A 288,358-nucleotide genomic window follows, 5' to 3' on the forward strand; every position below is an offset into this window, starting at 1 on the left:
AATGGTTTTCTTTTACCTTTTCAATTAGCTTCATTAATTAGCTGAACTATTTTTAGAGTAATAGAGACTGCCAGGGAAGTATTAATCACAGATAAATAGTTCTTTCTTCCCAGATTTCATCATTTCTGTGAATGCCTTCATTTACGATATCCTTATTCAAAAAGGAAATTTGGTACTAATTAGACTTAACAGATAGAACGGATTATTTCCAAGGCTTTAGTGTAAGACCATTTATTGCTGTTTCTAAAATAACTTCCTCAAATTGCAACTGATGACATTAAACAAGTACTAAAAGTAAATTCAGTAAGCATAATGGAGCACAACAGTCCTCACACAAACACTACATCACCCTTCAATGCTGGACATATTAATCCTTTTCTAAATCTCTAATTGTAAGTACAAGGTTTATGTAATTATTTATTCCATATATTCTATTAATAACTATAAATAATAAGGATAAAATTTAAAATCAGCATTTCTCAGCAAAGAGTGAAGTTTTGTGTCCTGTTTTATTTTGTGTAACAAGCATTTAGCAAGCATCACTTCTTACTGGAATGCATGCTGTTGTTCTATAGCTCAATCTAATGATATTTTGTTGTTTGTCGTACTTACCTTGTGATAATCTGCACTAGCAGTAACAATAACTTAATGCATCATAGCTGTGACAGACAACATTATATTTGGAAAAATTATTTCTTGGGTCTACATATGACACTGATTTAATTCCATATAATGTTTTCAAAAGCTCATGCAACATTTATTTTCTTTACCAGGCAGTTCAAAGCCCCTGATCACAAAAGAGCTGAATAGATTTGGAGTTTGAGTTTCCTAACTCTGAAAAATGGGTATGAGGGTTGTGATATGCAACAAAGATGTGTTGGTCAATGTAATATATTAAATTGCAGAGCAAGAGGTAAGAAGCCCACTTCTTCCTAATTTACTGGCTTGTAATTGTGTTAACATCTCTTCTAAATTAACTATTACCCACACATGATACCACAGTGCACAGTGCCTGTCTATATTCATAAGGTGCAAATGTGGATGGTCAGATTTGCTGGACTGAAGCTTCCTTGAGTAGAGTGGTATAGTCTGCATAGCAACAACACTTCCTGTGACACAGAGAGAAGGCCTTGAAATAACTTCGGCAGCAAAGTGAGTAACCCCTCCCAGCAGCGTTTTGTAAACTATATGCAACATATTGCTTAAATTTCCAATAGTGGGTTGGAACAAACCAGAAGCAGAGAAGTTACGAGACATGTTTGTTCTGACATGGTCTTTTGTCTTGCTTTGAGGGTGTAGGTGCTGCTGCTGCTGTTGGTAGATTTCAACAGCAACTACTTTTGAGAAGGGAAGATTTCTAAAGCGTTAGGTACTGATAAGGATGAGGAATACTGCTGCTTCAAAACCTCTGGCAGATATCTCCACATAATGTACCCCTTTTTTATCTCTCCTGTAGCAGTGTTTTCTGTTCTGCATGAACTCTGATCAATTTTCCTTAGCATTAATTCACAGGCAAAGCCCTGTGAGAACACCCACATCGATAAGCAAACGGTTTATCCAGAACCCTCTGAATTAACAAGGCATATTTCAGCTACAAATGATTAAATAAAGAAGTGTAGAAAAGATCCAAAAGTATATCAATAACCAGACAAAATAATTCACCAACAAATCTGTAAATATTTCATAATGTCTTGGAAATATGCTAGTGAGCTTTCAATTAAGTTATTTATTGCATGTTCAAATGTGATGATCACTGACGTTAGAAAATGTATTTGTAGATCTCCTGGCAAGCCAGAGGAGGTTCAGAGTGTGTCTCTATGCAAATATGAATGGAAGTATATACAGTAGCTGCATGGAATGATATGAGAGCTGGTTCATTCAAAATAAAGTCTGTGAAAAAGCCACATGGAGTTTTTGATTTTTTAACAAAAGATCAATCACAAGATGATGACGTCAAGGCCAATACTGATGATGAAAGTAGCCATATATCGCCAAGGCTTGTTTATCATTGACCAGTATGCCAGGTCAACGATGTTAACAGTGGATCTGGAATCTGCAAGGCAGATTGGGAAATGACAGAAATTTTCTTTAATTACATGACATTAGTAAAATAAATTGGCTTTTATGACAAAATGACCATGAATTTCTACACTGATGTTTTATTCCAATTTAATTAACTGAAGTTAAGCTCTGTAATAGTGGAATAAAATTCATGACACTGGAACATTAATTCATACCTTTTGTTTGCTGGTCTGGTAGATTCACCACTAAGGTACCACAGCCTTTAATATAAAAGTGCTAATTAAAATATATTATCCATAAAGGGGAAATAGGATAGTGCAGGAAAACATGAAATATACAATTAGTTTTGTGCAGGAAATACACAAAATTGGAGTTTCTTGTTCATTATAGTACCATATACCAAATGAGTTGGCCTGCAATGAATTCCACAGATTCAACACCCTCCGGCTAAAGAAATATTTCCTCATCTCCGTTCTAAATTGACATTACTCTGTTTTGTGGCCTCTGGTCCAAGACTCCCCCACTATTGGAAACATCCTCTCCACATCCATTCTATCCAGACCTTTCACTATTCAATATGTTTCAATGAGATCCCACCTCACTCTTCTAGACTCCAAGGAGTACAGCCCAGAGCCACCAAACGTTCCTCATATGTTACCCTTTCATTCCTGGGATGATTCTTGTGAACCTCCTAGGGGCTCTCTCCAATGCCTGTACATCCTTTCTGAGAGAAGGGCCCAAAACTGCCCACAATGTGGTTTGACTGATGCCTTATAAAGCCTCAGCATTATAGATTTTCTTCTATATTCTAGTCCTCTTGAAGTGAATGCCAACATTGCATTTGCCTTTCTTACCACTGACCCACCTGCAAGTTAACCTTTAGGGAATCCTTCACAAGGACTTTCAAGTCCCTCTCCACCTTTGATTTCTGAATTTTCTACCCATTTAGAATATAGTCTATGACTTTATTACTTCTACCAAAGGCAGGATGATGCACTTCCCTATATTATATTCCTTCTGCCTCTTCCTTGCCTATTCTCCCAATCTGTCTGTCCTTTCGCAGACACCCTGCTTCACCAATACTACCTCTTCTTTCACCTATCTTCATATCATTCACAAACTTAGCCACAAAGCCATCAATTCTTACAATCAAATCACTGATATGCAATGTGAAAACAAATGGTCCCAGCACCAACTCCTGTGGCACACCATCAGTCACAGGAGCCAACCAGAAAAGGCCCCCTTTATTCCCCTCCCCCTATTAATGACCCCTTCTCCAGTCTTCTACCCTCCTCCTCCTCCTGGAAACCCCCACCAGGCCTTCTACCTGCACTCGATCTTTTCATCTCCAACTGTCGCCGAGTCATCAACTGTCTCAGCTTCACCACTCCTCTCTCCTGTTCCAACCTCACTCCCTCTGAACGCACTGCCCTCCACTCTCTCTGCATTAATCCTAACCTCACCATCAAACCCCCAGACAAAGGTGGTGCAGTAATAGTCTGGCGGACAGACCTCTACCTCACTGAGGCCAAACGGCAGCTATCTGACACCTCCTCTTACTTACCCTTGGATCAGGACCCCACCAAAAAACATCAAACCATTGTCTCCCATACCATCACTGCCCTTATCAACCCTGGAGACCTTCCATCCTCAGCCAAAAAACTCATAATTCCCCCACCCTGCACTGCGTGGTTTTACCTCCTCTGCAAGATCCACAAGCCTGACTGTCCTGGTAGGCCTATAGTTTCAGCCTGCTCTTGTCCCACCGAACTTGTATCTGCCTACCTGCACTCGATTTTGTCACCCATAGTTCAGTCCCTCCCCACCTACATCTGGGATTCATCCCATGCCCTCCATCTCTTCAATAACTTCCAATTCCCCGGTCCCGACCACTTCATTTTCACCATGGATGTCCAATCCTTATACACTTCAATTCCTCATCAAGAAGGCCTCAAAGCCCTCTGCTACCTTCTTGACAATAGACCTCACCAGTTCCCCAACACCACCACACTCCTCCGGTTGGAATAAGTGAGTCCTGACAAAGGGTCTCGGCCCGAAACGTTGACTGCTCATTTCAACGGATGCTGCCCAACCTGCTGAGTTCATCCAGCTTGTTTGTACCCCTTTATTCCTGCTGTTTGTCTCCTGAAAGTCAGCCAATCTTCTATCTATTCTAGTACCTTCTCTATCATATCATGGGCTCTTATTTTGTCAAGCAGCCTTAAGAGCAGCACCTTGTCAAAGGCATTCTGAAAATCCAAATAAACAATATCCACTGACTCTCCTTTGTCTATCCTGCCTGGATATTTCGTCAAAGAATTCCAACAGATTCTTCAGGCAAGATGTCTCCTTAAGGAAACCATGATGACTTTCATCTACTTTGTCATGTGCCTCCAAGTACCCTGAAGCCTCATCCTTAATACACGTTTCCAACCTCTGATATCTGGCTAACTGGCCTATAATATACTGTCTTCTACTTCCCACCCATCTTAAAGAGTGGAGTGACTTTTGCAATTTTCAATTCTTCAGGAAGAGTTTCAGAATCTAGTGATTGGTGAAGGACCATTACTAATGCCTTCACAATGTCTCCAGCTAGCTCTTTCAGAACCCTGGCGTGTAGTCCATCTGGCTCCAGGTGACTCATCTGCCTTCAGACACCTCAGCTTCCCAAGCACCTTCTAGTTATTAATAGCAATGACACTCACCTCTGCCCATTAACACTTCCACATTTCTGGCACACTGCTAGTGTCTTCCACAGTGAAGACTGACGCAAAATACTTAACAAGTTTCATCGCCATTTCTTTGACCCCAATACTACCACTCTAGCATCATTTTACAGTGGTCTGATATCCACTCTGACCTCACTTTTACATCTTATATAGCCGATAAAACTTAATGTATCCTCTTTTAGGACATAGGACGGATGGTAAAAAAGCAAAGATAGCATGCAGTCAGACTGTCAGGAAGGTCAGGCTGATGAAAGGGTGAAATTGCAGCCAGTGCGATGAGTACATTAGGGATGCAGAATCAAAAAGGGTAGTAAATACAGTACTCATGGCTGAAGAATAGCAGTAGTTGGGAGCTGAATGTCCAAGGTTACACATTGTATCGGAGGGATAGGAAGGTAGGCAGAGGGGGTGGTGTGGCTCTACTGGTAAAGAATGGCATCAATTCATTAGAAAGATGTGACATAGGATTGGAAGATGATGAATCCTTGTGGGTTGAGTTAAGGGCAAAAGGACCCTGATACTAGTTACATACAGACCTCCCAACAGTAGCTGGGATGTGGATCACAGATTACAACAGAGAATAGAAAAGGCATGTCAAAAGGGCAATGTTATGATAGTCATGGGAGATTTTAACATGCAGGTTGATTGGGAGAATAAAAGAGAGATGAAAGTGGATATAGGATTGCTAGAAAATGAGGCCAAAGAAATGGTAACGGGGACAAAGAAATGGTAGATGATCTAAATGAATATTTTGCCTCAGTCTTCACTGTGGAAGATACTAGCAGTGTGCCAGATGTTGAAGGATGTGAGGGAAGAGAAGTGAGTACAGTTACTATTACAAGGGAGATGGTGTTCAAAAATCTGAAAGACTTAAGGGTACATAAGTCACTCGGACCAGATGAATTGCACCCTAGGTTCTGAAAGAGGTAATGGTAGAAATTGTGGAGGTATTAGCAATGATCGTTCAAAAATCATTGGACTCTGGCATGGTCCCAGAAGACTTGAAAATTGCAAAAGTCACTCCACTCTTAAAGAAAGGAGGAAGGCAGCAAAAAGGAAATTATAAACCAGTTAGCCTGACCTCAGTGGTTGGGAAGATGTTGGAGTCGATTGTTAAGGATGAGGTTATGGAGTACTTGGTGATACAGGGCAAGATAGGACAAAGTCACTTTAGTTTCCTTAAGGGAAAATCTTGCCTGATGAACCTGTTGGAATTCTTTGAGGAGGTTACAAGTAGGATAGAAAAAGGGATGCAGTGAATGTTGTATATTTGGACTTTAAGAGGCCACACATGAGGCTGCTTACAGAAGAGTTACTGGCATGGTTAGACCATTGGCTGATTGGTAGGAGGCAGTAGGTGGGAATAAAAGGATCCTTTTTTCGTTGGCTGCCAGTAACTAGTGGTGTTCCGCAGGATTCAGTGTTGGGGCCACTTCTTTTTATGCTGTAGATCAATGATTTAGAAGATGGAATAGATAGCTTTGTTGCCAAGTTTGTAGATGATACGAAGACTGGTGGAGGGACTGGCAATGTTGGGGAAACAGAAAGGCTGCAAAAGGACTTAGTCAGATTAGGAGAATGGGCAAGAAAGTGACAAATGAAATACAATGTTGGAAAGTGCATGGCAGAAGAAATAAATGTGCAGACTATTTTCTAAATCTGAGACGCAAAGGGACTTGAGAGTCTTTGGTCAGAACACCCTAATGTTTAACTTGCAGTTTGAATCGGTGATGAGGAAAACAAATGCAATGATCTAAAGATCTAGAACACAAGAGCATGGATGTGTTGCTGAGGCTTTATAAGGCACTGGTGAGGCCTCACCTTGGGTATTGTAAACAGTTTTGGGCTCCTTATCTAAGAAAAGACGTGCTGGCATTGGAGAGGATTCAGAGGAGGTTCACAAGGATGATTCTGGAAATGAAAGGGTTATCATAGGAGGAACATTTAGTGGGTCTGGGTCTGTACTCATAGGAATTGAGAAGGGTGAGGGGGGATTGAATGCTGAAAGGCCTAGACAGAGTAGATGTGGAAAGTCCTGACCAAGGGTCTTGGCCTGAAACGTTGACTGCTCATTTCAACATTGCTGCCTGACCTGCTGATTTCATCCAGCTTTTGTACGTGTAGATGTGGAAAGGATGTTTCCCATGGTGGTAAAGTCTAGGACAAGAGGGAATGTCCTCAGGGTAGAGGGGCACCCATTTAAAACAGAAATCAAGTCAAGTCAAATTTATTTATAAAGTACATTTAAAAACAGCCTATGTTGACCACTGTACAAACCATAACAGGTAGTTAAAATCATAAATACAAGAAACACAGATATAAACAACAAGGCGCTCAGCTTATAGGCACAAAATAAACAACACATGACCTAGGCACAAACCAAAAATCAGCCACATCAGGAAGATTCAAACGCTAGTGAATAAAGTTAAGTTTTGAGCCTGGACTTAAAAGACTCGATGGAGGGGGCATATCTGATAGTTGGGGGGGGGGGGGGGAATGCTGTTCCACAGTCTAGGGGCTGCAACAGCAAAGGCGCGGTCAGCCCTGAACTGAAATTTAGATCGCGGGACAGCCAGGAGCCCTGAGTCAACTGACCTGAGGGACCTGGAAGTAGAATAAGGGGTTAGAAGGTCTGTGATATAGGAGGGGGGCAGCCCATTTAGGGCTTTATAAACAAACAGGAGAACCTTAAAATCAATTCTAAACCATGCTGGTAGCCACTGGAGAGAGGCCAGGATAGGAGTAATGGGGTCCCTCTTCCGGGCACCCATCAGGAGCCTGGCTGTGGCGTTCTGGACCAGTTGCAGGCAGGACAGATGCAGAGAAATTTCTTTATCCAGAAGATGATAAATTTGTAGTATTTACCACAGGCAGCTGTGGAGGCCAGGTCGTTGGGTGTATTTAAGGCAAGGCGGGGATTCCTGATTGGACACAACATCAAAGGTTACAGGGAGAATGCCAGGGTGTGGGGCTGAGGAGGGGACAAAAGTATTCAGCCATTATTGAATGGTGAAGCTGACTTGCTGTGCCCAATGGCTTAATTCTGCTTCTATGTCTATGGTCTTTTATATTATTATATTTTATATTGGCTGGCTGACCTTCATATTTCATATTTCATCTTTTTTTGATTTTATGTTTTTTTCTGTTGTCTTCTGTTTGTTTTTAAAGGCTTTCCAATCCTTTACATTCCCATTAACTTTTGCTCCTTTCTATGCCCTTTCTTTTGCTTTTATGCTCCCTTTGATTTCCTTGTCAGCCATGGTTATATCATCCTGCCTTTAAAATACTCTCCTTTGAAATGTATCTTTCCTGCTTCTCCCAAATTTTCCCCAGAAACACCAGCTATTGCTGTTCTGCCATCATCCCTGCTGGTGTCCCCTTCCAATCAATTTTGGTCTGCTTCTTCCTTATGCCTCTGTAATTCCATTTACTCCACTGTAATAGTGATACATCTGACTATTTTTTCTTTCTCAAACTGCAATGTGAATTCTATCATATCATGACCAATGATCATTCACTGTAAGCTTCCTAATCAAACCTGAGTCATTATGTAACGCTCAGCTCAGAATTGCCATTCCCCTTGTGGGTTCAATCAGAAGTTGCTCAAAAAAACCATCTCATAAGCATTCCACAAATTCTCTCTCTTGGGATCCAGCACTAACCAAATTTTCCTAATCTACCAGCATATTAAAATTCCCCATGACATTGCCCTTTTGACATGCCTTTTCTATTTCACAGTGTAATTTGTAGCCCACATCCTGTATATAACTCTCATCAGGATCTTTTTACCTTTGCAGTTTCTTAACTCTACCTATAAGGATTATATATCTTCTAATCCTATGTTGCCTCTTTCTAAATATCTGATTTCTTTTTTTACCCCACCCCCTCTGACTACCTGCCTGTCCTTTTGATACCATGTGTTTCCTTGGATGTTAAGCTCTCAACTATGATCTTCTTTGAGCCACAACTCAGAGATGCCAACAACATCATACCTGCCAATCACTAACTGCACTACAAGATTATCTGCCTTATTCTGTATACTGCCTGCATTCAAAATATAACATCTCGAGTTCTGCATTCATCACCCTTTTCAATTTTGGTCCCTTTTACACTTCCCACTGATTGCAATTCTGCCCTATCATCTGACAGTCTTTCCTTCACTACACACTGTATCTACTTGTTTACCAAATGCCCCATCCTGACCCCTATCACTCCAGTTCCCAGCCCCCTGCCAAGTTATTTAATACCCTCCCCAACAGCTCCAGCAAACCTGCCCTCAAGGATATTCGCCTCCCCCCCCCTCAAATTCAGGTGTAACCCATACTTTTTTTACAGGCCATTCCTTCCCCGGAAGAGATCCCAGTGATCCAGAAATCTGAAACTCTGCCCTCAGCACCAATTCTTCAGCCACACATTAATCTGCCAGACCATCCTAATCTTGCCATCACTGGCACGTGGCATAGGCAGCGACCTGGACAACAATACTCTGGAGGGTCTGCTTTTCAGCTGTCTGCCTCACTCTCTATATTCTCTCCTCAGGACCTCCTCCCTTTTCCTACCCATGTCATTGGTACCAATATGTGCCAAGACTTCCAGCTGCTCACACACCCCTTTTAGAATTCTGTGGACCTGATTGAGCACATTCCTGACCCTGGCACCTGGGAGGCAACATACTATCCAAGTGACTCTTTCACGTCCACAGAATCTGCCTTCTACTCCTCTAATTATGGAATCCCCCATCACTACTGCACTCCTCTTCTCACCCTTCCCTTCTGAGCCACAGCAACAGACTCAATGCCAGAGACCTGGTTACTGTAGTTTCCCTCAGTAGGTCATCCTCCTACCAGTATCCAAAGTGGTATACCTATTGTTGAGGAGAATGGCCACAGGGATACTTTGCATTGGCTTCCTATTCCCTTTTCCTCTCCTGACAGTCACCCAGGGATCTGCCACCTCCCACTTAGGGAGACTACCTCACTGTAGCTCCTATCTTTCACCTCCTCATTCTCCCACAGTCTTTGAGTTGCAGCTCCAGTTCCTTAACACAGTCCCTAAGGAGATGCAGCTCGAAGAACTTTGTGCACATGTGGTTATCAGGGCATTCTCCCAGATGACCCACATCTCACACAAGGAACATACCACTATCTCCAGATCCATTCTTAGCACACAAGCTATGTACTAATAAAACCTTTCTTACTTAGTTACTTAGAACTTCTGCTTGTGCTTGCCCAAGCCTGTTCTCATCTAAGCCTGGTGAGCCAAAGTTGTTTCACTCTAACACTGCCCAACTCCAACAATGGCTGATCTGCTTACAGTTCCATTTTTTGGCCCTGCACTGATTACTGCAATTGAGAAAAAAGCCAAAAATTATCCAAGCTCTTGATGAACCTTGTGCTCTGTCACCAATGAAGGACCTTTTGCACTGATTGCTGCCCACCAAATATGTGCAGCAAATATCATATTGGTTGGTTCTACTTTACTCTAAGAATTGTATCATATCACCAAATAATCTCTTTGTTGCTGTAACATTATTTACGATTTACCAGAGAGTCATCTATCCCTTTGGAAAAAGATATAGTGTGAAACAAAACTTACTTAACAACTCGATTTCTCTTATTTAATGAAGTACCCATGTCATAATTTTGAAGCAACCCATTGTTCCATTGTTCTACTGATATGAATGAGAGAGGGAGAAGGAGAGGGAGAGTGGGAGGGAAGGAAGGTGAAAGGGAAAGAGAGAGAGAGTTAGAAAGAGAAGAGAAAAAGAGAAAGAAAATCAGTATATCTACACTCAGGAGTTACTTGCAAAGTATAAAGTGCCACAAACAAGAGAAATCTGCAGATGCTGGAAATCCGAGCAAGACGCATAAAATGTTGGAGGAACTCAGCAGGTCAGGCAGCACCTATGGAAAAGAGCACAGTCAGTGTTTCGGCTCGATGCAAGTATAAAGAGCCATTGGATCTGAGTCATCTGAAGAATGGAGTATATAGAGCAGTCTATGGTAGATAAACCAGTATCTACAAGATCAAATTTGTTATTGTATTGGTCACAAGGTGAAAATATTGTAATTTTACCACGGATCCCTCTAATGAGAGCCCGTGGGTTGATCTGGATACATTGGAATCCTCCTAGAAATGGAATAGTTGACAGGCAAACAGAAGTGGGGACAATCCATTGATACTGTCTTAAAAAAGCTACAGGTGATTGTAATTTTGCAGACTGAAATGGCGGACTCATCTGACATTGCCTTATTTTTGGAATCTGAGTTTAGTGTAAGGGAATGGTTAACACAAGATGAGAAAGTCTGCGGATGCTGGAAATCCAAAGCAACACACACAAAATGCTGGAGGAACTCAGCAGGTCAGGCTATTTGCTCTTTTCAATTGATGCTGCCTGACCTGCTGAGTTCTTCCAGTATTTTGTGTGGGCTACTACTAGAGACAGAGTCCATTTTAGCAAAATAGACATACAATTGTAAAGCTGCAGTCATACTAAACAGTGTGAGAAATGTTGGTGAACAGCAGCCAGGAGTACATATAGTGAAGTGTGAGATAAGAGATAGGAAATTTGGTTAGATGGTGTAAATGTTGAAAATTGAAATAAGAGTGGTGAAAGGATAAATACAGTGCATAGCATATTGGTAAATCATATGTGTACAATGTACTGTGTATGTTAATCAAAATGGCTTCTTTGTTCTGTTAAGAGTAGGAATGCTTCTTTGTATGATAAGAGCTTTCTCTCGCAGTTGTTTAGCTTTGGACTTGCTGATGTCGGGATTGTATTCATTTGTTGACCAATGGGGAATGTTATTTTGTCTTGTGAGGTTGGGAGCTTGGCGGGTTTTCGCGGTCTTTTCAGGGGAGTCGGGAAGAAGACGCCGAGGAAGGTGGACGTGCGCCGCACTGCTCGGTCGATCACCGGGGTGGTCCCAGGTGCGAGGACGTGGAGGTCGGAGGAAAGTGACGAGGGGTCGAATGGTTCGATGGTTGAGCTCCAACGATGTGCACTAAACTGACTGAACTTTGATAAGTTGGCGCCTTTTACTTTACTTTCTTTTCCTTCGTATATATTGTATTGCATAGTACTCTTCTAGTTTTAGTAAGATCTTTAAAGTGTATTCCATAACGGTATCTGGTGTGAATTTGATATGGTGTGTGTGCGCGTGGCATAAACTTGGTTTTCACAGCACCTGCGTGTACGGGGGGGGGGGGGGGGGTTGGTGTGTGGCTGGATGCCACTATGCAATACAATATATATCAAGGAAAAGATAATAAGGTAAAAGGCGCCAACTTATCAAAGTTCAGTCAGTGTAGTGCACATGGTTGGAGCTCAACCATCGAACCATGCGGCCCATCGTCACTTTCCTCCGACCTCCACGTCCTCGCACCTGGGACCACCCCCGGTGGTCAACCAAGCAGTGCAGCGCACATCCACCTTCCTCTGCGTCTTCTTCCCGCCTCCCCTGAAAAGACCTCGAAAACTCCCAAGCTCCCAACCTCACAAGACAAAATAACATTCCCCATTGGTCAACAAATGAATACAATCCCAATATCAGCAAGTCCAAAGCTAAAGAACTGCGAGCGAAAGCACTTATCAAACATAAAAGCATTCCTACTCTTAACAGAACAAAGAAGCCATTTTGATTAACATACACAGTACATTGTACATATGCTTTACATATTGTAATATTATTTCCATAAGTTGTGCACCAAGTCTATGAAGTGGGTGAGCTGACAGGGTCAGAGATAGGACAAATTTAATGCAATATAATTAATGCCAAAATCAGGTCAATTTTGTCAACTGGCATTTGCCAGATGTTATGAAAGGGACATTCCAATTTGGCTAGGGGTTAGCAATGCTTTGATTTTGACGTGGTGGACTTACTTCCAAAGATTCTTGTCATAAGATTCTGCAGAAGCCCGCTGGGAGATGCTCTCGGAAGGTGGCGAACCTGAAGAATCAAAACTGCTGTAATGTAGATTTCTTAATAGTGGACCACAGGGAAATGGAGACCAGAAGAACAGCACCTCACTTTCTGCCTCGGTAGTTTACAATCCGAATAAACTCCCTGGTTTCAGGTAATAGCTCGCCCTCTGGCTGCTTTCTTACTCCTCCTGATCTACCCAGTTCTTCCAACACTCAGCCCACGCTCCTATCACCCTGATTTTTCCATTCTCCACCCACTCCAACTGCCTAATACTCACGCACATTTCCTTCTCTCCTGCTGGCTCCTCTCCCCCTACTGTTCCCATCTTCCCTCCCCACCTCCCTCACTTGCTGGTATGCTCCACTTCCCTCTCCATCAGGTTACAATATCACCTCACAACTTCTGGCTCTTTTTCCACTCTTCCTTCCCACTTCTGCCTATCACCCTCTTCACCTGGATCCACCTATCACCTGCCAGCTCTTGTTCCACCCCTTCCTGACACCTCTTTATACTATCTCCCCTCAATCTTTTAGTGAGATGGAGGATCTCAACCTGAAATGTCGACTCTCCATTTCCCACCCTTAATGTTGCCTGACTCATTGAGTTGGTAATTGAGTAAATTAACAGTGCATTGAGGTATACATGATAAAACAAGAGAGTGCAGAATAAGATATTACAATTACTGAGAAAGTCTAGTCCATGTATACAGTAAAGTGCAAAGTCGTAATGAGGTAGATTGTCAAAAATCTATCCTACTCTATTAGAAAACTGTGCATTTGTTTTACAATGCTGGATAGAAGCTCTCCTTGAGCCTGGTGGCATGTGCTTTCAGGATTTTGTATCTTCTGCCTGATGAGAAGGGAAGAAAGGAGAACGTCTGAGTGGGGCAGAGTCATTTGATTAAGCTGGCTGCTCTCCAAAGGCAACAAGCAGTGTAGATTGAGTCCATGGAGAGGAGGTTGAGTTCTGTGATGTGTTATGTTGTATTTTGTAATGGTGGAAAAACCTGGGTACCCTGTAATATTCTGTTTTCACCAAAGATACTACAGTAGGTATAATAATGTTTAATCCTACAATAAGGCTCAGCCAATGATGTGACATCTTTTGAAAGAATAAGTAAAAATATTATCAAAGTTCTTATGGCCCTTTCCCTCTTGATATTCACAAATACAAGATCTTCCATTATTCCAAAGCACACATGTAGTTACAAATCACAAAAAAAGGATAATAACTATTGGCTGCTCCTCCTTATGTGTACCCTCTGTGCCTGTCTTTTTCTTGCCTTTGCCTGTCCTGCAGCTCCTGTACAGTGCTTCCCTAAGTCAATGGAAAGCTGTACATGTGGGGTGAGGAGCTTGCAAGCATTCCTTCAGAATGACCTTGATCCTATTTGGCTGAACTTTCACGTGGACGATCTCGCCACTGGTGACAGCAGGCTAACATAAACAAGCCTTCTGGCACAACAGCACTGGTCTGATTATGTAAGATGTCACCCTGAGTTTAAGACATTTGTTGTACATTTTAAAAATAACTAGCAACACACACAAAATGCTTAAGGAACTCAGCCCGCCAGGCAGCATCTATGGCAAAAAGCACAGTTGAAGGGCTTTGGCCCGAAACGTCGATTATACTTTTTTTTTCATAGATGCTGCCTGGCCTGCTGAGTTCCTCCAGCATTTTGTCTGTATTGCTCGGATTTCCAGCATCTACTTATTTTTTCGTTTGCAGTTAATAATAACTGCTTTTTTTGTTCCAATTTTTGCTTTAAATATATTTGATCTGTTGCTGAATGTTACTGATATCAGACATAAACAACCAATCAGATTTTGACTCAGTGAATAGATAATAGTTCATCATGGGTTGGGTGGACATTTTGGGCGCCTCAGGCTTCATCACTCCAGATCTATTTGTTGCTCCCAGACTGCTCCATTTCAGCAAACAGCTACTGTGCGGATATCTTGAGGACACCGGGAAAGGTAAATGTGATTCTGAATCTCAAGTATTATTCTGCTCAGTTTCCAACTCCATTTTCAAGCTTTTAATTCCATCTGAAACAATGTGTTCATATATTTTAACATCAGTCAATTCATTATTACTATCTATTTAATCATAATAATGGGAAATCATCTTCAAAAGTGAAAACCAATGCAAGGTTATTATTTAATATCTGAGTACTCAGTGTTTCCTTTCCAACATGTCCCTACACATTACTCAATAGTTAAATGCTTCCTTTGACAGCTCCACAACTCTTATCTTATCAATAAAAGCTTTTTCCATTTCTTCCACAATTGCCTATAAACTTCCTTCTCATGGAGGCCTTCATTTTCTTCAGTTATTTTTTATTCACAGGTTTGTTTGAATGGGTCTTAATTGTCTTTATTTTATTCAGTGTATGACAATGGCTGTTGATGTTTTTATTGACTTTGTGGTGGGAGGTGAATGAAGTACCGGTAGTTCTATTCTTTCCACCAGAGAGGCAGTTGATCACCAACGATAGGATATTGGGCAAGCAGAGAGAGCAAACAAGGAGAAAGAAAATTGCAGGAGATATGGAAATGATTGTCTCCAGCATGCTGTACATATACTGAGTTGTACACCTGGTGGTTGGACTGCGCCCAATCAGAGAACGGGAGCACAAGAAGAAGCGATGACTTCCCATAGGACTGTGGGTGAAGATTTAAAAAGGTAGCGTTTTGCAGCAGTTTTCAGCGTTGGACTGAACCCAATCAGTGAATGGGATTCATTAGAAAGGGTGAATAAAAATTAGGCAGGGGCAAACGTACTGGCCATTGTGTGAGTGGGCCAGTGTTAGTGGCTTTGACTCATCAGACTTGGGCAAGTTAAGTAACTGGTAAATTTCTTCCTCTTCTTTATTCTTCATTCTATATCTGCTAGAGCACAGTTAGTGCAGTGAGAATGGCTCCATGGGCTGTGTTGTGTTCTGTATGTGAGATTGCAGCTTCTCAGAGAACATGTTAAGGAGCTGGAGCTGCAGCTTGATGATCTATGATCTTTGGGTCATATGAGAGACTGAGGAAATAGAAACATAGAAAACCTACAGCACAATACAGGTCATTTGGCCCACAAAGTTGTGCCGAACGTGTACCTACCTTAGAAATTACTAGGCTTACCCATAACCCTCTATTTTTCTAAGCTCCATGTACATATCCAAAAGTCCCTTAAAAGACCCTATCATATCTGCCTCCACCACCATTGCTGGCAGCCCATTCCACGCACTCACCACTCTCTGAGTAAAAAACTTACCACTGACATCTCCTCTGTACCCACTCTCCAGCACTTTAAACCTGTGTCCTCGTGTGGCAACCAGTCCAGCCCTGGGAAAAAGCCTTTGGCTATTCACACGATCAATGCCTCTCATCATCTTATACACCTCTATCAGGTCAGCTCCCATCCTCCATCGCTCCAAGGAGAAAAGGCCGAGTTCACTCAACCTATTCTCATAAGGCATGCTCCCCAATCCAGTCAACATCCTTGTAAATCTCCTCTACACCCTTTCTATGGCTTCCACATCCTTCTTGTAGTGAAGCGACCAGAACTGAGCACAGTATTCCAAGAGGGGTCTGACCAGGTTCCTATACAGCTGCAACATTACCTCTCGGCTCCTAAATTCAATTCCACGATTGATGAAGGCCAATACACCATATGCCTTCTTAACCACAGAGTCAACCTGCACAGCTGCTTTGAGCATCCTTTGGACTCGGACCCCAAGATCCCTCTGATCCTCTAACCTGCCAAGACTCTTACCATTAATATTATATTCTGCCATCATATTTGACCTACCAAAATGAACCACTTCACACTTATCTGGGTTGAACTTCATCTGCCACTTCTCAGCCCAGTTTTGCATCCTATCAATGTCCTGCTGTAACCTCTGACAGCCTTCCACACTATCCACAACACTTCCAACCTCTGTGTCATCAGCAAACTTACTAACCCATCCCTCCACTTCCTTATCCAGGTCATTTATAAAAATCATGAAGAGTAAGGGTCCCAGAAGAGAGGCACCCCACTTGTAACCAACCTTCATGCAGAATATGACCTGTCTATAACCACTCTTTGCCTTCTGTGGGCAAGCCAGTTCTGGATTCACAAAGCAATGTCCCCTTGGATCCCATGCCTCCTTACTTTCTCCAATAAGTTTTGCATGCCCAGGATCCTCTTCAGTTTGCGTATAAGGAGAAGGTGGGAGTAGAGGATGCTATCACGTATTTGCTGCACAAATCCCTCTCTCACCTAGATGGGGTCAGTTGTGCTGTGAGGATTACATTCCTTGACTTCTCTAGTGCCTTTAACACCATCCAGCCCAAGATCTTAAGGCACAAACTAACGGAGATGGGAGTAGACTCTCACATGGTGGATTGGATAGTGGACTACTTGACAGATAGACCTCAGTATGTGCGGTTGGGAGACTGTAGGTCTGACACGGTGGTCAGCAGCACAGGAGTGCCGCAGGGAACCGTACTCTCTCCGGTCCTGTTCACCCTGTACACATCAGACTTCCAATATAACTCGGAGTCCTGCCATGTGCAGAAGTTCGCTGATGACACGGCCATAGTGGGGTGTGTCAGGAATGGACAGGAGGAGGAGTATAGGAAACTGATACAGGACTTTGTGATATGGTGCAACTCAAACTACCTGCGTCTCAATATCACCAAGACCAAGGAGATGGTGGTGGACTTTAGGAGATCTAGGCCTCATATGGAGCCAGTGATCATTAATGGAGAATGTGTGGAGCAGGTTAAGACCTACAAGTATCTGGGAGTACAGTTAGACGAGAAGCTAGACTGGACTGCCAACACAGATGCCTTGTGCAGGAAGGCACAGAGTCGACTGTACTTCCTTAGAAGGTTGGCGGGATGAATAAAGTATCTATCTATCTATCTATCTATCTATGAGGTACCTTATCAAATGCCTTGCTGAAATCTATATACACTACATTTACGGCTCTTCCTTCATCAATATGTTTAGTCACATCCTCAAAAAACTCAATCAGGCTGGTAAGGCATGACCTGCCCTTGACAAAGCCATGCTGACTATTCCTAATCATATTATGCCTCTCCAAATGTTCATAAATCCTGCCTCTCAGGATTTTCTCCATCAACTTACCAACCACTGAGGTAAGACTCACTGGTCTATAATTTCCTGGGCTATCTCTACTCCCTTTCTTGAATAAAGGTTCAACATTCGCAACCCTCCAATCCTCTGGAACCTCTCCTGTCCCCATTGATGATGCAAAGATCATTGCCAGAGGCTCAGCAATCTCCTCCCTCACCTCCCACCATAGCCTGGGGTACATCTCATCCGGTGCTGGTGATTTATTCAACTTGATGCTTTACAAAAACTTTAGCACATCCTCTTTCTTAATCTCTACAAGCTCAAGCTTTTCAGTCTGCTGCAAGTCATCACTACTATAAGCAAGATCCTTTTCCATTGTGAATACTGAAGCAAAGTATTCATTAAGTTCCTCTGCTATTTCCTCCGGTTCCATACACACTTTCCCACTGTCACACTTGATAGGTCCTATTCTTTCATGTCTTATCCTCTTGGTCTTCACATTCTTGTAGAATGCCTTGGGGTTTTCCTTAATTCTGCCCGCCAGAGCCTTCTCATGGCCCCTTCTGGCTCTCCTAATTTCCTTCTTAAGTTCCTTCCTGTTAGCCTTATAATCTTCTTGATCTCTAACATTACCTAGCTCTCTGAACCTTTTGTAAGCTTTTCTTTTCTTCTTGACTAGATTTATTATAGCCTTTCTACACCACGGTTCCTGTACCCTACCATAACTTCCCTGTCTCATTTTAATGTACCTATGCAGAACTCCACACAAATATTCCCTGAACATTTGCCACATTTCTTCCATACTTTTCCCTGAGAACATCTGTTCCCAGTTTAAGCTTCCAATTTCCTGCCTGATAGCCTCATAATTCCCCTTACTCCAATTGAACGCTTTTCTAACTTGTCTGTTCCTATCTCTCTCCAATGCTATTGTAAAGGAGATAGAATTGAGAACAATATCTCTAAAATGTTCTCCCACTGAGAGATCTGACACCTGACCAGGTTTATTTCTCAATCCCAAGTCAAGTACAGTCTCTTCTCTTGTATGCTTATCTACATATTGTGTCAAGAAACCTTCCTGAACACACTTAATCCCTTGCTCTAGGGAGATACCAATCGATATTTGGGAATTTAAAATCCCCCATCTCGACAATTCTGCTATTATTACACCTTTCCAGGATCTGTTTCCCTATCTGCTCCTTGATATCCCTATAAAAAACCGCACAGTAAAGTTATTGACCCCTTCCTGTTCCTAATCTCCACCCACAGAGACTCTGTAAACAATCCCTCCATGGTCTCCACCTTTTCTGCAGCTGTGACACTATCTCTGATCAACAGTGCCACACCCCCACCTCTTTAGCCTCCCTCCCTGTCCTTTCTGAAATATCTGAAACCTGGCACTTGAAGTAACCATTCCTGTCCCTGAGTCATCCAAGTCTCTATAATGGCCACCACATCATATGTTCAAGTACTGATCCACGCTCTAAGCTCATCTGCTTTGTTCACAACACTCCTTGCATTAAAATAGACACATCTCAAACCTTTAGTCTGAGCGCATCCCTTCTCTATCACCTGCCTATCCTGCTTCGCACACTGTCTCCTAGCTTTCTCTATTTGTTTGGTTCCCACCCCCCAACAATTCTATTTTAAACTCTCCCTAGTAGCCTTACAAACCTCCCTGCCAGGAGATTGGCCCCCCTTGGTTCAAGTGCAACCCATCCTTTTTGTACAGGTCACACCTGCCCCAAAAGAGGTCCCAATGATCCAGAAATCTGAATCCCTACCCCCTGCTCCAAACCCTCTGCCACGCATTTATCCTCCACCTCATTCTATTCCTATTCTCACTGTTGCTTGGCAGAGGCAGTAATCCCGAGATTACTACCTTTGCTGTCCTGCTTCTCAACTTCCTTCCTAACTCCCTGTAGTCTTTTATCAGGACCTCTTCTCTTTTCTACTTGTGTCATTGGTACCAATATGTACCACGACCTCTGGCTGTTCTCCCTCCCACCGCAGGATATCATGGACATGGTCTGAAACATCCCAGAACCTGGCACCTGGGAGGCAGACTACCATTTGAGTTTCCTTCCGGCATCCACAGAATCGCCTATCTGACCCCCTAATTATCGAGTCCCCTATCACTATTACCTTCTTCTTCCCTTCCCTACCCTTCTGAGCCACAGGGCCAGACTCTGTGCCAGAGGCACACTGTAGCTTCCCCCAGGTTGGCTGTCCCCCAACAGCTAGATAGAAAGCTGACAAGCAGGTCCTCCAAGGAAATAACCTCTGAATTGCTGCCAGTGCCACATACCAGTGAGGGTAAGAATAGGATGATTTGGCAGAAGAATGTGTGGCTGAGGAACTTGTGCAGGGGCAGGGGTTCAGCTTTCTAGGGAAGGTATGACTTGTACAAAAGGGATGAGTTGCACCTGAACCCAAAGGGAACCAATATCCTTGCAGGCAGGTTTGCTAGAGCTGTTGGGAAGGGTTTAAACTAATTTGGCAGGGGGATGGGAACTGGAGTGATAGGGCTGAGGAAGGGGCAGTTGTTTTACAAACAGAAGCAGTGTGTAGTGAGACTGGGCAAGGAGAGGCTGATGATAGGGCAACATTTCAGTCAACGGGATGTTGCAATATAAAAGGGGGATAAAATCAAAAAGGGTGATGAATTCAGGATATTTGTGCACAGTATACAGAATAAGTTAGATTAACATATAACACAGTTTTAGACTGGCAAGTATAATGTGTGGGCATCGCTGAATCATGACTGAAAGAAGATTATAGCTGTGAGCTTAACATCCAGGGATATACATTGTCTTGATAGGCAAAGTGTGGGGTGATTCCATTGGTTAAAAAGTGAAAACAAATTATTAGAAAGAGATGACATAGGAGCAGCAGGTGTAGAATCATTGTGGGCAGAGCTAAGCAACTACAAGGGTAAAATGACCCCGAGGGTGGTTACCTACAGATCACAATGGGAGATAGAATATACATGTCAAAAGGGAAATGTTATGATAGTTATGGGAGATTTCAATATGCAGATAGATTGGGAAAATCAGGTTGGTGCTGGATCCCAAGAGGTGGAATTTGTAGAATGTTTATGAGATGGCTTTTTAGAGCAGCTCATGGTTGAGCCCACTAGGGGATCAGTTGTTCTGGATTGGGTGTTGTGTAATGAACCAGATTTGATTAGAAAGCTTAAAGTAATGGTAATCCCCTTCGGGAACATCAATCATAATATGATAGAATTCACTCTGCATCCTGAGAAGGTGAAGCTAAACTTATATATATATATTAATATTACAGTGGAGTAAATGGAATTAGAGAGGCATAATAGAGGAGCTGGCCAAAATTGATTGGAAGGGAACACTAGTAGCGGTGATGGCAAAGCAGCAATGGCAGGAGTTTCTGGGAGCAATTCAGAAGGCACAGGATAGATACATTCCCAAGAAGAAGTACTCTAAAGGCAGGATGATGCAACAGTGGCTGACAAGAGAAGTGAATGTCAACATAAAGGTCAAAGGGAGGGCATGTAATAGAGCAAAAATTAGTGGGAAGTTAGAGGACTGGGAATCTTTTAAAAACCAAAAGAAGGCAACTAAAAAGTCAGAGAGAAGGAAAACATGGAATATGAAGGTAGACTAGCCAATAATATTAAAAAGATCCCAAAGGTTTCTTCAGATATATAAAGTGTGAAAGAGGCAAGTGTAGATATTGGACCTCTGGAAAATTATTCTGGAGCGGTAGTAATGGGGGCCAAGGAAATGGTGGATAAACTGAATAAGTGTTTTACATCAGTCATCACTGTGGATGAAAACTAGCAGTATGCTGGAAGTTTGAAAGTTTCAGGGGACAGAAGTGTGTAAAGTTGCCATTACCAGGGAGAAGATGGTTGAGAAGCAAAAAGGTCTGAAGATGGATGTCAACTGGACTTGATGGTCTACACACTAGGGTTCTGAAAGAGTTGGCTAAAGAGATTGTGGAGGTATTAGTAATGATCTTTCAAGAATCAATAGATTCTCGCATGGTTCCGGAGGACTGGAAAATTAGAAATGTCACTCCACTCTTCAAGAAGGGAAAGAGGCCTGGCAAAACTGTTGGAATTATCTGAAGAAATAACAAGCAGGATAGACAAAGGAAAATTGGTGGATGTTGTGTACTTGGATTTTCAGAAAGCTTTTGACAATTTGCTACACATGAGGCTGGTTATCAAGTTAAGAGCCCATGGTATTACAGGAAAGATACTAGAATGAGTAGAAGATTAGCTGACTGGCAATGAGCGGGAATAAATGGAAACATTTCTGCTTGGCTGCCAGTGATGAGTGGTGTTGCACAGGGTTCTGTGTTGGGAACAATTATTTTTATGTTATATGTCAATGACTTGGATAATGGAATTGATGGCTTTGTTGCAAAGTTGGTAGATAATACAAGGATAGAAGGAGTGGCAGCTAGTTTTGAGGAAGTAGATAGGCTACAGAAGGACTTGGACAGATTAAAAGAATGGGCAAAGAACTGACAAATGAAATAGAGTGTCAAGAAGTGTATGGTCAAGTATTTTGGTAGAACCAATAAAAGTATACAATATTTTCTAAACCGGGAGAAAATTCAAAGGTCTGAGATGCTAAGCAGCTTGGGAGTCCTTGTCCAGGATTTCCTGAAGGTTAATTTGCAGCCCTTGGTGAGGAAGGCAAAGATAATGTTCACACTGTTTTTGAGAGGACTAGAATATAAAAGCAAGGATGTTATAAAGTTGAAGCTTTATAAGGCACTGGTGAGGCCTCATGGAGTGTTGTGAGCAGTTTTGGGCCTCTTATCCAAGAAAGGATGTGCTGAAACTGGAGAGGGTTCAAAGGAGGTTCACAAAAATGATTTCAGGATTGGAGGCTTATCATATGAGGGACGTTTGATGGCTCTGGGCCTGCACATATTGGAACTCAGAAGAATGAGGAAGGGATCTCATTGAAACCTATCAAATGTTGAAAGACCTTGATAGAATGGATGCAGAAACAATGTTTCCTATGGTGTGGGAGTCTAAAACTGAAGGACACAGCCTCAAAATGGAGGGATATCCATATAGAATGGTGATAGGAGGAATTTCTTTAGCCAGAAAATGGTGAATTTGTGGAATTTCTTGCCACAGGCAGCTGCGGAGGCCAATTATTGTGTATATTTAAGGAAGAAGTTGATAGATTCTTGATTAGTCAAGGTATGAAGGGATATGGGAAGAATGCAGGAGATGAAGGCTAAGAGGGAAATGGATCGGCTATGATGAAATGGCAGAGTAGACTCGATGGGTCGAGTAGCCTAATTCTGCTCCCATATCTTATGGTCTTATGGTCTTATATGATGGTGTCGCCAAGTGAGAAAATACAGATGAAGAAAGTATAAATACCAGCAATAGATAGTTTGTGTGCTGTGAGGCTCAGTGTATAGTGTTGTGGCAAGTGGCCCTTATTCAAACTACTCAAAATGTTCGATAAGAACTGAAAGCACAGAGCCAAGGAATGGATAAAAGTTGTTGGTTGGGTTGAGGGAATACTGTGGTTGGATGTGTATTTAACTGCAGAAGTTAAAAGGTGACAAACAGACAATAATGCACCACATTCTCAATAACAGGAATGATAGCTTCCATACTGTAGAAGGGATGGAAACTTAAAGAATTTCAACATAGTGATATGTCTAAAAAAGTTACAACACATTCAAAGACTTTAAAGAAAAAAAATAAAGCAAGAAGGAATGTGGTTGACAGCAAGGACAGGATGATTGATGATAGGGTACAATGACAGCATTGTTGCAAGTGTGGTTGAAGAGATGGAACCGTGTGAATGACATGAGGAACTTAGAGGCAAGGTTGGATGGTCAGTAAAACTGATGAAAAAGTCAAAGGAAGTACAGGAAGTGTTTGAAAAGGACCAAGGAAGGAATACTAAGTAAAATGAGATATGTAGGAGTTAGGAAAAGAACTGAAGGGAGATAGATAAGGGCGAGTGAATTTCTGGTTGAGTGGAGAAGGATACCAGTTGGATGCTCTACATCTCTGGGGAATATCATTATTAGCAAGTGATAGGTTAGCATTAAATGATGCAAGTAACAAAAATGCAGCCTTAAGTAACTTTTGTCTGGAGGAAAAATGAAGGTATCTTCTTTAAATATAGAATAACATTAAATTTTGAATTTTGCAGATTGGTACTTGATGTTTTGGCCTCAGTGACTTTTTGAAAGTTTCAAAGAGTATCAAGTTCTCTGCAAAAAAAACCGTTCAGAAAGATTTATAATCAATCCAAATCTGGAACATTTCGAAGTGAACAGTGCAGTTAAAGTCCAAGTATTATTGACTATTCATTAAATACTATGCTGATTGCAAACAAAAGCAACAATAGAAATCTGACTAAATGTTCTTAAATCAATCAAATATTAAATGTCATACAAGCATGGTAATCATTGATCTGGTGTTATCAGTAACAATGAGTTATTCCCTTTAGTCTCTCCCATTAATTAGGTAATGCTATTGCAGCAGACAACACAGCTCAGAATTCAAGTGATAGCATGCAGTAAGGATGAGCCTCAATGAATTGGATTCATCGAAGTTCCACACTATAATGATCTGTTCTGACTGCCATCACTCCTGTGTGTTCAGTCAGAAGTGATACTGCTGTGGTCCATACTCTCTGTCAATGAAGCATGGAAATACTGAACGATTCTTTGACCACATTCTGTGCATACATTTGTTTGACAGTTTCAACATCAACAATTCCACTGCCTAAGGCAGTTCTAGTGATGAAAAAGGAATAAATACACTTTAACAAGAGGAGTCTGCACTTCTACTATTGGCCAGGAGCATCTTGAAGTAACCAAGGATGTGGAAAATAATTAACAGAACATGCTAAGAAAGGCCGACTGAAGAGAAGACCTTGGGTTATGGAATGCAATCCAGACTTATGAAGTAGTTGAAAAAGGTCTACATTGAGTGAATTGAAACCAGATGAATGGTCATACACAAGGCAGCAGAAGAATTATTCCTTTAATTTTAAGTGTTGAGAATATTAATTGTTCAGTGCTGAAACTTTATTTGTTATGTGATCTCATTTCATTGGAAAATGAAACAAAACTGTGAAATGTGCACCTGAAGCATCCTGTGGAATGTTTTGGGTTCTTTGTGTAATGAAAACGATAATGGCTGGAGAACCAGAGGCATGCATATTGGTTACTTCCATAAATTTCAGTCACATGCATGGCCTGTACAGTCTACTGATCATTTATGCAGTGGCAGTGCCTCTCAAACCAGCTTCAACATAACTTCAATGGAATGGGCTCAAGTGGACTTTAGAAACTCAGCATAAGTAGATTCCTATTAAGGTAGATGCTAATTTGCTTCTGCTTTGGACCCTCCCAATCTCTCTCACTACTCTTTGTTCTCACTTTGTTCTCATGAGAGTGGAGCCTGGCCTGAGCAATTCATCACCACTCACATCCTTTCCAACCACTAATCTTATTCCTTATAAACAAAGAAACATAGAAAATAGGTGCAGGAGTAGGCCATTCGGCCCTTCGAGCCTGCACCACCATTCAGTATGATCATGGCTGATCATCCAACACAGAACCCTGTACCTGCTTTCTCTCTATACCACCTGATCCCTTTAGCCACAAGGGCCATATCTAACTTCCTCTTAAATATAGCCAATGAATCGGCCTCAACTGTTTCCTGTGGCAGAGAATTCCACAGATTCACCACTCTCTGTGTGAAGAAGTTTTTCCTCATCTTGGTCCTAAAAGGCTTCCCCTTTATCCTTAAACTGTGACCCCTCGTTCTGGACTTCCCCAACATCGGAAACAATCTTCCTGCATCTAGCCTGTCCAATCCCTTTAGAATTTTATACGTTTCAATAAGATCCCCCCTCAATCTTCTAAATTCCAGTGAGTATAAGCCTAGTCGATCCAGTCTTTCTTCATATGAAAGTCCTGCTATCCCAGGAATCAATCTGGTGAATCTTCTCTGTGCTCCCTCTATGGCAAGATTGTCTTTCCTCAGATTAGGGGACCAAAACCGTACACAATATTCTAGGTGCGGTCTCACCAAGGCCTTGTACAACTGCAGTAGAACCTCCCTGCTCCTGTACTCGAATCCTTTTCTGATGCACCATCAATAACTCTCCGAGACGTGAGGCGAGATATTGGCTTTTATTGGCTGGAAGAAAGAACAAGCAGCAATTGAACACCACACTGCATCCTGGAGACTGAGGCCGGGGCGGAGTCCCCAATCGGCTTTATACCGGGGTCTGTGGGAGGAGCCACAGTCAGTGGGAGGAGCCACAGGAGCAGGTATATGTAGTTCACCACATTTTCTATGAATGCCAACATACCATTTGCCTTTTTCACCGCCTGCTGTACCTGCATGCCCACCTTCAATGATTGATGTACAATGACACCCAGGTCTCGTTGCATCTTCCCTTTTCCTAATCGGCCACCATTCAGATAATAATCTGTTTTCCTGTTCTTGCAACCGAAGTGGATAACCTCACATTTATCCACATTAAATTGCATCTGCCATGAATTTGCCCACTCACCTAACCTATCCAAGTCACCCTGCATCCTCTTAGCATCCTCCTCACAGCTAACACTGCCGCCCAGCTTCGTGTCATCCGCAAACTTGGAGATGCTGCATTTAATTCCCCATCTATATCATTAATATATATTGTAAACAACTGGGGTCCCAGCACTGAGCCTTGCGGTACCCCACTAGTCACTGCCTGCCATTCTGAAAAGGTCCCGTTTACTCCCACTCTTTACTTCCTGTCTGCCAACCAATTCTCTAGCCAAATCAATACCATACTCCCAATACCGTGTGCTTTAAGTCTGCACATTAATCTCCTGTGTGGGACCTTGTCAAAAGCCTTTTGAAAATCTAAATATACCACATCCACTGGCTCTCCCCTATCCACTCTACTAGTTACACCTTAACAAATTCTATAAGATTCGTCAGACATGATTTTCCTTTCACAAATCCATGCTGACTTTGTCCGATGATTTCACCTCTTTCCAAATGTGCTGTTATCACATTTTTGATAACCGACTCTAGCATTTTCCCCACCACCGATGTCAGACTAACCGGTCTATAATTCCCCAGTTTCTCTCCCTCCTTTTTTAAAAAGTGGGGTTACATTAGCCACCCTCCAATCCTCAGGAACTAATCCAGAATCTAAGGAGTTTTGAAAAATTATCACTAATGCATCCACTATTTCTTGGGCTACTTCCTTAAGCACTCTGGGATGCAGACCATCTGGCCCTGGGGATTTATCTGCCTTTAATCCCTTCAATTTACCTAACACCACTTCCCTACTAACATGGATTTCCCTCAGTTCCTCCATCTCACTAGACCCTCAGTCCCTTACTATTTCCGGAAGATTATTTATGTCCTCCTTAGTGAAGACAGAACCAAAGTAGTTATTCAATTGGTCTGCCATGTCTTTGTTCCCTATGATCAATTCACCTATTTCTGACTGTAAAGGACCTACATTTGTCTTGACCAATCTTTTTCTTTTCACGTATCTATAAAAGCTTTTACAGTCAGTTTTTATGTTCCCTGCCAACTTTCTCTCATAATCTTTTTTCCCTTTCCTAATTAAGCCCTTTGTCCTCCTCTGCTGGTCTCGAATTTCTCCCAGTCCTCAGGTGTGCCGCTTTTTTTGGCTAATTTATATGTTTCTTCTTTGGAATATACGTATATTATAAAATATACATTATGACTACTGTTATTGGAATTCATAGATTATATCAAAATATGGAGCCTGGTTCTTTGTATCACCTACAGATATAATGACCATCCTTGTTAACTCCTCAATAAATTGAATCAAATTATTCAGACAGTTGTTTTAACAAATCACACACTCTGTTATTGATTAATCTTGTCTAAATGATGATTTATACTGTTCTTCAGAATTAAGTTTTCAATAGTGTTCCTACTACCGGTTTTAGCCTGTCATAATGATACTACTGAAACAGCCTCTCATCATTTCGCTTGTAACAAACAGATTAATAAGACCTTCAGCCATTGTTATTTCCATCAATAAAATATTAATCTAAATTTTTCATTATCTGGTGAAAGCCTATTGGCCTGAGTCATTAACTCTGTTTCTTTCTCAACAGATGCTGCCTGATCTATTTAATATTTCCAGGATTTTTTCTCAAATTTTAGATTTCCAGAATTTTTTATATTTGCTTATAAAGCAGAATCATTTTTGCATGGTTAATGTGGTAGAATAAGAAACTATAGGTGCTGTAGTAATTGTTAGTGACAGAGAAGAATTCAAGCATTTGATTTTCACCCTACATATTCATTAAATGAAGGATGAGTAGATATTTAAAATAGATCACTAATGTGTCAATCCGTCTTAACTTTTCATCTTCTCTGTAGAAGGCAGCAGTTAATTGTCTGAATGAGATGGAGTCCTAGTTTTAAAGCTATTAGTGATTTCCAATTATGCCAATGGACATGGTTGTGTTTTAACTCCAGCTTAAGTGTGTAAGCAACTACAGATCATGTCCTGGGTGAGGTTCGATAAGAAGAGCAGCAGAAACAGAAGAGGCAGTTCTGGGAAATACCCATCCATTCTTTGTTGCTCTGGGAATAGGTTGTTCCTGTGGGCTCCAAAGAAAAATTTGGAAATCATCTTTCCTTGTGTGCTACTGGATTCTCCTGGAATTCAGCTTCTGATAATTGTTTGGTATTAGCAACAAGTTGTATTTCTGTAATCTTCTTGCTTGTCCACTTCCCATATGTGCCAGATTGAAATATTAACCATACCTGGTGATTAAAATCATTTTACTCATAGTGAGTAAACTGGCTGGATCATCGACTGGTATGGCAATTCAAATACACAGGAATACAAGAAGCTTCAGTGAGGAGTGGACATATCCCTCCCCACTCTTGATAGTATCTATCATCAAACATCCCCACCATTCTTGCCATGCCATCTTTTTGTAGCACCAGGAGACAGGTACTACAAAAGATTGAAGTCCCACAACACCAGCTTCAAGAACAACTACTTCCCTTCAGCTATTTGGATCTCGTACCAATTGTAAAACCCAATTACAGTTGACATAGAACATAGAATAGCACAGCACGGTACAGGCCCTTCAGCCCACAATGTTGTGCCAACCCTTAAACCTTGCCTCCCATATATCCCCCCACCTTAAATTCCTCCATACACCTGTCTACCAGTCCCTTAAATTTCACTAGTGTATCTGCCTCCACCACAGACTCAGGCAGTGTATTCCACGCACGAACCACTCTCTGAGTAAAAAACCTTCCTCTAATATCCCCCTTGAACTTCCCACCCCTTACCTTAAAGCCATGTCTTCTTGTATTGAGAGGTGGTGCCCTGGAGAAGGGGCGCTGGCTGTCCACTCTATCCATTCCTCTTAATATCTTGTATACCTCTTAACAACATTAGGATCAGTTTGATCATTTTGCACTACAAGGGACTTTACTTTTCTGTTCTAATTGTGTTCTTTCTTGTAAAAATTGTGTATAATTGATTCTTGTGAATGCTGCTGATGTAGTGTCATGTGCCTGTGATGTTGCTTCAAGTTTTTCATTGCACCTATGCATAGATGTATTGGTGAATATGGCAATAAACTTGGCTTGACTTAGAATTTTACTGAAAACAAAGGCTTACAGAAACTCACTGGAGATTAAATACTTTCCCCTACACTAGACACAATAATAAGTTTTGAGACCATAAAGTTACTTTAACAATAGTGGCTGTGTCAACGGTGAGGGGTTGTAGGTATAGCACCGAAATTATGAAACCAAAACAAAGTTTAAAAAAATCTTCAATACCCAGTGAATCAAGCAATTAGAATAATGCATAATGGAGGTAAACACAATTTCACCTTGCACTGGTCCCACAGGCCAAACCAGTTACAGAATGGACTGGATCATGTTTAAGAAATAGGATTAATGGACAAGAACTGCCATCCTGATATAGAGTCATATTGATTAATATTTCCTTATTCATAAAGTCATTCAGCATAAGAACAGGCCCAATTAATCCACACTTCAAGTACCCATTTAAACTTATCTTACACTAATCCCATTTTATTCTCCCCATATATTCCATCATCTACCACCACATTCTGCAACTTACCTACACACTAGGGACAATTTACAGTGGCCAATTAACCTTACAATCAGCAGATCTTTGGGATTTGAGAGGAAATTAGAGCGTCCAGCAGCTCCACTGGCTGTCTCACTGTGCTGCCCCATGATACTCTTTTCCAGAAACTAGTATTAATTAAAATATAGATGCTCTGAAATGGTTCCGCTAATAAGAGTGCCACATTTGAGCCCATTGGTAATGTCATTGTGAGTATTCTTGTTATACTAATTGCTTCTGACATAATTCTTGTTTTGTAATGTTCACATGGTTTATATTTACTGAGAACATTTCTTTGAAGATATGATCAGATACATACGTTCAGTTTGCCCCAGGTATTTCACTGCAGGGCAAAATGACAGTTCTAAGGGATTTCATAATGAATTTGACTTGTTCTTTAAAATGGCTGTATTGTTTATCTAATGGAATTTATTCTGAATATTTCAAACATGGATGTGGGCATAGTGCAGGGAAATGGCACTGAGATAGAAGATCAGCATCGTAGGATGATTGGTGGACAGGCTTACAGGGCCAAGTGACTTAATCATACTCCAATTCTGACTCTATTTCCAAAGCTCTTCTGCTCCCTTGTTAATTGGTGAGAAAAAAAAACTCAGAATGGGGTTGGTAACATTATCATGAATATCACCAATAAGAAATCATCATTTTCAGAGTTCAAAGATCGAAGTAATTTTATTATCAAAGTGTGTATGTGTGTGTGTGTATGTATGTATGTAAATATATATATATATATATATATATATATACACACACACACTTTGTCACCATATATTTATATATGTCACCAGCTTTACAAATGTCCAAAGTACTCATCTGTTTCTGGGCTTGAATTAGGTTAAAAATCCAGTTCTGATTTAAATAATTGGACTGACTATTATTTCAGGTCAGACTGTTCACCTGGTGTACGGAAAAATAATAAAAATAACACCTAATAGCTTTTCTGTATCCGATCTCTCCCTAGAATGTACTATTGCAGCCTACTTCAGTCTGAGGCCGAGGCTCCAACCCAGTGAGAATTCCCAGTAGATACCCTGGTCCTCTCCAGGAAGATTTTATTAGAGCTTCAACATTGTGGCAGCCTTTTATCATTGGAACATGCTACTGACGAGGGCATTTCACTGGTGAGTTGGAGAGGCAACAAAACCAACACTGGAAACTGCTCAAAGTTAATTAATAGTTTAAGTAGCAAAAAATGACGCAAATGCTGACAAGCCTTTTATAGCATCTGTTATAAAGCAATAGGAAAATTTATTTTCAACAAAATAAAGAATTTGCATATCTTTCTCAAGGCCTCAGGTTATTTTCCACTCAGTAAATTACTTTTTGAAGTGTAGTTACTGTTTTATTGCAGCACTAGAATCCATAGCAGTCGATTTGTACATTGCATTCTTCTACAAACAACAATGAGATAAACATCAGTTAAACAATTTTATTGATGGCGGTTTGAGGGCTAAGGTATTGGCTGGTTCAAACAAATAGTTCTACTTTTTCTCACTGGTTTCACATCTTATTTTATCTGCACCTGAAAATGCAGACAATGACTCAATATCTTAATGTGTTCAATGTCTTATGTGACAATGCCTCGAAGGGAACTGCTGTCATTTGAATATCCTACAGAGCTGTTTAAGATCAGTCATTGTAGGTTGCCTGAATGCCTTAGGAATAAAAAAAAAATCAAAATTCCAAACAATCAGAACTAAGTTAATTGGTCTGTTGATTGTTTTGATTTTGAAGTAGTTCAGCTGATTTGGAATTTATATACTTTAGTAAACATGCAATTTAATCTATTGTCCAATGACACTGTTTTCAAACATCTGAGGGCATTTTGCTATATTACTTACTTACTGCCCGTTATGTCTCTGACATTTAGAGCAGCAAGGAGGATCCTCCATCCCTGTCTGCCCATTCCATCATGCACACATATAGAAGGAATCTTCATTGCTGTTTCTACAACAATTTATTTTTGACCATTCAGGGTCGTTACCCCTGAGTTGAACTCCCGAACCTGGAAGACCCGTGAAACTCTCTTAGTCGGGCCTTTACCCTTTGACTTGTTTGGCATGGGTGACCCTACCAAGAGCCAAAGGACAAGGCCCTGACCCCAGTCAATATAGCCTTCTGGGTCATTGAGGTATGCAACCCTCCAAACCCAACGAGAAGGTTGGGGAGGATTTTACTACATTAAAGAGTTGATATAAATACACAATTATGCTGAATAAGAATTCCAGGATGTTATCACCTCGGATTACTTTTTCATGAACTCAAGTCATGTATAATAAATGCTGAATTTGGATCAATAAACAAAAGAGTAGAAGATACATGAAATCCAAACAAACATTGCTGTTAATACTCAGCAGGAAAAATAGAGAAAAATTTTCAGGTCAATAAACATTCATGAGAATATCAATGTGAAGTCTGGATTAAAATACTGTAATATTTTAAATATTCCCAAGATTATTTTCACCTGGTGGACTCAGTAACTCTTTGTAATATCCTTCAATATAGATAGTAATTAAAACTCCCAGATTACTTTATAAAATGAAATCTGACAATCCCATGACCAGAATCATCTTACTAATAAACAGATTCTCTATCACGCTTTCCACTGAGCAACGTTGCCACCACCAATGTTGGTCACATGATACAATTCCCAATATGGTGCCAACCAATAACACAAATACCTTATGTTATGTTCCTTTATAAAAATTGAATAAATGCACAGTCATCATTCTTTTGATCATGACTGGTGTTGGTCTTGTGTAGAATCTTCCTTATCTGTCTCCAGCTCTTAGTGATGGAGGATCTTAATATAGTACAAGGTATTAGGGCAAGTGTTAGTGTAGACTGAAAATTGGTAATGATATGGATGACAGACTGAATAAATGGGTCTTTTTCAGACAAGAAGAATGTAACTAGTGGAGTATCTCAACGATTATTACTTGTCCCTCAGTTATTAATAAACTGGAAGTGGGAACAAAGAGTAGGATATCCAAATTTGCAAATGGCACATGTGTTGATGAGGGCAGTGTACTCTGCAAATGGACATAGTTAGGCTGAGTGACCGGGTGAAAACTTGGAAACAGAGTTTCAAGCGGGGAAGTGCGAACTTAAGCACTTCAGCAAGAGGAATGTAAAGGCAGACTATTATTGAAATGAAGAAAGGTTGCAAATGAAAACTGTACTGGAAAATTTAGGAGTCCCTATGCACAAAATGCAAATAGTGAGCAGCAAGTGGTTAGGGAGGTAAATGGCACATTGGGCTTTATTGAAAGAGGGCTGAATTTTAGAAATAGGGAAGAATTATTACAATTGTAGCAAGTACTAGTGAGACCACTACTGTGCATAGATTTAGTCTCTTTATTTAAGAAAAGATACTGCTGATTGGCATTGGGGCCTGTCCAAAAGAAATCCATTTCGCTAATTCCTAAGATGAAGTGGTTGTCAATTCATGGACAACTAAAGAAATTAGATATATAAGCTATGGAGTTTAGATGAACAAGAAGTGAAAATCTTCAGGGATTGAGGAGGTAGATATCTGATCCTTCCTTTAATGGGAGAATCTTGAACAACAGGACATAATAGTCAAAGTTAAAGTTCAAAGTAAATTAATGATCAAAGTCCATACAGTACATGTCACAGTATACTACCCTGAGGTTCATTCTCTTGTGAGAATTGAGAGTAAATACAAAGAAACACAATAGAATTACTGAAAAAATGTATACAACAAAGAGACAAGTGTACAGTAGGCAACAAACTGTGTGAAGACAAAAAGAAAGCAAAACAAATAATAATATTATTAACAACAGTAAATAAATAAACAATATATATTTAGAACATGAGATGAAGAATCCTTGAAAATGAGACCCTAGGTTGTGGGAACAGTTCAAGATGAGCAAGTGAAGTTGAGTGAAGTTAATAACTCTGGTTCAGGAGCCTGATGGTTGAGGGGTAATAACTGTTCCTGAACCTGGTGGTGTGGGTCCTGATTCATCTGTACCTTGTTCCTCATGGCAGCAGCCAGAAGAGAGCATAGCCTGGATAGTGGGGGCCCTTGATGATGGATGCTGCTTTCCTATAACAGCGCTCCATGTAGATGTGCTCAAAGGTGGAGAGAGCTTTACCTGTGATGGACTGAGGTGTATCTACCACTTTTTGTAGGCCTTTCCATTCAAGAGCATTGGTGTTTCCATACAAGGCCAAGATGCAACCAGTCATTATACTCTCTACCACATATCTATAGCAATTTGTCAATTTTAAATGGCATGCTGAATCTTCACATACTTCTGAGAAAGAAGAGGCTTTGCCGTGTTTTTTTCATAATGGCACTTGTGTGCTGGCCCAGGACAAATCCTCTGATATTATAACACTGAGGAATTTAAAGTTGCTGACCCTCTCCACCTCTGATTCCCCAGTGCGGACTGGCTCATGGACCTCTGGTTTCTTTCTCCTGAAGTCAATACTCATCACCTTGGTCTTGCTGACAATGAGTGAGAGGAGGCTGTTATGGCACCACTCAGCCAGGTTTTCAATCTCCCTCCTATATGCTGATTCATCAGCTCCTTTGATTCAGCCTATGACAGTGGTGTTGTCAGCATACTTAAATATGGCATTGGAGCTGTGCTTAGCCACCCTGTCATGAATGTAAAGTGAGTAGAGCAGGGGCTAAGCGCACAGCCTTGTGGTGCACCACTGCTAATGGAGATTGTGGAGAAGATGTTTTTGCTACTGCGAGCTGCCTGGGGTCTGCAAGTGAAGAAATCGAGGATCCAGTTGCAGAAGGAGGTACTGAGGCCTAGGTCTTAAAGTTTATTGAATAGTTTTGAAGGGATGATAGTACTGAATGTGGGCTGTAGTTAATGAAGGGCATCCTGCTGTATGTACCTTCACTGTCCAGGTGTTCCTTGACTGAGTGAAGAGCCAATGAAGTAGCATCCGCTGTTGTAATGGTAGGCTCATCAGAATGGATCCAAGTCACTTCTCAGGGAGCTGTTGATAAGTTTCATACTAACCTCTCAAAACACTTCATCACTGCGGATGTAAGTGCTACAGTTAGACCTGTTTGTCTTACAGTTTTGAGCAAAATGTCCAACTTTCGAACAACTCATCCTTCTAGAATCATCCTCCAGTCCAGACTTTTGCTTCCACTTAGTGTGTTCTTAGTGTGGTTCTTCTGTTCTTGATGGGTCTATTTTGACTAGATCACAATCTTGTTTGTACTTAGTGCATACCCTGAGATGTCCTGACATAATCTATATACACCACCCTGGCTCCAGTCTCCGCTCATCGGGGCTGCTGTGGCCACGTTGTTGACTCTGTGAATCTTACATGTTTACTGACCCTGACTTGTCCATGTAATCCGTTTCTTCCCTGAATCTATGACAGCACCTCCCTTACTAAGTGCATCTATTCCCAGGACAGTACTTTCATTGCTCGGGTATGCCCAGAAATCCACTGGAAAATCCATCCTCTCTATCTCAAGTACCTGAGGCTCCTTATTGTTCCCCCCCACCCTGCCTACACCTGTCAGTCAGGTCTGTCATGGATACTGAAACTCCTGTGTACAATAACATATCACATTGCTGGCCTCCTTTCAAAGCACTAGTGTACATCCATCGATAACCAGTACTAGCAATGGAAGCTTCTGTTAACTGTTTGTCTGACTTGAATGCTGTCTTTTCTAGTTTTATATCTGGTCGGCAGAATTTTCTGCTGTAGTTTCTGCCTGTCTTGGTGTGTAACTGTTACACCTTCTTTCCGTGTTGGGAAAATATCTCTTATCTTTCTGTGTCTATTCTGGCAGTTCCTTGACTGGTGTCTTGGTCGGTGGCAAACAGCAAATTCCCTGTGTATTTGCAGCAGTTATATCTGCTACAGCCACATTACAACCCCTCTTTCTTCTTTTTCAATCTATTTTCCCAGCCCATCAAACTATTCTGGAGTAAGTGGATCCCACTGTTATCACCAAGTCTAAAACTTCCTGGAGAACTGAGCTCAGCTCTTCCTTGATTATATTTCAGGAAAACAGAGTCATTCCTCCTTGGATGGCACTCCACAACCTGGCACTCAATGTCAGTAAGATGAAAGAGCTGATTGTGGATTTCAGGAAGGGTAAGATGAAGGAACACATAGCAACCCTCATAGAAGTGGAGAGAATGAACAGTTTCAGGTTCCTGCTGTGTCAAGATCTCGAGGATCTAACTTAATCCCAACATATTTATGTAGGCAAGACAGCAGCTATACTTTATTAGGAGTTTGAGGAGATCTGGCATGGCAACAAATACACTCAAAAACTTCTATAGATGTACTGTGGAGAGCATTCTGACAGGCTGCATCACTGTCTGGAATGGGTGGGGGGAGGCTACTGCACAGGACTGAAGGGAGCTGCAGAAGGTTGTACATCCAGTCAGCTCCATCCTGGGTGCCAGCCCACAAAGTACCCAGGACATCTTCAGGGAGTGGTGTCTCAGCATCCATTATTAAGGACCTCCAGCACCCAGGGCTTGCCCTTCTCTCACTGTTACCATCAGGTAGGAGGTACAGAATCCTGAAGGCACACACTCAGCAATTCAGAACAGCTTCTTCCCCCTCTGCCATCCAATTCCTAAATATACATTGAACCCTTGGATGCTACCTCACTTTTATTAGTATACAATATTTCTGTTTTTGCATGTTTTTAAATCTATTCAACAACATATACTGCAATTTATTTATGTATGTATGTATGTATTTATTTATTTATTCTCTTCTATATTATGTATTGCATTGAAATGCTGCTGCTAGGTTAACAAATTTCATGCCACATGTCGGTGTTAATAAACCTGATTCTGACTGTCCTGCCCTGAGTATTTCTCATTGACCTGCTACTTTTGTTCTGCAGAGTCCATGGCAAGTTCATCGCACTTCTGAATAACTGACATAATCATTCCTTGGTTACTATCTCCTCGTCCAAGTTGCTGCCGTACTTGTTCCTGAAAGTTTTGATATTTTTCCACATTACTGGCCTTCCCATGTTCCAACTTTCCAACTTTCACCCCTGGGGTCATACTGTCCCACAAATTTGTAACACCTGTGTAACACTGGTCTTATCGTGTGTGACTAGTCATCAAACTCTTTAGAGAAAATCAAATTACACTAGGTACTAATAGGCCATCAGAAGAATCCAGCTATCGGAAGGAGGCAGTGAATAGAAACCACACACTTCTGGAAATAAGGTTTTGTTTATAAGAAAAAAATATGTACAAAATACTTACATGAGCAAGAACAATTCAAAAGTCAAACATTCTGTTTACGTTCCAAATCTTAGATATCAACAAAAGCCAAATTCCTGTTTAGTTAGAATCAGTGATATTCATTAGAAAAACCTTTGTTACTCCAATTTCTCTAACTAATGAGATCTAGTGTTATTCCCTATTTAAAAGATTACAGTCTAAACTACCCTTTTTACCTATCCCTAGTTAGCTAGAAAACCAAATATAATCCCTATTCTCAAGTATTACAGCTAACTTCAGTTTCAGTTCCAGGCAGTATATCTACAAGTTTAAATTCAAATTCAAAAATTATATATACACAGTTTAACTCTTTTCACAATTCTCCAACATCACTATTTTCAAACAAAGTAAATCTAATTCAGTAACTAATCAAGGTCTTTACAGAAATAATCAGTTCTCGCAGAAAATCAAATTTGGATTCTTCGAATGAAAATAACTTGTACATCTAACGGTATCAAATCCTCTGCATCTTTACACGTTTCGTTCCCGTGCTGGTTCTTCACCTGGGTGGCTTGCCTTCTTGTGTCTTGGTTTGGTTGGAATGAAATAGTTTATCATCCACAGAAAGTCAATTCACAAGATTGTACAAAACTTGACCAAATACTTTGGTATGATTTTGTAGAACTGATTCCCAACTACACGGTAGGGATTTTGGACGCTGGTCTCTGCCGATTTTGTCTCGTTATAGCTGCTGCATGTTATAGCTATAGCTTCAATAAATCTTTTATCGTCATTGTCTCTCCTCCAGGGATTTCACCCTGAGGGTTTCAAATTAGTAGGGTAAAGATACTCACTACTAATTCCACTCTTAAAAGTTCATGTCTTCAACTTCTAATCAGTGCTGCATTTCTCTCCTTCTCTGCCTGTGTCCAGCCACCCCTCCCTTACATAGTGTTTTTATTCAAATCCTCTTTTAATTAAAAATTGGTGAACCTCATTTTCATGCCTCCGCAGGTGGAACTTTCTAACATTACAATCTTGGGTTTAATTAACCTGGGTTACATATTTCTCAGGCATTTGTCTTTGGGGTGCATCTGGTAGACTTCAATAATCTCTTCTAAATTATGGCAAAGTTCTACATTGCCTGATGCAACTCTAAGTGAGAGCAGTTCAGACAGGATACTCTGCTTTACCCCTGGGGTGAAGGGTTTCTGGGTGGTGGTGATGAGTGTAAGTGGTTAGCTGGAATAATCAGGATTCTAAGCCTGTTGCTTGGTCTCTATATGCCTTTCCAACAGGCAGTACTGCGTATAACCTCTCCCAATTGTGGGACCTCACCCACTGGTCAACTTAGTGATCTAAAACTTCCCAATTTAACTCTTCACTGTCCTCAGCTGTCTTTCCCATGGCTGTTACCTAGTAAGCACCAACCTGCTTCACTTTATCCCATTTAACTCTCAGTCTGCCCAAAGCCTTGACTAATTCATTGTTTTATTGTTCAAATTGTTATATCTGTTTGTCACCTGTCTTTTTCTGTCTCTAACTGTAAATGTTCTGACTGTACCTTCAATCCATCCAACTCTACTTATACACTGTCCGGCAATGTATTGTCTGCATTCTTCTCTTTCCTTCTCCACCATACCTTACAGTAGGGATGGTGTTAAGTGGTTGATGCGCAGTTTTAGATTTATGCCACACATAATGCTAATAAGACATATCCTTGTCCGTAAAGACTGAAGCATGTCACTTAGAAGATACTATGTGGAAGAAAGTCTTATGGTTGGATGAGATGAAAGTAAAACTTTTTAGGCTCAACACTTGGCGACACGTGTGGTGTTAATCTAATACTGCGTTTCAGCCATATAACACCCTCCCTGCTACAAAGTATGATAGAGGTAGTATCATGCTATGGGAACGCTGAAGCTGCAGGGACTGGAAATCTGGTCAGAATTTTTGGGAAGTTGAATGCTGCCAAATGCTGCTAGATCCTGGATAAAAAAATGAAGGAAATTGATGTCCGTGAGTGGCCCAGTCAGAGTTGTGACCTTAACCGAACTAAACATCTCTGCCAAGACCTTAAGATTTCTGTCCACCACTGCTCACAACTAACCTGGATCAGCTTGAGAAAATTTGCAAGAAGGAGTGGGCAAATCTTGCTCCATCGCATGGAAAGTTAGTAGAGACTTATCCAAAAAGACTACTGGCTGTAGTAGCTGTGAGACATGGGGAGGAGTACTTCTGAATTGCTGACATGTTTTACAATTTTTCTGGATTTTTGGGCACTACAGTGAAAAAAGGAGCATGTGATTCACAAATAAAAATTCTCAGTTAAATTGGATCAAAATTCCCAGTTGTAATACTCATTTATGTGAACAAAGGGTTAGGGACTGAATACTTTTGCAAGGCTCTGTTATTTTTAACGTATCTATCATGTTAATGATTGGTTGGAGTGGATCTTCAAATAAAATCAGAACCAAAAGTAGGGATTTACAACTAGTGGGCAGACTGCTGCCATAGGCTCACCCCAGCACCACTAGGTCCAAGATCAAGCTGGATTTGACCCACGGCCAAGACATTTCACCAATGCCCATGCCTACTTATGTTTCCCTGAGCTGACAAACAAGCTGATTATCCCCCTTAGGATTTGTGAGGACTCAATGGAGAACAAGTCTCAGATGGCACTGAATTTCCTGTTCTGTCAGCTTTTGAAAGGTGGTGGAATGTTTTGTCTCCGATCAACACCTGTATGTTACTTATAGTGTTTTTTTTTTAATGTTGTTGATAGTCAATAGTATTTAAAATGATTACATGGAGCTATAGAGCACATCAGCTCAGAAATTGGCTTCTTTGTCTCAGTTTGCTCATGGCAACCATGATGTCTATCCATGATATCCCACTTGCTTGTATTAGACCAGTATTCCTCTGCTCCTTTTCTTTCCTAATCTTTTTAAAATCTTAAATTGTGTCTTCTTCCTACCATTTTCTGTGGCATCTTATTCCAGAAAACTATTACCTTCTCTGTAAAACAATAATGGCCCCTCAGAATTGCTCTCTCTCTCACTTTTATCCAATAACCCCTAGTTTTAGATACTCCCACCCAAAGACAATGTCTCTGACTATCAATCCCAACTATGCTGCTCATTATTTTAAAAATATCTAAAAGGAAATACCTCATCCGCCTAGTTCCCTGCAGAAATTAACCCAACCTCTCTAATCTCTCCTTATAAAGATCATCCACCATTCCAGATAACATCCAGGTGTATCTTGTCTGTACTCTTTCTAAGGCTACCACATCCTTCCTGTAATGTGGAGACCAGAACTGTACAAAATTATCCAAGCATGTTGTACAGCTGCAATATGACATCTCGTTCCTTATACTCAGTATCTTGGCCTAGGAAGACAAGCTTGCTAAATGCCTTCTTCACTATTTTATCAACTTCTATCACCAATTTACACCCCATGGTCCCAATTTACTTCAACCCCATTGAGAAACCTGCCATTTACTATTAATTCCAATAAACCTTTGAAGTTGCAAAATGCATGGCCTCACATTTATCAAGACTCAGCTCCATCTGTCGTCACGCTGCTCACCTTTCCTACTGATTCATGTCCATTGGTATCCTTGCTCTCTTTTTCCCCACCACTTTTTGTGACATCAGAAAACTTAGCAATCATGTTTGAACTAAGGAACAAGATTAGCTATCTTCCAGTCTTCTGGTGCCTAACCTCTGGCTCAGAAAGATGCAAGTATCTCCAATAAAACCATGCCCTGCTTCCATGTGCAAACTTATCCACGCCATTTATATATATGACAAATAACAGTGGTCTCAGTACTGATTCTTGTGTTGCCCCACTTGTTATGGGCTTTACAATTAATAAACTACCCCTTGAACATTACCAACAGCCTTCAAGTACCAACCCAATTTTGGATCTTCCTCTCCTCCTGCCTCCCCCGCCCCCCCCCCCCCACCTTCTTGCTCTGAGTTCTTATCTTTTTTCTAGTCCTGATGAAGAGACTTGGCTTGAAATGTCAACTGTTTACTTTTTTCTATAGATGCTGCCTGACCTGCTGAGTTCCTCCAGCTTTTTGTGTGTGTTGTTTGGATCTTGTTTGCCAACACATCTGATGCCCTACCCTTCTGGAGCAGTCTACTATGTGAGATTTTTTGCTAAATTCCATATATCCCACATCTATTTTCTTGCCTTCATCAACCTTCTTTACAATCTTCCCCCAAAAATGTGAGATGTGACGTTTCCTGCATAAAACCTTGTTCACTAGTATTAACCAGTCCCTGCCTTTCCAAGTGATCATAAACCTCTTAGAAACCTTTTCCAATAATTGCCTCACAATAAAAAGCTCTCGACTTACAATTTCCTGAATAAAGAGGCAACACTAACTATCTTCCAGTCTTCTGGACCCTCAGCTGCAGCTGACAAAGACAAAAATTTCAGGTATATCCCCAACAGTTTCTTTCCTTGTTTCCCGCAGCATCCTGGGATAGATGGAATCAGGCCCCTTCGATGAGAGCCAATATCCCTAACAGTTTCCCAATATAGACATGTTTCTGTATAAGAATGTACCCCTTCCTCTGACTCCCCAGCTTCTAAATATTTCTCCCTGGTCATAATCAAAGAGAAGTATTCATTGAAAATCTCTCTCTTGACTTGGTACATAGATTCCCTTGTTTGTCCCTGAGAGGGACAAATTCTTTCCCGAGCTACGTCTTATTTTGAATATACTTACATAAGGTTTTGTGGTTTTCCTTGACTACTTCATGCATTTGCTTTCTTCCTAATGTTTTTCTTAAATTTTCACCGACATCTGAAATACTCTTGGATGCCTACACCTGACGGGCTTTTTTGTAAAATCTCTGTTCAAACCTTGTAGTTCTTTGGTTAACTAAAGTTTCTTAACCTTATCTTTGTGGCAAACAATTGAAGTGAGAATTAAGTTTTCTGAAAAGAAACAGGGCAATTTCTAGTTTTTCGAAACAAATGTATTATGTGGACGATAGTTGCAAATAAATTAGGGACATAAAATCAATTTCAGTACTTACAGCTGAAAAACTTCTTTGAAAAGAGAATCCTCAATAATCTCCATTCCATGTACTTTGGCTGAAGGTTAAATATTGCTAAAGATAGGAAAGAAGCTCCTATCACTATGAGATTTTTCACATTCACCTGAGGGGACAGAGGACTTGATTTAAAGACTCAGTTGAAACACATTGTTTCCGACAGTGCAATATATCTAAGTCCCAGATTGGGCTGTCAGGCTAAGTTTTGTGCTCATGTATTTGAAGTAGGACATCAGTTCCTTTAAATCAAAAATGGGCTTTGAAAGGCCAAATACATTGATGGTTTTGTTGTCACGAATCTAATCCATAATAGGAGATTAGTAGGTTAATTAGTCATTGTAAATTGTCCTGTGATTACGCTAGGGTTAAAATAATTGAGTTGGTGGACAGTGTGGCTCATTGGGCCAGGAGGGCCTGTCCCACACTATATCTATAAATAAAAATAAAATAAGTAATTGTGTGCCAGTCTTTTGTTATAGGAAAAATATTCCAGTGCACGTCTTCCTGTGCCTCTCAAAGTAAAACCCTACATCCCTGTAGTGAGAGATGGAAACAGATAAGGCCGGCCAACAGAGCTGTGGTGAAGCTATATAGTACAATCCCCATTGCAGTGGATACAATGGATTACAGAAACATGGATGAACTCCAACCAGACTTTGGACAATGGAGACGGGATATCATCAATGGCTATGATCCACTGGGAGCTAAGGGCCCAGGAAGAAGACATCTTCCTGCAAAAGATGAAGGACCGAGAAAGTTAAACAAAACTCTTAACACCCGCTGCTGGATTTGATTTTACTATTTTAAAGGCCTGGTATTTACTATTCTTGGTGAAGTTATGGCTCATTCTACTTGGCTGTGGATGCAGAAAGGAAATAGTTCAGTGCTTACTCGCAAAGTTTGCTTTCAAATCCTGAAAGGATATTAGACAATTTAAATTAATGTTTTCATACTGTAACAGAACATAGCTTTTAAAAATATTTTTCTTTACTATTTTTATTGAAATATGGCTCCACATAGATTTAAAACTTTATGTCATACTGAATATATGATAGGTTACGAGAAAGGTAATACCACTGTCCCTTATAATCTGTGCCAATTATACCACAAATTATACACACCCCATTTCTCTCAGAATTATGCAATCACCAGGGGAAACAACAAGAATTGATATAAAACAGAAAAAAATCCAATCCAATTAGAAATAAAAGATCCTGAAACTTTTCACTCTGACTTAATTAAGTGATTAAAAACTGTTTCGGGAGACCAGTTGGACAATGATTCCTTGAATAAAATTTAGGTAGGTAGAGGCAAGATGAAAATTTTTGGGAGCCGAAGTACCTATAGAGGCAAGAAGTATAATTAATGGAGTATTACAGGCTGCACTACCAGCATGCCTTCAGTGCAAAGAACAAAGAAAACAGGCTTCATTTCCCAGTTATCCAAAAGTAAATGCACCATTCCCTTCATTTTGTTCTTCATTTGTTGCTAGATCATGCAAGGCCTTCATAAAGCATTATACACATGTCACTGCTGTCTCTGAATCCATATTCTGGTACAGTGCAATATTTATGAAAGAGAAATCATGTTTGACCAATTCAGTAGAGTTCTTTGAAGAATATGTGTGGTTATAAGGCAGCAGGCTGATGTAGTATACTTAAATTTCCAGAAGGCATTTGATAAATGCTGCATCAAAGGATATTGCAGATAATAAAAGCTCTTTGTGTAGGAAGTAATTTGTTGGTCCAGATTAAACACAAAACAGAGGAGACTAGGTATTGCTGTGTTTGGCAAGATAATATGTGGTGTTCCACAGGGATTTAGCTGGGACTTCAATCCTTTTACAATTTATGTAAATGGTTTGGAAGGTTGCTAAATTTGCTGATGGCACACAAAATAGATAAGAACGTTAGTTGTGAAGTGGCCATAAAGTAGGACTTGAATGAAACATATAAGATACTAACAGCTCTTGACATGGTGGATGTGAAGTGGATGTTTCATCTTGTGGGAATCTAGAACTAGAAATCACAGTTTTAAAAAGAAAGGGTTGCTCATTTAACATAAAAAAATTATATTTTTGCCCCTCACACGGCCATGTACCATTGAAATTCTCTTGTGGAAACAGAGTCTTTGAATATTTTTAAAGCAGGTGTGGATAGATCGGGATAAATGCTGAAAGCTTAAATGGGAAGACAGAAATATAAATTGAAATTAAAAACTGCTTGGTAATGACCTTGTAAGCCTACAGAATAGCCTTGAGGAGGTGCTCCTAATTTATAGAACATGGAACATAGAACAGTAGAGCACAGGACAGGAATTGGCTAACGATGCTGTGCAAAACTAATTAAATTAGTAATGAAATGCTCAACTAAATTAATTCCTTCTGCGTGCTCAATGTCAATATCCTTCCATTTCCTACATGTTCATGTGCGTATCGAAGAGAATTTTGAATACCGCTATTGTATTTGTCTCCATCACCAGCTTAGGTAGAACATTCCAGGCACCCCACACTCTCTGTGTAAACAAACCTGCCTCACACATCTCTTTTGAACTTACCCCACTCACCTTAAATGCATGCCCGCTGGTATTAGACTTACCAACCCGGAGAAAAAGGAACTGGCTATCTATTCTATATGTGCCTCTCATAATTTTATAAATTTCCATCCGATCTCTCCTTAAACTCTGCTGCTCCAGAAAAAATAAACAACCCAAGTCTGTCCAACTCAGTTTATAACACCTACCTCGAGTCCAGGCAGCATCCTGGTAAACATCTTCTGCACCCTCTCCAAAGCCTCAATAGACAATAGACAATAGACAGTAGGTGCAGGAGTAGGCCATTCGGCCCTTCTAGCCAGCACCGCCATTCACTGTGATCACGGCTGATCATACACAATCAGTACCCCGTTCCTGCCCTCTCCCCATATCCCTTGACCCCGCTATCTATAAGAGCTCTATCTAACTCTCTCTTGAATGCATCCAGAGACTTGGCCTCCACTGCCTTCTGGGGCAGAGCATTCCACATATCCACCGCTCTCTGGGTGAAGAAGTTTTTCCGCATCTCTGTTCTAAATGGCCTACCCCTTATTCTTAAACTGTGGCCTCTAGTTCTGGACTCACCCATCAGCGGGAACATGCTTCCTGCCTCCAGTGTGTCCAATCCCTGAATAATCTTATATGTTTCAATCAGATCCCCTCTCATCCTTCTAAATTCCAGTGTATACAAGCCCAGTCGCTCCAATCTTTCAACATATGACAGTCCCACCATTCCGGGAATTAACCTTGTGAACCTACGCTGCACTCCCTCAATAGCAAGAATGTCCTTCCTCAAATTTGGAGACCAAAACTGCACACAATACTCCAGGTAGGGTCTCACCAGGGCCCTGTATAGCTGCAGAAGGACCTCTTTACTCCTATACTCAATTCCTCTTGTTATAAAAGCCAGCATGCCATTAGCTTTTTTCACTGCCTACTGTACCTGCATGCTTGCTTTCATTGACTGATGTACAAGAACACCTGGATCTCGTTGTACTTCCCCTTTTCCTAACTTGACTCCATTTAGATAATAATCTGCCTTCCTGTTCTTGCCACCAAAGTGGATAACCTCACATTTATCCACATTAAACTGCATCTGCCATAAGTTTGCCCACTCACCCAACCTGTCCAAGTCACCCTGCATTCTCATAACATCCTCCTGACATTTCACAAGGCCACCCAGCTTTGTGTCATCAGCAAATTTGCTAATGTTACTTTTAATCCCTTCATCTAAATCATTAATGTATATTGTAAACAGCTGCGGTCCCAGCACCAAACTATGTCCTTACTATAATGAGGCCACCAGAACTGAATGTAATACTCTGGATTGGGGATTGCCAAATGTTACGTGGATTTTCTGGTGTAGTCTGTTTTGTCATATGCTTTTGTGATGTCATTCTGGGGGAACGTTGTCTCATTTTTTAACTGCATTGCATTTGTGGTTTCTAAATGACAATAAACTGAATCTGAATCTGAATCTGAATCTGAATATCCAGCCTAACTAGAGATTTATAAAGCTGCAACATAACTTCTCAACTCTCGAATTCAGTTCCTTAACTAATAAAGAAAAGCATGCCATGCCTCTTTCTTCACACCCTACCAACCTGTGTCTACAGCCTCTCAGTGACTAGGACTTAGTCCCCAAGGTTCCTCTGCACACAGGTTTTCTTGCTGCTAACAGTCCACTTTCATTTGATCTCGCAAAGTGCACTCTTCACAATGAGGTTTGAACCCATCTGCTATTTCTCTGCCCATATTTGCAATTGATCTATATTGTGCTGTATTGTTTTCCAGTTCTTTATGCAGTTTACAACTCCACCAATCTTCATATCATAACTGCAAACTTACTAACCTACCCATCTTATGTTTTCATCCGGGTCATTCATATATATCACAAACAGCAGAGGTCCCAGTATGGATCCCTATGGAACACCACTAGGCAGAGACCGATAGCCAGAATACGTTCCATCAACCACATCCACTAGCCTCTGTCTTCTAATGGCAAGCCAGTTCTAAATCTCAATAGCCAAATCACTATGGATCCCATGTAACATAATATTCCAGATGGGCTTTCCATGAGAGACCTTGTTAACTGCCTTAATAATCCATTCAGACACCATCCACTGCTCTACCTTCATCAATCACCTTAAATACCTTCTCAAAAAACTCAATCAAATTGGCAAGACATGACTTGCCCTGAACAAAGCCATGCTGACTATCCCTAATTTGGCCATGGTTTTCCAAGTGCTCGAAAATCCCACCCTTAAGAATGCTTTTAACTAACTTCCCTACCACTAAAATGAGAGTCACCTTTTGATATATTTTATACATGTTATTTTAGAAATACAGTGCAGAGTAGGTCCTTCCAGCAACATCTGACAAACCCCTAATCTAACCATGGAACAATGTACAATGACCAACTAACCTATCCGGTATGTCTGGACTGTGGGAGGCAAATGAAGCATTCAAGGGAACCCCACGAATTCCACAGGGAGGATGTACAGAGACTCCTTACAAACATGGCGGGATTGAACTCCGAACTCCGATGCCCATCACTATTAAATGAAATAGAAGACATAGCCTGAAGAGTTGGGGAATAGATTTAGCAGTTGAGCAGAAATTGTTTTCTCCAGAGTGTAGTGAATCTGTGGAATTCACTGACCAGGGAAGCAGCTGGAGGATACCACATTTAATATATTTAAGACACAGTTAAATTTTTCCATAGCAGGGTAATTAAGGACTATGGGGAAACGACAGGTAAATGGAGATAAGTCCATGGCCAGATCGGCCTTGATCATATTGAAATGCAGAGTAGGCTTCATGGGCCCGATGACCAATCCTGCTCTTATTTCTTATGATCTCTCTTGGGCCAAGCACATGGATACACTCACGCATCTTTACATTCTTATAATATTAAGGACGTTCAGCAGGTCAGTGAACATAGGTGAGGCAGAGTCATAATAGTGCTAAATTGCGACTCCTTCGGCTTCATCTACCTTTGGTGTGTCTCTTTTTTCTTTTCAGGGTGGATGGGGTTCTGAAGAAGACCCTGACCTGGAGTTACACTCATAATTCATTTATTTGTGGTGAAGGGACCTGTCATGGTGGGCTCACAGACCAGCCAATTTTCGATATCTCAAGGATGCGGCCTAGAAGACGAGTGCGCCTTTGGAGTTCTGAGGTTTCGTGCCCTGTGGACAGATTGATTCTAAGCCGGTGCCTCCGATGGAAGCATCGCAGGAGAGAACAGAACATCGGGAACTCGGATCTGCTGTTGGAGTCTCTGCAGTCAGCAAATTATATTCTCTCTCTCTCTCATTGGTGAGTGAGAGATTGATGCCGATTCTGGTGGTGGGGGTCCCTGATGCTAGATGCTGCCATCCAATGACAAGCTTATTGATTAGTCCTGAGGGGATGATAGCATTGAAATATGAGCTGTAATCAATAAAGTGTATCCTGATGTATAAGAACATAAGAAATAGGAGCAGGAGTCGGCCATCTGGCCCGTGAGCCTGCTCCACCATTCAATAAGATCATGGCTGATCTGGCCATGGACTCATGTCCGCCTACCTGCCTTTTCCCCATAACCCTTAATTCCCCTACTGTGCATAAACCTATCCAGCCCCATCTGAAATATATTTACTGAGGTAGCCTCCATTGCCTCATTGGGCAAAGAATTCCACATTCAGCACCCTCTGGGAAAAGCAGTTCCTCCTCATCTCTGTCCTAAATCTACTCCTCTGAATCTTGAGGCTATGTTCCCTAGTTCTAGTCTCACCTACAACTTTCCTGCCTTTATCTTATCTATCCCTTTCATAATTTTATATGAGATACAAGATCTCCTCTCATTTTTCTGAATTCTAGTGAGTACAGAACCAGGCAACTCAATCTCTCATCTCTGGAATCCACCTGGTGAACCTCCTCTGCAACGCTTCCAAAGCCAGTATATCCTTCCTCAAGTAAGGAGGCAAGAACTGAATGCAGTACTCCAGGTCTGGCCTCAGCTGTACCCTGTACAGTTGCAGCATAACCTCCCTGCTCTTAAATTCAAGATTAACTGTATGTGTCTTTACTCTTCAGATGTTCTAGGGTTGAGTGAGGATCCAATGAAATGCTATCTGCTGGGTACCGATAGGCAAATTGGAGTAGATCCAAGTTGCTTCTCAAGCAAGTGTTGATTTGTTTCATCACCTATCTCTAAACACTTTACCACTACTTACATCCTGTAGGTGCTACTTACACCCAGAACACAATTTCGTTTATACGGTAGAATGCAATTTTGCTCTAATTGTATTCTTTCTTGTAAAAATTGTATATACCTAACATTTACCGTAATTTATGTTCATCTAGTGAATGTTGCTTATATGATGCTACATGCTTATGATGCTGCTGCAAGTAAGTTTTCCATTGCCCCTTGTCATTCATGTACTTGTGCCTATGACAATAAAACTTTACTTTGAATCACTGCAAAGTAATAGGCTGGATTTCTGAAACAATGCATGAGTTTGCTCAACTTATAACAGTGACAGCTTACTCTGCTTTCATCTAGTAAAATACCTCAAGGCTCTTCACAGGAACCAAATTAGACAAATAGCTTGGCCAAAAAGCTATGTACTGAGTAGCATGTTTAAGGATGAGACAAAGTTAGAAAACCTGGCAGTCACAATACAACAATGTCAAATAAGCCTTTTAAGTTCTGTCATTGAGAAATTGTTATTGATAAATGCATCAATATTGGCATGCTTTTTTACTAAACACAGAATAAATAAGACTGTAAGAATATTAATAGATTGAAGCACTTTTCTTACTTGGCATAGAATGAACAGTTCAGAAAAATAACGAAAGTGAGGAAGAAACTATAGCAATAAGGAAATAAAGAAGTCAGATAGAACAGTAGACTGTGGGTTTTCTTATGCATTCTGTTTAACTTGTCTATGTTTGCTGTGCATCATCAATCCTTTGTTCCAAAATACAAGAAAATGAAGATGTTCTTTCTTAAGCCATTACTTCCTGGATATATTCACTAGAGAAGAAACAATGAGAAAGCTATGTAATTTAGGAGGTTCCATAACTGAAACTAATGACTCATATCATTAGCTAGGCAGACCGAATGTAGTCACAATCAATAAATTGTCATCTGAGACAGAGATAAAATCTACATGGCGCTGACAGTGATCAAAAGAATCAATGAATACGGGAGTGGTTTCACTTGACTGGAGCAGATCCATGTGAAACCTGATTTCAATAAAAATCATGAAATAAGCCCAAAGAACCACAGACATCTTATCTTAGAGATTGTCAGCTACATATGAATGAGATCAACAAGAAAGTTAAGAGCAATTTATAGTTTTACTGTTTTAAGTTGCAAAAGATGTAGATTCTCTATAAACTAACTTCATCGTCTTGTGAACAATAACATCCCAGGTGGTTATTGTAAAACATTATAAAATGACATACCTAAACTTGCAGAAAAAAGGTGCCATATTCTATCTAAAGACAGCAAAGTGTAAGAGAAGATCCAAAATGGTAAGATAACAAAGAATATGAAAAGATAAGAAAAAATTGAACTGGTGTGAAGATGCACTTCTTTGTACAACATTCAATGCCATAGTAATGGAAAATTATTCAATCCATCTAAGATAAAGATATAAAATTGGAGAAAATTATATTGGTTGAAAGAGTTATAAAAAGAAATAAATAACCCATGGTAGGAGTAACTTATAAAAGGTAAACAGAACGTAAAAAGAAAAGTTATTTTATATTCAAATTGAATCTTGGTTATATCACACAACGTTCCGCACAGTCTGCTCTCCACTTCAGAACAGGAAATAGAGAGTGAGGAGGAAGATATGGGAAATTTCCAAAGATAGAGTCCCAACTTTGTATGAATACCAATGAATCCTTATAAAAGTGGTTACATTTAAAAATATATATATTTTGGAGCCCATTATTATCTTATAGTATAGTTGAGATGCATTCTGTATTGAATTGGAGTTTATAGCTAGCAGGGTGTGTTTCAGATTTCAGTGATATTTAAGTAATCATATATATATTCCTTTGAATTAGCTTAGTGTTTTGAAGTTACAAAACAACAGTGGTGGTGAGATATTTTAAAACAAGCCCTAGACGACTACCGACCCTTTAAAACACAATGAGAAACAGCCTGTTAAAAAACAGCATAGCACATGAAAAGACAGGCGAGTTTAAAAAATGCAGCACAGCACATATCATTTGGAAGGGAATGCATGATCAAGTTTAAGAAAAAAGTCAGAAAATAGAAGAATTCAAGAGTCATAAAGAGTGAGTACTGTGATAATAATCATAACAAAACAGTAGAATTGGCTGGCTACATCAGAAAGATTGACACGTTTGCTTACACAATGTGCAACTGGTTCATGTATACTGAGCTAACTGAACAGCATTACAAAGCAAATGAATAACTAATGAGAAATGAGTACCAATTTTGCTAAGTGCAAAATTTAAAGTCATACAGTTTGCTTCAAAGTCAACTGCTCCAACCAAACCATCAAAAATTGGCTTTTCTGATATCATGAGAATAATGCAGGAACACTTAGAACTGAAATCATTCTTGATTGGAGAATGCTTTGTGCTTCAAAAATGAAATCAAAAGGAAAGGGAGTCCATTTCAATGCATGTGGCTGAATTCAAGAGATTGTATGAGCATTTTTAATTTAATAATGAGCTTAATGATGCATTGAGACATCATCTAGCTTGTGGAACATTGCAAGAAAACATTCAAAAACAGTTCCCAACTGAAGCACAACTTACTTTTAAAAGAGCAGTTGAAATTGCTGTATCAAAGGAAACAGCAAATCGAGATGCAATTGAGTTGTAGACAGGAATGAGAATGAATGTGAACAAATTGGAGCATCTAAACAGAAACCAGCCTGTCTGAACAAATTGTTCTACCATTGTGGCAGGGTCTCACACACACCAAGCAAATTCAGGTTTAAAGATTGCATTTACAATGGAAATGGCCTCATCTGGTTTGCACTCCCCTAAAAATTAATGACTCACAGAACATTAGATTGAGCAGATCTGCAAGCAATGATGATTCTAATTCAAATATCACTAAATTGCCCTTAGCTCTTGGTCCTATGTAACCTAATAAACTAGATCTCTTAATCACTGCCTCTGGCATAGTGATTGTTCCTGTCCACTCAAACATTCACTCTCACCACATTACAGATAAAGTGTACACAGATACATGAGAAGGAAAAGAATCACTTGCAGGAATAATTAATAATATCCAAACAAAACTGAAAGATTCCAGCCCAGATATTGAAGATAAACTAATAGAGCAATTCCTTGACAAGATCTCACTACACTTGAAGAAAATTATAGACACTGATATGTCATTGAATGCTTCCACTTATGGGAACATGATATTGAAGAGCAGGGTTTCTCAATCGAAATTCCGTGAGAGGTTGTTAGGGGTTCTGCAAGAAGTCATGATTAAAAAAACATAGAATTTTGAATTTCACATGACATGCGACAGTAACACTTTCAGTGGTGGGCAGTGACCGAACAGCCTCGTTAGCAATCTTGTTAGTCTCTCAGCCCAGTGTGGCAGTGTGCAGTTGGACCGTGTTTAATTGGTTGAGTCCATTCCCAGTTTTTGACGTGAGATAGGGGAGGCTGTTGATAATCCGTGAGCACTGTATTGCACGGAGGGGAGGATGGTAGGCTGATGTGGAGTGTGATGTATGTTTTCCAAGCATTGAATGGACTCTTCCAACTTGGACTGTGACATCAACCTCTCCTTCCTGAATTACCTCCCCCAACTTCCCCTTATGTATGCGCCGCTGACTGGCTTATGGGAGTGAACAATTTACCAGTGTAGTAGAAAAGTGGGAGGGAAATTTTCATTCTAAAGAAGGAATTTTTATAAACTGCGACTCTGCTGCTTTGCTGTTGTTGTAAACATTGCAAATGGTAGATTGTGTAGGTTAGAAGTGAATTATTTTAAGAAGTTTTTATATTTTTTGTGGTTTTCTTGTTTAGTTATTTACTATGCCTTTTTCTTATACAGTCCGTCTTTACAATGAAAGCTACTTATCAGTGGGTTTTACAGGGACTGGTGATCTGAGTTGTCCTGTTCCATTGTGCCCCGTCTGTGGCAAACAGCTTACAAATGTAGTAATGACTCCAGCAACATTGAAAAGACACTTAACCACGAATCACAGCCATATGACACGTAAAAGTGCTGATTGTTCTGAATGGCTATTGGAATCTCAAAACAAACACCATAAAGGCTTTGTTAATAAAGTCACAGTCAGTAAAAAGACTCAGAAAGCAAGTTATTTAGTAGCAGAACTTATTACCCAGAAAAGCAAAAGTCACACAGTTGGTGAGAACCCAATAATGCCAGCATGTAAAATTATAGTGGGTAAAGTGCTAGGACAAGATGCAGTACGAGAATATGAAAATGTTTCACTCTCAAACAGTATGATACGCATGATATGACACATGATGCTGAAGAGGTTTTGTGTGATAAACTGACAGACACCAGGTTCTCTATTCAGGTTGAAGAGTCAACAGATTTCACCAACAAGTGCCATGTTGTAGTATTTGTAAGATTTGTAAATGATGGTGAATCAGGAAGACTTTGTTTGTTGCGAAGAGCTACCTGAAACAAGCAAAAGCTAAGACATATTTAATGTTTGGTTTTCATATCTGGAAATAAAAGTTCTATCTTGGAGGAACTGTGTTGGCATCTGTACTGATGGTGCCCTGTCAATGGTTTGTTCCATGAGATTTCATTTTGCTTGTAAAAAAAGAAAATCCTGATGTCACACACACTGCTACAACATTGTAAATAAATTGTCATGTTGTATATAGCATTGATTAAAATCAATTTACAACCTTTATTTAAATTATATCTACTGAGCCTGCCTTTAGAAAAATTAAATCCCATCTTGGCTTAAGCCAGTTCTTTAACAGAAATTCATTCTGTTTGGCTTATGAGTTTTTAAAATTTATGAAATGGAAAGTAAGAGATTAATTTCAAGAAAGGTAAGCAAGCTTAACTATCTGTTTTTTTAAAAGAAAGGTTGGCTAAAATTCATTTTCTACTCAGAACAGCATTGACAATTATTTTTGGATAATAATATCTACAACTTACTGATCACTCTAATGGACTGTGAGCTGGAGATATAATAATTTTTACACAGGGGTTCCCTGAGAGTTGAAAATTATTGCAGAATTCCTCCAGAGCAAAGAGGCTGGACTAGAGCATTGTAAAAAACCATTTTTTAAATGAAGACTTCTCCATTAGACTAATATCATATTGCACCTTCACTTTAGGACCAACAAGTATACGAACATACTCACTACAAAGATGCTGGAAGTTTCCATTTCTCCAATTATGGCCACTATTCCCCTCTGTTTTTTAATGTTAAAGTAACATGACAATTTTCTGCATTTCAGGGTTATGTTCTAAATGGTTCAGTGAAGCCCTTGATCTAGATTTTTGCATTGGAAGATAAGATGGAAAGTTGCAGTTAAGATAAAACAAAAACAAAAATGTTTTCCTCTCTGGTCAACTGAACTGATAAGTCTAGTAAGGTTTTTGACGATTTTCATCACATAGACTTTATCCACCCAGATTTCCTATTTACCCTTAGTCAAACAGTTGTGAATAGTCTATGCTGTGGTGCCAATATTACCATACAATGAAAATTAATTCAGATTATTGATATCCTCAATGAATTCTATTATATTTCAGAGAGGCATTGACTACAAGTTGAAAAGTGGGGAAACAAACCAATTACAGATTTTACGGTTGTAAGCCAATTGATAATGGCTAAATGTTGGGCCTACGCTGATAACATTACTCCCCAAATGGACTTTCTAACATACACGCCTTATCGCTGTGTATTCAGTCACATGGTGTTGTCAACAGGCAGAGAGAATAAAACAATTTTTATGATTTAAAATAATAATACTAGAGTAAAATTGCTTGTACAGCCATGCTTTGACAGTGCTCACTCTCATCATTGCACTGATGCAATCCTTAGTTTCACGCAGAAGGCAGCAGGAATTTCTGATGATAAAAGTTCTTCAGATGCACTGCTATCCGAGAATCATTCACTTTTTAAGCTTCATGGAAGAAATTACTCTTAAACTGATTTGAATATTTAATCTATGCTGCTTAACTCAGTACAGAAACACAAGTCCAGTTTTAAGGAATGATTTATGATGAATCCTTGTAACAACAATTGTTACAAGGAGTGACTGTGGACGAACCCAAGTGCAGGGCACAGACACAGAGACAGGGTTGAGAGGTGCTTGCACAGCCACGAACATGGAACAGGTAACCAGGGGAGTCCTAACCCGGAGATGAGATTTTCGTAGAATCTCTAGAGAATGGCGCGGAGCTTAGAACTGATGGTCCTAAGGGATCAGGAAATGAGGTTAACACACACTGGAATCGACTAATGAACTGGCGACCCATGGTTGTGACGCCCGAGTTCTTACCCTGCAGTCTCTGATGGAAACCAGGTGTGCTGTAATTAAGAGAACTGGCAGCATTTGGAATCTAACAATCTAATGACTGGAATTGAGGCATAATCAAGGAGATAGGAGTGAAATGGGGGCAGCTAGACGGGACCATGACAACAATAGCCAGAAGAAACTTAGTTAAATTAAATGAGTATTTCTGTACATGAGAGTAACAGAATTGACACAATCAGTCAAATGAGGCACCTTCTTCCATAAGTTTCCTTAGCAGATTCATACTCAGCCACTAACTAGCTTAACACTATAGCTGAAACAATAGCTAGGACCTTTCCAGGTTTTCCAAATTTAGCCTCTGTAGCGACAAATACAATTTCCAGGTGGATTGGCTCTACTTTAAATTGTGTTCCAGATTTTTTTTTCATTTTTCCAATGGACAGTTCCCTTAGCCATTGGAATTAGTATTTTAATGGTGCTCCTTCTGTTCAGACATTGAAACCTGCAAAGATTGAGTCTTGGTGAATTCTGGCTTTTGTATAACCGTTCCTCTCCTAAGGATCCATTAACTCTAATGCCTAACCTGTACTACTATGGGTTATCCCTCGAATGACTATGTCTGATTGCTAAACACTGCCTCATACTTGACCTATTCCTCTAGTTCATCCTTAACTCTGAAAGGGTGCAGAGCATGGACTGCCCTGATCATGTCATCCTTGTTCCTTTCCTTTTCCTAGTCCTGAGCACTAACAGTGCATACAGGTATGTATGTTTCTCGCCTTATGAGGGGGGTTGGGATGTGAATTATGGTTGTCAGGTAGCACAAGGGGTGCATCAGTTTGGGCTACCCGGAGAAATTGGCAGTAGTAGAACATTTCATTCGCGATGGCCGTAGGATTGACTTTGATGGCACAAAGTCACCCTGCTGTGTCAAAGACCTTTGGGACCACCTGTTGAAGGAAGCAATTGAAAGAAAACTAGAGGAAAAGAATTTTAATGAAGATGAAGGTCTCGCCCAATATAAGAACTGGAATTTGATTGTAGGCAAAGTTGGACAGCAGAAACCTCATTGGATGATGACTAACCAATCAGAAAGGATGGATGACGGGGGTATAAATACTACCAGACTAGATGTGCCCAGGCATCATCCCTGATAAGGTGGCAGAGATTGTCATCGAAACATCGGTTAAAATCAATCCCTGTAGCCAGCCGGATGCCCGAGAAGAGTTTATTCATCATATTCACCAGGAAAGCACTGGTTCCTTTGTCAATGATGTGTGGCGTATGGCCAAGTGGTTAAGGTGTTGGACTAGTGATATGAAGGTCGTGAGTTTGAGCCCCAGACGAGGCAGCAGTTGTGTCCTAGAGCAAGGCACTTAACCACACATTGCTCCAGTCCACCCAGCTGAAAATGGGTACCGGCAAAACGCTGGGGGTTAACCTCGCGATAGACTGGCATCCTATCGGGGGGAGGGGGGGCAGTCTCGTACTTTTAGTCGCCTCACACCACGGAAACCGGCATAAGCATTGGCCTATAAGGCTCAGGACAGAGCTTTTTTCAATGTAATTGTGTGCGAGATGATATCAGTCTGCTCCTAATCATAGAATTCCCTTCCATCCTCCACCCTCACCCTGCACCCACAAATTAAACAAACCTGTGTTCCCACTTTTCTCATTCTGACAAATCCAATTCTTGACCACAGACATGAAGTTTAAGAATTGCCCAAAGGTTTTATTCCCTTCTTTGACTTTCTGCATCTCTACTCCCCTTACCTGACCAAGGATTTCAAAACAAGTTCTCCGTTTTTAAAAATTTATCTTGACTTTGCTTGGCAGGAACTTTTTTTTATGACTTCATCCTAAATTCTGGCTTCATCCCCTCTTCTATTCAGTCCAAAAGAAGTGTTTCTACACTTTATGGTTTATTGGCCTTGACTTGATAACTCATCCAGAATTTCAGTTTTCATTCTGTAGAAATTACAAGTGGTGTGTGATAGGGGCATCTGGAATGGGTAGTGTGCAGATTGATGGCTGGGTATGTTCTTGGTCTAGTCACCAGAATGGATGGTTGTTACCCTTGGGGCCAATCTCCTTGCTCTTCTTTCCTCAGGTTCTCAGGTCACCTTCTTGGTGGTTCTACTTGCCTGTTTTCACACCGTTCACATAACCTCTGAGCAATGATGCCAATCAATGAAAATAAAATCTGGGGATGTAAATCAAGTTGCTAATTTATTGTCACACAACATCAAAATTTACTTCAATTCATGCTGCTTTCCTGGCTCTGTGATTGTGGTTTCTCATTTGCACCGTGAAGATATAGTACAGTCTTGCATTATTATCGCAATTTTCAGGATTTAATTTGCTGTGCAGTGATATACCCTTTAAGATTTGTCACAATTTTAATGTTGGAAGTGTAATTGACAATTTGTATACAGAAAGAGAGCAGAAACAATGATGCGACAGTAACCAGATTATGTTATTTAGTGTTATTGGCGGAGAGATAAATAGTGGTCAGAATTCTCGGGAGAAACTCTCTTTTATGGGTAGTGCATTTGATCTATTAGGAGCACTGGAAAGGTTAAACATGACCCTGGTCTAATATATCTTCTACCAGTTATATATTCCTTTATTGCTGTGCAAGAGGTTGAAGCAAACGTACCTATTCAAGTTTCTGGAATATTCTTGCATGCACGCTCTTCCCCTTTGTACTTCCTAGCCACAGAAGGCACAAGATATCTATTGTTGCCAAATTCTCTGTATTAGTCTAGTGAACAGATATGATTCAGTCATGACTACAAGCTTCCTATTGATGGCGTCCTCTGTATTCCCAGCTGCAGGGTACTTTGCACAAAAGCAAAAGGCTCCGTATATAATGCTATTCATTCCGTTCTGCAATTTGTAATTGCTATTCTAAGCTAATACCAACTGCATTATCATGGGCATTATTCATCTTGATTGTTTTTTTCTATGTTCAAAGATCTTGGAAACTACTTTCTTTCTGATGGTTGTTTGTTACTGAGCCTACATCTGGAAAGGTTGATCTGCATTTCCAAACACGCCAGGGCTTTTGTTCTGTTTTTCCAGTAGCATCCGGAGCCCAGTAGAAATGACAACCCAAAGGAATTATGAATGATTGTATCAATGTGTATAGCCTACTCAGGGATTTAAAAGATTCCTTGATTAAAGAGTGGCAACATTCTTGTTACTTTGCCAGTCCTTTTGTTTAGATGATTGTTGATTTTGCTTGGCATGTAAGAATGATGGGCCTGATATCATGGGGTTTATGCATGCACCCAATGTTAAAATGATCAAGTAATGCACCATGAGTGGTTCTGAACTCTCTTTTCGACTGTCTTGATTTACAATTGCTGTTCCTTTGATTTCTTACTAAAGTTCCATAATCAGAGACGTTTTGGCGAACAAATACCTATTTATATGCTTATGCATTATTTTACTGACTCAAGCCGTTTCCTTGCTGATTATCCATTCAATTCTCTCTTACACTGAGTTTCTAAAAGTGCCCCCAAAGGTATATTTTGCTGGGCAATGCTTCCAATATGGAGTCTAAATTGATATATCTGACATGGTGTAGTCGACCTTAAACTTTAACACCACTTTTTCTCCTTCCATAGATGCTGCCTATGGAGTATTTTCTGCTCAGTGAATCCAGAATTTTGTGTTTCTGTATAAGTTAATAGATATACAGGTACAAAAATTAGAATGGAGGCTGTTACTGATTTGTGCAACCCTATTTCTGGTTATTTATTTTCATTGATGGAAAATTGAGATCCAACTGAAAGACCAAGTCCTGTGCTAGGCACGTGCTTTTGCAAAGTTACCTCATGCCTTTAAATTCATTAACATGAAAATCCATTGTGGCGGCAATCTAATTAATGTTATATATCTAATTAATCTAATTAAGGCTCTTAGATTATAAGACCAAAAGGCATAGGAGAAAAAATAGTCCATTTGGCCCACAGAGTCTGCTCTGCCATTCTATCTTAGCTGATTTATTATTGTTCTCAACCCCATTCTCCTGCCTTCTCCCCATAACCTTTGATGAAATTACTAATTAAAAACCTATCAACTTTGGTTTTAAACACACCCAATGACTTGGCCTCCATCTGTGACAATGAGTTCCACAGATTCACCACCCTCTGGTTAGAGAAATTACTCCTTATCTCTGTTCTAAAGGGATATCTTTCTATTCTGAGGCCGTGCCTACTGGTCCCAGATTCCTCCACTATGCAAGACATCCTCTCCAGGTTCACTGTAGGCCTTTCAATATACAAAGGGTTTCAATGAGATCCGCTCCCCATTCTTCCAAACTTCGGTGAGTACAGGAACAGAACCATCAAACGCTCATTATACATTAACCCTTTCATTCCCAGGATCATATTTGTGAACATCTTCTGGTCCCTCTCCAATGCCAGCAAATTTTATCTTAGATAAGGGGCCCAAAACTGTTCACAGTACTCCAAATGCAATTTGACCAATGCCTTATAAAGTCTTAGTACTATATCCTTGATTTTATATTCTATTCCTTGTGAAATGAATGCTAACATTGCATTTGTCTTCCTTACAACCGACTCAACCTGCAAATTAACCTTTAGGGTATCTTACATGAGGGCTCCCATTTCCTTATGCACCTCTGGTTTCTGAATTTTCTCTCTGCTTAGAAAATATGGTATGTTTTTATTCCCTCTACCAAGGTACATGATCATACATGTCCCTACACTGTATTTCATCTGCCACTGTTTTCGTTCAATCTCCTAATCTGTCTAGGCACTTCTGCAGACTCCCTGCTTCCTCAATACTGTCTGTCCCTCCACCTATTCTCGTATTGTCTACAAACCTGGCCACAAAGCTATCAATTCTGTCACCTAAATCACTGATCTATAATGAGAAAAAAAATGATCCCAACACTGACATCTGCAGAATTCCACTGATCACTAGCAAACAGAAAAGGCCCCCTTTATTCCCAGTCTTTGCCTCATGCTAGTCGGTCAATACTTTATCCATGCTAATATCTTTCTTGTAATACCATAGGCTCTTATCTTGTTTAGAATCCTCATGTGAGGCACCTCGTCGAAGACCTTCTGAAAATCCAAGTGAACTACCTCAAATGACTCTTCATTATCTATCTTGTCTGGAATTTCCTCAAAGATTTACAACAGATTTGTCAGGCAAGATTTCCCCTTAAGCAAACCATACTGACTTTGGCCTACTTTATCATGCGCCTCCACAAGCACCCCAAAACCTCATCCTTAATGATGGACACCAACATCTTCCCAAACACTGAAGTCAGGCTAACTGGCCTATAATTTCCTTTCTTCTGCTTTCTTCCTCCTTAAAGAGTGGAGTGATATTTGCAATATTCAAGTCCTCTAAAACTATTCCAAAATCTAATAATTCATGAAAGATCACTACTAATGCCTCCACAATCTCTTCAGCTACCTCTTTCAGAACCTTGGTGTTTAAGCCATCTTGTCCAAATGGCTAATGTATCATCAGACCTTTCAACTTGCCAAAACATTTTCTTCTGTAATAGCAACTGCAGTCACTTCTGCCCCCTGACACTCCCAAAATGAAAACTGATGCAAAATACAGTTTGTCCCTCAGTTCTTCATCCCCCATTATTACATTTCCAGCATTGTTTCCCAGTGGTCCAATATGCACTCCTGCTTCTCCTTTACTCTGTATATCTGAAGAAAACTTTCTGATATTTTTTCTTTTATTGGCTAGCTTACATTTATATCTCTTGATTTTACACCTTATTAATTTTTCAGTTGCCTGTCTGTTGGTTTTAAAAAGCTTCTGAATCCTCTAACTTCTCACTAATTTTTGCTATATTGCATGCCCTCTTTTTTGGTTTTATACTGTCTTCGACTTCCTTGTCAAACACGGTTGCCTTATCCTTCCTTTTGAATATTTCTTCTCCTTCAGGATGTATCTACTCTGCACCTTCTGAATTGCCCCCAGAGACTCCAGCTATTGCTGTTTAGCTGTCATCCCTGTTAGTGTCCCCTTCCAAGCAGCTTTGGCCAACTCCTCTCTCATGTCTCTGTAATTCCCTTTACTCCACTGTAATACTGATACATCTGACTTTAGTTTCTCCCTCTCAAACTGCAAGGTGAATTCTATCAAATTATAATCTCTGCATCCAAATAGTTCTTTTACCTTAAGCTCCCTAATCAAATCTGCCTCATTACACAACACCTAATCCAGAATAACCTAGTGGGGTCAGCCAGAATCCGCTCTAAAAACCCATCTTGTAGGTATTTTACAAGTTTCTTGTCTTGAGATCCAGCTGATTTTTCCATCTACCTGCATATTGAAATCCCTCATCACTATTATAGCACTGCCCTTTTTACATGCCTTTCCTGTCATCTGTTGTAATTTGTAACCCACATATGGCTGCTGTTCAGAAGCCCATATATAACTTCAGTCAGGGTCTGTTTACCCTTGCAGTTTCTTAACTCTACCCACAAGGATTCTGCATCTTCGGATCTTACGTCACCTCTTACTAAGGATTTGATTTAATTTTGTACCAATTGAGCCACCCCACTCTCTCTGCCTACCTGCCTATCTTTTCGATACAATGTGTATCTTTTAGATGTTCAGCTCCAAACTATGGTCTTCTTTCAGTCACAGTTCAATGATGCTGGCAGTGTCATACTTGCCAATCTTTAACTGTTTTTACTATTTTAAATTTTTTACAAGATCATCAACCTTGTTCCGTGTACTACATGCATTCAAGTATAACACCTTCAGTCCTGTATTCATAATCCCTTCCAATTTTGCCTTCATGTCACGGGAAGTTAAAGTATTATTTTTTTCTAAATTTTTGTCTTTTTATTTATTTAACCTCTCCTTCTCTCTTCTTCCCTTTTACTGTATCCTTACTTTTCCGAATTGTAGAACTGTCGAATCCACTATTTAGTTTAAAGGCACACTTGAACTCATCCCACTGACTGCTATTTTGCCTTCCTCACAGTCTCACAACACTTTGCATGTGCTAGCACGCTAATTGCCCCATCCTCTGCTCCATCACCCTGGTTCTCATCCCCCTGCCAAATTAGTTTAAACCCTCCCCAAAAGCTTTAGCAAACCTGCCTGCAAGGACGTTTGTCCCCCTCAAGTTCAAGTCTAACCTGTCCCTTTTGTGCAGGTCGTTCGTTCCCCAGATGAGCTCCCAATGATCCAGAAATCTGAAACTCTGCATCTGCACCAGTTCCTCAGCCATGCATTCATTTGTCAAATCATCCTATATTTATCCTCAGTGTGTGGTACAGACAGCAATTGGGAGATTACTTCCCCTGGAGCTCCTGCTTTTCAGCTTTCTACTAACTCCCTAAATTCTCTCTTCAGGGTCTTCTCCCATTTCCTACATACTGTATGACATTGGTACCGATATGGACCATGACTTCTGGCTGCTCACCTTCCCCCTTTAGAATTCTGTGGACCCAATTCAAGACATCTCTGACCCTAGCACCAGGGAGGCAATGTACCATCCCAGTGTCTCTCACATGCCACCGGATCTCCTGTTTGATCCTCTAACTATGGAATTCTCCTATCATTACTGCCTCCTCTTCTCCCTCCTTCCCTTCTGAGCCACAGAGTGAGAGCCAGTGCTAGAGACCTGTTGCTATGCTTTTCCCAGTCGGTCACTCAGCCACCCTCCCCAACAGTATGCAAAGCGGTATGCTTACTGAGGGGAACAGCCACAGGGGTACTCTGCACTGTCGGCCTGTTCTCCTTCACACTCCTGACAGTGCCCAACCACCTGCCTCCTGGAACCTAGAGGTGACTACCTCCTTGTAGCTACTACCTACCACTTCCTCATTTGCCAATGGCCGTCCAGGCACAGCTCCAGTTCCCCATCACAGTTTGCAAAGAGCTGCAGCTGTGTACATTTCATGCAGATGTAGTTACCAGGGAAACGGGAGCTCTCCCAGAGTTCTTCTGCTTCTTGTGTTGGTATTAGCCATGGTTCAGTCTGAATCAGAAGATTGAGGGTTCATGCGTCATTCTGCACAATATAGGCCAATGTTCCAGTGACGCAGTGGGAGGCATCATCTTGCAGCTGAACTATTACACTGGGATGTCAGCTTCTGTCCTAGTGAGTGCAAAAACATCAGTGTTCTACTGGAAGAAGGACAAGGACTGTTACCCTAGACAATACTTTAGTCATAACCAATACCTAAAAAAGCAATTAGTTCATGTATTGTATTGGGGCTTACTGCATCTTGCTGTGCACAAATAGACTGCCAGATCGCCAGCATTAAAACACTGATTTAACATTGTTAACTATGGTAAATTTAAGTGTTTATTTCCAGGCAACACCTATAAAAACAGCAAAGGACGTGCATGGATAAAAATTATTTATGAATTATTATATACAAGGATATCAGAACCCCTATCTGTACTTTTTTTTTCTGCCAGGTTCTCTGGTTTCCTGATGCCATTCTTTATCTGAAAGAAAGGAGGATGTTAGTCAGTTGCTAGGAAATAACTGTGGAAAATGCAGAAGTGGTTACATCCCCTGAATTTTCCCACCCCTTATTTCTCAACATAGCAGTGACTGAAAAATTTGCCTCCTTTCATTGACACTGTACAGCTTGTGGACAAGGCATCAGAGCCGTCCATTCAAACTTTTTTTCTTGACAGCACTAAATACTGTTTATTCAACTGCCAGAGTCTCAGGTCTTTTGTGGGCATTCACTACAAGAAAATACTTAAGTTAAAATTCAGAGAATGGAGCAACTCTTGGAAAAATGCAGATAAAATACCTCATTTTTTTATATTATACTGACAGATCAATAACTCTTGAAAGGGGAAACCTGGAATGTTCATTAAAAATGAAAGCTGGTCTGGACCTTTGAGTCAACGGTAATACAAAGGAAATAATACAGGTACTAGAAAACATTGCCTCTTGTCCACTCAGTTTAATGGGTAGCTGGTAAGCATTCCTTTAATGTCTGACTTGCATCATATCATTCCCTCATGTCTGCCTATGTGGAACTTCTCACAGGAATATGAAAGTGTTGAATGAATGTGAATTTAATGAATGTGTCGTGTATTCTGCAGTAAGATGGACTCACTTTGCTAGAGGCAGCAATGGTAATGTGGGTTTAATAGCAAGTTTTTGCAGCTTGGAGCACACTTTGCAATTTATTTTAGCCTTTTCCATCTCATTTTGTGGGGCTACATCAATATGTATTTGAACTAACAAAGTCATTTTCAGTGTCCTCCTGCTAACAATAAAAATTATACAGCCTGCTCAGTGGTTAAACGTGAGTATCAATTTCCACTAGTTTTGTTTTTGATGTCTGTAGTTTACAGCATGGGAATTTTAGGCCCTGAATTTCCTTGCACTTCTTATGGCATTGGATGTGTGCGTGTTTGTGCTGTCTGTGATGCGGAGAGTTATTTAATAGGTTTCAATAGATACACTTAATGTCAGAGAAATGTATATAATATCACATCCTGAAATTCTTTTTCTTTGCAAACATCCACAAAAACAGAGAAGTACCCCAAAGAATGAATGACAGTTAAATGTTAGAACCACAAGGCCTCACCCCAGCTCCCCCTCCCACGCAGAAACAGCAGCAAGGCAATGACTTCCTCCCCCACCAGCAAAAAAAACACCGCCGCTCCCCCACCAAGCACTCAAGCGTGCAGCAAAGCGTCAATAAAGACAGACTTGCAGTACCCCAAAGACTACTCGTTCACCAATTATTCAACATGCCACAGGCTCTCTCTCTCTCCCTAATAAGGAAAAAAGAGGTGTCTCCATTTCACGGCGAGAGGGGAGACATAACAAATAACACACTGATTTATGGTGTTAAAAGTCTGTTACATCACTTTTTCTGAGCTCTGTGCCCAATGAACTCGGGTCCTTGGGCAGACAGCCAGTAGCCAGCTCACTGATTTCAGTCTTCCATGTACTCCCACGACACACCAGGCTGTGGCACCAGCCTCGGATCAGTGTAGCCCCAGAGTCATGAAAATCCAGAGCCCTGAAGGTGCGCTAGTCTCTCCAAGCTGTGTCCTTGGCATATCGAAAGGCGGCTGGTCATGAGACACCGAGAGCGGGTCCCGTTTCCGCAAAGAACTGAAGTCAGCATGTAACTCCAGGTCAGGGTCTTCAAAAGAACCCTGAAAAGGAAAAAGAGAGATATCAAAGATAGAAATAGAGCTGTTTCCAAAGATGCAAGCAAAGGAGTCACTGTTAGGCACCATCATCCTAAACTTCACCCCTCCCTTATGCTAGGAGCTCCTGACTTTGCTCTTATGCATGTCCATTGAAATAGAAATAAGGAAGTAGGAAGTAGGTAATAACAGCAGCAGAAGGAAAAATGACCTACAGACACCTCTTTGGTCTTCTATAAAATAATGGCAGAAGCTCTCTTTTCTGCATTCATGACCTGTCCCATTTTCCCTGATTCTTTTGATGTCCAAGTACTCATAAATCTCATCCTTGAATTGAATAACTACTTAGTCTGCTTGGGTAAAGAATTATAAGGATACAAAGTCCTTTACAAAAACAAATGTTTCCTCATCTCCATCTTAAAATGGCTAAACTTCTTGCGACCATACCCGTTAGTTCCTGATTGGTCAAAATCCTGTATCTTTTTATTTATTTAGAGATACAGCCTGGTAACAGGCCATTCTGGCCAGATGAGCCTGTGCCGCCCAATTTCGCCCATGTGACCAGTTGACCTACTGACCCGTATGTCTTTGGAATGTGGGGAAATGGAGCACCAAAAGGAATCCTATGCAGTCTGGCCCTGGAGCTTTTTATTAACGTTGTTGCAACTCAAGGGGTTATGTGATGCAACTCTGAAGGTGGGGACAGCCCCCGAGCAACAATTATTTTTCACAGCTGAACTTGTATTTACTGAAGTATTGTTGCTAGAAAATGCCACGGGTGGGAACAAGAGCACCAGATGACAGAGCAAGATTTTTGTCACTTGATTTCATTTTCCACTTTATCATTGTTTTTGGATTCTGCAAAACAATATAATTTTCCTGCTACTCCTCCCCTTTGTTCACAGTTTGTTACACATTGCTGTTGTGCTTGGAGTGGAGGGCTGGAAATGTTGTAAACCTACAGGTGTTATGCTCATAGGATTATGGAGAAAATTTGCATTGACAATGTGTCTGTGAAGTTTTATGAGAATCAATATGTTATTGCTCATGCTGTAAGTATGTGTTCATGTTCATCCTTGGCAAGAGAAGTGTGTCTCCTTGTGATTTTCATGCCCTTCTGAGGTTACAGTTAGGATATTTCTTGAGTCATCTCTATCTTGGCACCAGTCTGTTCTACAGAAAAGTTAACGATTAGGTTAAAGATTATATTCATTTGCAACATGTACATCGAAGCATACAGTGATAAGTGTCATTTGTGTCAAATATTAACAGAATGCAAGGATGTACTGGGGTCAGCTTGCAAGTGTTGCCGTAATTCTTTGTCGACTTAACATGCTCAAAACTTACTAACATTAACCCATTCACCTTTAGAATGTGGAAGGAAACCAAAGCACCCACAGGAAGCCTTGGGGAGAAAATATAAACAGACTGCAGCCACAATTGAACCCCTATCGCTGATGCTGTAAAGTGCTGTGCTAACCGTTACACAACGATGCCACCCCAAGGAGGTAGGGACAGCTCTCAAGGATTGTGTGTCAAGTGTCCAGGGAGAGCTGAATCAAGAATGGTGGAGCTTATAGCCATTAAGCTGAAGGAAATGGCTTTTGGAACAGACTGTGTTTGGAAATATTGTGCCATGTGTTAGCTTGCAAATTGGGTGAGTTTGTTGACCATGTCTAGAATTGTTTTACAGATGTGGGAATAGCAAATATGCCACTTTCCTCTAGATGGCTTGTTCGATGTTTCAGGAGGGTTGGCTCCTTATTGCTACAGTTATTTCAAGAATAACTGAGATTCTCCTGCCATGTGTCTTACCTTGCTCTGATCTCATTAGTAGAACCTACAAAATATCAAAATATATGTCAAAATAATCACTAGGAAAGCCAAGCACTGTTACTTGCTTGTTTGCCTTCAAGTGAAATGCTTGCACTCTTGTTCTGAGCATTTTGAAATTGCTTGCTGGCATTAAGTACATGTGGGGATACCAGCCAGTTCCAGTCATCCTCTGTACACTCATCTTGACCATTTGCAAAGACTCAGTTGACTCCTCTACATCCCCCTGCCCCCTCCAAACCCAAGCCCTGATATAACATTTATTGACATGTTTACTTGAGCCGGGGTGGGGTGGAGAGCGGTTGACCATAGAAGGCGTCAGCTGGAATTCCACTGTGGCGCTGGCTGCGGAACAACAATAGCTTTGACTGGTGCAAAGCTAGAGGAAGAACTACATCTTCTCAAAACTCTCAGGCCTTTATATCAACTTTCAAATGTTTTTATAAAATTTAGAGACGTTTAAAAATTACTGTTAAGCACTGTAATTAACAAACAAGAACTAGAACCATTTTTCCAAAAATAAAATGAGTTAAAACATATTAAAGTAGTTAAAAAATGCTGATATTAAAATAAAGTTAGTGACAGATCAAAAGTTTACTTTTTTCCTTGTAATTGGCAGGTGGGGCTGCCTCATTCCTCTTAGAGGAAACTCCAATACCATATCAGGTTTGGCTAGTCTAGGACTGGAGAGTCATATTCCCAGATTGGTGCTGGTTTCCTCGTTCCCAAGGTACATTCAGGTGGAAATACATATTTGTGTGTGGGGTGTCCAGGGAGGGGTAGCACCTCTGGTGGCAGCTTGTCGTGATCCGCCCAGGGGCAGCTCATTCACCTTTGGTCCCCACCCACCAGCCAGCTCTGGCTCCGAGTAACTGTTTGCATGTGACAGAGGCCAGTGCTTTGACAGGCGAGGGTAGCCTGGGACCTCTAACCCCGGTGAGATAAGGATGCGCCTACCCAGCAGGTGAAGCCAGTTCTAGTCGACTGGGTGGATGAGATCAACTACAAGATCCAACAGCCAAAAAGGCGGTGCTGCAACGCTTCATGGAGAGTAAAGAGCAGGACAAAGCACAGAAGGCATCATGGCTATCCACTGCAGCAGAGGAAGTCTCCAGTCATGACAATTTTTCATACTATAGGACTAAGATTTTTGAGGCCAAGAGAGTGGAACTGCTCCTGTGCAATGGTTTTTTTGCTATAAAACTCCTCATACACAGTTAATGTTGTCATCACAAGCAATGGACAACCAACACACATATTTGTTCTGAGGAGAGTGTACTGGATAACTTCCAAAGCATGTGTAAGGATGTGTAAGCAGTATCTGAGGAGAATACTGTCAATGACCATGGTATCTCAAACTTAGAAGTCCTGGGAACATACTGGAACAGAAGGATGTTTGCAGAACATGTGACTCATGTCAAACATCTTTCTTTTCCTCAAGTGACCAAGGGCTGTGAATAAGACCTGGCCTAAAACTTAGGGGACATCGAACAGCAGTAATTCTTGCCTTCCTATATTCTTCAGAGACCCAGACTACCTACTGCAAGCACTTCAAGGCAGTTGAAGCATAACATCAACACTGTTCCTGAAAAATCCTCCAAATGCACAGGATGGATAAGTTGACCAACTATATCTTCCAGGCCAACATAATCGGCAGTGAAGCCCTATTTATGCACAATTGGTTATGTCTGGTAGACAACATCAATCACAAGCCTGGCACCAGATTGTTTAAACCTTCACTCTACTCAGAGGTCCATTTTGGGATGACGTTACCAGATGGACAGACGGAAAAAGCTTAAGAATGAATCGAAACCTCCTGGAGGAAATGAACTGTGTAAGCAATTAAAAGAGTGAACCATCTCAAGTTCAAGTTCAGTTTATTGCCAAATGAAACAACATTCCTCCAGACCGAGGTGCATAACACAATACATATAACTCACACAATCAACACATTCAGTAATACTACCACAACTAAATCAACAAATAAGGTGCATTTATGACACAAGTTAAAAAGTAAACATCACTGGCTCTTCATACATGATGAGACTGGGGCTTCAGTAGTCCAGTAATTGACAGGGAGTTCAGTAGTCTTACATAAACCACCTAGATGCTTGCCACATTAGAAAACCTATGCCCCTTCTGTGGATGAATCTGTCATTTCCACAATGGCCTCATTAGCAATCAAACTCACAGAAATAAAGAATACGAGCGGTGATTGATAAGTTCGTGGCCCAATGTAGAAAGAGATGAGTTATACAGTTTTCGTTACATGCACATGCAGTTCAACTCATCAGGGGTGATTGATAAGTTCGTGGCCTAAGGTAGAAGGAGATGAGTTATTAACTTCAAACTTTCTGCACAATCACTCGAAGAATTTAATAAGTACTTTAGATTTGTCTTCACTAAGGAAGACACAAGCAATCTCCCAGATGTATGGATGGGCCAAGGACATAGGGTAACAGAGGAAATGAAACAGATTGACATTAGGAAGGAAACGGTGATGAGTAGACTGATGGGACTGAAGGCTGACAAGTCCCCAGGTCCAGATGGTCTGCATCCTAGGGTACTAAAAAAAGGAGGTGGCCCTGGAAATTGCGGATGCATTGGTAATCATTTTCCAATGTTCCTTAGATTCAGGATCAGTTCCTGAGGATTGGAGAATGGCTAATGTTATCCCACTTTTTAAGAAAGGAGGGAGGGAGAAAACAGAGAACTATCGACCTGTCAGCCTAACATCAGTAGTGGGGAAGATGCTAGAGTCCATTATTAAAGATGAAATAGTGGCATATCTAGATAGCAGTTATAGGATTGGGCCGGGCCAGCATGGATTTACCAAGGGCAAATCATGCTTGACTAATCTATTGGAGTTTTTCGAGGATGTAACCAGGAAGTTAGACAAGGGAGATCCAGTGGATGTAGTGTACCTCGATTTTCAGAAGGCATTTGATAAGGTCCCACATAGAAGAATGGTGGGTAAAATCAATGCTCATGGCATTGGGGGGAAGACATTGACATGGATAGAAAACTGGTTGGCAGATAGAAAGCAAAGGGTAGCGGTGAATGAGTGTTTCTTGGAATGGCAGGTGGTGACTAGTGGGGTGCCACAGGGCTCGGTATTGGGACCACAGCTGTTTACGATTTACGTCAATGATTTAGATGAAGGCATTGAGAATAACATCAGCAAGTTTGCTGATGATACTAAGCTGGGTGCCAGTGTGACATGTGATGAGGATGTTAGGAGAATTCAGGGTGACTTGGATAGGCTGGGTGAGTGGGCAGATGACGTTTAATGTGAATAAGTGTGAGGTTATCCACTTTGGGAGTAAGAACAGGAAGGCAGATTATTATCTGAACGCTGTAAAGTTAGGTAAGGGAGAAATACAAAGAGATCTAGGAGTCCTTGTTCATCAGTCACTGAAGGTGAATGAGCAAGTGCAGCAGGCAGTGAAGAAGGCTAATGGAATGTTGGCCTTTGTTACAAAGGGAATTGAGTACAAGAGCAAGGAAATCCTCTTGCATTTGTACAGGGCACTGGTGAGACCACACCTGGAGTATTGTGTACAGTTTTGGTCTCCAGGGTTAAGGAAGAACATCCTGGCTGTAGAGGAAGTGCAGCGTAGATTCACGAGGTTAATTCCTGGGATGTCAGGACTATCTTACGCAGAGGGGTTAGAGAGACTGGGCTAGTACACGCTGGAATTAAGGAGATTGAGAGGGGATCTGATTGCAACATATAAGATTATTAAGAGATTGGACAAGATAGAGGCAGGAAATATTTTCCAGATGCTGGGAGAGTCCAGTACCAGAGGGCATGGTTTGAGAATAAGAGGTAGGTCATTTAGGACAGAGTTAAGGAAAAACTTCTTCTCCCAGAGAGTTGTGGGGGTCTGGAATGCACTGCCTTGGAAGGCAGTGGAGGCCAATTCTCTGGATGCCTTCAAGAAGGAACTAGATAGGTATCTTATGGATAGGGGAATCAAGGGATATGGGGACAAGGCAGGAACCGGGTATTGATAGTAGATGATCAGCCATGATCTTAAAATGGCGGTGCAGGCTCGAAGGGCCGAATGGTATACTTCGGCACCTATTGTCTATTGTCTATTGAGTTGAACTGCACATACATGTAACGAGAGCTGTGTAACTCATCTCCTTCTACCTTAGGCCACGAACTTATCAATCACCATCTGTGGACACTTTCTGGAGGTCCAAGATCGGTAGGCTGATCAATCGCTGGACTAAGTGTGTAAGTGTAGGAGGTGACTATGTTGAAAAATAAATGTGCTAGGGTTTCTAAAATTGACTCCTTCTACCTTAGGCCACGAACTTATCAATCAACTCTCATTAGAACCTTTTGAAAGGGGTAAGAATTTAATTTCAGGGAACAGGGAGGCAAAATTAGAAGAAGGGTGGTGAATACAGGACTGAAGGCGTTATACTTGAATGAATGCTGTATAAGAAATAAGGTGGATGATTCTGCAGCTCAGTTAAAACTTGGCAGGTATGATGTTGTGAGCGTCACAGAGTCATGGTTGAAAGAAGTTCACAGTTGGAAGCCTAACATCCATGGATACGTCATATCAAAAAGACAGGCAAGCGGGTAGAAGAGGTGGGGTGTCTTTGCTGGTAAAAATGAAATCAAATCCTTAGAAAGATGTAACATTGAATCAGGTGATGTAAAATCCTTGTGGGTAGAGCTAGGAATCTTCAAAGGCAAAAAGAACCTAATGGGAGTTATATACAGACCTCCAAATGGTAGCCAGGATATAGGGTACAAATTACAATGAGGGATAGAAAGACATGTAAAAATTGCAATACTATGATGGTCATGGAGAATTTCAAATTGCAGGTAGATTGGGAAGGATAGGTTGGTGCTGGATCCCAAGATAAGGAAATTGTAGAATACCAATGAGATCGCTTTTTAGAGCTGCTTGTGGTCAAGTCCACTCTGAAAAAGATAGATCTGGATTGGGTATTGTGTGATGAACCAGATTTGATTAGGGAGCTTAAGGTAAAAGAACCCTTAAGAGATAGTGATCATACTATTTATTAATTGAGATACAACACAACTCTGTGAGTTGTGCCACCCAGCAATCCCGCAATTTAATTTAAGCCAACTCACAGGACAATTTTACAATGACCAATTAACTTACCAACCTTTGTGCTGTGGCTGTAGACGGCACATCACCTATGAGTCTGTTGGGGTCATCTATTTGTCTTGTGCTTCCGATGTGGCCCCTTTACCTTAGTGAGACCCGACACAGACTGAGGCTGCTTTGATGGGCACCTTTGCTCTATCCACACAGAAGGCAGAACGTTGGGTTAGAGGAGCTATACCACATATTCCAACTGGGTAGCCTACAACCTGATGGCTTGACCATCAATAATGCCTGGTAACCTCTCTCCTTCCCTCCTTCTCTATTTTACTATTCCTCATTCTGGTTACTCTTTCATCCCTTCTTGACCTCACCTGTTCATCATTTCCCCATCACCTTCCTCTGGTTTCCCTCTTTCTGAACTTTCTTCCATGGTCTACTGAAGTCTCCTATTAGACTCCACTGCATAGATGCTGCCTGGCTTGCTGAGTTCCGCTAGCATTCTGTGTGTGTATCTCAAGATTTCTAGTAAATGAAGGATCTTTAATGTTTAAAATAGGAAGGCAAGCTAGCCAATAACATACAAGTAGATACCAAGTGTGTTTCTGATACTTAAAGGATAAGAGGCAAGAATGGACATTGGAATACTGGAAAATGCTGGAGAGATAGCAATGGGGAACAAAGAAATTATGGACAAAATGAATAAGTATTTTGTGACAGTCTTCACTGTGGAAGACAGCAGCAGCATGCCAGAAATTCAGAAGTGCTGGGGCAGAAGTGAGTACAGTTGCTATTATTAATGAGAAGGTGCTTAAGAAGTGAAAGGTTTGTAGGTAGATAAGTCACCTGGAACAGATGGACCACACCCCAGGGTTCTGAAAGAGGTAGCTGAAGAGATTGCGGAGGCATTACTAGTGATCTCTTAAGAATCACTAGATTCTGGAATGTTTCTAGAGGACTGGAAAAATTGCAAAAGTCATTCCATTCCATAATAAGTGAGGAAGGAAAAAGACAGGAAATTATAAGCTGATTAGCCCGACTTCAGTGCTTGACATGGATGAGGTTTCAGGGTACTTGGAGGCACACGATAAGCTGAAGGTAGCATGATTTCCTTCAAGGGAAATCTTGCCTGACAAATCTCTCAGAATTCTTTGAGAAAATAACAGGCAGGATAGACAAGGAAGAGTAAATGGATATTGTTTTCTTGAATTTTCAGAAAACTTTTGACAAGGTGCTGCACACAAGACTGCTAAACAAAATAAGAACCCATGGTATTACAGGAAAGATACTAGCATGGATAGAAGACTGGTTGACTGGCAGGAGACAAAGATTGGGAATAAAGGGGGTCTTCTCTGGTTAGCTGCCAGTAACTAGTTGTGTCCTGCCAGGGTTGATGTTGGGTCCACTACTTTTTTCATTATATGTTAATGATCTGGATGATGGAATTAAAGGCTTTTTTTGACCAAGTTTGCAGATGATGCCAAACTCTGTGGAGAGGCAGGTACCGTTGAGGAAGCTGGGGGTCTGTACATTAGGGGAAAGGTAAAGATGTAGTATATGGAGTAAAGTATAGGGAGGTGTCTGTCATGCACTTTGGTAGAAGGAATGAAGGCATAGCCTATTTTCTAAATGGGGAGTGAATTCAAAAATCAGGGGTGCAGAGGGACTTGAGAGTCCTAGTTTGGGATTCTCTAAATGTTAACTTGCAGATTGAGTTAATAGTAAGGAAGGCAAATGCAATGTTTGCATTCATTTTGAGAGGATTGGAATATAAAAGCAAGGATGCAATGCTGAGACTATACAGTATATGCAGAGGTGTGAAGAGAAAGAAAGGTGTCAAGAACACATATCTGAAACCTAGCATCAGGACATCCTCAGACACAGAATGCCTCACCACAACCTTCCCTCCACAATAAGAGCAGAAGTACGAATGCAAATAATTTCATGTTATTCAGATTTGCTCCAAAGATAATAATGTTGGCATGTGACGAGATTCACTCTTCAGGGTGCGGGGGTGATAAATTGCATGTAGCATTCGTGCCACTAAATTGGCTGGAAGTGGCCATCTCAGCCCTGACAGAATCTAATCATTGTGTTTGATGTCCAGTGGCATTGTCACATTTATTATTCAACTGATAACATTCTGGAGAAGGGCCATTGTCGATCAAAAAGTTAGCAGGACTTGCCGCATAAATAATGTGTCCGCAAGAACAGGATGAGCCTGGCTCTCCTAAGATATGTAACAAAACTTCTGACCATCCTCTTCACTATAATCCTCTTCCCCCACATCCCTTAAGCCATTCCACCATATGCAATACATGTCAGGAATATGATGGAATATTCTCCATTGGCCAGGATGAGTACGGCTCAAAAAGTTCAGTACTATCAAGGTCAAAACAGTCCACCTGACTGACACTCTGTGCGTCATCCAAACCACTCACTCACTTTATAACTGATGCACCATTTATTCAATTCGAGTTTAATTGTCATTCAACCATACAGGAATACCCATGAATACAGCCCGATGAGGCAGCGTTACTCCAGGGCCAAGGTGCAAAACACAGTACCAACACTCACACACAGTATAAAGCACACATAGCACTTACAAGACAGCAAGCACGTGTAAGATATTTGTAAAATACAGCCACGCAAGAATAAAGTCTAGAACCTGAGTCCATAAATGTCACAGAGATCTGTAGTTGTCTGCAGTCCAGAGGCTGCACCATACCACCCCGGTGGAGTGCAACACTTCCGACGCCTCCCTCCTGACAACTGTCAGCAAGCAACACTGTGGCGTGAGGCCAATTCCTCACTACAACTGGGGCCACACAGCTCACCCCATCTGCTTTCCAATAAATCAGTGAAACTGACTTGCAGCATTCCACATTAACAACGTCCAAATGGGACTTGCGATTACAAGAAAAGCGACTAAGACGGTCTCTTGCTATTAAACTGCAGACCTCTTTCGCCTCTTCGATGCAAACAGCAGCTCTATCTGCACCAAGCCCAGCTCCTTCAGGTTCTCCGCCAACAAGCAACTCACTGATGTGGCAGACCTGCAGTACTTTAAGATCTTAATGTCTAGCAGGATCTTGTGATCATAAAAAATATGCTTAAAGAGAACAGTAGCACCCTTTGTTGATCCTGTAGAAGCCATTAGTGATCGAATGGGCCACCATCTTACATGAAGATTACATGTAAGTCTTGTAGAAAATGAACTGTATCAACTTTTCTGGATTAGTTTAACAGCACCTCCTTAACCTGTGAAGTGGAGAGCAGTAAGGGTAAGAAAGCATGGGTTTGCCACAACCTGCAACTAGTCCTTGGAAATACATGTCTACTCTTTCATCATTTCTCAAAATCCTAGCCCTCTCTAGCCAACGGCACTATGGGAGTATCTTCACCAGAAAGATTACAGCGATCGGGGAATACGGTACTACACTATATTTGCAAAAGGTGATAGGGATGGGCAGCAAATTCTGTATGAGAATATTAGCCAGTCATATTCATCTCTGCAAATTTCTCAACAAAAATTCTGATTCTGCTACCGATGATCACCACCCATAAATATATAATTGAATAACTGGAGCAGATCAAGTTCCTGAAATTTCTGTGGTTATTTCTTCTGCTTTTGAAAGCTGTTAATTTTAAGGGTTATAAACAGGGAATTTACTACTCGAGTACAAATAATCTCAGTATATTTTTGCACTGTGTCCTGTGACTGATGTTAATTTGTCCTGGTGAGCTGGCCTTGCTATAGCATGAACTTAGCTTCCTGTGCTACAGGCATATGCAGAAGTCCCAGCACCTCTGAGCCAGAACCACAGTCTCTGCCCTATAGAATAACAATTAGGCTGGAACATTTTACAAGGTTGTAATACATTCAAAGGGATTCAGATGGGACTGAAAGCTGCAAAAAGCAAATCTAAAATGGTTTGTGAATATCAGATTGAGCTGTGGCTCAGATTTCCTGGCTTCAAGCTACAACACATTACAAGAAACTAACAGCTCTTGCAACTGAGCAGCCTTGAGCTTTTCTGTATTCTCAAATCAGCTGGTATTATTTTGTGTAATATGCACAGTGTTTCTATGAGATAGTTTAATATTCATTATAGATAAATGTTCTTCTATTGCTCTTCTGGGGAAATTATAGATGGCAGTCTTTTGCACTGCAATGCTGTGCACTGGGTGTGAATGGCACTGCACCACAAGATATATACCATGCCCCTGCATTGTTTAAATGTATAGTCACAGAAAAGTACAGCACAGAAGTAGGCCTTTCAGTCCATCCAGTCCATGCTGAACCATTTCAACTGCCTACTACTATGGGTCATACCCCCGCCATCCAGTGAACTCACATGCACCCCTTGCACTGACAGCTCATTGCACACTATCATAACCCTCTGAGAGAAGAAGTTTCCCCTCATATTCCCCTTAAACTTTTCACCTTTCACCCTTAACTCATTTTAGTCTCACCCAACCTCAGTGGAAAAGCCTGTGGCCTTTACCCTATCTATAACCCTCATAATTTTGTATACATCTGTCAAGTCTCCCCTCGATCTTCTGCGCACCAAGGAATAAAATTCTAACCTATTCAATCTTTCCTTGTAACTCAGATCCTTCAGTGCTGGCAATACCCTTGTAAATTTTCTCTGTACTCTTTCAGCCTTATTTACACCTTTCCCGTAGGTAGGTGACCAAAACTGCATACACTGCTTCAAATTAGGCCTCAACAACATCTTATATACTTTCAACATAACATCCCATCTCTTGTACCCAATGCTTTGATTTTGAAGGCCAATGTGCCAAATACTTTTTTGGCAACCCTACCTGCCTGTGACACCACTTTCAATGAATTATGTATCTGTATTCCCAGATCCCTTTGTTCTAAAGCATTCCTCAGTGTCTAGCCGTTCACTGTGTAAGACCTACCCTGGTTGATCCACCAAAGTGCAGCACCTAGCACTTGCCTGTGTTTAATTATATCTGTTATCTTTCAACCTATTTTTCCAGCTGGTGCAGATCCTACTGCAAGCTCTGATTATCTTCCTCATTGTCCACTACACCCCCAATCTTGGTGTCATTTGCAAATTTGGTGATCCAGTTGACCACATTATCATCCAGATTATTGATACAGATGACAAACAACAAGTGGCATTCCACTAGTCATAGGCCTCCAGTCAGAGAGACAATCCTCTACCACTCTTTGGCTTCTCCCATAAAACCAATGTCTAATCCAGTTTAGTACCTCATCCTGAATGCTGAGTGAATAAACCTTTCTTAACAATCTCCCATGTGTACCTTGTCAAGTGCCTTGCTAACGTCCATATAGACAACACCAACTGCCTGTCTTCATCAATTTTCCAGGTAACCTCTTTAAACATCTCTATAAGATTGGTTAGACACGATCTACTATGTATGAGCCATGCTGACTATCCTTAATCAGTCTATGGCTATCCAAACACTCCTATGTCCAATCCCTTAGAATACATTTCCTACTGCTGATTTGAACCTATAATTTCCTTCTTTATTTTTAGAGCAGAGCAACATTACCTGCCCTCCGATCCTCCATTACATCACCTGTTGCTAAGGATTATTTAAATATCTCTCTTATGGCCTTGCAATTTCTGCACTTGCTTCCCACAGAGTCTGAGGAAATTCCTTGCCATGACCTGGGGATCTGTCCACTCTGATTTGCCTCAAGACAGCAAACAGCTCCTCCTCTGTAATCTGTGTAGGGTCCATGAGTTTGAATCTGCTTTGCCTCACTTGTATAGTCTCTGTGTCCATCTCCTGAGTAAATACAGATGCAAAATATCCATTTAAGATCTCTCCCATCTCCTTTGGCCCCATGCGTGGAATACCATTCTGATCTTCCAAAGCACCAATTTAGTCCCTTGCAATCCTTTTGCTCTTAATCTCCTTCACCTTGTCGGCTAGGGCAACTTCATGCCTTCTTTTAGCCCTCCTGATTTCTTTCTAAGTGTTCTCTTGAATTTCTTATACTCCCTAAGTACCTTATTTGTTCCTACCTGTCTATACCTGTTATGCACCTCCTTTTCATTTCTTAACCAGGGCCTCCATATATCTTAAAAAACCAAGGTTCCCTCAACCTGTTACCTTTATCTTTTATTCTGACAGACACATGCAAGCATTATACTCACAAAATTTCATTTTTGAAGACCTCCAATTTACCAAGTACACCTTTGCCAGAAAACAGCCTCTCCTAATCCACATTTGTCAGACCCTTTCTGATATCATCTAAAATTGACCTTGTCCTGACTAATTCCCTAATAGCAGATCAAGTATCGCACACTGTCTCCTTGGGACTTCTATGTACTGAAGCTTCCCTGAACACATTTATAAACTCTATTCCGTTTAGCCTTTTTACAGTATGTGAGTCCTAGTCAATATGTGGGAAGTTAAAATCACCTACTATAACCCATCCTCCTTTAATCCCTCCTACTCTGTCACACCTAAAAATTGTGTGTTGCAAGGGTTAATTTAAGTCTGTGATGATAAACACTATCTTATTTAGATGCAGGTGTGAGATTTTAAAGGCCAACTTGACAAGTCATCTTCTACTATTCATCACATGGGCTTATCTCATTTCGTAAGAAGTTTTAGAGAATGATGTGGTAGTTGTGTATTGTTGAAAGACTGAAAGCTTGATCCTGCACTGCTGGTACACCCGGGGGCCAGTCTTGCTGAGAATCACAAAGATAAGAGAGGTAAGCAGCTATAGTCCTGCATCGCTGGAAACACAATGTGTTGGGTTGCCTGACCCGCTAAAAAGAAGAAACATCTTCAGTGAAAGTTGGTTTAAATTGCCTTTATTTTTGCCTGGAGAGGGTTATTAATATATTTTCAATGGAATGAAGACCCTCTCTTTCAAGTGCACAGCAACATCTCATTTCATCGAGTACACTCATCTCATCGAGATCGTTCTGCCCTTCTATTTCCTGCCTTTGTAAGGGATGAATAGAGGCTCTTCCCCACATTATCGTAATCATGATCATGAATTCCCAACTAAGGTTAGCTGATGCCTACCTCTGAACTATTCTGAATGTTTATATAGATGCAAGGAATTTCAGCACGAGTGAACAATACCATTATGCATTTAGAATTTAACTTCCTTATTTGCTTTCCTTCACTTACTTCCAATAGGTATCATCTTCTCTTAATATCTATCTTCTGTTGGAAAGCCATCAGTTTTTAATCCAAATCTGTGGTCATTTGGTGGGGCTTTTGGTTCTAGTGAAATCAAGGGCTTGATGGTGTTTGATCTCCAGGTGAAACAATGAACTCTGCAGGTATCAAAATAATAAAGATCTTCCTAGCATGCTTTCTTTTCAGATGAGACATCAAACTAAGGCTCCATATGTGGAAATATTCCCCCGCATGATCTTTAAGAAGGGTGTCCTAGCCAATATTTATTGCTAGTTTGAAACTTAACAGCAGATTCACTTGTTATTATTATCATATTGATTTGTAGAGGACTTTGCCATTTGCAAATTAACTCATGTATTTGTTAGGTTACAACATTTGGCCACACTTCAGAAGTGGTTGTGAAGTCCTTAGCAACATCTTGAGGTCTGTGCTACTTATACCTGCAAGCCGTTCCTTTTACAAATTGGATGACCTTCTAATTCAGAGTAAAGAACTCCCTTTGTTTAAATTGCCAGATAAATAAAATGTGTATTGATTTTTAAATTGGTGGCTCCAGGTTGTTTGTTTTCATTCATATTTGAAAAGTTGCTGCAGAAGCTGCCAAATATACTCAGGAAATCTCAAGTGTAAATATTAGAAATAACTTACCAAGCTATATGGCACCTTTTTGTATTCAGTCAGACTGTTCTTGGCTCACCTCCGTAGAGACACACTGTATAAAATTTGGAAGAAACTGATGTCCTTTCCGGCATGCTGCTGGCATCATTTTCCCTGCCAAGGCATCAGTTCCAGATTACAATCTTACAGAAGCTTTTGTATCTCTTGACATTGCTAGAACTGTCTGGTAGTTGACGAATGAAATCACTGATGCGAGTTCTCATGAGCAGAGTAGTCATTTGAACAGCTGCCAATGGAATAAACTATGTCCACTCCGTGTCTGGGTATTACAGCTGCTTCTGGGTCTCATTTCTTGCGATTCATCTGACCTGTCATAGGGAAGGCATGTCAACAAACCGGTTCATTAGAGCAAGGGAATAATTGAGGAGTCAAATTGCCATGAGGTTTGTTGCTCACAGAGTAAGCCAGACAAGAATGTTATGGTTTCTTATTTTAAAATGATTTCCATTAAACTACTACTTGTGTTATAATCGGAGGGAGGGTAGAATATTTTATTATCAGGATCACATACTCAGTATATTAATATGTAAATGATTAATTAAGTTCTTGAAAAATTGTAATTTTCACATGAAGTTACGTTAAGCCTTCAGTGTAGAATAAATTGGAAGAGACCTTGATTTTAAATAAAATCTAGTATTCTATCATTAGTTCATTATCTTCCTGATGACATAAAGATCAAAGCACTTGAACCCTGAAATAAAAAAGTTCTATTGCAGCATTTATATCACACCCATGTTTTCAAACACCATCTGCAGAAATTATTTTATGCAAATTTTGAACAAGGAGCAAAGTAATATTGAATTTGTGAACTTTGCAGTGCTGTCTGACTAATTTTTAAGTTGTGTGTTTTGTTTTAATTTTCCAGCATAACCATTGCCATGCACGTCCAAATAACATCACGGCCAGCACCCAATGGCCCAGGGCAATCTGGATAGCCTGGTGAAGCTCCTCAATTAAAGATGAATCAAAGTTGAGACTGGATGGTGCTTAGAAACTCTCCTCCGGCCCGTAACCATCCCAGTCAACCATTTACGGCACAATCCATCCATGACGATGTAATTCCATCAACTGGTGAACTTCTGCCATCTCATTTTCCAGAGGTTCAGGCTCACATAGGTTGAGTGGTCCATGGACAAAGGGTTTGAGGCGGGATATGTAGATGGTAGTGTACCTTGAGGGACAGTGGCTGCCAGAGGCAGTAAGTGCCTGCATTGAAGCAATGGGTAATCACAAAGGGACTAATGAACTGGAGCGAGAGCTTGTGGGAGGGGCAGATCTCAAATGGTGATCCTCAGGGCGGAGTAGTCTGGTTGTGCACCGACGGCAGCTGGCCTGGTGGCAGTAGGCATGATTGGCTGTGAGGATGGCTTCCAAGCTCTCTGGCAGTGGCAAACCAAGATGCTGGCTGTTCAGACCCGGGGGTTGGTAGCCATGAAGCCCTTCAGTAGGTGGCAGTGGAGGTGTGTAGATTGCGGGACAGTTTGGCCCAGAGAAGATACTACTTTCATGTGGAAGGGTAGGGGCGGCAAAGCGTTATAGAAACTTCTCCACTTGCTGATTGGCTCTTTCTGACTGAACATCGGTCTGCAGATGATGGCCAGAGGATAAACTCACTGAGGTGTGGCAGAGGGAACAGAAGGCACACCAGAAGCTGGAAAAGAGTAGTGAGCCTTGTTGTGACACAATGTCCTGAGGGAAACCATGGAGGTGAACTATGTATATGTTGGAGAACCAGGTATGCTGTTTCAGCAGCTGATGGAGGTTTGAGGAAAGCAATGAATTGACCACCTTGGAGAACTGGTCCACCTTCATCATGATGACTGTGACACTATTTGAGAGGTGCCAACTCCATGATGAAATCCATAGTGATGTGGGACCACGGGTGATAAAGGCCTGGTAGGGGTCACAGGTGCCCAGAAATGGCTGTTTGGAGGAATTGGACTCATACATTGAGGGCAGGCAGCGGTGAACAGATGATCTGTGATCATGGTGGGGCAGCAGAAACAGCAGCGCAGAAAATCCAGTGTCAGTCTTGCGCTGGCAGATAGACGCGGTTGTCGGATGTGTCAGGCCTGTCCTGTAGGGCCTGGCGGAGCTGGTTCTTGAGGTCTCAGATGATCAGGGAAAGGATCCAGGAGGATGGGATAATGGGCTGAGAGTCAATCTCTGTTTCAGCAAGGTCAAATTCTCATGACAGGGCATCCTCCTTCAAGTTCTTGAGCTGGATCAGGAGGGGTTAGTGAAGTTGAATTGCTCGAAGAAGAGGGCCCAGCAGACATGACATGAGTTGAGTTGGCAGATCTGTTGAATGGATTTGAGGTTCTGATGGTCAATCCATATCAGGAAGGACTTGGTGTCCCCATCTGCCAATATCTCCATTCCTCTAAGGCCTATTTGATGGCAGGCAACTCCTGGACTCCCACTCCATAACAGTGCCGTGTAGAGTTGTGTGAGGAGAAGCCATCCTCACTAGGAGGATGTCACCAGTGCTTATGTCAGATGCATCCAACTGTACCATTAAAGGTCCAGAGGGGTTCAGATGGTGGAGAACAGGAGAGGTGGTGAAATGTCTCTTGAGCTTCTTGAAAACATGGTGCTTGGCAGCAGACCAGGTTATCCATGAGGTGGGTAACTTGGTGAGGCAGGTTAGAGGAGTGGCGATTTGGCTGTAGTTTCTGATGAAATGGTGGAAGACATTGGAGAAGCTGAATTAATGCTGTAGTGTTTGAAGGGGCGCAATTGGAGCAATTCAACAATAGCACACATGTTCTCTTGTTAATAGGTACGCCTTGGGATGAAAGGACATAACCCAGGAAGGAAATGACTTGGGTGTGAAACACCCATCTTTCTTTTTGACAAAGAAGGACCTTGCACCAGCTGGGGACTGGGATGGTCAAATGAAGTTGTACCATAGTGCTTTGGCAATGGAGTCAACCATGGCATGGGTCGCAGGAAGGGAGAGGGAGAACATACATCCTCTGAGTGGGGTGGTGCCCAGTAGGAGGCTAACTGCAGAGTTGTGGGTCTGTGAGGTGGTAGGATGCTGCCTTCTATTTTACTGAAGTCAATGGTGAAGTTCTAGTACTGTGGTGATGTACTTGGTGCTTGGTGATGTTGAAGGTCTTCCATATCCATGGATTTACGGGGTGAAGACAGGTGAGGCTGCAGACGTGTGGTCCGATAGGTGAGCCCCCAACTCAGCAGTAAACTGCAGGGTCGTGAACAATGTTCCCTCTAATTTTTAGTAGTCAGTGTGCACAAAAATTTTATGTTGTGCAAATTTTTTTCCTGTGACAAAAGTATGCGTGCACTGAATGTACACATGGCACAATTTATGTAGGTTTTTCAAAATATTTGACATAAAGCTGCACAGAATAACAACAAAATGACATATTCTGTTAACTAGTTAACAGAAACATTTAGCTAAAAGATTGTTTTCAATAAGTATAATTATTAATTACTACATTATTTTAGGTAACTAACCTTTTGAGCGCACATTAATTTTCTTTGTGCGCTGGTTGAAAAACCTATGTGTGCGGGCACAGACACAAAGCTTAGAGGGAACATAGGTCATGAGTGGAGAGCCAGGGGTAACACAAGATGAGAGGTGTGTTGAGTGGGCCAATCAGGAGGAACTGGGTGGACTTGTGGTGCTGTCGGATGCTCATTCTCTAGCAGAAAAGTATTTCTTTAGTCAAGTTAGGTCTCTATTCATTGGAGCGTAGAAGGTTGAGGGGGGATTTGATCGAGGTATTTAAAATGTTGAGAGGGATAGATAGAGTTGACGTGAATAGGCTGTTTCCATTGAGAGTAGGGGAGATTCAAACGAGAGGACATGATTTGAGAGTTAGGGGGCAAAAGTTTAAGGGAAACACGAGGGGGTATTTCTTTACTCAGAGAGTGATAGCTGTGTGGAATGAGCTTCCTGTAGAAGTAGTAGAGGCCAGATCAGTTGTGTCATTTAAGGTAAAATTGGATAGGTATATGGATAGGAAAGGAGTGGAGGGTTATGGGCTGAGTGCGGGTAGGTGGGACTAGGTGAGATTAAGAGTTCGGCACGGACTAGGAGGGCCGGAATGGCCTGTTTCCGTGCTGTGATTGTTATATGGTTATATGGTTTAGTCATACGTGATTCCAGGATAACATGTTGTCTCCCTTCTGTCTGGCTCAAGGATATCACAAGAGAACGTTCTGAGAGGGGAAAATGAACAGGCAGAAATTGCAGGGTATATGATCTAGGTAGAAAAGAGATGAAGTCTTATCATAGAACACAGAGCATTACAGCACTGTGCAGATTTTCTTGTTGATAGATTTTAACAATTCAGAAAAGAGATTAAGAGTCTCAAAGGTAGTAATTTCAGAAATAACTTGTGTGCTACATACTAGTGAGTACAGAAATAGGAAGAAAGCACAGAAAAATATGTAGCTGGCAAGGCGATACAAGAGAGGGGGCTTGAGATTCTTGGGATATTGGGAATGGTTCTGACAAAGAGGAGACCACAGCAGAAAAGGGCAAACATGAACAAATTCATGGAAAGATCAGGGATAGGGATGAGGTATGTGGTGTGGTGGCTGGGATTTGCAAATGCTGTTGGGTAGGGTTTAAGTTAGCGATGTAAAGTAATGATGAAAGATTGGATTGGTGGGAGTAATTTCCTTTAAGAGCAAGATGTCTTTCAAATGAGAGAGATGTATAAAATTATTATGAGTGGCCGGGGTATAATAAACAGAATGTATACCTGCTCAGGCTGGCATCTCCCAGTTAAGTGGAATCACCTGCCACTCATTTCCAACATCTCCTGCAGCCTATTTAAAACTAGTTCTCATCCACAATCCTTGTTTCCCCATCAAACCAGGCAGCGACAACCAGACACTCTTACCCTTCAGTTATCCTGTTGTCTTGTCGAGTTAAGTATCTGGTCTTTCTTATTTTATGGCTCCCATGGATTGTGTATTTTGCAGTTTATTATTAAAGTTATTGCTCAGCGCTAAATCATCTCCGCTGCTCCGCATTTGGGTTAAGCCTCCTCTACATTTCTTGACAGGATGAGTGAAACATCTATTGACACAGCAAGGTTTGCTTGACTAAAGGAAGTCATCCATCAAAAAGAGCGCACGATCCAGAAGTTGCAGGAAACTTCTGACCATCTGCTCAACCTTCTCAACCAACTCTCCGTCTCCATGCAGCGACCCCAGTTCTGTTGTCAAAAACTATGAAGGACCCTCATTGTCACGGCCTCCAGAGCATATGCAGTTAGGAAGAGCTACCTTAACCCTCCCCCACCCCCAGGAGCATGTGCGTCAGTGGAGAAACAAATTGTGTGCTTACTGATGCACCATCAATAACTCACGCTGAGACGTAGGAAGTGAGGTATCGGCTTTTATTGACTGGAAGAATGAACAACACTACATCCTGGGGAATGAGGCAGGGCAACAGGCCTCAGTCGCCTTTATACAGGGGTCTGTGGGAGGAGCCACAGGAGCAGTCAGCAGGGTCTGTGGGAGGAGCCACAGGAGCAGTCCAGACAGGTATATGTAGTTCACCACACTTACTGCATCCAATTTCCCAAGCATCAAATGCCCACTGCGTCCAGGAAATGGCAACCAGCTAGAGACAAGATGCCTTCTATCTAGTAAGCTCCATCCAGCCCCTTGTTCCATAGCCATAGCCTGACTTGTTTTCTCTGTCCTCATCCACACCTAATGGCTCTAAGCACACAGGGGTGCCTCATAGTTTCTGGTGCAGCAGGCAACATTCTGGACCAGGCTCTGTGTGTGCAGCTTGGACTCTCTGTGGAGCTGATCCCTCACCCCTTCTGCATCAGAGCCATTGATGGTTGTCCCTTGGATTTTACCTTTCTCATCCATGCTGTACAGCTGAGCCATGAATAGTGTGGTGGTCTCAGCCCTGACCACACTTCACAGGGAAGATTCTCTCCACATCTGGATTCAAAAGTAAATGTTTTTTTAAAGAGTGAGGTGCCATTGGAGGTGACCTGCAATACCTGCATAGTCCTTTTTGTCTATCATCCATTTTCTTTTGGACTACCTTTAAGATGTTGCTTGACCACAGAGAGCTGTACTTTTCTAATCCTGGGCTCTGGAATACCCTGAATTCTATTACATCGCCACGGTGCTTTGTGAACTTAACTGCTAAGGCTCGAAAATGTGGAGCTCGCTCACTGAATCGTCCTGTCTGCTTTAAGATGCTTCTAAAAAACTTACCAAGTTAGTCATTTGCTCTATCTCCTTATGTAGCTCAGGGTCGAACTTCATTTAATAATATTTGTATGAATTGCCTTAGTATGTTGTCATATGTTAAAGGTGATTCTCAAGATGAAGTAGCTGTCATTGTTTGTGTATGAGTGAAGGTCGGTTTATTTAATGTCTTTACAATTCTGTTACTTACGTCACAAGTGCAATCCCCACTTTTCTCTCTCCTGTTTTGTACTCTAACGGGTTGTCTTTCTTAAGCATCCGTTCATTTTATTCTCTGTTTCTTGATTTTGTTGAAGGCCAAGCTTTGATTCAGTTCTTTAACTAAAAATACTTGCTGGGCAATTTATTCCACGCAAAACCATTTAACTTAATGATTATTAACTTCATAATTATTCATGTTGTGCCAAGAATAATTCTACTAATTATTACTATACATCTTACTTCTCCATGCTTTCAATTTTCATTATGTCCTTCTCAAAACATTTCATTTTCAAGTTCAAGTTGTTTCTTAGGGTTGCAAAGTTCAATATAGCATTTGTTTTTCAATTATGAAATATGATTTGGGCCGTGAAAAATATTATTTGAATTTTTTTTCAATAAACAACTGTCAGTTAGGCTTGCCCTTGCCTACTTGATATCAGTGATATTTTGTTCTGTGGGAAGACTAAGTCTGAAATGCTACATAAGGTTCCAGGGTTCTCCAAGTAACTCTCATCCAATCAGCCCAGAGGCTTGTTGAAGTAACAGGGCAAGTTTTGATCAAGAAAGAGCTGGTTATGGCTGCCTGGTTCAAAGGGTGAACAAGGATTGTGGATGAGAGCTGGGTTTAAATGGGCTGCAGGTGATGAGTTGCAAATGAGTGGCTGGTGACTCCTGTTAGCTGGGTGGCATCTGGGAGGTTTTAGCCTGAGCAGGCCTACACCCTGTTAATTATACCCTGGCCACCCATAATTTTATACATCTCATTTTAAAGACATCTTATTCTCAAAGGAAATTACTCCCATCAATCCTATCTTTCATCTCCACTTTAATCCCTACCCAACAACATTAGCAAATCCTAGCCACCACACCACACTCCCCATACCTACATTTGTCAGTTAAGCTTGCTTTGGCTTATTCAATATCAGTGATATTTTGTTCTGTGGGAAGGTTAACACTGAATTGCTACATATCCATATAAGGGTTTCTCTAAGCAACTTTTATCCAATCAGGTTAGAAGAAGGATTATGAAGAAACACTACAGGTGTTGGGAATCTGAAATCAAAATACGAAATGATGAAAAGGCTCTTCATGCCAGGTAATAAGAAGCATAGATAACTTCACCATTGTGACCTGGCAAAGTTAGAAATGAATCATTGTACAGATTGCAGAAGGATGGACGAAAGACATATCGAATAAAGAAGAAGGTCTGTGATGGGGTGGAAAACAAGAAACAAATTAATGTGTTGCTGACTGAAAGGAGATGGTGAAGGTATGTTTGTAGAAGGTATGAACAGGATGAGATGAATGGGCTCTGAAGTATCAGTAGCGAAGGTAATTCACCAAAGCTGACCCTAAGCTTTCAGTTGTCTGTCACATTAATTCTCCCTCCTACTCCCACTCTAATCTCTCTTCCATGGTGCTAATGAAATGCAAATTTAAATTAAGAAAGAGTGTCTTGAGGCACACCACAGTGTCAGGGATTCAGTATTGAATTCACCAATTGTCAGATAAGTAACAATTCTAGCTTTTTAACCCCATACTTCCAGTGTTCAGCTTTATTTTCTCTCTCCTCTTATTGTATGAAAGACTTTATTTTCCTTTCTAATTAATTCACCTCCTTTTCCACCCTTCCATTCAACAGCAGCAACACTTTAGTGGTTTCCTCTCTCTCAGTTTTTACCTATCACACGCCTACAGTTTTCTTCTTCCCTTCTCCTTCCCATTCCTCTACAGCTTGTTCTCATTTTCAACTTTTCTCTGTTCCAATGAAAAGTCACTGGCATTAATTCTATTTCTTTTCTCTACAGGCACTGCCAGTTGCTGTTAGTCATTTTCTTTTTCTCTACCTAAGGATCGCAACTTGGAATGGTAAATTAACATCAGGACACAGAGAGAAAAATTCAGGGGGAAAGACCAGTTGAAGAATGTTTTTTAGACACATGAATACGCAGAGATATGGATCATGTGCAGGCAGAAAGGATCAGATTAATTTGACATAGTTGGCTGACAGGCCTGCTCCTGTGCTGCTCCATGTCCTAAGGGATAGAGAAAGTAATATTATATATCAGAAGGAAAAGAAAAAAGGAAAAAAAATAAAGATTTATTTGTAAAACTCAAACAATAATTAAAATCTGAAATGAAGTTATGATGAGTAATTTTCAAATTTTCAATGTCATTAAAGTTAACTGGCTGTAATTAACATTTAGAAAGAACAGTGCTAAATGGTATCCAGACTTGAAGTGCCTTGATTTAACTAACTGTGGTGAATTTACTTTTCACCAACTGTGTAAATGTCACTCTTCTCAGAGCATTCGACAACTAGATGCTGTTTTTCCATAGGTAGAGCTTTGCAAGTTGCTCAGTAGCATTCGGATTTCTACATTTAATTCCACCTATAGTCTCACCTGAAGCTGATGTGATACTTGCATAGGAATAGCAATGAGTTTTTTAAAACTGTTCTATTCTTTGACACTAGTCTTCAGCCTGTGCCTATAGGATATGGTATTAGTCAAATAATTTTCATTCAGGTTAAAATGTTCCATTGTATCTTGTGAGTATAGTTGGATCTAAAGGCTGAAGCCATGGGAAAGGGTAGCAAGAAGAGGCACTTCAAGTTCAAGTTTAATTATCATTCAACCACACATGAATATAGCCAAATGAAACAGTGTTCCTCTGGGGCCAAGGTGCAAGACACATTACCATTGTCACACAGCACACTGCATTTAGCACATGGTTACAATTGCAGAAAAAAACCATACAGTAACAAAGGAAAGCAATATAACCAAAGTCCCTGAGTGGCACGACTTTAGATTGATGGTAAGTTGTCCTGGTCCAGCTTGTTCTTCCACCAAACAAGCAGTGGAGGGCAGCACTGAGCAAACACTACAGGACAGCATCGACAGGAGGCGATGCCCCCAACCCTGTATGGATTCCAGCATGCCCACAGAGGTCCCAGCTCTGAGCAACACGTAACAAGTGACATTGTGGCTTAGGCCTTTGTCCTCACTACAACCCTGCTGCGGATCTCACCAATGAACCAGGGAACCAGACTTGCAGTATTCTATGCTACCGATGTCCAACAGTGTCTTGTGTTCATAAGAAAAACATCCAAGACAATTATTCATTCTGATTTTTTGACCGTGCACCATCTTGGCACAATGGTACACCACAGGTTCAGGCAACAACACAACAATGGTACGCAATAAGTCTAATTCCATTGCTATCAAGCAACCTGCTGATGGGGTAAATTGGCAGAACTAAATCTTCTTAGTTTCCAGCAGTGATTTGCAATCCTAAAAAACAAGGGCAAGATGAACAAAGTTGGTGGCTTTTAAGAAAGCCATTAAAGTAGTTGAGTGTTTGTGATGAGATTTACAGGGAATAGATTTTTGGATGTTTTTTTGATCAACCAGGAATGAATAGCAGACAAATGGAACATGGGAGACAGAGTGCGCTGCATCTGGTAGTTCAAAAGGAGGGTGCAGAGAGGAATATATGATGGATGAATATAAGCTCATGAAAGGCAAGAAAGAAGTCAGGGAGGGATTCATATTTAAGGAACAAGAATTTACTAGACTTATTCATTTGGTTCTGTACTCCATATATTCTTTGACTCTCCAGTAGCATATACCAGCCAGTTGTTCAACAGTACAGAAACCCCAAACCAAAATCTGGCATTATTCATGGTTTAGATCTCACACAAAGTAGGACAAGAAATTATATGGTTGCAAATTGTTGTTTTTTAGCACTGAGTGACCTGCCGGATGTTTCCTTCAGCCCTGCATTTTGCGCCTTTTACACTCCTTTGTTAATGTTCTCAAATTCTAACTGCCCCCATTACACAATTTCTCAGTCTAGCAGCTCTCATTAATCATTGACTGAATGACTTTCAAAACATATGTCTGTGGCAATTACGGCCTTGCTGCGTCTGAGATACTCCATTTGTCATAACCTTCCCTCCTCCATTTTCTCTGCAGCATTTAAACTAGTTCTCTTTTTGCAGTTCTGACTAAGGTTCTCCAGCCTGAAACATTACATCTGTTTCTTTTCCATAAATACTGCCTGATCCAATGTATGCTTCCAGCATTTTACAGTTTTATTTCTGATTTTCAGTATTGGCTGTTTTTGATTCCCCTCAATCAGATCTTGATACTCACTTTTTAAATTCTAAGGATGTACCCATAGCTGGTTGTTGAGAGGATTAGCTGATAAACGCTCAGTGAGGACAGCGACATCAGTGAGCAACAAGACCTGGTTTTCTCTCTAAACAGGGAGGTTAGAATTAAACAGTTAAAGATTGAGAAAGAAATAAATGAAAGATAAAGAATGGTAAATTAGAGTAAGGAAATATAGCTTAATGTGGCTAGTGGTGTAATGGCATTCACACCGGATTTCAAGTTAAGTGGTCCCAGGTTTGAATCCGGCTGGCTACTTGTACAATTTCCAGCCGTGCTGGGTTGAGCATCCAGCTAGCAAATTGGCCTCATAAAAAAAAAACAAATGCTAAGGAAACTGAAAAAGTTGCCACTCAATACTCCAGAAAGCATGGAGAAGAACAACAACAAATACGGCTTAAGTAAGGTATAGAAAGTGAAATAACTGGAGAGAAAGATGGATTAAGAGAGAGGGAAATAAAAGGACTCAATAAAATTTTGGGAAACTCCTGTGCAGTGATTTACCACTCATGACTGGAGCTCCACAGTTGCAATTGTTTGCATTCTAGCACCGCTGAACTTTAATCGCATCATTTAATCTCATTGGGCACCAGCCCTATTTTTATTTTGTAGAGGATTTTTTATGCAATTAATTTGCAAAGGAAGCAGTTCCTCCAAATTCACCGGAAGGTGGGGGCAATGTGCCATTTGTGTAAGGTTAACCTTGGATCAGCAGAAACCATTCAGCAACTTATCCTGAGGTCTTACTTACCTGGCACAATTTAGCCATTACTTTGGCAGCAAATTCTGTCCTGGTTTTATGAGTACCAAAATTAGAGTTCTGTGCAGGCTTTTCATCTTCAAATATTAAGAACAGGTTAGTAGGCATGTTTTTTTATTCATTTTCAGTATTTTCTATTTTTGCTTGTATTAATATTCAGGTATGTATGTGCTGAGCCAGTTTGTGAAAAAAAAAGGCTTTTATTTGCTGTTGCAGATCATAATGTTTGTTTACTTTCACTTCTGATGTTTGTTGTGACCTTAAATTTATGCTAATATACCACACCTTCCTTGAGAGAGGCCAAAGCTGCTTTCCATTATACAGACAATTTAAACATCCATATAAAATCAGTTTAATTTACTGAAACAGGTTTGCAGCATCAACATGACTGTGGGGTTACTGTGCCAAATGTTTTAATGGCTGAATGCTAGAAATTCAATTATTTACAAGCTGCACTTGCAGCAAAGATCAATTGTACTTGGCAAGATCTATTGTTATGTTTCTTTTCCTGTTAATCAGATGGGCTACAATGAAAGGAGAATCCTCCAGTGCTCACTGGCCAATGTCAGGAAGTCCTTGTGTATTGTATTACTGCTATTATGTTTTTAAATAAATCAGTACAATCCCCCAATGTGTAATGTAATCGGTCTGTTCCGCAATAGTTGCATTTGGTTTAATTCTCCTTCAAGATTTTGGTCATAGGAAATTGCACTTGCTACGTGTTTCCTAAAAACTGTGTTGAAACTGAAATAACTAGCAGGTAGGTGGTACCAGGCCTAATATTAAGTGCATGCTTACATGGTAAATTTACACCTGGATTACTTTGCTTTCTCCCTGAATTGTTGGAAGTCTGATGATCCACTCTGCACCTAAGCTGAAGTATGATTTCTAGCATTCATCTGATAAAGGTTGCAGTTTGCTCAAAGAGAATGTCCAAGTTTAAAAGTCTGATGAATTTGTAATGAAATAGCACGAATATATAAGCAGGCATTAAGACTGTAATCACTAGCCCTACAATTGTGCTGTATCTTGACAGGTCATTGCTGGGTTCTTTATGCAAGTTCTTGCTTCCATCCCTCACTGTATCACTGTGCCACGAAGCCTCTTATTAAATGCTCTGATGACATTCTTTATGTCTGTGACACTGTTAGATCACACGTCCACTCCTCACATCTGCAACCCTTGCCTATAGCATCTGTCTCCAATGCTCGCCATGTTTGTCTGTTTACACGCAACTCTTTTGTGACCTTAACCTTTGGAAACTGGCACCTAGTTACTGTGCTTCATCTTACCAAGCCAGTTCACTTGTCCTATTGACTCAGTATGTACGGATCCTGATTTTTGGACCACAGTCTGTGTGACATTTCAGTGGCTGAGCTGATGGTTGTGAGTGTCAGATCAAGCTGTGGCCTTTATTTTCATTCACTCTTAAGTTATTGCTTGGCCAGATGGGGATGTTCAACTGTCTGAAACGAGTCACAGGCTGGAGTTACGGTGATGGGAAGCAGTGCAGGACTACACTCTCGGCAGCTAGTTTATCAGAAGTGACAGTGGATGAGAAGAAATGGAACCAAGAAGACGGGTCAGATCTGATCACCTCATCAGTGATCCTTGCACAGCTTCTGAGCAAAGATTCTCCATCTAATAGCAGTTCCATTAAAGGCTGACACTCTCTAATCCAGGGGGTTGAGGGATTGTAGCTAATCATGTTTCCTGCTGCTTAGTTGGGAGCTGATGCCTTGATATTCAGCCATGAGGTCCTGATCCTACAGAATACTGTTAATCAGTCCCAACAGGGCGATTGTTCTCTTGTATCTAACAACACTGAATCATACTCTGTCCACTTGTGCCACCTCATCTATTCTGAAAACAATCTGAGTGTTGTTGCTGAGAGAACAACTGCTGTAATAGATTCACTTGAGTAGGTCAAGGAGAGATACTGAACGCTGGTGGCTTATTGATATTCCTCAATAAAGAATCAAGAGAAGGTTAGAGAGCTAGTAAGAAGAGGTTAAATGGAACAGAGTAGTTGCAAACTGTGTCCTGGAAAAACTCTCATGGTTAAAATACCGGGTGAAATTGTCTGTAGAAAGACTCATGAATATATTATGCTTCAGTTTTGTTGATGATGCATCTGGGGATGAAGCTGTGGCTCTTTGAGGAGGTAGGCATGCAGGATTAGAGAGATGGATAGCATGATATCTAAAAGAGCGTGAACTGAAGGAAATAAAGGACAAAGAAGGGTAACGTTGAAATTAGTGGAGCTATTCATGGTTATGGCGTGGTTTCAAAACAGGCAGAGTGAAATTTAGCATTTGAGGTCAATAATGAATGTATGTGGTAAGCCTATTGTCTTATGCTGTGGTGGAGAGGTAGACATGGTTGGAGCAGGAGCTAGCTAAAAAAAGATGAGGTTAAATCTAACATGAGGAAATCTGCAGATGCTGGAAATTCAAGCAACACACACAAAATGCTGGTGGAATGCAGCAGGCCAGGCAGCATCTATAGGGAGAAGCACTGCTGACATTTCGGGCTGAGACCCTTCGTCAGGACTAACTGAAGGAAAAGATAGCAAGAGATATGAAAGTGGGGGGGGGGGAGGGGGAAATCCGAAATGATAGGAGAAGACCAGAGGGGGGTGGGGAGCTGGAAAGGTGATTGGCAAAAGGGATACAGAGCTGGAGAAAGGAAAGGATCATGGGATAGGAGGAGGCCTAGGGAGAAAGAACAGGGGAGGGGAGCACCAGAGGGAGATGGAGAACAGGCAAAGAGTGATGGGCAGAGAGAGAGAAAAAAAAGGGGGGAAATAAATAAATCAGGAATGGGGTAAGAAGGGGAGGAGGGGCATTAATGGAAGTTAGAGAAGTCAATGATAATGCCATCAGGTTGGAGGCTACCCAAACAGTATATAAAGTGTTGTTCCTCCAACCTGGGTGTGGCTTCATCTTGACAGTAGAGGAGGCCATGGATAGACATATCAGAATGGGAACGGGATGTGGAATTAAAATGTGTGGCCACTGTGAGTTAAAATCTTCCAGCTTAGCAGGCCTATAACCACTGATTATTCCATCCACTTCTTTCTCAATAACCTCCACATCAAGTTTCTGAAGACTTGCAGACATAGAGGCTAGTGTGTTCAGTTCAGATGATCTCCATGGACTGGCAGGTGCAGACTTTTCTTTGGACAGAGATCAAAGAAACAAAGTACTAGGAGGTAGCAGGAAGGACACCAAATTGATGTCTTTGGTTTTGATCTATTGTGGGAAGATGAGCAGAATTCATAGTCTGAATAGAATTCAAAATCTGCTGGTCTTAGATGAGGTAAAGGGAAACCAACCTTTGCTTTTAAACAGAAGTTAAGAGAAGTTTCATAAACTTAGGAGCAGTAATGAGTTTCACTCAGTAAGGGTGTGGTGGCTAACAGTAACTGACACATAATATAAAATTTCTAACATATTTAATGGCATTTTATAGCATTAGCAACATTTATATTGTGTGAGCATATACTACTGTGCTCCATCTCACCCTTAATGAGTGAAACCCTTTGGAGATGTTCCCTATAATTTTGCTCTCCTTAAAAATATCATTTTTCAGGTTTTCCCATAACCTAGAAGCAGATTGTTCAGCTTATTGATTCCATGGCACTTCTCAGAGGATTGTCATCACACACTTACTACACTTGCTCGCCAGCAAACTATTCTCTCTCATATGTGCATTAACTCCTCTCTAAATCACCCTGCCATACAACCGCATGAGGGACAATTAACTTCCTGCACATCACTGGGAGGCATCTGAAGCACCCAAGAAGGTCAAACAACCTCGACTTTGACAACATCCAAGGCCAAGATTGAACCCAGTTTTTTGCAGTTGCAGGATAACAATACAGCTATTGGTTATTTCCTCAGCATTGTCTGTGATGTGAAGGACAAGTCTGCTCACTTCTTTAGCCATTGCACCCTGTTAATCATTCTGTGATGCCCTGGTTCAGATTTCCACTGCTACGCTGTGAGGTAGTTTATATTAGTCATTTTCTGTAAAAGCAGTGTGCCGTGCTGGAAAGAGTGTTTTGGCTTCGGCTAAGATGAGGGCCATGTTGTCCAGATTAGGAATGTATGTCAGCTAATCAGGATTGTGGAATGTGGGAGAAGGTTCTAGAGAACTGTGGGGAAAAGTTTGCTGAAGGACTGTAGTCTGGTTTGGCTCTTTTGGCAGGACCTACAGATGGGGCACGAGGGAAGATGCTGCAGAATGTTGTTGGAAGGAGAGTCCCCATTGCAAGAAAAGCTTTGTGGAGATGAATGGCTCAAAGAGAAAGGTCCAGTACTCGAGAGAGAGAGAGAGAGACTGAGAGACTGAGAGACTGAGAGACTGAGAGACTGAGAGACTGAGAGACTGAGAGACTGAGAGACTGAGAGAGGGAGAGACTGAGAGACTGAGAGACTGAGAGAGGGAGAGGGAGAGGGGGAAGAGAGAGAGGGAGAGGGAGAAAGAGAGAGAGGGAGTGAGGAAGAGAGGGAGAGGGAGAGGGGTGAGAGGGAGAGGGAGAGGGGGAAAGAGAGAGAGGGAGAGAGAGAGTCAGTTTGTCTGAGATAGGACCACAAGGAAAGTTCAGAATGTGGCGGGTGTTTTCACGCAGACCGTGAGTCCAGAGTGCGAGTAAAGAGATACACCCCCGAATGCTCCAGTATGAGCTCCAATGGTCATGTGCACATTGGACTGGTTTAACTCTAATGGGTCGTTTTATGTTCTTTTCATTTTCCTAATAATTGTTTGATAAAGCAGAAATAGGTAAATGTACATTCATTATAATTTTATTTCTTGCTGAGTGACAATGGTGTACTTATGCAGCATTTGCTCAAATTGAAGTTCCTTTAATTGGAGCATTCCAATGTTCCCCTTTGGTTGAACCCCAAATCAAACTGACCCTAGACATATACTGTTTATGAAAGGTGGCCTTCCCACCGCTGAGTCAATTGTCTGCTAGCAGTGTTAGCTAAAAAGCAAAGTTTGTATACAAGTCCTAGTGAGAGGATTACAATTCTCTGGAAAATGATCCCTACATTTTCATCTTCTTTACTCTGAGTGGTCCTGGGCCAAAGGATTCCCAGAGTCAGTGGGAATGTTGCATTTTTTTTCAGGTTCACTTGGCAACATCCTTAAATTTTTTTGCTGTCTGCCTTAGGATGAGGAGCTAAAGAATACTGACAAGCTAGCCAGGTGGAAGTGGCAATTCATGATTCTCATTTGTCCACATCTTCACACCAAATGTACAGACAGAAGGCTGTACTTGTGCCTTACAGGTGGTCACTATTAGCTTCCCTACCAACCCCCCGCCTTGTTATTTTGGTTTCTGTCCCCTTCCTTTCCAGGCCTGATGAAGTGTCTTGGGACAAAGTGTCAACTGTTTATTCCCCTCCATCGATGGTGACTCAATTGCTGAGTCCACCAGCATTTTATTTGTGTCCTGCTCAAGTTTCGCAGCATCTGCAGAATCCATCATGTTTATGATAAAGATCCCATCATGTTTTGCAGACTGATCAGCCGTCAAGCTCTATACTGCACCACTGATCGCTGGAAATCTCCATGTGATCGGCTGTTCCAGACTTCTACTTGGGATATCATTGGAGGCTACCCAGGTGGAATATAAGGTGTTGTTCCTCCAACTTGAGTGTGGCCTCATCACGATAGTAGGGGAGGCCATGGATTGACATATGGGAGTAGGAAGTGGAATTGAAATGGGTGGCCACTGGGAGATCCCACTTCCTCTGGCAGACGCAGCATAGGTGCTCAGCGAAGCAGTCTCCCAGTCTACGTCGGGTCTCATCGATATACAGGAGACCACTCCGGGAGCACCAGACATGGTATATGACCCTAATAGACTCACAGGTGAAGTGTCGCCTCACGTGGAAGGACTGTTTGGGGCCCTGTTTGATTCTGATAATACTTCTGGTGTCAGGAGGAACTGAAGCATTTCTGCAGGACCAGTAGAGCAGCAATGCCAATGGCCACACTGTTGTGAGATTATATCACCTATCCCTGCTCTGGACCTGACCCTCTTCCGTTCGAGCATGCCAGTCTGTTTGAACTTCTGCCCGGACAAAGCCACTGAGTCTCTGCTTGACAGCTGCAGCTCACAGCAAAATAAAAGGCCTGGACAGAGTGGACATCGAGAAGATGTCTCCAATAGCAGGAGAGTCTAGGATCAGAGGGCATAGCCTCAGAATAGAAGGATATCTCTTTAGAACAGATATAAAGTGGATTTTCTTTAGCCAGAGAATGGCAAATCTATGCTATTCCTTGGCACAGATAGTTGTATAGACCATGCACTGAATATATCGATAGAAAGAGGTTGATAAGTTTTTGATTAGAAAGGGTGTCAAATGTTACCGGGAGAAGTCAGAAGGATGGGATAGGTAGGGTGGGGGTGGGGGGGGGGTAAATCATCCATGATCGAATGGCAGAGCAGACTCACGGACCAAATGGCCTAATTCTATTTCTATGTCTTTTGGTCTTCCTGCTGTCACAGGGCCTTCTAGTCTCTGCTTCTGTTTAATGGACTCTACTCTGGTTCATCCCTTAACTTGGAAAGGTTAACTGGCTCGGGAATCATTTCAGTTTAAGTTTCATTTAAACAATTGATGCTAGCTGCAGATACTTAGTGGATTTGGCTGGACAGAAGATCAGGCAAACTGGCATGCACGAACAGAAGAGTGAGGTCAGCATTGATGGTATAATCTCACAACATGGAAGGACAGACGTGGCTATTGGCTTTGCTGTTTTTGTGGACCTGCAGAAATGCTTCAGCTCCACTTGGCCCCAGAAGTATTAACACCTCTGCTTTTAATTCTTAAGTGAACTACAGAAGCTTGTTCAAGGATCATTGGCTTGGGTTGGGCATACCCAGTATGAAAAAAATGTGCAAATTCTCATCCAGTTTTTAATAACAGATTTGTATCTATGGTCTTTTAACAGCTGTGAAGTGTCACACAAGCAATGGAGAATGGACCTTCTAGCTGCCTATTCTGTTAAAACAAGAAACAGGAGCCTGCAGTTAGAAATTATGAGCAACAGAGAAAGTCTTTTAAATACTCACGTTGTCAGGTGTCCTGTGAACTCGGTTAAAAAGTCAATTGCATCTGCACTTTTCCCAGAGTGAAGTGCAATAAAGATCATTGTAAAGACCATGTCCGAGGCCATTTTATGGTGTTATGGTGAGCTGAAACACCCAACGCTTATTGGTCAGCTGACAACTAGTTCCAGACTAACTTTGACTGATCGGTTGTCGTTCCCATCAACATCTTGAATGTTCTTGGGTAAGCTGTTTAAATAGTCACTCTCTGGATGCACTGTTGAGTTTTTGTACTGAATAAAGATATATTTCATGTTCTGGCTTTGCTCTATTACCTAGCTTTGGGTCTCATCAGTAATTAAAGAACAGAACTGTATTGTCATTTCTCGAGACAACAAGATTGTGGTGCCTCTCCAGTCCATGCAAAAAAGATATTTACAATGCATGCAGTACTTAATTATTTAAAAAAATCATACTTATAAGCAATAAGTGACTTTGATAGTCCATAGCACTCAAAGGCCATTGGCAAGCGGGGGTGTAACATTATTCAGCTGCTCAACAGCCATCAGGAAGAAGCTGTTTTTTAACCTTTCTGTCTTGGCTAAGATGCTTTTGCTTTTCCTAGCAGATGGCAGGAAATTGAACAGACAGTGTCCGGGAGGGGATGGGTATTTACTGAAGTTGTGAGTGTGCTGTAGGCATCAAGAGTTGTAGATTGTCTCCAGGTCCAGTAGTTGATGTGCTGAGCTGTCCTAATTGCCCATTGGATGTGAGAGAACATAACAAATTGGCGACAAGGTGCTGTATTATAATGACAAGGCATTTCAGCAGAAGACTTCTACATAATCTTAAAACATCAGCAAACTCAACTTGAGGTGGTCCAGCTGAAGTTAATCAAAACCATAATGAGCATGTTATCCATTAGTCCAATGATGTCAGTGTCAAACACTGAACTGAACTCATGTGAGTCCATTGTCGCATCCATTAGCAACTTCCATTTTGATGCCAATTCAGGAGTTATGTTAGTCATGGTTCTAATGTTATGAGATATATTCCAAGTTGAGTTCACCAGTAAAGATGACGTGTGGAGGACACACACTTTACTCTGAAAACTGGTACTGCAGAATGTAAGCATTATTTCAACTTCATCCTGCTTCATCTTCATTCTGTGTGACCTATCATTCCATAAAACTGTCTGATGGCTAACAAGCTTTTTTGGAGAGCAGTCATCTCTCTTCAGTGTTTGCTACCATTGCCTAAAACTTGTAAAACACAGCACTGGTGACTTCACAATATATGCCTGTGTCGTCCATCATGAATGTGAAAAATTCAAGCTGTGTAACATAACTGGTCACAGATCAAATGTCTGATTTTCTTTCTAATAATTTTATTAATTTTACATATAAGAATACAGAGTACAAGAAAAAAATATATATTTCAATAAATTATACCAAATCACATATAAAGACTCCTTACCCTGTATTTATACAGATTAATTAATTCATAACATTGAAATATAGTTATTTTATTATATTAGAAAATCTAACCTACTATTAAGACCGAAGCTGATTAGTAAAGAAAAAAAGGAAAATAAAAATTATTAGTCATCATCTGTGTTTTAACAGCAAATCAAAGGTTTTGAAAATAATTCAAACAAGGACCCACAATGTTTGAAAGTCTTGGCTGGATTCAGAGATTGAACATTAAATCTTCTCTAAATTTAAATATGACATCACATCACGTAACCATTGAGCATGAATAGGAGGGGCCACATCTTTCCATTTAAGCAAGAGCGTCCTTCTGGCTATAAGAGAAATAAAAGCCAAAATGTGCAAGTCAGATGACTCCAAAATAATATCCTTTCCTCCAACAATACCAAATAAAGTGGTCAAAGGATTAGGCTTAAAGTTTACTTTGAAAAGTATCAAGCAAGTTTACTTCTTTCCAAAATTCCAATATTTTCCAAGACTTGGACATTTCTAATACATATGAATGAGTGAAGCTTCTCCATTGTTACATTTATCACAATATGGAGATATATCTAAATAAAAACGAGACAACTTATCCTTGGTCATATGGTCAAATATCTGATTTTTATTGTTGGACTCAAGCATTCACAAACAGACTGAAGCAAGACCCTGACAGGACTTTGCAAACAGTTACTCAGGAATATCAGTGGTTGATCAACCTGAAACATGACTCCAACCTGGCTGACCAGAATCCTGTCAATGCAGTTTCGAATGGCCCAGACATTATAATCCAACAGGTCTCCAAGTGGTCATTTACAGTTTGCTGGAACTGTGGTGCATGGTATTACTCAAGAAACTGCCAATATAAGAAACGTATTTGCAGCAAATGCCAATGCCATGGTCACAAAGAAGACTTTTGCTGTCCTTCACCATCTTGTAGGTTAATGAAACACAAGGACAAGAAGTATGAAAAGGCATCAAAGTCCACGAAGAGTTTAATGGTCTCACTCAGAGTTAACTTTGTCAGCAGGAGATGGGTTCACCCTCCAGCCTTCATTGGACTCAGACCTGGGCCTGCAGACACTGGGCTTCAGCTTCCCCAGTGGACTTGCAGAGATACACAGACTTGGCACTGTCCAATTGGCCTTGACTTCTGGACTTTTGATTAAGCCTTCGAGCCTCGATCCTCGACATCGATCCCAGCACAGGCTGATAACCGAATGCTAGTCATCAAACTCTGGTCCCTTGGATTTGCAAACCCAGAGGTCCATTGGAACTCTTTCCTTCTGCCCATACATAACCCTGACTCTGGAATCTACTGACAACTTGCTGACCTGGAAGGGCCCTCATCCACTTTCTGCCTGACGGTTGACGTCCGACCATGGAAGTCCCACTTCCATGTCACCGGCATATGAATACAAAGCAGAGATTCAGACTCCAACTTGACTTCTAATTCTGTAACATCCCTAAGCAAACCTCTAACTCCCCTCTCTGTTCCTAAACTACCCTTGCAAAGCTAAAAAAAAACAAGTAGAGGAAACTAATCTGAGCTACACCTCGATGGAGGTTGCATTTCAGTGCCATCTTGAGATCTTGGTATGTCTGTTGTAATGTCAAAATGCATAATTCTTGTATTTATATCACTCATGCTTTAAGGCACATGAATAATGACAAAATCCGATCTTACAAGAATGCACTGAGCTGGAGGAGAGCAAATTATGACGCAGAGTAGGGGTGGAAGGCACTTATTAAGGCAGTTATTCTGTAACTGTTGGTGTTCCGCAGGGATCACTGCTGGGACACCAGACTTGGATGAAAATGTGGAGGGGTGGATTAGCAACTTCGTTGATGTTATGCAGATTGGTGGAGTTGTGGGCAGTGTTAAGGGCTAACAACACATTCGTTTGGATAATGATCAGTTACAGATATGTGTTAAAAAGTGGCAGATGGAGTTCAACCTGGGCAAGTGTGAGATGTTACACTTTAGAAGACCAACAGAATGGAGAAGCTACAAAGTTAGTGGTATACAGAAGGAATTTTGTGTCTGGGTCCATAGTTCACTGAAAGTAGCTATGCAAGGTGATAAAGAAGATATATGGCATGATAGCCTGTAGGGTGCAGACATGTTGCCTGGATTAGAGAGTATGAGCTTTATGGAAAGGTCAGACCAACTTAATCTGGTTCTCCCTCGAGCATTGGAGGCTGAGCGGAGATCAGACAGAGGGTTTTTTTAAAATTATGAGAGACATCGATAGACAGTTAGAATATTTTCCTTGGTGTAGAAATGTCAAACAACAGAGCACATGCTTTTAAGATTGAGAGGGAAATTTAAAAGTGACGTGAAAGGCAAATTTTGAGGCCTCGAGTGCTAGTGGTAGTGGAATAGTAATGGAAGCAGGGTACTTGGTGGAGTTTAAAATGGTCTTAGGTAGACAAATTAATATGAAGGGAATGGAGAGATATAGATAACACACAGGAAAAGGATGTTCAGTATGAATTGGCATCAAGATCGGCACAACAAATGGCCTGTCCAGTGTTGTACTATTCTATGCTGTATGTACTATTTATGTGACCAGGTGCTTCTTTTGGAGAACTTGCAGGAAAAACAGTCCATGTTGGCCCTCGTGTGACTATCAATGGAAGCAATTTGGTTTCAATAGATCGAATACCCACTAAGATAGGTCCTCCTATTTGCCAACAATCTTTCAATCCCGTTGCCCTTGCAAGCCGATTGTTTAATTCCCTGATTTTCCTCTAGTCAATCATTGCTAGCCCCAAAACTTGACTTCCTCATTATCGCTATTCACTGATTGGCATTTCCTGAAATTCCCTCACCTCCACATGTATAACCAATCTCTAGCATATGGAAATATTCCCTTGGTGCAATGAAACTGTTGCAACACTGATTCTTATTAAATCCACAGCAATCTGATTGCCAATCTGAATTAATTATGATTCCTAGAATAAACACATGTTAACTATAAGCCTGGTGTTGGTAATGGTGGGAATGATGCGCCACTTCATTTCTGTTAAACACCCATGTTGTTCTTCACCACTTTGGATTGGAAAACCTGCGACTTCAGCTCCAGAAGCAGTGTAAATTCCAGCATCCGACACTTCAGGAGGAATGGGGAAGGTGCACAGATTTACTTTACACCTCTAGTGAGGGCTATGTTATGTATTCCCTGCAATTAATATGGTTAACAATGCCTGTGGCATCAACTGTGTTTGTTTGGTCGATGTAATTTTTTCTGATTGTAGAGAAGTGCAACCCCTTCTTGGTCATACTGAGAAAGAAAGGGTTTAATGAAATATGAAAATTATGATCATAATCTAAAAGAATGTTTTTAACTAATGTTCTTAAATGGTTATGGGGAGAATGCGGTAGAGAGAGTAATAAAAATGCCATGACGGAATGGTGGAGCAGACTTGAAGGAGCAAATGGTCCGATTCTGCTTCTGTATATTATGGTCTAACGAAAGTTACCTTTTTATTTTATTGCTGCTGGCATTAACCAGGAGTGGTCGCTTTAAAAGATAACATTTTGTTTCATTTGACATTTGACTTCCTACTTGAATGTCCTATATATAATTAGGTCTGTTTCACTATATATTTAACAAATTTAATGACTCAACTCCATCCCACACGAATGTTAGGTAAAAGGACAGAACATTCTAGAATGACACTGTCAATATCAAGACAGGCAAAGGATAAGGTTAATTTTAATCTACAGATGGAACTAGAGTACTTTTCATGCCTGATTCTATTTTACTTTCTACTGTCTCCAATAGAAAATAACCTGGAGCATCAGTCCCATCCCATCCCATCAGTTTCTCACTAGGCATTTTAGGTTAAACAGTCCCCTGTGGATTCACCAGTACATTTGTGATCCACTGAGCTTTCCTCCCTACAGGAACAGTCAAACAGCTTTGACTTCAAGTGATTGTTATTTCTGTGATTTTCACCTCAGATGTCAGCCTCTGCATGAAATTTCTAACAACAACAAACACAGTCGTATGAATAAACTATGAAAAATACCGTGCCTTGCCTTTATTTTTGCTGTTTTGCTCCTCGATTGAATTTGAATAGAACATTTGACATGATGAAATGTCCCAGTTTGCTTCACGGATCACCAGTCTCCAGCATGTTCTGTCTTCATATATAGGAATCATAGAAATAATTCTGGGAACAGAGGATCATGGAAACCTTGTGACCAAATCCCGAATCCATGGTCTCACCAACCAAAGCTGTGCTCCGAATTGCACTTCACACACCTGACCTTACAAAATAAAGCAATAGACTTGATGTCACCAGGTTCAGATATGGCTCAAGTGCGGAGTGAGAGACACTGAAGCAGGTCGATAAATGACAGACTTTAATGCGAATAGTTAAAGGGAAAAGACAACAATAAATGCTAGGCCAAACAGGGCCATTAACTAAAACTCTCAAAATGGAAAACGAAGCCTACACTGCGGCTGAAAAGAACAACTAGGAATAAAATGAATACCGCTAATATTCAGAGTCAGTTGACTTGACAGTCCAATTTCTCAGACAAGGCAGAATGCAAACAGGCAGTGAAGCTTTGTTGTGTCCAAGTCTCGACAACCACTACGATGGAATGAATGGAGTTAAATACTATCACAATGAAATATAAATAGCTGGCATGTGCATACTCGCAAGCACAATTGCTGTATCTGCTGTGCTGCCGAACCCGTGGTTGTGACACATAATGTGTCAATGGCAGGAATGGAAGCCAGCATTTTGCAGTATACTGCTCAAAACTTGTCAGGTCTGCACAGGTAGGCATCTCTCAGTCTTTACCGTCAGGCTAACAGGAGTCACCTGCCAATCGGTTCCAACTCATTACCTGCAGCCTATTTAAACCTAGCCCTCAGCCACAGTCCTTGTTCAGCCGTTGAACCAGCCTGCTTGCCTTGTTGAGTTAAATATTTGTTTGCTCTTTTTCTGTGGCCCCTCGTGGGTTGTTATTTTCCAGTTTATTATTAAAGCTATCGCTCACCGTCAAATTTGGGTCAAGCCTCCTCTACATTTCCTGACAAAAACCTACAAAATATTCTACCAACGTATGCTTTGAAGAACAATTTAAAAGGCAGATTGATTACACAGCTCATTAAAGAATAAAGCCTGATCAGAAATCATTCATCACAGTATTAGATGATGTTCTCTTATTTACATTAGTTATCAAACACTACCCAAGATGGTACAATACTGCAGAGGCTATGGATGGCTTGTAGACATTTTTTAACAGAAGTAATAGAAAATTTCCAGAAATTGCCATAAATCCAACTCACCAACATTATTCACAGCAGAATTACCCCACAGATTAGCTGCAAATTGCTCACTAAATTAAATTTATCATTTCATTATTCATAACCAGTGTATTGTAACTTGTTAGAGAAATCCCAGGTGCAAATGACAGCTTTGATCCTCAATGAAAATAATTGCCAGAAGTATGTATATAACTGAAGTATTTTATTTGTCCCTGCATCAAAGTAGAGGAAGAGCAGCAACTCATTTTGTCTCTTGAGCATTTTCTACCTCTCAACTAAATTATGGCAGTAGGCTACTTTCCTTCCATGATCTATATTCAGAATTCATTGGTCTCAGGATTAAATGTTTCAGATGTCCTTGTCTCCATGGCATATGGGAGAGAATCTTCCATATTCTCAGAGGTGAACAAAATCCTAGAATCAGAATCAGATTTTTTCTGACTTGTAGGAAATGAAATTTGTTATTTTAATGCAGTGATATAGAGCAAAGACGTAAAATTACTGCAGATTAAAGAAAAAGGACTGTTCAGAAATCCCCTCTGCCATCAGATTTCCAGGATTGGTGGAGTTTGAGTTGTAAAGAGAGACCAGATAGCCTATGCTACTTTTTCCCCTGGAGTGTATAAGGCTGAGGGATGATCTTACAAAGGATTTTTAAATCATGAGTGGCATATATAAGGAATAACAACCACAGTCTTTTCTTGGAGGAGGGGAGTCCAAATCTAGAGGGCTAATTGTTGTAAAATGAGCTCTCCTGGGTTCTGTTTTTGTGGTGAGATACAAATGTGCTGCATTTGGTTTTGAGAAGCATCCATGGTGATCATGAGGAAATGATGCAGAGTTACGAAGCATAAGGCAGGTCAATTAGCTCATCACAGCTGAGTTGCCTATTTTAAGAGTCGATCTAATCAGTCCTCACCCCCATTGCTTCCTCTTATAATCCTTACTGCCTGTTATACTGCTAGCATTTAGGATAGCAATGAAGGTCCTCTATCTCTGTCTGCCTTTAGCCATCTTCTCTATTGTGCCCCAGGTGTGGTTCAGGGTCCTCATTTCTGCCTCTACAGTATGGAGCTAACTTGTCCATAGTCTCCCACATTTCCTCCACCATTCGGGGGTCCAGTGAAGTGCTGATGGAGTTGGACTCTCTGCCTTAGCCATTCCCACATTTCCTCATGATGATTGTGACTAAGTCCTCTTGATGACACTGAAAGAGTAGGGCATGGTTGGAGATCTTCCTGGGCCAGAAAATATGGAGGTTTTTCCAAAGGCTTGTGGTGTGGAATGACAATGGCTTGGCAAGGCCACTCTCTGTCATGCACGAGCATATTGTCCAAGAGTGTGGACAGAACACAGTTCTGGTACAGTTTCACCTTGGTGTGTGTGCTGTACTTGGTTGATCCCCATATGCTGCTCATTGATCTGAAGACATTTCTAGCTTTGCTGTGTCTGCACTGGATGTTGTCCTTGGTCCCAACATCCTGCTGAATGCTTCTGCTTAGTTTGGTAAATCTGCCGGTGCTGGATAAGTTGACACTATATGCCTTAATGGGAGAAGGAGAGAATTTATATTGTGGGTCATAGTCTCAGTCTTTCTTTGGCTTTCTCTGAGTCCAACCTGCTCACCAAAGGTACACAGGCACTGATTTTTTTCTTGCATGTGCTGGTCTGTGTGTGATAGTAATGCAAGCACATCTTCAAAGACAAGGTCTTCTAAAGTGGAGAGTAAGCTTCTCTGCTTATCTTTCATTGTTTGCCTCAGAACCTCATCAATTACCAGGCTAAAACAAATCACCAGCATCATACAGTTGTGCCTGACTCATGTCAGGCAATGGTGCAGGTGAAATCAGCATAGAAACTTCGGATAAACTGGACAATTTTGGAAGACGTCTTGTATGTTCTGACAACTTGCAAGAGTCTCTCCCTGTGAATGCAATCAAAAGCCTTTACAAAGTCCACAAAATTTTCATACAGTTGTCTCTGCCACTCTGTGCACTGTTCTATGATGTTACGCAGCGTGAAGATCTGGTCGACAAAGTTTCTGCTCTTCTTAAAGCCAGCTTGCTCTTTCCTCAAGTACACATCGATAGCATTTGTAATCCATTGGACAATGACTTTGGTGAGAACCTCGTAGGGCAGTGACAAAAGTATGATGTCACGCAAGTTGTAGCAGTCACTTAGCGCTCCTTTCTTGGGGATCTAACAATAACATCCTTTGTCCAGTCCTTGGGTACTTGTCCGCAGTCTCAGATTATAGTAAATAATGGTTGTAGGATGGCTGTTGCAACTTTGGTTCAGCTTTGAACAGTTCTGCGTTCAAATTGTAATGTCCTGGACCTTTGCTGTTCTTTAATGATTTAATTGCAGCACAAATCCTTTCAGTCATGGGTGGATCTGTGTTGTTGACTTTCTTTAGTAGCGGTCTATTCAGAAAAATTCTCTTAAATACTCTGTCCTTCGTGCTTCTTGCTCTTTGTCAGTTATCAAAAGCAGACTGCTTTTATCTTTCACTGAAACCGGCCTGGGACATTCCATATACCAATTTTGAAACCTTGTACTGTATATATTTCCCAGATCACCTCAACTGGCTGCTGCTTTAGCCGCCACTGCAAGGTCTGTCATGTAGACTTTCTTATCCGTCCTTACAAGACTCTTTAATTTCTTGTTAGCTTCAGTACGTGCTGGTTAAGTTTCACTTTAATTTGTGTTGACATAGCATCTAACACTTTCTTCTTAATTTTCCATCTTTCTTTTAAAGCTGTTCATGTCTCCTGCTGTATCCAATCTTCTTTCCATCTCTGCATCCTAGACAAGCCTCACTGCTCTCCTTGAAGACTGAAGCAATCGATTTCCACATTGTGTCAATCTTGCCTACTGACACATCCTCATCAACATTTTGCAAGGCCTAGAATCTGTTCTTAAGCTGAATGGTGAAGGCAGATCTCACACTGGTGTCCTTGAGCCTCTCAATGTCAAAACATCTTTGTTAATATGCTCTGGTCCCAGTGCTCCTCAGCTTGAGTTTCATCACCGCTACAACAGAATGGTGATCATTTCCTGTATCTGTTAATCTCTTCACCTTTACATCCTGCAATGATCACCTCCATGTACCATTAATCATCAAATGGTCAATCTGGTTCTTGTTGTATCCATTGGGTGAGCACTATGTCAGTCTGTGAATTTCATGGTGTGCAAAGAGGGTCCTCCTATGACCTGATTGTTCATGGCACAGAATACCACCAGTCTTTCACCATTGTTATTCATTGTTCCACATCTATGCGTACCCGTGACCCTGATGAAGTGTGGGTTGTTATTTCCCACCTTAGTGTTTAGCTGTCACAAGACAATGCTTATGTCATGGCATAGTGTTGACTCTACCTCCGACTGCAGCTGTTTGTAGAAGACATCCTTTTCTTCATTGTCACTATCGTTAATTGGAGCATAGCACTGGATCACAGTCATGTTTACTTGCTTCCCTCTCAGCCTGACTCTGATTGGTTTCCATTGCAGCAAGCACTTCTCAAAGTCTTTTTTCAAAATGACAGCTACACCATGATGATGCTGACCATCTTTCCTTAGTTTCAGCAGTTGCTGCCTTTAGTCTCCCAGACCCTGTCCATCTGCTTTCACAGACACCTGATACGTGTAGGTTGTAACAACACATTTCTACAGTTACTTGTGTTAGCTTGTGAGTGTTCTACATAGTTTGTGCATTCCAAAAAACAATTTTGGCCTTGGTCTTGGTGGTGCTCAGGACTTCCTTCATCATGCCAGTAACTTTCTCTTGGTTTTCTCTAATGTCAGCTATACAAATCTTGGGTGGAGACTCAGGATTATTGGCACATGCAGGTATAGAAGGATTCGTCATTGTGTTTCTGTAACAGTTTCTTTGACCAGTCAGGGTTGGTGGCCCTGAGCTGAACCTGGAGGACTGGTGGACTATTCTTAGTCCATCTTCGATCCTTTGACCTCTTTAGCATGGATGATCTTAGCAAGAGCCAAGTTACAAGGTCCTGACTACAGCCCATGTAGCTCTCCAGGTTATTGAGATTCATAAGCCTCCAAACCCTCCAACAAGGCTGTGGTCCTCTTAGGATAGCAGCATACAACTTAGAAAATTTGAACATGAACTATTTCCCAGCATTTCTGGAGATCTTCCTCTGAAATTAAACAGAAAGTGCCCACACGCACATCAATATCTAACCCAGCACTCCATGGGAATTTAATCAAGCCAGTTATAATAGGTATGGGAAATAAATACTTATAAAATGGAACAATGGTTCGTTAGCAACATGCCAATATTAACTAATTTGAAAGCAAAACTAATGGACAAATCTTGCCATGACCAACAGAAACAATGATTGTGATTGGGCCAAGCTGTGAAGCAGATGGAAATCCTACGGATGACAACAGTACATGTTTTTAGTTCCTAATCTGAGGAATAGGAATTCCTACTGCAGCTTTTTCAGCAACAATTGTGTGCCTAGCCTCAGGCCACTAAAGCTCCTGAAGTGATGTGCAGAAAAAGAACAAGCCAAGGTGGAAACATTACCCAGTTTGGTTTCTTTATAGCAGATATTCTGATATATCCTTTTAGCCATAAGTTGTTCTCACATTTCAATATAAACCAAAATTTATCACAAGGTGTGAAGTCAGGATCTGAAACTTTGATATGAGTTTTGCTGCTTGCTGTAAATCTGTCAAACATAAGTTATTTTTACATTTTTCACCATGCTTTCAATGTAATTTCTTCTTTCTATCATTTCTTAAAATACTTGCCCAGTAACTGAAAATTCCTATTGCTGTCAGCTGCAACTCTGAGTCCTGTGTGAAACTTGCACACATACTGTAATCAGTATAATCCTATAATCAGAATACAGAGAGGTTGCTATGTTGTTTCTAAAATGGCTAAATCAATCTGATGTGCATGTAGATATTACCTAGCGTGACTTGAATAAGAAATATGCAGTTAGGAAATCTATTAAGCAGTGCAATCTTTTAAAGCAGTACACACAAAAAAATTATCAGAAAACTGATTGCTGATATGATAGAGTATTTCCTTCATGCTAGTAAGCATTCAATATTCCAGTAATATTTGAGTAATATTGCAAATATATTGTTTGATTAAGCATTCTTTGTTTAAATAATGCATTGCAGGTCATATGCAAAAGTAAGTGAATGGCATTTGGCATCACGCCACCACATCATATGTGCACACCTTGCTAAAAGTAAAAACAAAGTTTACACTCATCTTTTGGGCTCACTTGTTTTTTTTCCAATTAGTTACAATTCATTACAAAACATAACAGTAGCGACAAAGAAGTTTTAAACACACCTGAGACAACTACCTACCTATTGAACCACAGTGAGAGGTTCAAGTTAAAAAAAACAGTGAGATGTTAGGGTTAAAAAAAAGTGCAGCAAGATGTTTCAGATTAAAAAAAAGGCAGAAAACAGACAAATTAATGGGCTCATAAAAAGTGAGTACTGGGTGCTAATAATCATCAAAAGGAGCAGAAATAGCTGGCTACATTGAAAAGATAGACACATTCAGTTGCACAACAGATAAATGGATTTGTATATTGAGTGACTTAAGCAGTATTTTAAAGCAAATGAAATAGCCAATGAGAAACGATTGCCAGTTCTACAATAGACAGGAAAGCATACAGTTTAATTAGAAGTTTAATTACTCCAACCATACCAGCCAAAATTTGCTTTGCTAACATTGTGAAACTAATGTAGAAACATTTAGAACCAAAACCATTGTTGATTGCACAGGCAGAATTGACTGTTTCATCTTACGTGGCTGAAATTAAGGAAATGTCCGAGCATTGTCCGTTCAGTGATGGGCTTAATGATGCACTAAGAGATCATTTATTTGTGGAATCTTACATGAAAGCAATCAAAAACGGCTCCTAACTGAAGCATAAGTCCCATTTAAAAGAGCAGTTGATATCACTGTATCAATAGAAAAAGGTAGCTAGGGGCTCAACTGAATTGGAGTCAGGAATGAAAGTGGTGAGCATGCACAAAATTGCAATATCTAAACAGAAACCTGCTTGGCTGAACAAATTGTGTATACTGTTGTAGCAGGGACTCATGTACACCAGACCAATGCCGATTTAAAGGAGACACTCGCAGAAAATGCAACAAGGTAGGACACATACAAACCACAAAAAGTCAAGTTGCAGTTGAAAAATCTGATGATGATGAGAAAGACACAGGACTGGCTAGCCTTCAGATTTAAAATGTGAATACTAAAAAGAGACAAAGAATATGGCTTACACCAGGAGCAATTAATTATAATGGAATTGGATACTCATCTGTTTCAGTCATTCCACAAAATGAGTTTGAGTGGAATTTCAGACATTGAACTGAAGCCTGCAGATACCCAACTAAAAATTGAATCTGGAGAGAAGGTAACTCCTGTGGAAATGACATTTGTATCAGTGAAGTACAGGAGCCAACAAGCCACATTGGGCTTGTATGTAGCAAAAACAGGAGGGCCAGCGTTAAGGGGCCGTGATTGGCTGAGACAACTACAACTTGATTGGAGATTCATCCACCATTTGCATGCCACATCCCCTGCAATAGAGACAACTGAAAATGAATTAAGAAAGTTACTGGATGATGAACATAGCAGTGTTCAAGGATGGCATTGGAAAACTCAAAGATATCACTGGTAAATAGTGTTAAGTAAAAATGGCACACATAAGTTTTACAAAGCCCATCTGGTTCCTTATACCCTCCATGATAATTATTCAGTGAGTTAGATCGCATGGAGGCTGAAGGAATTCTTTCCAAGGTTAAGTGCAGCCCACGGGCAATGCCAGTGGGCCCAGTAGCCAAGACGAGTGGGTCCGTCAGGATCTGTGGTGATTTTAAGATCAGCATCAACACAATACTGAAAGACAATCAATACCCTCTGAGCAGGATAGAGGATACCTTTTCAAAACAGTCTGGAGGAAAACACTGCAGCAAAGTGGACTTAGCTGTGGCTTATCTACTGATGGAAATGGAAGAAGTCTCTGGTGCTTCTCATCATAAACACTCACAAAGGGCTTATTAGGATATCACTAGTGTTAGGGTTAATGTTAGGGTTAATTCGAGACTGCCATTACAGGTCAGGAGTGGCTCACGTAATGAGAGGGAGGGGGGAGCGAAACTGGGGACCCCGCTACACTGAAACTAACAGTGTCACGCGATTCAGTAAACAAAAGAAACAGGTAACTCGTGAGCATATGGCTGCGGGCCAATAAGATGGACACAAGTGCCCGATATTACCTAATATGTAGTGGGGGGTTGTGCTGGGGGGAAAAGGGATATAAATAAGACCAGATTGTAAGGGGAGGTCAGAACGCGCCTTCTCCAGCGACTCCGTCGATTCGCTGTGCCAGTTACGAATTCTGCAATAAACCCAAGTTTTGTAATATTCCGGTGTTGGTTGTCTCTCTTCCTAAACGAACACAGGGCAGAATTTCAAGCCCAACACTAGAATAGGCTTATTTTTGGAGTAACATCTTCACTTGCACTCTATGGACCAGGTGCTGCAAAGTAGTCCAGGCACTCAGTGTTACCTGGACAACATCATTTTTGCAGGTAAGAAATACAAAGAACATCTCCAAAATTGCAAGACTGTGTTACAAGATTATGAGCTCAGAACATGATGCAACAAGTATGATTTCTTTAAACCAAGCATCACTTATGGTGCTCACACCCTTGACGCTCAAGAACTTATACATGTGCTAAGAAAATTTCAGCTGTGGTGGATTCCCCAAGGCCAAAGGATGCATCACAGTTCTGGTCCTCTTTCAGATTTGTCAATTATTATAACAGATACCTGCCAAACCTGCTACTGTGCTCCACCTCTTGAACCCGTTACTACAAATTGGTAAGGAATGGCAATGGACAAAGCAGTGTAAAAAATGCTAGTGTCAGTCATTGTACTCAAACATTATGATCCACATTGTCCAGAGAATCTTGCCAGTGATGTTTCACCTTATGATCTAAGTGCAGTCATATCAGATGATATGACTGATGGAAGTGAACAGGAACGCTCCATAGTCTTTGCATCATATCTCCTTACCGCTGCAGAGAAAAAGTTGAGCACAGATTGACAGAAAGGCCTTGAGTCTGGTTTTGGGTGTAAATTATTTCAACCAGTACTTGTATGGGAGGGAGTTTTCCCTCATTACTGATCATCAAGAATTAGTGTCCATTTTTAACCCACTGACGAGTGTTACACTAACAGCAGTAGCACCAATCAAATTGAAGAGGACAACTAATCATTCAATTTCTGATGGATTGTCCTGTTTGCTCCTGTAGAAGGAAATAACTAATTAATTTAAAAAAACAGGACCCCTCTTGACGTAGTCTCCCTAATGTACTGTAAATCAAAAGTCATCCTAATATGGCAGAGGTGATCCAATGGGAAACCAGAAAAGATCCCACACTGTCTCAGGTCTACATTTCAACTCAAAATGGCTGAAATATACAGCAGAGATTCCAGTTCCCCCATTTTTACCAGTGTCAGGGTGAACTTACCCTTGACAGGGCTTGACTTATGTGGAGATTGAGAGGGGTTGTACCATCCAAGCTGAGAGTGAAAGTGTTGGAGGAACTACATGCTGGTCTTCTAGGTGTGGTCAAAATGAAAGTGTTGGTTTAAAGCTTGGTCTGGTGGCCTGGGCTAGATTAGCAGATCAAGCAGCTTGCCACACACTTTTCAGGATGTCAACACATGCAGAAGATACCCAGAACAGCACCTCTCCACCCCTGGGAATGGCCTGCATTGCCCTGGCAGAGGATTTATGTGGATTTTGCCAGACCATTCAGGGACATAAATTTCTTTGTAGCTGTGGATGCAGCTACAAAGTGGCCAGAAGCGTTGCTAACAGTCTCCACTGCAGCCTCACACACTGCTGATGTGTTGAGAAGCCTCTTCTAAAATAATGGTGTTCCAGAACATCTAGTCAGTGACAATGGACGACAGTTTGTTGCAGAACAGTTTCAGTCATTCCTAAAAATTAATGGAATAAGACATATTACATTGGCACTGCACCACCCAGCTTGGCAGAAAGGTTTGTCCAGAGTCTAAAGAACATATTGCGACCGATGTCATCAGAGCACACCACACTGACACTGAATGGAAGTTACCAATTTCCTCCTTGTTTATCGCAATGCAGCACACTTCACAACCAACAGCTCACTAGCTATGCTGTCCCTGAGTCATCCGTGACGTTCACGCTTGGATCAAACCCAATCTCAGAAGGAGTATCCAGGAAAAACAGCTGAGACAAACTGGGGGATCCTCAAGCAAGGAAGTTCAATATTTCACTCCCAGACAAGCAGTCCTGTTTAACTACTACAGAGGTGATCAATAGTGGGTACTTTGAACGATTGCGGGCAGATCCGGACCATTCTCCTACACAGTGGAGATTGCGTCTGATGTCATCTGGAGATAACATTGAGGAAAGTAGAGTCAATTGTTAGAGAAGAAGTGTTCAGAGCTGTCAGAACCACTGCCTGTAGTCCCAGATTCAATTCTTACATTCAACATGGAGGAGGCTTAAGAATCTGAGATTGTTTCTCAGCCACAAGTCTCACCTGCCAAGCAGAGTGACACCCCCCCACCCCACCAGCTCTTGTCAGGAAAGACATTTTCCCATAAGGGAAACAAATTACTCAAATTGATTACATCTTTAGGTCTGAATGGGGTAATTTAAAAACTACGATGCCTTGGATCTCTATACAGTAGTTGTTTTATATAGTATCATGTGTGTGTGTACATATACGGTGGTATGCAAAAGTTTGGGCACCCCTTGACAAAATTTCTGTTACTCTGAATAGCTAAGCGAGTAAAAGATGACCTGATTTCCAAAAGGCATAAAGTTAAAGATGATACATTTCTTTAATATTTTAAGCAAGATTACTTTTTTTATTTCCATCTTTTACAGTTTCAAAAAAGGAAAAGGACCCGAAGCAAAAGTTTGGGCACCCTGCATGGTCAGTACTTAGTAACACCAACTTTGAAAAGTATCACAGCTTGTGAATGCTTTCTGTGGCCAGCTAAGAGTCTTGCAATTCTTGTTTGGGGGATTTTCACCCATTCTTCCTTGCAAAAGGCTTCTAGATCTATGAGATTCTTGGTCCGTCTGGCATGCACTGCTCTTTTGAGGTCCATCCATAGATTTTCAATGATGTTTAGATCGGGGGACTGTGAGGGCCATGGCAAAACTTTCAGCTTGCGCCTCTTGAGGTAGTCCATTGTGGAATTTGAGGTATGTTTAGGATCGTTATCCTGTTGTAGAAGCCATCCTCTTTTCATCTCAGCATTGTTACAGATGGTGTGATGTTTGCTTCCAGAATTTGCTGGTATTTAATTGAATTCATTCTTCCCTCTACCAGTGAAATGTTCCCTGTGCCACTGGCTGCAACACAAGCCCAAAACATGATCGGTCCACCCCCGTGCTTAACAGTTGGAGAGGTGTTCTTTTCATGAAATTCTGCACCCTTTTTTCTTCAAACATACCTTTGCTCATTGCAGCCAAAGTTCTATTTTAACTTCATCAGTCCACAGGACTTGTTTCCAAAATGCATCAGGCTTGTTTAGATGTTCCTTTGCAAACTTCTGATGCTGAATTTTGTGATGAGGATGCAGGATAGGTTTTCTACTGATGACTCCTCCATGAAGGTTGTATTTGTGCGGGTGTCGCTGCACAGTAGAACAGTGCACCACCACTCCAGAGTCTGCTAAATCTTCCTGAAGGTCTTTGGCATTCAAACTGGGGTTTTGATTTGCCTTTCTAGCAATCCTACGAACAGTTCTCTCCGAAAGTTTTCTTGGTGTTCCAGACCTCAGCCTGACCTCCACCGTTTCTGTTAACTGCCATTTCTTAATGACATTACGAACTGAGGAAACGGCTACCTGAATACACTTTGCTATCTTCTTATAGCCTTCTCCTGCTTTGTGGCCATGATTTATTTTAATTTTCAGAGTGCTAGGCAGCTGCTTAGAGGAGCCCATGGCTGCTAATTGTTGGGACAAAGTTTGAGGAGTCAGGGTATTTATAAAGTTTTGAAATTTGTATCACTTGGCCCTTCCTAACGATGACTGTGAACAAGCCATAGCCCTAACAAGCTAATTAAGATCTGTGACCGTGGTAAAAGTTATCTGAGAGCTCAAATCTCTTGGGGTGCCCAAACATTTGCAAGGTGTTCCTTTCCGTTTTTTCACTCTAAAATTGTACAAAATAAAATAATACACTAATCTTGCTTAAAATGTTGAAAAGAATGCTTCATCTTTAACTGCTGTGTTGACACTTGATGGCAGAACACGAACCCATCATCGGCTCAGTTACTTCACTTCAATTAAAGCATGGAGCAAGATAAAAATCATCAAGGATGAGAACGGAAATTGAATAGTTTTTCAGTAACATCTACCTGGTCTCCCCATTTTCTCACTACTACTGCTCAGCAGGAAGTGCAGCAGTCTTGAGCCCCACGTTGCCAGGTTTGGGAGCAGTTGCTGCCTTGGACCCACTGGGCTCCTGGACAGGCTTCACTCGCCTCAGCAGTGAACGGGCTGTGCAGCTGTGGGCCCACTTCTGAGTTCATGTTCTGTATGTTATTTGTTTACTTTTTTATTGTTTGCATGATTTGTTTTTTTACTCATTGGGAGCTTGATGGTCTTTGGCTGTGTGGGTTTTTTAAGATATCTATTAAGCTTCTTTGTTTTGAGGCTGTCTGCAAGAAGATGAATCCCACCTTTGTATCCAGTATACATACATTGATAACATATCTTATTGAACTTTGAACTTTAGTCTGATTTTGGGGAGACTGGCAATGATGAATTCTCCTGGATCTTCCTTAAGATAGGTGTCTCTGTCCTTCTGATATCCTGTGATAGCACCCCTACTAATTATCTTCCTGTTAGACTCAACTGCCTGCTTTTCATCGATATTTCCTTTAATGTCCAACACTTCTCTACCAACATAAGAACATAAGATTTATGAGCAAGGATGGGCTACATGATCCTTTGTAGCTGCTCCAGCAATCGTTAATTTTAAAGTCACTTTACAGCACTGTCATCATATCCATTGATTCCCTTAATATCCAGAAATCTATTTATTGATGGTTGTTTTGAATTAAACCGACAGACTGACAATTCTAAAGACTTACCACTCTTATTGGGTGGCCATGGTTTCTGATTCTAAATACTTTTCTATACTATTTAATCTCTCCTCCTAAGGCAAACCTGCCATCCCACAAATCCATCTGTACACGCTACATGGCAAGTTATATTTTTTTGGGGGGTAAGTGGATCAAAACTGGTCTACCACTCATAAAAATCCTATATAATAGCTGTAAAGCACCTTAACATCTGTTTGTGTAATAAATGTTAATGAAATATATGCGATCCATTTGCCATTGACCCTATCCTTAGAGTCTGTTCATGATCTCTTGAGACCTTGCTCTCTCTTCATCCAAACCTAATCTCCTCAAATTTATTTCAATGTCCTCCCCAGCTTCACCTCCTCCAGCTGCACCGATCTTCTACTCCACTGATCTCTTCATTATCTTCCCCAACAATCCCTGACTTCAGGTTACACTTGGCACTCATTATCTTCTGTTAACTCAACCTCTTACTCCCACTGATCATTTATTTTTGCATGATCTTCTCCTCAGCAATCTCCCCCTCTGTCTCCACTGGAAAGGATTGAAATTAGAAAGCCTGCAAAAAACAATTTATATGCAAATGCATGTACAAGGCCTAGAGTAAGCTGTTGTAATTCACACAATATTTTGGGCATTATGTGTTTAGTATCTCAGGTTTGGAATGTCTTGCTACAGGCCTTTTGCACACCATGACTCCAGTGCTCAGAACATGCATTGATGCATTTCCAGTGCAAGGAATTCTCCTTGTTGCCCAGGCAAACGTTTAACCTTCAAATAACATTACCAACACATCTGGTTGCTTCTCTCTGCAGCTCATTGGAGCTTTTGTGCAAATCACCTGTCATATCCTCTGTATTAAGCATCAATTAATCATCAAAGTGTTATTTGGCTTTAAGTAGTTTGAGATTTGCTGAAACTAGATGAATTTCTACAAGCGCACTTGCTTTCTTTCTTACTGGCTTGTGACTTCTCAGGTAGCATCACATTGCTGGCAGTGTTATGATGGGGATTCATGGTATTTAGTTCTGCACAGCAAGTCCTCAAATTTTTACTTAACAGCCACATAATCTCTCAGGCAGTAACACAGCAGATAAATAGAATGTGACCTAATAACAGAAGATCAAACATAAAATGTTGAAAATCAATAAACCACATTTACTCCAGTTGGTGAATGGTGCTGATAAAATTTAACTATGTGAGAAAGGACTGTAATATTTTCTCATGCATGTACATTAATATTATATATAAAAGAAGTTTTGATTCCTTAAGATTGGTGTAGCTGGGGTGGTTGTGGGGATAAGCTCCCTCTACCTCATTAAATGCTCCCAATGTTGTGCATCTCAGATAGCTTCTGATATCCAAGTCCAGCTCCTGGCCTTCACATGTGGCTTATCAAGTAAGCAGAGTGGAGCCATGGAGAAGGGACAAAGGTGGGTTACTGGCACCTTAAAACCAGTTGCTTCGGTCAGATGGGGCTCATCAGCCATGGTTGGCAGCTCACCTAGGAGAAGGAAAACTCTGATCTCAAGCCTCCACTGCCACTCATTGAGAAACCTTTGGGAGTAAACCCTGAGGAAAAATGCGAAACTGAAGACCTGAAGACAGTCCAACATTGATTTCAACCTGACAGGCAACTACTGTGATGCTGCTGTTGTCCCTGCCCTGCTTTTGGATTCATTGGTTGCATGGAGAGGGTAAACCTGCTTCATAGCAATAGCTTGTTCTCCATATCAAACTGCCCTGGCTGGCAAGCCAGCTTGCGTATCACATAGTCAACTGTGACACAACATCAATGTTGGAAATAACTCATAAAATGTGTAACTCGGGTGGTTGATTGTTGGGTTTCGTCACCATATTAGAAAACATCATGAGGGCACTGTTCACTTGTAGTGTGTCCTCCAAATGTTAAGTTTTTATATACTTATCAATGAGTTGATTGGTAGTCATTATGGAAACTCAGTTGTGATGTGAGGGGGAGTCTCATCACTGATTAGTTGCATGGTGAACTCTGTAAATTTACGTTGTCTGGAATTCTGCCTGCATTAGCTTATAAATAGCTGTTAAGTGGCATGACCGACTCTCCCTAGTCTCTACCCACTAAGATCGAGAGGTGCACATGTTCGAATGGGCATCAGTGAAAGTCACGACGCAAGCAAGCAAATGGCATGCAGGACAACTCCTAGAAGCATGGTTTTCCCACAAGCAATTCTGTAAACAGACATGTAGAACTCCTAGAGGGTTTCTATGCAACATACAAGCAAGCAATCAGTGACAAGACCCCCTCCCACATCACAATTGAGTTTTCATAATGGCAACCAGTTGACTGATTGATAAGTATATAAAGGCCAGGCATTCAGAGGACACACCACAAGAGAACAGTGAACTCATGCTGTCTCCTCGTATAGCGATGAAACATTTGCAAATGGATTGCCAAGGTCAGAGAACGGCTCAACCCAACCAGCAACATCCATGATCAACAAAGACCAGCAGAGGCCCTCAAGAAAGGAAGATTTTAATTTAATTATTAGATTTTGTTCAGCTTCCCAATGATGTTGATCTCTGATAGCCTCTGACAACCATATCCAGCTCCTGGCTTGACGTGCGGCTTACCTACTAATCCCAGTGGAACCATTTCTAGTGACAGGAGAAAGGGCAAAGGTGGGTTACTGGTGCTGTAAAACCAATCACTCCGGGCAGATGGGACTCTCAGCCTTGGTTGGCAACTAATCTATCAGTGGTTCTCTGCATGGGCGACATGGCCCCATGGCCCCCCCACCCGGGGCCATGCTGGATTTTGTAGTGGACATGGGTGAAAAAAACACCTGGGTGTCACAAGAGTTTCTGAATGTGTATATGATAAGTTTACTGTTTTAATGAAATATTAGTAAATTATATAAATAAAAAAGTAATGAATATATATAATTTAATTGGAATCCTGAATGAAATGAGTGGGAAAATATGCTTGATGATGCAAACGAGGCAGCAAAACAGCTTTGTGTCGGGAGAGCGTTTTGGCATGTCAGTCATTATCTCTGCCCCTGCACAACCACACACAGATCACTGTTCATACCCTGCAGGGCGGTCCGCTGAGCCCTGCTTCATGCCCACTCCCAAAGCGTAAACTGCAGATTGGGCGTGGCTGAGTACAACATGGCCAGTCAGTCAGTATGTAGCAGCAGGCTGGTTCGGTTTGCCATGCAATGATCCCTGTGTGTTACAACACTTATAAAACACGACATGAAGGCTGCAGTTACTGCAGTGGGATCACCTGCCAGAAACGGCTGAACTGCAAAGAGACGAGAATGCCTGAGCACACGTCCCTTCACCGGTCACTCGTAAAATAGAATTGCAAGATGATGACCTTGTATATCTTGATCTTTTGAAACAACTGCACTCTGATATGGAATTCTGTTTCAGAGACCTGCTGGGGATGTATATTCCAGATTGGGTGGTGGATACATTTGGGGAGAATGTGAATGGTGTTGACATCAGAGTGCAAAAATATCTCATTGAGCTGCAGAGCGATATAGCGGCTCAAATGAAACTCAAGCACAGCAAGAAAAATCTCTGGATAACTAGTGATATTCAAAATAAGTTTCCATAGCTCTGGGAGAAAGCAAAGTTATTTTTAATTGGATTTCCCACCTCTTGTCTAATTGAATGTGGTTTTAGTCAAGCTCTGCACCTGCTGTCAAAAGCTCACAACCACCCTGTTGTTGTGAAAAGAGGTGATCTTTGATCATCGTTAGCCAAGTTGCAATCAGATATTCAAAAACTCGCTAGTTTGCATCAATCACAAGGATCTCACTAACTAAGCAAAGTAACAATATTAAACACTTATTTCTTGCTGGTTGGAGGAATATTATATATATATTATAAATAAAACATCCTATTCTAAGCTTTGAAATAGTTTTATTTTTCATACACTGTACATCCATAGTATAATATTTAAAATATAATGATACTTATAATCTGTTATAACATAAATATTGATTGTGTACTAAAATAATTAGTACAGTTGACTAAAACAACTTTAGTAACTAATAGAGACTTTGGAGGGTGGGGGGACACAGAGGTAAATGGAAATCACAAGTGAAACACGAACAGAAAAAGGTTCAGAACTACTGATTAATGAGAAGGAAAAAGCTGATCCCTGGTGGCTAGACCCATTCATGGGGAAGGTTTCAGGACTAAACCCTGAGGAAAAGTGCAGAGCTGGAGTCCCCAAGGCAGCCCTATGTTGAGGATAACGCTGACTGGCAATTCCTGTGATGCTCCTCATGCCAAACTGCATCGGCTTCTAACGTTCTTCATCAGCTGACTGTAGAGGGGAAGCCCGTCACATGGGCAACAGCTTGCTCTCCGAATCGTACTGCCCTGGCTTGCATATCACGTAGACAACTGGGTTGTCATATACGTGCTCGACCTCAAACAATGGTGGAACTCAAGAAAAGAAGACTTTAATTATTAGATTTTAATGATCTCTATTTAGCTTCCCATTTTTAGTATTTGCCTCAGAAATTGTTACAAAGCGTCCGATATTACAAGTCACGTAAAGTGAAAGGATTGATCATATAATGAATAAGGAAGAGATTTATTTTGTCTATCGAGGTATTAATTTACTTTTAAAGGAGGAATGATTCATCTACATCATATAATATTGAGTTGAAAACTGTTTCATTTGAAGAACATTCAGAGATGAATTGCCCACTACCAGCAAGCATTGTTGGATAATACAGCACAACACTCTAGGCAATAGAAAACTTCACATAATGAGCTGAAATGTCAAGAAATATTTGGGAATCATACATCATCATAAATGAGGGGCATGTCCTTTGCTGATGTATTTTAATGACGGTGACCAAGAATTCTCAAAGGTCCTTGTTCCCCTTGCAAATGAGATGTCTTAGTTCACATCTAGGTACATCCAGGGTTACATTCAGTCACTGATTTGAATAGGAAGGCTAACCATCTTTTTGATGCATTTAATTCAAAACCTCTGTATCATTTCACCCAACAACACAAACGAGGAAACTAAGAGTGAATTGATAACTATGTGAAAGTAGAGCTTAAAGGTGGATACATAAATGCAAAGTCTAGAGCAGTGGTTGCCAATCTTTTTTACTCCATGGCCGATACCATTAAGCAAGGAGTGCATGGACCCCATGTTGGGAACCGCTGGCCTAGAGCGATAGAAATGCAACTTCTTCCTACTGTTCCTGTTGGTAGAATTATTACCCAGTGGAACACCACTGAAATGCTTGTGGATGGCATTGCATTCATATATTATCGTGGGCTTTGCTACTCCCACAATGCTTGACATGGTTCCTCATCACATCTGTCCCTTAAGCAAGGACCCAAACTCTTACCAATTGTCAAATGACAATCCTCTCAGGTAGAGGAGTGACAACAAGGGACTAGAAATTCTCTGGTTGATACAACCATGTGCTAAATTGTCGCAGTCAATTATTCCAATCCAATTAATTTGCATTATTCAGGTTTCTACCTTGCACAAGCATATATGGTTTAAAGAGCATGGTTGTAAACTTACTACAATTAGTTTTAATTTCAAGAGTTCTGCTAAGTTGCTAGAGTTGACCTGTGGAGACTGATATAATATTTGAATTCTTAAAGGGTTGGAGAGCACTGCATCCAACCAATGCAATGACTGGTTGTAGATATTGAGAACTCTCCCAACAACCAGGACAGCACAGGAAGGGAAAGAAATCCTCTTTGACAAACACAGACCTAAGACTGATGTACGCTAACACATACATTACTACACTTAACATCTCTCTAATACTAGCACTGGCTCACACCTTACACACATTCTTAGTGATTCAGGCATAGCAGCTTTATCATACACTTGCCATAATCTCCTTCTCTTTGCAGGAAAAGGTTGCTCACATTTAGCAGCAGACTGAAGGGCGCCTTAGTCTACCAATGGGTCTAATGATCTGGTGGTAAGGATGCTGGTAACCATAGAAACAGTTGCACAGACACATTCAGGCTGTCATCTACAATGGTTGCACTGGAATCAAAGACCATTCAGGATGGCCATGTGAATATGTCTAATAGCATCCTTATAATCTATTCAGATCTTTCCCCAAAATTTTGACTCCCATTAACCTCCAAGGGGTTCAAAAGTGTCCTTTTTATCCGAACTTCTTATCATGGACTTTCTTTTCAATATATTATTTATGATACTCAAGAAATCCTTGAGAGTTTGGAGTCAAAAATGGAAGAGGAAAATACTGCATCTACCATCACACCCACCCAATTCATGTTCGGGAACATCAAAGTACAGAGTGTTTTAGAGGCATGATCTACAGATGGTGAACCAACATACAAGAATGTTTTCCACCCAGAATGGTAAGAAAGATCACCTCAAGTGTCAACTCACTTGAGGGCAACAAGATACTTTATGATGAAGACCATGTTGAAGACCAGCTTGTTGTAGAAGACTGATGAAAATGCAAAATAATGATTGGGATGTTCGGGAGCATGGAATATTCCTTCATCTTTTTACAATGTTTTGAGTGCCTCTTGAAGACTGTCTTCTGTAGAACAATGTTGTGAACAATGTCAACACTCAAAGACTATTAATGTCTGGTGCAGCACCTAATAGCAGAGACCTTAGCCCCCACAGCCATATTGGAAAACAGCAGCCGAACATAAATATTACATGGGTACTCTGACTGCTTCCAGCCAGGTTCACACACAAAATGCTGGTGGAACACAGCAGGCCAGGCAGCATCTATAGGAAGAAGCTCTGTCGACATTTCGGGCCAAGACCCCTCGTCAGGATAGAGCTTCTTTCTATAGATGCTGCCTGGCCTGCTGTGTTCCACCAGCATTTTGTGTGTGTTGCTTGAATTTCCAGCATCTGTAGATTTCCTCATGTCCAGCCAGGTTCACCTTGCTTTCAAAATGACAATACATTCCACTATTGCCAAGAGTTCTGAGTCTCTCATAATGCCCAAGCAGCCTGTTGCTGGTTTTATTAACCTGGTTGGGATGCGTTAGAAATTCCATGGTATGAACTGGCTGAATTCGATCAAGATGAAAAACTGATACTTCCACCACTTGATCTGTGAAAGGGTCTGGCAGCTGGCTAGTCTAGACTGATACCACTTACTCAGACAGTGCAACTCAATACTGATCCATCCAGGTGCAGAGGTGAATATAGTTACTCTTCAGGACAACGTGCTAGCTCTGCCTTTCCACGGAAACACTCAGTTGATGTGATAGATAAAAATATGTGGAAGACCAGCTCTATGGAAACAAGTTAAAGATCATCCGATTTTGCTTTTGATTGAATGTTTGACATGTTGAATTACTTGAATCTAGCTTTAAAGATCTATGTAGGAGTGGACACAGGAATGATCAGTGCCCGAAGGAAGACATAGAAGACATGGAAGATGTGCTATTGGAATTTGGCTTTCCCTTTATTCATTATCATTCTTTGGAGGTGGGTGTTGTAGTGAGGTCATCAGTTGATATTCATTCCTGGGGCTTTGAGTTTTTGTTGCCATTGAGGCTGGAATGGAACCATCGCCTGTACCTTCTGAAATTGACTGTGTTGGGAGAACCTGACATGGGAGATAAAATGAATGAGCAAGAATAAGACAAAAGAGACAAGGGTGTTGTTTGATTTGAAGATACTACTATGCATGTAAAAGTGGTTACCCAGACGTGTCATTGAATTTTTAAATGGTAAATGTTGAGAGCCCTCATCAAGTTGAGCATTAAGATCTTATCAGTTGCAGTCATAGTCTATATCTTGTTGCTGTGGTGAAAGCTCTGATTGATCCCAGCTAAATGAAATAAAACATTGCTCATGTTTTTGACATTGCACAGAGACGTATGACAGAAAGCTTCTCCTGCAAACCATTACAAGATTTCTCAATAGTGGAGCAGCTTCACAAAGTAATGAACCTCTGTACTCGATGCACAGCAGTCACATTAGTAATGTGTCTATTTCTGCAATTTCTTCTCAGTGCTGAATCTCAGGATGTTTTTGTTAGGGGAATGTTATGGTAGAGTGAAGAAGCCTCTATGAGACCCAGATGGTCATTGCTAGGCACAGAATGCAATAAGGAACATCCCGACACCACATCAAGACCTCTTCTCCTTGATGCTGCCTTCACCCTTCTTGTAAAGCGTAATATTCCTCTTTTCCTCCACTGGCATCTCCTTCTCCTGCAGCACAGTGGCAAAGGTATTAATGTGGAAAAATCTATGGAATGTTGCACCCAGTAAAGCAGGCAAGAGAATCCAAGCAAGGCAATCTCAGACTGTGGATTCCACAGTCACTCTCCAGGAAGATCAAAGTGGCTTTGTGGCCTTTGGTTGTAGTAGCACTCTTGCACCTTCCAGCATACACAGGACCCAAACCTAGAGCAAAATGCCATAGTCAAAGGAGACAGCCACTGTCACCACAGAGTCATCTGTGCATCTGATGCAGCATACTGGACTGCCATGGGACAAACAAGTTTGTGAGCTTCCTGGATGCTTAGTATTGATTTTGAGTTACGTTTTACTGGTCACACATTACATGATCAGTATGCTCAGGGTTCAGCAGCCTTTGTATTTACCAGGAAACTCTTAAATTCAGTGGGGAGCCTTTGGTGAGATTAGCCAGAGTTAGAGTCCTACAGTACAGAAAGATGCCATCCAATCTAGCATCACCATGTTGACCATGAAATATCCATTCATTCTAGTTCTATTTTCTAGCACTTGGTCCATAATTTTTCTTTGTATTGGCAATTCAAGTGCTCAATTTATCCCCAGGCCTCAGGCCCCTTCTAAATCTCTTCTCTCATACTCTAAATCTATGTCCTTTATTTTTAGACCTCTCAACCTGGGGAAAAGTAGCTTACTTTTCCTTACCAATGTCCGTCATAATTTTGAATGCAAGTCCCTTCTTATTCTTCTCAACTCCAAGCAAAACTCCCAGCCTCTCCAACTGTTCCTAAACACAGCAACCCAGCAATATCCTGGTGAATCTTCTCTGCACCTTCTTCAGTGTGGTTGCATCCTTTCTGTAGGGTAGTGAACAGTACTATATACAAAACTCCAGCTGACAACTCTTCAATGCTTTATTCACTTGTATCAGGAAATTTCTGCTCTAGTATTCATTGCTATTTCAGCGAGCCTTCTATACTAGCAAATCAACATATCTATGACACCCATTGATGAAAGTATATTCACCTCCCTTTATGGAGAGAGTAGCCTTGATGTACTATGTTCAGCAGAGGGTTGAAAACTGTGTTCTGTGAAAAACGATCAGGTGTAATCACTTGGAATGTTTGGGTCTTGACAAGCTCAGCACTACAGTAACCTTACCTGAACTGACAAGTCCTGCAGGAGATGCATAGTTTGAGATCCATCTGCAGAAGGTGGTGGACCTCTAATGTCACTGCTTTTGAAAATTCCATTTGGAACGTAAGGCCATACCCCAGAAGAATGTTAGGGATGAGGCAGCTAGCCATAGCCCTCCTGCCTTCCTTTTCCAGATTCTGATATGTTTGACTTGTCTTTGGCTCCTCTGCTCTTGCTTCTGGTTGTAATGGACCATGAATAAAGAACTGAATACTAAAGAGTAAGCAGTGGCAATAGCTTCTATGACTTCCACACCCACTCAGTCACCAATGGGTCTGTAAGGTAACTGATATTTTCTTTAAAATGGAGAGATGCAGATTTGTTAAGACTGACTGTCTACTTTTTTCATTGGCTATTTTCTGGGATTCACCTTTACAGAAGAAGTGCTAATTGGACATTGTATGTAAAATTACATTGCCAGTGTACAATATAAGTGCTTCATGTGTAGACATATCAAATTTATAAAAAATACTTGATAAAAATTCCCATATGGAACAAAATGTCCTTTAATGTATTCAGAGAGGAATCCATATTTTTATTTTGTGAAGAGCTGTGAGTACTCCTTGGTGCCCCAGGTATTGACTCTCCTCTGAAGGCTTTAAGGGAATGTTAAGAATCTGAAAGAATACATTATCATTATCTCATTTATTTAAGACTTTCACACAAAACTCAGATATAAAAATGGAAACAGACACTAGCATTTCACCCTCATATTTCTTGAGTTTTTAGTGAAAATAATGCACTTATCATTAAGCAATCACTATTGTAATGAAGTCGTAATTGTTTGGATTCCAACATTGCCCAAGTGAAAAATCAGGTAAATTAAGAACACAATCAAAACTAATGACGGGTACAGGTAACTTCAAGAACTCTACCTTAAGATCATCGCAAAGAGCATCAAGGATTTAGAATCAACCATAGTTGCCTTCAGTGTTAGCTGTGGTCTAATTGAAAGCACACTCATCTATATTCTATTCAGGCGCTAAATACTAGGCTGCCATTGATGTAGAAAATGCAGTGTGTGCTTCATTGTTGCCAAATCTATCTTACAGATGAGACGATATATTACGAATCCTTCTTCTTTGTTGGGCGATAAATCAGGTTGCACTATTCCAAGGAGGAGAAGGAGAGCTAGCTCTGGGATATGAGCCAATATTCATCCTTTAATTATCAATCATGAAACCAATACCACATTATTGGCTTGTGAGACATTATATCTCAATTTTCATCTGCTTTCTTGCAAAAGCATATTCAAAAGTACTGCATTGCCTGTACAGTATCCTGGGAACCCTAAAAGGGGTGTGAAAGGTGCTAAGTAAATGTAAGCATTCTTTTATTTTTACATTTTCTATCCAAATTGTCCTTTGAGTTTTATGTAGTTCCTTGTCTTCTTCCTCTACTATTATGCCCCATGAGGATAAACTAATTTGGTTTGCTAAAGTGACTTCTGTTTCCTGAAGTCACAGTCATCAGTTTTTTATTGGATATAATTTCACAAGTTGGATTCAATTCAGTCCATTGGCAAATCCCTCTGGAATGTCACATTGTCTCGATTTGAAAACGAAACAGTCCAATACTAAATTGACAGCAGTACACAAACTCAGAGCAATGCCCCAGGGCATTCACTGATCATGGTTTGGGACATTCTAAAATGAATGATATGAAATAGTTGGCAATGGCAATCAAATAAGTGAATGTGGCAATGTGATTACAGTAAATCAAAGCATGTTATAAATGAATGCAGATACTTCTCAGTGTGAGATCAGAGAACAGATGAGAAGAAAAATTGATTTAACTAATATACACCTATTTCTTCTGCCTCATTAACAACCACAGAATCTGCAAAATATGCAACCTTTAAAGCAGCCAAAAATACTATTTACACATGTGTGAAGCCAAGTACCTCAGGACACATTTGAATTGCTTTCTGCTCTGAATCTTTTCATAGCATCAAAGATTTTACAGTGCTGATCAAGTTTAATAAATTGATCTAAGGAGCTGGTGATGTGTGAGCAAAGTAATTTGCAATAAAGCACCTTTCACCAGCCCACCAGCCTGTTCTGGACCTGTTTCAAATCAAGCCAAACAAAACTCAAGTGAAATATTCAGCATTACTTTGATCACTTCTGAAGAGGTTGGAGTGAGCCAACAGCTCATTGTCCCCTGGGGATATCCATAACTTGAATTATTTCCATCTCATCATTTCTTCCTCCAACTCCAGTTCACACTCTCTCCCCATCTTTCAAGGCACCACTAACTTCTCAGCTGTAGGTGAACATTTTCAAATAAATCTGACTGGTTTCACAGTTTGAGATCTTCACAAATGGTCATATGTCTTTATTTCTGAGATTTCATTCTCAAATGAAGTTTAATTCTCATTATAGAAACGTGAACAGTGTCAGAGGTTAAAACCATGGGCTAAGAGCCAGAGTGGTATGAGAATTGGTTATTTTTCATTTAGCAAGAACTGGCTTTAATCTTTCCTGGTGTGATGTGAGATTTTATGACCTCATACCCCTCTCGTCACAGAAGAAGCTACTGGCAGACTGGCTGTGAAGGATCAGAATCCCTGTGATAATGATATGGCAAGTAGTAGGAGGCTAATGGATGGGTAGAAAGGAAGCCCAGGATGTAGGAATAGCAGAAAGCAGGTGTGATAATATGAAAAAGGATTCAGATTTCCTAGCTGAGGAAAGTTACAATGTAGAAGAATGAGGGAAGATTTGATAGAGGTATATAAAATTATGATGGGTATAGATAGAGTGAATGCAAGCAGGCTTTTTCCACTGAGGCTAGGGGAGAAAAAAACCAGAGGACATGGGTTAAAGGTGACGGGGGAAAAGGTAAAAGGGAGCATTGGGGGGGGCTTCTTCACACAGAGAGTGTTGGGAGTGTGGAATGAGCTGCCAGATGAAGTGGTAAATGTGGGCTCACTTTTATCACTTAAGAAAAACTTGGACAGGTACATTGATGAGAGGTGTATGGAGGGATATGGTCCAGGTGCAGGTCAGTGGGACTTGGCAGAAAAATGGTTTGGCACAGCCAAGAAGGGCCAAAAGGCCTGTTTCTGTGCTGTAATGTTCTATGGTTCTATGGTCAGTTCTCTGGCACTGAGTCTGACGCTGTGACTCTGAAGACAAGGGGAGATACGAGATGAGCTGTGCTGATAGGGGATTTGTTAGTTACGGGAACAGAAAGGGAGTTTTGCGGAGGAGTTTGAGACTCCCAGGTGGTACCCTGTGTGCCAGGGTTTGGGACATCTTGGATCGAGACCTCTGCATTCTTAAGTGGGAGGGTGAGCAGCTGGAGGGTGATACCTACTATATCATGGTAGGTACCCATGGTATAGGAAGGAAGAGTGACGAGGTCCTGCAAAATGATTTCAGGGAGTTACACACTAAGTTAAAGAGCAGGACCTCCAGGGTTGTGATCTCAGGATAGCTATCTGTGCCACATGTTAGCAAGGACAGAAATAGGAAGATTATACAGTTTAACGTGTGGCTAATGAATTGGTGTAGGAAGAAGGGCATAAGAATTTTGGATCATTAGGCTCTCTTCCAGGGAAAGTAGGACTTGTACAGAAGAGATGGTTTGCACCTGAACTGGAAGGGGCCTAATATCCTAGCATAAACTGATGCTGAAAATCCAGGTGACACACACAACATGCTGGAGGAACTCAACAGGTCAGGCAGCATCTATGGAAAAGAGTACATAGTCAATGTTTTGGGCTGAGACCCTTCATCAGGGTCTTTTCCATAGATGCTATCTGGCCTGCTGAGTTCCTCCAGCATTTTGTGTGTGTGTGTGTTGCTAATATCCTAGCATGAAGGTTTGCTGGTTCTGTATAGTGGGGTTTAAACTACAGGTGCGGGGGATTGAAACTAGAATGCCAGAACAATTAGTGGAGAGGTTGTGGAGATAGATGTTGTTAATACCTCGGGCAAAGTCATGAATTGAATGGTTGAACATGATACATTGAATGTCCTGAGCTGCATATATTTCAATGCAAGTAGTATCATAGGAAACGCAGATAAGCTCAGGGCATGAATCAACACATGGAATTATGGAATTGTAGCCATTAGTTAGACTTGATTGCATCAGGGGCAGGACTGGCAAATCTATATTCCAGAGTTCTGTTGTTTTAGACACGACAGAGTAGGAGGGATTAAAGGAGGATGGGTGGTGACACTAGTCAGGGAAAATATCATGGCACTGCTCAGTCAGAAAATCCTGGAGAACTTGTCTAGTGAATTGTTAGGGGTGGAACTGGGAAATAAAAAAGGTATGACCATGTTAATGGGGCACCCGACAATCTGAGGAATTTAGAGGGATCTAGATGGAGCAGAGTTTGTCAGATACATTCAGGAAAATTTCTTTAATCAGTCCCAACAAGAGAATGTGTGATAGTTGATCTGCTGTTAGGGAATCAGACAGGGCAGGTGACAGAAGTTTGGGTAAGGGAACACTTTGCATCTGGCAATCACAATGGCAGTTGTTTCAAAGTAAATATGCGAAAAGATAAGTCTGGTCCATGGGTTGAGATTCTAAATTATAGAAATTTTGATGGCTTCAGATAGGATCTAGCAAGTGTGGACTGAAACAGGCTGTTTTCTGCCAAAAGTGTACTTGATAAGTGGGAGGCCTTCAAACATGAAAGTTTGAGAGTACAAAGCTTGTATGTGCCTGTCAGAATAAAAGATAAAGATAACAGGTGTAGGGAACCTTGGTTATCAAAAGATATTGAGTCCTGGTAAAGGAAAAAAAGGATGTGACTAGTGGGTATAGACTGGAAGGACCAAATGATGTGATTATAAAGTATAAGAAGTGCAAGAGAATACTTAAGAAAAAAATCAGGAGTACTAAAATAAGGCATGAGGTTTCCCTGGCAGACATGGGGAAATGAAATCCTAAGGGATTCTACAGATATAAGAGCAAAAGGATCGCAAGGGACAAAATTGGTCCATAGACAATAGACAATAGGTGCAGAAGTAGACTATTCGGCCCTTTGAGCCTGCACCGCCATTTTGAGATCATGGCTGATCAATTCCTATCAATACCCGGTTCCTGCCTTGTCCCCATATCCCTTGATTCCCCTATCTATAAGATACCTATCTAGCTCCTTCTTGAAAGCATCCAGAGAATTAGCCTCCACTACCTTCCGAGGCAGTGCATTCCAGACCCCCACAACTCTCTGGGAGAAGAGGTTTTTCCTTAACTCTGTCCTAAATGACCTACTCCTTATTCTCAAACCATGCCCTCTGGTACTGGACTCTCCCAGCATCTGGAACATATTTCCTGCCTCTATCTTGTCCAATCCCTTAATAATCTTATATGTTTCAATCAGATCCCCTCTCAATCTCCTTAATTCCAGCGTGTGCAAGCCCAGTCTCTCTAACCTCTCTGCGTAAGACAGTCCAGACATCCCAGGAATTAACCTTGTGAATCTACGCTGCACTTCCTCAACAGCCAGGATGTCCTTCCTTAACCCTGGAGACCAAAACTGTACACAATACTCCAGGTGTGGTCTCACCAGGGCTCTGTACAAATGCAAGAGGATTTCCTTGCTCTTGTACTCAATTCCCTTTGTAATAAAGGCCAACATTCCATTAGCCTTCTTCACTGCCAGCTGCACTTCTCATTCACCTTCAGTGACTGATGAACAAGGACTCCGAGATCTCTTTGTATTACTCCCTTACCCAACTCTATACCGTTCAGATAATAATCTGCCTTCCTGTTCTTACTCCCAAAGTGGATAACCTCACACTTATTCACATTAAACACCATCTGCAAAGTATCTGCCCACTCACCCAGCCTATCCAAGTCATCCTGAATTCTCCTAACATCCTCATCACATGTCACACTGCCACCCAGCTTAGTATCATCAGCAAATTTGCTGATGTTATTTTCTATGCCTTCATCCAAATCGCTAACGTAAATAGTAAACAGCTGTAGTCCCAATACCGAGCCCTGTGGCACCCCACTAGTCACCACCTGCCATTCCGAGAAACACCCATTCACCGCTACCCTTTGCTTTCTATCTGCCAACCAGTTTTCTATCTATGTCAATGCCTTCCCCCTGATGCCCTGAGCTTTGATTTTACCCACCAATCTTCTATGTCGGACCTTATCAAATGCCTTCTGAAAATCGAGGTACACTACATCCACTGGATCTCCCCCGTCTAACTTCCTGGTTACATCCTTGAAAAACTCCAACAGATTAGTCAAGCATGATTTACCCTTGGTAAATCCATGCTGGCTCGGCCCAATCCTATCACTGCTATCTAGATATGCCACTATTTCATCCTTAATAATGGACTCTAGCATCTTTCCCACCACCGATGTCAGGCTGACAGGTCGATAGTTCTCTGTTTTCTCCCTCCCTCCTTTCTTAAAAAGTGGGATAACATTAGCCATTCTCCAATCCTCAGGAACTGATCCTGAATCTAAGGAACATTGGAAAATGATTACCAATGCATCCGCAATTTCCAGGGCCACCTCCTTTTTTTAGTATCCTAGTATGCAGACCATCTGGACCTGGGGATTTGTCAGCCTTCAGTCCCATCAGTCTTCTCATCACCGTTTCCTTCCTAATGTCAATCTGTTTCATTTCCTCTGTTACCCTATGTCCTTGGCCCATCCATACATTGGGAGATTGCTTGTGTCTTCCTTAGTGAAAACAGATCTAAAGTACTCATTAAATTCTTCTGCTATTTCTCTGTTTCCCTTAACAATTTCACCCAATTCATTCTTCAAGGGCCCCACATTGTTCTTAACTATCTTCTTTCTCTTCACATACTTAAAAAAGCTTTTGCTATCTTCCTTTATATTCCTGGCTAGCTTGCATTCGTACCTCATTTTTTCTTCCCGTATTGTCTTTTTAGTTAAGTTCTGTTGTTCCTTAAAAACTTCCCAATCATCTGTCCTCCCACTCACCTTAGCTCTGTCATATTTCCTTTTTTTTAATGCTATGCAGTCTCTGACTTCCTTTGTCAACCACTGAGGCCCCTTTCCCCCCTTTGAATCCTTCTTTCTCTGGGGATGAACTGATTTTGCACCTTGTGGATTATTTCCAAGAATACCTGCCATTGCTGTTCCACTGTCTTTTCTGCTAGGCTATCCGTCCAGTCAACTTTGGCCAGCTCCTCCCTCATGGCTCCATAGTTTCCCCTGTTCATCTGCAACACTGACACCTCCGAGCTGCCCTTATCCTTCTCAAATTGCAGATAAAAGCTTATCATATTGTGATCACTACCTCCTAATTGCTCCTTTACTGCGAGATCGCTTATCAAATCCTGTTCATTACATAACACTAAATCCAGAATAGACTTGTCCCTGGTCGGCTCTCGTAAAAGTTGTTCCAAGAATGCATCCCGTAGGCACTCTACAAACTCCCTATCCTGTGGTCCAGCACCAACCTGATTCTCCCAGTTCACCTGCATGTTGAAATCCCCTATAACTACTGCGACATTACCTTTGTCACATGCCAATGTTAACTCCCTATTCAATTTGCACCCAATATCCATGCTACTGTTTGGTGGCCTGTAGACAACACCCATTTAGGTCCTTTTGCCCTTACTGTTCCTCAGTTCTCTGGAAGATCAGAATGGTAATCCATGTGTGGAGCCAAAAGAAATGGGGAGATCTTAAATGATTTGTTTGCATCTGTATTTATTCAGGAGACGAACACAAAGCTGCATCAACTTCATGTACACCTTACAGAGGAGGAGGTGTTTGCTGTCCTAAGGGAAATTAGGGTGGATAAATCCCTAAGGCCTAACAAGATGTTCCCTCAGACCCTGCGGGAGGCATGTAGAAATTGCCAGGGCCCTAGCAGGTATACATAAATCATCCTTAGCAACAGGCGAGGTATCAGAGAAATGGATGATTGCTAATGTTGTTCCGCTGTTCAAGAAAGGCTGTAAAAATAAACCAGGATACTACAGGCTGGTGAGCCTGACATCAGTAGTGGGAAAGTTATTGGAAGGTATTCTGAGGGACTGAATATATAAGTATTTAGATAGCCAAGGTCTGATTAACTATAGTCAGCATGGGTTTGTTTGTGGTTGCTCGTGTCTAACCAATCTCACAGCATTTGTTTTTGAGGAAGTTACCAAGAAAGTTGATGAAGGTAAGGAAGTGGATGTTGTCTACATGGACTTTAATAAGGGATTTGACAAGGTCTTGCTCGGGAGGTTGTCCAAGAAGATTCAGTTGCTCAGCATCTAAGATGAGGCAGTAAATTGGATTAGACATTGGCTTTGTGGGAGAAGCCAGAGAGTGGTAGTAGATGGTTGCCTCTCTGATCGGAGGCCCATGATTAGTAAGGATCAATGCTAGGTCTATTGTTGTTTGTCATCTATATCATTGATCTGGATGATGATATAATTGATCTGGATGAACTGAATCAGCAAATTTGCTGATGACACTAAGTTAGAAGGTGTTGTAAACAGTGATGAAGACTATCATGGCTTGCAGTGGGATCAGGATCAGATGGAAAAATGAGCTGAAAAAAGACATATGGAATCTGGGAATACAGGTCCATAATTCATTGAAAGTTGCATCATTAAGAAAGCTTTTGCATGTTGGCCTTCATAAGTCAAAGTATTGAGAACAGGAGATGGGATGTAACGTTGAAGTTGTAAAATATGTTGGTGAGGCCTAATTTGTAGTATTGAGAGTAGTTTTGGTCACCTCCCTACAGGAAAGATGTAAATAAAGTTGCAAGAATACAGAAAAATATTAGACAGATATTGCCAGGTCTGGAGGACCTGAGTTATAAGGAAAGATTGAATAGGTTAAGACTTTATTCCCTGGGACGTAGAAGATTGAGAGGAGAATGAATTGATAAACATATACAAAATTATGATGTGTATAGATAAGGTAAATACAAGCAGGCTTTTTCCACTGAGGTTGGATGGGACTACAACCAGAGGTTGTGGGCTAAGGGATAATGGTGAAAAGTTTAATGGGAACCTGAGTGGAAACTTCTTCACTCAGAGAGTTGTGAGAGTGTGGAACGAGCTGTCAGCACAGGATTTTTAAGAGAGGTTTGGATAAGTAAATGGATAGTTACGGTATGAAGGGCTATGTTCCCAGATCAGATTGGTGGGAGTAGGCAGTTTAAATGGTTTGACATAATTTAGATGTGACAAAGGGCCTGTTTCTGTGCTTATACTTTTCTATGACTCTGTAAGAGCTGATAAGGCTTGAAATGTGATTAGAAGGACAGAAATAGAGCCCAGAAGTCAAGCACAGGAGCTCACAGCTGAGAAGGACTGGCTCCATGGAAGATTATCACCCAGGGAGGAATTGCAACTCAGAGTAGGGGTGGAGGCAGTGGTGGGTTAGTGATTGTGATGATCACAATGAGGAGAAAATTTATCCAATTTCAGGATGGTATTATTTTTATTCAGGCAAACGATGAAGAAATATCTTGTTCTTCCTGACGCATATGCAATGTCAGCGATCTCTGTTGAACCCAGAAGTCCTCACCTCCCTTCATTAGAATATGGAGACATAGGAACTAGGACCAGGAATAAGCCATTCAGATCTTCAAAATTGTTCTGCCATCCAACAAGATCACAAATGATGTTCTACCACAAACATCATTTTTTGCTTGATCCCTGCAAACTGTGAGTTCCTAAATATCCAGAATTTTCCATTTTGAAAGCAATCAATGACCAAATCTTCACATTTCTTCAGGAATCTTTACAATCTAAAGATTCACGATATTTCTTATTTCAAACCTACATGGCCTCATCCTTATTTGTGTGACCCCTGGTTCAAGACTGCTACTAGTGGAAATTGTCTATCTGTCGGGGTTTCCTAAAGACTAGGAATTTAGTTGGCCGAGTGGAGAAGTCCAGGTCATGCACCTTATTGATAATTAAACATCATCCCCAAACCATTGTTGTTTTCACTTCTTTATTCTGTTACACGAATGCAGATGTTTCAGTTCAAGTTTTTTGTTCCTTCTGTAGTAAACTTAATTTTACAGGGTGTACATGGAATGGATAATGAAGCATCATCTGGCAAATAATTATTTTTCATTTCTGATCTCACTGAACTGAAATCATATCAATATGGATCTAAGACCGATTGATTCACATGTCTCACATCTGATTGGCTAAAGAAAATATAGAGCTGAATCAATGAAACCTCCGCAGTGCTGTGATGGATATAGCTCTACAGGAACACTGCCACTTCTGAAGCAGGACATTGAAGTTTCAGGTTCTGTTTCAGGGCCTTTAGCGTAAAAACGAACTTAGCTTTGCAGCAATGTTCCGTGGGAATGTTGCAACAGTAGAATCACAGTTTATAAAGAATCATAGTAGAATCTCCTTCTGTGTAGATTGAATACTCCCTGTGCAATTTGAAAGTGAACTAGTGTGAATAAATATCCCACAATTAGCCCAATCACATCATTATTACCAAGCAGCCTGCTGGACCTTGCCCTCTGCAAACTGGCTTCACTTTTTAAACGTCACTATAGTGAACTTAGGATTCACTTTTTCAACAATACTCTAGTGAACATGGGATTCACTTTTTTTGAACATTACTATAGTGAACACCTGGATTCGCTTTTCAAACATTACTATAGTGAACACCAGGATTCGCTTTTCAGACGTTACTATAGTGAACACCGGGATTCACTTTTCAAACATTACTATAGTGAACAGCAGGATTCACTTTTTAAACATTACTATAATGAACACCTGGATTCACTTTTCAAACATTACTATAGTGAACACCGGGCTTCACTTTTTAAATGTTACTCTAGTGAACATGGGATTCACTTTTTAAACATTATTATAGTGAACACCTGGATTCACTTTTCAAACATTACTATAGTGAACACCGGGATTCACTTTTCAAACATTACTATAGTGAACACCTGGATTCACTTTTCAAACGTTACTATAGTGAACACCGGGATTCAATTTTTAAACTTTACTATAGTGAACACCGGGATTCAATTTTTAAACTTTACTATAGTGAACACTGGTCTTCACTTTTTAAATGTTACTATAGTGAATAGCATATTTACTTTTTAAGCTTTACTATAGTGAACCCACAGACAAAAATATTTTATTGCTCTTTCCACTTTGGGAACCTCTGACCCCATAAGAGGCAATACAGAAATGCAAGTCTTTCTTTCTTTATGATTTCTCTGATGACATGGCATTTGAATAGATTATATGACAAAAAGCTTATAATACAGCACCTGCACAAGCACATCATTTCTGTTATTAGAGATAACAAGTAAAATTTGATGAGCTGTAGGATACAAACTGTTTAGCTTTTCATTAACAGATTATGTACATGTTACAATTATTTTCCAATTTTATTCATTGCATGGATACAGATAACAATATACACTGCTGTCAGGAAACAGATCTGTTGTAATAAAATTTTTATATACATATCAAACTAAAATTGCTTGTCCTATTTCTAAAACTGACTGTGATCAATAGTCTGAAGCACATGAATATGCTAAACAAACCACTTGTGACTTGCACTGCTATCAATCCCCATCAAACTCACGAGTTATGTGGAACCAATGTGGCCATTTAGCTAATTTAACATTTTCCTCTACTTCAGGACATTTATTTGATGCATATATCTTAAATGCAATCTCTTATCTTCAATAATTTTGTGCATCTGTTTTTGCCTTGCTGTAAAGAAAGCCTGCTGGGGAACATCTGAGTAAAGAAATGAATAGTTTGGTTATTGCAAGAAATCCTGAGCCTAAATAGCAAATAGAATGTCTTGTCAAGCATTAATCCAGTGTGGAATTATACCCAAAGACCTAGTTTTTAAAAGAACAGTTGAAGGTTGTTTGCATCTCAGCTCACTGCTTATATTGTTTAACCTATTGAGTCTCATCTGTTATGATATCCTGTTATTCCCTAGCATCAAATGATAGCATCAATCTTTAAGCTAAACTCCCAAATAACAAGCTCCAGACCTTATTAAAATAACATCATGTCTTCTCCTGTAGCTTTTCTCTGATCATTATTTCAGCTATTGTTAGCTTTTACAGTGCACCACTTTCATTTAGCTCTGTTGAAGACTATGTGATTTTCCACCAATTAGCAAATGGAACATGCTTTCAGTTTCCTTCAGCTTTTTCAATGACAAGTCAGTGAGTCAATCGGAAAGAGATTGCTTTTATTTTCAATACAAGATTAAGATTTGGTCATTTTAGGAACAATTGAAGCTGTTTCAACAAAATTGAAAATATCAGCATGTGGAAAATATTCTAAAATGTTTTACCTTAATATAGCAGATTAGATTTTATGAACTTTAGGAATGGCTAGCTTTTCATCAGTGCCCCTGCTGAATTATATGTCTGGCTTTGAAAGTACTTTAAATATATAAATTCTGCCTTGGTATCTTGCTGGCAAAGAATGTATCGAGAAGACTAGTTGATTGCAATGTTGAAGAGGTGGGAACATAAGAATGCAGGAAAATAGGAGCAGAAATGGGTCACCTGGCCCCACAAGCCTGCCCCATCATGGGTAATCAATTCAAAGGATACAGGCACATTGCTACACATATTACAATGAAACACTCTCCTCTCAATGGCCACCCACATGACTCCTCACATACCTGCTCCAGCATTGACCACACAGGTTTTGCACACTGACAGCTAATTAATCACTAACAGGAACATAATGAAGTCTGAGGATCACACTGTCCTCTTCTCTTTAGGTCAGGATGGCAACCACTGCTAGTGGCAGCAAATTGGTGGGGCCATCTGTTATGACCAGGGGTGAAGATATCAGGAGGAGAGAATGTTGGAAGTCATAGCATCTCTGGGAGAGTCATCTGTTGTGGAGCAGAGAACATGTTCACATAGATTCTTCCCTATCACTTCACCCACAATTTCATTTTTGTTTGCTAAATGATAATGGAACACGCTATAAAAGTACTCAACTGTTTCTTGATCATGATTTGCATCAATGGATTAGGATCCTCCATGGGATCAGCATCATTAGGGAGGACCTTTTTACAACGCTTCTGTGCTTTGGATGGACCTTCAAATTCGAGGAAGCCATTCTCTGACAGGTGGCACTAAAATGTATTATCAAATTCTTACATGTTGTAGCTACAGGTGTGGTGAATACTCACGATCCAGGACATGCCCTCTTCTCATTGTTACCATCAGGAGGGAGGTACAGAAGCCTGAAGGCACACACGCAGTGACTCAGAACCAACTTCTTCCCCTCTGCCATCTGATTTCTAATAGGAAATTGAACCCATGAGCACTACCTCACTACTTTTTTAAAGCTTTCTTTTTGCACTACCTATCATAATTTAACCATTATATATATATACAACTCAGTTCTTTTTTCTGTGTTTATCATGTATCATATTGTACTGCTGCTGCAAAGTTAGCAGATTTCACGACATATGCCGATAATATTAAACCCGATTCTGACTCCAATACTGACTCTGAAAGATTGAAAGGGCCATTATTTCTTCTGATGCTACTTCCTAGAGAATAGTTAATGACTGTGATGAAAAGAAGCAAGTTGATGGGATGCAATAATCTGCTGAAACATGGATGAAGTGATCCATTCTGAATGTGTTACATGCCTTTCTGTCTGAAGCTCTACCATCTTTTGGATGGATGTTAAATGGAAGCCCTGTCTATGCTCTCACAAAGACAAAAAAGTTCATGCATGCTATTTCAAAGAAGAGCAGGATGTTATCCCTGGTAACCTATATATTATTTATCTCTGCATCAAAATCATTAAATGGATTATCTTGCCTTTCACAGTGCTCTTCCTGGGAGCTTGCTTTGTTTACCCAGTTAGAAACATTAACTGCACTTGAAAAATAGTTAATTAGCTGTGAAAGACATTGGGGTAACCAGACGTCATGAAAAGTACTGCAGGTATGTACCCCTTATCTGGAATACTTGATTTGGTTTTCAGATTTTGGAATTTATAATGAGATGGTTTGGGATCACCATAGTTACCGATTCTGAATTTATGTGCCATCAGTAATCAGTCTTTGTCTTACACTTGTTCATCACACATATGTACTTAACAGTGAAAATCGTGACATACCATTAATGTAATGAAAATATAATGTGTGTAGGGTAACAAAAGCAGGGCAGCTGCATCGGGAGAATACCTGAATCAGTTGTTGAAAAGTAACTAATAATGGCAGGCTTTCAGTCTCCATTTACAATGCTATGTTTTGATTAAAAAGGTTACAGTACACTGTAATTGTATTGTTTTTTTTTTGAGATTCATGTAAGGTATAAAAATAAAGTTTTGTAGACTGGTTCTGGTGCTAGATTTTCATTGGTGATGCTTTAAAATTTAATGCCGTTATGTAAGGTATAAAAACAATCAGTATCGTAGACTTGTTCGGGTGTTATATTCTCGTGATCAGCAGACACTTTAAAATTTAATGCTGTGCCTTTTCTTAAATTTCTGCAACCAGAAATTCAAAATTACTATCAATTTTCAGTTAGAGTTTTGCTTGCTTCGTGATCAGCATACCATTAGGCAGCATATGTTCAATCTGACACTGAGAAATCCACTCTTTCAATACACGATCAATTTCTTCATTTTTCACTTTGTGCTGTTTTTTCCTATTTTTCATGATCTTTTGTTCATTACCTATGTGAGGTCACTTCTAAGAACTCTGTGTTGTGTGTAGAGACCTGCGCATTGCCTGGGAACCTTTCCAGCACCTGGTGGAATTTTTTATTTGTGACTTCATGTCAGTGCTGAAAAATAAATTTGGATTTTGGATAAGGGGTACTCAACCTGTATATGAATGAGATCATTCTTTTATTCTATGATTTATGTGTAGAGTTAAGCTACGTATTATGCACAACATCCAGTTTGTTTCAGTAATGTGTTGAATTTTTTATATTCTTTGAACTGGTAAATATTACATCAAAGCCAGCATTTTCTCTGCTCTCTGAAAATGGATACAAACTGAATTTCTACATTAAGAGTTTCAATTCAAAGTAATAAAGCAGGATCTGAACTGGGTATTAATGTTTGTGGAACATCAGGTTGATTGAAAATGTGTGAGGGAAGTCTTATTGTTAAGACACTCACTAGAGAAGTTCCAATTCAGCAATAAACAGCAAGAGGGCAGAATACTTATCTCAGTGCTATACCAAATGGAACAAAGTAGCATTATGTGAAAAAGAAGGACTGATAATTAAAGTTGTTGAAATTTTGCACTGCCTCTCATCTATTACTATGAAGTGTATTGACATTCATTTCCAAAAATGGGTACGAAGGGTGATTATAGACAGAGGCTTTATTAGATCGTTGATGGTCTCTTGTGGTCTGGCCCTGTACCTTTTCTCCTGAACAGTCATCAGTGACAGCATGTGTTGCTCAATAGAGCAATGGACAACAAGTATACCTACAGATCTTCCCATTGCCTTTGTCTTGATTGCTCCCCTGTGAAGGTTGAACATCAAACCACATTTTTAAAATGCCAAAAGTGTTCTGTCTGACTATTTTTGTGCTACTTCAAGCCACGTTATAGTACTCTTGTGTACAGTTCAGAGGATTTTACATCAGAGTCAGCAGTCTCAATTTTAAACCATAGATTCTGTCACTTGGCAAAGAGAGACTGGAATCAATTAACAGGCACACAGACCAATTCTCTGTGTCTCAGGGCTAGGCAGGGAGAGGTTAGACTGAACATAAGCAATCAAATGAATCAACAATAACCCAGAATGTGACTTTTTTATGGTGCGTTCCTGAACACAATACTTGGATTTAGGAACTCTCCATGTTACAGTATTCAATGCTGTTAATTTGTGGGGACTTTGCAAAATGGCTGAAAGAAGATCAACAGCCATCATCTGAAGCTAACAGAAATAAAACTCCAAAGAGGAGCAAAATGGACTCTGATTCACAATACACTGACTTTACATTATCAGACAAAATTAAAATGATTCTTATTCTGTATTAAATATTAAAGCAGGCCAGTTGAGGTGCATTTTTAACTCAAGTTGAGGAGCATTTGCTTAATAAGCTAAATTAATCCAAACCATTGAATGTCAGGGCACTGAACAAAATTAACATCCATTAATCCTAAAGCCTATTCCCAATAGTCTATGTCGGTAATGCAAAGAATTATCTTGCCATTTTGAAGTTAGCAGAAGAAATGATGGAACATTTAATTAACTTATTTGTTTAGATTCTTGCATGTTAGATCATGATGGTTAAACCCTGGATTTGTACCTTCTGTCTGCTGTTTCAGACCCAGAACACTTGGAAGGAAGGACCACTCACTATCCTCTACAGCTGCAAATGCCTCTCACTCCTAAAACCATTTTGGATGGCTGCCTTCAAATGAAATCTGATCATGCTTGTGAGAAGTACCTTGGAATGGTCTAGTGCAGAAAAAGCTATGTAATTATATTTGATGCAACATGCACAAAATGCTGGAGGAGCTCAGCAGATCAGGCAGCATCTACGCAAAGGAATAAAGGGTTGAAGTTTCGGGCTGAGACCCTTCATCAAGGAAATGTGAGTCAAGACACCAGGGCTTTATCCCTTTCCATAGGTATTGCCTGACCTGTTGAATTCCTTCAGCATTTTGTGTGCCTTATTCTGGATTTCCAACATCTGCACAGTCTCTTGTGTTTATAATGATAATTGATGTTGGAGTCATGCCATTGAAGGCTTGACCCGATGCACACTAGTGAACGTGGAACTTTGCTCTCCTTTGATTGTTTATCAACTACCTTTCTGATCTAAAGTGGTCATTCTAAGCTTGTGCTGTACCTTCACATCACTAAAATTCTTGGAGATTATTGGTAAATCTTCTTACAACATGATTTCCAGTACAACATATGGAAGTGATATGGAAAATCGAGCGCTGGTTCTCACTTCAGAAAACAGAACTGTAGAGTTCTAGTTATGTCAATACACCTTAACTCTACAGGACACGCGTGTTTAACAGATATTAAGATTGTTCCTATGCCACTTCAATAAGCATCTTTCAAATAGCTTATGAAGCCCTTTTCCTGGTCAATAAGTGTCACCTTGATAGTCATGGACTGATGAATTCATTTAGATTGCATTGTTATTATGATTTGTCTTCACTAGTTGACATCTAATGCCAGTATTTCCCTGGAAAAAGTGGGCTGATTAGATTGTTTTGTCGATCAGCTCTCTTTTTTGGCCTGATGGAGCAGCAATATTCAGAGTAAAAGAAAACATTCTGCCCATTCTGCCTCCCTATTCCTGACACAGTCTCCTTTGTTCCTCACCTGCCCCCTTCCTTTATCATCAGGGCTTGTTTTGTCAGACCTTGGGCACAGGCCATCCTCGTGCTGCTCCTTCTGTCCACTGGACTCACCTCATTGACCATGGCCACAGGTTACATTATGTCACTTTGCTGCCCCACTTCAGTGGCATACAGTATTAACTTTGACTACATGGTGGCTTACTATCTAATTCAGTTATTAGAAATTTAATAACTTTCTAACCTTCAAAGAAACAACTGGAGAGATGAATTTAAAGCCCACTTGCTGTCTGTATTTTTAGTGCATGGTTTCTTTGTTACTGAATCCCCAATTACTGTGATGGAATAGAACAGGAGACACAATAATAAGCTTCAGTAGGCTGACACATACTGCCTCAACAGAGCCAGATGAGTGTAGTGCTAAATCACACAGGGCAAAACACAGCACATTTCAAGTGCTTTAAAAAGTGTAGCATTGCCCATTTCATTTTAATTATGATTCAGACAACTGAAAAGCACCATGAATTAGGGCTGCCTCCTTTGAATATAGCACAGAGAAGTAATTATTGTGACCAGAAAGAATAAACAAAAGAAATGACTACATTTAAACTAATCCCTCTGTGTTGGGAACATTATGATGTTAGAGATATTTTTAAAGGAAATTATATTTAAATGCACTCCAGAGCCTTCATTATACAAGATAAAGTACCACCACTGCTGCAAAAATAAAGCTTTTCCATTTCATGAAGAGGATTTGTTCACTTCTGTCACTGTGTTCAAGCTGTTAATCTAAATGCAGAGGTAGATTCTGAATAACAATGAAGATTCAATATAATTTTGAGTACAGCAAAAGAAAGGGCAACATTCACCTGGAACATGGATGAAGTTTGACCCATTTGTATTGTCTGCACATTTATATCCCATAAAGATATAACTGTTCATTAGCATGAATAAATAACCCGAGTCATATCACTTAGATGGTGCAGAACAGCCACTGGGTGGCACCTCATTGTTACAAATTGTTCTGCTCCCTCGCTCAGGGTCATGCAGTTCAAGTTGGCCATGTTGGCTCCTTACCAAGAAAGCTCCCCCTGCATTATCTAAGATGGGGAGCTATGAGAAAAACTCTCATTCACCCAGCTGTGGAGTCAATGTATGATGCATTGATTGCATCATAGACAGTCAGATATTTTGAAAATAAATCTTTGCCATTTTTCATTGTATTTTGAACATTGCGATGAGAAGATGCTCATTTTTAAGGGATGCTATGAACTTTCATTCATCATCAGAGACAGAATTCAGGGAAAGATCTCATCCCATTTCAGTCTCCCGGCCAATTTTTGTAATTTGGAGATGGTGGCACACTCTAAAATGCACCTACACCTTAAAAAGTTTCTTTCTTTCTTTTTAAATCTTTTTATTAATTTTAAACAAACATAAATGAAACATGAATACAGAGAGTTTGAGAGTACATAATTAATAGTTTAAAGTATAAATACAAATAGATGATAATCCATATATAATAACCTCCCAAACTCATAGTAATTATGAAAAATGGAGTAAATAAGGAAAAAAAACAAAAAAAGAAACAAAAACCTAACCAACATGGGCCATTGCATTATGTCAAATATACACAGTAGCATCAATAACTCCGTACCTCCATCCAAATAATTAAGGATAATAAAAGTAAGGTTTAGGAAAAGTCAGCTTAGCTCATATGAAAATGTTGAATAAATGGTCTCCAAGTTTCTTCAAATTTAACTGAAGGGTCAAAGACAACACTTCTAATGTTTTCTAAACTGAAACAAGAAATAGTTTGAGAAAACCACTGAAATATAGTTGGAGGATTTATTTCTTTCCAATTCAAAAGGATAGATCTTCTAGCCATTAATGCAACAAATGCTATCATCCGCCAGGCTGAGGGGTATAAACAACTATTATCCACCATTGGTAAACAGAAGATTGCAGTAATAGGATGTGGTTGCAATTTGATATTCAGAACTGTTGAAATAGTACCGAAAATATCTTTCCAATAAGTTTGCAAGCAGGGGCAAGACCAAAACATGTGAGTCAATGAAGAGACTTCAGAATGACATCTGTCACAGGTTGAATTAACGTAAGAATAAAACCGAGCAAGTTTATCCTTGGACATGTGAGCCCTATGTACAACCTTAAATTGTATTAAGGCATGTTTAGCACAAATAGAAGAAGAATTAACTAATTGTAAAATTTTCTCCCACTGCTCTGTGGGTATAAGACAATGAAGTTCTTTTTCCCATTCCTTCTTAATTTTTTCTGAACTTCTGACTGCATTTTCATGATCATATTATAAATGATGGCTAGTAAACCCTTCTGGCAAGGATTCAGAGCTAAAAAAATTTCCGTAATGTCCATTGGACATAATTTCGGATAAAACTGTAATATATTATTCAAGAAATTTCTAACTTGCAAGTATCTAAAAAAATGAGTTTTAGGCAAATTATATTTATTAGATAGCTGTTCAAAGGACATAAAACTGTTATCTAAAAATAGATTACGAAAACATGTTATACCTTTTGTTTTCCATAATACAAAGGCTTGATCCATAAAAGAGGGCCAAAAAAAAGATAGATATAATAGGGCTTGATAAGATAAACTTATTCAAGCCAAAGAATTTACGAAATTGAAACCATATTCGTAATGTATGTTTAACTATAGGATTGGTTATTTGTTTATTCAATTTAGATAAAGCAAAAGGAAGCGAAGATCCTAAAATAGAAAACAATGAAAAGTCTTGTACAAATTTACATTCCAAATTTACCCATTGTTGGCAAGATGCTATAATCGATTCTTGTGTCCAAAATATTAAATATCGAATATTAACTGCCCAATAGTAAAATCTCAGGTTTGGCAAAGCCAAACCACCCTCCTTCTTAGGCTTCTGTAAATATTTTTTACTTAATCTAGGATTTTTACTCTGCCACACATACTAGGTTATTTTGGAGTCAATAATATCAAAAAAAGATTTAGGAATAAAAATTGGTAATGCTTGAAATGAATATAAAAATTTGGGTAATACTATCATCTTAATAGCATTAATTCAACCAACCAGTGATAAAGATAATGGGGACCACCTGGTAACAAGTTGCTTGATTGGGTCAATTAAAGGTAAAAAAAATTAACTTTAAATAAATCCTTATGTTTCTTGGTAATTTTAATACCCAAATAAGTAAAATGATCTGTGACAACTTTAAATGGTAAATGTTTATAAATTGGAACTTGCATATTTAATGGAAATAATTCACTCTTATTAAAGTTCAGTTTGTAACCAGAAAAGCTACTAAACTGAGCAAGCAAGGACGAAAAAAAAAGTTTCTATACTTAAGATTGGCAATTAGTTCCCCTTCAAAAAAAAACCCTGTTCTTCAGCATACTTGTAGAAAACTACAAGTAAGAAGTTGGAGATGAGATGATAAATTAATATTATTCTTATAGTTGCTGGGCAAGTCAGCTAACTTCCTACATGGAGTTAGGACTTGGAGTGTATCATTGTTTTAGAAAAAATATTCAACTTCAGTTCAGTTCAGTTCAGTTTCAGTTTATTGTCATTTTAGAAACCACAAATGCAATGCAGTTAAAAAATGAGACAACGTTCTTCCAGAATGATATCACAAAAGCACATGAAAAAACAGACTACACCAGAAAATCCACATAATGTTTGGTAATCCCCAAATCCAGAGTCCGGAGAGGCTGCTGCGTATTAATATCACACTACCATCTTAGCGCGTTACCTGGAAAGGAGCTCCAAATCCACCAGACAAAACAAGACTACCCAGACACACCAAGTCAGGAGACCAACTCTACCACCCAACAAACCAAAAACTAAAGCTACAAGACCTACACAAAACCACATAGTTACATATAGTTATAGTTAACATATAGTTACAACAGTGCAGACAATACCATAATTGATAAAAAATAGACTATGGGCACAGTAAAAATAATCTAAAGATGTTGAAAGACTATAAGTTCAAAAGAAACCACCACACAGTTTCCACAAGTCCTCAGAACCCGGTAGACTCAACATCCCACGCAGGAAGCAGAAGGGAATACCCCCGCTATGGACTTCTAAGGTGTCGCCGGACTCAGCCTTGCAGACGCAGCACACAGTGAAAGCGCCCCGACTGCAATGGACTCCAAGTCCGTTGAATTCCAAGCCTCCGACCATCCCCTCCGGCACAGCCTCTCTGAGCACCATCCTCTGCCGAGCGCACTACGATGCCCCCACCAATGGCCACCAGCAACGCGACCCAGAGAACTGGGGGCCTGTTCTTCTCAGCAGAGACCCAGACCTCACAACAGCAGTAGCAACGAAGAGGGCCTTCCTCGAGATTTCCAGATGTTCCTCCATGCTCCCACGTCCGTTTTTCATCAGATTAGGATTGTGCACGGCACCCCGCTTAACAAGTAACAGATAACAACTCCGGAGTGCCCGCTGCAAACTGCGTCGTGCCGCCATCTTGTCCCATGAGATTATTTCATCAGACTTATACATTATGTGAAAGATTTAATATTGTTTATTTATAGACTTAAACGTCACAGCTTTGGTTATGAATTTTCCATAATACAATGGGTCTTCACATGCTAGAATGCTCATTGGGCAGTCAGCTCAGAGCTCAGTGTATGTGCCATCTATCAGTTTAATAAATGCTCTCAACCTTGGCTACTGACAACAACTTAACTGATGTTGGCATTCCTGGGCCACTGCCAGATTATCTCTGTGAGTTTCTTGAGATTTTCTAGTAATTCTAAAGAACTCTTCAACTCTATTAGGTGTCACTCATGATTCTGTGATAACATTCCTGCCCCTGACGAAGACGACTGATAGGCGAGCTCCAGAGAATTGAATGTGTGATCCACACTGTCACTCCAATGAGGGGACATTGCAAAGTCAACAATGCCATCTTTTGGATGAATTAACTGAACCACCTGTTACAAAAGATTTCATGACATTATTTAAAGAAGAGGAAGTAATGTAAAACTATTCATTTCATACTGTTTGTGAGACCTTGTTTTGTACCAATTGTCTGCTATACTGTATTTCCTACTTTGCTGTTATTTAGACTTTGTGTGTATAAATTGGCCGCCATATTTTCTACATTGCAGTAATGAACATATTTCAAAGTTTGCTTGTGAATGCATTTTGTAAATACAAGTTTTTCATTCAATCTATTTTGTAAACAAATGATAGTAAAGTGTGAGGAGGTTGAATTCTATGAATGTGTCATGGGAGCCATAGGTTGGCACAAAGATGCCAGTACTTCATTGAACTCAGCAGGTCGGGCAGCATCCGTTGAAATGAGCCTCTGCATCTGCAGTGTACTTTGGCTCATTTCAGCGGATGCTGCCCGACCTGCTGAGTTCATCCAGCTTTTGTACGTGTTGATTTGACCACAGCATCTGCAGTGTACTTCGTGTTTGCCAGCACTTCATTGCTGTGTGCTGTACTGTAGTTACATGGAAGTCTCACACAGAAGGTTTCTGAGTGTGTAAATAGATGTTTAAAGATTCAAGAGATATCACAGCGATAGCTCATAAAAGTGATTCGCAAAGATGCTTAGTAGGGTTCTATTTCACTAATTGCATTCCTAGAAGGCTATTTCAAATGGTTTTTGCCACAGAATATTGATGAAAAGTTACAATTTACTTCACCATTGCAAAGGTAGTTTGTGGGCCATCCTGCAGTTTCTCAATGGTGAGATGACCCACCTGACTCTCTGTGCTGTACTGTTGGCCAGCTTTGATTTTTGTGGTCAAAAGTCTCGAGTACAGCTTGAAGTCACTGATTCACAATCAGCTCAGCCTCTGCTGGCCTAATTCGAATAGGCAGAGAAATGGAGCAACATCAGCAGGTGCCAGTGCATTTGCAGGCCCTGCTGTAATCAAACTGATCCTAGTGACTGGGGCAGCTTGCCAACATAAGATATTTAGCCAACTTGAATATTTTTACTTTTGTCACTAATGAGAATAAAGTTGGTAATTCTGTTTCTCAAACTGAAGTAAACAGCAAAATAGGCTGGACCGCTGAGTTTTAAAAATGCATTTGGGGTTTACAATGTTCATAGTTATCACTTATAGAGTAAATGCTCCTACAGTGTCCCTCATCATTGACAGAATGAATGGTAATATCCTGCAATCATAGATTGATTGAAGTATTTGCACTAGACTGCTTACAACGCCTATTTAATTACATCTTAAATTATGTGAGGCAGTGTCATTTCAATGATTGTCAATACAACTTTATTATTCTGATCCAGTTTCAAAGCTTTTTGAAGAATATTCAGTCATGACATGGTTAATCAGACAACTCCAGCACAGTATATAGTTCTGCATCAATTATGTAGTTATTCAGCAAGGAATAAGCAGTAATGTGTCATCTGTGGCTAAGCTGAAAGCGCTGTTGCCAGAGAACGACTAGCTTCAAGTCACAACCGAGACATTTGAGTCCAAAATTCAAAGTTGACTAATAGTTCAATCGAGATGGTGTTACACTTTTAGGTATGTCGTATATCCATGGACCATTGACAAGTTAAAAATGTGGCCCTTCCTGCTCTTTCAGGTGGACAGGAGAGACCCCATTGCATCATGCTGAAGGAGCACAGGAGAGTTGTGCATGGTGTCCAAAAACCAACAATTAGCTTCCTTTCTCATCCAGAATTAGTAAAAACAGATTATCTGGTTATTATAGCACTGCTCTCAGTAGGAGGTTGTCATGCGCTCTACAGAACGACAATGAATGCACTTGAAAAGTACTTCATTGCTTGCAAAGTGTCCTGAAAAGAATATAAACAATCCTCTGAAGAGCAAATATTTCATGTTTCAAGGATCAGTTTTGTGCTAAATGATTCATTTTTATCACTTTAACATTTTGAAAATAGAATGATTTATAATTAGGCAAAAAAAAACTGTTGGTCTAAATAGACTCCTGCTACCATAAAAGAGGAGGTACAAGAGCCTGATGTTTTTGGAACAGCTTCTTACAGCTTCTTCCCACTCCACTATCACCATCAGAACAGCCAATGAATGCAAGTACACTACCTCACTATTTCTTTTGCTTTATTTTTGCACTACTTTTAATTAAAATATATATATCTTATTGTAATTTATAGTTTTTATTACTATGTACTGCTCTGTATTGCTGCTGTAACACAACAGATTTAATGATACATGCTAGAAATACTACCCCTGATTCCAATTCTGGATCAAACGCTGAGCAAGGCTGTCTAAGGCTTGTTAAACTTGTAAATATTTCTGATTGAGATACTGTCTGATAACAGCATACATTCTCCCTGTTTACTGAAGTCAAGAATACAAAGTGATTCTTGGAAAGAGGAATGCAGTGATGAAAGGTCCCTGTTTATTCATGATCTTTGCTACCTTTACCACTTATTTGATAGGAAGAGATACATTCTCATTTGTCAGGAACATAAAATCTATTAATAAGTGCGATCAAATACTCTAACCTTAAGAGCAATTTGTAGTGGGAAAGTCTTAAAATGTAAAAGGTGCAGCTAATCAGTGTTGGTAATTAAGTGTGAGGTAATGGTAATTTTGTCACAGAATGCAGGATACTGGTAACTATCTAACTTGGCACCACTGGAGAAAGTCACCAGTACATTGAAGTGAATGAGTCCCAGAGTGTTTCCCAGCATGCATTGCACAGCTGTCTGAGCTTTTAGTCCGGAGATTATTACAACGCTTGTTTTGTTTCCTAGCAATGAGAAACCCTGTGCGACCACTATACTGACTCTTCCTCAACTGCAGTTATCTGCTGGGGTTCATTAGGGACTTCATCTTCTTCACTTTTGACTCAGATAACCAACCAATGTGCTCTAAATAGTGAGAAGTTCACCTACAGACTCAGGGAAGAGGACTGTGCCTATTAAGTTCGCTCCAATGTTGTCCCAGCAGAAAACTGGGGCATTATTCTTCTTCTCTGGGGCTCTTGTCATACTAAAGAAATAACCAAAACACAGATTTTCATTATTAATAGGGAAGGCTGGATATTATTTTGAACACCATCAATCCATCTGGATGCTCACAATTGACATACACTGATTCTTAGCAAGTTGTGAACTTTATAAACGCCATGCTAAATCTTCTTCTCATGTTTCATTACACATAGAAGGCCATTTGGTCCATCAAGTCTATGCTGACTTTCAGAACATTCCCAATCTGGTCATTCCCACTTACTGACTTTGGTGAAAGGAAGATTGAACATGAAATTACACAATGCCTCAAAGCAACTCCCCAGAAAGGTTGGAAAGGGCTTCTAAGGTCTCGAGCATGGACACAGTTTCCACCCCTCTCCTGTCCAATGCAGGATTAATGAGGATAAAATATAATGATAACATTATCTTTATTTTTCTTCATCTTGAAGCAGGCTGCTAAGACAGTTAGTCCCTTTCCTCTCTTCTTTATGATGCATTCTTTGGTCAATATTACTGCCAGAAAATCTGAATCAATTAGATCCAGCCTCATATAAACATTTTGCAGCTAAGAGTTTTGGAAATAAGTTCATAGATTGTGGTAATTTGGAATATAAGAAGCAAAACATATTTAATAAATAATTGAATCCATTTTTGAGATACTGCAAGAAGCAGAAGTTTAATTAATCATTGCCCATTGAATACTGCACAGTTTATAATTATTTTCATCCTTGTATTTCATCTTGAAAGTCAGCTAGACAGAGGCAGGCACCTAATGGAAGATTATGGAAATTTAAGAACAAATGCCTCCTTCCTTTTGCTGGGAACTTAAATAAATCAATTGCATAAGAATGAAAATAAGTTAAAACATATTGTAAAACTAATGAAAAGCATGCAAAGTACTTTGTACTTTTATTTTAATTTTGAGAATAAAATATTTTTGAATGTTATTTTAATAATCTTTACTCTTTAGTCATATTGCTGGAATAATTTTACACCCTTCCTGTGTTACAAGGTGGAGATGATGTTGATAGGAACAACAGTTTGGTGCGAGCTCACACTTGTGTCCCAATTTGGGTTGTTACTGGTAGCTCGTACTTTTAAAATTACAGATTAACAGCAAGTATTTTCCCTTTGGCATGATATTCTCTTCAAAATCTATACAGAGACTATGGTAAAAAAATAATTTGTTCTGTTACTATGATGAGTATTGACTTTTAAACATGGCGTTGCTTACACATGGACACTGATCTGATTCTTAACAAAATTTACCCTTGCACAGGACATCTTAATTAAGCTATAAAGCAAACACACAAATTTTGTTCAGGAATGCAGTGTTATATAAATACAATGATTTGTTATTTATTGAATTTGTATCTCATCTTGGTATGCTTTTCTTAACCAATCCCATCCAGAAAGTTAACTGCCTGGTTGTTTATCTCATTTGCTGCTTGAAGATTTCAAATGTGTGCTGAAAAGTTGCAGAATTTGGCAACATAACACTTCAGAAGGAAATAACGTTGGAGCAATATGAATGTGTGAACATTTTAAGTCCATTTTTAAAAATTCTTATTTTTAAAAAAGCTAATTCATTGTGTACTCATGTAATATTAGTTTAATATGCCCTTTATCCTTCAACCGCCATTTTCAAGCTTGCTAACTATTGTTAAGAGATGAAACCAGGTTACTTCTTTCAACATGTGCATTCCAAAGGAGCCATTAGCCTCATGTGGCCTCAGTAAGTATAAAAAGTCCACTTCTTTTCCTTTCGAAATGTAATGTATAAAAGTTGCAATTTAATTTGAGTTCTGAAGACTTAATTATGGCATCCCCTAATCTGTGGCACCACAGACTGAGTTTCTATGTTAGAGAACTACTCTTCTCATTCCCTTTCATACTATTTTTCTGTGCCTTTTCATTTGTGTGGCAGTAAATCTCATTTATGTATATCCAAAAATTAAAATATCATCAAAGCATCGTGATGTCATTAAAACATATTCTATATTTATTCTTAATGCTCTTGATGAGACCAGAGGCATGCTTATAAAGGTTGAGTCATATCTGCTAGATGCCTTTGTCAGTTTGGACAGATGCCAAGTCTGCATCAGCAAAGGTCAAAGGGCATTTTGTCTATCCTGCCTTCCTTTATAAAGAACAAAGTGCCAAAATAAGACAAAATTGGTACTAAAACAATTCAAAAACCAACTAAACACAAACCCATGAAATCCACAGAAAAGTAGAAAGTAAAAATTCTGTAAAAGCTCAGCAGGTCAAATAGCTGTGGAGAGAGAAAGAGAGTGAACTTGGTAACCTAATAGACACAGACAACATGGAGGTGGCTGGGTATAGAAAAGGTTTGTTGACAGTGCTCAGTTCCTACAAGTTCATCCAGTAGGATGTGGAATCAAATCTCCCTGAAGGTGGAATCTCATGTGGATAGGGTGGTGAAGAAAGCTTTTGGTATGCTGGCCTTTATAAATCAGAGCATTGAGTATAGGAGTTGGGATGTAATGTTAAAATTGTACAAGGCATTGGTAAGGCCAAATTTGGAGTATTGTGTACAGTTCTGGTCACCGAATTATAGGAAAGATGTCAACTAAATAGAGAGAGTACAGAAAAGATTTACTAGAATGTTACCTAAGTTTCAGCACCTAAGTTACAAGGAAAGATTGAACAAGTTAGGTCTTTATTCTTTGGAGTGTAGAAGGTTGAGGGGGAACTTGATAGAGGTATTTAAAATTATGAGGGGGATAGATAGAGTTGACATGGATAGGCTTTTTCCATTGAGAGTAGGGGAGATTCAAACAAGAGGACATGAGTTGAGAGTTAAAGGGCAAAAGTTTATGCGTAACATGAGGGGGAATTTCTTTACTCAGAGAGTGGTAGCTGTGTGGAATGAGCTTCCAGTAGAAGTGGTACAGGCAGGTTTGATATTGTCATTTAAAGCAAAATTGGATAGGTATATGCACAGGAAAGGATTGGAGGGTTATGGGCTGAGTGCGGGTCAGTGGGACTAGGTGAGAGTAAGCGTTCGGCACAGACTAGAAGGGCCGAGATGGCCTGTTTCCGTGCTGTAATTGTTATATGGTTATATGGTTAGTTCAGCGGTATCAGCTGCTAATCCAAGCAGTCACTTCAGTGCAATACTAATTTATTGTTGTGCTGCTAGTCAATCATTTGGTTTAAATCTTACCCTTCTTAAGAACCATCACTACGTGGTTGATAATCCATTTGATTAGACGAATGACGTGGAGATGGAAATCAAATTCCACCATAGAAGATGAGGAAGTTGAATTAATTGATTTGAGTAACCAGGAGTTATAAAGTCATGTCAGCAACAATAACCATGCGGGTACAAGATTGTTGTATTTGATTTACTAAGAGTCTCTTGGGAATAGAGTTTGTTGCACTTGTCTAGCCCAGGTATATTGCTCATTCCTCTAATCCTATTGCTATGTGGTTGACTCTGAAGAGGCCTAGCAAGTCCACTAAAAATAGGGGTAACTGTGTTGTAAAAGTTAATGCATATTTTAACAAAAAAGTTGATGGTGATTTTGGGTCACAGTCAGGACACCTCCAGAACTAAAGAGGGATGAATTCTCACATCACTAGATGCTTTGTTGCATCTGTAACTCCCAGGTTTGGTGAGCTGCGTCAGTCTAGGGGAATACAGCTGCCGCTCCGCCGAATTGGGTGAAATCTCGTTTGGGTGGATGCTGCGTGAAGTGTTACCCATTACAAATCAGAATCAAGAAATAACAAACAGTACACCACATGCAATTAATTGATTTAGCTTTATAATTCTTAATTTGACTATGGGGTTAGTAAAGAAAACAAAAAGAAAAAGGGCCCATTTTAATGAAACAGTCTAATGCGCACGTTGGAGCTGACTGTTTTCCCGTCTGTTCGTTCTCCATCGATTTACCCCCCACCCGGGCATTGCCGACTCCTGACCCCATCTCCCACCCACTCAGTCCTGCAGTCTGTGATCTCTCCAATCTGGCATCTTCTCTACCTTCCACCAAACAAAAGCCCGCGAATCCCTCGCTCTCGGGCACACAAGAAAGAAAAACACTCTCCACATTGGATGCCGCACATTCCAAAGCCCCCGTTATCTCTAGTCATAACCCTAACACTGCTGCTACAGAGAAACCATTACATTAGGAGTGAAACCTTTCCCAGAGCCACATACATCGATATTGGTTCATAGTTTTCATTGAGGAAAGCAGTAACCAGGTCTGAAGAAAGGAGTTTTGGTTCTGAAAGCCATGCTAGCAGCCTGCCTTGATTTTTATAATAACATGAACACTTTGGAATGAAGTCACTAAAAATCTGCCTGATTCAATCTTGCTCAATGCTGACCAGCTGCATGGTGATGGAGCAGAATTACTTTATGATTCACGTAGGCAAATTACTTTTGCCTGGGGCCCAGATAAGTGCCACGGCACTGAAGGAAAGCCAGCAATGCAATGAAATCAGGCAGGCTGTCAGGCTGCTGAATCCGTTCAGTGGGAAAAGTAATGGACAAGATGACCTTACTGAATAATATATTGATGACATGTGTCCAGTATGAATTGAATTAGAAATTTCTTGTGACTGCCTTGAATGAGCTATGGGGCACTATGGCTACAGCTGCTGAAGAACCTGTTTGCCAATGGCACTGCCGTTTCAATTGTGTCTGTCCGCCAGACTTTTTGCAACTGATAAAACAGTTTTGGGCTCATTGGCTCAAAGAAAACTAGCACAAGCAGTTCTCTAAAATGATCTGATGGCTGAACCATTTGTAACAGAAATTTGGACTTTGCCAAATGTGGGTAGTCTGTTAAATGAAATGACTGGTATACACTCCTCTTGAATGCTCAGATTGTTTGAACTGACAACGAGTGCTAAATTGGACAGTCCATGCATTAGATCTTGACTTCATACAACAGCATTGAGAACAGCTGTTACGTTGCTCCAAGTATTGACTTTCCTTAAAGTTAAGGCTGAATAAAATAGACTCCAAAGTGTATTCAGAACAAACACCCAGTAATCATTTTGATCAATTTCACTTTTTTTGTGACTGTTTCGAAGATTTATCAAAACTGTCACATATTCCGTATGAGAATAAACAGGACCATCATTTTTAATGATGATTCATTACCAGAAAGAAACACTGCACTAAAAATTATGAACACTTTATTTCTCAATATCCATTCATAAAAACATACTTGATAAAATAATACTATAACTAGTGCATACACATATTTCAATGACTTGAATGACTACCAACCTTTGAGGCAGAAATTGAGAGGAAGATACAAAAGGGATTATTGTAGATTGAATGTGTGATCAAACAAATAGGTGTGATATTATATCCAGTAAAGTGAAATTATCTGCTTTGGAGAGACAAATGAAAAAATCAGAATATTTTTAAAAACGTAAATGATTAGTCAATACTGGTTTTCCAAGGGATTTGGAGTCTTTAAGTATAAAAGATAAACATGCAGGCTAATGGAAAGACAATAGGTTTATTCTTTAAGTAGAAACAGATGACAGTATCTTGCTGGATTTACATATGCCCTTCTACCCACTCAAGGAATATATACTTGCTCTTGAAGACACACAATAGAGACTCAGTAGACTGACTGTAGAGAGGAAAGGCTTTCCTATAAGACATTGTATAAAATGGAGTCTATAGCTATGAGAGGTGATTTCACTGAGTTGTGTACAATTTTTAGTGGGCTTGACAGTGAATCTCCTGAGATATACTGTGACACTTCACTTGTGAGTCTGTTGGGGTCATCCACTGTGTCTGGTGTGGTCTCCTGTATATCAGCAGATTGGGAGACCACTTCTCCGAGCACCTACGCTCTGTCCGCCAGGAAAAGCAGGATCTCCCAGTGGCCACCCATTTTAATTCCACTTCCCATTCCCATTCCGATCTGTACATCCATGGCTTCTTCCACTGTCATGATGAGGCCACACTCAGGTTGGAGGAACAACACCTTATAGTCTGTTTGGGTAGCCTCCAGCCTGATAACATGAACATCGATTTCTCAAACTTCTGGTAATGTCCCCAGCCCCTCACTCCTTCACCATTTCCCATCTCCTTTTCCCTCTCTCACCTTATCTCCTTGCCCACCCATTGCTTTCCTCTGGTACTCCTACCGCCTTTTCTTTCTTCCATGGTCTTCTGTCTCTTTCGCCAGTCAACTTCCCAGCTCTTTACTTCGTCCCTCCCCTCCAAATTTCACCTGTCACCTGGTGTTATCTCTCCCCTCCCCCACCTTTTAAGGCTACTCCTCAGCTTTTTTTCTCCAGTCCTGCCGAAAGGTTTCAGCCCGAAATGTCGACTGTACTTTTTTCCATAGATGCTGCCTGGGCTGCTGAGTTACTCCAGCATTTTGTGTGTGTTGCTTGGATTTCCAGAATCTGCAGATTTTCTCCTGTTTGTGATTGGATATCTCCCGAGATTTTGTTCTCCCAATTTTTACCAGCATTTTGTAAAATAAAATTCTAACTTGAGTATTGCCCTCTCATACTGGACTCTATCCAAAAGAAATATATTTTAAAATTCCTAACCATAAGAATGTTTCAATTCTTCCAGGTGGAATCAAACAAAGTTCTAAACATTTGATACACCATTTCCTCCTTCTAATACTCCAGTCAGGTCAGATTTTTAAAAGAATCAATGACCATTTTGGTTGCTTAAGTTAACATATATATAAAATGGTATCCAGATTTTTGCTGGATAATAAAGGACTTTTTTTAAGAACTTGAACTGATGGAGTCTTAGAACAGGGATTGATTAATTGAAGATAAATTGTTAATTTGATATCACATGGAAATATCACTGGGGAAGTAAAACCCAGAATGGCAGGTTATAAAAGCTGGAATGCACCACATATATGATAGGGATGGGTGATTTAGGAAAGGGCAGGTTTCTTTTCACGCTTCAAACTGCACCTCTTTCTTAGTGCAGAATGGATGAAAGATTCTTCTTACCAAATTGCTTTACTCCTAAGCTGTGATATAGAAGCAGAGTATTGATATATCTTCTATTTCTAGTCTTGAGAACCACAGAATTTGTTGTAAACAAAAGTTTAGCCAATTTGCTTAACGAGAGATTAGCAAAGCAAGAGGAAAAATTGAAGTTAGACCTGTTCCTAAGATCAATTCATCCAAAAGTGCTTCACAAGCAGCAATCTGCTTTTGAAATATAGTCATTGCTGTAATAAATTGCAGAGGCCAATTTGCACACAGCAAGTTCCCAGAACCAGGAAATGGATAATCAATAAATTGCCTTAGCAATTGATTATGGGATTATCGCTGGCCAATACATTGGGGTGAACTCAGCTGATAATTGCTAAGTGAATAGTTTTATGGAGTTCTTAATGCCCATTTGAGAGAGTAGATGGGTTTGTGGTTTAACATCTTATCTGATAAACAACATCTCTGAGTGTGAAGGACTTGATCTGCACTGCACTTGAATGTCAGCCTCTGTCAGCCTGGAGTTTGTGTCAGATCCCCCAGAGTAAACTTAGAGAGATGAAATATGAATGACTCTTGCTTGTACGTTAGTGCCCTGTCAAACTTTAATAAGCCTGAGTTGTTTTGGAATGATACGTATTTGAAAGAAATGCTGGCCTCAGATGTTTCAATTTTTAAAAAATATAACGCATGTTAATTGTGAAATTCAATGTAAACATCATGTCCAGTTTAGAATGCAAATCATTCTTCAATATTTCCTGTTCCTCTCTAACAATCCTGATGTGAACTTCGGCTAAGCTGTGGAGGAGCAGAGCCCTCGAGCAACAAAGATGGAATGAGGTGTCTGGGGTGTTACACTAACCGAACTAAGCATAGACATCTAATGTGCTGCAATTAACATTTAAAGGGTTGGAGCTTCAGGGAATAAAAAGTGGGTGGATTCATTCTGTAACAGAATCCAATTTGTGCTTGGAGCTGAATATTACTTTGACATTTTTTCTTCAGAAAGCAAAATATTTGTCTGTTGAATGGCAATGCGATACTGCGGCTTCATATGATTTTAATTTGATGTGACGTATTTCAATAAGGTTATCAATAAATCTGATATAATTAATCACATCTTCTTTATCTTTTCATTACAACAGAGACTACACTTTAACAATCACTTTGCAGCTGCAAAATACCATGATATGTCTTGAAGTTCTGAAATCTGCTAAATGAATGTCAAGGTTTATTTCTTTTCCATACAAGAAACTGCAGCAGAATTGATAGAAAAAAAAAGCAGAATTGATACACAACAGGGTATTTTCACTATGTTAATGATTAAGTTATTTTGCTCAGCAGATCAAATGTAAGTCAGGATTGTTGTAATACACAGGGTGACTCATCCTGTCTCTTTATATCTTTGTACAGCCAATAGCAGCATGGCATTCAGTGAAAAGTGATGTCATTCCTGATGGCCCAGTGTCCTTTGCTTTTATGCATATGCAATTGTACCATCTAAATTTTCAAAACATGCTGAACATGTTATAAGACCTAATTGATTTTACTTCATAATTCAGATAGCACCGTAATTTAAAAAATATTGACCACATAACTGAATTTTGTGGTCAAAGTCATAAGCACTTGGCATACGATATAATCTTGAATTCAAGCCGAGAAATGGCCATACCAAAGCTTGCTAAACATTTTGTTGGATTCTGAAATACCCACTGGCTCTCACTAAAGAGTTGTATAGAGTTCTTATAGTCAATAAGTAAACAGACATCAAATAACAAAGAGTTTGGAGAATAAATAAGGCAATGTTGTTGATTCTAAAGAAATGCTCAATATTCCCTATTTACTGGGACTGGAGATGTGAGGAGGATCACTGAGCCGTATTGAGACACTTATTGGGACATGCTGATAAGCGTTTACCAACTTTCATTATACCTTATCGCATTCACCATATGCAAGAAGACACTTGGTCTTGACTTTGATTGGTTAATTATTCCTGAACAGAAGGAAGACGTGGTACCAGTGAAAGCAGTGCCAGTAACTGCAGGAGAAGAGAGAAGAGGCAGATACAGATCATTTATTTTCTTCTGCCAGCAGCTCCAATGACATATCTGAGAACCTGTGTACCTTTCCTCTCAGCTCCAGTATCACCACACAATTGAGCTGGAGCCCATTTGGTGGAAATGGTGATCAGAGACCAAACAAACAGCTCTATGTAAGTTGCCTTCAATCAACACTTGAATGCTATCTTGCTAGATTTTGAATTAATACCACCAGGTTGTTATGTTTAGTGACTCCAAAACATTTAAGCTAACAGAAGGAAAAACACAGAGCTGGGAATATTGAGTACTTCGTTCTTACTTCATTGAGGCACGCACATATGAGGTAATGACACATGCCATTCAGGTACCTTTTACATTAACCCGAAATCAATAATGGGAACGAAGAATACTTAATCAAACAATATATTTACATGTTACACAAATATTACTGACATACAATATCAAATATACAACACTCCCCCCTGCAATTCCAAATCAATATAGAATGCATCTCAACTTATAGACATACATACATATATATACACATACAGTATGCAATAAAATTGAGGGCTTCACTTTCCACTGCATGGTCTGGACAACAATGTCAGATAAAGATGGAAGCAGCAGCTTTTGCTTCATGCTTAACTTAGCATGCTGTGCAGATGTGATCATTCTGTCTCAGTCCTACTCCCCTGACCTGGAAGGTCTGGTGTTTGTTTTGTCCAATCTATCTGCTGAGGAAGTTCTCCGCCATCATCCTGGTAGCAGTGTACATTCTGTCCTTGTAAATCAATTTACAATGATCAATAAACCTACTAACCAGTACATCTTTGGACTGTGGGAGGAAACCGGAGCACCCGGAGGAAACCCACGCATTTCACAGGGAGGATGTACAGACTCCTTACAGAAGACTTTGGAATTGAACTCCAAACTCTGACCCCCAAGCTATACGAGCCTCTACGTTACCATCTGAGGAGGGAAATGAACTGTCAATGATTTGTGTCAAGACCCTTCATCTGAACTGAAAGATAGATGGGAGATAGTATAATTCAGATTCAGATTCAGATTAAGTTTATTGTCATTTAGAAACCACAAATGCAATGCAGTTAAAAAATGAGACAATGTTCCTCTAGAATGATGCCACAAAAGCACATGACAAAACAGACTACACCAGAAAATCCACATAATGTTTGGCAATCCCCAATCCAGAGTCCGGAGAGGCTACTGCGTATTAATATCACGCTACCATCTTAGCGCGTTCCCCAGAAAGGAGCTCCAATGCCACCAGACAAAACAAGACCAAAAACTAAAGCTACAAGACCTGTACAAAACCACATAGTTACAACAGTGAAAACAATAGCATAATTGATTAAAAAAACAGGAAGTGAAGCGAGGGTTGGAGCAAGAGCTGGCAAGTGACAAATGGATACATTTGAATAGGGTTGATGGGCAGATGGAGGTGAGTTCACCAAACACCTCCTCTGCATTGCACCCCCTTTGAACATTAGAATCTACTACTATGAAGATAGCTTTCTAACCTTGCATGAGGGGAACTGATACCAGAGATGTTAATATCATCTGTGATTTCATATAACATTTATATTTGTACAACACCTTTAACATAACAGATACTCCTGAGAATAAAATAAGCTTTATTCAACAAGATAACATTATGCTCTAGACGGACATATTATAGTGATTGATGAAAAGAATCTTCAAAGTCAGCTTCAAGAAGCTTTACTACAGAGGAAAGAGAGGTAAGTAGTGTTTAAAAATAGTTGTAGGTATTGCACATGAAAATATGGCTTAATTGTTGAATAATTATTGTGCATCAGTCTTCACAGTAGGCAGAAAAAGCATAATGCACTCAACATTATGGGAAATTTAATAATAAATCAAGGACTGCGATTCATTAAAGTTAATGCAGACATGGATACAGTCAGAGAAATGAATGACACATCAATCTGTAGCAAATGACACTCATTACCTCAGGGTTTAGAGGGCACAGGTGGAAATTGGGAATGCTTTGGCCATAATCTTCCAAAGAACTACTGATTTGGGAATGCTCCCTCAAGAATGGAGTAATTGCAAATGTAACTTCATCATTTAAGGAAGGTAAGAGGGAAAGCAAGCAATTACTGACCCATTAGTCTAACATCTGTTGTATGAAAATTATTGGAATCTATAATTAAGGACAAATTGACTGATTATTTAAAGACATTTGAGCTGATTAGAGAGAGCGAACATGGATTGTAAAGGATAGGTCATAGCTAATGACTCTCACTGAATTTCTTGAGGAATACACATAAAAGGGCAAGCAGTCTGCAGATGTAGCTTATATGAACTTCATTCAATAAGGTTCTACTTAAGATACTATTGTCTAAATTAAAGCAATTGGAGCTAAAGGCAAGTTATTGACCTGGTAGGAGACAGAATATGATTGTACACTCAGATTGAAAGGAATTTATCAACTGGGTTCCATGATGTGCTGCATTGTGCTCTGTGGGAAATTAAAAATTGATTTCAGTGTTGCAGAGGGTCTATGATGCCATGGCATAGTCTTACATCAGTTACATCATAGTTTATTAGTGTCCTAAATAACACACAGAAAAACTGTATCATGAGTCATAGATTTAAGTTTCCCAATTATATTGAAAGAGTAGATAGAGATAACCATTTATCACAGTATGCCAGTTCAGGACAGAGCAAGTGTAGAAGGTGCTTCAGGAGTACCTCCAGGCAAAGCATGGCAGAATTTAGAAATGTTCTACAGAATGAAAGCAGGATATTTTATCTTAATTAATAATTTTAAAGGTAAGATTATGTTTGTGCTAGGCATGGGTACAAGACCACATGGGATTAAGACAGCGGGTAAAAGTACAGATCAACAATGATCTAAGTGATGGCCTTTCCTATTCCTATGATTCACAAGTATTCAATTACAGAAAATGTAAAACAATTTTACCCAATAAAAGAACAACAGCAGGTTGCGTAAAAAATGTCTGCAAATTTAGTTTGTATGAACTTTGTTTGGTTCACATCCACATAAGAGAATAATATCTAAACTAAAGCTATTTGAGTGGAAAGACAATTATTGTCTTAGTTGGGAGGAGACTGGTTAGCCATTAGTAGAGAGGGATTGAGTTATAGGTGCATTCTCAATTGAAAGGAATTGCTGATCAGTTAAAAAAAATCTACTTAGAGTAAAGATAAGAGAATAAACCTGCTACCAAACACAGGAGTCAGTAGAAGTGAAGACAGTGTTAGAAGCTAGTCATCAGAAGATTTGGATGGAACTCCTAAAATGCATAAAGGCTATAAGACTAAATTGCTCAGGTAGCGCGGTATTGTTCGTATTGCTCATAGCCTCAGGTATTGTTTGTGAAGCCTGAATTCGTTGCGACTTGCTTCGTAGTATTTTGTGTGGTTTATTTGATTGGGAATGGATGCAGGCTAAAACCATAAGACCATAAGATATAGGAGCAGAATTAGGCCATTTGGCCCATCAAGTCTGCTCTGCCATGTCATCATGGCAATCTGGGTGTGTGATGAATGGAACTAGTAATGTTCCAAAGCAGCTGATGACTGTGCCTCAGCAGTCGATATCAAAGAGCTCTTCTTCCTGTCTTAGATGAAAAGAGATGTTTCTGTTCCTGCTGAAGTCAGGGCTGGATAAGGAAAGAATTAACGGTGTACGTACTGGTGTTCTTTATGTGTTATACCACAAGCATTGTGGCCCAGGTGGGTCACAATCAATAGCCTAGTCAAACGGCATGGTTGCCCTTCTGGCCCCTACACCGGAATGTATTGCTAATTCCAAAAAGCAGACTGTTCCCCCATTATATCCAAGCTTGGGTGAATTGGACCCTGGATGGTAGGTTACTGAGACTGTTGCGTAGGGATATAGCCAGGGCTCCAGGACTGCCACTGTTGCTATGTGGGCAACATATACTTCTGGCATCCCAGAGGGATTCCTAAGGCCATACTTAACTATTACCCTATGGTGGTTACACATTAATAAGTAACAGCAAATCACCCTGGAGGACACTGGAGCTGAGGTTACCTTATTACATGGGAATCTAGATCTATATACAGGGGTGTGAGTGTATATTCCGGGATATGGGGGATCAGTTATAGAAGCTGAATGAAATAAGGCCCATCTCACTACTTGTGAGGGACCCTCTCATTCTGTCCCTTTGCTTAGCTCCCGGGTACCTAAAAATATTTTGGAAATTGATTAGTTGATGGGAACTTCTATCATGCCACCCTTTGTCAAAGTTACTTGTGGTGTTAGGAAGGTGTATATCCTGGCTGTAAAGGCAAAGAGGGAACCTGTCTTTATACTCTTGCCATCACAAATAGTAGTTGCCAAGCAATATCATAACACGGGAGGTGCATCAGGAAATTGATGAGATAGTCGAGTCCCTTTGAAACTTGGAGGTTCTTTGTCTAGCCTCATCCTCTTATGATCCCCCTTTCTGGCCAGTTCGGACCCTGATGGTTCATGGCTCATAACCATTGATTATCGCTAGTTAAATCAGTTTGTTCCTCCGCTGTTCCAGATGTTGTGACCCTGATTGAGGACCTTTCTAGTGAGACTGACAGTTACTATGCTGTTACTAATTTGGCTAATGCTTTATTTTCTATTCTCTGTTGTTGAGCAGTCCCACAATCAGTTTGCATCTACATGGAATGGCCTCCAGTACACCTCTACATGGCTTCGATAGGTATATGTCCATAGTCCTACTAATTGTCAGAGTGTAGTGGCATGGGATTTGTGTGAATGAGTCCTGTCCCCCGGCATTAAAGTAACTCACTATATAGATGATGTGTTATTGCAGAGATCCTCTGAAGAGGAGCTTTCCAAAACCCTTAATACTTTGATTGATCACATGCTATTGAGGAAGTGGGAAATTAACCACGATAAAGTACAGGGTTCATCTACGACTGTTCATTTTCTGGGAATAGGGCAATAGGGTAATTCCTGATAAGGTCAGAAATAAGACCCTAGACATAGCACCCTCTATGATAAAACAAGAATCCCAATGCTTTGTTGGCCTTTTGGGATACTGGTGGCGTCACTTACCCAATTTGACTTCGCTACTCCAACCCTCGTACACTGTGACCAGAAAGAAATTTAGTTTCGAATGGGGCCCCAAGCAGCAATCTGCTTTTGAGGTTGCAAAGGAGGCTGCCACCATGGACTTACCCCTATCTCCTCATTTGCCTCCCCTTTGAACTGCAAGTTTCTGTTAAAGATGATATGGCCGTCTGGAGCCTGTGACAGAAGGTATGGAGGGAGGAATATTCCTCTGGGTGTCTGGTCTGAAAGCTTCCTGACGCTGCCACCAGATGGACTGAGTTTGAGAAATAGTTTCTTACCTGCTACTGGGCTTTGATAGAGAGTGAAACACAGACGGGGAATTCTCTCATCTCTCTCTGCCCTGACCTTCCTATTATGCAATGGGCATTGTCTGACACAACCACCCATAAAGTAGGCCATGCACAACAGAGTTCAATTATCAAGTGGAAGTGGTATATTTCAAAATGAACGTCAAAGGGACTGAATATAATTAACATGATACATGAACTGGCTGCAGAGACCCCTCAGTCTATGTCACCCATGCTTGAAGCTACTCCGGTCAAAATCTTGCCTAGTAGGTCTTTCCCTTTGATCTTCTGATTCCTACTCAGCAGCAGCACTCCTGGTTCACCAGTGGCTCCGCAATGTGGAAGGATGGTCGTTGTTGTAGGAAGGCTGCTGCTCTCACCCAATAAGTTCTGAAGAAGTAAAGCTGTGATGGGTCGAGCCTGTAGCAGTGCATGCTCTTGTTATGCATGAAGCTGAGGAGGCTCATATTTATCCCGGTTCATGGGCTGTTGCTAATAGACTTGCTGTCTGCTTTTCCCAATGGATCCAACAGTCTTGTACTGTTATAAGATAAGATAAAACTTTATTTATCCCAAAGGAAATTAGTATTGCAAGGTTGTTCAGTCAGACATAAACACTTTAAAATATGAAATATAAGCATTAAGGTACAAAAAAGAATACAAAATGTGCATTAAAAAGTAATAGTGCAAAATACAGATGTGCTATGAAACCATATACTTGTATACTTAAGGAGGAGGAGTTGAAGAGTCTCATAGGCAGAGGGAGAAAGGATCTCCTGTGGCGTTCAGTGGTGCACCTCGGAGGAATCAGTCTGTTACCAAAGATGCTCCTCTGTTTGTCCAGCGAGTCATAGATGGGGTGAAAGGGATTGTCCAATATGCTCATAGCTACTGCAGCATCCCCCTCTTAAGCACAACTACCAGGGAATCCAGTTCCACCCCCAGAACAGAACCTGCCTTCTTGGCGAGCTCATTGACCTTCTTGACATCAACTGCTGTCAGCTTGCTGCCCAGGCAGACCACGGCGTAGAATAGAATGCTGGCCACCACTGAGTTGTAGAACATCTGCAGCATAGTACTGCTGACATTGAATGACTGGAGCCTCTTCAGGTAGTACAGTCAGCTCTGTCCCTTCTTGTACAGAGGCCCTGTATTTTTAGTCTAATCCAATTTATTATCCAGGTGAGTTCCCAGGTATTTGTAGTCCTGGACAATTTCCACATCCACTCCCTTGATGAGATGAGAATGCAGGGTGTTTTCAACTTTTTGAAGTCCACCACCAACTGCTTTGTCTTAGTGACGTTGAGCCGCAGGTGATTCAGTCCACACCACTCAACACAGTTGTCCACCGTTCTTCTGTACTCAGCCTCTTGACCCTGGTGGACACAACCCATAACTACCGAATCAATCAAAAACTTCTGCAGGAGGCAAGCCTCTGAGTGATAAGGTGTCCTTTATGGGGAGTGGAGTTATGGAAGGACATTTGGAGCTGATCGTCGGCATATTACCCTTATAGATTGCCATGCTGACAGATCTGCTTGTTTTGACATGGTGACATCTCGCCCTCAAGCCTCAAATACTGTTATCGCCACCTGTTCAGTGGACCCATGAGTCTTCTGGTCATTTGTTCTTCCCTGTACTTTGAACAGCTTCTGCTTGGAAGGAGATACATCCTTTTTGTTAATGACAGGACAATCAATTCATTTTGTCCCTGTCGGCATAACTGAACACGTTGATAAAGAGCTGATTCAGTTCTGCAAGGGGTAGTAAAGTGTTAGTGATGTACTCGTCTTCCCCTCCAGTGGAGGGTGAGCTTATTACCGATGGACAAGGAAATACATACGAGGTATGAGTTCAGACCCATCCTGTGTGTATGGATAAGGGAAAATTGACTAAGAGAGAATGAAAATATTTCTAACTATCTCTCCACTTTATTTTTTAAAAGTTCCTGCTGAAATGTTGCTTCATTCTGTTTTAATGCTGGTCTTATGTTTCATTTGATGTCGCACTTCTGTTTAGACCCAACAAGCCATTGAAAACCCTGTGATTTGTGAAAATGACATTATTGTTTTGGGAAAAGATGTCCACTGTGTGATATGTGCAAACTGGTGGCCAATAGGTGTGAGGAATTGTTGTCAACCTAGAGCAACTGGCCTCATTTAATATTTTTCTTTGAAACAAGTGCCAAATTGATTGCAATTTGACTCCAGCATCCCTGATCACAATGTAGTGTTTGTAAATCTTATTCATTCAAAGTTGTTAACACCTCTTAGTGATGAGAGCATACATTTCAAAATGGAAGTTGAGGTTAATCATTGGATCTATATATTTTTTCTTATTTTAATATTTATGATATTATTAGTTTTAATCATCCAAGTGATATTAATATGTATCCTTTGTTTTAAGCAGAAGGAAGTGTTTTATGTGTCTTTCACCTGCCAAACATTCAAGGGCTGAAATGTGTCATATTAAATTTTGTAAAACATTGGATGAACGTATAAACAATTCAAAATGATAATTTAACCTTTTCTGAACTCTTTAGCATATGGAGTCTGTATGTCTACTGGTGAGTAATGTTTGCAGAGTGTCTGTTAATGCCTAATGTTTGTTGATAGGAGCTGGATTCTTGCTTAGTCTCAGGCACCATTAACACGAGGATATCTGTTAATGACTAAATGTCATTTGGTCACTTTGATAACTAGGTTGATGGATTCTTACTTCATGTCTGTCAAGTAGGCTTGATGGATTCATTTTTGGATTCGGATTTATTGCTTATACGTAAAAATTAATGCTGTTCTGTAAATCCAAGGAATATTTTATCTAAAACAACATTACAATGGTGAATTGCTTTATAAGGGTATGGTGAACACTGTATTTTGTTTGAATGTAAGGAACCATACTGAGTTAATGGCATAAGGGCTAAGGAAAAAAGAGTTTGTCTAACTCTATGTGTCCATCTACACTTGTCAAACTCACATTTATTGGTGTGTTTTCCCTGTTTCATTGGATTTCACCCAGACAGGAAGTTGTGATCAGTACCTGGGACCCGGGGTGGTTTCATGAAGGAGATGGAATTTGGAGTTCTCCAAGAACAGCAACAATCAAGTGGCGACTAAGAATCTTGAACACTGAAATCTCTGTGACTTTCTAAGTAGTATTTATGTGGTTTATTGTTTTCTATTTTATAATAATAAATTAGGCTTAATTTACTTTGTTGTGCTTGTACACTTATTACCACATCTCCGGGACATTCTAATAGTTTGGGTCTGATCAATCCAGTCCATTACTCAGTCTTCAAACAGCTTCCATAATTTAAGATAAAATCATAATATTACTTGACGGAGGACCTCATGGCACTTTTGGTGCCTTAACCACTTTCTAGACCAGAGGTTTCCAACCTTTTTAATGTCATGGAGCCCTACTACTAACAGAGGTGACATTGGACCTCAGGTTGCAAAACTCTGCTCTAGATTCATGCACCTAGAACTTTATTTTTCATCATATTTGCTAAATATTTATTATGTATAAAACCTACCAATTCTAAAAAAAACAGTGAATGTCTATTGATATTGATTAAGAGTGAATTCATGCTCCTGTGGTCTGTACTGCGCTGGTTCACCAGACCCAGCTATTCAAGTGCCCAGGAGATGTGGTAATAAGTGAACAAGCACAACAATGTATCTTAAGTCTAATTTACTATCATAAAATAGAAAGCACAAATAAACCATAGAAAATATTACATAGCAAGTTACTAAGATTGTTGGGCTCACGATCCTGAGTCACCTCTTGATTGTTGTCGGTGTCAGGGGAACTCTGATTCCCAAATTGTCAAACCACCCCTTGAAGTCCAAAGAAAATTAAAAAAACAGCCCAATATATCCACAAGCTACATAAATGCAGAGCAACCACAAGACAAACGCTTTGTTCTCACCCATTCACACAGACTGACTTCTTTCATTCAAACACATCCTCTATCCATTAACAGTCTTACGCATACCCTCGTAAATGAATTAGACATTTCAATGGTCACTCTTTGTTCGTTAGTCTCCCAATGTCCAGACATACCACATTTCTTGAGCTTATAACGTAAATTAATGTTTACATACAAGCAATAAGCCCAAAGAAAGAATCCAGCTATCCACAGACATTCTCAGCTTTTACTCACTAACAGACGTTAACAGACCCCTACATGCTACAAGATCTGAAAGAGTTAAATGCTAATTGACCTGACAGTCATTCGTTCATTGTTTAAAAATCCTATATATTACATTTGACCTCTTGAATATCTGTCAGAATAGAATCAATTATAATTTTTCCTTTTACATAAAATAAAAAATACATATCAATACCTTTTGAATGCTTAAAACTAATATAAACACAATTATTAAAAAATGAGAAATTATACAGATCCAATGATTAACCTCAACATTCACATTAAAATTGATGTCCTCATACCTAGGGGGCAGTAGCAACATCTTGTCACCAATTTGAATAGGATGAGTAAGATTTACAAACACTGCGTTGTGATTGGGGATGCAAGAGTCAAATTACAATCAGTTTGGCACTTGACTTGTTTCACAAAAAAAGTAATATAAGCCCAGCCACTCTTGGTATACAACAGTCTCCCACACTTACAGGCCCATCATACTTTCGGTTAGCACATATCACATAATATACATCTTTTACCAGAACAATAATATGATTTTCACAAATCACAAGGTGGCTTGTTTGGTCTTAACAGAAGCCTGACATCCAACAAAACAGAAGACAAGCATTAAAACAGAAATTAGGAATATTATGATAAGAACCTTTAAAAACAAAAGTGGAGAGGTAGTTAGAAATGTTTCCATTCTCTCTTAGTCAGTTTACCCGTATCCTCAAACACAGGATGGGTCTGTCCTTGTACCATCACCCAGTATGTATTTCCTTGTCTGTTGGTTGTAATCTCACCCTCCACTGGAGAGGAAGATAGATCTATCACCCATACTCTATCCTCCCTTGCAGGGCTGAAATGGTTCTTCCTCAACGCATTCACTTGTGCCATCAGGAACGAAAGCAAGAGATTGTTCTGTCATTAACAAAAAGGGAAGTATCTCCTTTCAAATATCAGTTGTTCAAATTATACAAAGCATGGGAAGGACAGATAACCATTCTGATAAGGTATGGGCAGGAGTAAATGCACTAATTTGCTGTTTTAATAGGTCATTCATTCATTCAGTCAGGCCAGTTAGCCTGAGGACAATAGAGGACATGGAAGACCCACCATACACCATTAGAGACAGTCCTCTATTGTACCCTGGAACCCAAATTATCGGATTGAATTTCAACGGGATCACTGCATGCTGAAGCAAGAAGTTCTTATTCCTGAAGGATACCATCCTGATTAGCTTTAACAGAAGGGATTGCCATCAAAAAGCCTGAATACGTGTCTACCATAGTGGGGAGGTACTGGAATCACTTCTGTAAAGAAACAGGATGGACATAATCTATTTGCCAAATCTGAGCAGGAGCACACTCATGGCAAATGGCAGCCAAGTGTTGTTTTAGAAGCTGTTTGTCCTTATTTTCTAAAAATAGTCCACAAATCTCATATGCTACATGGTCCAAAAGGTTCCACACTTGAGGCTGCTTACCAAGTTAAGAATGTTTTACAGGAATGTTACTAGCACGCTTAAAGCATTGACTGATTGATAGAAGACAGCGAGTGGGAATAAAAGAATCCATTTCTGGTTGGCTGCTAGTGATTCTGCAGGGGTTGGTGCTGGGACTGCTTCTTTTTATGCTGTATATCAATGACTTAGATAATGGAATAGATGGCTTTATTGCCAAGTTTGCAAATGATATGAAGATTGGTAGAGGGGCAGAAAGACTTAGACAGATTAGAAGAATGGCTAAGAAAGTGGCAAATGAAATATAAAGTTGGAAAATGCATGGTCATGCACTTCGGTAGAAAAAAATAAATGTACAGACTATTTTCTAAACGGGGAGAAAATCCAAAAAATCTGAGATGTCAAGGAACTTGGGAGGCCTTGTGCAGATCACCCTATAGGTTAACTTGCAGGTTGAGTCAGTGGTGAGGAAGGCAAATGCAATGTTAGCATTCATTTCAGAGGTCGAGAATGTAACAGCATGAGGCTTTATAACGCACTGATGAGCAGTATTGTGAACCGTTTTGGGTTCCTTATCTAAGAAAAGATGTGCTGCCATTGGAGAAGGTTCAGAGGAGGTTTACACGGATGATTCCAAGAATGAAATGGTTATCATATGAGGAATATTTGATGGCTCTGGGCCTGTACTCGCTGGAATTTAGAAGGACAAGGGGAGATATCACTGAAATCTTTTGAATGTTGAAAGGCCTAGACAGAGTAGATGGTGAAAGGATGTTTGCCATGGTGGGGGAGTCTAGAAATAGAGGGCATAGCCTCAGGATAGAGGGGCGTTCATTCAAAATAGAGGTGCATAGAAATTTCTTTAGCCAGAGTGTGGTGAATTTGTGGAATTTGTAACCACAGGCAGCTGTGGAGGCTATGTTTTTGGGTATATTTAAGGCAGAGTTTAATAGGTTCTTGATTGGCCACTGCATCAAAGCTTACGAAGAGTGGGGCCGTGGAGGGGAAAGAAGGATCAGGTGTTTCCTTAAATATTTCACCTTTCACCCTTAATCTATGTTTTAATTTCACCCGACCTCTGTTGAAAAAGTCAGCTTGCAGTAACTGTATCTATACCTCTCATAATTTTGTATACCTCTATCGAATCTTCCCTCATTCTCCTATGCTCCAGGGAATGAAATCCTGACCTATTCAATCTTTCCTTATAAGTCAGGGCTTCAAGTTCTGGCAGCATCCTTGTAAATATTTTCTGTACTCTGTCAATCTTATTGATATCTTTCCTGTAGGTAGGTAGTTATTTTATCTTCACATGAATTAATTTTAATTAAAACTATGACCTATATTGTCTAATAAAAGAAGCAAGAAATTTATAAAGGAAAGCAAGTTATTATTAATACACTAGAAAATTGACATTTGAATTTAAACAGTATCTTGAGGCTATGCACAAATTAGAAATGGCTTTACAACATCTGAATTCCCAAAATACACAATCTTTTTGAAATCAAAAGCTGTCCTTGAATAACCACATTATGAAGGTTATTTACTCATGCAGCCTCTGGTTTGTCTGGAGAGTTTTATACATCAAAATTCATCTCTTACTAGTAATCATGCTGATTGATATCACATTTTATTCCACCCTGAAAATTTGGAAGCAGATAAAACATGCTGATGCTACATAGAGATCCTAACGGGTTGAATTTCTAGGCAAGTGTTTTGATGGTGGTAGAGTGGTATTCTTATCTAACTGGATTATATGCTTTACTGGTAATTGGTAAAGCTGCATCAAATCATGAAGTAAAGAGGCGGGGAAGATCCAAAAATGTGCATGTATGAAAGAGGAGGAGCTACCATAATGGCAGTGGATCTGTATGTTTTTCAAAATTGAATTCTCTTCAGTTTGAGTGTCTTTTCCAAAATTAAATTTAGGTCACTGAATTCACAGCAATAATTTCACACAATACAGCCTATGATTGATTGACATTTCGTCAGAATGTGTTCAAATTGCATCCAGCTGGCTGGGACTTACTCTTATACTGTAACTATGGTAATCTATCTTTTCCCTTGTGGCATTTTATGAAGTGGTCCTTAAGGTGCACCCTTCCTCCCGACATTGAGTCAGACACTCCATAGCCACTTCATTTGTTACCTCCTGTACCTAATAAAGTGACCAGTGAGGGTATGGTTTATGGTCTTCTGTTGCTGTAGCCCATCCACTTCTAGGTTCGATGTGTTGTGCATTCAGACTTGCTCTTCTGCTCACAATTGTAATGCATGGTTATTTGAGTTACTGTCATTTTCCTGTCAGCCTGGACCAGCCTGTCCATTCTCCTCTGAGCTCCTTCATTAACAAGGCATTTTTGCTATAAAAAATTGCTGCTCACCAGATATTTTTTATTTGTTTATCACACCATTCTTTGTAAACTCTAAAGACTGTTGTCCATGAAAATCCCATCTGACACCAACAAACTTTCCATGATCAAAGTCACTTTGATCACATTTCTTCCCCATTCTGATATTTGGTCTGAAAAACAACTAAGCATCTTGACCATGCCTGCACCCATTTATACATTGAGTCGCTGGCAGACGATTGGCTAATTAAGTATTTACATTAATGAGCTGATGTACAGGACTACCTATGAAAGTGGCCGCTGAGCGCTGTTCCCTCTAAGCTGTGTGGGTGCATGACTGCACAGTAACTGAAATGTTCTCATGCGCATAGCCTTTGTTGTGGCACAACTGAAATCTTCTTTTATGTAGTATTTATAGCAAGTGCCATTCAACTTTCAGGCTATGTAAAAATTTCCTGCTCAGACCAATGGTAGCTCATACAAAAAAAAACTAGAGTGCAAGTTGCCACTGTGTGTAGAGCACAACAGCACAAAAACAGACACTTTGATCCATTTAGTCTGTATTGAACCTTCACTGGACCATAGTCCACATACCCCCTTCTATCCATGTACTTACCCAAACTTCTCTTAAAGGCTGCACCCACTATCTCCACTGACAACTCATTTCACACTTGCACCACCCTCTGAGTGAAGAAATTCCTCCACAGTTTCCCCCTGAATATTTCACTTTTCACCCTTAATCTATGACCTCAAGTTCTAGTCTCAGCCAACCTCAGTGAAAAAAGCCTGCGTGCATTTACCCTATCTATACCCCTCATAACCTGCACACTTCTATCAAACCTTCCCTCATTCTCCTATACTCCAGGGGAAAAAGTCCTAAACTATTCAAACTTTTCCTATAACTCAGGTCCTGGCAATATCCTTGTGAACTTGCTCTATACTCTTTCAAAATTATAGATACCTTTCCCATAGGTGGGTAACCGAAACTTCACACAATACTCCAAACTTGGCATTACCAATGTCTTATACAACTTCAAATACAATGTCTTATACAAACTCCAACTCCTGTACTCAGTACTCTGATTTAAGAAGTCCAATATGTCAAAAGCACTCTTTACAACCCTATCTAGCTGTGTTTCAACTCTTAAGAAATGATGGTTCTGTATTTTTGGAACTCCTTGTTCTACTGCACCTCTCAGTATGTTACCATTCACTGTGTGAGTCCTACCCTGTTTGGTCCTCTCAAAGTGCAAGACCTCATACTTGTCTGCATTAAACTCTATCTGGCATTTTTCAGCTCATTTTCAAGCTGGTTCAGATCCCATTGCAGGCTTTGATAGCCTTCCTCAATCTCATGTTAACCATAAATCTGATAATCCAGTTTACACGTTATTATCCAAATCATTAAGACTGTAAGATATAGGAGCAGAATTAGTCCATTTGGCCCATTGAGTCTGTGCTACCATTTCATCATGGCTGATCCAATTTTCCTCTCAGCCCTAATCTCCTACCTTTTCCTTGTATCCCTTCATGCCCTGACCAATCAAGGATCATCAGCATTTGCTTTAAATATACATAAAGATTTGACTTCCATGGCTGCCTGTGGCAAAGAATTCTACATGTTCTCCACTCTTTAGCTATACAAATTCCTCCTTATCTCTAAAAGGACATCTCTTTATTCTGAGGCTGTGTCCTCTAGTCTTAGACCCTCCCACCACAGGAAACATCCTCTCCACACCCACTCTATCAAGGCCTTTCACTGTTCTGAATTCCAGTGAAAACAGGCCCAGAGCAACCTAACACTTTACATATGACAAGCCATTCAATCTTGGAATCATTTTCCTGAACCTCCTTTGACCCTCTCCAGTTTCAACACATTCTTTCTACGTTAAGGGGCCCAAAACTGCTCATAATACTCCACATGAGGCCTTGCCAGTGTTTTATAAAGTCTTATCATTACATCCTTGCTTTTATATTCTAGACCTCTTGAAATGAATGCTAACATTGCATTCACCTTCCTCACTCAATCTGCAAATTAACCCTTAGGGAATCTTGCATAAGTCTGTTTGAGCCTCAGTTTTTTTGTATTTCTCTCCAATTAGAAAATAGTCAACTCTTTCATTTCTTCTACCAAAGTGCATGACCACACACATCCTGACATGGTTGTGTCATCTTGCCTTTCAAATCCTTCTTCCTCTTCTTCCAAATTGCTTCAGGAAATTCAACCATTACTATTCTACTGTTCTGCCATCATCCCTGCCAGTGTTTCTTTCCAATTAATTCTATCCAACTCCTCTCTGATGCCTCTGTAATGTCCTTTACTCCACTGTAATAGTGATATATCTGACTTCAGGTTCTTCTCAAATTTCAGGATGCATTTGATCTTATTATGATCACTTTCCTTGAAGGGTTCTTTTACCTTAAACTCTCTAATCAATTCTGGTTCATTGCACAACTCCGAATCCAGTATTACTCATCCCTTAATGGACTCAACCCAGAGCTGCTCTAATAAGTCAGCTCATAGGCATTCCAGAACTCCCCCCCCTTCCCAGAATCCCGCACAATCTATCTACATGTTGAAGTCCCCCATGTCTATTGTAACATTGTCCTTTTGACATGCATTTTCTATCTCCCAATGTAATTTGTAGACGATATTCTTACTACTGTTTGGGGGTCTGTATACAACTCCCATCAGGGTCTTTTTACCCTTGCAGTTCTTTAACTCTCTCCACAATGATTCAACACCTTCTGACCCTATGTCACCTCTTCCTAAAGATTTTATTTCATTTTTTACCAACAGAGCAATGCTGCCCCCCCCCCCGCCTGTCCTTTCGATACAATGTGTATCCTTTGACATTAAGCTCTCAGCTGTAATCTTTTTTCAGCCATGATTCAGTGATGCCTACAACATCAAACATGCCACTCTGTAACTATGCTACAAGTTCATCTACCTTATTCCATACGCTGCACACATTCAAATAAAACACATTGAGTCCCGTAATCACTCTTTTCAATTTTGTCAGCCTTTTATGTTGCAACTTGTCCTGCTGACTGCAATTTTGCCCTATCAGCAGCCTCTCCTCACTCCACATTGCCTGTTTGTAAACTAGCTCCCTCATCTTCAGCACTCAGAAAATGAATTAAGATGGAGGTTTTTTTTTCAAGAAGAGCAATTTTAGGGAAAACACACAAGTAATAAGTCACATTGAACCAGGAGTGTAAATGGTATGAATGAGAACTGAATTATTTATCCAAACCGAAGTTTCTAACTTTTCATTCAATATTTCCACTGACTGTGCAAACACAATCTGAAGCTGAATCTATTGTCACCATATCTCTTCCAGGTTCTACATACTGCATGCCACTCAGCTCCATTACCATAACCCTGCCTTTCTTTGTTCAGTTAACCAAGAACCTATCTGACCAGGAGGAGCTTGCTAAGCAGCAAAATAGTTACAAGAGAGAAAAAGGTGACACTTGATTTAACATTCACAGAACCCAAGTCAGATATTTATATTTGCATACTGCAGAAGGAAGTTTAGAGGTGAAATCTGTACATAATGAGTGATAAGTGGGCTGCAGGTGGGGAAAATGGGTGGTGGCATCTGTTAGTCTTGCAAGACCATGGATCTGTGCCTGGAATGGTTTCCAAGGCGTAGGCCTGGGCAAGATTGTATGAAAGACCAGCAGTTGCCCATGCAGCAAGTCTCCCCTCTCCACGCCACCGATGTTGTCCAAGGGGAGGGCAAGCACCGATATAGCTTGGCACCAGTGTCATCACAGGAGTTGTCAGAATGACATTGAAGGCAACGTCGGACTGCCTTAGGGACTCCAGTTCCGGATTTGTCTTCAGGGTTTACTCCTGAAGCTTTTCCCATGAGTGGGTATGGCCGCAAGGCAGCAGAGGTTTGAAATCAGAGTTTTCCCTCTCTTAGATGGACTGCCTTCCCAGGCTGACGAGCTCCATCTACCCGAAGCACTGGTTTTAAGGCGCCAGGACCCGTCTTCGCCTCTTCTCCTGTCAGTAGAAACAGTTCCACCGGGCTTAAAGGCTAAGCCACATGAGAAGGCCAGGAAGTGGACTTGGTTGTCAGAGGCTATTTGAGGCGCATGCCATGAGGAGCACTTTTAGGTAATGAGAGATTGTCCCCACCACCACTCCTCGGCTTGACAACCTTGGAAAAAAACATAGATTAAATGTAATACCTCAGATGCATGATCTGTTACAAGGAGTCCAAGTAAAGACACATGGGTGAGTCTGACAAAGAAGGGAACTATGAGCTTGCTGACAGCTATCTAAAGAAGCTGGAACCCACTCTTTCCAGTTCCAGTTCCAGCTGTATTGTCATTCAACCATTCATAAATCCTCATGAATATAGTCAAACTAAACAACGTTACTCCAGGGCCAAGGTGCAAAATGCAGTGCCAACAGCCAAGCACAGCACAAAGCACACATAGCACATATAGGATATCAGTAAAATACAGTTACACAAAAAATATAGTCCAAGACCCCCGAGTCCATGAATGTTGCAGCAGTCTGCAGCTGAACACAATACAGCTTGCATTCTGCTGAGCGAACAGCAGCAGAAATCAGTGAATCGGACTTGGCTGCATCCCACATTAACAATATCCAACAGGGCGTTGTGAAAGCAAGAAAAGTGGCTAAGATAATTATTCGCGGTTAGACTGCACACTGCCTGTGTGCACTGACTACTCCTTTGCCTCTCTGACGCAGGCAGTAGCACGATCCACACCAAGTCCAGCTCCTTCAGTTTTTCCACTAATGAACAACTTGATGATCTATAGATCTGTAGTACTTTAAGTTCTTAATGTCTTGCAATTATAAAAATACATGTAAATTGGACAATAGCACCTTTGGTTGGCCCCATAGAAGCTGCTGCGATTGAACGCACCACCATCTTACCAGAAGCATTATTTCCACATTTTCTTTTCTGACCCTGGTGTAGTGTCTGACAACAGATGACACAAATTCCACTATGTTGCAAGCAGAAGCTATACCAAGCCCAAGTGCCAAAATGAAAGACCAAGTTTGTCATTAAAGCTTTGGACACCGGCCTTGACCAGGGCTTTGAGTGTGCCTTCACCAGCAGATTACTACGATTATTGATTTACTGTGTTCCATGGGTCACAAACCAGCTCTCATCAGTTGTGCTTTCACCCTCTCCAAAGATTCATCGCCCTCTGGGAGAAAACATTCCTTGTATTAGGTCTGAACAGCATGAACCTTATCTTAAAGCTGTGATCATTGTTCTTTCCCAGACAGATAGAATGTCAACCTCACATCTATACTGTCATTTCCCATCCATATTTTCATTTGTACCACCAATCAATCTTCTAAACTCACGAGAATGCAGGACAGTCAGTTTAATCTCTCAAAATATTCCATCCTAGGAAACAAGCTGATGAACCTTCAGTGCACTTCCACTATTGCAAATATGTATTTATTCTTTCTGAAGTATGTAGATGAGACCTGCACACAATATTTCAGGTGCAGTCTCAGCAGGGCTTTGTAATTGGAGTAAGTGCCTCAAGAAGGTAGCATTCATCATTGAGGATGCCCGTCACGCTGGACATGACTTTTTCTCATTGCTATCATCAAAGAGGAGATACAGGAGCCTGAAAATTCAAACTCAATGTTTCAGGGGCAGTTTCGTCCCCTCCACCATCAGATTTCTTAATGGACAGTAAACCCATGAATGCTCTCTTACCATTTTTTTTTACCATCTCTTTTGCACTACGCTTTATTTAATTTATGAAATAAGGTATAGTTCTTACTGTAATTATTACTTTAAAAATATTATGTAATAGAATGTACTGCTGTTGCAAAACAACAAATTCCACAACACGAGTGAATCTGCAGATGCTGGAAATAAAAAAAAAACACAAAATGCTGGCAGAACTCAGCAGGCCAGACAGCATCTATGGGAGGAGGTAGTGACGACGTTTCGGGCCGAAACCCTTCATCAGGAGTGAAGTAACATGGGATGGTCGAGGGGGGATAAGAAGTGGGGGGAGGGATAAAGTAGAGAGCTGGGAAGTGATAGGCTGGAGGGAAATGGGCTAGGGGGATGATGGAGAATTATGGGAAATAAAAGAGAAAGAAAGGTAGGGCTGGGGGGAGATTATAGTGAGGGGGGGGAAAAGAGAGAGAAAGAGAACCAGACTAAAATAATAGATAGGGATGGGGATAAGGGTGGGGGTCAGGGGTATCAACGATGGTCAGTGAGTTGCATGTTCATGCCAGCAGGAAGGAGGCTACCTAGGTGGGAGATAAGGTATTGCTCCACATCATATGCCTGTGATACCAAACCTGATTCTGATTATGCCCAGATCCCTCTGAACACCATTGCCTTTCAAACTCTTGCAATTTAAAAATGTGTGACTTTTGATTTTTATTGTCAAAGTGCCAGTATAATCAAATAGCCCACCCACCCTGGACATTCTCTCTTCCTTTGTACAAAAGCCTCAAGGCCTATGAATGGTTCGCTATTATGGTAAAATAGACTCTTAATCTCTGAATCAACCTCATTGTTACCTTGCACCTTATCATTTACCTTCACTGCACTTTCTCTGCAGCTACCACAATTATCATGTGTTGTTATTGTTTTACCTTGTTCTTACTCACTGTGTAATGGTTTGATCTGTAAGATCAATGTGCAAGATAAACTTTATTTCAGTTTGTGACAACAATAATAAACAAAAACTAAAGTTGTTGACCTCACAATTTTGATCATTATATTCTATTGGCCCTGAAATCAGTCATTCATTTTAGCCTGCCTATGCCTTCCTAAATCCTTTCAGCAACCTCCTCACAACTCACACAGCCGTCTAGCTCAATATCATCAGAAAATCTGCAAAAGGTAGAGGCAGAAGACTGAAGGTAGAGGCCTGAAAGAGTCATGAGGTCCTGCGCCTAGGAGTTAGGCCCAAAGTTCAAACCCTTGATCAACGAGCCCTGGAGCAATGTCCGGGGTGGAGGCTCCATGCTTGTTCTTGCAGTCTGGGTCCTGGGTCTAAGCACTGGAGACTCAGAGGTGGCCTGGGAGTGAGTGAGTGAGTGAGTGTGTGTGTGTGTGCGTGCGTGCGTGCGTGCGTGTGTGTGTGTGTGTGTAATCCCTGCAAGAAGAACCCATTGTTCATATCCACTAAACCTGAAAATGACCCTTTTAATCCCGCTGTCTGCTTTCTGGCTTTCTGTTAACAAACAAATCCTCATTCTGTGACACTATCTTATTTACAATCCTATATGCTCTACTTTTGTAAAATAGTCTCTAGTGTGGCACCTTATCGAAGGCCTCAAAAATTCAAATTCAAAATCCCATTCATGAATCCATGCTGACTCTACCCAATCCTATTATTACTTTCTAAGTGTTGTGTTATTATTTCCATAATACCAGTGTTTTCCGTATTGTACAGCAATTGCCAGGCTAACTGGTGTACAATGTACTGTGTATGTAATCAAAATGGCTTCTTTGGTTTGCTAGAGTAGGAATGCTTTTATATCTAATAAGTGTTTTTTTCTCGCAGTTGTTTAGCTTTGGACTTGCTGATATGGGGATTGTATTCATTTGTTAACTAATGGGGAATGTTATTTTGTCTTGTGAGGCTGGGAGCTTCGGGGGTTTCACGGTCTTTTGAGGGGAGGCGGGAAGGAGACGCCGAGGAAGGTGGACGTGCGCTGCACTGCTCGGTCGACCACCGGGGTGGTCCCAGGTGCGAGGACGTGGAGGTCGGAGGAAAGCGACGAGGGGTCAAATGGTTTGATGGTTGAGCTCCAACGGTGTGCACTAAACTGACTGAACTTTGATAAGTTGGCACCTTTTGCTTTATTTTCTTTTCCTTCATACATACTGATTGCATAGTACTCTTTTAGTTTTAGTAAAATCTTTAAAGTGTATTTCATAACGGTATCTGGTGTGAATTTGATATTGTGTGGTACGCGCGGCATAAACTTGATTCTCACAGCACCTGCGTGTATGGGAGGTGGGGTTGGTGAGTGGCTGGATCTCCTTTTCCCCTAGACATATACCAACCTGTTGGGTAAGTGTTACACTGGTTAGCAGTTTCTTGTTTTTATCTCTCTCTTTCCAAACAGCAGGATTACATTTACAGTTTTTCAGCCTGTGGGAACCTATTGAAGGTGGTAACTTGCACATCCACTACCTTCATGTGCTTCTTCTAGGAAACCTTGGGAGGCAGGTTATCATCATTTTTGAATTTATTGACTGCATCTCCCATTGATTTCACCATTACTGCTTTTTCAGGAATGCTATTTGCTTTCAGTTTCCAATTAGCTCTAGATCCACTGTTCTCTATTTTTTTCTGGGAGATACTTTCATGTCTTTCTCTCTGAATATTTGCGCAAAATATGTACCTTAGTGTAATTCATCTTGTTTCAGTCAGTATGTAAGGAGACCCACATGACCTATGCCTGATCCTCCTCCTCCTGTAAACACAAGAGATCTACAGATGCTGTAAAGCTTGACCAATACAAACAAAATGCAGGAGGAACTCACCAAGTCAGCCAGCATCTACGGAAGGAATAAAAAAATTGATATTTTGGACTGAGACCCTTCATCTAAACTGGAAAGGAAGAGGACAGAGGCCAGAATAAGAAGGTGGGGAAGAATGCAAGCAGGCAGGTGATTAGTGAAACCAGGTGAGGGAGAAGGTATGTGGGTGTGGGAGAGGGGATGAAGTAAGAAGCTGGGAGGTGATAGTGCAATAGGTAAAAGACAGAAGGAATCTGATAGGAGAGGAGAGTGCACAATGGAAGAAAGGGAAGGAGGAATGACAGTAGAGGGATGTGATGGGCAGGCAAGGAGAAGATGTGAGAAGGGAACCAGAAAGGGGAATGGAAAAAGAGTGAAGTAGGAGGGGGAGAAATTACCAGAAGTTAGAGAAATTGATGCTCATGCAAAGAGTTTGGAGGCTACCAAGATGGAATATGAGGTTTTGCGCTTCCAACATGAGTGTGACTTCATTTTGGCCGGAAAGAATTCTGGACTGACATGTCAGAGTGGGAATGGGAAGTCAAATTGAAATTGGTGGCCATCAAGGAATCCCACCTGTTGTGGGAAATGAAACAAGTGTGCTTGACAAAGCAGTTCTCAAATCTATGTTGGTTCTTAGAGGAGGCCACAGAAGGAGCACAAGATTAGTCCAATAGACTTGCAGGTGAAATGTCACCTCACCCAGAAGGACTGTTTGGAGCTCACAGTGGTGGTGAGGGAGGAGATATAGGGGCAGGTGAAGCATTTTTACACTTGCAGGGATAAGTGCCTGGTGGTCAGTCATGAGAGATGATTGGGCAAGGGAAAACATAGAAAACAATCCCAGTGGAAAGTGAAGAGTGGAGGGTAGGAAGGAAAGAGGTAGAGGCTTGAGGAGTGGTCATTAAGGACAAAGGTAACCCTATCCCTGGTATGGTGGTGGGAGGATGGGGTGAAGACAGATGTGGGGGAAATGGAAATGATGTGAGTGAGGCAGCATTGTGTAGTGGAAGGGAAATCCCATTCTTTGAAAAACTTTGAAGCCTTATTCTGGTTTCTGCAACCTTTCTTTCCAGCCTGGTGAAGGGTCTTGGCTTGAAACGCTAACTGTTTATTCCCCTTCTCGTGATTTGCCGAGTTCCACCAGGACTTTGTGTTCCTCCTCCTTCTATGCCTTCTATACTCTTTGTATTGTTGTCTGGCAGTGTGAAGAAGCGAACTCACACTAATATTTGCTTGTTGAGAATATAACAATTTACCATAATTATGGAGATTTGAGCACCATTCCAGATTGGGTTTTAGGGTGTAGTTAATATGCTTAGTGATATCCTAAATTTCTGGTTGCCTCTCACCATATTACTGTTTAACTTGGTATTAAGGTGATGCTATATGAGAGTAATCCTAGTTAATAAAAAAAGACATAGAGGGCACAGTGGATTGGCTCAGTTTTATAATATGTTGGTTGCTGTTTTTGGATTTTGAGTTAATCAGCAAGAACTGCACATTCTAGTTGATGTTGATTCTATATTCTGAATCTTAGCAATCTCCCTGACTCAGTGGGCACAATATGTCTGCACTAGAAAGGAACTAGTGGTAGGAAATTAATGGCCATAGCTACCTTCAATGGAACCAGCAAGGAAGTTCCTGCTTAGGCCATTAATGTGCCCATGTCGGGCATGACCGACATCTCATTGAGGACTCGTCCTGAATGATTTCACTTTCTTCTTAATCCACAACAAACATGGAATTATTGAGGAAACTGTTATACATTGCTGGTGGGAGATCTTCCCTGCTGCTAAACAAGAAATTTCTTATGCTTGATAAATACAGTTTTTAGCTGGAGGGATACAGTCCAATTTAGGAACCTGGTATGAAGTCAGTATGGATGAAAATTTGCATTATGAACAGCTTATCTTTGTATGTTGCACTTGCACAAAAGTTCTATCAAAGGCATGTGCTTGCATCTCATGCAGAAATGGGCATGATGTTGGCATGCTTTGTGATGTAGGGAATGGGAGTGGATTTCCCTATATTGTGGCTTAAGCCTGAAAGAAGGAAAACTTATCAGTTAGAAATGACCTTTTACGATCTCTAGACATTCTGAAGTGTTTCAGAGCCTGAGCTGCAGTAAAAACAGGAAAAACACACATTTATATAGTGCTCCTCATAACTTTACTTTGCCTCAATGAATTTTACAGATACAAAGGTAGGAAATTTGACAAGCTTCCACAAACTGCAAAGTTTTGCAATCTGCTCAAGTCCTTTCTGTTTTTGTTGTACATGGAGCTTGTCCTGGGCACCATTCATAATCTAATTAAATTGCAGCAGTCCCCATTGCTCCACAGGATCCTGAATCAAGGACAAAGACAACTGGGTCTACAAGGGAACCACGGGAGGCAAAAATGAACTTTGACAGAGGCAGAGGTCAGCAGTGAGCATGGCTGGTTCACTAATGCCTTCAAATTTATGGCTATTCCTTGGTTATCAATTTTCTCATGGATCTATGCACTTTCTATGGGTCATTGCCCTTTATTTGGTAGAGAATGTGTAGAATTATCTTTTATACTATCATGGGATACAAAATGCTAATTATTCTCCCTGAAGCTACAGCGATATTATATAATAATTAATCACCTAATCTAAATCAGTCATTAACCATAGAGACTGGACCAGCAGTCAACACCCATGCTAACATCTCCTGCCAGCAGAAGCACAGACTAATCTAGTTTGATAAGTCAGATCGAATGACAGCCAATAACCCAGCAATATTTCCAGCCAATAAACAAATGACAAGGTTCAGAAGCCACCTGCAAACCCTCAGACTTCAATCTTCCAGCTTATGGCATCGTTTGAACCTCTCAATTAGATTATGGTCTTGCAATCAGACCCAGTCATCCATTATTTTACATGTAATACCATTGATTGATTATATTCAACACAGTTCAGATTTATTAAATTAGTCACATTTTGTCACAACCAGTTTTATTTGTCAATGATATTCTGTTTGTAATATTAACACCGTATGTTGTTTGTTTGACAGCAGTAAACAGATGTGGAACACTTAATTAATTAGAAACTGCCTCACTGTGATCAAATCTTCAGAACCACTGGAAACAGATCAGAATGCAGAAAGATGCATAAAGCAATAATTTGGTGAGGTTCATTTTATTTAGTAGCAGTAACAATCCAAAACAACTGACACAGTGACTCAAATTCTAATTCCAGTATTTATTCACTTTGAAATACACTGAAGTCAAGGCACTGATATACATGAAAATTATTGCACTCAAATGGCTTCTGAAGTTCACTTAGCTTTTAACTAATAACCTTAAACATAAAGACAATAATCACAATGCAAAGCTAGCACTTGTAATAAAGGTATCATCCTTATTACTGATATTATTGATCAAATAGCATCACTATTTGGACACAGTGAAAAGCAAGGAGGTAGTCAGTTAGTATCTTTGTCCAGAGATGATTAAGTATTCTGACCCCGGACATATTCTGAATTTTCAGTAGCTTGCTACCATGGCAACTGGTACAATCCACAATTAAATTCTTGTTTCTTGTTTACAATGAACCCACATCAATGCAATAGAATAAATAAGAATAGATATACAGTGTATATGTCTATACATTTGAAGATACAGTACATATTTTAAATAACTTATAATAAAATTTTAATGTAGAAATTACAATCATTGTAGTTTTCATGATTAATGAAAGTACTTATTATTTAATTAATTACAGAGAATGAGATGACAGTCAAAGCATAAGGAATGAAGAATTTTTGTTTTTTTGTGTCAGCAATTACACAAATACTGTGTGCTGGGTGGAACAGCAAAAACAGGATACATCGCAGATACTCAGCAATCACACAGCACCTGTCAAGAAGGAAGCAGTGAACATTTCTGGTTGCTGATCTTTTAATAGGGTAGCAATGACTTAAATATTAATCTGAGGCCAGTTCTGTATATGAAGAGAACAAAAATTGACATGTTTTTCCAGGTATACACAGTGGTGCAGTTAGTTTATTGTGAAGAATCAAATTGCAATCTACTATTAATAGCCTTAAATTATTCTTATCTACACCTCAGTCAACACTAGTTAATTTTACTTCAGCATATCCAATAGATATTACTCTATAAAGATCAGGATACTGGAAGGAGTTACAAACATTAGTCCAAGCGCACACTACTAAAATGAAGATTTAATATGGATGACATTAGTTCTGATGTTTTAATACTAGATCTCTAATACATATTTTTCTTTACATCATTCTTACACGATACTTTGAACATTTGTTAATGAAGTGTAAATTGCCAGAGCAATAAATGTTTTTCTTAGTAGCATTGTAAAAATGAAGAAATTATCCCAACTGCTAGATTTGCACCTGAAAATTACACATAAATGTGTTTTATCACACATAACACGTGTGGTCATTTCTGGGCTACTTCACGCCCATTTGGAAAATTGGCCTGAGGCCAACTCTCCAGCATGGTTAACAATGGCCTGTATTACCTTATTGATGTCATAGATTGTAGAGGACTAGTTCCATCTGTGCTGGCAGTATTAGAACTCATGCAATGAAGCTCTATTTTTTGCAGTTCATGCAATATAAATTTAGTACCATGTCACACTGTATTGGAGAGTATCACAGCAGTTAAAGCATCTGCATTATCACACTGAAGTCTTGCAAGCAGCATCTCCCAGACTCAGTTTCCTGAGTTACAATGGCACAAGTCCTTTTACTGATTGCAGTCATTTTCTTTAATCATTTTTGATGGAATTGCTGAAACTATTGACCTTTGGTTTAGCTTTTACCTTGCAGAGGCCTGGGATACTTGTGCTTCAAGCTAAATTATCAGATGAGGCAGGGAATGATATTCAGACTCCTCTTTCCTCCCTCTCATTTCACACTTTCTCTCAACTCCATGATTAATCTTTTCTATGGTAGTTGTTGAGAGTTCCTTAACCACTAGTTTGCTTCTCAGAGATCCTCGCATTCAGGTCCGGCATGGAAAGCCCTTTTTACTGCATCAAACCTCAGCACTGAGCGCCCGATTTCTCCAGTTCTTTTTAGGAGACTAAGTTCAAAGTTCAAAATAAATTGGGTAACAAAGTACATATATGTCACCATACACTACCTTGAGATTCATTTTCTTGCAGGCATTCTCAGCAGAATAAAGAAATTCTGTATAAAAGAATCAATGAAAAACTATACACAAACAAAAACCAACAAACATTCAATGTGCAAAAGAAGTCAATCTGTGCAAGTTGAAAAAAGTAAATAAAGTACCCATTTAAAACAGAGATGAGGAGAAATTTTTTTAGCCAGAGGGTCATGGATTTATGGAATACGTTGCCTCATACAGCTGTGGAGGCACGGTCATTGAGGGTTTTAAGGAGGAGATTGACAGGTCTCTAATTAGTCAGGGTATCAAGGGATATGGGGAAAAAGCCAGAAATTGGAACTAGACGGGAGAATAGTTTAGCTCATGGTGGAGTGGTGGAGCAGACTCAGTGGGCCGAATGGCCTAATTCTGCTCCTTTGTCTTGTAGTCTTGTGAAATAAATAATGCTGAAAACATGAGTTGAGTGTCCTTGAAAGTGAGTCCATAGGTTATGGAATTAGTTCAGAGTTGAACTGGTTCAGGAGCCTGATGGAAAAAGGATAACAACTGTTCCTGAACCTGGAGGTGAGAGTCCTGAGGCTGCTGTACCTCCTTGCTGATGGCAGCAGCGAGAAGAGAGCATGGCCTGGGTGGTAGGGATCTTTGATTAAGGATGCTGCTTCCTTGCATCATCAAGAACAGAAATGGAATTCCACTCTTGTGTGGTGTACTAAATATGTGGTAGAGGTGGCACTAACATCCCTTTAACTTTCCCCAAGTATTGTGAATTTGGCCAAAAACATATTCAAAGGCGCGCTGCACTAGTTTGCAGACAGAATCATGTGCTGAAGCAGGACATCAGTGGATCTCACCAATCTACCGCCTTGCTACATGTTACTGACAGAAGGGAGTTTGCCCTTAAAGACAGATGGCAGCAGTAAACTGTTTTCTGGCTGTGGCAGACAGATTGCAGGAGCAAGGGACAGAGAGCACCAGGTATTCAACAAGGGACAGTGAAGTGTTGAGTGTTTTACCACAGTGCAGTGAGAGCTTCCAAGACCACTGCAAGAGGAGCCTGCATGGAGCTGGAAGTCGAGGTGTTGAGCACTCTGAATCCCTTGTCTATGGAGCCTCCAGGAGACTGACATCCATTTATGTGGGCTTCAATTGACCTGTCACAACCTCTGAAGCACCATGCTCAGTCAATCATTCCAGACTGCTCCCTCAAACAGCCAAAGGCAGCAGTCTGAATCCAGTGCAAGAGCTTCTCATGGGTCAACAAGGACCTCTGTGTGTACTCAAAGAAAACAGGAGAATCTCTCAGCAGCACCGCAGGAGATACACACCACTCAAACCTGTACTGTATGCTCATTAAACAGGAAAGACTCCAGGGTGTTTTATTTGTAAAAGAAATAGAAAGAGCTGGAAATACACAGTGAGTCTAGCGACATTTAGAGAGGGAGAAACAAAGTTAACATTTTAGGTCAATAATGCTTCATCAGAGTCTTATATTTTCTGAAACATGTAATACCTTCAGTGGCATCGACAACATCAAGAAGTGGACCAGCCTCACCACCAGAGATGCAAGAGGTTTGACTGCCGACAGATCACAATGGAAGGAAGTGGTCGCCGAGGATTTGGCAGAGTATGGCACATGATGATGATGATGACAGAGGCATGCAAAAGTTTAGGCACCCCGGTCAAAATTTCTGTTACTGTGAATAGCTAAGTGAGTAAAAGATGACCTGATTTCCAAAAGGCATAAAGTTAAAGATGACACATTTCTTTAATATTTTAAGCAAAATTACTTTTTTTATTTCCATCTTTTACAGTTTCAAAAAAGGAAAAGGGCCTGAAGCAAAAGTTTGGGCACCCTGCATGGTCAGTACTTAGTAACACCCCCTTTGGCAAGTGTCACAGCTTGTAAACACTTTCTGTAGCCAGCTAAGAGTCTTTCAATTCTTGTTTGGGGGATTTTCACCCATTCTTCCTTGCAAAAGGCTTCTAGTTCTGTGAGATTCTTGGGCCGTCTTGCATGCACTGCTCTTTTGAGGTCCATCCACAGATTTTCAAAGATGTTTAGGTCGGAGGACTGTGAGGTCCATGGCAAAACCTTCAGCTTGCGCCTCTTGACGTGGTCCATTGTGGATTTTGAGGTGGGTTTAGGATCGTTATCCTGTTGTAGAAGCCATCCTCTTTTCATCTTCAGCTTTATTACAGACAGTATGATGTTTGCTTCCAGAATTTGCTGGTATATAATTGAATTCATTCTTCCCTCTACCAGTGAAATGTTCCCCTTGCCACTGCCTGTATAATAAGCCCAAAGCATGATCAATCCACCCCCATGCTTAACAGTTGGAAACGTGTTCTTTTCATGAAATTCTGCACCCTTTTTACTCCAAACATACCTTTGCTCATTGTGGCCAAGAAGTTCTATTTTAACTTCATCAGTCCATACGACTTGTTTTGAAAATGCATCAGGCTTGTTTAGATGTTCATTTGCAAACTTCTGACGCTGAATTTTATGGTGAGGACGCAGGAAAGGTTTTCTTCTGATGACTCTTCCATGAAGGTCATATTTGTGCAGGTGTCACTGCACAGTAGAACAGTGCACCACCACTCCAGAGTCTGCTAAATCTTCCTGAAGGTCTTTCACAGTCAAACAGGGGTTTTGATTTGCCTTTCTAACAATCCTACGAGCAGTTCTCTCGGAAAGTTTTCTTGGTCTTCTAGACCTTAACTTGACTTCCACCGTTCCTGTTAACTGCCATTTCTTACGTAATTACATTACGAACTGAGGAAACGGCTACTTGAAAACGCTTTGCTATCTTCTTCCAGCCGCCTTCTGCTTTGTGGGCATCATTTATTTTAACTTTCAGAGTGCTAAGCAGCTGCTTAGTGGAGCCCATGGCTGTTGATTATTGGGACAAGGTTTGAGGAGTCAGGTATTTATAAAGCTTTCAGGCCCTAATGAGCTAATTAAGGTCTGAGACCTTGGTAAATTTATCTGAGAGCTCAAATCTCTTGGGATGCCCAAACTTTTGCATGGTGCTCCTTTCCTCTTTTTCACTCTAAAATTGTACAAAACAAAAGTAATACACTAATCTTGCTTAAAATGTTGAAAAGAATGTTTCATCTTTAACTTTATGACCTTTGGAGATCAGTTCATCTTCTACTCACTTAACTATTCACAGTAAGAGAAATTTTGACCGGGGTGCCCAAAGCTTTGCATGCCACAGTATATGTGCAAAGTGTGACACTATATTGACTGATACATTTGTTTCAAGCTGTCAAAGAAGTCTGGTGTCTACTACTGATGTTTGCTCAGCTGTGCCCATTGTATTCCATAAAATGGTCACTGGTGTAACATCAAACTTATGTTACACAAATGTAGTAGGAAGTATAATAAACTGGCTTTATTGACCAGGAATGGTCAATAAAGTTTTCACTCTGTATTATACAAAAAGGGTTGTAGTGGGTGTTATGCTACTTGTAATTAATTGCTTGTCTGACATGGGATACAGACACTTTGAACATTAAAGTGAATAGCAGCCAGTAGAGCCCATTTGGGAGCATTATTTGACTCAGAAATGATTGCTAGCACAATCAAGTCTAGTGAAAGCCAAAGCAAATGGGTTTGATTTCTAGACAAAAATGCCTGCAGTGGAATATTACTTATTACTTTGCTGAAGTGGCCTTCTAAACTGAATCGTTCTATGACTTTGAAATTCCATTCAGGGTTTCCGCACACCCCAAAACTGTAAAACCAGAGATGGTATGTAATAAATCCTGTGGGTATTCATAATGTCTGCCAGAACTTATTTTACATTATTAGATCTTGCAATATTGTAAGGATAAAGCTATCTGTTGTGTTGGCATTTTCACACATCCAGCATTCTCAATATAAAAATCTACTTTCTACTCCTTTAAATAATACATTACATATTCATGACAATTGATGTAATGTCTATGGTATTGAAAAGATTGAATCTTCAGAGTTTTGATAGGATTCTGATAAGAATCTATTAAGGAATGCCCTCATAACATTAATTTCTATTCCATTGTCAAAATCTCAGAATAATGGGAGACTTAAAAAAACTTATGTTTTCATTGCATTTCAAACTGAGAAAAATTGTACATCTTATTTTAAAATTTCTTTTTTGTGTAGAAGGTCTACATGTTCAGGCTATACTACTGTTTTGTGCACAAGCTTCTATAGAACATAAAAATTAAATGTAGAATGAGGTTATTCAGCCCCTCTGGCCTATTCCATAGGATAACAGATGATCTTCTCACTCGAGGGGTCTATGCTGACCCCTCGTTCCTTGATTCCTTTAGTTTCTAAAAGTCTATCAATCACTGTCTTGAAAATGCAACAAAGGCTGAGGTCAATCCTTCTATAGACCTTTTATGTACAAAGTATCAGAGTTCGATTATGCTCCAGGTGAGAGGCTTGTTCTGAAGTTTCTACTCAATAGCCAACTCATTACAGTGCTTTCTGGTTCTGGAAACTCCACATAATTTTGCCAAGCCTCTCACAAGTATTAATCCCTACAGATGTTTCAATCACATCGCTGCTCAATCTTCTGTGGTCTGCTCAATCTCTCCTCATATAACAAGTCCAACACCCCAATTATCAATCTAATAAAACTTCCATGTGCTGCCTCTATCACAATATCTCTCTTCTTAGGTGGGGAGGCCAAATCATTGTCAATATTCCAGATGCAGTCTCAGCAGGACCCTGTATAAATGGAGCAAGACAAATTTGCTTCTGCGTTCAGATCCTGCACGTGCTGTTTGCCTTCCTAAGTGTGTGGTCTATCTTCATATTTGCTCTCAGTAACTTATGCTCAAGGATAAACAGGCCTTTATGAACATCAACACTTTTCAATCTTCTATCATTTTGCAAATAATTAGATATTAAAAGAATCAACGGATGTGGGTTTAATGTGAAGAAGTGTAGTTGAGATATAAGATCAGATATAACCCTTTGATGAGGTGGGAGAGGCAGATTTCCAAGCGTAATTCTTGGAATCCCAATGTATAAAGAATTGTGGGATCTAGCTATGAAATGGAATGACAGATGTGTGGGCATTGGTTATCCAACAACTCTAGAACTTCAAAAAGTCAAGTGTATGAACAGAACCTTCATATCCAGTGGTGATTGACCCTTTGAAAATTCTCTACCACAGCCAGTATGATTCAGCCCATTGTCTCATTTGTAAGATGACACAAACAATTATATAGTGTTCCCCAGAATGTTACTAATGTGATCCATCTTTTGTGACTGGTCTTTGGAGTGAGAATTTTCTCTCTTAGATATAAAAGAGGCTACCACTAAAAATGCAGAAATTTCTTTATTTTAATAGTCTTACCTTAGTTAGAATGTGCCTAAGTCTTAGAATCTAATCTTTATTATTTTAGGATATTGTTACTATTGTTGTGAAATAGATTTGTAAAGGGGGGTTTCTTCTTTTTCTTTGTTTTGTTACTGCGTATGTTAATCAAAATGGCTTCTTTGTTTTGTTAAAAGTAGGAATGCTTCTTTGTTGCGAGAGAGTGCTGGAAGCTTGTTTGGGTTAAAATTTACCGATAACGAGAATTGTATTCCTTTGTAAACCAATTGGGATTAATGTTGTTCTTTCTTCTGAGTCTGTAAGCTATTGTTGGCGGGCTTTTGGGGAGATCGGCGAAAGGGGGTGAGAGAGAGAAGATGCGATGTTGTAAACTGGGCGAGGAACGGACCCCAAGCGGGGGGGGTCCGAAGCCAGGAGGTACCCCGAGGAGAGGAGACGAAGATAGATGTGCTTGGTTGACCACTTCGGGTGGTCCTGAGCTGCGAGTCGAGGAGTTCGGAGGGGATCGAATGGTGGCCAGAAGACTTCAGTAATTGAGCTCCAACAGTTGTGCACAAAGTGGTTTGGACTTTGATAAGTTTGGCGCCTTTTATTTATTTTCTTTTCCTTCATGTATACTGTATCATTATTAATTACTTAGATATAGTAATCTTTATAAACTGTAATCATTTGATTGCATATGGTGTCTTGTTTGTTCTTTGGCGAGGCGGGGACATCACACAGCATCCACACAAGCTGATTACCCAGTTTGGCGGGCCAAAGGCTGCTCCCCCTAGACAAGAACGAGCTGAGCGAGCCTGAGGCGACCCAGGGGGTTACAGATTTATTACTTTTATCCACAAGAGCTCACTAACTTTCATCATTCTACTAGATAGCTTCTTGCTGGGCTGAAGACAAAAAGGCTTACATGGACAATGAATTCTGAACGACAAGTAGGTCAGAGACCTGAGTCTTTGATATCCAGGGAGGAGTTGAGTGATCAATTGCCAAAGCTATCAGACTGTAGGAAATTTTAGTGAGAGGTAAAAATTCAGGGATTGTACACATGCATTAAATACACAGAGGCTTAGATCAGATAGTGAAACTACAGATCAACATGATCAAGAAATAGCTTACTGTATATGTTCTGACCTGGTCATTATCATTTATAATCATCAAGTCAATGTCTAAATACCTTAATATCATTTTTGAAAATGGGTAAGCAATTTCAGAAATAAACACTGCTATTATAAATCATTGAGAACATTCCACTGAGAACATAAGATCACATATCTACCAGATATAGTTGTGCATTGCAAAATTCTCTACTATTGACAATATTTCTCAATTTCATGCCCATGGATCATACACAACAGTGCAGTCTAAAACATAATGTGTGAAATGTTAACTCTTCTGGACATTAAATCACAATTTTATTCTTACAATGAATTATTTAGTATCTGTACAAACCAGATTTTGTCCAGCCATTGCCAGATATGCTCCCTTTGCAGGAACATCCAACGCTGCTGCTAATTACTCTCTGCATTCTCTTTTGAACATACAGAAACAATAGATACTGCATATCTATTATTTATCAGTCAAGGGTCACAAAAGAACCTCCCCTCACAAGATATTTACTGGGCACTAATCCATACTATTGCAGTTTGGACCCAAAGGAATGCAGATATTGAACATGTTCTGGAAGCTAACTATTTTTGGACTTTATTGCTAGTGATAGATTTATCAACCAAAAATCAGAAACAGTCTCCTTACTTCTAACAAAATCTTACTAAAATATACAAGCAATGCAGGTCAGCAATTGACTAATCTTCAATCTCAGAAATCATTTATTTGCAAATGATGAATGGCATGCTTATTAAAATGGACTAAGTTGACTGCATTGCTGAATTACATCAGAAATAAAACCAAGTTCAAAAGATCGCATTCCTACTAACTGAAAAAAAAACACCATAAATGATACTTCTCTGAGGGAATTATCACTGATATTTGCCTGGGATTGACAAGAAAACATTGGCAAATGGGTCAAATTTTACAAGGCTCAACTCTATATAATTGAAGAAACTTTGGCATCTCCATGCATGTGCTTGTGAATGTGGCATTCAGGAAGTAACTGCTTGCAATATGTTACTGTTAGAGTTAGAAAGTACTATTTCAGATGGAAAGCTGAAAGAGAACACCTTTGCTCCATCTGCTACAAAAGTTGGGATTTTCTGGAGGTCATGCACTTCAATTTGATGTCCCACCCCATCCTGATATGTCAGTCCACGACCTCATTTACTACCATGATGAGGCCACACTCATGTTGGAGGAGCAATGCCTCATATTCTGCTTGGGAAGCTTCCAACATGATAGCATCAAATTTCACAAGTGAAGTGTAAACTTATTAAAAGGCATATATGTCGCCATATGCAACCCTAAGATTCATTTTCTTACAGGCTGTCATTGTAAATACAAGAAACATACTATAATTATATCAATGAAAGACCACACCCAACAGCATGCATGAACAACCAATATTCAAAAGACAACAAAAACTCATTATTTATTTATTAGTAATAATAATATATAAGCAATAAATATTGAGAACATGGGATGAAGATGAAAGTGAATCTATAAGTTGTGGGAACAGTTTAGTAATGGGGTCAGTGAAATTATCCTCTCTGGTTTGACCTTTGAGGGGTAGTAACTGTTCTTGCACCTGATGGCACGGGTCCTGTGGCTCCTGAAACTCCATGTTAATGACAGCAGGTAGAAGAGGGCATGGCCTGGGTGGTGGTGGTGGTCCTTGATGGTGGATGCTGCTTTCCTGCAATAGCTCTTCATCTAAATATGCTGAATGACAATGAGGCCTTTATCCATGATGAACTGGACTGTGTCCAGTACAATTAGCAGGTTTTTCTGTTCAAGAACAATGGTGTTTCCATTCTAGGCCACGATGCAGCCAGTCAGTATGCTGCCCTCTGCACGTCTATTGAAGGTTGCTGAAGTTTTAAATGACACTTACATGCTGGACCTAGAACAGATCCTCTGAAGTGATAAACACAAAAGAAGTTAAAGTTGTTGACCCTCTCCACCTTTGATCTGCCAATGAGGATTGGCTCATGAACCTCTAATTTCCTCCTCCTGAAGTCAATAATCAGTTCCTTCTTCATGCTGACATTGAATGACAGGTTGTTGCTGTGCTCAGTCAGATTTTCAATCTCCCTCCCATATGGTGATTTGCCCAGTAACAGTGGTGTCATCAGCAAACTTGAATATAGGGTTGGATCTGTGCTTAGCCATACAGTCATAAGTGTAAAGCAAATAGAGTAGGGGGCTAAGCACACGGCCTTGTGGTGCACCTGTGCTGATGGTGATTGTGGAGATGTTGTTGACTGGTGTCTGCGAGTGAGTAAATTGATGATCGGTTTCACAAGGAGGTATTAAAGCCCAGGTCTTGAAGTTTATTGAGTAGTTTTGAGGGAATAATAATATTGAGTGCCAAGTTGAAATCAATGAAGAGCATGCATACTCCCTGTCCAGATATTCCAGGATTGAGTGAAGAGACAATGAAATGTCATCTGCTGTTGACGGGTTCCAACAGTATGTAAATTGGATCCAAGTCACTTGTCCGGCAGGAATTGATGTGTTTCATCAGCAGCCTCTCTGAGCACTTCATCACTGTGGGTGTGCGTGTCACTGGACAGTAGTCATTGAGGTAGGTTACCAAGTTCTTCTTAGGCACTGGTATAATTGAAGTCTATTTGAAGCAGGTGGGTAACTCTGACTACTGAAGTGAGAGATTAAAAATATCGGTGACCGCTCCAGCCAGCTGATCAGCACAGATCTTTAGGACTCGGCCAGATACTCTGTCTGAGCTAAATGCTTTATGTTGGCTTCCCCTCCTGAAGGAGGCTGTCAGGTCGGCCCCAGAGACTGAAGTCCCAGGTCACTGGGCGCTGTGGGAGTTTGTGAAGGTGCCTCCATGTTTTGATGTTTAAAGCAAGTATAGGGGCACTGAGCTCAACAGTGCGCAAACTTTGGTGTCACCAATGTCATTCGGTTTCACTGTGTAGAAGGTGATAGCATTCAAGTCCAGCCACAGCTGTCGATCATCCTTCAGTGATTCCAGTTTGGTCAGGAATTGCCACTTGGCAATTGAGATGGCTTTCTGGAGATTTTACCTGGATTTCTTGTATGCTACTTCATTTCCAGACATAAATGCCACTAATCAGGTCCTTAGCAGATTGCAGATTTTATTAATCATCCAGGGCTTCCAGTTGGGGAAGACTCTAATGATTTTGTGGGGACCTATTCATCTGTGACTGTTTTTATAAAGTCCCTATCAACCGTGATGAATTTTTTCAGATCCTCTAATGAGTCCTTGAACTTGGCCAGTCTATTAAGCAATCCAATAGCCACTTCTCTGCCTCCCACAACCACCTCTTCATTGTTCTTACTTCTGGAGCCTTGTTCTTTAGCCCCTGTCTGTATTCAGGTAGGGGGAAGACAGCCAACTGAACAGATTTCCTGAAATGCATTCTAGCAATCAAATGGTAGGCATTCCTCATAGTAATATAGCAGTAGTTGAGTATGTTGGAACCCCTGGTGCTGCAGGTGATACGTCGATAATAATTAGGCAGGGATTTCTTGAAACAAACCTGGCTGAAGTCCCTGACAATACGTTAAAAGACATTGGGGTAGGCAATTTCTTGTTTGCTGATGGCTACACTCAGTACTTTGAGTTTCTGCTCAACATCGACCTTTGGCAATATGTAACCTGCGATCAGGATCATGGAGGAGAACTCTCTTGGTGAGTAGGCTGTCAGCATCAGCACTTAATTATCATATGTTCCAGGTCGGTGGAACAAGAGTGTGATAAGATCACTGTGTCCAAACACCAAAAAGAGATTAACCTGAAAAACACAGAGCCCCATGTCTTCCCTTCTCCAAATCAGCAGTCCAATCCATCCTTTGTGTTAAGAAGCCCTCAGGTAGAGTCATGCATCTGATGGGTCCAGAGTGAGCCATGTTTCCAAGAAACGCAGAACACAGCAATTCCTTATTTCTCTCCGATACAGCAATGTTACCCTTAGTTCCTCAATTTTGTTATTCAGCAACTGTACATTTGATAACAAGATATTGGGTAGAGGAGGTTTCAGACCCCAGTGTCTTGTCTGGCTTGAAAACCACCCCTCCTCCCTTTCTTTTTGCCATGGCAACCTACCTTCATCTTCCTAAAGGTACCACACCTGTATTTTTGAGAGTTAAGTCCACAGAATCCTTCAGAAGCTTGTGAAATTGCTAGTTCATTAAGACATTTCAAAAGTGCATTACTTAAAGTGAAATTGCAGACTGCTCATTGCAGTGAGAGTAGCTCAGTGAGAGTCAATCGTGAACATTCATTTCCCTAACCTTCGGTAATTTCTCCCTCCTCCCTCTTCTCTCTTTATCTACTCCCATTCTGGTTCCCCTCTCACCCATCTGCTTCTCCTCACCTGCCTGTCACTTCCCTCTGACTTGCCTGCTCCTTCCCTTTCTTCCATGGTCCACTGTCCTATCAGATCCCTTCTTCTTCAGACCTTGACATATTCCACCTATCACCTCCCAGTTTCTTTCTTTAAACCCCTCACCAGGTTTGACCAATCACCTGCCAGCTGGTACTCCTTCCCCACCCCCACCACCTTTTTATTATGTCTTCTCCCTTTACAGTTCTGATGACGGGTTTTGGCCTGAAATGTCAATTGTTTATTTCTCTCCGTAGATGCTGCCTCACTTGCTGAATTCCTACAATGCTTTTTTTTTCCAGAAGAAATCAAGAGTTGCAACGTTTTAGAAGGAAGTAGCTGGTCCTTTTTCATACATTGAGGTAGTGAGTGAGAGAGTGACATCGTTGCAGGGCAGGAGCAATTTTGAAAAACAAGCTCATTGGGAGTGACTTTTATTTGAGCCAATAAATAAAAGCAAAGTGTAGGTAGAGTAGCCGTTGTGGGAGTGCCGATTGCTGAAGAGGACCAATGGTAGAGTGGTCAGGCTTTGGCTCAACAGGCGGAGGCTCAGGATGCTGAGTCGTTTCTTATCATTTGTTTTGATTGTGATACTTGGACTTAAGAGGTAGGAGCCAAAGTTATGATAACCCTGGTGAGAAGAAGTTGAGTATGAAACTCAAAGATTTCAGAGAGAAGACGCAGGTAAGATGGTAAGCTTTTTTAAATTTACAAACAAGACAAAATCTGCGGATGCTGGAAATCTATGCACACACACAAAATGCTGGAGGAACTCAGCAGCCCAGGCAGCTTCTTTGGGAAGAAGTACGTTGATGTTTCAGCCCAAAGCACTGACTGAACTTTTTTCCGTAGATGCTGCCTGGCCTGCTGAGCTCCTCCAGCATTTTGTCTGTGAAGTTTTTTTATTGTCTGTAAATCCTTAGTTCAGTGTAGGCATGATGGTTAAGGTGGTTTAATGCTCCTACTGTGAGTTGTGGGATTTCAGGGTACCTAACAGGGTGACTACATCTGCAGCAAGTGCATCCAGGTTCAGCTCCTGACTGACAAGGTCAAGGAACTGGAGCTGGATGTACTGTACATACTCAGACCATCTGGGAGGCTGAGAAACATAGATGAAGCTTTAAATGAGGCAGCTCGAGGTCATGATGGACAGTTCCACCAATGATATACTGTAGGTAGTTATGGGGGAAGAGGTCCTGCACAGTGAGTATAGGGAGTTAGCAAAGAGGCTGAAAAACAAGACCTCGAAGGTAGTAACCTCTGGATTACTTTCACTGCCACATGTCATTCTGGCCAGGCACAGAACGACAGTACAGATGGATGAGTTGCTGAGAAACTGGTGCAGGTTCTTGGATCTGGGGCAGGAGTGAATTGTACAAAAGGTGTGAGTTGCACCTAAACTGGAGGGAACAAATATTCTGGATGGGAGTTTTGCTAGTACTACTCAGGAGGATTTAAGCTAGTCTTGCAGGGGGATGGAACCAGAGCACCAGGTCAGAAAGTGAAGGGATGGAGAGGAAGGTAGAGCTGTGAATGTTGTCCACGTGGTTTTTTGCAAAGTGTTTGAAAAGGACACCCATGGGAAGCTCATCTAGAAGATTAAGATACATGGGATCCAAGGTGAATTGACCTCTTGGATTCAGAACTGGCTTGCCCATAAAAGATGAAGTGTAGTGGTCAATGGGGCTTATTCTAGCTGGAGGTCTATGGTTAGTGGTGTTCTGCAGGGAGCTATATTGGGACCTCACCTGTTTGTGATCTACACAAATGACCTGGATAAAAATGTAGATGGGTGCATTAGTAAGTTTACAGATGATACAAAAATTGATGTTGTTTTAGATAGTGTAGATGACTAGGTTAGTTCCGGATATGTGTGGAAAATGACAGATGGAGTTTTACCCAGTCAAGATGAACTGTTGCAGCTTGGTAGGTCAGATGTAAAGAGACAGTATGCTGCTAAGGGCAAGACCCTTAAGAGTGTTGCTGAGCAGATGGATCCTGGGGTCCAAGTGCACAGCTCTCCCAAAACTGGCTACACAAGTTGATGGTCTGGTTCATGCTGCATGTGGCACGCTTGTCTTTATTAGTCGAGGCACTGAGTTCAAAGTCAGGAAACCATGTTGCAGTTTCATAAAACTCCAGTTATGCTGAATCTGGGACATTGCAATGCAGTTTTGGGCGCGCCATTATAGGAAGGACGTTGAGGCGTTGGAGAGGATGCAGAAGAGATTTACTAGGGTACCACTTGGATTAGAGGACATGTGCTATATTGAGGGGCTGGACAAACTTGGGTTGTTTCCTCTGGAGTGGCAGAAGCAGAGGGGCTATCTGATAGAGGTTTATAAGGTTATGGGAGGTATGGATAGAGTAGACAGATAGTAACTTTTCCCACAGAGTTGAAATAAGTAATACCAGCGAGTATGCATTTAAGGTGAGAGTGGCTAATTACAAAGAAGCTATAATGGGCAAGTGTTTTTACACAGATTGGGGTGTGCCTGAACTGCTCTGTCTAGGGTAAAGTACTGAAGAAGGCCTAATTCCCCTGGCCACTAATCACCCTGTTCCCCCATGTTCAGGATTGCCCACACAGTGTTGGCAAAGCTCTGAATCTTCACATACACCTTTCCCAACAGTGGCCTCAATCTTGAACATAACCAACTGAACTTCATTTATAGCGGATCAAAGCTTTTACTGCCCCACCATTCTAGTACACACTTCAAACTGCAAATTAATTTCAAGGCCATGGTTGCTTCAGGCTGCATTTGGTTGTGGTAGCATTTATGGGCCTGGGGACTTGCTCAAAGAGCTTGCAGAACACAGGTGTGAATGTGCAAACTGACAGTCTAATGTTACTTGGGAGGATATAGTGGAAGAGATGGAGACAAAGGGATGTCTGGTGTGGCAGCCACTATGGAAAACATCCAGGCAGACTTCAAACGAGCTGGTTGAGTTGGGGTTGGGGATGGTTGGTGGTGGTGGTGGTAACGGGGGAGGAAAGGTGCTGTGATTGATTTTAGTGTCCAGTCCCAGGAAGTTTACAGCTAGTCTCAACTTTTTAACACAACAGAAGAAATTATCCAATGTTCAAGATAATTAACTTAAATTCCTAACTGGTACTCTTTGTTCATCCAATTGATGTAACCAAGAGAAATAATACTGGCCATATTGACCTGATTAGGATTGTGACCTGATCATTAGAAACAACATTGTCCACGTTAACTTAATCAAGTGCTGCATCCAATTCAATCTTGATCAATGCAATTGTGAAAAATTGCTTGCAGATTGGGTCATTGCTAGATGATTGGTTAAAAAATGCAATATGAATCTTAGAAGGTAGTGAGGGTTGTTCAGGTACAGACATGAAGACATAAAAACATGGAATCTGCTCCTCAGCCTTGCTCTGAGAAGGGCCCCTTCACAGAGCCAGCTTTATGTGATAGATGACTTGTTTACAACATACTGGTATAATTTTCTCAATCGTATTTGTGTTTTGGAATTTCTTTGTAGAATTCTAATTTATGTTAGAATTTACTCTTCAAAATAAAATGCACAGTATTTGAAATTACAATGTTTTAACCTGCTTTGCTTGCTGGAAATACATCCTCCTTGGATGGGAGGGAGGACCCACTTTTTGAAATAGTGATTATTGATCATTAAACACTTTGAGAAAAGAGACTATAATCAAACTTTGAAATATAAGCTGGCACAGTATAATCTCCCAAAAGTGAGGGCACTACTAAACACTTATAGCTGTCTTATAAAGGTCTTGACTTAAGTTTAGGATTCTAGACTTGTGAGGGACAAGCCTCTGTGATTTAAGAGGATTAAGCCAGTTGCTTTACCTTCCTTGTATCATATGCTGTCACTCTGCTGCATTTAATGGACCAAGATTCATCTACCACCAGTTGTAGTCGATTAGGGGTGAAATCTAACATTTAACTGCCCATCACAGGCATACCTACTTCTCAATATTTCAAGCCTCATAACATTTGCCAGCTAGCACACATTGCCATCTATTCAGCTAAGTCAGACACATCATCCAGTTGCCTTGCAGTGGCTTTCTTTCTTACAAAAGAAGATGGCGCACAATCGGCAGCAAACATTAGGGTGCAGCACAGCTCTAACAGCTCAGCACACAAGAGGGTAACATGTTACCTATAACAGGATTGGCTTCCAGGAGATCTGTAGCATGTGTTGGCACTGAAGGCACCACAAAATACTTCTGCTGTTGGTTGTCCTGCAGCCCACTCAGACTTCTGTCACCCAAGACGAGAATGAGCTATTCAAAGCAGGGGTTTCCAGTTTAACATTGTCACACCCTCTCTGCCGCTGCAAATGTTTAGCCTGTGAATGATCCGCAATGCCTCTTCAATATTCAGTTTTGAGCAGCCACATCTGATCTGAATCTATCCTGTTTGACATAATTTAGCTTTGCAGAAAACCTCAAGAAAGAAGGTACTTTCTCCACAGGGACACGATATTGAAAAGATTCAGGAGCAAAGGAATGGACCTTAATAGTTAATGTCAATGAGGTTCTGACCCGATCTGCCGTACAGAGGTTTATATCATGTGTCAGATCTGAAGGAGCACCTCCTCTGAGGAAGCAAATTCTTTTAGGACATTACCCTGTACGGTTAGTGCATATTTCCTAAATCCCTGTTGGGGGGGGGGGGGGGGATTCGTTGACCCTCTTGTTCTTCCAATACCACCTCTAACAAATCCCTTATTTACTGTATCATAAGCTGATCCTAACAATAACAGCCAAACCCTACTTCTAGCAGCAAATTTAACTGTAATTACAATTATGTTTCACCTCTGGATTTTTTGAACCACCAAGCAGTGAAAATCAATGTTTCTGAGCAATCCTCTTTCCATGCAACCACTAGCAAGTAATTAAGGATGCCTTGAAATAACACAGATGAAAAGTTCTCCCGACTGTTAACCACAGGTGCCTCCATGCTTGTTAAACACATGACATTAAATCCATCATCGGGGTTCAATTTTGCAGTGTGCATCAAGTTGGCCATTGCAAGAGGATTAAAAACATTTTTTCTTGCATTTTTCCTTTGTATATAAGCAACATACATTAGATGCTTTTTCCTTATAAAGATTATGCAAATAATGCAAATGATGTGTTTGTACAGATTAAAGTCCCAGCCACATTGCCATCCCCATTGCCCAAATAACAAGTTCACTGGAACCCAATTACTTCGTCTAACAACTTATTGTTAACCAGAAACATACATAATAGATTATTCTTCTTCCCTGCTATTTTTATCTTGGAAAAGATGAAGCTTAATCATTAATGCTTCAGCCTGCCTCTTTTAAGTTTCAGCTAATTTAGTTCTGTAGGTAGAATTTTCAGTTATCCACTGCGTGAAGTCTAAGCAGGTGGTTGCAAATAGCAGCTGCTTGTCAGCTTGAGAAATCTTGAGCGTCCCTCAATTCAATTATGGAAAATTACTAATTTAATACTGAAGGGAGTTTTGAACACTTGCCCTACCTCAAAGTGCAAGTCAAAAGTACATATAGGGTATGCAACGATATCATACTTTTAGATAGTGGGTGTCAATCCCATGACACAGTCACAAAATAAGGTTATTAAGCCCCTTTGGACCGTAACAGTTTCTCTTCAGGGTTTTTACAGCGAGTTTCAGTAGTTACAGGCTTTTTGATTTTCATACTACTCAGCATTTAAAACAGCATTTTCAGCTCCATTTTGATATTGAATGCAAATTTATTTAACTAATCTCTATTTTAAAAGATTTGTTAAAATATGTATCAGTGCCCAGTACTTTGAAAGAGCATCTTGAGATTGTGAAATGTGCTATATGAATGAGAGTCTCTTCTCCACTATAGTATGATTAAGGAATAGTATGTGGGGCTGAGGAGGGAACAGAAAAGGATCAGTGGAGCAGACTTGACAGGCCAAATGGCTTAATTCTGCTCTTATGTCTTACGATAAATATTGCACATAGTTTTTCACATGAAGATACAAGTGGTTTGAGATTAGTGAATTAGATTTATGAATAAAGTAACCACATGTTTAATGCATGCAGTTTTTATTGCATAAATCATTCAGCAACCTACAGTAAGAGAGAATGTCCTTGAAGTGTAAATTATGAGTTACTGAAGGGTTTCATATCTTGGAATGGATACAACGCAAGGAGTGACCATTCGGTTCATTAAGTCTATATGATTCTCTATCAATACAACTTAGTTGCTCCACCCCTCTGATCTTTCTCCATATTCTTCTCCTCTCCTCTCTGTTCAGATCCTTTATCATTTTAATCATAACTATCAAAACTCCCCTCATTTCTTCTTTCTCCAAAGAAAACATCCCAGCCCCTTCATTTTATCATTGTAATCACAGTCCCTCATCCTATGCAGTTTTCTTATAAACTTGCTTTGGACACATTGTTGTTCTACCACTTCCTTCCAATAATCAGCTGACTAGAATTCCAGCTGAAGCTGGGCTACTGTATGCAATAAATCTCAGGGAATACCTTCTCTGGGAAAGACGGTGCTCTGAGACATTGATCTTGTTATTAATGCATGTCTTCAAGTCGCTCTTTACTATAGATTCATGATGATCCTGTTACCCATTACTTAGCTAATTTAAAAACAAAATATTTCCTTTGTGTTTGTTAGGTTTCACCATGTAAAAGTCTTTTAAAAACCTGTGTACCACATTAACTGCATTGCCTCATCAACTGAATCTAACTTCAAAACATTATATCAAACGGGATGAATTTTCTCAAAACAATGCTGCACAGCTATACCTTAATTAATCTATTTTCCTTCAGGTAACTGTCAATTTTTGACCAGAGTTTCTAAAGTTTCTAAATGCTTTTTTTTGACTGAAGTTGAATGAACAGTCATGCAGCCACCAAGCATTTCCTTAATTCTTACTGTTACGAAGGATGAACAACTCTGATGGGCAGAAGGGTGCAGAGTTGCCCATGCCCCCCCCCCTTTTGGAGAATCGCAAATTGCTACTATTTCGATGCTGCTAACAAGGAAGTAAGAGAGACAAAAGGAAATCTGCCAGGGCAGTTGTTATTGATAACAGCTCATGAAAGTTAATGAGAGAGAGGCACAGCTAAGGTGGAATGTCTCCTACTAACAAAAGAGGAACGGAACCATTGATTACTGCTATTGTCTTTTGGAGAAGGATTGTTTACTTGGTACCGTTCTATTCATTGAAACCCCTCAGGGGGCAACCAGAGTGAGCTGGTTTGATGGGTTACATCATCCCAACCCGATTGACACCTGAGACTCTGTGAGTGGGGATAAAAGTGAGGTCTGGGGGTAACACCCCTCAGACGCACCAGGAGAAACGCTAGTGAGCATCAGAACCCCCATGAGACAGGGTGGGAGATCGGAGACTGAACGAAGGATCGGTAAATTTTAACTCACAGTGTTTTGTAGCAAGACTGGTGGGGGCTTGTGTGTGTGTCCACCCTTGCCTGGGTGATGAGTCCACCACGGAAGAACGGTCTAGCTAAAGGACGGAGGGATCATACGTGAATGGCCACAACAACAACACATCGACGGATCAAAATCGTAAAGGAAGATTAGCAAGATAATAGCTGTTATTGTTCACAGGTTTTCTCTCTCTCTCTCTCTCTCCAACAATTGAAACACCGCGACCAACAACTACCGCAGCCTGCATGAACTGAACTTTATATTTCCATCTGACAATTCATTATCCCCTAGACAACGATAGAGCTTGTTTCATTAGTGATTATTATTATACCCGCACTTTTAGGTTTAGTATTGCTAATGTATATTCTCTGTATATTCGCATTGATATTATTTTGTATATTTTTGCTAATAAATATTGTTGAAAATAGTATCACCAGACTCCAACGGACACTTCTATCTTTGCTGGTAAGACACCCAGTTATGGAGTACGTAACATTACAATCCAATAGTCCGTACTCTCTAATTCAGTTTAACATCCTGGTAAACCTCTCCTGCAGCCTTTCTGAAACCTTCACATCCTTCTTGAAATGGGGCAACCAGAATCATTTCCTAAGTGGTCACTGTCTCTCTGATTTTAATTTTCACTTCTCCTCAGGTTCTTGTATGATTATCTTGCTTCCTGTTGATACTTAAACCCCCAACACTTGCCAGTAGCAACTTTTTTTGTTGTTTTATATTTCTCTGTATTTCTTTTATCAACTGTTGAACTCAAGATTTGTTTGATGTCCTTTGCTCTTCATGTGGAATGTGTATTTCTTCCATATAATTCAACAAATTGCTCTGCTGCAGTCAGCCCGCCCACCAGACTCCCTTGACTAGACCCATATTCATCATACTCAAGTTAGCATTTATTCAATTTACCATTTTTACTCTCCACTCTTCTGTAGCCAGTTTAACTCCTGCTTCATTATGATCACGATCAACTGAAAGTTCCCCAAAACACAATGCATTCAGTTCACCTCTTTCCATAGAATCAGTACTTAATTGTTAGCTTTGCAAAAAATGACGGCTTGCTTTCCAGTTAACTTTATCAAGTTGTTGTGCTTGTACTGTAAATGTAAATTGAAGTTATTGCAGGAAGCAGAGGTTTGTATTTAATGAAATAGGTGCAATATTAAAGAGGAATCTTAGGTTCCTGAAATATCCCAAAAGGGGATGTTTGTAACTATGAACTTCTATTCCCATGGGCAGGAAATTATTCTTAAATATATTCAGGATTTGAAATTTTAGTGTTCAAAGTTTCAAGTTTCAAATTATATTTATTATCAAAGTATGCATGTAGTATACAACCCTGAGGTGTGTCTTCCCACAGACAGGCATGAAACAAAGAAAACCGTGGAACCCTTCCAAGGTAAAACATCAGTTCTCTCCCTCCTGCCTTGCGCACAAAAAGAAATCAGGCAAACAGCAAAAAAGTAGGAGTGAGAAACACAGAATATAAAATGCCATCCCACAAAAGTCACCGAAAGAGTCCAGGCATATTCAGCTCAGTTCAATCCAGCACTGTCATTCATTATCTGAAGGCCACTCCAATCAAAATCACACAAAATAGCAACAAAAAAGGAGCAACCAGAAACACCGAGTCCAATGCACAGATTGCGCTGATTAAACCTTGCCCAAGATCCAGGACTCAGGCACCATCCTCCAACAACATTGAGGGACAGAGGACATTTCTCGGTGAGCACAAGCAAGAGGCTGATAGATGGCACTAAGCGCTCGGTTGCCTCTGCTCTCACCTCTAATATCAATCTTCCTCAACACTTTAATTGGTGAGATTGGTGCGAAATAGAGTTGATCATTGGCTTGTGCCCCGTCCCCAGGGTTCTTGGTCTTAAAGCCGCACACTTCACTTGAAACATCACAGAGCACAATTAGAGACAGCAAAGCACCAGATTGCTAAATCGGCCTAAAAACAACCACCAAAATAGAGATCACGGGCTCCAACAGAACCACATTGGAAAGAACAAGAATATGTAAAAGAAGTGAAAAGAAGTAGTTTCATGAACGGTCAGGTGGATCTTGTCATTGGTTGTGTTGTTTGCTGGTGTCATCCTGTACTTCTCCTTTCTGTTTTCTTTTGTATATTATTCTACTCTTAAGTTTGCACTACTTATTTATCTTTCTGTAATTATTGACTAAATCACTCTATTACCTTCTCTGTTATACTACTGTTTACTTCCTTCTCCTTTCGTTAGGAAGATTAACCACTGCTCCTGTCAATCACTAACGTTCCAAGTACCATCTACTAGCCACCATTAATGGTGGTACAAATTACACTCAGTGGGCACTTTATTAGGTACACCTGCTTGTTAATGCAAATATCTTTATCAGCCAGTCACGTGACAGCAACTCCTTGCAAAAAAGAATGCAGTAACAGGCTAGAGATTCATTTGTTGTTCAGTGCAAACTCCAGAATGAGGAAGATGTGATTTAAATGATTTTGACTGTGGAATGATTGTTGGTGCCAGATGGGGTGGTTTGAGTATCTCAGAAACTGCTGATCTCCTGGCATTTCCATGCACAAGAATCTCCAGATTTTATAGAGAATCCTGTGAAAAACAAACAAAAAATATCCAGTGTTCTGTGGGTAAAAATGTCACGTTAATGAGAGAGGTCAGAGAAGATTAGCCAGATGGGTTCTAGCTGACAGGAAGTGACAGTAACTCAATTAACCATGCGTTTTTACAACAGTGGTGTACAGAAAGGCATCTCTGAATACACAACATGCCAAACCTTGAAGTGCTTGGGCTACAACAGCAGACCCTGACCATACGTTCAGTGGCCACTTTATTAGATACAGGAGGTACTGAATAAGATGGTCAGTGAGTGTTTATTTGTGTTGAAAAATAATGGAATGCCATCATGTTGCTATTCTTTCCAATACTAGTCACTTGAATACATAACACCATATAGTTTATTATAATAAAAGCAACAAGTGTATTGGGAGCTCAGCAAAGCCTTTTTGACTGAATAGGGAAAGGAAGAAGGAACAATTAAATGGAAAAATCAAGCAAATCCAGCATACTTTGTCTGATTTGTAAGTCAAACACAATTTATTCACATCCAGATACTTTTCAGGGTAAATTGTATTTAAAGTTCTTGACATGTGTAGTACTTAAATAGGAAATATTAATTAATGTATTTTCTAAAGAGACCATTAAGCTCCCTATTATATTGATGACTCAGCCAGTGGAGAAAAATGGAGAATGTAGATGCTGGAATCTGGAGCAGCAATTTCCAGAGGAGAAGCTTCACAGTTGTAATGTAGACTCAAGATTCCATTCCACTGGAGATAATTTTCGAGGCACCTATCTGGTTTTGTTGGGCAGGATGTTTCATCCTCTCATTCCTCATACCAAACTTCTTTCTCATATATTAATAAGTAGCAATTTTGTTACAGAAAGTAACAACCAGTAATTCTTTTAGAATAATTTGAATGTCATCATAACATTCCTGATCATTTAACCCTTCTTGTCTCTTTTTAAATTTGTGGAATAATATATTTGTTGGAGAAGTGAACTTAGCTTAAAGACACTTCAGGCATGTCAGTCACTGTTTAAAGTAGTGAGTGGGAGATCAATATCTGACAGGTTGGAAGCAATATGAAAATCGCAAGTCTCGTGGGAGTGAGTCACTGTTTGAAATGGTGAATGAAATAGGGATATATTGCAGGGCGGGAGCCATTTGAAAATTGTAAGTCTCATCAGGAGTGGGTCAATAAAAAGAGCGGTTTATGCAGAGCGGCCATTGCTGAAGAGGCTACTGTTGGAGTGGGACAGTGTTACCACTTCAGGTGGCAGCTGGTGGTGAGGCAGAACTCCCCACCCTTGAGGGTTAAGCTGAGCAGCGAGCAGGTGAGCGAGCCCATGCTGGCCTAGGTGAGGGGATGGCTGAGCGTGGGATGAAGTCAGGGACCAAAGCTCTATACCCTCTGGGGCACGCCGGAGATGCGCGACAAGTTGATGCTCTGGTGATGGCAGTTTTCCGACGGCCACAGACATCTCCTGCAGCTGATGTTCCCCCAGGGGTTGCATGGTGTGGTGCTGCAGCCGGTGCATGTGCTGCGGGGGAGCATTTTGGGGTTGCAAAGGCGTTAGGCAAGCTGCGTGAATGCTCCTATTGGCCTGGGTGCAGGCAGGACATAGCTCTGCAAACACAAAGTACACTGCAGATGCTGTTGTCAAATCAAGATGTACAAAAAATGCTGGATGAACTCAGCAGGTCGGGCAGCATCCGTTGAAAGAAGCAGTCAACGTTTCGGGTCGAGACCCTTCGTCAGGACCCAGTCCGGACTGAGTCCTGACGAAGGGTCTCGACCCGAAACGTTGACTGCTTTTTTCAACAGATGTTGCCCGACCTGCTGAGTTCATCCAGCTTTTTTGTAGGACATAGCTCTGTATGTCCCAGAAGGGGCCGGGCCACCAGTCTGGGGCGCCAATGAAGCAGTACCTGGTGGAGGCCCCAACGGAACGTGTAGGGGTGGACACTACCCCCGCAGCGACACATGGAACTGCTACCTTCCCATGGCCATGGATTGCTTCCCAAAGTGGCCAGAGGCATACAGGGTCCCAGACCAGAGCACTACCACCACAGCTGCGAGACTTGTGGAGGATTCCTTCTGCCATTTCGATGTTCCTGAGGAACTCCACAATAAGCAGGGGCACAACTTTGAGGTGCAGGTGGCAATACAAGAGCAATAGGCAGTGCTGTTCACTAGGGGGCGAGCTTCCGACCACACCCCCCGACTGACCCCACCTGAGGGGTTGGTCATCCCTGGCAATCAAAACGCAGACTCCCCTCCTTCACCAGCAATGTGGCGGGCTGCTGGAATGTCTTAACCACGCTCTGGCTATGCAGCTTGCCATCCTTGTCACTCAGCAGCAGCACAATTAGGATTATCACCTACCCCTAGTATTGTGGGCATACCAGACAGCCGTTCAGGAGAGCACTGGATGTATGCCGACTCTGCTCATGTTCGAGCGGGAGCTGTGCACACAGCTGGTACTGGTGTTTTGCCCCTCCCTCAAGCCAGAAATTCCGGGGAGGCCGGGTTTGAGTACCTGCGGCCTGCGGGATGTTCGCAATGCACCTCGGCAGAACCAAAGTGCAGTTAGCAGCAGCCAAAAATGAGCTTATGATGGTGCAGTCAGGGACAGGACTTCACTGTGCGACTGAATGTGGGTCTACTGCCTTGCCCAGAAGAAGGGATTATGCCCCAAGCTTGGAAGCTAATGGAAGGGACCAGGAGTGGGGTTCAACCGCATCTCTGATGTGGTACACTGAGTGCAGCTTCCTGAGCAGCCAGACGTAGTCATGCTGCACTGGGACCAGCTGGCACCATATTTGCCTTTAGCCACTATCAACAGTGAGGTTGAGGGAATGTGATGACACTCCGAGAGCCCTGCCTCTTGCCTCCCCTGGTGGAGCTACAGACATCAACCCCTCCCTCCCCAGCGCTTCAGGCAGTGACATCAACCACCACCGGGTCCTTTAGACTTGGTTGTGGACTCTGGCATTGCCAGGGACAGCTGACTCCTCAAGTGGGGGCAGAGTGGTCGACAGCTCACCCTAGCATTCCTAGTGGCCAGCGTTACTTATTGTTCTTGTTTTAAAATGCGTTTGTGCTGTGCATGTTCAGCAGAATTATGGTGAGATGTTCAAGTTAATTCATTTTGGCTCGGTTATACAGTTGCTTGCTTTCATTTGCCACACTGACTCTAACCCGGGTGAGTAATAATCACCTCCCCCATCTCTACGCAACTGCGTTAGTTCTCACCAAACTGTTGCATTCTGTCTGTTATTGTGCTTGTTGCAAAAGTAACTGCATTAGAGATAAACAAGCTCTTCTCCCCAATATCATAGACCCAATGCTCACCACAGAGTGAGCGCTTTAATAGGATTATATTGGCGACTACCCAAAGGTCTATGGGATTTAGAGGAGCAAATTTGTAGAGAAATTGCATACTATTGCAAGAAACATAAGGTTATGATAGCAGATGATTCTAACTGTCCACATATTGACTAGATTCCTATACTATAAAAGCACTTGATATGAGTTTTCTAAATATGTTCACAAAAATTTCCTTATTCAGTACATAGAGAGAGAGAGATCTCCTATCAGGGAATGAGCCAGGGGATGCGGCAGAAGTTTTTGTAGGGGAACACTTTGCATTTAGTGATCACAATGTCATCAGTTTCATGATAATTATGGCAAAAGATAGGTCTGGTCCTTGGGTTGAGATTCTAAGTTGGAGAAAGGCCAAATTTGATGGTATCAGAAAGGATCTGACAAGTGTGGATTTGATAGGAGGGTTGTTTTCTGGAAAATGTGTACTTGGTAAATAGAAGGCCTTCAAAAGTGAAATTTTGAGAGTACAGGGTTTCTATGTTCCTGTGAGAACGAAAGGCAAGAAAAACAGATTTAGGGAACCTTGGCTTTTGAGAGATAATGAGCCCCTAGTTAAGGAAAAGAATAAGCCAGGAAATTAAAGGCCCACGAGCCTGACATCAGTAGTGGGAAAGTGATTGGAAGGTATTCCAAGGGATTAGACATATAAATGCTTTGATAGACAGGGACTGATTATGAATAGTCAACATAGCTTTGTGCATGGTATAAACAATTTTAAGGTTTTTTTTGAGTAAGTTACAAGGAGGGTTGATGAAAGCAAGGCAGAGGATGTTGTCTACATAGACTTTATTGAAGCCTTTGACAAGGTCCTGCATGGAAGGTCGGCCAAGAAGCTTTAGTCACTAGGCATTCAAACAAGTTATTAAATTGGATAAGACACTGGTTTCCCAGAAGAAGCCAGAGTGGCTGCAGATCATCGCTTCTCTGACTGGAGGCCTGTGACTAGTGAAATGGGGGGATCAGTGCTGGATCCATTGTTATTTGTCATCTATGTCAATGTTCCAGATGATAATGTAGTTAACTGGATTAGCAAATCTGCAGATGACACCAAGATTAAGGGTGTAGTGGACAGTGAGGAAGATTATCAAAGCTTGCAGAGGGAATTGGACCAGCTGGAAAAATGGGCTGAAAAATGGCAGATGGAATTTATCGCAAACAATTGTGAGGTGTTTCACTTGGGGAGGATCAGCCTTGGTAGGTCTTACAAGGCGAGTGGTAGGGCACTGATGAGTGCAGTAGAACAGAGGCATCTGGGGCTACATATCCATAATTTTTTGAAAGTGGCGCCAAAGGTAGAAAGGGTCCTAAAAAAGCTTTTGGCGCATCGGCCTTCATAAATCAATGTACTGAGAACAGGAGTTTGTTGTTACATTGAAGTTGTATAAGATGTTGGTGAGGCCTAATTTGTAATATTATGTGCAGTTTGGTAACCTACCTACAGGAAAGATATAAATGAGACTGTAGGAGTGCAGAGAAAATTTACAATGGTGTTACCTGGAGTTGAGGACCTGAGTTATAGGGAAGGGTGGAATAGGGACATTAATAGAAATTTATTCCCTAGAACGTACAATAGGCGACTGATGGGAGATGTGATAAAGCTATGCACAATTATGAGGGGTTTAGATAGGGTAAATGAAAGCGGGCTTTTTTCCGCAGAGGTTGGGTGAGACTACATCCGGAAGTCATGGGTTAAGGGTGAAAGGTAAAATGTTTAAGGGGAACATGATGGGAAACACCTTGCTCAGAATGTGATGAAAGTGTAGAAAGAGCCGCCATTGCAAATGGTGGATGTGGGAGCTATTTCAACATTTAAGAGAAATTTGGATAGGTACATGGATGAGAGGGTGCAGGTTGATAGAACTAGGCAGATTAATGGTTCGACACAGACTAGATGGGCTGAAGGGCCTGTTTTCTGTGCTGTAGTGTTCGATGACATGGTTGTAGAGGAATGGGACAAGTTATGGTCTTGTTTCAGTTTTGAGTATCACGGAGGAGAATCTTCCACAATGCCATTTTAAATTTCAGAATGTTAGATTACTTTCTTTTCCCAGCTTACTACTGCAACAAACCTGTTGGATGACAAAGGTCACTACACAACTGCGAAAGGTTTGGACAAGTGTCCGGAAGAGGCCTAATACTGGTGAAGGAACATCAGCTGTTAGAAAGCATTGGCCATGGGCTGTTTGATGGTTGTCAGTGGGCCAAGTTCATCTGTGAATAATGGGATCAGTGGAGATAGCAGATAGTATTACTGGGCATTCCTTACCCTCAACCCAACTTTGATAAGGAGCAAATTATATGGATTCAATTTTAACCTTTGGCTCAGCTCTATCCAACTCCATCCTGTTATATACAGAGGATTGCCAGTAAAACAATAAACATTTATAAAGTAACAAACAGTAGAAAAACTATTATAGACTGCTCACAACTAAATAGTTTTGTATCAATAACTGGTATAAAAATTTACATTCCTCTTCTGCATAATTGAGACATATCTCTGTATGTGTAAGAAAAGGCAAAACGCTTATAATTGTGTGAAATTTTTACATATTCCTAATTATCATTTGAGATATTTGAATGTGCAATTTATCAATAATAAAGAAGAGTACTGTTTTCTATATATTTTAATTTTGTGATCTAGAAGAATTTGATCGTAGAAATTGTTCAATCTTCACAATTTGGTTTAGGGTTTGATGAGATCTGTACTTCGGGAACTTGCTTTCTGCATCGAAAGAAAGGAAGTCCAGTCACACTGAGCAGCCTTGGCAATTCAAGAGATCCTCTCAGACATAGCCCGAGGCATTCTCAGCTGTCAGTGACAGCAATGTTGTATACTGCCAGTTGATGACAAATCTCTTTGAGACACAAAATAGCAGGTCCCATTTTAAGATTTCAAAGCCATATTTTTACTCACTCTGACCTTGCAATGTTTGTATTTATGTATAAATCCAGGAGACTTTTGTGTGCAACTGCAGTTGTTCAATGGAATCTCACATTTTGTGAAATTAATCTGATTTCTTCAGATGTAGCACAACATGTCTATTTGTAAACTAAGTACCTTGATGGTATTTTGAATAACTCAAGTCATGGTCATTGCCACAGTCATATTTCTAATTTCAAAGCATAATAAAGCTTCCTTTTGTTACGTATTCAGGCAACAATAATTATAGATGAGTTTGACGAAGGGTTTTATAACAAATAACACGTTTATTAAACACTGATAACAAACCCCCTTCAAATGTAAACAAACCCAAACAATGATCCGAGCTCAGCTGCTGACAGCTGGTCAGACAGTTCTTAATAGCTTTGCAGTCTCAAACAGTCTTTAAAGCGGTATTGAAAAGAACTCAGTTCTCTAAAGCGATATGCCGAATGAAAACAGTTCAAAGAACGATATGCCGACAGTTCAAAAGCTCACGGTACTTTTAAAAGGAGAGACTTTTTAAAGCGATGTAAATTCTCTTCCACGTCGATGTCCTTCGATTCCCAGCGTCGAACTCCCACGTCGAATTTTATTAAATATAACAACTTAAAGTGACTGACCTTCCTTCCACAATATTCTCAATCTCCCGCTTCCCAGCGGAGACTATCGTGAGAATAGTAAACGAAATCCTTCCGAATGAGGATCACACAAGGTCGAAGTCAATCCATCGGAAATCGATTTTTCTTGATCTCCAAACTTCACTCTCCATTAGCAAAGAAACCGTTGGCTCTGACCTTTTAAACTTTAGGCATTATATAAAACTTCATTTTTAACTAAACTGCGTCATCACATTAAATCACACAGTGATATGAAGTCATCTTGGCAAATCCAGCCACGAACTGCCCCACCTGACAGGGTGGGTCTCCCTTTTATACCCTATAGAAAAAAACCTGTCACATGACCTCTACTGGCGGGAAAATGACATCACTCCACCATTACCTCATGTCCAGTATAACTTCAACCCCAGTCACGTGACAAGGGTACCACTGTCACGTGTCACGGGTACGTAACACTTTCAACATGCTAACCTTGAATGATGAAAAATAGAAGACAGGTTTTGCAATTATATCTTTGGTCTTCATAGAATCTTTTGCAATAAAATACACTGGTGCAAAACTATAGAACTATAGAATGTATTTTGACAGTGGTTTCATTTGCAATTTATATTTTGTTAGATTGATTTACATCAATGTTTCTTCAAATATCCTTTGGAAATAATGTTTGACTGTATAATAAGTTGCACAAGTCTCTTTTTACAAACACTACAAAAACTTTAATACTGGCCACTCATTTCCTATTTGTTATATGTGACCTTGAAATCTATATGCCCATTTTTATGATTAGTTCATTCCTTTCTGAATATTTTCAATAACTCACACATTCATCATCTGCTCACAATATCTGCAGTAAATCATTTATTACAATGAAACAGCATCTTCATTTTAAGATCTGATGGTTTAGTAATTTAAAGAATTGTCGTCTTTGAGGAAAATCAATTCCAGGGATAGGGCAATGCACACAAAATGCTGGTGGAACGCAGCAGGCCAGGCAGCATCTATAGGAAGAATATAGTCGACGTTTTGGACTGAGACCCTTTGTCAGGACTAACTGAAAGAAAAGATAGTAAGACAAATGAAAGTGGGAGGGGGAGGGGGAAATCCAAAATGATAGGAGAAGACAGGAGGGGGTGGGGTGAAGCTAAGAGCTGGAAAGGTGATTGGCAAAAGGGATACAGAGCTGGAGAAGGGAAAGGATCATTGGATGGGAGGCCGAGGGAGAAAGAAAGGGGGAGGGGAGCACCAGAGGGAGATGGAGAACAGGCAAGGAGTGATTGTGAGAGAGGCAGAGAGAGGGGAAAAAAGGGGGGGGAATAAATAAATAAATAAGGATGGGGTAAGAAGGGGAGGAGGTGATATGGTGCAACTCAAACTACCTGCGTCTCAATATCACCAAGACCAAGGAGATGGTGGTGGACTTTAGGAGACCTAGGCCTCATATGGAGCCAGTGATCATTAATGGAGAATGTGTGGAGCAGGTTAAGACCTACAAGTATCTGGGAGTACAGTTAGACGAGAAGCTAGACTGGACTGCCAACACAGATGCCTTGTGCAGGAAGGCACAGAGTCGAATGTACTTCCTGAGAAGGTTGGCGTCATTCAATGTCTGTAGTGAGATGCTGAAGATGTTCTATAGGTCAGTTGTGGAGAGCGCCCTCTTCTTTGTGGTGGCATGTTGGGGAGGAAGCATTAAGAAGCATTAAGCCTCACGTCTTAATAAGCTGGTAAGGAAGGCGGGCTCTGTCATGGGCAAAGTACTGGAGAGTTTAACATCGGTAGCTGAGCGAAGGGCGCTGAGTAGGCTACGGTCAATTATGGATAACTCTGAACATCCTCTACATAACACCATCCAGAGACAGAGAAGCAGTTTCAGCGACAGGTTACTATCGATGCAATGCTCCTCAGACAGGATAAAGAGGTCAATACTCCCCAATGCCATTAGGCTTTACAATTCTACCGCCAGGACTTAAGAACTTTTTAAAGCTATTATTAATGCTTTTTGAGATGGTGATTTAGATGCATATCATATTTTTTTTACTGAGTTAAGTATTGTATGTAATTAGTTTTGCTACAACAAGTGTATGGGACATTGGAAAAAAAGTTGAATTTCCCCATGGGGATGAATAAAGTATCTATCTATCTATCTATCTATCTATTAACGGAAGTTAGAGAACTCAGTTTTCATGCCATCAGGTTGGAGGCTACCCAGATGGAATATAAGGTGTTGTTCCTCCAACCTGAGTGTGGCTTCATCTTGACAGGAGAGGAGTCTATGGATAGACATATCAGAACGGGAATGGGATGTGGAATTAAAATGTGTGGCCACTCAGAGATCCTGCTTTCTCTGGCAGACGCAGCATAGGTGTTCAGCGAAACGGTCTCCCAGTCTGCGTCGGGTCTCACCAATATATAAAAGGCCACACCAGGAGCACCAGACGCAATATACCACACCAGTCGACTCACAGGTGAAGTATCGCCTCACCTGGAACGACTGTCTGGGGCCCTGAATGGTGGTGAGGGAGGAAGTGTAAAGTCAGGTGTAGCACTTGTTCCGCTTACAAGGAATGGTGCCAGGAGGGAGATCGGTGGGAAGGGATGGGGGGGAATGAATGGACAAGGGAGTCACATAGGGAGCGATCCCTGTGGAAAGCAGAAACGGGGTGGAGGGAAAGATGTGCTTGGTAGTGGGATCCCGTTGGAGGTGGCGGAATTTACAGAGAATTATATGTTGGACCTGGAGGCTGGTGGGGTGGTAGGTGAGGACAAGGGGACCCCTATCCCGAGTGGGGTGGCGGGCGGATGGGGTGAGCAGATGTGCGTGAAATGGGAGAGGTGTGTTTGAGAGCAGAGTTGATGGTGGAGGAAGGGAAGCCCCTTTGTTTAAAAAAGGAAGACATCTCCTTTGTCCTGGAATGAAAAGCCTCATCCTGAGAGCAGATGCGGCAGAGACGGAGGAATTGCGAGAAGGGGATAACATTTTTGCAAGAGACGGTGGGAAGAGGAATAGTCCAGGTAGCTGTGAGAGTCTGTAGGCTTATAGTAGATATCAGTAGATAAGCCGTCTCCAGAGATGGAGACAGAAAGATCAAGAAAGGGGAGGAAGGTGTCAGAAATGGACCAGGTAAATTTGATGGCAGGGTGAAAGCTGGAGGCAAAATACAGGGATAGAGTATGTGGACTAACTGTTTAAAATGCAGAAAGTACTATTAATGATTCAAACATTTATTTTTAGCTCTGGTATGTGAATATGGATCTGAAAACAGCCTATAGCAAGATTAACATAGTAACACCTTACAGAACTTGGCGAGGAATTCCATATGATTTGATCGAATCACATGGGATACCAAGACACCCTATGTAAAGCTGAATTAGTAGAATTGATACCTAGAGTGTTTAAGAAAAGCATTCTAAAACTTCAAACCCAGACAATTCTACAATTGCTCAGGGAAAAGTAACATCTATAGAGAAAGCAGTGCATGTAAACAAAGAAAGAGGAAGATAGACTGTAAAGTCAAGAAGCCATCCAAGGGTCAGATAATCAGTAGGATAGAAGCTGTTCTTGAACCTGGTGGTATATGCTTTCTGGGTTTTGCATCTTCCACCCAATGGAAGAGGGAGGAAGAGAGAGAGTCCGGGGTGGGTGGGGTCTTTCACTATGCCAGTTGCTTTCCTAGGAAAGCAAGAATTACAGTACAGACTGAGTCCATATAGAATCCATTACTTGCCTCACTACACTCCGGCAGTCCATTCCAGACACCCACAAATTTCAGTAAAAAAAATATCTTACCCTGCAAATTTCCTTTGGATTTACTCCTTCTCATCTTAAATGCATATTCTCTAGTGTGAGACATTTCAGCCACGGGGTTAAAGATACTGACTGCTCTATCTGATCTTCCTTCAGCCTGTGTTATGCCAGAGAAAGAAACCCAAGTTTGTCCAATCTCATTTTATAGCACATGCTTTCCAATCCAGGCAACGTCCTGGCAAATCACTTTGCACCTTCTCAAAAGCCTTCACATCCTTTCTACAATTGGAGTAAGCAAAATTGAATGCAAAACTCCAGATGTGGCCAGATTAAAGTTTTATAAAGCTACAACATAAAGTCCTAACTCTTGAATTCAGTACCTTGATGTTACGAATGTGGAGCAACTCTGAGGGGCCAAAGGGTGCAAAGTCGCCCCCTCCTTTTTGAGAACTGCAAGATCGCTAGTATTTCGGGTATGAGACCCAGGAGATGAGAGAGATACACAGCATGCCAGGAAATGAGAGAGAGAGACGCAGAATACACAACCAGGTGGAATGTCTCCTGACATAAGTGGAACGGAACCACTGACTACTGCTATTGTCTCTTGGAGAAGGAATTGTGTATTGAGTGCTGTACTATTCATTGAAACCCCTCAGGGGACAACCAGAGTGGTCTGGTTGAGGGATTGCATCATCCCAACCTGATTGACATCTGAGACCCCGTGAGTGAGGATAAAAGGAGGGTCTGGGGAACACCCCTTAGATGCACCAGGAGAAACGCTAGAAATCCAGTGACAGCGTTTTATAGCGAAATCCGGTGGGAGCTCGTGTGCGTCCTCCCTTGCCTGGGTGGCAGGCTCATCACGGAAGAATGGCTTAGCTAAAGGAGAGGTCACACTTGAACGGCCACACCAACGAGACAGTGACGGATCAAAATCATAAAGGAAGGTTGGAAAAACCCATAGCGGTAACTGTTCCCATTCTCCTATCTCTCTCTCTCTCTCCAACAATTGCAACACAGCGACAAACAAACGATGGCAGCCTGTGTGAACTGAAGCGAACTTTATATTTCCATCGGACAATTCACTATCCCCTAGACAACGATAGAGCTTATTTCTTATTGATTATTATTATACCCGCACTTTTAGGTTTAGTATTGATGACGTATATTATCTGTATATTTGCATTGATATTATTTTTGTGTATTTTTGCTAATAAATATTGTTAAAAATAGTATCACCAGACTCCAACGGACATCTCTATCTTTGCTGGTAAGTAACCCAGTTACAGGGTTCGTAACATTGACTAACAAAGACAAATTTGTCGAATGCTGTCCTTACCACCCTATCAATCAGGGCAGCCACTTTCAGGGAGCTATGCAATTCGATCCACCATTAACAGTGTACTGTCCCTTTACATTTGATCTCCCAAAGTGTAACACCTCATAGCAGGAGAGATTCAACTTCAGATAGCTGGATTAGGATCCACTGAAAATGAATTTTCACTGATAGTGAAATGCTATGCAAGATAACATGCTTAAATTTTGCATTCAAATATTTGAGGATTGCCAAGTGACACAAAAGGTTAAAATTGTCTGCAGACCAGTCTGTATGATACAGTGCAAGACTTGGATGTCAGAGAAATTTACAGATTATCATTTTATTTGAATTTGTGCTTGTTTATTAATTTTATTTGTACAAACGTTTGAAATTTTGAAGGATGTTTGTATTAATCTATCAATGTATCCCCAAATTTTAAGAGGGAATATGAAAAAGCAAATAAATGTTTCACTATTTTCTGTGTTTATCTGTTTAAAATGTTGTAGCTTTTCTGTTTGTATGGTGCTTGATAAAAAATATCAGATATTCCATACAGATAACACACAGCTATGTTGGGATGAAAAGAATTTGTGTGTGTGTGTGTGTGTGTGTGCCTTTGTCATTGAAGCAAGATCTTGACCTTCAAGTCAAGTGGTAGCTGGTGTGCAACAGGCTTTGCCAATATAACGAGCATGTACAGGTACAGTACTTTATGCTCCCAAAGATGTATTTTGGGGCTTGAAATATCAGGACTATTTTGTTTAACCCCAGCAGCAACCACACCCAAATATTCCCCTGCTCTCATTGCCCAGGACTGAGGTTTAACACTGACGCTGCCACCCTGAGTAAAGTGCAGAAAGCAGCCTACTTGTGTTCCCGCTTTGTCAGAGGGCCGAGCTCAAGTGTATATGGGGACAGCCCTGATCCGGGCACCGGTATCGGTTAGACCAAGGTATCGGCTGAGCGGCAGGTGGCAAGGCCTTTTGCAAGACATTGCAATGGTAGGTGTGAATGACTAGTGGATTCTCCAAAGCTAATCCATTAATCCTGTTTCTAAACAGAAGCTGTAACTGAATCACAGCCTGAGGGTGACTAGTGTCAAAGGAGAGAATCCTCACAAAGAAGGCCCATCTTATTGCAGTGCTTGGGTGATGCTTGTAGGGCTTATCATATATGGATGGTTGAGGTGGAAGATAGGGTAGTTGACCATATCTGAATGGGGTTGGAGTGGGAGACTGGGACACCAGCCAGATTTGGATGTTTCTACTTTAGTACGTTCTTGATGTCTTCCTTTTCTTTTAGCATATATTTTGAAAGTACTCAACTGTGATTTTTCTATTTCATACTCCACTGCTTTCACTCCTTCCCTCTCATCGAGAGTATCAATAGAGTTCCACTAATCCCCATCTTCAACCCACTAACCTTCACAACTTACTTTTTAATCTGGACTTTTATTGCCATCCTTAATTGTCCTTGAGAAGGTGGCAGGAACTTGATTGTTGTTTAGATCTTGTTGCATGCAGTCACAAAGAGACTTATTGGTGGAGTAGTTGTGAGTGGTTTTAACATTTAACCGGTTTGTGGTTTCCATCATCTACAATGTAAAGCCACACTTCCTTTTCCCTCCAGTCTCTTTCTCCATTTTGCATCCACTCCATGACCTTTTGCTCCACTCTTCCCTTTTCCTGGCATCTTATGCAGAAGATTCATTATCTTTCCTTTTAGGCTTCTCATCCTGTTGCTCAGAGACCAACATAATCTTTCCATATGAAAAGGCAATTCACTTACATCTTTTCCAAAGTTATGCACAAAATTATTGCTGATAGTGCAGTGCTCCAACATTGGAGAAACAAAATACGAAACATGGAGACTGGAAAAGTTGCTGGATGAGGTCCTCAATGTTGGTGATTTTTGGATCCTGTAGTGTGGGGTTGGGAAGACTAGCCATGTTGGATGTGATAGGGATCAAGCGGTCGGGGATGTTTGGATAAGGATCGTACTGGGAGATTGGGACTCCGGTTACATTTGGATGGCCAGGAATATTTAGATGTCAGGGAGGGCAGTCAGGAAGCTGGAATAATTAGATGTTGGTGGGAAGGGGTTTGAGATGCTGGAGATGTTGGACAGTAGTGGAGATCAGGGGGCAGGGGAAGTTGCACGGTGCTGGTGATCGAGAGACAGGGAATGTTGGGTAGTGGTGGGAGACCAGAATTCCAGTGGCATTGGGATGTTGGTGGATTGTGGATGTGGGAGCTATCTGCACAGTAATAAGGTTTGGGAGAACGTTTTGAAGATGTCAATGTGGTGCAGCTCCCCTGTAAAGTTCCTGTACAGGATTGACAGTCACTTCAGCTTCCATGTGGAAAATGTATCAGAAGGGCAAAGATGGCTTGCGCTCAGGCTGGTTTGTTGACCATAAAGAAATTAAATAGATTTTAAAACGCCTTATTGGAATGAGTCAAGGACAGTGAAAGTGTATCTGTACTTCTCACCTTCCCTAAGAACAGTTCTTAGGGAAGATGAGAACTGCAGACATATGGTAGGGCAGTCTGTGCCCGTGAACTGTAGTAACTTTAGCCCAGTGTCTGGTCTGAGCTGGCTGTAACTGGTTGAATGGATCTGGCTCATCATGAAACAAGAGAATGATATCAGCCGCAAGTGCTTATTTGGGAGAAGAGCAATGAGGAAAAGTTACGTATAGTGTTGGACCTGAGACAATGAAAGGTTAACACAGGCTATCCTGATAAGCCTGAACCAACAGAAATGAATCCTATTGATGCAGAACTGAGAAGCATGGGATTCCTTTGGATGCTCTGGTTTTAAAGATGTACTAGTAGGTTAAGACCACAAGACATAAGAGCAGAATTAGGCTGTTCAGCCCATCAAGTCTGTTCTGCCATTTTATCATGGCTGATCCCAGATCCCACTGAACCCCATAAACCTCCACTTTCATCATATCCCTTTATCCCTTGATGCCCTGACCAATCAGGAATCTATTAACTTCCACTTTAAATATACCCATGGACTTGGCCTCCACCACAGTCGGTGACAGAGCATTCCACAGATACAGCACTCTTTGGCTAAAAATAATCTTCTTTACTTCTGTTCTGAAGGGTTGCCCATCAATTTTGAGGCTGTGCCCTCTAGTTCTGAATACCCACATGAAAAGGAAACATTCTCTCCACATCCACTTTATATAGTCCTTTCAACATTCGACAGGTTTCAACGAGATCCCCACACATTCTTCTAAATTCCAGTGAGTACAAACCCAAAGCTGCCAACTACAATGCATATAACAAACCCTTCATTCCCGGAATCATTCTTGTGAACCTCCTCTGGACTCTCTCCAACGATTACACTTCTTTCTGCAATAAGGGTCCACAACTACTGACAATACTCCGTGCAGCCTGACCAGTGTCTTATAAACCTTCAGCATTATCTCCTTGTTTTTATATTCTGTTCCCCTTGAAATAAGTACCAACATTGTATTTGCATTCTTTACCACAGACTCAACCAGTAAATAAACTTTCTGGGAGTCTTGCATGAGGACTCCTAAGTCCCTCTGCACCTCTGATGTTTGAACCTTCTCACTATTTACATAATAGTTTGCACTATTGTTCCTTTTACCAAAATGCATTATCATACATTTCCCAACATTGTATTTCATCTGCCACGTTTTGCCCATTCTTTCAATTTGCCCAAGTCCTGCAGCAATCGCATTGCTTTCTCAGCACTACCAACCCCCCACCTCTTATTATCAGCAAACTGCTACAAACTCCACTATCTAAATCATTGACAAACAATGTGAAAAGTAGTGATCCCAATGCTGACCCAAGAGAAACAACACTAGGCTGCCAACCAGAAAATGCCCCCTTTTGTCCTACCCACTGCCTCCTGCCTGCTAGCTATTCCTCTATCCATGTCAGCATCTTTCGTGTAGCACATAGGATTTTACCATGCTAAGCAGCCTCATGTGAGGCACCTTGTCAAATGCCTTCTGAACAGCTAAGTAGATGACATCCACTACCTCTCCTTTGTCCACCTTTCTTGTTACTTCCTAAAGGAATTCTAACAGATTTGTCAGGCAAGATAGCCCTTTACAGAAGCCATGCAGACTTTGACTTATTTTATCATTAGTCTCTAAGTACCCTGAAACTTCATCCTTAATAATGGCCTCCAACACTCCAACACTTTCCCAACCGCTGAGGTTAAGCTGACTGGCCTTCCTCCCTTTTAAAAGAGTGGAGTGACATTTGCAATCTTCCAGTCCTCTGGGCACATGCCAGGCAGATTCAAGTGATTCTTGAAAGATCATGACCAATACATCCATTATCTCTTCAGCAACCTCTCTCAGGACTTTGGGATGTAGTCCATCTGGTCCTAGTGACTTATTCACTTCAAGATCTAACTGGTCATTATAAATTGTTCTCTGATGGGGCTAGTGTTAATGGGTGGGTTGCTGGGCAGTGCAGCTTGTTGGGCTAGAGGTCCTGTTCAGTGTTGAAAGGATGGATGGATGGATAGACAGATAGATCAGAGAATAAGAATGAAGGAATTTGGATGCGAAACAGCAAGTACCTTGGAGATTAACTGTCATAAGGAAGATCCCCATGCCTAGAGCAAGAAGAAGAAGGACCAATTTTCTGGCCAGTAGGAAATCCCCCTTTCTAGGTGTTCTAAGTTAAAGTGGTGTTTCAGCTAAGTATTGGTACAGGAGGAACAGTAACATTCTTGACCTAAGTTATTGGCTGGTGTCAACATAATTTACGTGGGTACAGTAATTAGGAAGATATAATACAGTGCAGATTTTGAATTAATGGAGAGTTATCTAGTGATTTACCTAACCTAAGTTGTTGGACAGGGGTGAACATGCCTAATTTCTAGAATGAGTTTCAATGATCAAGAAAAGATCACTAGCATGTTTTACTCTGTAGGAAATCGATCCTCAATCGTTATGCAGTGAAAACAATCAGCATTATGCAACAGGATTACTGGACAATATACAATACTTTATGAGTGCAAATTCTTTTCTATATCCCGGTGGGTTGAGAAAATGCTTGAGTTTTAGATTATACACACATAACTGAGTTGCAGAAGGTGAAGAAATTGAGGTGTTTGACTGTTAGGCCAAAGTAGCCAAGGTTGATAAACCAAGCTGCAGAACGAAGCAAATACTGCAGCATGGTATAGTTCATAGTTCAACGAAATTTATTACCGAAATATGTATACCATACACAACTCCGAGATTCGTTTTCTTGTGGGCCCACATACCAAAACAGTTAGCACTTCACCTGAATTCCTGTTTAACTTATTATGTTAGCAACGTACTTAGAAAATGGTGTAGAGGGTGAACGGGCTAATTTACATTAAATGTTTCTCTTGACAATATACACCTTAGTGTATACTTGTTCTGCCATTGTATGGCCTTGTTTTTCAACTTCTGAAGGGTATTGCATTCTGGTTAATTAACCTTAGATTGTACCTTATTATATACGATGTTTAATTGTAAAAAGGCCAAAATGAACATGTAACATGCTTTTGAAAAAGGTCTCTTTGATCTTTTGAATTACATGTGATTTATATTTTAATTAATCCTATGCACTAAATATTAATGAGCATTTTATTGTGAAAAAGAAAACCATATTCTCATGAGGAAAACATGTAACCTATCTTCACTTGCAGTGCAATTGTTTCAGCATAAAACATGATCTCTATTTTTGTCTTGCTCAAAAAATACAATCATAAGACTGTAAAAATGAAATGCCATCAAGCACATTATATGATTCTCCTGCTCTTGCTGTCTCTTCATTTGAACTATTTTGTGAGTATTCTAATTATGGAAATGTCCAGCTACTCTTCCATCTAACTTGCCTCTATTTACTCAATTCTTATTTATCCATTTAGCTCTGCATACAATTTATCTTATTCATTTAATTTAAAAAATCCCTTTTTGTTTTAGGAGCTTTATTTACTTCATTGCAAGATACTTTGTGAAAATTTGTAAACATAAAACATAGATCATTAGAACACAGTATAGGCCCTTCGGCCTACAATGTTGTGCCAACATTTTAACCTACTCCAAGATCAATTTTAAGCTTCCCACGGACATAGCTCTCCATTTTCCTGCACATCCATGTGCCTATCACACTATTATGGATTGAACGCCATCTGCTACATTTTGGTCCAGGTCTAGATCCTATCAATGTCCCGGTGTCACTTATGACAACCTTCTACAATACCACCGACATCTGTGTCATCTGCAAACATTCTAACCCTTTCTTCCACTTCTTCAGTCAAGTCATTTATATAATTCACAAAGAGCAGGGGTCCCAGAACAGATCCCTGCAGAAAACAACTGGTCACTGTCCTTCAGGTAGACTACATTCCATCTATTACCAGCTGTGGGCCTTCTGTGGGCAAGCCAATTCTGAATCCATGCCGTCCTTGCTTCCAGAGTTTCTGAATGAGCACCGGGGTGGGGGGGGGGGGGACCTTGTGAAATGCTTTACCAAAATTCATATACACCACATCCACCACTCTACCTTCATCAATTTGCTGTGTCAATTCCTCGCAGAATACATCAGGCTCGTGAGGCATTGCTTGCCTCTTGCTAAGTCATGCTGACTAGCACCAATCAGCCTAAGTTTCTATAAATGCTCATAAATCCCATCTCTAAGAATCTTCTCCAATTGTTTGCTCACCACTGATATAAGACTCACAGATCTATATTTCCTAGAATTATCCCAACTAACATTCTCGAAGAAAGAAATAACATTTGCACTTTCCAATTTTCTGGTACTACTCCTGTGGCCAGTGAGGACACAATTACCAAAGGTGAAGCACCCTCTTCATTCATTTCCTTTAGTAACCTGGGGTATATCTTGCCTGGTCCTGGGGATTTATCTTCCTAATGTTTTTCAAAATTTTCCACAGGTTCCCTTTCCTAATGTTGATATGCTCCAGCCAACATCAACATACTTGCCTTTCCTCAGTTAAATACTTCTCCATGCTGTCTGCTTCTATCCCTGTCCAAGGCTATGGTGAAGTTCAGGGAATTGTGATCACTCTCTCTGACATGTTCACCCATAGAGAGATCTGTCACCCCTATCAGGTTCATTGCCTAGTATCGGATCTAGTATGGCTTCTCCTTAAACTGGCCAATCTACATACTATGTCAGGAATCACTTAACAAATTCTGTCCCATCTAAGCCTTTGGTACTAAGAAAGTGACAATCGTGGAGCTGAAGTCAGTTGTGACAACAATCCTGTTACTTTGCACTTTCCAAGATCTGCCCCACTGGTCTGCTTCTTGGTGGGGGTGGGGTGGGGGGGATGCTATAGAATACTCCCATTAGGGTAATTTCTGATTTCCACCCACACCAACTCAGCAGATGATCCTCCATGACATCCTCCCTTTGTGATATTATCCCTGATTAGCAATACCATGCCCCCACCTCTTTTACCCCCTTTCTGTCACTTATGAAACATATAAAACCTAGACCATCCAGTAGCTTTGAGATAGCCAAGCCTTTGTAATGGCCACAATGTCATAGTTCCGATACTACTGATCCATGCTCTAAGATCATCACCCTTACACCTGATACTTCATGTATTGAAATATGCACATTGTAAGCCATTCAACTGACTGAAGTTTTACCTTATTCACTGCCTAATCCCCCCATGGTCTCTCTCCATGTTGAATCCACTATTACCCCAACTGCTCCAACCTCTGACCTATCATTCAGGTAAAGTTATCTTTCAAAATAAATAATTGAAATGTCTAGTTCTATTTTGTCTTACATTCATTTCCTTGCACTATGTTTTCTATTTCATTATCCAAATTTATTTTGAAGGTATCTCCTAAAATTGTGTTCACTCAGATAGTGTATTTAGTGTGTTCTATATCCTAACTGCTCATAGCATTATATTTTTCCATTCACCGGGAGTGTGCGCCCTTTTGTTTTTAACCCATTTCCCCTTACAAACAGCTGGGAGTTTCATTATGTAGCACCAGTTATTTCAGTTACTTGATTGAAAATGGACTTTCTCCTGAGTGAAATACGGGGCATTTCTAGGTCACATCATATTAATCCAGAAATTCAACCAACCACCTTCTGCCATGAAGTGCACTTGATGACCGTGCATGGTTTTGAATTCAGATGCTATCTAAATAATACCATTTCCTATGGAACATGGCTAGGGGAATTTTCATTACTTGCACTCTTTGGCTCCTCTATTAAAACAATCATCCAACCCCCCCCCCCCCCCCCACAATCTCATCCCAATTGTTCACAGCCCTGATCTCCCTATCTGTCCCCTTCCTGAATACTATCCTCTTAACATCTATCTGCCTGAACCCCAGTTTATGATTGCCTGAACTCTTCATTCTCCATGTACCCCCAAACCCTCACACACCAAACTCTTTTTAAAAATAATTTATTTATTAAATTTTTAGAAAATTACAAAGAATAAATGTGATGATAAAATAGTAAGAAAAAGAAAAATAATATTAACCCTCCCCCCCTTAACCCTTATCTAAAGAGAGACAAAAGAAAGAAAGAAGAGAAAGATTGCCTGGATATTCACACCAAACTCTGTCTTATCTCTTCCACCATCCACAAAACAGTGAACTTTAGCTCCCTAACAATGAATAATGAACAATGCTCCCTAACTCCAATGCACCAATCAACCCACCAATGTCTGGCATCCTTATTCCCTTATTCCATCCACTCTTCCCCATGCTCCAGATTCTCATTCTTTCAGTACATTTCCCAAGAGTGAAAATGATAGCCAATCCAGGGGTGAAAGAGTACTTCATAAACATTTAGTAAAACTTGCAGGCTCTTAAGTTAATGCTTCTGGTTATAAGATCCAAGATGCTGAATGGTTTATTAAACACATCATTAAACTGCATAACAACTATCTAAGTGTTGAGAACAAGGTCTCTCTGCTATTGATTCTGGTCTCTCCTCATTCTTCTGATGGAAACACACCTGCTTACATGTTGAATTTGGTCTGTTGTGAAGCCTGCCAAGGCCAACAACCAGTCTTTGCTCTCTTAAAGTCCATTACTATCTTCATCACTGTTTTCTGAAGATTTACGGATTTTGAAATTGTGTCTCAAATTATGTGCCAAAGTGAAGAATAGTCAGGAAAACAGGAAATAATCAATGGCAGGTTTTCCACATAGGGATAAGTCAGATAGAAACTCTGTAACACACTTATACAACCCAATCATTGTCTTCCAGCTGCATGTGGTTATCATGGACTTGCTGTCTCCCTGTTTTGTCACACCTGTGACCGGTCTATAACAACAGTAGCTTTTTCAAACTTCAAATAATAATCTGAGGGTGTGGGCCTCCTACCAATAGGTGGCAATGATGCACCTTTTCTGGTTTTCCTTGCCCAGCTGGCTGCAATGTTACCCAATTGAGTAATGTAGCTATGATACTTTTGTAGATGATACTACAATCGGTAGTGTTGCGGACAGTGTAAGATGTTATAAAGAATTACAGGGAGATATTGGTCAACTAGCTATGTGTGCTGAGGATTGGCAAATGGCTTTTCATTCAGATAAATGTGTATTGTATTTTGAGAGATCAAACCAGAATTATACAGTGAATGGTAGGGTCCTGATTTACAGGGCTTTGGACCACATGCAGGTAGATGGGACAAGCTCACAGTCGGGCTGAAAGACCTTCTTACATGCTGTAAGATTCTATGACTCTATCACTCTAATTCCTGATTCACAATGTTACTTCATATTCACCTGAATTACTCATGCATTTTCAAGGCTACTAATTCCCACTGTTGCTATGCGCATTCCTTCTCCTTCTCATCTGTTGCTAGCCCTCGTTCCTTTCCCACTCCTGACCGCGAGTCCGACCACTGCTGACTGCCATATCTTCGTGCGTCATCTAAGTCCTGACATTATTAAGAACTCTTCTCAATCTCTGCTCCAAGCTGTCTCTTCTCTGCTACTTTGGTATTCCGGCTACATAGATGTGTGAAGCAAATTTTTCCCAGAAGTATCAAAGGGTCACACAGACAAATAGACCAAGATGATAAGTAATAAGCTTAGTATTGAAGGAAACATTTAGAAAGTTTAGCATAGGCATATTTCTTTAATGCAATAAAAATCCTATAGCTTCATCCACCCACAAATTATATTCATACACCCACATACAAAATACAAATACAAAACACATCCATTTATATTTGTCTTGTGACACAAGAATTGTTTGCTCAGAGAATGGACAATTTTGATAAAGTAAAAAAAAAGTCAAATATAATTAGCTGAACAATCATAGTGATTGACAAAACATCACAGCAACAATGAAAGAGAGAGAGAACAAGAGTGAGAATGAGACCAGAGAGATCTGCAAAGATAAAAAAGAGTTCAGGGAAAACAGAAGCAGACTTCACAGAAAACAAGCATACCTGGTAGGAGAAAAATTTGTTGTGAAAAGTCAATTGCTTAGAATTTCATTATGTAATCTGGTGATTTTATATATATGACTGAACTGAGAAAAAAGTGCTAAGAATCAGGGATTTACTGATTGCAGTCTTCTGGTTGCTCTTTTCTTACGACGTGCATGAAGGAACCTCAACAAAAAGTTGCAAAGCCCATCTGGGTGTCACTTCGAGAGGATGCATGAATCCGTGTATGGTCCATGGATAGTGTGGCCACATACACTGAAGCAGGCCTCCAATGCAAGTTGCTAAATTGGTTCATTCTTGTCTCATGTACAAAGGGACAGTGAAAACCTTTGTTTTGCTTGCCATTTAATCAGTTTGTTTCACCACATCAGTGCATCAAGTTAATTCAAGGGAAAAACAATAAGGGAATGCAGCGTAGAACAGAGAATCTTGTGATTGAAAGTCCCTGTTGAACACTCGTAGTGTGGAATGCTGCAAGCCCGATTCACTGATTTGTTGGTGGACGGCGGGGCAGCTGTGTGACCACTCTTGTAGTGAAGACTAGGCCTCACGCTGCTGTGTCACCTGTTTACAGCCGCCCAGGAGAGGGACGTCAGAGTCCGTATAGCACGGCATCCAAGCAGGAGTTGGTGCTCTGTGTTAACTGGACCCCAGTTATCTCCATCTTATTCTTTTGTCCTGATTACTTACTTGATTTGCCACCTCCTTGTTTTCCTTCAGTCACCTCACAATTCCTGTTCTGTAGTGAACAATGTCTCAGGATTGCCCAGCAGAAGGTTTGTAAAAAAGCATTGGCTGGCCCTCTATACACTGCATTTTTACCAGCCTTACTTTATGTCTAGGAACTGCTAGGCTAAGGATTCATCAATAGAATGTCTCAAAAGAATTACTGTTGTCTTAAAATAATTAAATCTGCTGCAAATTGTTGAGATTCCTGAAATCACAAGTCAGAGAGGGACTGTTCGTATGAAATCTATAGAGAGTGGATATAATAGGTATAGCATGCACTACGGAATACTGAATACATTATGAACGTGCTAAGAATTAGATATCATAGCTTAACAACTGAGCATTCAATTTATATTTTATTGTTTCAAAGTGACCTACTCTCTCCACATGTTGGCTTGTAATTTTCATTAATTGCTCTACGTAACTACGTGAAACTTAGTTTCAACTTCCATACTACTGTATATGACACACATTAGATACTATTTACTCCTCAGATTTCTGTTGTACAATATTCAATTTCATGACTTCTATCAAAGAACAATATTTTTTGATGACTATGATTCAAGGATTGGACCTACAAATACACACACGCAGCAAATCCACAGCCACTTCTAGGACAGCAGCGACACGCGGCGCATGTGGAAGGGCATCCAGGACATCACCAATTACAGGACAACATCACCTGACTGTGCAGGTGACATCTCCCTCCCAAATGTGCTGAATAACTTCTATGCTCGTTTTGAGGTGGAAAATGACATGGCGGCGAGGAAGTCCACCCCTCCTCCAAATGACCAGGTGCTGTGTCTCACCGTGGCCGATGTGAGAACCCTGTGCAGGTTAAACCCACGTAAGGCTGCTGGACCAGACAATATTCCTGGTAGAGTGCTTAGAGGATGTGCAGACCAGCTAGCAGATGCTCTCACTGACATCTTCAACATCTCCCTGAGCAGCGCCACCGTTCCAACGTGCTTCAAGGCCGCCACCATCGTCCCCGTGCTGAAGAAGTCTTCAGTGTCCTGCCTCAATGACTACCATCCCATTGCACTCACATCCATCATCGTGAAGTTTCGAGAGGCTCGTCATGAGGCACAACAAGACCCTGCTGCCCCCTCACTGGACCCCCTGCAATTCGCATACTGTCCCAGCCGTTCAACAGACAACACCATTGCCATCACCCTCCACCTGGCCCTAACCCACCTGGACAAAAAAGACACGTACGTTTGAATGCTGTCCATAGACTTCAGTTCAGCATTCAACACAATTGTTCCTCAGAAAATGATTGGAAAGCTGAGCCTACTGGGCCTGAACACCTCCCTCTGCAACTGGATCCTAGACTTCCTGACTGGGAGACCTCAGTCAGTCCAGATCGGGAGCAGCATCTCCAACACCATCACACTGAGCACAGGGGCCCCCCAGGGCTGTGTGCTCAGTCCACTGCTGTTCACTCTGCTAACCCATGACTGTGCTGCAACACACAGCTCAAACCACATCATCAAGTTCGCCGATGACACGACCGTGGTGGGTCTCATCAGCAAGAACGATGAGTCAGTTTACAGAGAAGAGGTGCAGCAGCTAACGGACTGGTACAGAGCCAACAACGTGACTGTGAATGTGAACAAAACAAAATAGATGGTTGTTGACTTCAGGAGGGCACGGAGCGACCACTCTCTGCTGAACATCGACGGCTCCTCGGTAAAGATCGTTAAGAGCACCAAATTTCTTAGTGTTCACCTGGAAGAGAATCTCACCTGGTCCCTCAACACCAGCTCCATAGCAAAGAAAGCCTAGCAGCATCTCTACTTTCTGTGAAGGCTGAGAAAAGTCCATCTCTAACCCTCCATTCTCATCACGTTCCACAGGGGTTGTATTAAGAGCATCCTGAGCAGTTGCATCACTGCCTGGTTTGGAAATTGCACCATCTTGGATCATAAGACACTGCAGCGGATAGTGAGGTCAGCTGAGAAGATCATCGGGGTCTCTCTTCCCATTACAGACATTTACACCACACTCAGCATCCGCAAAGCAAACAGCATTATGAAGGACCCCACGCACCCCTCGTACAAACTCTTCTCCCTCCTACCATCTGGGAAAAGGCACCAAAGCATTCGGGCTCTCACAACCAGACTTTGTAACAGTTTCTTCCCCCAAGCCATCAGACTCCTCAATACCCAGAGTCCCAACTTACCAACTTACTGCCCTCTACTGTGCCTATTGTCTTGTTTATTAGTTATTGTAATGCCTGCACTGTTTTGTGCACTTTATGCTGTCCTAGGTAGGTCTGTAGTCTAGTGTAGTTTTTGTGTTGTTTTACGTAGTTCAGTGTAGTTTTTGTATTGTTTTATGTAGCACTATGGTCCTGAAAAACATTGTCTCATTTTTACTGTGTACTGTACTACCAGTCAGGGTCAAAATGACAATAAAAAGTGACTTGACTTAAAGAAAACATTTACTGGAGAATAAATCTGGCTATGCCATTTTAAAATAGTTGCACAATGCTGTTATGACTTCATTTTTACTATTTGAATTGTGACTCAATTGGCAATGTTCTCACTATTAAATTAAACATGTTTTTAAGGTTCTGGACGTTAGAGAGATTTAAACACAGAGATCTAAACTGTGGTAAACCAAATTCTGCATTGTTGAAGTTACTGGCCTGGAAATTCTCATATGAAGGACATCGGCCTTGAAATACTTTATTATATCAATTTGCAAATTAGCTATATGATAGATCTTCCCTCCATGCTTTCCAGGAGGATCAATATAGATGGTGGTGTGTGAGCTGTGGAGGAAAGGGAAGGATGTAAAAGTGGGCAAGGAACAACAAAGGAGAGGAGGGAAAACACTGTCAAATTGAAGAAGAATTCTATTGCAAAATGTACTTCCTTTTTGTTGGTTTTATAAGAAAATGCAGTTCCTTAATACAGCTGAGTGCTTATGAATCTACATATACACTACCATAAATGACAAGTTGATCCTTCGTGTGTACAATGAACACAAGCAATAGAGCACCGGAATCTGGAGCAAAGAACGATGGAAAAGTTCAATGAATCAGGCAGCATCTGTGGAGGCAAAGGAATGCTGATATTTCAAGCTGAGACTCTGCATCTGGATATATGATTCACTTATATGGAAGGTGCAGGCTTTGGCAGCAGCAGTCTCCCTCAGAGGATTATGCTCAGTTTCTGCACTAATTTGGCAGTTTTCTCCTTGTGAGTCAATGCTGGGGAGCATGGCAGTAGAGGTTGAAGCAATATGGGTAATTTTCCCATGAAGCAAGCTCCTCTTCCAACTTTTAATCCAGAGTCAACATGCATATTCAGCCTCCTGCTGGCCTCTCTGGTCCATGGCCCTTTGGCATCTCTCTCTCTCTCTCTCTCTCACACACACACACACACACACACACACACACACACACACACACACACACACACACACACACACACACACACACACACACACACACACACACACACACACACACACACACACACACACACCTCATCTAACTCCATCCTACATTCTATTACTGAAACCACTGATATTCTCCCTAACACTCATGACTTCTTCCTTGAGATCATGTGATCTTAGTTTTTCTCCTAGTCTTCTTTCTAGCCTGTACTGATCTTCTCCCGCTTCCTGATCTTCTCATGGTTTACCCATCCGTTCTCCTGTGGAAAGCAAACTGCTGCGAGGAGATGTTATAGAGGAGCGCAGGGCATTAAGCAGATGGACATGATTACAGCAAATGGGTAAAGGGCAATAGGATGAAAGTGCTTTAACAGTCTAGAGTAATTTAACACAAGGAGTGATTAACACCAAGAACAATGTTCAATCAAAATCACACATGGAAGCATCTTAAACACATTTAAAAATGTAATGGGAACTAAAATCTTGAGACAGGACCAAGTTGTTTCTGATATATACCTCTATATCTTTGTATTGAGTACTCAAAGTTTATTTCCCACAGAGGTATTTTCAACTAATTAGCTTGTTATAAATGATAATATTATCATATAATATTTCATATTATATGAAATTATCATTATCGTAAGTATTTTGATTCACAAAAGAATTTTTTTTGTTCAAAGCTTCTTTGTTGTTTCAGTTTGATACCAAAGAACTGAGACAAAACATTTCAACGTTTGCCTTGGGCAACCATCATCTCTAACCTTGCACTGTCAATAAGATTAACAGAGTAGCTCTCAGCAACACACACCTTTCAAAGCTATTGGTGTACTTTAGTATTCTGCAGGCGTAATCATACCGATTTGCCCCTTACATTTGCTGGTTCAAAACACTGCATGTGTAATCGGATACTTCAATGCCAATAAATATTCAAAACTGAATGCCTATGAAATGGACAAACAGCCAGTTCTACATTAGTGACTACACATCTCCAAACAGTAGTCATTTTCATTCTGCTTTTCTTTGGAATCAATGCACACATTTCCTTTTCATTAATGATGCAGTTGGCAATGTTTATGGCTTGTGGGTAGGAAGATGGTCTAATATCAGTTGTGACCTATCAATATGGTTGCTAGATATTTTATTATGGCTAATATCTCCTGGCTTTTAAGTGTAGGTTAGCAGTCCAGGATCTATGCAGCTTACTTCTTTGTCTATATTGCTGAGGGTTCCTTCAGGGTAATCATTTTATCTTTGAAGCTAATGAAAATGTCAGCTCCTAGCCTATGCAAACAGAATAGAGTTTGTAAGATAACTGCCATCTCTGAGCTCATGTGACAAATATACAAAAAGAAGAAATAATAAGAAAAAAACTTGCATTTATCAAGTTATCTTACTCAGAAATGTCTAAAATGTTGTTGTGGTTGTCTCCGTAGTAACATAAGAACAGAAGGTAAAATGAAGTAGAAATGTTAAGAGAGAAAAAATTATAAAATGCTCAATAGTTTGGGCAGCATTCATAGAGTGAAAAAATTACATCTCATTATTAGGGACCCACATCATCCAGGACATGACTACTCCTCATTACAACCATCAGGGAGAAAGTACTAATCACAGGACAATTTACAGTGAACAATTAACCTATTAACCAGTACATCTTTGGACCAGCATACCCAGAGGTAACCCATATGGTCACAGGGAGAATGTACAAACTCTTTACAGACAGCAGCAGAATTGAACCCGGTCGTCTGTACTGTGAAGCGTTGTGTTAACCACTACGCTACCGTGTTACCTCATCTTGTTCCTGACTGTCATCAGATTTCTGAATGGTCCATGAACACTACCTCACTATTCCCTTTTGGCACTGGTTATCTTTTTTTAAATTAAATTTGATATGCCTGCACTGTACTGTTGCCACAAAACAACACATTTCCTGACATACGTCAGTGACAATAAACCTGGTCCTGGTTCTGATTCTGATCATGATCAGACTTTCATCAGATGTTGCTGTATCTCATGAGCATTTCCAGTATTTTCTGTTTTATTCAGATTTTCACTGTCTGCAGTATTTTGCTTTTGAATTAAATTGACAATTTCATTTCTGACTAGTCAAGAAATGCATTTCATTTGTACAATTTCTTAGTCCTCTTGCCTGCTTCTTCAGTATGCATTTTATAAATCATGTTTGTGCCAGTTTGTGCCTGTGCTGGCTCTGTGAAAGAGGAATCCAATTAATCGTATTTCCTGTGTTTTACCACAGTTTTGTGAGTTTCCCCCCATTCAAACTTTTATCCAATTCCCTTTCAAAAAAATTTTTTTTTAAATTCACTTCTCAGTCACTGTGTGCATACATCTACTGATGCTTCTGGACACATCATCAGTGATGTTCCTGGAATCATCGGGTGTTTCGGGTCTTTCAACATCATACACCCTTCTCCAGGTGACCCAGCCGGGGCTGATCAGACCCCAGCTTGTGTGCAGATGGCTAGCTACACATGACTCCATGGCTCCCCTCTCTTGAGCCACAGCCACCTTGAGGCCCTCTCTGCCACATCGGTTGTACTGCGGATGGCTCTCCTCTTCCTCTCTCCCTCGATGCCCAAATTGCTGAAGGCTCTGGCTGAGGAACGGGCTGCGAATCCCCTACAACCAGCTTCCACTGGGAGACTCCAGCCTGCTGGCAGTTGCTGACCAGTCCTGCGTACTTGGAGAGCTTCCTTTCAAAGGCATCTTCCAAGTGATCTTCCCATGAGACTGTCAGCTCCAGCATCACCATCTACTTCGTAGACTCGGACACAAGGACAATGTCTGGTTGCAGGGTGGTGGCTGCGTTATGGTTGGGGAACCTCAGCTGCCTTTCGAGGACAACCATCAGCTGCCAGTCTCTTGCAGAGGTCGGGATGCCTGCCGATGTTCTTTTGGCGGGTATTGGCTGCTCCCCAGCTCTTACAAAGGCAATGGTCTGCTTGGAAGGTCGGGACCACTTTGCCTACTACACTCTGTGCTGATGGCTTCAGCGATGGTCTTCAGGAACTGATCATGCCTCCATCGGTCCCGTCCCTCACCAAGTGCCCTTGTGCAGCTGCTGAGGATGTGCTCCAGGGTTCCTTGCTTGGAACACAGCTGATGACTCTGCTTTGCCCCATGTGTGCAGGTTTGTTGGGCTTGGAAGCACATCGTACACTGCCTGGATGAGAAAATGGATGCGGTGCGGCTCGGCTTTCCAAAGCTCAGCCCAGGTCACTTTCCTTTCCACTGCATTCTCCCATCTTGTCCAAGCTCCCTGTTGCTTCATTTCCACTGCCTTGTAGGTTCTCGCCTCCTCCACGGCTGCTCTCTCCTCCTCCTGAACTAGATGGTGCCTTTCCTTCCCTCTGATGGTGTCCATTTGGGGAGTTGGAAAGGATCCTAGCCCAGCTCTGCCTCGTGTGACCACTCCCAGCAGCCTCCTGTGACGCAGCCTTTCCTCTGCTTCCTGATCAGCTTCCTCTGCCCTCCACTTCCTGCCAGTCCTCACTTGGATCCCTGCTCGAGCCACCTTCGGATCACTTGATTCCCTGTACTGTGCCACTTCTCTGGCTCTTGTAACTTTGAATTCTTCCTCCAGGGATTTGAAGGACAGTTGCAGTTTGTTGTGCTGTCCATAGAGTGCGATGCTGCTCCGGCTCCTTGGCAGCCCCAGTCATCTCCTGAGGTGCTTACTGACCCTCCTCTCTAAGGTTTTGACTATCGAGATCGGAACTGCATAGACGAGGAGGGGCCACAGGATTCTGGGAATAATGCCATGGTGATACACCCAGGCTTTGAACTTCCCAGGTAGGCCAGACTTGTCCACAGATTTCAGCCAGCCATCCAACTCGTTGCAGGTCGCCTGAATGGATGCTGTGTCCCTCAGAGAGCTGTCAAAAATCTTACCTAAACTCTTGACTGGCTTTTCTGTGATGGTTGGGATGGCTGTGCCTGTGATGCTGAACCGGAACTTGTTTTCCACCTTGCCTTTCCTCAGCATCATTGATCTTGATTTGGCTGGTTTGAAACGCATCTGGGCCCACTCCACCAGCTTTTCGAGCCCCTGCAGAATCCACCGGCAGCCGGTGACTGATTCTGTGATGACTGTGAGGTCATCCATGAATGCCCTGATGGGTGGTTGCCGTTGAGCGGAATCCATTCTGGGCCCCAGTGAGCATGTCCATGTCTAGGGAGAACAGTGTCACTGAGACAGTGCACCCTGTGATGATGCCAATCTCCACCTTGTGCCAGCTTATGTAATTGCTCCTGAAGTTGCTGTAATAATCAGCGATAAGGTCTCTGATTCTGCTGGGGACGTGATACTTGGTCAGTGTGAGCTGCACCAGCTTGTGAGGAACAAGTATTTCTTTACATCTACATCCCATGTTTATATACTTACATATTCCCTAAATTATATCGCAAAAGAAAAATTTCCTTGTGGTTGAGCTATGAATTACCATCTACATTCCATAGCAGAAAGTTCAATCTGAACTCCTTGGAAGTCAAGACACCAGCACATACTTGACAGGCTGAGAGCTCCGGATTCAGCTCCACGATGTCAGCATTTTATGACCTTAAGAGGTGACTTTTCAAGAAATGTGAATACTCATTGAAGCTGGCTCTTATTAAAGGCTTGATGCTCTCTTAAATGGACTTAAGCCAATGTCTTAAGGAATTTCTTTAGTGTTGCTACAGGTGCAGAGGCAGAATATATGCCTGGAGAAATTAGATCACAATATCATGCATGATAGTATAATCTATTCATTTATAATGGATCTTACTCTAGCCCTGAAATATAAAATTATAGTTTTGCTGGACTGTCTATTTTTATCTTTTTAACTGAAATTACATATGGATTAACTATTAGCATAATATCAAATCATAGCTGAAAGAATCGCAACATTTACTTATTGATCATTGAGGATTAATTTAACTACAAAGATTGAAAAATAGAGAGAGAAAGAGAAAGATTTTGGGATCGATGTGCTTCTTTAGGGCTGTAGAACTTGGCAGAGCTAGTCTTAATCTAGTCCTTAAAAGATACATTATAATTATAGACACTCTACTGCTTCCCCTTCAAATAGGAAATAGACTCAATGCATCAAATGATAAATTAACCACAGGTTAATGCAATAAACCAATTTTTTCAGTGAAGTTTATACATAGTTAAGCCGGCCGGTGGTGTAGCAGCATCCGCATTGAATTTCAAGGCAAGTGGTTCCGGGTTCGAATCCGGCTGGGTCCTTGCTCACTTTCCATCCGTGCTGGACTGAGCGTCGAGCTAGTAGTGCCGCCTCGTAAAATAAACAGTCAAAGATGCTACAGAAACAGCAAGGTTGCTGCCTAACGTGCCAGAAGGTGCAGAAAGGAAAAACAGTATACACAGTTATAAATTTGACAAATTGTAAATTCAATCTTTTTGCTTTTTCATCTACAAAGCTCTTAACTCCAGGTTGTACTTAAAACCTCTGAAGTGTTTATTTCATATATTAGTAATTATAATAAATCACATCTCCATATTGGTCTTGTACACATTTGCGTCTGGCATCCTGATACTTTATTTCACTCTTTTTTTTGCTTTTGCTGAGGATCCATATGGTGCTTGCCCTTTTGAGGCAAGTAAATTTGTTTTTCCCTCTACTAAGTACTCCAACAACAACTCCTGCTCTGCTGGGATTACAGCACACTGTGAGGATCCAACAAATCCAAAGCTTGATGTCTCATAGAAACATAGAAAACCTACAGTCAATACTGGCCCTTTGGCCCACCAAGCTGTGCCAAACATTTCCCTACCTTACAACTAACTAGGCTTACCCATAGCCCTCTATTTTTCTAAGCTCCATGTAGCCATCCAGGAGTCTCTTAAAAAACCCTATTGTATCCGCCTCCACCACTGCCGCCGGCAGCCCATTCCACACACTTACCACCCTCTGCGTAAAAAAACTTACCCCTGACATCTCCTCTGTACCTGCTTCCAAGCACCTTAAAACTGTGCCGTCTCGTGCTAGCCATTTCGGCCCTGGGGAAAAAGCCTCTGACTATCCACATGATCAATGCCTCTCATCATCTTATACACCTCTATCAGGTCACCTCTCATCCTCCGTCGCTCCAAAGAGAAAAGGCTGAGTTCACTCAACCTATTCTCATAAGGCATGCTCCCCAATCCAGGCAACATCCTTGTAAATCTCCTCTGCACTCTTTCTATGGTTTCCATGTCCTTCCTGTACTGAGGCGACCAGAACTGAGCACAGTACTCCAAGTGGGGTCTGACCAGGGTCCTATATAGCTGCAACATTACCTCTCGGCTCCTAAACTCAATCCCATGATTAATGAAGGCCAATGCACCGTATGCCTTCTTAACCACAGAGTCAACCTGCGTAGCAGCTTTGAGTGTCCTATGGACTCGGACCCCACATTATGAATGAAACTGCTAGCCCTTAATTTTGCTTGTAAATTCCTTTATAGATGTTGTGTTCTCATTTTGAATTTTCCTTACCAATGGTGATCAGATGCTTGAGGAACTCAACAGGTCAGGCAGCATCTATGGAGGGAAATGAACAGTCAGTGCTTTGGATTGAGATCACTTGTGGGTAAACTGAATAATGAAGTCATGGTGCTAGCTTCATTTGAGCTTCTCACTGTCATTCTTCTATTTCCATTTGCCATTGCCTTTCACTTCCTTCTTACACTGGCTTCAGACAAAGATTTTCTTTCCGATCCTTAGCCTAGTATGGTCCTTCCATTTTTGAGGTCTTATTTGGTGTTAGACCATTCCTGCTCACAACCTGATTTCATCTTCAGTTTCCCTGCTTCTTTCCACAAGTGCTATTATCCATGTTCTTATCTATCTTCCAGTATGTCAGGTATTGCCACTTTGGAAAGAATTGGTTCCTTTGTATCTTGCTGTGTTTTTGTTTCATTTATTTTGAATATACGATCCAGACTTGAATTTATATGGACAGTCCCTTCATTTCTTAACCTTAGCTCCATTCTACTACAGATGGATCCTCAACTTCCTAACTGGAAGACCACAATCTGTGCAGATCGGTGATAATATCTCCTCCTCACTGATGATCAACACTGGCGCACCTCAGGGGTGTGTGCTTTTCCCACTGCTCTACTCTCTATATACACATGACTGTGTGGCTAGGCATGGCTCAAATATCTTCTATAAATTTGCTGACAATATAACCATTGTTGGTAGAATCTCAGGTGGTGACAAGAGGGCATACAGGAGTGGGATATGCCAACTGATGGAGTGGTGCAACACACTGGCACTCAAAGTCCATAAGATGAAAGAGCTGATTGTGGACTTCACTAAGGGTAAGATGAAGGAACACATACCAATCCTCATAGAGGGATCAGAAGCGTAGAAAGTGAGCAGCTTCAAGTTCCTGGGTGTCAATATATAGTTATAAAGAATACAAGACAGCAGCTATACTTTATTAGGAGTTTGAAGAGATTTGGCATGTCAACAAATACACTCAAAAACTTCTATAGTTGTACTGTGGAGAGCATTCTGACAGGCTGCATCACTGTCTGGTATGGAGGGGCTACTGCACAGGACCGAAAGAAGCTGCAGAAGGTTGTAAATCTAGTCAGCTCCATCTTGGGCACTAGCCTATGAAGTACCCAGGATATCTTTAGGGAGCGGTGTCTCAGAAAGGCAGCGTCCATTATTAAGGACCTCCAGCATCCAGGACATTACCTTTTCTCACTGTTACCATCAGGTAGGAGGTGCAGAAGCCTGATGGCACACACTCAGCAATTCAGGAACAACTTCTTCCCCTCTGCTATCCAATTGTGAAATGGACAGTGAAACTTTGGACACTACCTCACTTTAAGAAAAAAATATATAGTATTTTGTTTTTGCACTTTAAAAAAAATCTATTCAATATACGTAATTGATTTACTTGCTTATTTATTATTATTATGTTTTGTTTTATTTACTATTTTTTTTCTCTCTGCTATATTATGCATTGCATTGAACTGCCGCTGCTAAGTTAACAAATCTCACGTCACAGGTCAGTGATAATAAACCTGATTCTGATGTCAAAGGCACTGCTATCAAATTCAATAGATGTGCCATCCTTTTTTGCCGTGTTTGAACTAAGCTTTCTATTTGTGAAAGTGTATAAGTTCTCAATTTCTATTCTTTCTCCAGACAGTCCCATTATAGCCATAGGCTCACTATTTTCTGTAGCAATCTTGTTCAAGCCCCTCTCTGTTACACTTGCCTGAATATCTATGGCAGCTGGAAACTCTTTAGCAATGCTGAAGTCCACCTGACCAGTAGCCTACCTGGGTGGAGCCAGATCTCTCCAGAATATGAGTGGCCACAGGCACCCCGGTCCAAGGCTAGGATTCTGTGTGACTCACTATGGCCTGTTCCATGTTCTCTTATGTATGCTCCAAATAAATATCTATAAAAAGGCAATTAACCCATCCATCCCTGCCAGACTCCCAGCAGTTAAACCTATCCATGACTCAAAGAGATGAACCCCTATAAACCATGTAAACATTACCAACTTGGGCCTCCTGTGTGGAAGCTGGTGAAAATATATTCCAAGTTTATGTTTTGTCCCAACATGGAAGCATTAGCCATGGAATCCATAAGTATATTTACAGTCACTCAATCAACATGATGGCCTTATATGTAGTATCTTTGAGTTATTTTCTGTTGAGTGAGAACAAACAGTGAGCATTACTATTTTCGGTTCTTCATTCATGGAAACAGTGGCAAAGTCACCTGCTTATTCCATCTACACTCAGTGGCCACTTTATTAGGTACACCTGTACACCTGCGTGTTAACGCAAATATCTAATTAGTCAATCATGTGTCAGCAACTCACTGTAGAAAGCATGCAGACATGGTCACAAGGCTCAATTGTTGTTCAGACCAAATATCAGAATGGGGAAGTAATATGATCAAGTGACTTTGACCGTGTAAAGATTGTTGGTGCCAGACGGAGTGGTTTGTGTCTCTCAGAAGCTGCTGATCTCCTGGGAATTTTCATGTGCAACAATCACCAGAGTTTAGAGAGAATGGGGTGAAAAAAAACCCATGAGCAGCAAGGAAAATCCTTTGTTATTGAGAGAAGACAGAAGAGAATGGCCAGAGTAGTTCAAGCCCACAGGAAGATGACAGTAACTCAGATAACCATGTGTTACATGAATAGTGTGCTGAAGAGTACAGCGGTACCTAATAAAGTGGCCACTGAATGTATGTGACCCATAGACTTCCTGGTTTAGCGTTTACCTGACCTGCTGGTGTTCTGCTGATCTGTTGAATAGCAACCATGTGACTCAGCTTTGATAGAGAAATAGAGAAGACCGTCATTATGGACTCCATTCTTTGGTTGTACTTTAGAGTCATGCCCTGTGAGAAGCTGCTACAGGTCTCACAAATAGTCAAACCTCTGAAATATTAGATGCACTGTACTGACTTATTTCACTTGAATTTTCTCAGCAGCTTCTTATGATTAAGACTAAAACATCTCTTCTCTGTTTGTCTTCATATCATATCTAAGGGATGGTTTGTGTTGCCAACTGAGTCACCAATATTTCACGTGCCTCTAAGCATACCAACTGGCAGCAAGAGCTCTGTGTCTTTTTCTGAAGAACATTTATTTTACTGAGAAAATATCTGAGTCTGCTGATGCTACACCAATGCATTTTCTGCAGTACTTGCCAAACATGTTCCCCCTCAGAAAAAAATAGTTTCACTGCCATTTCTTCCTCCTGTGACTCTTACAAGCAGCCATGTCTCAACCTCAATGCCAGTATGTTGTTTGTGAAGTATTCTTTGTGGGTTATAAATATGATCACTCAGACTAGGCAAAGTTTAGCAACAGAGCAGTGAAGGCAGTCATTCCGAATCTCAGCAGCAACATCTGGTAGAACTGATTGTAAAGGTCTGAATACATGCCATATAATTGTGCATAGAGATAGACAGAGAAATCAAGGAGAGAGGGGGGTAAGGCAGAAGCAGATTGACACTTCCAAAAACATGCACAGCGAGAGAGAGAGAGTTAGAAGAAGCTAAACAAGATAGATAGATCAATTAGTCAATTTCAGAGAATAATTTCAAAGATTAATTAAATATTCAAAGAAAACTGGGACAACATGACCTAGTATTGAAGATATTAAGATGTATGCATGAAATTTAGTTTAGTGAAAAAAAAATTGGAATATAGGGCATATACAGTACAGAAAGAAACAGCTAATAACATGGTGATTAAGTACACTAGAAAGGACCTTGACAATATCTAATTATTAAAGGGATTGAAGGTTATAAAGACAAGAACAGACATTTCTGATCAAATACACCATGAAACACTATGATTCTGTTCCCATGGGACTCAGAGCAATATCATTTGTGGAATACAAATTAATCCAAGTAGAATTATGTATAGCATAATGTTGGAGTCACATTCTAGATTTTTGTTTGATTACCTTTTGGAGGTCAAAGGGAACTTTTGAGCAGTACTCTCTTTTTTAGAAGATATTATCTTTGGATGTGCTGATCCAGCAAGATATGATATTTAAGGGAAAAGACTTTGACAGTGCAAGCTATACATAATACGTTAGAAGCAGCCAAACTGTGGGACTGGAAATCCTTTTACTTGTTCTAACTTACTTTCATGTTTCTCATTAATGTTTTTTATTCTTTTCAAAATTAAATTTGAATTAATTTATAATAGCATGCATCAAACATTAAACATGCTCTCCTTATCAAACAGAGGTGGCATAACAGTAGGGGTATTGTCTTTGTTCCTTTATCTGAACTCTATTATGATTCTGCGTTTTGAGAAAATATTGTCTGAATATTAAACCTTGTGGCTTTTATTTTAAATGAGTCAATGTGACTGTGACATGAAATTCAATACTCTTATATTGTTGTTCAAAGAATGGGACTGCTCATTGTAAACAATAGGTTTCTTCCATGCTATTTTAGCCATTATTTTAAGAGGTAGTTGGCATAACCTTTGGACATAAGTCATAAAATAAAAAACATCTCTTGATTTTAATCCTACTCCTGAAAATGTGATCTCAGAATCCTTTTATTAATACCTGCCTCATATATAATTTAATTATAATGTGCATTAAATTGGGTCTATCATGTTTACAAATGTCCTGTATAACACATTTATTTAGTTAAAGATACAGTGTAGAACAGGCCCTCCTGGCATAATGAGTCAGGCTGCCCACTTATTTAATCCTAGACTAATTGTAAGACCATTTAAAATGACCAATTAACTGAGTAATCAGTACAGCTTTGGACTGTGGGAGGAAACCAGCGTACCTCGAAATCCGTGCACTCATGGAACATACAAACTTTCTTACAGAAGAGGATGGAATTGAACTCCCAATTCTGATGCCTAGAGTTATAACATGTGGTATAACTTATAGTGTAATCATTTCAAATATACAGTGCTTGTATCTTTATTGCATGAACCAAACAGCTAAATGATGTCCATTGAAGCAGAATGTGCTTTTTTGTCTTTCAGCCATTAATCATTGAGTGCTCATGATTTCCCATATTCACTTCATATAACTGACTGAGGCTCGGTCAGTCAGGGTCAATCTAGCTGTCTTGATAAGCAAGCCTGGGCAGCACAATACGGAGAGCAAGCTGCTACTCATGTAGCAAGCCCCTCCTCTTCACGCATCTGATGATGCCAAAGGAACGGCAGAGGTGGAAACAGTTTGGCGTCAGCAGCATTGCAGAAGTTGCCAGTCAGCATTGAACTCAGCATTGGAATGCTTTAGGGCGTCCACCTCCAGATTTTCCCCTCAAATGTTAACTTCCAAAGCCTTCTCCATGAGTGGGTATGAAATTGCAGATGAACTAAATGAGTAGTTTGCATCAGTTTTCACTGTGGAAGACACTAGCAGTATGCCAGATGTTCAAGGATGTGAGGGAAGAGAAGTGAGTGCAGTTACTATTACAAGGGAGATGGTGCTTAAAAAGCTGAAAGACCTAAAGGTACATAAGTCACTCAGACCAGATGAACTGCACCGTAGAGTCCTGAAAGAGGCAGTGGTAGAGATTGTGGAGGAATTAGTAGAGATCTTTTTAAAAAAGCATTGGACTTTGGCATGGTTCCAGAGGACTGGAAAATTGCAAATGTCACTCCACTCTATAAGAAAGGAGGAAAGCAGCAGAAAGGAAATTACAGACCAGTTAGCCTGACCTCAGTGGTTGGGGAGGTTTTGGAGTCAGTTGTTAAGAATGAGATTATGGAGTACTTGGTGACACTGGACAAGATAGGACAAAGCCATCATGGTTTCATTAAGGGAAAATTTTGCCTGACGAACCTGTTGGAATTCTTGGGGAGATTATGCATAATATAGATAAATGGGATTCAGTGGATGTTGTATATTTGGATTTTCAAAAGGCCACACATGAGACTCCTTAGAAACTTAAGAATTTGTGGTGTTACAGGTAAGTTATATGGTATTACAGGAAAGTTACTGGCATGATAGGAAATTTTGGCTGCTTGGTAGGAGGCAGTGAGTGGGAATAAAAGGATCCTTTTCTGGTTGGCTGCCAGTGACTAGTGGTGTTCTGCAGGGGTCCATGTTGGGACCACTTCTTTTTATGCTGAATATCAGTTATTTTGATGATGGAATAGATAGCTTTGTTACCAAGTTTGCAGATGATACAAAGATTGGTGGAGGGGAAGGTAGTGTTGAGGAAACAGTTAGGCTGCAGAAGAATTTAGACAGATTAGGAGAATGGTCAAGAAAGTGGCAAATTAAATACAATGTTGGAAAATGTATGGTCATGCACTTTGGTAGAAGAAATAAATGTGCAGACTATTTTCTAAACAGGGAGAAAATCCAAAAATCAGAGATGCAAAGGAACTTGGGAGTTCTTGTGCAGAAGTTTAATTTGCAGATAGAATCGGTGGTGATGAAGGCAAATGCAATGTTAGCATTCATTTCAAGAGATGGTGAGGCTTTATAAGGCACTGGTGAGGCCTCACCTTGAGTACTGTGAGCAGTTTTGGGCTCCTCATCTAAGAAAAGCTGCTGGCATTGGAGAGGGTTCAGAGGAGGTTCACAAGGATAATTCCAGGAATGAAATGGTTATCATACGAGGAACGTTTGATAGCTCTGGGTCTATGCTCACTCGAATTCAGAAGGATGAGGGGGCATCTCATTGAAACTTCTCGAATGTTGAAAGGCCTAGACAGAGTAGATGTGGAAAGTGTGTTTCCCATGGTGGGAGAGTCTAGGACAAGAGGTCACAGCCTCAGGATAGAGAGCGTCCATTTAAAACAGAGATATAGAGACATTTCTTTAGCCAGAGGGTGGTGACTTTATGGAATTTATTACTGTAGGCAGCTGTGGAGGACAGGTCATTGGGTATATTTAAGGCAGAGCTTGATAGGTACTTGATTGGAAATGACATCAAAAGTTATGGGAAGAAGGCTGGGGAGTGCAGCTGAGGAGGGGAAAAAGGATCAACCATGATTGACTGGCGGAGCAGACTCGATGGGCCAAATAGCCTAATTCTGCTCCTATGTCTTATGGTCATATGGTCTATAGGTTTAGCCACAAGGTAGTTTTGAAATCAGAGTTTTCCTTCTACTAGAGGAGTTGTCAAACACAGTTGACGTGCCCCCTCTGCCTGAAGCAACTGGTTTTAACGTGCCAGTAACCCACCTTTGCCCCTTCTCCTATCAGTAGAAATGGTTCTGCTGTGCCTAGCAGTTAAGCCACATGTGAAGGCCAGGAGCTAGACTTGGTTGTCAGAAGCTATTTGAGGTGCACGCCATTGGGAACATTTAATGGGTAGTGGGAGCTTGCTTTCATTTCCACCCCCAGCTATAAAAACGTTAAGGAACCTCACTTCATATAAATGAATTATTAATCTCCTGTATCTTAGTATAAACACTTTATGAAGCAGATCTTTCTGTTTGTGATACGAGAACTGCACAGAATACTCTATATTATCTAACCAAGGTTTTATTTTGCTGTAACATAACTTTCCACGTTTTATATTCAATGCCCTCCCCAATGAAGGTAAGCCTAAACCATCAAGACTGGAGCATCGAAATAGCAGGTGGTGTGTTGTCTAATCGTCAGCTGCTGTCAGAAAGGGTCCCTGTACTCGAGTGATCCCTCTCTCTCTCTCTCTCGATGGAGAAAGCTGTCGATCCTCGAGATGAGGGTGAGGGCGGTGGCTTGGAGAAGTGACACAGAAGATTGTAACATTGGAACAGTGAGTTGACGGTCTCTGCTCTTTGTTGTGGGAGTGACCTCTCTCTCCCTCGCTGGAGAGAGAGAGCCTGTCTGAGATACTCATGTGCTTCTGCTGGGCATGAGTGGTGGGTGGAGGCAGGGTTGATGTGTTTGCTGCTGCTTGTGTGAAGGGAGAGGGAAGTGGGGCTCTGGGGCTTCAATATTTCTATTATTCATTCTATGCAGCTTCTTGTGTCACTTACTAGCTCACCCAGAGACTCAAGTTTATGGATCAGAATACCACGAGGGACCTTGTGAAATGCTTTCCTGAAGTATCTGCAGACAACCTCTATCACCCTCCCCTCATCAATCATTTTGAACACTTCCTTAAGCTTGTGAGACAGGATACTGTATATGGACAAAGCCATGCTGACTTTCTAAATGCAAGTGAACACTGTCCTTGTGAATTTTCTCAGATAATCTACAATAGTTCATGATTGGCCTTGTCAGAATACAGAGATCTCTATCAAGAGCCCAGTAGTGTCCTTCTCTACCTCCCTCAGTAATCTGGAATAGACTGCATCAGGCCTTGGTGTCTTATCCAACTTAACGTTTCTCAATTCACACAACACCTCTTCCTTTTTAATACTGATGTGCCCTTGAATATCAACACTGCTTGCTTAATTTACCATTATCCATGTCCTTCTCTTTGGTTCATACTGATGCAAAGTACTCAGTAAAGGTGCTTGTTCATTTCCTCTGGGGGTCTGTGTAGTGCTCACGTATAATTGGGGCATTCCAATAGGAATACTGCTACAGGGTTACAGCAGGACAGTAGAGACGTGATTCAAAGACATTGATATTTAGAAAGGATAAAAAAAGCTAAGTAAATATCAGATTTATAGAATGAGGAAAGATATGCTGAGACTCGTCTTGTTATCAGAGGTATGAAGTGTTTAGGAGCTACCATATTGGCTAGATCTATTATTTCCAGTGAAGTGTTTCCCCACCTTTAAATATCTAATGGTCAAAAGTGATCTGTTCTATTTACCTAAGTAGTTCTCCTCCATAATTCTGACCACAATTTATGTACCACCAGAGGCCCACTATAATCAACTGTTTGAGATACTGCATGATGCTATCTCCAAACAAGAAACAGTCTATCCCGACACATTTCAAATCATAGTCAGGGACTTCAACCAGGCTTGTTTGAAGAAAAGCCTACCCAATTATCATCAGCATATATCCTGTAGCACCAGAGGTCCCTACACACTGGACTCCTTGTTAAGGAATGCCTACCATTCCATGCTCAGACAGCATTTCAGTAAATCTAATGATCTGGCTGTCCTTTTTCAACCTGCACACAGGTGGAGGCTAACAAGAAAAGCTCCAGAGGTTAGGACAACAAAGAAATGGTTTCTGGAAGCTGAGGAGTGGCTACTGAGTTGCTTCGAGTCTGTAGACGTATTTGTGTTCAATGACTCATCTGTGGATCAGAATGAATACACTATGGTGGTCACAGACTTTATAAAAACAATTGTAGACGAGCGTGTCCCCACACAATCATTCAGAATCTACCCCAAACAGAAGCCTTGGATGAACCATGGGATCCACAATTTGTCGAGGGCCAGATCAGAGGCATACAAGTTTGGTAACCAAGAAAGTTTCAATAGCTCCAGATACAATCTCTGGAAAGCCATCTTGTGGGTGAAGTGGCATTTCTGGATTAAACTTGAAACAGCAAAGGACGTTCAGCAGTTGTGGTTCTTAGCAGTTAGCAGTGACAGGACTTGAATGCTATCACCTCTTATAAAGTTAAATCAAGCGAGGTAGGCGACAGCAGGGCATCATTTCCAGATGAGATCAATACATTCTATGCTCACTTTGACCATCAAGCATGGACGAACCATCACAAGCTCACATAGCCCCAGATGATCCTGTGACTTCAGTCTCGGAGGTTGATGTGCGAGCAGAGTTCAGGAGAATGAACCCATGAAAATCATCTGGCCCAATTGGGGTACCTGGCCAGGTACTAACAAATGGTGCTGATCAACTGGCTGGAATGTTCGCAGAGATATTTAACATCTTGATTCAGCAGTCTGAGCTATCCACCTGCTTCAAACAGGATTCAATTATACCGGTGCCTAAGAAGAACAGGGTGACCTGCTGCAAAATCTATTGTCCAGTAGCAATTACATGCACGTTGATGAAGTGCTTTGAGAAGCTGGTGATGAAACATATCAATTCCTGCCTGACAAGCGACTTTGGTATAATCCAATTTGCCTACCAGAGCAACAGGTCCACAGCAAGTGCTATCTCCTTGGCTCTTCACTGAACCCTGCAACAGCTGGAAAGCAAAGATGCATTAATCAGGATGCTCTGTATCAACTGCAGCTCAGTATTCAAGACCGTCATTCCCTCAAAGCTGGTCAATAAGCTTCAAGACGTTGGCCTCAATACCTCCATGTGTAATTCGATCCTCAGATACCAATAACATCTCCTCCATGATCTCCATCAGCACACGTGCACAGCAAGGCTGTATGTTTAGCCTCTTGGTCTACTCGCTTTACATGTATGAATGTGTGGCTAGCACAGCTCCAATGCCACACCCAAGTTTGATGATGGCAATATCAAAGGTGATGATGAATCAGTATATAGGAGGAAGATTAAAAATCTGGCTGAGCGGTGCCATAATAACCACCTCTTACTCAATGTCAGCAAGACCAAGGAGCTGATTATTGTCTCCAGGAGGAGGAAGCCAGCAGTCCATGAGCCAGAGGATCAGAGGTGAAGGTTAGCAACTTTAAACTCCTTGGTGTTAGTATTTTGAAGGACCTGTCCTGGGTTCAGCATGTAAGTGTACTTAAGAAGAAAGCATGGAAGCGCCTCTACTTCCTTAGGAGTTTGCAAAGATTTGGCATGACATCTAAAACATTAAAAAACTTCTATAGATTTGTAATGGAGAGTATACTGACTGGCTGCATCACAGCTTGGTATGGAAACACCAATGCTCTTAAAGCAGTCCCCACCATTGAGTACATCTACACGAAGCATTGTTGCAGGAAAGCATTATCCTTTAACAGGGAATCCCCAGCACCCAGGTCATGCTCTCTTCTCGCTGCTACCATCAGGAGCCTCAGGGTTCACACCACCAGGTTCAGGAACAGTTATCCTTCAACCATCAGGCTCTTGAACCAATGGGGATAATTTTGCTCAACTTCACTTGCCCCATCATTGAAATGTTCCCACAACCCTATGGACTCATTTTCAAGGACTCTTCATCTCATGTCCTCGATATTTATTGTTTATTATTATTATTATTATTATTATTATTATTATTATTATTATTATTATTATTATTATTATTATTATTATTATTATTATTTCTTTCTTTTTTGCATACTGATTAAATGCCCAATCTGGTGCAGTCTTTCACCGATTCTGTTATGGTTATTATTCTATTATGGATTAATTGAGTATGCCCACAAGAAAATGAATCTCAGAATTGTATATACTACTATCTATATATACACATTGAGGATAATTTTAATTTGAACTTTGAGGAATAAAATCTCATTGTTCATTTGCTCCTTAAATGTATTTATCCATCTGTGACAAGAAAAGACAAATCAATCCATAGAAGAGCTGATCGAAAACAGAAGTTGCTGATATATATGCATTGTGAAATTTGAGTTTAAAAGGTCAAATTGTTGTGTTCATTGGGTTTTGGTTCATTATCGTAAGAAATGAAAATTGTGAGACTCTCATTGATTAACTAATTTGGGTGAAAATCTAACAGATGTTTGAAGACATTAATATGAATCTTAGTCTAGCATATAATGATTTTTGCACATACACTATCATTAAAACATGATGGTATTTGCATATTTTGAACTTAAAAATTCTTAACAGCCTTTCATTTTGTCTCATAATCTGAAGGGTGTATGATTTCTCTGTTGCAAGTACTTTTAGAGGACATTAAAATACTAATCAGCTGGAGAAAATATAGATGAGGCAGTCATAGAGCACTTTTGGGTCTGTATGAAAAAAAAAAAAAAAAATATATATATATATATATATATATATATAAATAAAATGGTCATCCCTCATTATTGGTCATTTTCTGGTTGTCAGGTCAAGGACCAGGTAGAATCAATCATTTTCTAGGTCTGAGTGGCAAGGGGCAAAAGATGAGACAGTCTGGTAATGTTTCGCCTTTCTGACTTCTTTGGCTGTGGGAATAGTTTTGAGGAACTAAGTAACACATCTGTAAAGGAGGGAAGTCCAGTAAATCTGAAATAATATGAACAATATCTAGCCATAATCAGCAAGCCAGGGAACAGCTCTGAAAAAAGGGAATTTTATTTCTTTTAAAGAACACAATTTAATAAAAAGTCAGAAATGGTAAAACACAACAAAATGGCAATTAATCATGGTTTGAATGCTACCCCATCCAAGTTAAGCTATGGAATTCCAAATGGAATTAATTGGGCCATCTTAGATTTGGGTGTGCAGTAAGAAGACTGGAGAATAGAAACTTACACCGTCACATAAATGAAGGGGAGACAAACCAGGCAACGACAAGCTCATTGACCTAATTGAAGAAGTGCCAAAGAGAAGTTATGCACAGACTGCAGCAGATCAGATAGGTGAAATCAATACACTTAAGGCAGATGAAATTTAACAGTGAAATTTGAAATGGTTTCTTTTCAAGATCTTAAGGCACAAACTAACGGAGATGGGAGTAGACTCTCACATGGTGGATTGGATAGTGGACTACTTGACAGATAGACCTCAGTATGTGCGGTTGGGAGACTGTAGGTCTGACACGGTGGTAAGCAGCACAGGGGCGCCGCAGGGAACCGTACTCTCTCCGGTCCTGTTCACCCTGTACACATCAGACTTCCAATATAACTCGGAGTCCTGCCATGTGCAAAAGTTCGCTGATGACACGGCCATAGTGGGGTGTGTCAGGAATGGACAGGAAGAGGAGTATAGGAAACTGATACAGGACTTTGTGATATGGTGCAACTCAAACTACCTGCGTCTCAATATCACCAAGACCAAGGAGATGGTGGTGGACTTTAGGAGATCTAGGCCTCATATGGAGCCAGTGATCATTAATGGAGAATGTGTGGAGCAGGTTAAGACCTACAAGTATCTGGGAGTACAGTTAGACGAGAAGCTAGACTGGACTGCCAACACAGATGCCTTGTGCAGGAAGGCACAGAGTCGACTGTACTTCCTTAGAAGGTTGGCGTCATTCAATGTCTGTAGTGAGATGCTGAAGATGTTCTATAGGTCAGTTGTGGAGAGCGCCCTCTTCTTTGTGGTGGCGTGTTGGGGAGGAAGCATTAAGAAGAGGGACGCCTCACGTCTTAATAAGCTGGTAAGGAAGGCGGGCTCTGTCGTGGGCAAAGTACTGGAGAGTTTAACATCGGTAGCTGAGCGAAGGGCGCTGAGTAGGCTACGGTCAATTATGGATAACTCTGAACATCCTCTACATAGCACCATCCAGAGACAGAGAAGCAGTTTCAGCGACAGGTTACTATTGATGCAATGCTCCTCAGACAGGATGAAGAGGTCAATACTCCCCAATGCCATTAGGCTTTACAATTCTACCGCCAGGACTTAAGAACTTTTTAAAAGCTATTATTAATGCTTTTTGAGATAGTGATTTAGATGCATATCATATTTTTTTTTTTTACTGAGTTAAGTATTGTATGTAATTAGTTCTGCTACAACAAGTGTATGGGACATTGGAAAAAAAGTTGAATTTCCCCATGGGGATGAATAAAGTATCTATCTATCTATCTATCTATCTATCTATCTTTTGATAGGAAGATTGAGGAGACACAAATGAATGAGAAGCCTGGGATGTGTCTCCACAAATCTTTGAAAGTAGCTACATTAGGTACTGAAGAAGTTTATAGTGTCATTAGTTTTATCAATAGAAGAGAGCGTAAAAGCAAAGACATCAGAATCACACTATAGAGTGTATGTCAAGTTCTTGGAAACATTACAAAAATGATTTCATAGAATGATTCCAGGGATCATCAACTTCATTTTAGAAAAGTTGGTGTGGTGTTCATTAAAGTTGGGAAATTTCAGAAGAGGCCCATGAGATGTGTTTAGAATCATGAATATTTTTTGACAGGTAAATAAGGGAAACTCTTCACAGTGGCAGAGGATTGGGGATTCAGAAATACTCTTCTACACACCACTGTTGTAATGCATGGTTAGTTGAGTTACTATCGCCTTCCTGTCAGCTTGAACCAGACTGACCATTCTCTTCTGACCTCTCTCATTATCAAGGCATCTCAGGAGATACTCAAACCTCGCCTATGGCACCAACAATCATTCTATGGTCAAAATCATTTGGATCATGTTTCTTCCCCATTCTGAAATTTGATCTGAACAACAACTGAATTGCTGCCACATGATTGGTAGAATAGATATTCACATTAATTTACAGGTGTACCTAATAAAGTGGCTACTGACTGTATATCTAAAAGAAAAATATATACATCTGTCTCCAAGATAGATGAGAAGAGGAGAGTTATTTAGACAGATGTACCAAGCTGTCAGTAAAAATATAATGCACAAAATGGGCTCTTTCTGTGCTACATTATTACCTGACTGTTGAGTTCAAAACCTCAAAGAATTGAACTTCCATTAACAATCTTTCCAAATGCAAAGTATTTTGCTTGGAACAATAATGCTGTTTAAAACTAAACTGAGCTCACCAATCTGTATGAGGGTGGGAGGTTCGGAATCTTCGATTGCCTCATTAACTATTAATAGAGAGGAAGGATTAGTTAGATTTAATCAGATTTTCAAGGCACAAATCTTATTTAGAGTCCCCTGTTGAGAACAATTTATCTGCACATTTTGATTAGTGAAGTCATAGTTATGAAGGCCCTCAGTGTTAAATAGGTAACTAATATCCACAGGCTATTTAACGAGGATGGAAAAACATTTGGAAGAAAACCTCAAGGTTCTTTGTGTCTGGCCCACCAGGCAGCAACTTCAGAACCAGGAGGGAGTTTTTTTTTATATTTTACTGTTAGATTGAAAAAAATAAATTTGATTAAAATCGACAAGGAAGGGCAGTGCTCAATAAAATTAAAATGATGAAATGATGGAAGTACTTAATAGGGACATTTTGTAACCATCTGCAGACGGTCTAAGCTAACCCCTATGACAGTCTGATCAAGTGGAGGAAATGGTAAGTTTACAGCCAGTTACAGTAATGTGAAATTGCTGTATTTTGACAAATATTCAAAGAATCTTTAATCTAAAAAGTGTGCCAAATTCTGCACTTTATCACTTTGTGAGCGAGATGTGAAGCTAGCTGCATGTATTGCAATAATGATTGCCATATTCAACTCCCTTCCATCAAGGGCACTCAGAGGAAATGTTTTCAAGTTTAATTAACAGGAAGAGTCTGTGCACAGAGAGATTAAGGTGCAATATTTAGAAAAGATCTGTTGCCATGAGGGCTTCTGTGGCTTCTTTTAATCTGTAAGTGTTGCTTACAGCCGGAGTATAACTGCCACATATTTTTAATCGGCAAATTGGGATTAATTTCAAGTACGTGCTGAAAAATTAAGCTTCCTGCTTTCCCACAAATCAAGGGATGTTACAGAGCCAATAATTTCTTAGGCCTAAATCCCTTCACAGCCTCTTGACACCTATAATCCTCAACCTCTTCCAGCCGTGAAAATTTCGTCCCCTCATTTCTCCAACACTGGCACCACCACCCTACACTTTTCCATTCTGCCATCGAGCCATATCATCTACATGCATCATAGTATGCAAAGATAATATATCAGATGCTTTGTTTGAGAGATATAAATACCCAAAATCCTTCCTGAGAATACTAATGATTCAAGCAATGAACCAAGCGATTTTCCGGCAGTTATTTAGGGAAAAGGATCTATCCCAGTCAAAGCTGATCATTCAAAGATGATGTCACCCTGAGACATAAACTGCCATGTTGGCTGAGTATATTATATGTGAAGTTGAAAATGTTAAAAGAATAAGAGAGGTCATAAATTGGTGAATAAGTTAAATTGAAATTTAAGCACATCATTTAAAATTTAACTGCATGGCGATAGCAATTAAAAGGTTAAATTAGCTAACTCATTAGCTTCCCTCTTTAATTGGCTTTAATCACTCAGTGTGCAGAGTGACGGAAAGCAAACGCTGTAGATTTCTTTTCAGTTTATTTATTGTTTTCTTCTTTATAATTGCACAGTTAGGGATGCCAGGCAGGATAGTGGAATGCCCCTTTTGTGGGATATGGGAGGACAGGGAGTCCTCCAGCGTCCCTGACCATTTCACTTGCAAGAAGTGCACCCAGTTGCAGCTTCCAGCACTGTGCATTAAGGAGTTGGAGTTGGAACTGGATGAACTCCGGATCTTTTGGGACAGGACATACAGAGAGGTAGTTACACCCAAGGTGCTGGACAAAGGAAACTGAGTGAGTCTGGATGGTGAAAGCAGTTAAACAGCTAGTGCAGAGACCCCTTTGGTCATCCCCCTCAACAACACCTTGGATCAACTAGCAGAGGAAAGTCACACAGGTCGGGTAGCTGGCACCGAGACCGACTCTGTGGTTCAGAAAGGAAGTGGGGAGAAGGGGCGAGCTGTGGTGATAGGGAATTCATTAGTTCGGGGAACAGGAAAGAGGTTCTGTGGACGAGAATGAGATTTCTGGATGGTATGTTGCCTCCCAGCTGCCAGGGTCCAGGACATCTCGGATCGAGTCCTCAGCATTCTGCAGTGGAAAGGTGAGCAGCCAGAGGTTGTGGTCGGTACAGATACCAATGACATAGGTAGGTTACTTGTCACTGAAACTAAGTTTTCAGAAGCAGATGTTGGAGTAACTGAGACTATTGACTCACCAGTGTTGGTCTGCCTGGATCCATATGAAAAGGGCAAAGCTTCCATTCTTATGGGAACAGATACTTCCATTATGAGAAGGCTCATGGGAGCATGCAAGGAGAGAAATGGAGAGAACTTCTTGAAAACCTGTGTTCAGAGCTGCTCTTGAGAAGGTGTAAGTTCCTCCTAAGCAGGATGATGAGCAGAAATGTGAAAATGTGTGGCACATCCTGTCTAAATCTATCATGTTACGTCCTGGAGGAGAAGCTAGAGTGACAGATTTGCTGAAATGCCCAACGCCTTAGCCATCCAGGTGGATGCTTCTGATGATCCTTACCTGCAGGAGTGCTGGTGAGACCTGAACTGCAGATTTTCAGCTGTTTATGCAAACAGAGTGGCACTTGTTGTCAGGAGCACCTCAGGAAGAGATGTTACCCTCAGAAAGAATGGCGATTGCTCATCTTCTTCCTGTGATGGTAGAGTCTAGTTTTCTGGGGAAATCAGAGAAGAAACAGTCTTCTGGATCGAGGAAGTTGATATCAAAGTCATTCAGCTTTGGTGACTCACTGATACCCAAGGAATGGTAAAGGAGATGAACTGAGAAGATGTCAGAACATGAAGATGTCTTTTCTACTGACGAGTTTGATGTTGGTTGGTCCAAGAGTACTTGCCACAGTACCAAGAGAGGTCTCGCTGCTTAGCACCAGCAGAGGTTGAAGCAGCAGCTGCTTGAACTGAAGGAAGCTAATTTCAGTCGTGGGGCAGGGGGACCTGAGGCATTGGAAGGTACAAGTGAAAGACTAGGGTAACATCCTCCAGTTGACTGGAAAGGACACAACAAGTGCCTGAAGCTGAGGAAGCTGATGATAAGATAAGAAGGTCTCAAAGAGTCAGGAAAACCACAGATAGACTGGTATATGATGCACTGGGAAACAGACTGTTACGTCCATCCCAATAGTGAGATATGTTACTTCCCTTTACAAATGGATTGGGGGGGGTCCCGAAATTACAAAATTTATTTGAATACTGTGTATTAATGGATTAATAAGCTGAATAATTGAATAATTGTTTCATAAGTTCCAAAGTCATGAAGACATGAAAATTTCTGGTGGGAGGAGACCGTAGTACTATGGTTAAGATTTCTACTGCTATGCTGTGAGGTAGTTCATATTAGCAGTTTTCTGTAAAAGCTGTGCGCCATGTTTTGTGTTTTGACATTGACTAAGAGAAAGACCTATGTTGTCCAACTTGGGAATGTGAGTCAGACAATCAGGATTGTGGGTTGTGAGAGAAGGTTCTAGAGAGCTGTGGGGAAGAATTTTCTGAAGAACAGTAGTCTGTTTTGGGTCTTTTGGCGGGAGCTGCAGAGCGGGGCGAAAGGGAAGATGCCGCAGAATGTTCTTGGAAGGGGAGTCCCTGTTTCAAGAAGTGCTTTGTGCAGATGAATGGCTCCAACTGAGAGAGCCAGTTTGTTCAAGATGATCTCCCAGGGGAGTCTGAAAATGTGGCAGGTGTTTTCACTCAGGCTGTGGGTCCAGCGCGTGAGTAAGAGATACAGCCTTGACTATTCCAGTATGAGTTACATGCACATTGACTGGTTTAACTGTAATGGGCCCTTTTATTTTTCTTTCCTTTTTCTGTAACTGTTCGTTACAGTTGAAAATTTGGTAAATATACATTCTTTATAATTTTATGCTGGTGCATGATTTGTCATTTCTGAGCTACTGGTAACTGTGAATGGGCAGTACTTACACAGCATTTACTCAAACTGATGTGTTTTTTTAAATTGGAACATTATGACGTTCCTGTTTGGTTGAAACCCAAATCATACCAATCCTAGGTGTCTATTGTCTATGAAAGGTAGCCCTCCCATCACTGAGTCATCTGGCTGTTAGCAGAATCTGTATAAGAGCCCCAGTGAGAGGGTTACGGAAGGTATCCTAAGGGACTGAATATCTGAATTTTTGTAGACAGAGACTGATTTGGGATAGTCAGCATGGTTTTGTGCATGTCAGGTCATGTATAAACAATCTTATAGAGTTTTTCAAGGGAAGTACCAGGAGAGTTCATGAAGGCAAGGCAGTGGATGTTGTCTACATGAACTTCAGGAAGGCATTTAACAAGTTCCCACATGGGAGGTTGGTCAAGAAGGTTCAGTTGCTTGACATTCAAGATGAGGTAGTAAATTGGATTGGCCATTGACTTTGTGGGAGACTGGAGGCCTATGGCAAATGGAATGCCATAGGGTTCGGTGCTGGGTCCATTGTTGTTAATATCAATGATCTAGATGATAATGTGGTTATCTGGATCAGCAAATTAGCAGATGACTCCAAGATTGCAGCAGGATCTGGACCAGCTGGAAAAATGGGCCGAAAAATGGCAGATGGAATTTAATGCAGACAAGAGTGAGCTATAAGCCTTTGGGAGGACCAACCAGGATAAGTCTTACACAGGGAGTGATAGGACACTGAGGAGTGCAGTAGAACAAAGCGATCTGGCAATAGAGGTCCAAAATTCATTGAAAGTGGCGTCATAGGTAGACAGGGTTGTAAAGAAAGCTTTTGGCGCATTGGCCTTTATAGATCAACGCACTGAGTACAGGAGATGGGATGTTATGTTGAAGCAGTTTAAGAGTTGGTGAGGCCTGATTTGGAGTATTGTGTACAGTTTAGGTCATCTATCTACAGGAAAGTTGTAAATAAGATCGAAGGAGTACAAAGAAAATTTACAAAAATGTTGCCTGGACTGGAGGATCTGAGTTTGAAGGAAAGACTAATAAGTTAGAACTTTATCCCCTAGAACAGGGTTTCCCAACCTTTTTAATGCCATGGCTCAGTACCATTAAACATAGAGTCTGTGAGCCCCAGGCTTGGAACCCCTGCCTTAGAAAGTAGAACGACTGAAAGGAGATTTTTTTTTTTCACAGATATACTAAATTATGAGCAGTTTTGATAGGGGAAATGCAAGCAGGCATTTTCTATTGAGTTTAGCTGAGACTACAACTGGTGGTCATGGGTTAAGGGTAAAAGGTGAAATATTTAAGGGGAACATGAGGGGAAACTTCTTCACTCAGAGGATGGTGAGAGTGTGAAATGAGCTGCTAGCGCAATTGGTGGATGTGATTTCAATTTTAAAAATTCAGAATAGTTTGAATAGGTGCATGGATGGGATGTCTATGGAGAGCTATTATCCAGGTGCAGGTCAATGCGGCTAGGCACTTTAAACGGTTTGACACTGACTAGATGGGCCAAAGGGCATGTTTCTGTGTTGTAAGTTTCTATGACACAAAATTAACATGTAATGTTATCATATTTTTATTTCTATTTCACTGTAGATATGATGTACATTTTCCTGTTATGGAGCACTACAGCGCACCATGAACTTTCTGAGTAACACTCTCATTGCATTATGTTAGATCTAAAATGGTCATCTCCCAATTGGTTTTTCAATATTTAATTCTAGAAAACTTTCAGTGCATTCGATGACCTCATCCAGCTAATACCTTTGCTGTTCTGCTTTGTCTCATGAAATGTAGATTGTATTCCTCCCATAACCAATGGATTACAATTGTCTCATTTTCCTTTGCTTTTATATAACATCTGATCCATATCCAGGTTACAAAAGATCAGCCAGCTTTCAGCTCACTGCAGTTGCCACCTATTCAAGTAATCACTTGCAGCCAATTGACTATTGGCCAGCAAGTTAGACCATCTATACTTTGGCATATAAACTATTTCCCTTCCTGCCCAGTTACAGTTCCACTTAAAGTGAAAGAGAGAAACCAAAGACAGCAGACAGTAATTCGTAATAGCTTGTTATCAATAAATAATTTTGATAAAATCAATAGACTCTTGCAGTATGACTATCAACATGATAGTTGACCATCAACATGAGCAATACAGAAGCAGCAGGAAGCTATTGACCCGAAACTTTGACTGTACTTTTTTCCATAGGTGCTGCCTGGCCTGCTGAGTTCCTCCAGCATTTTGTGTATGTTGCTCAGATTTCTGGCATCTGCAGATTTTCTCTTGTTTGTGACTTGATTACTACTCTGCAAAGTCTCTTTCAGGGACGCCTATCCTGAAGAAGTTTAAATCTTCTCTTTCGAAGGGTTTCAGGCCAAAATGTTGGCTGTGCTTTTTTCTATCAATGCTGTCTGGCCTGCTGAGATTCTTCAGTGTTTTGTGTGTGTTGCTCAGATTTCTAGCATCTGCAGATTTTCTCTTGTTTGGGAAACTATCAACCATCTGCTCGCCACTCTCTTCCAACTCTCTGTCTCAATACAACAGCATGCAAGTCAACCTTTTCATCCTGAGCCTCAGCTTCCAGTTCCCGAAAGCTTTGATAGATCACCATACAATGCTGCAACTTCCTGTCCCAGTGCATCTTACACTTCGAGCTCCAGCCATCTCTGTATTCTATGGACTGGGCCAAGACTATCTTTGTCATCTCTCTCTTGACTGACCTGGGCCGTCGCTACCTGGGACAATGAAACCACCAAATGAAATGAATATGAGGAATTCACCACTGAGACGGACCAGGTTTTCGACCATCTGGGAAGTTGAAGGGAGGCAGCAGGTCAGATACTTCAAGGCACATGCTCAGTGCTAGATTACACCATGGAGTTCAGGACCCTCACGGTGGAGTGTGGTTGGAATGCAGAATCGCTACTGTCCCACTACCACCATGGCCTCTTGGCATGCTTGAAAGGCGAGCTGTCTACCTGGGAAATGCCCGCCAATCTCAATAGCCTCATCACTCTGGCCCTCCAAATTGACAAGTATATTATGGAACGACTCCTCAGATCGTCAGCCTGAACTTCAATTCTGTTCCCAGAACCATTCCAGGCTGCAGGGCCCTCATCATTAATACCTCCAGAGCTGATGCATTTGGGGAGGGATTCTATAAGTCCCAAGAGTGTGAGTGTTGGGGCAGAAACAACTTGTGCACTTACCACAGAAAAGTTGGTCACCCACCCATCAAATGCCCCCAGCCACCAGGAAACGGCACCACCGGGTACAGACGAGGGGATTTCTGTCTCATAACTACCCCCATCCCAATTTTCCGACACTATAGTCCAACTCACTCTCCCTGTCCTCCTCCCCACTCTGATGACTCTGCATGCACAGAAGGCTTAGGTAGATTCTGGACCAGACTCAATGTGTGCAGCTTGGACTTCTCACTGAGCCAATCTCTCACACCTTCTGCACCACGACCATTGATGGATGTCCCTAGGGGAATGGGGTCAGAGTGCACACACGAGTACTGCAAGTCTATCCAATTCCTCCTTATCAACTCACCCAACACTCCTCTCAACTTGGGTTATGCCCGGCTCTCCACTCATTGCTCTCACTTTGCCTGGTCATCCAGTTTACTGCTGACATGGGGACTAACCTGCCAGACCACCTCATCCTGTAAATCTACAGAAACAGAGGAAACTCTCAACCTCATTAAACTCCCACAGGAATACCACAAGTTAGCCATTGATTTCGGTAAAAGGGAAGTCAGCACCCTGCTGTCTCATAGATCACACAACTGCCTAATTGACCTCCTCCCAGGCACCACCCCTCCCTGAGGTTACATGTTCTTCCTTTCCTCATCTGAGACCCAAGCAATGAATGACTACATCGCCAAAGCACCACAACATGTTCATTTGACTAGCCCAGTCCTCAGTTGGTGCAGGATTCTTCTCTGTTGAAAAGAAAATTGGGGGTCTCCATCCCTGCATCGACTACTATGGACTCAACAAAGCACCATTAAGAACTGCTACCTTCTCCCCTTGATAGATACACACACTTACACACTTGAAACATTCCATAGGGACCAGATCTTCACCAAACTGGATCTATGGAGGGCGTACAATCTGTTTTGCATCTGCCAGGGGGATGAATGGAAGATGGCATTCATAACACCCACTGGCCACTATGAATACTTGGTGATGCCTTTTTGGAATGTCAACAGTCCTGCCGTTTTCCAAGCCTTCACTCATGAGATAATCTGAGACATGCTGTACAGGTACGTGTTTATCTACCTCAATGATATCATCATTTTCAAGGACCTCCAAGACCACTTCTGTCACATCCATTCAGTCTTTCAGTGTCTCCTCAAAAACCAGCTGTACTGCGAGTTAGAGAAAGGCTAGTTCCACACTCCAGTCATTTCCTTCCTAGGTTACGTCCTTTCACTCCAAGGCATAACCACAGGACCCAGAAGAAGTGCGTACCATCGTTGAACTGCCCCAACTGCACTGCCTCAAACAGCAACGCTACTTCTTGTGGTTCTCCAATTTTTACGCCATTTCGTCAGGAACTACTCCTCCCACCACATCACCTACCTCACGGATAACCTGATCTGCTGCCTTCTTCAAGCAATTTAACTTCATCTCCTACTAACCCACCTCCAGGAACATAACAGTTCAACCCAGGTGAAACAGAGATCGATCCTCAGCCCGTCATTCCATCCTCATAGTTCCTTGCCCCGTTCATCTGGAATCTTGAAAACCAGATCTGCGAGGCCCTCCAGCCGACACACTTGACAATGCATGTATGTGTGAACAGCCGTTGCACTCTGAGGTACTCCAGTGGGCCCACTCGTCCCCTCTCTTTGGCCATCCAGGCACACGACAGGCTCTGGATTTTCTGTGACACTGGTTCTGGTGGTCCAATGAGTGTAGACATAAGGCAGATCATCACTACCGAACATCAATGTGTCCAGTATAATTACCCCAACCAGCAGCCTTCTGGGCTCCTGCGGCTCCTACCGGACCCTTGATACCCGTGGTCCCACATCACCATGGATTTCATCATAGGTTTGCCATCTTCTGATGGGGCCACAGTGATCATGACAGTAGTGGACCAGTTCTCCAAAGTGGCCCACTTCATTGCTCTCCCTAAACTTCCATCAGACTCCGAGACAGTGCATCTGGTTCTCCAACATATAGTTTGCCTCCCACAATGTGTCAGACTGGGGCTCACAATTTGTCTCCCATTTCTGCCAAGCCTTCTGTTCCCTCCTCCTCACCTCAGTGAGTCTGTCCTCTGGCTATGACCTGCAGACCAATGGTTGTTCAGAAACTGCCAATCAGTAAGTGGAGAAGATTCTGCAATGCTTCACCATCTCTAGCTCTTCCACGTGAAAGAAGTATCTGCTCTGGGCCGAGCTGTTCCACAATCTGTACACCTCCTGCACTATGGGTATGTCACCGTTTGAACTGCTTCATGGCTACCAACCCCCGCTATTCCCCGCAGAGGAGCCACAGTGGAGATCCTGACTGCCAGGGCCCTGTTTCGCCTCTGCCGGAATGTTTGTAAGAGAGAACAGAGAGGCATCTTAGCTCTCAACTGTGCCTACTGCTGCCAGGCTAACTGACAGTGGTATTCAGCTGTACTACTCCAGCCTTGGGACCTTGTCTGGTTGTCCATCTGGCATATGCCCCTGCACACCAACTCCCACAAGCTCTTTCCCCAAATCATTGGTCCCTTCAAGGTTACCCATCGGATCAATCCAGTCACTTACCATCTCCAGATGTCAGCATCCCTCAGGATCACACCCACCTTCTGTGTGTCCTGCCTCGAGCCCATTATCCATGGACCACTCAATGCATCTGTATCTGTACCTCCAGAATTGAGGATAGTGGAATGTGGTCCAATGTACATTGTTCATGGATTGATGGATTCATGTCATTGTGGACAGGATATGCAATACCTGGTGGACTAGGAAGGGTATGGCCTGGGGGAGAGGTCTTGGGTGCTATCCAATTTCATCTTGGATCTATTGCTCATCTGGGAGATTCATAGGACCCACTTGGACCATCCTGGGCTGTTGGATGCTGGTGTAGGAGGGCCAGTGCTATCAGGCCTGCAGAGGCAGGCACCTCCCAGTCACCACCCAGCTAACAGGAGTCACCTGACACTCATTTCCAACTCATCACCTGTAACCTATTTAGAATCATCTCCTCCCCACAGTCCTTGTTTATCCATCAAACCAGCAAGCCTCAGCCAGCTGATCTAGCCTTCAGTTATCTTGTTGCCTATGAGGTTGGTATCTGTCCTCTCTTGTTTCATGGCTTGTTATTTTGCAGTTTATTATTAAAGTTATTGCTCCCCACTAAATATTCTTCACTCTGCTTTTGGGTCCAGTCCCCTATATTTTTCCTGACAAGAAGTATGTAATTGCTTTACAGGGTGTGCAGTGAAAAATCATTGTTTATTGTTACCCTGAAGTTTGAAATGCAAGTTCTTTTTCTCTAACTTTTCAAAATATATTTCATACTGTGTGTTGTAATCACAGCATGCTTCCACTTAATCCACTAGCTGGCATTATAGAAAATTGCCTTGCTAGTTATTATATCCATTTTAATATTGGTTCAGCTGAATCGCAGTCCTTCGATAGTCCAAGCATGATGAAATACATCCATTTCGCCATCACAAACCCATCCACCATAATATCTACTGAAGTATCCTTCATTATTAGCTCGAATGAATAAAGAAGTGATTTCAAAATATTAAGTAGTCAAGGTATAAATGTGTTGCTCTATTTTAGGTATAAGTGCAAATACATCAAGTTTCAAAGTTCAAAGTGCATTTATTATCAAAGTATGTATGTGTCACAAAATACAACCCTGAGATTAATTTTCTTGCGGGCATTTGCAGTAAAACAAACATGTTTAGTAGAATGAATTAAAAACTGCAATCAGATTTTCAAGCAACCAATCTGCAAAAGAGGAGAAACTGCACAGATAAAAAAAAGAAAAACCATAGTAATAATTAAATAATACTGAGTACATGAGTTGTCAATTGAAAGCGAGGTCATAGGTTATGCTCAGTGGTCAGTTCAGTGTTGAAGTGAATGAAGTTTTCCACTCTGGCTCATGGCTGAAGAATAATAACTGTTCCAGAATTTGGTGGTGTGGGACCGATGCTTCCTGCACCAACTTCCTAATCCCAGCATTGAGAAGAGAGTATGGCTCAGATAGTGAAGGTCATTGATGATGAATGCTGTTTTCTTGTGGCAGTGCTCAGTTGTGGGGAGGGCATTTGCTGTGATGGACTGAGCTGTATCCATCACTTTTTGCAGGCTCCTCTGTTCTTGAGCTTTTGTGTTGCCATAGCAGGCTGTGATGCAAACAGTTAGGATCCCCTTCACTGTGCATTTATAGATGTTTCTCAATGTTTTAGATGACATACTGAATCTGCACTAACTTCTAAGAAAGTAGAGGTGCAGTCATGCCTACTTTGTAATAGCACGTATGTGCTGGTCCCAGGCCAGATCCTCCAAAGTGATAATGCCAAGGAATTTAAATTTACTGACCCTCTCATCTCCCAATCCCCAAATAAAGATAACTTGAAGATCTCGTGTTTCCTCCTGCTCTAGTCAATAATCAGCTCTTTGGTTTTGCTGATGTTATTGAGGCACCATTCAACCATATTTTCAATCTTCCTCCAATTTATCACCACATTTGATTCAACCAACAACAGTGATGTCAAGAATCCAAGAATTTTCTGTGAATAGTGTTGGTGGGTGTTAGTGAGCACTGAGCTTCCACAGGATTCTCCATTATCTCATTGTTCAAATTCCAGGTTTTTTAGCAGTAGAGTAACAGCAGCAGGATTTGCAAGAGGAAGTCGGTGTCACACAATGACAATCTTTTACGTGCTGTGCAGGAGTGCAGTTCCAACATCTTCATCCTCGTGAATCAAAATAAAGATCCGTAACCACAAGCGATTCTGCAGATTTTCAGCTGGAAATTTCGAGCAACGCACATAAAATGCTGGAGGAACTCAGCACATCAGGCAGCGTCTGTATACTAAGACTCTTCACCAGGACTGTCTGATATTTTGGTGGCAATGAAACTCTTTAGTGCTCGTTGAATCTGAGCTGAACAAGCCCAGAGTTGGTCCTGCATCTTGTGACCTATCCTGTTTCAATGTAATTTAAAGGAACTAGTAAACTGATATCAAGTTCGGACATCTGACTTTAACCAGATATAAGAGCCTGATAGCAGTTTAAAGTAAAAAATGTCTGAAAATAAAGTTCAAAGTTCAATTTTATTATCAAAGGTGTATAGTTTGTTATATATTAACTTTGAGATTCATCTTCTTGCAGGCAATCACAAAGCAAAGAAACACAATAGAATTCACTAAAAAAAAACACACACACAGCAAGATCACCACTAATTCAATTTGCAAAAGAAGGCAAATCATGCCAATAGTAAAAAAAAAGGTAAACAGGAACAGGTGGAGCATGAACTGCAGTGTCCCTGAAAGTGAATCCACAGCTGCGGAGCCATTCAGTGCTGAGTTGAGTGAAGGCCATCCAGGAGCCCAATGGCTGCAGGGCAGCATCTGCTCCCAAACCTGTTAGTGTCGGACCAGACTTCCTGCACCTCTCGCTTGAAGGTAGTAGCAAGGAGAGAAGGAGACCAGTCAAACGCAGTCATCGCTGATCACCTGTTCATTTTCTGTTCTCATCCTTGACAGTTTCTCAATGCTTTCATCAGCGTGGAGTAATGGAGCCAACCATATGTTTGGCCACCCTGGCTGTACCTGCACTCGCGAGAGTCCAGTTTGCTGAATCCCCCACAAGCAAAAATACTAGATTATTTAGTCATTACAAAGGGAAGTTGTATTCTGCAGACTTTCAGTGATCACAGTTCAGAAGAAATATACAGTATCTACGAAGGGTTTCAGCCCGAACCGTCATCTGTACTGCTGCATGGCCTTCTGAGTTCCTCCAGTATTTTGTGTGTGTTGCTCTGATTTCCAGCGTCTGCAGATTTTCTGTTGTTTGTGATATCTACTAAAGTATCTGGTAGTCTTGTGAGCATCTGCAAAACATTGGCATTGGTCATTGGCACCAGTTGATGCACATTCCTTCCTTTAATCAGATATGATATGAGATGGGATGACATTGAGACATTGTTGGTCATTGAACTGTAGAATTTTACATGGTTTTACTCTAATAAAATGATTGTAATGAGATAAAATATTGATCAATATTGGGTTGTGAATGAAACATCTGGGCTTTGTTGGAATTCTTTATAAATGTAATGCTGAAGATGTTCTATAGGTCAGTTGTGGAGAGCACCCTCTTCTTTGTGGTGGCGTGTTGGGGAGGAAGCATTAAGAAGAGGGACGCCTCACGTCTTAATAAGCTGGTAAGGAAGGCGGGCTCTGTCGTGGGCAAAGTACTGGAGAGTTTAACATCGGTAGCTGAGCGAAGGGCGCTGAGTAGGCTACGGTCAATTATGGATAACTCTGAACATCCTCTACATAGCACCAACAAGAGACAGAGAAGCAGTTTCAGCGACAGGTTACTATCGATGCAATGCTCCTCAGACAGGATGAAGAGGTCAATACTCCCCAATGCCATTAGGCTTTACAATTCTACCGCCAGGACTTAAGAACTTTTTAAAAGCTATTATTAATGCTTTTTGAGATAGTGATTTAGATGCATATCATATTTTTTACTGAGTTAAGTATTGTATGTAATTAGTTTTGCTACAACAAGTGTATGGGACATTGGAAAAAAGTTGAATTTCCCCATGGGGATGAATAAAGTATCTATCTATCTATCCTACTAGGTAAAATGTTCAATTTCCCTTTATTCATAAACCCTAGCATGGGAGGTGGACAATATTTAATATTCAATAACTCCACTAAAAGGCATAGGAATCATGAAACATGATTCCTCTGCACCCATTGAATATGACAGGCGAGTTTAATAAAAGTGTAAGCTAGCCGGGATGATGGCAGGGATCCCAGAGAAATGAAACATTTTCAAAGACCATCATTACAGATAGGAAGATCAATAGCCCTACTATCCTCTACAGAGTACAGCATGAAGTTCAAAAACTCTAGGGGATGATCAAAGTCAATCTCCAGTCTCTTTTCCTCCCATCTTTATTGACATTTGTTGATACTACCATCTAAAAATCTCTATCAATATCACTGTTTCAGAAAGGACAGAAAGAAAACAAATTTATTGACCAATTAACAACACTATTAGCCCTACATCTCACAAAATGCTGGAGGAACTCATTAGGCCAGGAAAAGAGTACAGTCAACATTTTGGGCTGAGACTCTTCAGCAGATCTCTACTCTTTTCCATAGACACTGCCTGGCCTGCTGTGTTCCTCCAGCATTTTGTGTGTGATGCTTGGATTTCCAGAGTCTGCAGACTTTCTTGTTTGTAATGAGACCTGCATCTCCCTTTCTTTGCTTCTTCCAACTCTAGTGAAGTTTGGATATTGGTGAAATCTGTTCATGGAATTACCATTTCAAATATGTACATGAAATGAGTACATGAATGCTTTAGAACAGATAACCAAAATATGTGTGATTGACAATACACTCTTGAAGCGACCAGGTTTTAATAATGCAGCTCTAGGTTGGGATGCAACTGCCTAGCTGAGTCACAGGGTTTACTTCCACCCCTAGGTTGGCAATTCACTGAACCCTCCTCCAGGAGGCTTAAGTCTCCAACCTCCCTGAAGGTAAACTCCTGATTTAGTCTAAGATGCCCTATCTGCCTTGACACTTAGACTCTTCAATAGCACAGATACCCTGATCTTCCAGTGGACCTGACATCCTGAGATCCCGGATCTCTAAACACTCCCACCTTTTGTTTTCCTGATGACCCAGGTTCCCACAAATACTCAAATATGATTTTGATTGCATCCTCCCCAACTAATAAAAAAATAATTCTTCACTCAGTTCCCACTCCCAACATTGATGATATTTTCAATCCCTGACAAGACCATAGCCTCATGCTTTCTAGCTCTCTGTGCCATGACCAGTCCATTGGTTGCCTGCCTTGTCTCTTCATTGTTTTCCAGGAAGTAACTTGTGTAGTTTATGAATGAAAGTGTGCAGCAGCAGTTGGATACTTCCTGGAACAACAAGGGTGAAGGTGAAGGAGCTCGAAATTGGCATTGAGTGCTGTCTAACTGCCCCATGGTATGTCTTTTATGAATCACATCAGTTCATAGGCCTCTAAATGAAGCCCAGAGTCCAGGATTGCTTAATCACTTCCTCAGCTTGCTGTGTTAGTCTCAAAAATTTGTAGCTAGCAAAGTCAAAGTTGATTTTATTGTCATATGCACATGTATGCACAAGTGCTATGTAACACCTATTTGCCCAGTGTTACAGACACAGCATCAGATACATAACATTCACAAGATAAAACATTAACACATAATATTAATGATTTTTACAAAAATAACATAATTAGAAGAAAAAATACCATGGTCCATTGTTGTGCCAAGTAGTCATATAGTTGCTCAGGTTGTTTCAAGTGCTAAATGCTTGTGGCTCTTCTTAAGTCTGGTGGGGTGGCACCTCTGTCTGCTGAACTCCTGCCCGATGGTAGCTGTAGGATGTCATGGCCTGTATGGTGGGGATCTTGATGAAAGATGTTGCCTTTTGAGACAACATCTCATGTAGATACTATACCTACTAAAGTTCCTTTAATCCTGCACCTGCTTAGAATTTTATCCTTCATATTTTATTGACAATTAAATCAAAATGTCACTTCAAAATTCAAAAGTTCACAGTAAATTTATTATCGAAGTACATTTATGTCACCATATACAACCCTGAGATTCATTTTCTTGTGAACAATCATAGCAAAATCAAGAAAAACAATAGAATCAGTGGAAGACCGCACCCAACAGGGTGGACAACAACCAATGTGCAAAAGAGAAAAAAACAACAAACTGTGTAAATACAAAAGGAAAGATTTAAAAAAAATAATAATGATAATAAATAAGCAATGAATATTGGGAACATGAGATGAAGAGCCCTTCAAAGTGAGTCCAGTTCCATGGGAACAGTTTAGTGATGGGGTGAGTGAAGTTACCCCTTTTGATTCAAAAGCCTGATGGTTGAGGGGTAATAACTGTTCCTGAAGCTGGTGGTTCAGGTCCTGAGGCTCCTGTACCTTCTTCCTGATGGCAGCAGCGAGAAGAGAGCATGGCCAGAATGGTGGGGGGGGGGGGGGTCCTTGATGATGGATGCTGCTTTCCTGTAACAGCATTTCATATAGTTGTGCTCAATGCTAGGGAGGTGGCTTTATCCTTGACAGACTGGGCCATATCCATTACTTTTTGCAGGCTTTTCCATACAAGGGCTTTGGTGTTTCCATACCAGGCCAAGACAATCAGTCAACATACCCTTCACCACAGATCTATAGAAGTTTGTTCAAGTTTTGATGTCATGCCAAATTTACGCAAACTTCTTTGAAACTAGAGGTGCTGTTGTGCTTTCTATGAAATTGTACTTATGTGGTGGGCCCAGGATAGACTGTCTGAAAAAGTAACACCAAGAAATTCAAAGTTGTTGTTCCTCTCCATCTCTAATCTCCCGATGAGGGCTGGCTCATGGACCTCCGATGTCCTTCTCCTGAAGTCAATAATCATCTCCTTGATCTTGCCAAACTTGAGCGAGAGTTTGTTGTAATGGCACTACTCAGTTAGGTTTACAATCTCCCTCCTATATGTGAATTTGTCACCACCATTGATTTAGCCAATGGCAGTGATGCCAACTGCAAACTTAAATATGGTGTTGGTGCTGTGCTTAGCCTCACAGTCATAAGCAAGAAGTGAATAGAGCAAGGGGCTAACTACACAGCCTTGTGGCGCACCTGTGCTGATGGAGTTTGTAGAGGAAAGTGGAGGAGATGCTGTTGCCAATCCAAACTGACTGGGGTCTGCTAGTGAGGAAATCAAGGATCCAGTTGCCCATGGAGGCATTGAGGCCAAGGACTTGAAGCGCTTTGATGAGTTTTGAGGGGATGATAATATTGAATGCCAAGCTGTAGTCAATAAAGAGCATCCTGATGCCACTTAATTAAGACTCTATGATTACTCAGAAAGATTTATTTTGTGCATTTTCAGTTTGAACCTAATTGATTAGAATCTTGATAATTATGCAGTCTTGTCTCTGAGTCTGGTTGTATTCCTTTCCTTATAAAGTTCACTGCCACTCTGTAGAATTATTGTTTCTGTTCCTTGAGAGAATTTAATGCTTGGAGTCATTTTTTTTTTTTTTTTTTTTTTGCAGCTTTTCTATTAGAGTGTGTATATCCCAACAATGATACATATTCTATTCTCTGAGGTAAATTGTGGTTCATTATCTGAAAAATAAATATCTAGTATACTATGTCTTGAAAATTAACTTTTGAATTTTCTTATTATACCCTTTGAATCAATATGGTCAGAGTCAATAAATTCTCAGCAATTTGAATTGTAATCAACAGAGATCAGATAGTCATTACCATCAAAAGCAAACAAACAAATTGATTCCAACCCTTCACCACAGGCAATCAGACTCTGACTACATAAAGTAATATGTCCTCCTGCTCGCTAGTTACTGGTGTCTGATAAAGACACATTTCTCAATTCCCGTGGAATGGAAGAATTTGCTGTATCATATCTCTTGTCTTTAAAATGATGGTTCATTTTCCCTGTTTTTCCTAAATGCTACGTATAATACAGAATTGTCAGCTAAAGCTGATATTTCCTCCTTTGCTTTGTGCAGATCATTCATTCAAGTTGAAGAGTAAAATACTGCATATTGTGCTGTTTAAATGTCCACTCCCAGCATCCTGTGACTGCAGTGGGTATCACTCTGATACATCTCTGCAGTGAATCAATAGGAATTCACCTCACAAATCCATGACTTGACCATTAAGAACGACAAGGGCAGATAGTACACAATGGTTCTATTAATTTGAAGTTTGCCTGTTTATCACACAGTATCCTGACTATGTGCTCCAGTCTTTGTAATGGTCATTGAACCCACAATTATTCAGCTTTGACACACTCCCTTATGTGGAAAAATCCAATGAAATAGGGAACAAAGTCAGTAGCCAGTACTTGGTGACATTTCAGCAGTGGAGTTTCTCTAAAACTAATTCTGATTTTATATGGATCAAGTTACAGAACTCTGTTTAAGTAATACACTTATTTAAACCACAGGGATTCTTGTTGATTCTGAATTTATGTTCTTCTGATGGCATCTTTCCATGAAGGTCTGGAATGTTTTCTCATGACATTTGCCATTGGCAAAAGCTTCACTTTCTCTGCAATTTTGTTTGTTTTCTGCTGCCTAATCTCTGCTAGCAATTGTGATCCTGCTTGCACTGAAATTCCTTTGGTGCACTAAATGTACCAGAAGATGTAATTAACTATGGACCAAATAGAACAAGAAGCTGAGTAAAATTTGTTTGCTAAGACCTAAGTTTCCTCCCACATTCCAAAGATGTACAGGTCAGTAGGTTAATTGTTTGCTTCCCTTAGTTAAAATGGGAATATGTTATCAGTAACAAGTATAAAATGGTGAGATTTTGAGATGTATTTTCCAGGATATTGACATTAACAACATTTGATTCTTCTTGTATCACTTTCCAGATCTATTAACTTCAGGGTGGTCAAACTTTCAAGTGTTTAAATTTTAATTCAAACATTCTTTTCTGGTTAGAAAAAATTGTGTTTTGTGCAATACATGTCCTCAAAGCTGCCCAATCACTTAAAAGCCACTTTTATCTACTTGATCAATGGCATTTATACCTTGGTTCAGTTTTCTCAGGGAATTGTTTTTGTAACAAACCCTAAATGACTCAATTTTTTTCTGTTTTTAAATGAATCCATGGGCTTGTCTCTCTTACACACACACACACACACACACACACACACACACACACACACACACACACACACACACACACACACACACACACACACACACACACACACACACACACACACACACACACACACACACACACACACACACACACACACACACAATAACCAGTCAGCAGCATCTGTGGAGAGCTAAACAGATTTAATGTTTTGATTCAATCGTCCTTAGTGTGCATTTCTAGTACTTTCTACTTGATTTCTGTCATCTGTAAAATTTTACTTGTTGGTTATATGCTTGTCAAGAATTAACAAAAGAAATCTTTTTGTTCTATCTTTTTTGCAAGATTCTGGAACTTTTTGTATGTTGGTGAGGCCTGCCATGTTTTTTTCCCAAGCTGATATGTGCTCAGATTTTCTAATTACTCTGCAGTGATTGAAGTGCCACAATCTAGCTGCAGAGTAACCAGTCTGCACTGAATATTCATAGTAGAAGAAACAGTGGCTCTCATTCAGGTCTTTTTGAGGATGGGCACTGTTCCCTCTGCACACTATTTGGGAAAGGGCTGCCTCCTCTAATATTCTTTACCATTTACAAAAGAAGGAAATGCATTTTAACAGCATTGTGCAGGGCTTCAGGCCATCAGAATGTCACAACTGTTGAAGCATTCATTTTAAGTGTTGTTGATCTGGGTAAACATGAAGTGGTAACCACCGCTTTTTGTTTGGCTAAGTCCTGTAAATCAGCAATGATAAATGAACAAATAACTTGTTTTTGATCCTATTGCCTGAGGGATATATCTCTTGGCCAGGACTGACAGAGAATTATTCAGCTTTTTTTTACCAAGCATTGAGACACTTCTTGAATCCACTTGAGATAATAGTAGATGCCTTGTTCAATGATTCCTCAGAAATTCCACACCTCCCATGGCATAATATTCCCTCAGTACCAAACTGGTGGCTCAGCCTCAATTGTAAACCTAAGTCTGTGAAGTGGGTCTTGAACGAGAGGCTTTGAAGCATGTCAAGACTTAACAGTGTGACAAAAATAACTTGTTCCACTTATGGTCCTTGCAATATTTTAAAGTGTCAAATTATAACATCTTTTTTTTAAAGTCACTGCCAGCAGAATAGATTAATGAGATATATGATCAATATTCCAGAATGGGTGGGCATCCTACAACTTGACTGAGAATCTGACTCATAACGTTAACCATAAGGAATTGTCATTGATAAATATGAAGGGGATAGACTAAGAGAAAGAAAACAAACAATATGAGAATTCCACAATTATAGAAAAGTGATTACTTAATGATATAGTTGCAACATTGGATAGAGTAGGATTTGGAGTTAGTGGGAAAAAAATAAGGAATACATTATGTGGTTACTCTGAACACTATTAAAGGACGTGCTGATGAATGTTCTGTGCTCATGGACAGCTAACTAATACAACTTGCATTATATGTGCATCATGACAAACAACACACTGTAGGAAGTATATTTTATAAACAAGATTACTCTGATATAATATTTTCTAATTTCATAACTAAAGAAAAAAATGACACATTTCATCAATAGATCACATACTTCAAATAGCACACCCTCTGAGCAAAAGTTTAACTTCCAGTAAATTCAGAATTACAGAAGTAATGATCCATGAAAAAAACAGAATAGATATATAGATGTATTAACTTTATGTTCCATAATTTTTGCCATACACTAAAGGAATATGATTCTGATCATTGGCATGGTTCTAGTCATTTTCTGCTGATTGATAATTCATCAGGTAGCGTGGTGAACTACATATACCTGTCTGGACACGCCCCCTGCTGACTGCTCCTGTGGCTCCTCCCACAGACCCCGGTATAAAGGTGATTGAGGCCTGAGCCCGGCCTCATTCTCCAGGATGTAGTATGGTGGTCAACTACTGCTTGTTCTTTCTTCCAGTCAATAAAAGCCGATATCTCGACTTCACGTCTCGGAGAGAATTATTGATGGTGCATCAATTTTATTGACTGGAAGTTTTAAAACATGGAAAGTGTTTTACATCCGGAAAGATTGGATTTGGACCCCCAAGACCCTGAAGCAGCTCTTGCCTTTGAACTCTGGCTTGTATGCTTCCAATCATACTTGGAGGAGGTTAGTGCAACTGAACCCGCTGTTATGCACCGAATTCTCCTCTCGAGGGTCACCCCGAAAGTTTACTCACTTATCAGGGGTCTGCCGACCTACGAAGGGGCACTGGACGCCCTCAAAAGACAGTACCTGCAGCCGGTGAACACCGTCTACGCAAGACATCGCTTAGCTACGCGATGACAGTGGCCTGCAGAGTCGAGCGCCCAGTTTCTCCGAGCCCTACAGACACTCGTGCGGACTTGCGATTGCAAAACACTCATGGCGGAACAGCATGCGGAGCTGCTAGTACGAGACGCCTTTGTTACAGGAATCAGGTCAGTGTACGTGCGCCAGCGGCTGCTGGAAAATGCCAATCTTACCTTACGCTCAGCAATCGAGACGGCTGACAAGCTGGAGGCTGCGCTGCACAACGCTGACGCTGTCCAGCCGCACGATCCCCCGCCGGTTCCGTGGACACCTCAGACCCCGCCACCGCCAGTTCCAGCGAGCGAATTCGCCAACGCCGCTGCCAGTCGCGATTCCACGAACTCCCCGAACCCGACCACAGCTGCGGCCAGTCAAAAGCCCGCGCAGTGTTACTTCTGCGGACTCGAAAAACACCCCCGAAAACGCTGCCCGGCCCGAGAAGCGACCTGCTCCAGCTGCGGGAAGAAGGGCCATTTCGCCAAGGTCTGTAAGTCTAAACCACGAGCGCGGTCGGGCAGTGCTGCGTGTGAGGCATGGGGGCCGCCATCTTGCATGCCCGGATGGGGGCGGCCATCTTTGTCGGCGCCAACATGCCCCGCCCCCTACCCACCGGTGCTTACCGGGCACCAAGACGGCAGTTCAACTCTGGCCACCGTAACCCTCGACCAAAGCGCCCCATACCAGCTTGCAAGGTCAATGATGGACATCCTGGTGGAGAGGCACAGGACTAGCTGCCTGTTTGACACGGGCAGCACTGAGAGTTTTATTGACCCGGACACAGTGCAACGCTGCGGACTCGTGACACGGCCGGTAAGCCAGAGAGTCACCTTGGCTTCTGGGTCGTATTCCACAGACATCAGGGTGGGTTGAGTAGCGACATTGGTGGTGCAGGGCACAGAATATCGGAACTTTGCGCTACTGGTCATGCCTCAACTGTGCGCACCTGTGCTATTGGGGCTGGACTTCCAGAGCCACCTCGAAAGTGTGACTATGGCATATGACGGGCCCCTCCCACCATTCACTGTCAGGAATTCTCAGTTTTGTGGGACTTCATCATATACCCCGCTACTGACCACACACACGCACCGAACCACACATCCCACCCAGCACCATGCCGACAGCTGCGCTACTGACACCACTTGCAGCCTCTCCACCCTCAAGATCCCTCCCCCACCGCTGTTCGCCAACCTGACCCCCAGCTGTAAACCTGTGGCAATTAAAAGCAGGAGGTACAGCGCAAGGGACAGGGCCTTCATTCAATCAGAGGTGCAGCGGCTGCTCAGGGAGGGGATCATTGAGCCAAGCACAAGCCCTTGGAGGGCCCAGGTGGTTGTTGTTCGAACCGGGCAGAAAAATAGGATGGTCGTGGACTATAGTCAAACCATCAATAGGTTCACGCAGCTTGACGCGTACCCCCTACCCCGCATCGCGGATGTGGTCAACCAGATAGCTCAGTACAAGGTGTACTCGACAATAGATCTAAAATCCGCTTATCATCAGCTCCCCATCCGCCCCCCATCCGCCCGGAGGACTACCCCTACACCGCCTTCGAGGCGGGCGGCAGGCTCTATCACTTCCTGCGCATCCCATTCGGTGTCACAAATGGTGTCTTGGTCTTCCAGAGGGAAATGGACCGGATGGTGGACCAGTGCCAACTGAAGGCCACATTTCCCTATCTGGATAACATCACCATCTGTGGTCATGACTGGCCGGATCACAACGCCAACCTCCAATGATTTTTCCAAGTGGCCAAAGCCCTGAACCTTACTTATAATAGGGACAAGTGTGTGTTCGGAACCACCCGACTCGCTATCCTTGGGTATGTCGTGGAAAATGGGGTCATTGGCCCTGATCCCGACCGTATGCGCCCCCTGTTAGAACTCCCTCTTCCCACCACTCTCAAAGCCCTCAGACGGTGCCTGGGCTTCTTTTCCTATTACGCCCAATGGGTCCCCCATTACGCAGACAAGGCCCGCCCCCTGGTCAAGTCTACCACTTTTCCCCTCTCTGTCGAGGCCTGCGCGGCCTTCAGCTGCATTAAAGGGGACATTGCCAAAGCAACGATGCATGCGATGGACGAGACCATTCCTTTCCAAGTAGAGAGTGACGCCTCCGATTTCGCGCTTGCTGCTACCCTCAATCAGGCAGGCAGGCCAGTAGCATTCTTTTCTCATACCCTTCAAGGCTCTGAAATTCGGCACTCCGCAGTGGAGAAAGAAGCCCAGGCCATAGTGGAAGCTATTAGGCACTGGAGGCACTATCTCGCCGGCAAAAAGTTCACCTTGCTGACCGACCAGCGCACAGTTGTGTTCATGTTCAGCAACCAACAGCGGGGCAAAATCAAAAATGATAAAATTTTGCAGTGGAGAATAGAACTCTCCACCTACAACTATGATATCCTGTATCGGCCTGGAAGGCTCAATGAGCCCCCTGATGCCCTATCCCTGGGAGCGTGTGCCAGCGCACAGCTCGACCAGCTATACATCGACCATGCACATCTTTGCCATCCGGGGGTCACCCGATTTTACCATTTCATGAAAGCCCGGAACCTGCCGTACTCCCTTGAGGACATCAGGACGATGACCAGGGACTGCCAAGTATGCGCTGAGTGCAAACCGCACTTCTACTGTCCTGAAGAGGCGCAACTTATCAAGGCCACCCGCCCCTTTGAGCGACTGAGTGTTGACTTTAAGGGCCCCCTTCCCTCCACTGACCGCAATGTCTATTTTCTCAATATTATCGACAAATACTCGCGGTTCCCCTTTGCCATCCCCTGCCCCGACACCACTACCACGTCCGTCATAAAAGCCCTGCGTCAGCTCTTCACTCTGTTCAGATATCCCTGCTATATCCACAGTGATAGAGGGTCCTCCTTTATGAGTGACGAGCTGCGCCGGAACCTGCTAGCTAGGGGCATTGCTACTAGTCGGACCACGAGTTATAATCCCCGGGGAAATGGACAGGTGGAGAGGGAGAATGCCACAGTGTGGAAGGCCACACTTTTAGCCCTTAAGTCAAAAGGGTTGCCGGTCTCTCGATGGCAGGAGGTCCTCCCTGAGCCACTCCACTCTATCCGCTCCCTGTTATGTACGTCCACCAATGCCACCCCTCACGAGCGCCTATTCTCTTCTCCCAGGAAGTCTGCCACTGGGACCACCCTACCAGCTTGGCTGATGTCCCCAGGGCCAGTGCTGCTCCGGAAGCATGTGAGGAGCAATAAATACTCCCCGCTGGTCGAGAGGGTTCACCTTCTACATGCGAACCCCCAGTATGCTTATGTGGTCTTACCTGATGGGCGGGAGGACACGGTCTCCGTCCGTGACCTGGCGCCCGCAGGAGCAGCAGACCACTACCCCGAACACTCCACGGTAACTATGAACCCTGTACCCGAGGTGACACCGCACACACCGAGCCCTACACAGACTCCTCACGACACTCCTATACCGGGCGTCTCGTACGCGCATATACCAGGTGCCTTGCACACGCATGAGGGATCACTGACGCCTAGTGGGCTGACACCTCCAATCAGGCCGGAACCAGCACAACCACCGTCTCCGGTGCAATCACCACCGGCACCTGTGCAATCACAGCCGGTGCTACATAGATCGCAGCGACAGATTCGACCACCTGATAGACTTAACCTGTAAATATACTTGTAAGAAACTTCGCCCTATGGGGACTCTCTTTTAAAACAAAGGGGGGGTGAATGTGGTGAACTACATATACCTGTCTGGACACGTCCCCTGCTGACTGCTCCTGTGGCTCCTCCCACAGACCCTGGTATAAAGGCGATTGAGGCCTGAGCCCGGCCTCATTCTCCAGGATGTAGTATGGTGGTCAACTACTGCTTGTTCTTTCTTCCAGTCAATAAAAGCCGATATCTCGACTTCACGTCTCAGAGAGAGTTATTGATGATGCATCAGGTAGCCATGAAAACCACAAGCAGTGATTACCTTCCCTGAAGCAGAACTTGTACCTTCAAATATGGCCAAAATGCTGTGAGAGTATTTTTAGACCATCTAGGATTTTGCTGGAACTTTAGTTCTGTTTTTCTTAGGCCAATGTTCTGACCATTGCTACTTTCCAAGAATTGGGGTCATTTGAATAATTTGGCCAAGCTCTGGAGTTTTTTCCACAATTCTTAGTTGCTCTGTCTTAGATGGAGTGGATGGAGCTGGAGGCAAGGTTAGGATCAATTACCCGCTGTGGTTGGTAAAGGAAAAAGCTGAGAAAATAGCTGCAATGTTGTTATTACAAATGATACCATCTGAAAGTCTAAAATTTCCATTCCTTCCTCGTATGACCAATTCACCTTGTACTTTATTGGTATATCCCAAGTAGTTCGAGGTAATCATTGGATTGAGAGGCTATGAAGTGGGATAAATACAGAAAGCGGACAACCTGGAGTATTTGGGTCAGGAAAGATCTGTGTAGCAGTGTTACAGATTCAGCAACAATAAATATATGAGTGAGGCAGGGTTCTTTTAATAACAAATAAAACATTTATTAAACACTGAAAAACAAACCCCAAAAGTAAACAAACAGCTAACACATCCGGAAATCAGCTGCTGTGCGGCAGCTTGAACAGTTCTTAAAGGGATAAAGTGAAAACAGTTCTTAAAGCAACGTTGCAAAAACAGTTCTTGAAAGTAGTACGGTGAAAGTTCAAAATGCTTACAGTCCATTAAAGGAGAGACTTTTTAGACGATTTAAATTCTCTTTCACATCGTGTTGCTGCTGTTCCCAGTCGAACTATACCTTTCCCGGAGAATTTACGAAGATGAAAATGAAACGGCTTAAAGGCACTGACCTTTCCTTGATGAAACTGTACCCAACCCTTTCTGCTATTATTGCAGGGGTTAACACGGGCACAGCCAGCAAATTCCTTCCAAATGAGGATCAAACAAGGTCGAACCTATTTCACCGTCGAAATCGACTTTCCTCAATCTTTTAGCTTCCGAACTCCGATCTCCACTCTCCACTGATTTTTAACTGGCAGTATTATAAAGAAGCTGCCGGCAATGACCTTTTAAACTTTAGGCATTAAATAAAACTCCACCTTTCAACCGAACTGCATCATAATATTGGACCACACAGTAGCATGGAGTCAAAATGGCAAATCCAGCCACGAACTGCCCCTCCTCACAGGGAGAGGTCCTCCTTTTATAACCTGTTGAAAAAAACTGTCACATGACCTCTACTGGCAGGAAAATGACGTCACTCCAGCATCACAAGACCATTACCTTAGGTCCAGTATAGCTTCAACACCACTGTCACGTGACAAGTACAAGATACCCACCGGTACGTAACAAGCAGGCACTCCTTGGTTTGAGACCATTTTTGAAGTGCCAAATTTAAGTCTTTCCATTATGTTCTCACTCACTGAGAATGACTTTAAGAACAATTGGATTTGTATAGGAAATCAGGCATTATTGGCAACCAAATTAAATTGCTTATGGCATAATGCCTCAAAATTCCAACCAACTTGGTGCTGTCCCAACCTATGGAATTTGGGATCTTTCCTTGACCATGTGGGTTTCCATCAGGTTCTCCAGTTTCCTTCCACATCCCAAAGATGTGTTGCTTGGTAGGTTAATTATCCTTTGTAAATTGCCATTAATGCACATAGGAGAATCTGAGGGTGTTGGTGGACATCTGAGAGAAAATATGGAAACAGAGGAGATAAGTTGGGGAATAGGAATGACGAGATTGCTCTGAGTGGGCATTAACAAATTTCGCGACATATGCCGGTAGCAATATACCTGATTCTGATTTTGAGAACATTTCCAGTGGGGTTGAAGAAATATTTGAAACAATTAAGTAATTCTCCCAATAAAGAGGAAGAGAGGAAATATCCGTTTGCCCTAGGTAATGACAACCAAGCCTCCCACAAATTTGATTTAAAATAGAATCAGTTTTTCAGTGATGTTATTGGTCTCTGTGTTTTCTGTCTGGACTTTAGCATCATTTGACTGCTGTGGCTGTCATTCAAGTTGTTGCCTGGTGATGAATTAAGTTACTGGGAGGTGGGATTCCATTATGGAACCTGATGCCGTTTCCACTCCACCATCTTAATCTCCCACCATTCCAGGTGGCAGGAATAAAATGGACCCTTTAAGAATGTGATAAAAGGGACATGGGACATGAATGAATGATAACATAATAGAAAGTGCCTATAATTTGTAAGATCACTTTCATTTGTGCTTCTACAAGAAGTTTTTTTTTCTTTCTTTTCTACGTGTTTATTCCACTACCATTATATTTATCATTGTATCCACCATACTGTTTTATGATATTTTTATGTTTTCGTCTGGGGTTTGGAAGAATCACACTGAAGTGTGCTTCTTAATCCTGTTACTTGAATCAACATGCCAATATATTTGTTAGGTTCACGGGAGAGTGGGGAAAAATATCTCTTTGTTTCCACAGCTGTGATCTCCATCTTATGGCACCTTGGAGAAAATAGATCCCTGTTGTCATAGGTCAGGCCATTTATATGAGAAGGCACAGTCACAGTGTGGTCAATGACAACTAATCAATACAGATATACCTTTGGAGGATAAAAAATTGTAAGGCTAGTTCATCCTACAGGTTTCAGCTACAGCAACCATATAAAATAATTGGAAACCATAACTCATTTGTGCATGGGACAGCTCAGCAAAGGGAGAGGTGTGAACAGTGGGATCACAAAAAGAAAGAACTTGCACTTTTTAGAATCATTCATGACAGCCCAAAGTACTTTACTGTCAATGAAGTACATTAGAAGTGTATCCATTGTTTGTAACGTAGAAAACACAGCAAGCTCTGTCAACTAATAGGAACAGACTAACTACCTGACAATGCATATAGTGCTCCCTCAGCAAAGCACCAAACCTGCATTGCTTCAGGTTCCTGGAGTGAGAGATAAATCCACAACTTTTTAACACAGAAGGAAGAGAATCTACCCTTCTCTTTCCTCTGAGACATGGCTGACACAAGTTTATGAAGTAATTTTCTGACTTTCTCCTCTCATCTGGGAAGCCCGACAGCTGACCATATCTAAAAAATATTCGTATAACTCCACAGGACAGTTTTACAACCAGTAGGTGAAATACCTATGCAATATTTCCCCGCATTTCCCACTAGGTTCATGTCTCCATGAAGGAATTTTTTGTCAGCTGTAGGGATGGAATTTCAGTCTGAGTGAGATTATATCTCTTACCTGGTAAAATAAAACGAAGTCAAAAATACTTTGATGTGCATGGATTATTAATAAAAGCGAGAGCTTTGGACACCTTCCCATTCAATTTTCTGTCATGATATTTTGTTAACAAACTAAAGGTCATGCTGCAGCACACACAAAATTCTGGGAGATTTGCAGTTCCTCCAGCATTTTGTGTGTGTTGCTCGAGATTCCAGCAGCTGCAGAATCTCTTAAAGGTCACGGTGTCTCCTAAGAAATAAGGATCCTTTGTAGTTATGTTAAAAATTGATTACCAATGTTCAAACACAAGCAAATTAAGAGGTAAAGATGCTGATTCATGTAGTAGAAAATAAAGTAACACAAAATATAAATAGAAAACTTTACCTTCCATTTTTTAAATCACAGAGCAAGCTGAGGATGATTTTATGCCATATACTGCTTAGAATGTTTAAATTTCCTTGAAGTTCTGGCAAAAAATATGTCATCAAATAAATATAGTGTATTTCTATTCAGGTTGGGGATCTGGGCATTGCTGACAAAGCCAATATTTAATAATCCAGAGAAGATAAGTAGTGTGTTGCCTTATTGAACCGCTGCAGTCCTACTACATGGTGGAGCAGGAGCAGGAACAATCAGAAAAGTTTGCCAATTATTGATTACTATTGTTAGGGTAAACTACAAAATGATGGTTTGTATTCACATTGAAACAGGAGTGAGGATTTAACTGAAAAGGTATGTAAACTATTAATGATGATGATGATGGTGATGAGGAAATTACAAAATAATAATTTGTATTCACATCAATAGAGGATTGATGATTGAGACAAGGTATGTAAAATATTAAAGCAAATTGAAAATTCAAATTTCTAGACAACGAATCAAAAAGGAAAAAAAATCATCTTAAAATCAAAACAATCAAAAAACTTTTTTTTCACGCAAAAGGTCATAAATATTTGGAATTCTCTTTTCCAAAATGACACAAAGCTGGGTGGCAGTGTGAAATATGAGGAGGATGTTAGGAAAATGCAGGGTGACTTGGACAAGTTGGATGAGTGGGCAGATGCAGTTTAATGTGGATAAATGTGAGGTTATTCACTTTGGTGGAAAGTACAGGAAGGCAGATTACTATCTGAATGGTGTAACGTTAGGAAAAGGGGAAAGTAAGCATGCAGGTACAGCAGGCAGTGAAGAAAGCTAATGGCATGTAGGCCTTCATAACAAGGGGAGTTGAGTATAGGAGCAAAGAGGTCCTTCTGCAGTTGTACAGGGCCCTGGTGAGACAACACCTGGAGTATTGTGTTCAGTTTTGGTCTCCAAATTTGAGGAAGGACATTCTTGCTATTGAGGGAGTGCAGCGTAGGTTCACGAGGTTAAATCCCGGGATGGTGGAACTGTCATATGTTGAAAGATTGGAACGACTGGGCTTGTATACACTGGAATTTAGAAGGATGAGAGGGGATCTGATTGAAACATATAAGATTGGACACGCTAGAGGCAAGAAACATGTTCCGGATGTTGGGAGAGTCTAGAACCAGAGGCCACAGTTTAAGAATAAGGGGTAGGCCATTTAGAACAGAGCTCAGGAAAAACTTTTTCACCCAGAGAGTTGTGGATCTATGGAATGCTCTGCCTCAGAAGGCAGTGGAGGCCAATTCTCTGGATGCTTTCAAGAAAGAGTTAGATAGAGTTCTTAAAGATAGCAGAATCAAGGGATATGGGGAGAAGGCAGGAACGAGGTACTGATTGTGGATGATCAGCCATGATCACATTGAATGGCGGTGCTGGCTCGAAGGGCCGAATGGCCTACTCCTGCACCTATTGTCTATTGTGATGAACCTCTAAATGCTGAAGTTACTGGGTGTCTATAAGATATGAATGCTGAGAGATAAAATAGGTGCACACTTAATGAAGGTGTACACATTAGCCATCAGAAAATTTATCAGAGGAGAAAGGTTGAATTTCAAGTGAAGCTGGGATTCTCCGAACACAGAAGATTAAGGTATTGTTAATTGTGATCCTCAAAATAATGAAGGCTTTGATCAAATAAATAGGGAGAATTATCTCTATTGGTAGAAGGTCAGTAAACAATAAAGATTGTGAAAACCTTCGTCAACAGCCACTGGACTCAGCAGTGGGAAAGCCACCTTTCTAAAGCTCCATATGTCTAGGGTCAGTGTGTCCTGGGTCCCACCAAAACCGGGAAGTTGGGATGTCTTTACCACCGGAACCCTGATCCGTGTGAATTCTGTGTAAATACTGCCCCCCATGCAATTCGCTGTCAGCAAGAAGTAACATATCATACACTGTATACAATTATAAAGAAAGTCTATTTACAAATTTCAGCTTTATTGAACAGTTAGTAGGAAAAAGAAAAGAAAAAGATCTAAAAAAAAACCCTATTACAGTTAACCCAGTCCAAACGTGCACACTATTTGGAGCTCATCTTGAAGGTGTCCTTAACTCATGCACTGCACCCACTGTCTGCATGAAAGCACACACCACTTTCCAAATGAAATTCAAAATCTACCTCAAATAAACAGGCTTCCCCACGGGAGTATTGGTCCTTTCCTCTTGAAGCCATTCGTCTGCACAAATCACCTTGTGCAACAGGGACGGCATCCTCACCCATCTTTTCCCCGACCTCTCCCAGCTCCTGCCAAAAAGCCCTTGATACACACCAGTGTCTGTCACAAAAACTACACCGCCCAGTGTTTTCTAGAACCTTCTCACAATTCCACCATCCGGACTGGCTGACACGACATTCCTAAGTTGAACAACATTGCCCCTTATATTTGATTCAAAGCTAAACATGCTAAAAGCAGAACATAGTGTTCTTACAGATCTGCTAAAATGAAGTATCTACAGCATAACAGTAAAAATCTTAACCAGGGTGTTACAGTAGATTGAAAATAAATGACACAGTTGGAGGTGGGGAGTAGGTTCACAATGCAACAAATTATGATGGTTTAAAAAAAAGAGCTATTTCAGTGAAAACAGGTAACTGAATGATTGGGTTGGGCAGTTTGCATCTAAATTATTGACAGCTTGTGTAGCAAAGAATAGATGCATGTATAATAAAGAACATTGGAGTGTTATGGTAGCGTAGTGGTTAGCACAAGGCTTTACAGTACAGGCGACCCGGGTTTAATTCCTTCTGCCCGTGACTGCCTGGGTTTCCTCCCACAGTCCAAAGACATACCTGTCAGTAGGCTAATTGACCACTGTAAACGGTCATGTGATTAGGCGAGCATTAAGTTGCTGGATTTCTGGATGACACAGATTGAAGGGCCAGAAAGGCCTATTCTGTGCTGCATCTCAATAAATAAATAAATAAATAAATAAATAAATAAATAAATAAATAAATAAATAAATGCTGTGCTGCACTGTACAGGCCCTTTGGCCTATCAAGTTGTGCCAACCTTTTAACTTACTCCAAGATCAATATAATCCTTCTTCCCAGATAGCCCTCCATTTTCCCTTCATCCATATATCTAAGGTTCACCAAATGAATATTCTCTGGAGTTCAAATTCAGTAGCTTTTTACGCAAACAATGCTATTGCAATTGATACCTTTTCCCCTGTGTGTGCAAATCAAGGTAAAGCTCTTAGGCCTGACAAAT

Source organism: Hemitrygon akajei, chromosome 4 (assembly GCF_048418815.1).
Source record: "Hemitrygon akajei chromosome 4, sHemAka1.3, whole genome shotgun sequence".
NCBI lineage: Eukaryota > Metazoa > Chordata > Chondrichthyes > Myliobatiformes > Dasyatidae > Hemitrygon > Hemitrygon akajei.